Source organism: Chroicocephalus ridibundus, chromosome 4 (genome assembly GCF_963924245.1).
Source record: "Chroicocephalus ridibundus chromosome 4, bChrRid1.1, whole genome shotgun sequence".
NCBI classification, from domain to species: Eukaryota; Metazoa; Chordata; class Aves; order Charadriiformes; family Laridae; genus Chroicocephalus; species Chroicocephalus ridibundus.
The window spans coordinates 77,969,761-78,258,118 of record NC_086287.1 but is presented as its reverse complement, the minus strand read 5'-3'; the positions used below and the strand labels follow the sequence as shown (position 1 = coordinate 78,258,118).

General features: G+C 37.8%; 2 protein-coding genes and 1 long non-coding RNA gene across 15 annotated transcripts; 2 read left to right on the top strand and 1 right to left on the bottom strand.

Annotated features, from left to right (window-relative positions):
• Positions 1-161,225: 161,225 nt before the first annotated feature.
• On the top strand, positions 161,226-255,770 carry CHD9 (chromodomain helicase DNA binding protein 9). 8 transcript variants are annotated; one of them, XM_063334341.1, is made up of 41 exons: positions 161,226-161,267; positions 169,280-169,357; positions 170,931-171,019; positions 176,925-178,527; positions 201,729-202,066; positions 210,443-210,554; positions 213,937-214,083; positions 215,318-215,386; positions 215,478-215,533; positions 216,941-217,058; positions 217,579-217,665; positions 218,922-219,059; positions 221,373-221,494; positions 222,542-222,785; positions 223,891-224,067; positions 224,975-225,118; positions 225,572-225,827; positions 226,528-226,738; positions 228,867-229,062; positions 229,743-229,910; positions 230,495-230,674; positions 232,152-232,262; positions 232,959-233,155; positions 233,839-234,038; positions 234,499-234,658; positions 235,547-235,636; positions 236,676-236,779; positions 236,903-237,020; positions 237,707-237,764; positions 238,063-238,105; positions 238,266-238,485; positions 238,618-238,820; positions 239,093-240,001; positions 242,115-242,275; positions 244,034-244,258; positions 245,137-245,305; positions 246,365-246,504; positions 246,951-247,172; positions 247,982-248,110; positions 250,143-250,247; positions 252,360-255,770. In XM_063334341.1, the coding sequence occupies exons 4-41, from the start codon at positions 177,091-177,093 to the stop codon at positions 253,221-253,223; spliced, it is 8,628 nt and encodes a 2,875-aa protein (XP_063190411.1). In that variant the 5' UTR covers positions 161,226-161,267; positions 169,280-169,357; positions 170,931-171,019; positions 176,925-177,090; the 3' UTR covers positions 253,224-255,770. The 8 variants fall into 8 exon arrangements, with proteins under 8 accessions (XP_063190411.1, XP_063190412.1, XP_063190410.1 ...); XM_063334342.1 differs by having other exon boundaries at positions 161,227-161,267; positions 242,112-242,275; positions 245,164-245,305; XM_063334340.1 differs by having other exon boundaries at positions 161,227-161,267; positions 242,112-242,275.
• Positions 255,771-259,346: 3,576 nt separating this feature from the next.
• Positions 259,347-284,760, top strand: RBL2 (RB transcriptional corepressor like 2). Of its 5 annotated transcripts, none has more exons than XM_063334326.1 (22): positions 259,347-259,625; positions 261,255-261,385; positions 262,673-262,873; positions 264,746-264,810; positions 269,052-269,180; positions 270,079-270,239; positions 270,345-270,409; positions 271,150-271,336; positions 273,214-273,380; positions 274,050-274,159; positions 275,045-275,148; positions 275,483-275,620; positions 276,116-276,280; positions 276,835-276,946; positions 277,595-277,867; positions 278,387-278,661; positions 279,228-279,404; positions 279,567-279,638; positions 280,005-280,119; positions 281,247-281,449; positions 281,886-282,053; positions 282,843-284,760. In XM_063334326.1, exons 1-22 carry the CDS (start codon positions 259,431-259,433, stop codon positions 283,011-283,013), a joined length of 3,384 nt encoding a protein of 1,127 aa, XP_063190396.1. In that variant the 5' UTR covers positions 259,347-259,430; the 3' UTR covers positions 283,014-284,760. The 5 variants fall into 5 exon arrangements, with proteins under 5 accessions (XP_063190396.1, XP_063190397.1, XP_063190399.1 ...); XM_063334327.1 differs by having other exon boundaries at positions 259,349-259,625; positions 281,889-282,053; XM_063334329.1 differs by lacking the exon at positions 259,347-259,625 and adding an exon at positions 260,051-260,249.
• LOC134515404 (uncharacterized) lies at positions 276,287-280,115 on the bottom strand. Of its 2 annotated transcripts, XR_010070973.1 has the most exons (4): positions 279,991-280,115; positions 279,544-279,796; positions 278,803-278,937; positions 276,287-276,456 (listed from the first exon to the last, which is right to left on the bottom strand). It is a non-coding gene; the product is annotated as an uncharacterized LOC134515404 (long non-coding RNA). The 2 variants fall into 2 exon arrangements; XR_010070972.1 differs by lacking the exon at positions 276,287-276,456 and having other exon boundaries at positions 278,658-278,937.
• Positions 284,761-288,358: the final 3,598 nt, after the last annotated feature.

Sequence of the window (288,358 nt, the reverse complement as noted above, 5' to 3'; positions counted from 1 at the left end):
TTCTAAAAAAAACCTATTGCATTATGTTAAATACCCTGAGGACTTAGCATAAAACGTGACTGGAATGAATATAAAGCAAAAACTTTCTGTCTCATTAGATGGCCTGAGTTTCAAAATCTGTTCTAAAAGTGTTGTAAAGTGTGTAGTGTTGTAGATTAATGCACTGAATACATTTCCACAGTGCTTGATGTGTTTCATAAAAGGTCCATTTCAGAAGTGTGCTGTATTATAGGTGAACAGTCGCAGTAAATAATCTTGTTACAGAAACCTAAGCAATTTTTACAAGGCGTATTTCTGGCTGACTGAACAATTTATTCTCCAGATGTCACATTGTATTTTTCCAATATAAAATGAAACAGCTTTTTTTTTTTAGGTTTTGGTTGGTTTTTTTTTTTAAGGGAGACTCTTTTGTTTGGTAAGACTGGATCAAAAGTACTTCCTTAAAGAGAAAAATCTATTATTAAAAGCCGTTGTTGTATAAAATTTACACTGTATGTGATTACTATACGTAATTTATCATTTAATTTGATTTAGAGGTATAAAAGACCACACCAAAGTGTGAACATTGCTGAGGATAGCTGTGTGCATTTCAAAAATAGGAACCATTAGCTCTCAAACTGATCATCCATGCTGATCCTAAAGGCTGTGAGCATCTTGACTAGCTCTATGTATAGTTAAAACTATGTCACCTCAGACATTACCCACTAATAAACCCATATGCCATATTATAGGCCCTGGAAGATTACATGATAATGTGATATGATAAGAACTGCCTGTCTAGAAGGCAAGGGCAATTAAAAAACATTTTCACTAGGCAGACATCATCAGTAGCAATAAACAGGGTAATTTTCCAGCATATATTTACTTGGCTTCAGAAAGGAAATACTTTCACAGGAAGCTCTCACCCAGGAAAATTCGCAGAATATCAGCAACCTATTTTATTGATAAAAAAAAGGAAAAAATAATCCTATGCACTACTAAGTATCACACATTTCTATTTTCTTGTCCTCTTTTCTTTATTATACACATGGAAAATTAGTATCAAAGGATAAATTGCTAGATTTTTAAAAACATTCCCGTTTTTACTCTACATTGTCTTTTAATCATATGTTTCTGTTTCTCTTTCTATCCACAAAGCTGTGTATTCATATAGACCCACATAAAGTGCCAAACAGTTGAATCCCAGAAGTGTTTGTCTATTAATGTCGGCTTAGAGAAAACTGCATCAGAACCAATAGACATTGGCACTAAAGGGTGATGGAGTGGAAGAAAAATGAAGCTGGATTTTACAGGAAACAGGCTCAAGATACACTGAGATGCACTACAGCCATACCTGGGTTCTGCTACATCCAGGGTCACGCTGGAAAATACTATCTGACTTGTATCAAATGGCTTTCTGCCCTTCCCACCCCATCCGACCTTTGGTGAACATCTAATTCAAAACCTGCCAGTAGGCAACAAGCCTAAAGAGCAAAGAATCACCCAAAGGCATGTATAGAGACAATATTTATGCAAGCCACTGCTTAAGTTGACCCCTCCTTGAATAAAATTGTTTTTCATTAGTTTGATGTCCTTCTGTCCTCATGTGTTTGAGTGAGTCCTTAACAAACCTTTTCATCTAAAGATAGAGTATATATAACTTATGTAAGTACAGACAGGGATGAATGAATTCTGGATACAACAAACCTTTTAAATCCAAGTTTCCCCTATGGTATACTCTCATGGCTAGCTCCTTGGCTAATGTATCATGCATTTCTGTCAGAAACAAGCCTTTTATCAAGCATTTCTGTTGGAAAGAATCTTTGTTCTCCCATGCTAACTTTCCACGTATTCTTTATATGCATGCATCTCCTAGGTGTGTTACACCACTGTCAGGAATTTATATTAAAACTAATTTTAATTGAAGATTCCAAAAGTTATAATAATAATTTTTACATGTAAATGGATGTCTACTAGAATTTTTAAGAGATACTTACATGTGTATCTACCTTTCAGTTCCTAAAAATCCTTTAAAAATCAGGTCTTCCATGAAAAAATGCAGGTGGATTACCTAAATGCAGTTCCACCAAAGATTTAGGATCTTGATTTTCCAGTGAGCGATTTGTTTGATCTGAGACCTAACTCCCTATTCTGTATTTAGGTTTTTCAGGGGTATGGGCCTCGCAACTATGAATTTTAGATGGTGCAGAGACAATGGATATACGGGTTTCATAAGGGACTTCAGATGTGGTAGCAGTTATTATGGCTGTGAACAAAAAGATTTAACTTCTCAATAATAGCATACAAATTCTTGTCTGAAACTGCATGGATGTGTCAGACTCACAAGACCTTGATTCTGGGTTCTTATCTGACAGCGCTTAAGCAATACCTTGAATTGCTGCCCAATTGATTTAAAGGGGGAAAGAATCAAGTTGCAACATAATAGGAAAGTACCAAAACCTGCTTATCAAGAAAACTCATTTGTGTCTCTATAGATTTTTCTATTCTTGTATCAGAGGATCCTCCAGTGACACATTACAACCCAATTAAACTTATTCCAGAAAATAATTTTTCATGGAGTCTTTATTTTTGTGCTCTGTGTGACTTAGTGAAGTTAAGGTCAAAAAAAAAAAGGTACCTTGCACTGTGAGTTGGAGGTAGGACGTTTGGGCTAGTTTTTTTGCTTTGAGAGAGTTCACAGCATAGTCCAGACCAGTTATTGAGAAAACGCAGTCTTCTCCAACTGCCTACTTTAATCCTGATTGCAGGAAGTTCATCTGTTAAAGAAACACAGCACTGAAGATTTCACCTATATTCCTGCAATTCATCTGAAAGGTGAAAAAAGTATTATAAACCAAGGCAAGATTTTTATATTCCAGGATACAGTGGTATTTAGCTAAGCAGTGATGACAGAAAAATGTTTCCTGAGCTGCTGGTCACAGGAGTTTAGTGTCAGGGAAGAATCTAAGACCAAACCATGGACTGAGCTAGTTTGCTCCCATTCACAACCATGAACTCTTCCAGCTGCTCTCTTCTGCTAAGGATCACTTTTAGACCACTTAAGATAGTGCAAACCACAATTTGGTATCAAGTCAGTAGTGAAAAGGACCAAATGCGGGATTGATTTTTGAGGAGTCCACAGTTAAGAAGCTTCAGGAAAGATGCGACCAGCTGCATCCAAGTTTGCAAGAAAGTATATTCCCCACAGTCTGGGGCCCTGTGTCCGATATGACAGCATCCTCCATGCATGGTTTCAGTTCCACAGCCAAGCCAAAAACAACTTCATGCCAGACTTGGAATATTTGCTTTCGTTATGTCACATTAACAAGCTCCTCTCTGAGATTATTCAAAAATAGATTTAAATTTGGGTAGCAGTCAATTTGTAATGCAACTTCAGTGTAGCCTCTGGAGAAGGAATTCTTTATTTAATCTCACTCTCAGGTTTGTTTTTTCTTGAATTCCTACCCCTGCTTCTCATCTGGAAGTAGAGGTCAGAAAAATTGAGAGAATGTCTGCAATAAAGAAAGAATATTGATTTGAGAACCAGAGTGTTGATCACAGTAGTCATTGCTGACTACCGTACGCAAAGGCCGATGTACACTGACGACGGTTCACTAACTCCTCAGCTTCTCATACGCTTCCAGTGTCCTTCAGCAGGCTTTGGAATTCATTTTAGTCCATTATTTTCTGGGGATGAATCGGGATAATTGGTCTGGTCTCTCTTCTTGCTCAAGAGCTGGAAGATCTCTGCTAGTGTTATTAAGGTGATAACCTGTCAAACACATGAATGTGCTCTGATATCCCAACTCTTGACAGACAGTCCCCTTTGGCCTACAGTGGGGGTTGTATCAGAGCTTCCCCTTGAAAGTTCAAGGGACATGAATGAGGAGATGAGTTTGAAGCTTTTCTATACATGACCCATTATTCATATTCAGATACTGGTATGCACCATGAAGAATCCTTTCATTGCTAGCAAGCTATGAATGACTACAGAATAGCTATTTTGACTTTTGTTTTTTTACGTAAGCTTAAATGGATTTGAATGAATTTTTCCTCACTTAAGACAGACCCAATTCACAATCAGATGAAAGTAAAGCAATACCTACAGGATCTTTCCTGGTTAGGTCATCAGTATGAACATCAGCACCAGCTGTGTGGCTCTGTAATTCCCTGCTGCTGGTTCATCCCATAGCTATTTGATATCTCAGATACAGTTACTTCAGATAGAATCCTTTTTTTTTAACCCCAGGGATAGTCCCCCTACACTAAGAACAGCACAGCTGAAGGACTCCTTGGGCAGAGGGAGGGGAGATTATCTATCATGCTACATGAAAGTAAGACCTGGACCGTATGAGTCCTGAAATGAGGCAGAGCTTTGGAAGTCACGAAAGGTTCCAGGAGCACAGGAGGTACACAGGAATGGACCAGACATCATAACAATACTCCCAAAACCCAAGCCGATGAAATTAAACATTCTTATCCTTAAAATAAGGTATCTGGGTTGTCTTTGCATGCCTTTCCTTCTAACTTGTTTTGGAAGAGGTGTGCAGGAGAAGGCGGAAAGGCAAAGGAATATCTGTAAAGTACACTACTCACAAATGAGCAGTGTTACACAGGTGAGGGATCCAGGGGCCAATATGGTGATCTCACTTTAAAAAGATTTTCCCTCTGCTTCCAGGTTTTCAAGCATGAAAATCAACCTGAGGCATCTTCACTGCTGTTTCAGAAGCCCAAGAAACTGGCTGGACCAGAAGGAACATGTTCCACCACCACTACCATGTCCCACTGGGGAGAAAAACATGCCAACGTGAGGGAGATGATGCCAGTAAGAGACTGGGAGCCTGAGGATCAGGTAAACACAGGTTTTTAAAACTTTAAGTAATTAGCATCTTCTTGCCTTAAAAGTTTGCAATGAGCAATTACTGAAGCACAAATCAAGAGATTGTAACCTAAGGTATAATGGCAAATGTATTGAAACATTATTAATTAGTATTTCTAAGTATTCTAAAGGTACTGTTGAACTTATAAAATAATAGAAAACTTCACATTGAGGCAAATCAGAAGGGAAGGCTTTCACAAAAATACCTTTAATTGGCCATCATTTCCTGTGCTCCTGCTTTCTCCAACTAAAGACACTTGTGTCCCTGCTAACTCTGCCTCCCACACAGTCCAGGCTTTCTTTTCCCTGATCCGACAATGAGGCAATAACAGTGTGCTCATCAACTATCCTATTACCATAGAAATGATAGCAACGTCACAAATTCAGCAGTCTGATTCCTCGACAGGGTTGATTAGGAACAGATGATGAGCTGGAGAAAAGCTGAACCCTTGATTAAACACAAATAGCTCTTCTAATGAACAAATATGGGAATAAAATATATTTAAAATCATGTAAAGAATGAGTGTCTTCATATTCTAGATGAACAACATTTTTTTGCTTTTCACTGATTTTTAGATTTGTTTGAATTTGTTTGCAAAGTTCCCTAATTTATTTTTAAATCCACATATATAAGTAATTAGTAATCATATGTGCTCCAGAATTCACTGAAAAAATCAGTGAGGGTACAGCCTGTAAAACACTAGTTAGGACTTTCCATTTCTTTCACAATAAATATATTTAGTATTACAAATGCACTATCGCTAAGTATGCACATCCACACAAATACAGATAAACTATACACTTCTATTATTTTCAACCAGACCTACTTGAATTCAAAGGACATGTTATTTAGGGGCCTTTGTGGTAAGTTCTGACCCTTCCCTTAACAAAACCACCTCCCACGAGGTGCTCTGCACCTTGCACAAGTCCCAGAAAACCACTTTTCCCTATCCCCAGTGAAGACCTTGGCTTGGTAGGACACTGACAAACTCCTCTCCCACTGCTTCAATACCTTAATGAATGAATCAAAGCTGGATACTTTATTGTCTTCTGAATCCAGGCTTGTATTGAGCCCGCAGCCACTAAAGATGGCAAAGGACTATTTGTATCATTCAAACCATTCATCCCAAAAGAAATATCTTACATGAAAATAGAAAAGTGTTTCAAGGCAGTTCATATTCAAGAGACTGTCTTTTCATTTTAAATTCTCACACTAAGCGTAAGTGCTAAATCCTCAATTCATACTTTACTGGAGACTTGACAACTCCGATTCCAACCACAGTTTATTTTACCAGTAAAAGCGTGCAGTAGGGTGTGCAGACCCATTCCAGGCTATCCCTATTCTCAGGCCTGCTGCAGTGTTTCTTCTACTTCAGACTATTTAGTCAATGCCATTAATCAAAATCCTATAGCAGAAAATGCATGCATAAGTCCTACACATTTATTGCCATGGCAACAATTCAGGCTCTTGTTCATATGTCAAGCTACATCAGTGGAGATAAATTCTATTGTTTTCACACTGACAGTTCTCTCTGTGTTGGACTTAATCCATGGAAAAATATAGCTTTGCCTCTTATTAAAATAAAACACAGACCACCCAACTCTCCAAATTCTCATTCTTCACAAAATATAACTAAACAATCTGAATAGTTAAAAAATTATAGTTTGATATTTAGGTTTATGATAGTAATTAAAGTGTAAAATAAAAGGCCCAGTCCTCATGATATTGTTTTAATCTGTGGGATCGGTTAGGAATTTAATTCCTCATGAAAAGATGAGCTCATTGCTATGAAGCTAAACAGCTATGATACCAGAGCACTGCATTCTTGAATTAGATTGCACTATTTTAAAATAAATGCCTTTAAGCTTTAAGTGAAGTTGATGCAATTCATTTTCCAACTTAGCCACAGATACTGTATTTTTCATAACATAAAAATTAATGATTAATGCGTAATATCCAGAGAAAGATTTTATATTTCATTTAGCTCATGACAAAATACACTCTCATGCGGGTGATTCACAAGTGTGAAAGAAAGATAAGCATCATTTTTCGTGCATAAGCCTCTACAGATTTACTTGTATGTGCTGCATTATGAGTAAGTCTTAATGCCTGACATAATTTTACATGATTTTACTGGGTACTAGACCACAGCTTTGATTCCTATTATTTCCACAGACACATCATCTTTCTCGTTATCACAGACTAATGAGAAAACAGTCTCTCGTTAATAAAATACTTTTAATGCTTCATACTCTCATTATTTCCTGGGTACAGTGCATCACGCTTCCTGGAAAGGCAGAAGCCTCATATCACAGCTAAAGACACATCCTTTTCAATCTGACCCTTCTTTCCCTTCCTCATGCAGATTTAAGTCCCTGCTTTTACAGCATGCTTCATATTGACAAAGCCTATTACCATGATATACTATACCGGAGTTCATTTCAACTAATATCCACCGCTACATCTGTTACTGTCAGTACCCAATCTCAGTTCCTGTGTCACTGAAGATGAAGACAACCATTATATTTACTTATTGTCACGCCATGTTATGCCAGTATCAGAAACTGCTTCACATACACACTGTGTGTGACTTGCATCAAATATATATATTTTTAAATGGGGGGCTTTGTGCAATTTGTAAATATCCTGTGAACTTCATTCATATTAATGAAGCAGCGTTTGCACTTTACTGGCATTTTTATGCAAATGACAGTAACTCTTTGTGTGCCGTGCCCCTCTGTATGACACAGGCCACAGCTCCTAAAGCCAGACTGTTGTTTCCTCACAGAGTGGGTACGGAGCATGCCTTTTCCGTCACCTAAAAGAGAGAACCTGGGGTTCTGAGGAGGCTGAGCACAGAATATGTCAAATCACTTACCAAATAATTTAGTTTTGAATCCTGGCATGTTCTTAAGAAGAAACACTAACAAAACATCTTTCAGGGGCTGTGCAATTGAGAGCAAAATCTCTCTTTTGAACTCCAACAAGTAACATTTTACAGTTCTTTTCTTGGCTCCAATTAAGCATCGTGTTTCTCACTCCTTCTGAAACCAGACATACACTAGTTTCAATAAAATAAATATATTTTTAAATGGTACGATGTGAAGCAGAACAAAAGCAGCTTTTTTCCACAAACATGAATTGCACATCAAAATAAAATTTTAGTTCCCAGTTTAGCAGTGCCCTCTGGTGATACATATCTTGGATATGTATGTGACCCATTTCATCCTGGTGTATCAGGCCCAGATCTGGACAAGAACTAAAATGAAGTTTAGGCATTTAGATCTAAGACAGGGATTCCATAAATCTTTGTTTAACCCCGTTGGCTGCTAACATCTCAAAGATGCTGCATTTCTGTCCACTAAGTTCCCCAGCCCGCAGCTCGCTTTGTGCACGGGCAGAATTACTGCCCGTCGGTGGCTTTGGAACGCTTCTGCTCTCTCGCAGGTTCATCCTGTTGTCTCCTTCAGGAGTCTCTACCACAGAAGTGGGTTCTCGGCTTCCTAACACACATCTGCAGGAGTACTGGCAGCCTCAGCCATGCTTCATCTTTGAGAGACTGAGGCATCTACTATCAAACAAGTGGTTTAAGCCATAAATTTGTCTCTACATGATTGTATCTGAGTTGCAGGGAGTCATCTCAATCCCAGAAGGCTGAAATTTATGAACCCTGCTTTCAGCAGATGGTTTCCTGCAATGTTTACCGGCTGCTTGTGTATCTCATTAGGAGGCACCAAACGACCAGACTATTATTGTATGGGCCACTGTTTCCTCAACCTTTTCAAAATCTGGTAAGCATTACACTTTTTGAGACAGAATTCTTGTACCACAGTGGCGGTTATTTACAATTGCATAAGACTAGGTTAATTTTCAATGTTAATTTACTGCTATTAAAGAATATAACTCTCCAATCCTAACCTAGCACACTGAGAAATCATTAGTCCATTGTTCCTATCATGACACTAATAAGAAATGCTCCACTTATGAATGGATATTGTGTCTATCTGGACTGAAAGATTGTATGGAAAAAGGTTGGCCACATATTTGGTATCGGCATTAAAATCTTTTCAAGGCTCGTTTAGGGAAGCTATCGGGTGCCGGGCTCCTTTGAAAATCTGGCCTTTCACATGGGTGGCTCCTGCTATTGTTGAAGATACACCAACAAGAAATGATGCAAGGTGCTATTCTGAATATAATATTGTTGCAAGAACTGCCAAATGTAAGATTCTTAATGAGATATCAGTTTCAATACAGGAAAATTCTATAATGTTTTTGGGTTTTTTTAGTACACCAGTGAAAACGATTTGTGCATCCCAAGTCAGGGTCATAGTTGTAGCTAAATGGAGAATGCCACAAATATATGAACCTGATTTGTCTCCTTAAATGATAATCAAAACAAAAAGAATGAACTTTCCCTCCAAGTTCATTGCGCAATACTTCACATTATTAATCAGAGTTATGTCACAGGATTATTGCTTTGCTTAATAATGTGTTTAATGTAAATTTAATGTAAAAGATCCATGATAGAGACAGTCAAAGCTCTATTAAAATCCTTTTGCAAAGTTCAGCCACTGCTTTAGTAGCTTTAGGCTAATAGCCTAATGTTAATTTGGATTCTAATCTATTATTTTGCATGATATTTAATGTGTTTTTGTAATTAGATTTTTTTTTCAGACAAAGCAAGAAAAACCACTATGGGTCAGAGTGCATGACTGTCATTAACTACAGTGCATTTCTGGGACACGTATAATCATAACACAACTTCTGCAATGAAATAGTGTAGATTATACTCCAGTCAACAACCTGTGTCTCATTCTGTAAATGGAAAAAAATAGATGACAATCAAGTGATAAATACCTGCAGCTGTTCACCCATACTGTTCCAATTTAAAAGGTTCCTACCCTCTTAGCTGGTGCAGAATATTAATTCACATATTCATCCCTAACTCTGGTTCAGTCAAAAATAAGACTATCATGCCTCTGATAAACTCACTTCACTCCAAATGAGAGTTTGAGAACAATTACATGATTAATTGTTCTGGGAGAAGTGATGATACCTTAACCTCTAGGAAAAAGGGCACAAGTATATCTAGGACAGGAGAGGTGAACACAGCATGCCTCAGAATTTACAGGCAGAAAGAAAGGCCATAATAGACAGATGCATCTCCTTTCCTCAACTGCCTTCTACATTCCCAACAGAATTACATTAATCTTAAAACAGCGATCTAGAATAATAAAGTATTCTTTATTTTCTCACTCTTAAGCTTTAGTTTGTTTTTTCAGTATGATAAATTACTGTAAAGTAGAAAGAAAAGAAAGTTTATGATCTAAAAATCATTCTTCAATTCAGATGGAGACTTGGTATCCTTAGATAAAAGTGAAAATAAACTTAGAAACATGAATTAAAGCAGCATTAGTTTGTTCTTTTTTTAATTAAATGGGGAATATGTACACATTGCTTAATTTTTATCTTGCCTATTCAGCTATATGGCCAAATCTTGTTCTTGCCAGTAAATTTTAACAAATTCTCTCTCTACAGTGGATTGTTCTACCAAATATACTGAAGAATTATTTCAGGTAGGTGCCCTGAGATAAATCACAGCCTAATCTGATACACCTTGAAAATTTATAGAGCTAACAGTACAGAAAATAAAAAAGCTTCACCTGGAGGGACTTACAAAAGCACATTTTCCTTTAAAAAAAACCCCAAAACCCAAAAAACCACACACAAGAAAATTTCTAAAGTTAAAGGCTTGTGGCTCTAAAAATTGTTTCCTTTTCATGCAGGACATAACCATACTCTAATATTGAAGTCACTGCTTCTGCTGGAGAACATGAAGAGAGCTTTTGAGAGAAAAGTCTGGTTAAATGTTTTTTGAATAAAATAGGTAAGAAAACTAGACAAGAGTAGATGCCAGGAGTAACACTTTCGTATTCTTCATTTTAAAGTATGGAATATTCAGACTTGGTTTAGGGTCCTTTATTTTCATACTACTTGCTTAGGGCTCTGTGTGCTTTTTGCCTTGAGAAAGAAAGTAGCTTTATCTGAACAACGTATAACAACACTATGCCGGCAGTCTGAACATTGCCGGGAAAAGAACAATACTGTCACTGTCATTCAGTAACAAAAATATACACTGATGGTACAGAATTTTGTGTTACAGAATTGAGCTTTGGAATATCATAAACATATATTACTTCTAACTGATGATATATTTGAGAAAGGTTTTCTATCAATGCATCGTGAAGCAGCCAGCTGTTGATAAGACCGCCATATCATTCTCAAATTCATTTCTCAAATAATTCTCCCCATGCTAGTGTTGGTGGAATAGATATGGAACATTTAATTACTTCATCTCCCTTCCCCTAAATTAGCCCTAGTGACAGTGAAAATACCAGGCCTGGCTACAGCAGATATAGCAGCAATGAGTTTTCTTCTGATAGGTGATTTTTCCCATACCTAAACATCTAAGAATCATATCTTGTGTCTGAACACTCAGTTTAGGTGTCCTCTCATTCACCTGCTTTTTTACAAAAGATCACAAAAAAACGGTACATTATATTTGTGTCGTATTACATTTTCATCGACATTGAAAATTATGTGATGCGACTGAAACATGATTAAAAATTAGCATCCTAGTCTCAGGTCTGCTGTATTCACAACTTGGTTTATCTTAATATACCTTAGTTTACCAGTAATGAAAGGCACCGATACTGTTCCCATCCTATAAAAATTAATTTGTATCTGTCAAGTGCTGAGATACTTTGGTTAAAAAAAAAAAACTTGCACTTTTTGTCAGGGAGCAGTAAAGCCAGCAGAGCGATAATGCATCTCAAGATAACTTTCATTAGACTCCTAAGTTCCCTGCACACAATAAAACCCAAATGAATGGGGGCTTTGTGTCAGGAGGCTGACACAAGAAAACAGGGAGAGAACCAATCCAAATCCACAGGACTTATGTTACACCAAATTGAAGCAGAATCCCAGCACTGTTGAAAGTTTGCAGCCAGACTGTCAAAGAACAGACACTATTGACAGTATAAAAAATATTTCTAATGCGAGACTTGGAAAACTTAAGAATTCCACTAGTCACTCCAATAATAAAAGTAATAATAATTTTATCATATGTCCTGTTGTCTGAAGGCCACACTCTTTCAGCTGTCAATGACCGGAAGAAGTTGGGGAGAGAAAAAATTTCTGTGATACTCTGTCTCATTATGCAAACATCAAAAGTAATCAATTAGGTCAGAAACTCTCCAGAAGTATCTCTGGGATGGAACAGCAGTCTTAGATATTTTGTCTTTAGTGCTTTTAAATCCCAGTCGTTGACCCACCTAGGTTTCTCCCTCCCCAGATTATCTTCTAGAGTCGCCATTTCTGTTGCAGCTGCAGATACAGATTCCCCCTTGTTCTTGCTCTGTGTTCCATGCACCAGCAGCACTTCGGCTGCATTGGGAATCATCTGAAGTACTACTAACTACCAGCAGTATTTCACCCCCTAGGAATATGTTAAGTTCTCCTTTTAAGAGAGCTCATAGGTTTTCTAACGTTGTTTATCACTTAGAATTAAAATTGCACATTATAAGTGTTTCGTGTTATACCTATTTAACCATGTAACAAATCTGGTAGAAAAAACATCACCCAGAAAATGATCTCTCAGATAAATACTTACATAAAATCAAATCTGAACAATGCCCAAAGGCTGGGAGGGGGAAAAAATACTCCAGAGCTAGCTGCAGTTTTTCATAAAACACAGTTAGCGTAGATATAATGTAACTAAGTCAAGCAAGATATGATTGATTTATTATATTGGAATCCATTAAAAGTATTCCATTGCAGTTTTAAGACCATATAGTCATTAAATATCTTTGAAAACACACATTCTCTACCATCATTATAAGATATTCTTGACAGCACATCATTTTTAATGGCACCATTATAAACAGGATTCATAATGGCTCTGTTTAGTATGTACCAGAATTGGAAGTCAGTAATATACAGACTTGCATTCAACATAATCAGATAACAGAGCACTGAAGGAAAAACGAATGCACAATTAATATATGAATAATTATTTTGTGTAAAATGAAACGCATTTTAAATAGTGTGTCAAATAGGCATTAAGATGAAAAAATGAAACAGTGAAATAGATTTGATGTACATTACTTACAAGTACAACAGGAACTACTGGTGCTGATATATGATCTAAATAGGAGAGGAAAGGATTAGCCCAAGGCTAATTGAAGTGATAACGCCAGTTTCTAATTGTAGCAAACTGTAATATGCTGTGGATCCAGTACATGTGCCTTGAAACGACTTCAACTTAACTCTTGCTTTTATTTGTGGTCCTTTCTAATAGCGGGACATTTGAAGAACAATTCTTCATGGCTTTTGTCCCTTCAGCTGCATTGGGGTAATTGGTCTTCAACCCTCATTAGTCAACTTCACAGTAAGGAAATCATGAAACCTAAAGGATCTCAGGAACAAAGTTTATCTTTAGTTAAGCTATAATTTAGCAAGCCAGGTACTTGAAATGAAAACCAGATCCTAAATTAGGTACACAATAGGTAAGACAGATTTATATAAAGAAAAAAGGAAACAAGAATTTTCCTAATGCAGTACAACCCCTTACGCGGTATCAAGAGAAGAGGTCTCCTGATGCACCATAAAAAGTACCGGGACTGTAGTAACCCTCACCAGCACAACCTGGGGCAAAATACTCACTCCAGACACCTTCTCCCTACAAGGCCTGGCAGTGTAGGGAAAAGGATTAATAACTGAAAGCAAGATTCTGCAATTAAAGGCTCTAACTGACCTCTATTGCAATACAGATGCATTAACATAAAGCCATAGGGTATTTGTAATTATTTCTTATGATGTATGAAGACATAAATTGGCATCCAGGAAGATCTTAACCAGCCATGTAACTTGTCATAACTAAAAAAAAAAAAAAAAAAAAAAACCAAAAACATCCTGTAAAGGTCCATTATTCCTTCAACATAAATTCTTGGCTGTAATGTCCTCTGGGTAAAGTCTGCTCTAAACTCTAGTTTAAGGCATTGTACAGCCCAACTTGTCTCTAGCCAATAGTAGAATTTTACAGGAAAAAACCCTCTCAAGACAGAAAGGTCCCAATTTTTTGTACTGATGCTTAAAAGGAAGAGGTAAAAAACATCTTATGCCACTATTCTATTTCTCCTTTTCTGGACTGGAGCTGATTCACACATCAGTGCAACTTAGAGCAACACCTTTACTGCCCTAAATTGATTGTCCCAGAGGGGCTACTGCAGCCAGAGTACATATACAATACATATGTGTGTGTGAGTGTGAATAAATACACATGTGTGCATATACAGATACCACACTCTCCACAGAATCTCTAGTGCTTTGGAAGAAGCATAAGCAGAGTTTTTAAACAAGGTCTCCAACAGTTTCATTTCTTTCATTATGTCCTTTGTGGCAGCGCCGCCCAAGAAGAGGAGGAGGTGCCCACATAAAGCAATAAGCCATTCAGACTGACAAAATTTATTACATACCTCTGTATTTGAAAAGACCTGGCTTATAGCCATACTGAGCTAATCGATTTAACAGTACGTTTATCTACAGGTATTAATGGCTGCATATATTTGCATATTTGTATGGTTTTTTGTGATGAGCTCTTATGCAATCCAAAATAAGGAAATACAAATTTAATTCCAGAGCATGGCCTTAATTAATACTGATAGTACATTTCTCTGATTTTCCTAAAATAGACAAGACGCCTAAACGTTTAAGTTCATTGTAACATGTTGGAGCATTTACTTTTTGACATATGAGCAGCACGTGTCCATTAAGCCTGAAGTTTTTGCTTTTTCTACTATTAGAAAATTACCTTTCCATGTAATTAGAAAAATATCTTTTCCCCACTCCGCCCCATACTAATTAGGTAAAAGTCAACATACAGAAAAACATGTCAAACCTGAGGCTAACAATGTTGGTAATAAGTATGTGAAAGTCCTTTTGCGTCAGTACTTTTCCCCGAACTGTAGTCAGGCATAGCTCCATAAGTTCTGTTTGCCATTTTGGCCTTACTCCCCGAACTTTTTCTCCCCTCTGCCACGTCAGCCATAAGCCTAAACTTTATTGCTTGCATATGTGAGGATCTCTGCATTCTCCCCGCTGTTATTACTTCACAATGTTATTGAATGTCCTGTACAAATGAAAAAGCACTTTTCTATCTGTAACACGAGAAGTATTAAAAGTATTTCTACTTTTCTAGAAATAATGCAAAAACACCTGTACAACATAAAATATCATTTACTTTAATGGTCTAATTGTGCCAGTACCATCAGAACTTTCTAGCTCACATAGCCAAGAGATAATAGCCAGTACATCCCTTACCTCAGCTGACATCTACCACGCAGGCGAGAGGCAGAGACCAGGTATGAAAGTTTTAACAGTTACATGTTAAAAATACCGGGGGTTTCGATACCACGGAGACTGAGGTGGAATAGTAGTGAGGACACGAGGGTTGAAGGGACAGGGAGGTAACTCAGAACTATGCCGTCCTGCTTCTGCCAAACAGGCCTGTATGTTGCTACCTAAACAGCAAGGTTTTTTCCAAACCAAATTTCCCAGAGGATATTGCTAACTGCCTGCTCCTCAGTGGCAGGCGCTCAATTCCCAGCACGAGCTCCCTCTCTGAGCCAGGTCTGCAAGAGCAATGCTCTGAACAATTCAAATACCATTCGAGGTCAATTACTAGGAAAAATCAGGTCATGGAGGGCTCTAATTTTACAATCCACAAAAGTATCAATCTTGCAACAACAGTCTCTCAAAGTTTGAGATCCCTAGCTGTAAAATGGGAATATTACTATCCAAGGCTGTTGTGAGGAAACATTTACTCATGTGCATAAAGATTTCCATACTACAGTAATACTTTCAAAAAAAAAAAGCCAAGCAGAATGATATTTTGTCAGAATTATATCAGAGTTATTACTTTTTTTGGTCAGAATAATTGTATGTCAGAACACTCCAAAATAAATAAGGTATAGGAAACATACTTATCACAACTTATATGAGCAACACAGCCTGCATTTGGATATTCTGTAATTTTTGAATACTTGACTTTTTAGCCTTAACAGCACTCTTCTGGTATATACCTTTGATGCCTGCATAGCGTATAATAGAATGACCTTCATCCATAGCGTCCTTGTAGTAGAACAGAAGCATTTACTATAGATTTTATTATAAATGCCTTAATGAAATTCTAATCAATAATGCTTTAGAGAATGGTAAAGAAATTGAATACATTCATAAGTAAAAGGAGATGTTATTATCTCAGTTCAGTAACTATGAAATAGAAAGATGAAAAAAGTCTGTTTTTCGTATTAGAACTGAGCACAGCTGTACAGTTATATAATAAAGTATCACTTGTATCCATGGCAATAGGGAGTAATTGATGCACCACAGTTATTTTTATAAACCCAAACAAAAAAATTCAACTGGAAATTTCTTTGCCAGTTTCTTGGCATTGTATGTTTTTTATCTGTACATAATGTACAAATTTACAGTCTGAATACACTCACTGATCTGACTCGTTGAATAAAACATGCTGGGTTTTGCTGCATATTAAAGAAGATGGGGATCTCATACCCAACAAGCAAGTCTTTCATGAAGAATTTCATGAAAAATATTTCTTGGAATAAGATATATTGTTAACTTAAATTCAGATTGCAGTGTCTCTATGAATCCTTTGCCTGAATTATCAGATATACATGACCACAAGTCATTTGCTTTTTGGAGATTAAAAATGGGTGTTCTCTTAGAAATGCCAGCTGCTGTTGTTTATCAGGTATCCTATTACTTTAGAAACTGCATCACCATTTCCTTGAGCAATAGTCCTGTTACAAAATTTTTCATGAGACCAGCCTGAGAGCGCCTTTAAACACTTGGAATGGAAGAAGGCAAAGATGTGCATAAAATCCACATATCCACAAGTTTAGTTTGTTTCCTTCATCCTGGAATTTAACAGGTTTCTCTGGCAATCGCTGCTAAGTGGACATGACCTGGGTCCTTAACGCAGGACAGCATCAGCTACGAGCTACAGTGCACATGTGTACAGGCACGCTTTTACCTCACATAAACTAATACTAGCTATAACTTCCTTTCTGTGGTTCAAAAATTAAAGCCATTTTTAATATAATTCATCTCCTCATCGGCAAGTGACTGTTCTTAATTGTGTTTATATTTAATGGAAGCACCTAAAAATAGTTCTTCTCCATGATTTCCTCTTTTTAGGCTATTTCTTCGCCTTCCCTCCACTACTATATCACAATGCCTTTTTGTCTAGGGATACTGAACAGGGGATTGAAACGCATTAACAAAAGAAAGGTTATGGACTGTGAGTCAGCAAGAACAAAAGAACCAAATATATCATGTAAAAGCTAATAATATTTAGATAGGGAGCCCAGAATTTAGCATTTTCATTATATTTTTCAGTTAGCATGAAAGTTTAATCTTCCACTAATCATTTAAAATGTAAAATAAACAGGGCTCTCGGCGTATCACAGTCTATACCCAGGTCCCCAGGAGAGTGAAAACCACAAAAGAAACCTAACAATATGATGCTATATATTCTGAGATATTGCTGTTCAATCTGATTTGCCACATGCCCATACATTTTAATGCTGACTTCATTATGAAATCTCTTCTTGATTAATCATTGGTGAACAATGACTAAATTGCTCTCCAGCATCAGCTTGAACTGGGGCATTGTTAGCAGCAACATTCATTTGAAAAGCGTACCAGATGGGCCGAGGAAAGGTCAGTACGCTACCACCACAGTAACAATGGACAAAGCTCGTGAACTGGTGGCAGAAATAGTTGAACTGAGACTGCAGTAGCTTTACAGACCGTGCTGTGAGACTGTGTAATTTATTTTTTTTTAAATCATGTTAAAGAAATGTATTATCATAATATTTTATAACATTCACCACCTCGCTACTGTCAACAAAAAGACTAAAATGCACAGAAAGCTATTGAAACTTCTGAACTATAAATAAGTATGGATAGGCTTTGGTATGGACTTCTGTACATTAAGAACAATTAGCACATTTAATTGTATCTTCTATGACTATACAGTTTTCTGTGGTTTTTGCATAGCTTTCCAGTTCTTGCCTCCAGTGTGGATTGGCTTATTGCTCTTACCGTAAAGGCTCGCCTTTATAATCTCTAACAGGTGTTTCTTTTTAATCATCACCTACATAACCCTCACTGCTGTGAAACAAGAGATGCACTATCATTTTCCCAATTTAAAAATAGACAACCTACATCTAAACACAACCAACGGATACTTCCAAAATAAAGAATCCTACGCTAAGGTGCTGGAGTACAAAGTTGTCCTCAAACCTTTCACAACTGCCATTTCAACATCGGAAGCGCCACAGAGCTTTCCTGATCCACCTAAAATTTTGACAGAGCTCCCTGTTTCAACCTTACTTCACTCTTGAGTTTGGTTTCGATCCTCTAGGAGACCTCTCCAAGCCCTTTGAGAGTCTTCATCTGCTCAGCATACATGGCGAGCACATACTATGCTTCTTCCCGTGCCCTGTTGAGCACATTACTCCAGGCCTACTCAGACAAAGGCCACGAAGACGATCCGAGGGCTGGAGCACCTTTCCTACGAAGACAGGCTGAGATAGTTGGGGGTGTTCAGCGTAGAGAAGAGAAGGGTCTGGAGAGACCTTATAGTTCCTTCCAGTACCTGAAGGGGGCCTACAAGAAAGCTGAGGAGGGGCTGTTTGCAAGGGCGTGTAGCAACAGGATGAAGGGCAATGGTTTTAAACTAGAGCAGGGCAGGTTTAGATTAGACATTAGGAAGAAGTTCTTTACAATGAGGGTGGTGAGACACTGGAACAGGTTGTTCAGAGCGGTGGTGGAGGCCCCATCCCTGGACACATTCAAGGCCCGGCTTGATGAGGCTCTGAGCAACCTGATCTAGTTGAAGATGTCCCTGCTTACTGCAGGGGGGTGGGACTAGATGACCTTTAAAGGTCCCTTCCAACCCAACACATTCTATGAAACAGCTGGGTAGCGCAGGGGAATGGAACGCCTCTACAAAATACATGGAACCCCACACAAAGCCTCCTCAGGCCTCCTTTCACCACCCAGCAGGCCACTGTCACCAGTGATAAGTGGTCAGAAGTCTTTAGCCCTGGCGTGCCATTAGCAAATTTTAACTGAGCATTAGCAACTGCTGTGTTTAGCCATGCTAAAAATACTATTACTACAATGTCTCCGCATTTCCTTTAAGCTTACACGCCCCCAAGTATCTGATAAATACTACTCATTCATTGACACCGACCTGCCATTTGAGCAAATTTAAAACAATGACATCATTTAATATTGGCAGATTTTTAACCACAATGAGAATTTTCATAACATTATGGTAGTCTATACACTTTACTACACTAGACATATTACAGGGTTAATAAGTTCTGGTAAATTGGTATTTTGAAGTTACTAAAGAAAATGTCATAAAATAACCTTACATTTGACATTTTAAGATGAGAGAAAAATTATCACAGGAAAACTGTAATCCGTGACTTCTAAACATGATCTCTCCTCTAATAAACAAATGGAAGTAAATATTTTCTTAACACTTAAGTTTTCTTTTCTTCTGTAACTACCTTTCTTCAACATCAAATTCTACTTCATATAACAAACGCATGACAAGTAGCTGCTAGAATGGAAATTATTTTTTTTTAACTCTTGAAGTTGTATACAAAAGGTACAGCCTACATGTACACAGAGGTATAGTCTGAGAACTTTTAGGTGTCTTGGGCTTGTTTCAGCAATACCTGATATAGACAAACTTCAGATAGACTAGCAAATTAGTAGTGGAGCTGTATAAACTACGGGAGCCAACTGGAAAGATGCATTTTTCTGCTAAGCTATGAAGCCCTCACAGCTGAATCATGGCAATTACAGGACAGGAGAGATAAAGCTGCCCACCCAATAGCTTGTAATTTAACCCAGTATATCCAGTTTTGTTACATACATGTCCCAAAATAATGCAGAAAACAGTGAGTACGGTTGAGATACTCCTTTCTTGCTTGCTCAAGGGCCTTTAAACTAACAGCAGCACATAATATAAACCAATTAGGTTTGTTTTCAATAAGGTTAGTATCCTTTCCTAAAGGATCACAAAAAGCCTAATTCAAATGTTGAATTCATAAGCAATATACAAGGGTCATCTGAAAGACTGCAATAATCAAAATCTTATAAAGGCAAGGCATAGCTATGTGAACTTCATATCCAAGTGACATTCAAATTTTGCATATAAGAGTTTTCAATAACATATAAAACCAGAAAGTGACTTTTAAGACCTATTTTATATTAAGAAAGTATTGCAGTAGGCATAGCAAGTGTTATATAGAATTTGAAGAAAACAGTTTCTAGGGGCACTATACTCACTCTAGCGCTGATTATAAAACAGCCATGCTGTACTTGCTTGAGATTATGATAATCTTGTGGTAGCACTGTGACCTGAATAAACCACCTTCACCCAGTACTCATCAGAAGAGAAAGCACTTAGACCTTCCCTACACTGCTCACAAATGGATAAACCCACACTACTACCACTCCTCCTCCATGGCAGACAAAAGAAGCGTTGTCCGTGTCACATTGTGCTTAAACTACAAAAAGAGAGAGAAAGCCCTTCCCTGCAAGCTCACAAACTAAGGAAGACAACACTATATAGCCTTCTTATGCTTAGTCAAAGTAGGGGCAGTTTTCTGAAGATCAACACGTTTTTGCGAAATTCAGTTGTGGATTCCATATCATTCATTATAATTTCTCTTTTCACCTACATGATGATGGGCCCCCTGCTCTATGTTGCTGGAGGGTAAATGCCAAGAAAGTTTGCTGTCAAGGTCGAATGACTTTCTTACATTTGTTCTTCAGAGAAGACTGAAATATTACGTACTCCTCAGTGGAGTCTAACACAGGGTCAAATTCCTGTAGCCCACACTTGGCTCCTCTGGTCTTTTTAGCTGGTGAATACTACAGAATTGCTCTTTCTGCTTTCTACGCTGGTTGTGCACTGCTGAACGGATTGCGTTGAAGGGATACACTTTCATTTACCCCTGAGTACAAAGCATACAGTTTGGGGCACTGCTTCACTTTCCACAGTCTAAACCTACTCTTCAACACGGTGTCTTCATGTCAGTTTAGAGGACTCTGGATGAGGTATGACAACACCATCTCTTCCCAGCACTGCCACCCAGGACAGAAAAGCACACTCTTTCAAGTTTCCACAGTGCTAGAGGCCAAAGGGGCTAAAGTATTTTCGTTTTATAGAAGAGCAAATGCTTAGGGCTTCATTAGACACTTACCAGTTAAAAAAAAAAAAATTGCTGACAGAAAACTGTGGAAGGTACTCGTGGCACAGAGAGTATTATTTGAACACGGGTTGCAGGAAAGGACAGGTTATAAAGTGGCTTTCTCTAGTATAAAGAGGAAGAAAAGTAACGTTTACCATCTGTGAACCATGATGAGATTAGTTATTGAACCAGTATTTCTGAGTTTCTGGGGTTTGCTATTAACTAAAGAGCTTTCCTTTTCAGTATCATCTTTAGGAAATATTTTGTTTGGTGACTACCTGAAAAAGATCAGAGGAGAAGTGACTCGTTTGTAAGGAATTTTTCCAGCAAGTAAGTGGTTATTCTGCAATTCTATCTACATCTGATTACCTGTGTTCGATCATTCTGGTGTGTAAGCGATAGTTTATTATCCTAGGGGAGTTTTACATAAAGAAAAGTGTATTTAACGTTTCAGGGATTTCCATGATTTTGTGCTGGCAGAGGCTACTTACTGTGAACATGCTGGAGCGTGTCAACCATCTTCATGATTTCCTTAGCTCTGGTTTCAGAAGCATTCAGATGGTAAATTTTAGACTGCAGAGAAATTATGTCTCATTATGATTTGAACAAGTACGTGCCTGGTTAAAGACTAGATGAGAATATTATGGGAAGTTTCTTTCAAGGTCAAGTCTTGTTAATATAGATTTTATATAATATAAAATTTATGAAGATAAAAATCATTAATTGTTTAATGATTTTTCCATGTGGGTTCCTAAACTGTATGTTACAATGAGATGTATATAATCAGTAGGGTTTCTTCTTGGATTGAAGCAATCCCTTATAGGAACTTAGTTGGCCTTACAAAAACATGTTTTGTTTTTGTACGACAGCCTTGTGGAATAGAAGTCTCAATATTATTAAGGTAAGTATAAGCATTCTGCTTGTGGCACAGGCAGTGATGTCTGACGACTTGGTTGTATATTAAAAACCATTTGGTGTGTTTGGATTGACTGCGGTTTTTACAGATCATGCTTCTATGTACTGTACCTTGTAGGCTATTGGATTATTTTTTTTTTTATCATTTTTAAAGATTTTACAGAGTGCTTAGGAGAGCGCGTAGGTATAGAAGCATTTCAGAGAGAATTTGATGACAGGATGAAGGTTATTGAACTTGTAAAAACCCTGTGAGTCTAGGTTTTCCATTCCTGATACATATGTCATCTGCATAACTGCATGGGCTTTGTGATACGATTATTTAAAAATACGTTCTTTGCAGCAGCTCTGTAAAAGGTTGACCAAGCAAGACTACGTGTGCTTATAGTTTGGAACTGTTGATCTCTGGAAGTCATATCTCTCTATGTAAAGATAAAAAGGGTGAATGCTAAAATATCTTTGGGACAACATGAAAAATTTGAATGTGAGTTTATTGCAGTGACAGGCAAAAAAAAAAATAAAAAAATAAGAGGAGCTACACAAACTAAGTACCAGTGACACATCCTCTGTAAAAATAGGGTGGGAATAGTTTTTCACATTAGGGGAGGGGAAAAAAAACCCCAGTATCATTGGATGAATATTCCTTAGTTAGCTAAAATAATTAGACGTTTTTTAATTACTGCCATTTTTTTAGGCTCAACTCTGAACCCAATAAAACCTGATGGGAGACTATCTTCAGATCATATGCTATGTATTTTTAGTGACTCCTTCAATATCATACAATATTGTATTTTGACTAATACTTCAGATCCTACCACAGCATTTCAAAGTAGAACCAGTATGTCCAGAGATACACTAACTAAAGAAATTCCTCAGTTTTTAATTTATTTTTTTTTTCTCCTAAAGATATCTGATTTAAGGATAACCTTAGGGACAGGTGTCTACTTGGGTTATCAAATGCAAATACATGTTTGGTTCATACCTGCCATAGAATATCAGAGTAACAAGGCAATGTCCTACCCAAACTCTGTGGCTGTCTTCAGGTGGAAAGAACGACTCACATACAGAAATCTTTTTCTAGATATCACAATGGAACAAATACACACAGATCTCACACTATCCAGTAACATTACATTCTTCTCACTTAGAATTCCAGCCAGAAAATAGCAAACTTCACCCTTGGATAGGCTCATAAATAGTTAAGTACCCTCTATCAACAGACGATAAAAGGGAAAAATAACCAATAAAACTACATAATGAACAACTAGTGAACAAACACAGCCATAGCACTCAAACACAGTCAAGTTATTGCCTAGGCTATTACAAGAATTTTACAGTAATATCATTTGATTTTCTAGCTTCACAACAATTATATCAAAGGTCTTTTACTCTTTTCAGATGTGTATCATTGCTTTAAATTCTATTACTAAGTCCAGTGTGGGAAGGAAAAACAACAAAAAGTTGTTCAAGGTCACAGATAATCATGTTCAGTAGCTTATTTGCAATTTTTTATCAGTTTTTAACTCCTGGAAGTCAACTGATGGTATATTCTGCTTCCTACCCAAAGGATGCAGTACAGTATGACTTTTTTTTTGCCACTATAGATAAGGGAATCTAAACTTCTTGATTCTGGATGCAAATTGGAATTTGCACAGTTCAGGTTAAATTGACTTTGGCTTCATCTCACAACATCTGAAATCATACTGCAGTTCTCCGGTGCTTTTAGGACATAATTAGATAAATTCATAGATTAAGCTGCTCCTGGCAGTACTTGCTCTTCTGTGAATAGTGAACCAATTCCATAGCACATTGAAATACAAACTGTAGTTGCAATACCAAGTTGGCAATGCATCTTTGCTGTCGATTGTTGTGTGCCATATGGACCCACTTAAGCCTCTTCCTCTTTTGGCTCTTGAAGAGAAGGCAGCCATTGTGGCCAGTCATGAGGTCAGTTTGGAAACCAAATGGCCCAGGTGCAAAAACTTCAGCAGGGACATCTGCATCCATGACTGGTTTTTTGGCTAGATTTATCCCTGCCCATATTTAGACATGATATCTGCCTTCTTGCGTAATGTTGCCATTTTCTGCCAAATAGAACCCAGCAAGTCTGTTCTAATTTGTATTGTAAGTGATCACAAAATACACACAGTATAGTGCTTTTTTTGGTACCCTATTCTGCTCTTAGACTTCAAATACGAAAAGAGCTAATACTCTTTTTTCAGACTATTTCTTCTTTCAGATAATGCACATAGAAGTTCAGGTGAAAGTTCTCACAAGCTCAAATATGGATATTAATAATCTCTTTTTTAAAAGTTTGCTGCCAGCCACCAAGGAAAGTCAAGATAGTCAGAGGAAAGATTAGAAGTGTAATTACAGTGATATTGATATGGCTACAGCCTCATACTTTGTACAAAATGCAAATGCTTTATCTTTCGATACACGATTCTTAAAAAGGCTAGATAGATACATATCAATCAAGCTTATTCTGTGCTCAACAGTATCACAGTTAACAAATATCTACTGGATATTTAAATTATACTTACATTTCCTGCACAATTCTCCCCGAGGCCCAGATAATCATACTGGTCTCTTGTTTCTCACCTCAAAAAAAAATGCTATATAAGAAAAAAGAAAAAATAATCAGATACACTTATGATTGCGGGGCTATAACACCATTTGAAGAGCAAGCAAAATGCATTCTGACATAATTAATGCGTTTCATATATTAATACTGTCCTGCTGGTACATTTCCTTTTTTGTCACTTTTAAAACCACACATCAAGGTTAACCTTCAGTTTGGAGAAAGCACAGGCAAAGGGGACCTGTGCAAAATCTCAACAGAGTCTGATCCACCACCGCATCATTCAACTTCTATATTGTTCTAACAGCATGTAGTGCAAGAATCAAGGAATAATGAATCAAGGTCACAATATTTGACAAAGACTTTACAAAATAATTAGAAAAAAAGAAATCTCTCATCAAATATACAAAACAGACAGACAGATGTATTAGCTATGCCACATCAGAATTATTCTGTCCTCATTACTATAACATATAGTATACTTCCAGTGTCATATTATGCTTTGTTATAGCATTCTTAGTTTTAAAATAGATTATACCAATCCTTTCTTTACTCTGATCTGGGGAAAAGCACATCTCTTCAATGCATCTTTGCCCTGCTTTCCTCTATCTTTTGTGCTAAACTGTTATACAAAACGGTTTTGTCACTTTGGTTATTTTTCCTCAGATAACTTATATCTACTGGACATAGCCTCTACAGAAAACTCTGACTTGACTCCAAAGCACAAACTTGTCCAAATAAAAATTATAGGACTAAGGAGCTTTTCATAAAGCTTTTCAGGCTGACTTAAGCTACACCAAAATGAAGTTCTGCTAGCAAATAAAAATGCCAAATGGGGAGCTGCATCATGGCCAAAGTAGCTTTCAATTTTTAATTTTAGTCCATGAAAGGAAGTGGTACACTCCGTGCTTAGGCTGAGCTTTGGGTCTCTGCAGCAGCGGCCTTAACCCCATCCCCAGGCCTTCAAGAAATTAGTGTCTGGCAGGAAAGAGATTTTGTAGTTCGCTGCCTCCAGAAAAAAACCTGCAGGAATGCTTTTCCTTACAGAAAAGAAGTAAAAGGAAGGTGACAGTCTGGCATGCTAGCGAACTGTCAGTTATTTGACACTGAGTCTTGGTCTAATGACTGACAATAGATTTCAGAAATACGTGAGAAGCAGCAGCAAATACATACAAGCCTTTGGAGTGCCCTAGAATTTATATCTTGGTATTTTATACCAAGGATATGCAATAAGTGCATCCAGAAAATTATTTAGAATTCCAGACACACATGCAGTATCGATGGGCATCTCAATAATGCTTAGGAAATACACAGGTTTCTTTGCTTGATTTTTATGTATGGACTCTGCTTCATATTAATAATCAGCTGTTCCATTCCAGCTAGCGCATCTCAAGGTTGCACAGCACTCATTCAATGATTAGTATCGCAACTTGAGCTTCATGCTTTAAAACCTCTTCTGAAGTACACAGCAGTTATGTAATTTAGTATTTTGTACGGACCATACATAACTATACATTTGTGTACACTGTGTGTGTGCTACTTAGATTCTTTTCCCTTTTGTACTAATAAATATAGAGCAAATCCAAACTATTTGTAATTTCACAATTTTAAGGAACTGCTAAATGCCTCCCTTGTATTACGTAGCAAAAAACAATAATATTTTTTTAACGTAATTATCTATAGGTAACAATATTGATCTAGAAACAGGGGATCCTGATATCACAGGATGCTGAATTGCAAAGAATTCACTCAGCTTTGTTGAGCTGATGTGAATTGTAGCAAGCAAACTCAGCACAATTTTTCCAGTATGGCACACAAATGTCAGAGTCCCCTCCTATGCTGTACACATGAAGATGTGTGTGACGGCCGTACCATCTCTACAACATCAGTCCTGCCAAAAGATACTGTCTAGAAGCCAAAGTCACAGCCTGTTCGCTAATGAAAACAGAAGAGATACGATAAGAGAAGCCACAATCAACACCAAACATACTGGCATAAATCTTTACACATGCAATGCGAGTACCTTAGACTTGTTCATTCTGTTTACTTCTAAGGTTTTCAAGTAAGCCCTCTCGAATCCCCCAATTTCACACTGGATTCAGATACATCTGGAACTACTATATGGCATATTAAAAAAAAGCAGAGCTCACCAAAGTACTACTGGTCTCTTTACATTTCCTAGTTAAATAAAGAAATTAAATGTCTTACAGAATATATGACATAATGTGCTTTAGTTACAGCCATGAGGTTACTCCCTTTTTCCTATTGTTCTCTTGTTATCAAGTTATCAGCTGGGCCTTTTCACGTGTCAACCAGATATAACTAGGAACTCTGCCTTCTCCCCACAGAACATGAACATTCGGCTGGCTTACCTGTATCAAGCTATTTAGAAAAACAAGTTGTTTGTTCAAAGATACAAAGCAAAGATCAACTTATAATATAAATTATTTATGTCATGTTTAATTCTATGTTAAATTTGCATTTATCAAATCACTACAATGCCCCTTGGAGTGGTTTGAGCTTACCTGTAATTGAGGAAACATAGATAAACATCAAGTTGTTCTAAGTCTTCATGATCTCTGTAATAATATAGTATTATTTACAAATGTTTATGTGATAGATGAATTCTTCCATCTGAAGAGAAAACCTGGGAGAAAAGTCAATGAATCAACCTGTAAATTTATCCTTAAAATACTTAAAGACAGTACTGTATTTAATCATATATAAAAACAAAAGTGATTGTCATGTTCTTAATAAGACCAAATATATAACAAGCTTAAAGGAAATCTCTCTACATCAGACTGTGCAAAAGACTATGTCAGCACAAATGTAAAGGATTTGGGGTTTTGAGATAAACTAGCCCCAAACAATAATCTTCTGATAAACCTCAAATTCCAGATGGTCTTTGTGGGTTTCAGACAACAGCTGTATTCATACAGCATCATGATGAGGTATCCGGCTTGTTTTTAACAGTAAATGTAGACAGCAGTATTGTTTTGATGTTACTTGAAATAATAACCAGCACAAATATTATTTTTAAAAGAACTTGAGATCTTCTCTGAAGACATATCACAATATCCTCACGTATCTCTTAATATTTTTATATAGGTATTTGTTGACCAATACAGTAATTTAAAAGGAATTTTGTAATTTATTTAGGCTTCCACAAATGAACAAAACACACTCTTCCACATCACTACCTCTGTGATAACATTCATGGCTAAACAGTGGGTTTACTTCAAATGCAAGTCTCCAAATATCCTTAGATAGCACTATTTTTATTTCTGTTTGACACAAGTTCTTAATTAATTGAGCTTCTTGGTACTATAAGCTATAGAAGATCAACTACATAAAAATGAGATGTCAAATGTTCCCCATACATCAGGCATAATGCTATTTTCATCGTATCTTTACAAGACATCAGATATGTTAATATTTATGGAGTATACACGGAGGAATACTGCTAGAATTAATAAATAATAAAGCTAATATTTTTTGCAAAAATAAATCATCAGATATCTCATTATAAACTGGATGTCTTCAGTTGTAGATAATTTAGTACAGTAATAAATAACAGGAGAACACAGTGCTGATGGAATTATATTTCATTATTTAAAATATCTTGCTACTCACATAAGAACGAATTCTTTTGTGTTCAAAATGATTGAAGTAGACAGAACTGGTTTAGAATTGAGGGTACTTTCAAAGAAATAAAAATGAGGTTGCCTCTAACATGCCAGCTAGACATTACTGAATAGGTGTATATAACACATACTGTTTCTCAAGTCACCCTGGGATGTGTCTTTGTACTTCAGAATCATCCTGGGATGTGTCTTTGGCAAGATGTAGCTCAGAGAAGTTTAGCCCATTGCTCCTATTGTCTCAACGATAATTGACTTCTTCCACCTTGAAAAAGGTGTTACCTTACAGATTTTAACGTCCACTTTGAGTCTTACCTGTAGAAGGGAAACAAAGAATCAATAAGGGGTAAGGATTTGTTCGGGGGTTTTTTGCAACAATTAATTAACAGAAATTCTCGAGTAAGACTTTATAGAAAGATCTTGCATAAAATTTTGTTGCACCTAATGATACAACAAAAACATACCAAAGAATATGGCTTATGTTGATACTTGCATTCAATACTGTTAATAACTTTATCTCATTTTTGAAGTATTTAGTCTCGTGGTTCAGTTTTACAAAATCACTACCTAATTTGTGTAGTGCAGTCTTTGGATGCAGGGAGACTGACGTGCCATGCTCAGTATTCTGAGAAGCGCTGTAGGATCGGCCCCTTCACTCTACAGCCAGGATTTTCAAAGTGTGCTAGAGAAAGCAGGTATCGCCTTCTCATTGAAAGTCAAAAGGAACCGATGCTGAACTCCATTAGACCTCTTCATTTGTAAAATCCCAGCCTATTCTCCTTGACATGGGACATGTCTTCATTCGCTTTCTAATCTATGCCCGGTATGCATTCATTGTACAAGTGTTAATTAACTGATAGTAATATAATTAAGAAAATGTTGCTACGGATCATTGTAATTCAGTTTCAGACACTGGCAATGAAATAGAAATACAATTTTAAAACAGGAACTTGCTGCCAAGCACAATGGAAATAGGAACATCAACATGAGGTTATGATTAAAACTCCAGAACCTTCAGAAGTAACTCAAGGCTTTATTTTTCTTACAGCTCTCTTCCTTTTTCTATGGAGTTCCTAATCTATACACAGCATATAACTATGAGATTTACATATGATTTTAGTAAATCACTAAGCCCATTCTGCTATTGAATTTCTCAGTATGTGACTTAGTGAACTGGTTTTATGTCAAAAGCACATTAAAAAAAAAGATAAGCTTAGACAGTATTTTCAGCCTATGACAGATAAGTTAACACTGTATTGTTTAGTTTTCTGTGTCTACACCTAAATGACAAGGTGATGATTTGTTTAAACATTACGAGTTTTAAATATATACTGATCAAATATTATCTAAGAACAGCTTAAAGGGAAGTGGTACATAAAATCGACGACGAATTGATTAATTTACTTTACAAGTCAGGGACTTAAGGAACTAGAAGCTAAGATAAAGTGGAAGGCATAAACAAAATTATCCACCAGGTGGATTCCATTACATTTCTATGTCTGCAAAATTAAAATCCTGATAACACAAACAATAATATTACAACAGACAGTAAACCACCATCTAGCCAGCAGGAAAGCAGCAGAATGTTATTTACTTCAATTGGCGTTGTTTTCAATAGTGCTGTGAGGATTTATACAGTGGAGATGTGGTTCTCTGAAATCTACAAAATACCTCCCCTTACTTTTTCATCATCATTTACTAGGTTCCGGTTCGGTCTTCTCAGTCTATTGTAGTAAGACTGTTGACAGGAAACACAACACATTTACACCAAATTTTAATTATATTATTATGCCTATGAGCCAAACTTCTATATGGAAGAAATAAACTTCTAAGCCAAGTTTGCTTTTAGCATGAAATGAACAAATCCTGATGGGTTTTCAGTTCCAAGCTCCTCGAGATGCCCAATACTCCTATTAGTGTCCTATATATCCCCCTTGTCAGGGATTCTCCTGGTGCAGCAGCTACATGGTAAGCGAGATGAGGAAGACTGAGAACATCAGGGAAGTAGAAGAGAAATGAACCGAATAATAATAAAATTAAGCATTTTGCTTATTCTGCTTATGCTATAAGCTGCAAACAATGCAATTACAGGAACCTTCCAGAGCTACTTTCAGTGCTCAGTAAGGTAACAAAAGAGGTCCATAAACATGGCTCAGAGCCACTTTCTATTTTCAACTTTCCTTTATTTTCCATTGGACTCAACCCAGCAAAGAGTGATGATGCAAAATATCGATTCCCACTTTCAGAAGCTGGATCTGGCTTTTGGGATCTCTAGTTTCTGTATCTTTCCACATTTGAGGTTCAAAGTGAGCCTCTGAATACTGAAATACAGTCTATAGCAGAAACCACGATTCCTTATTTTGAGGGATACCTGCTTGTCCTACAAGAGTCACACAAGGCGTTTGAACCCCATCCTGCAAACAACGGTGCGTGTAACTATGCACACGAAGAGCTCACTGAAATTAACTGAGCAGGCAAAATACAAAGTTACATGAATAAGTGTTGTGGGACTGGGGCTTTGAGCATTATACATCTGCTTCTTCCCAAAAGATAAGATGAAGTACATCTTCTTTTCCACCCGTACATCGCGTGAAAATAGAGCTCAGGGGAGCAAGTATCCTGAAAAGATAAGTGACAACATCAACAAGATGCCATTCGTGAGAAATATATTCTGAAGTTATTCCTAAATTCCCCTATGACCTCTTGGCTAACATCTACAGATGACCAATATGGAATACAGTGAGAATTTGTGCCAAAAAAAAAAATTGTTTGTTATATATGCAATTTTTAAAGACATTACATGAAAGATGACAGATTTGTCTTGATTTTATTATCAGAAAGAGGCTATTTTGTGCTTTTTTAAATGTAAGAATTATGTGTGTTTATCCGAGGTAAATATGCAATCATTAATAACATAAGAACATGGACATTGTTTGGGATTAAATTAAAACCATTTGCCTTATGCATGCTCATTTCCTTTTTTACTACCCAATTCCCCTATGATGCCATCTGATCACTTCTTGAATGTCCCCTGTGCTTTTGCCTTAACAATCTTGCCTGGTAGGCCATTCCACACGTTTGTGATTCCCGGCATGAAAAAAATGCTTCCTGACATCTGTTCTGAATTTGTTTCTCTTTAATTTCCATTTATGCTTCCTTATCCTAACATCTGTGTCATTCTGAAAACGGTAATTCAGATTGACGTTATCTGTGCCATTTAAGATTTTACGTTCCCTAGCTAAAAGCTACTCGTAACCATATAGTGTTTTCGTAGTGCTCACTGATAGTTAGTTTAGAAACATTTCCTAGTTGTAATTCATATGTTTTAGGTTATACTTCAGCTTTGTTGTGTTTTTTTATTCTCTTTTCAGGCACATTCCTTTCAAATCAAGGGCTAACACTGTACTCAGTGGGCCAATTTCAGCCCGTAGGTCTTTCCCACAGCTGTTATATAGGAAGAAAAGAAGTAGAACTTGGCCCAATAAGCTTAATGGGGGTATCAAGAGGACTGTATATTATGCTAATTCCTGCTGTGGGTTAAAAGCGTACCTTTGGTAGCTCTACAAATCTGGCATTTAGGAAATTTTTCAATTGTTTCTCCCAATGGCTTAAACATAGGGACAGGGGGACCAAATTGTACTCGGTGAGTATTATGCTTTGATAGTTTCACCCCATTTTGTCCAGCCAACCGGAGAGGTAAAAAGATCATGAAAATTACTCTTACGCTTCTCCCAAGTTTACAAAAGAATCTGTGACTCTTTTTCTATTCCTTTAAATCCCTAAGACTGGGACTCAAGTATCTTCTTTTACCTGCCCTTAATGAAACAGATTAATTCCAAGAGATGAACTGCCAGAGCCCAGATTCCCAACGAGGAAAGCAATTAACAGCATGTTTAACAGCAATTAGCAAACAGTCCCATTTTATATGGTTGGTAACTATGATTCAGAGTTTTAAATGTACACTTTCTAATACTAGGGAAAAAAAAAAAAAGGAAGTAAGGCAATATGGTATAGCTAATTATTGAGTCTGGACTAAGGGTTCATGCTGGAGAACATAAAACATCAACTATTGATCCCTTTTTCATGGTAGTAAACAGGTATAATTCACTCAGAGCTGTGTCTCACGTCATAGCCAATTTTGCTTCCAAAATACGCAATTTAGATTTGAAATTATCAAGGAACTAGTAGTACTTTAGGTATTGTTTTTACCCTACTTATTCCCGACTGTTGAATTAGTACGTGTCCCAAAAGGGCTACTAAACCCCAAAACTGATACTACTTAGAAAGGTTCAAACAGTAATTGCTAGCACTTAATTGCCCTCCATAAATTCCCCCCAAAGTATAACTTTTTACAGTGAGTATTTCTGAAAAGATTGAAGAAACATTCTGCTTCATTCCACCATACTAAGTGTCTTGGAAAATACACCTACATACTAAGATTTTGAGACATAAGCTTCAGGTTTTCTCAAGTTTATAATTTCCTTTCTGGTTATGAGCAGATAATACACTTAAAAGTATTATTATTACATTTATTTCTTATAGCAGAGTGAAAAAAAAGAGAACAGTCTGTTTCTCTATACTTCAAGTGCATGTTCGGTCTAACTAGGTTACCCAGGTTTTTGTAATGGAAAACTCCTTGTCCATCATTCAAAAACTGTTTATTCTACATGGTAAAAAAGCAGCTAAAGGTGACATTAATCTTATTTTATAAAGGATTACCTTGATTCATTCATCTAGATGAAGTAGTAGGCTTTGAAATACCCAAATATGATCCAGCTTATGTGTCTAGAATATGTCCAATGAGAGTACAAAACAAAATCACAAGATACTGTGCAAGTAAACATGATGGAGGCGTGTGTGAACGTGTGTAGGAGGGGAGACGGATTTAAAAAATGAGGTATTCAAGAAGTAATGTGTCACCTAAATGTGTTTCACATCAAAGTAAAAATCCTACTCTTCATAGCCAGCAGAGAACTGCATATTGAGCACACTAACAGGGGAAAGGTGGAAGAGGAATGAACTGACACCAGTATCTGTCTTTATTAAAGGTGAGGGGGGAAGAATTTTTACATACTATTTACAGTTAGTGCAGATTCCTTTCCTTTAAACAGGGATTGCAAACAGTAAATATGGCATTCTAATTACTTCTGCTGAAGAGCATGAAGTTTTTTAAACAGTGCCCACTTAATATTTTCTAAAGTAAAACGAGACAATTAACTTACATCATGTCTTTTAGGTTGCTTAATTTAGGCAAGGAAAAAGGTATTTTCTCAAAATGTTTGACATTCAGGAAAACAATAGAAATTCCTGTACTTCCAAGTAATGCCTCCTGTCTTACAAAGCAGGCCTGGGTTACTGACCCTGCTCTAACTAAGCTTCTTCCCTGATTAAAAGGTAAGTTTCTTTCATGGTTATATCATTTTAAAACCTATTCAGATGTGATAACATTTTTGCTCCTGTATCTTGGCAACATGATTTATTCCGTTAACACTGAGTGTTACAGTCTGAAAAAGCTGTACCATCTGGGTTGAATTAATAGCCTACCCAGAAAAATAAATGAGAATGGTCTGCTATAATTAACGTGTAGGTAAAGTATATTTAACAGATTATTATAATTAATATGTCAGTTACCGATTTCATGCTAAACAGAGTTGTGAACGCAAGATATTAAGATTAGTTACCCTCTCTGAATGTGCCTAGTAAAAATGCAATGGAAGAACAGATCCAAAGAATCAATAAAATTGACCTTAACATTAAGAACATCAGATATGAAATTTCAAGCAAAGAGAGGCAATGTAGGGTATTATGAAACAGCAGTAGAAAATTACTAGTTTCACAAATTCAGAATTAACACCGGTAAAACTGAAATGTGACCTTAAAAAATGAAAGAAAACAACCCCCCACCAAAATGCACGAGTGATGAATTTAAGCAGTGCTAAAGGCTGCATCTGTGAAGGTGGACAGGGCAGATCCGCTTCTTAAAGCTGTCTTGGGTTGTATTACATAAAACGTAAGCCAACAAAAGAGATGTGGATTTGATCAAAATTCCATAGAGCGCTGTCATCCACACAACAAAAGCACTGGGTTTTGTTGGTAGGCTTTTCATAAGACACAAATGTTGGTTAGGCTTCTACCAAAATTCCAGTGGTTATTCAGTGACTTCTTCAACATCTGTGTCCCAAGAACATAAAGTTCAATTTCTTTCGCTACCCCACTAAATGTATTTACCTTTATTCAGGGTCCTAGATGTCTTTTCAGCTGAACTGATATGATATTGCCAAGAGATAGCAGAGCAAAAATTACAACTCCACAATTAATATTTGTGCATCTTTATCTTTCTTACTGTGTAGCAACAAATCCAGAAATTCACATGCAATTGAAGATGTATATGAGACTAAAGCTACTCTTGTTTTGCACAGAAATTAAATGTTTAAAAAAAAAAACCCCAAACCAAGAGAAAAGAGGTTTCCAACTGCCCACCCCCCTTTGCATAATCAGGGCTTTTGTGTCTCCAGATTATCTTTAAACTCACGTTATTATAAATCTTGTTTATTACTGAAAAGACTAAGGGTCATTTGACAATGGCGTTAGGCACATTACAAACGAAGTATGTAGGAGAATCCATTCCAAAAGGCTTGCAATTTAAATAGAGAAGACAAAGAGGAGATGAAAGGGGCAAATTAAATTCAAATGCAGTTAGAGAGCCAAGGGAATTCCCTGCTTTTCTCCACTTTCACTTTATGCACAGACACAAAAGTTAAATGCAATACAATAGTAATATTTTTCAACACATATGGGATGACAAAATCATGAACCACTTACAAACAAGGCTATAGATAATAACACAAAGAAACCTAAAACAGACTTCTCTATTCAGCACATAGGTCTCATAGAACAATATGAAAAAACATAGTGAATTTAATAAGATTAAAATTATTTTTTAAATTCAAATGTTTTTTGAGGGGGGGAAAATCAAAACATTAATTGGCACAACTTTCTGCTAGTGGAATTACTCTTGGATATCAATAGGTTGTGGAAAACACTGAACACAAGACTGGCACACCTTGGTCGGAGGGAACATTTGGTGCTTACGGGATTTCACAATTATATAGCTGAAGAAGAACGCTATAGTATTCTACAGCAATTGTCACAATTTAAATAATTACGTTAGCTGATTACTGTAGAATAGGAAATAAAATCAGCCAAAGAGATAATTACAGGCATGGCAGAAAAAGTTTCAGAAGCTTCCATGTAGAAATTAAGATAAAGGGCAACACTTTTCCATTCCTCGCCACATTCATATCAACCACAATGCTGCTCTTAACATTCTCCAAGACTTTCATTTCCAACTCCAAGAGATATTCCAAAGCAATTATATTCCCAGCTCAATCAAATTTGCATTCTAATGTAAAATGTTACCAGTATTGTCACATGTTATTATGTCAATAGATTATCACATCTAAGTTTTGCGAAGTAATTTTACCTTACCATTACTGAAGCAGCTATTAGGATTTTGGAGAAATCAAAAATATTATAGGATTTATGTCTTACTCTGGAACACCTGGTATTAGTCTCTGACACAATTCTAAACAAGGTGGATCTGCCATCTGTTCCAAACCTGTAATTCTATAATTTCTAGCAATTTGTAATTTCTATAACCCATCCAGTCTCTTCCGAACTACTAGAAAATAATATACAGTGACAGCAAAATGAAAAGCAGTCTGGATCATTAACAATTGCTCTTTTACATTCTAGAAGTATATTAATGTTGCTAATAACTAGCATGGGTTTTCTTCCTTTCTGTACAAGTATCTGCTATAGGTGAAGGTTTAAAATACATATTTTTTGAAACCTCTTTCTAGCTTAAGTTTTTACAAGATCATTTTTGCCGAAAATGGAAGGTAAAAATTGGTGTAATGACCATAAATTATTATTTTTTATTTTCTTTATATATAATACTATCAGAAAGGTTTTACAAGAATACCTTTTTGACACTGATGTGGACTTTAGCGTACTGTGACTCCTGTAACACAGTCACCACCATATGTCTTTTAATATACATAGAACAGTGGATTAGGGAAGGAAGGTCATATCTGACAGGACAAAGATTCAACTTTTTGGGTGAAGAGTTGGTATTAAAAAAATATGCAGGGACTGCCCAATACAAAAGTCTACAGTGGCAAAGTCAAAATAGGAGGAAAACAGCAAAAGCACAGGCTTTTTTTGGCTTTTTTTTATTTTTATTTTTAACTTAAACCAAAACATCAGCAATTTAAGTAGCTACCGCAGCAGATAGTGAGATTTGAGGACACTGGCTCTCAACTATTTAATCTCTTCTTTCAAAGAGCATTAGAAACAAGATTGGGGGAAAAAAAAAAAAAAAAAAAGGCTTGTATCATTTGGCTAGTGAAAACAGACATATCAAATCAGACCAGAAGCCTGCTAAGCCTCCCAATCAGTCTTGGCTATTGCCCTAAAGCAGAGTAGAACAATTAGACAGTAATAATTCCCCTGTGTGTTCTCAAAACTTCTAGCATTTTGCATCTCACCTGCTTCTTGGTGTTTAGTAGACACAAGGCAAATAACAGCTATGTAACAGTTCTCTCCAGTGAAGGAATGTAGGAAAAGCTTATAATATTGAGCAATATTGTTATAAAGTGCCTGAGTATTCTTTTTGGAAGTCAACTACTTTACCTAAAGGAAAGATAGAGGTGTCTTCTGGTTTGAAATGGCTTTCAGAGGCCATGCAGGGTAGGTAGAGTTCCATGTTGCCCACACATTGGAAACTTATTCATAACACAGATGCCTTTTGTACGTTTAAAGACTCAATATTGTTTGCCTGCTGTGCATTTTCTCTACAGGAAGAGGTGAGAGAATTGTAATTTCAGCATGGGCTACTAGCTGAGCCATCCTGTAAAGTTAAACATCAGTACTGCCTTTTTCACTTTACCATAGATTAGATACATGCACTTAATTAGTTTTTATGAAGCTAAAAAATGTCATTACATGCTGCTATACTGCAGGCAATGATCCACAAGTGAACATCGTTTAATTCCCATTGTAAATATTTGATTTCTGCAACCAAAACATTTCCAGAAATTTTAAGGCATTTTTTCTATCAGGTCTTGTTCTCCATTAGTAAGATAAGTATATACTTAATACATACTAGGTGGGTTTTTTAGCAGTACTTTCTTTCAGAAAAAACAGCGAGGCATATTCCTGGTCTTAAAGAAATCATAGGCCAAAACTCAGATATCTTCACCTGACAACTTTATACAGCTAAATTGGTTGTTCCACAATTAACATCACCTTTTTAAAAAGCATAGAAGTACTACTCTTATTCAAGAACAGAAAGGCTGGCATTACAAGACGATCCATATAACACACAGTTCCAGTATCATGGAAATAAGGTACGATGGAACTATGGCATTTGTATTACAGGAGCAGCAATAGTCCTTATACTGGAACTGAAGCCCTACTGGAGCAAGGACAATACGCAACTGATGAAAATAAGATTTATTCTTGAAAGAACATCAATCTAAGTGAAAGATGAGAAGAGCAGGTGAACAAACTAAGGAAGTAAAGGGTGAACAGTGAAAGATAAGAGAAGCAGCACGATAAACTTAGGTCACAGCACACAGCCTGCCTAAGTACCACAAGCTTATCAAGGGCTTAGACAGGCTTTGGTTAAGCACCACCAAGTTTTATGGTATTATTTTGGCCACTGGAGGGCTCTTGTATTTTTTCCACAAATACCTTGGTCAAGAATCAACATTGTAAATGTTCATGTTAATAGATAGTCCCTAGTTGCTACCGTGACCAGCATGCCTGTGCAATTTTATGCAAATCAGATTCAATTGACAGTGCTTTTACTTCATCTGCAATTAAAAGTTGGGGGGAAAAAAAAAAAAAGGAAGAAAACCCCCTCTCCAGTAGAGGCTATCCATTTCTTCATAAATAGGACACCTTTTCAGAGACTCTCTTTTGTATGCAGTGGTAGGGATGAGATCTGTACAAAACACAAAAGGAATAAAGTGAGGGCATTACCCAGATTCCCTGTCAAGTCTCAGTCCTGTATAGGCAATAATAACCATTACTGGGCTTTTTGGTTTTCAGTCACTGCTGTGACTCTCAATACAATGAATACAGCACAGAAAACATTTTAAAATTGCTGATAAAAATCCTTTATTTTTTCCACCTTTGAAGAAGTGTTGGGAGAGTTTCTGACAAAAGGAGGAAGTAATTTCAATGAAAGGGACAATGGGAAGTGTATTGAATAAGAAAGAGGATAGAGGACAGGAAATGCAACAATAAAGTTTAATTAAATTAAAGAACAAGCTCCAGCAGTGAAGTACACGCTGGATTTTTTTTTTTTGCCTAAGAACCGACAGAAAAAGTTTAATGTAGGTTATTGAAGATAAAAATATAACCATTGGATATAATATATTGATCTTTGACTTCCACTGAATACCTTGTCCTCCACTCACCCCCCCCCCCCTTTTTTTTTTTTTTTAAACAATTCACTTCTGTAACATTGTTGAGGAAGCAAAAAACAGTGGGATGTATGGAGGATCTAAAACAGCACCCTCGGAGACATTACTTATTTCAGGTCAAGGACGCCAATCGGTGCCAGAAGGAATAAGGAGGTACCATTATGAGTAACACATGACACTGAAACAGGTATTTGAAATAAAAGCAACCCTTCTGACATCAGAAGCCACCTTCAAGCTATATCCTGTGTTTACAGGGAGATCTTAGTAGTCTGATAACACTGTCGCTCCTCCAGATCTAAGGGAGGGTGTGGAGGAACGAGTTAAATAGCCAGCATAACTGAAAGAAATCGCTATTTGTTGTAGTTGCTTTTCATATTAGAAATGCAAGTACATATAAAAATTATCACAAAGTTTTGGACATTACAAGCAAGGCCCCATCAGCATCTACCCAAAAACGTTCTGATGCTTCACCTCTGCAAATTCCCTTCTTAAATCTTAAGACCAACATCCACTTTGCCATAATAGTGACACAACAGGATTTTGTCCTTAAATTGTCTCATCATGCCCTGGTTTGGAGGGAGGCTGGTCCTATGGATCCCTATGAAACTCATCAAGTTTCATACACTTTCACCTTTTCAATGGTGGGATGTTGCCACGAGTCTTTAATGACTCGTGATCTTGCGATGACAGCCTGACTTGCATTAGCCATGATGAGACCAAAGCATAAATAAACTGCAAGCAGAATCACACAAAAGTGATAGAACGGGAGCTGGCAGGATGCTCTCTGCCTTGTGGACTTGCCACAAAAAAAAAAAAAAAAAAAAGAGAAAATGAACCAGAGATCAGTGCTCAGACCACAGCACTCCTGGGGCTGAGACCCCCGACTTAATACCGTCTACAAGAGGAATAGGTAAGAGTCAGACTCAACAGCCAGGACTAGGAGCACGGAAGCAAAGAGTAACTTCTACCAGCTTTGCCTGGCTGCCCTGGGGATTTACAGCGGGAGAGCTGCATTGCTAGTTGCCTGGCAATAGCTAAAAGCTCAGAAAGACAAGTCACTTCAGCTGCAATTTGATTTTGAAACTGACTGAAGACAATATTTTTCCCATATATTTTAACTTTCATCTTTAAATCAATTTACACACCAAGACTATCAGTTATAAATGGGGATGGAAATCCAAGTTGATTTTAAGATTTGAGTGCTGTCCTGCTTCATTTTCTTGACATTGCCCAAATTTGTATCATCTTCATTTCAGCAGCAGTTAACAATATGGTATTTTAACTGCCAGCACTCTGGAGCCAGCACTTGAAGTACTGAACTGCTGGTCAAACAAAACAAAAAAATTAACATTATAATTGAGCTCCTCTCAGAGAGCATCACAGACTACGTTTACTGTGCACCTGACAGAAAATTAGTATTTTGTAGGACTACTGATTAATTCATAGATATACATGTGATTTACTGTCACTGTTTCTACTCATGCAACGAAAGCAGCACTACCGACAGAGAGATTACCATACTATGGTTAAAAAGGTAAAGCAGTGGTTAAGAGGGTATTCCATATAGAATATTAATCCTTTTATGTACCTAGCTTTTTTACAACTGTTTTCATTACTTTTCTTTAGAGCAGAAGCATAAAATTAACAAAACCCTACAGACTGACCCTTTAGGAGCACATTACCTACATTCACTGTTTACAAATCATAGAAACATTTGGAATATTTTTCAACATAGTTTAGATTTAGGAATTTTTCTTTTTATGTATATATATATATGTATATCTTTCCAAGAATACATTGGCAGACAAATACATTGGCAGACAATTTTATATCAATGATAAATTGCACTAAACAAACTGAAAATAACTTGTATATTTAATTGTCAAACCATAAAATTGTCTTATGCGAAGTATTTTTCCTTAAAAGGAATAATGAAAGTGACAGAATAATAGAAGCCTAACATGTCATCAAGGACATCATAATTAGCCTACAGAAACCCAAACATCTTCAACACTATAGCATCTAGGAGCTGTAAACAAGTATGGGAACAACACCGTGCCAGAAGCATACAAAACACCGTCACCAAGCTGATGGCACTGATGAATAAAAAAAAAGAAAGAAATAAAGTACCCTTTCTGTAGCCTTCTAAACAAAGTATATTTATTCGTATTTGTGATTCTTAAGAGAGAAAAATAAAACACGTGAATATATGTATTTTTAAGCCTGTGGTGCTAAGCTTGAATTGTTGATCGCAGTGACTTTTCTCTGGCCTCCCAGAGAACTTGAGAACAATAACGGTAGCTATATCAGAGCCTTCTCAGCTGTACTTGCGAGTTCAGTACCACAGCCTGCGTGTTTCTTCATTGGAAGAAGTTAACTCTACTTCTCAAAAAGAAGCTGTTCTACTGAAATATTCAAGTTGATTACTCTGTGTTGCATTAAGGCATTTGGAATCAGATAGCGTATCTACCTGTCTCCCACTAGATACCCCCTGGCTAATCCACATGTACGCACTGAGACGCAGCACAACGTGAAGCAGGATCATTTTGTGACCCAACACAAAGCCTCGGCGCGCGCTGCACCTTTCAAGTTAGCTCAAGCACTTCTACAGCATTTCTAGTTCCCAGTGCGTTAGTTTTCTGCTCTGCTGTGTGTGTGATATTTATTTTAAACGTGATGTGATTTATTACCTTTTCCACAAAAGGGCTGCTCAGTGTCCCCCACTACTAAGAAGTCTAAGCAATCAGGCCCAAAAAATTCAGCTGTCCTTGACAGCTTCAGTTCACAACAACTCATGTGATTACAGCAAGAATGCTTAAGCACTAACAAGCAACAGGTGAACTTAAAAGGTCTAAACACTATTTAATATAAGAAGAGAGATATTCCAAATTAAAACCTACTCTTGAAAGCTTTGGCTTCACTTTCCACAGTAGCAGCACTCTACTGCTTCTCCTCAATGGACAGGGAGCCAAATGCAGCCCTCCAAGCAAGCTCTTCTATGACAAGGGTTGGTATTTCTGTCAGGACACAGGCTCTAAGATTCTGAGATTTAAAAGTTTTGGGTTTTTTTTTTTGTGAATTAGAATGCTAGTTCTGCATTTCATAAGAAACTAAGGGTTAGAAGTTAGTATTTAAAAGAAAAAAATGATGCCCTTCATTCAGTTCACTTAGACCACTTCTAGTTAACACGACCAATGTCATCTTGGAAAACAAAAACAAAGTGCTGGGGTTGCACTTGGGTAAATGTAGCCTTTAAAAAAGGCATTCATTTTTTAAAGGCCGCAGAAAACATAGTTTTCACCCGGCATACAAAAGACAAATTGAGTATCCTGTGTACTCATGTTTTAAAGAGGTATGTAGAGTTTTGTGTGAGAGAGCAGGTACAGCCGGGGGTGTTCAGAACGTGTGTTTGAGACTGAGAAACTGGGCTATTCAATACACTATTACAACATGACAAACCTATTAGCCTATGATTAAACTATAATACCTCCTCCTTTTTCTTGATGGAATTACCATGATGCACTTCTAATTAGGATCCCCGGTTCCTTAAAGTAGATTAGGCATACATAAAATTGTGTGCTCTAGGAAAGCCTTTTTGACAGATGTGCTAGATTAGATCAAGCAGAGCGCCTTCTGACTGTCACTACAAACAAAAACATTTAAAGGAGCACATATTCCAGGGTCACATAAAAATAAATATTATCTCTTAATACCTGTTAAACTTGACTAGTACAAAAGGTTTTGGATTACATAAATTGAGTATTTTTATTTGTATGAATATGTAATATTTATATTTAATGGTCTATTTTTATAAAATATAAATGGAGCTTAAACGTGCACAGCATAAGAAATCAGTAACTATACTATAACTGCTTTGTCAGGAACTAATTTGCATTTAATAATTTCAGTCATTTTGTTACTCAGAATTTGTATTTTCCTTTTTGGGTTCTTTTAGCCCCCTGCTCCTCTGAGCTTAGGTTACTTTTTCAATGCAGCAAACTGTTGGGATATAATGGTTAAATAATGTGAAATTGCACCAATGCCAGTGAAATAAAAGTGAGTTTTACAAAACCAAGTTCCTTCCCTGAACATAATAACAGTAAATTTCTAGTGTCCTGTAGTGCAATATCCATTAGATTTATTATGTTGCAATTCCCAATCCCACTAGTTCTGCCTGAGGGTGAGTATATTACATTTCATCACAGTTTCATTTTCTCCTACAGATGAGAAATGGGAATGCTATTGCAGTTATGTAGCATGCATGTGTTAAATCTGATCTCTAATAAAATCAAACACATCACAACTCACAGCACTTTAGCACAGCATCGGCAAAATGAAACACCATCTGTCATCATGTAGAGACTGCCTTATTGTAACACAAAATCAAACTGCTCAGTGTGAACATTGTTATTTAATAAATGGGTAAATGGAAACTGATAATTATGATCTTATTTATTTTAAATGACTGGTTAAAGCTACAAAAAATGTGTTATAACTTATCAATTAGATGTATGGACATTAAACTAACACTGAGAGCAAACATCCATAAGCCAAGTCAAAATTTTAAATGCATTTAGGAAAAGAGCAAAATAAGTACGCGACACATACGCTTACAAAGACCTGCCAAAATGTAGGCTAAGGATAGGAACTGATGGAACAGGAATTCATTGTCTGTATTAATGAGACAATTGTAGTTTCTGATACAAAACCAGCTGAAGGCTATGTTATTAAAGAATAGCTACTTGTAACAAGCTGGAAGGTTTAAAGACAAAATGAGCATCCTGCTCTGGTCTGAACGGATTGCAGTGCCAAAGGTTAGTCATCATCCTAATACAAGCTGGGCTTCCAGGAGCTTCTCGTTTGGCCATTTTAATTCATATCCCAGTGAAGAAGGATGCGACATATTTGCTGTTAGCATGAATTAACTGCCTTAAGGAAAAAAAGCATTTGTCAGCTAAACTGTTCCTTTCAATTGGCAACAACACATAAAACAAGATTCCAGGTTTATAATTACAAGAATTTGGATTTGACAATTTGAATGCCAGATTCTAGTTATATAGGTTTGTTTTGCTATTGAAACAATAACCTGAGTCATTTATCTTTAGAAAGGGATCTTCACACGCAGAATACGTAGTTTTCAAAGAGCTGTTACTGTACCTGCAAAGACAATAACATGTTTTGACAAAACCTCAACAGTCCCATTGCCCTCATCCCATATGTAAAGGGCCCGTGAGCCCGGTAAGGTGTCAACACAAGTGCCCAATGCAGTAGCACTGACGGGGTCTGGGGTCTATGGGAGCAAACAGAACGCCAGTAAAAGCTCATGCGTTGATGAACACGAGAATTTTCTCCATTCCACTGATATTGTACCATGACTTTAACAATCATTAGCAGTTCAGCAGAAGTGCCCCATACGATGAAGACATTTATGATTATTTTGCTGATATTATTATAAAACTTAAACATATCAAAGAATTTATCAGCTATTCCATTTCAGATTTTGTTTCTTCAAGGTTTGGGTTGTTTTTTGGTTTCTTTTTGGTTTGTCTTTTTTTTTTTATTTAAATAGTGTTTGCCTTAAAAAAAAATTAGAAAAAACCCATCACTGTTCTCCTGTTCTGAATATATCATTTTTGGAGCTAGTATCTAAAATGTGTCCAGGCCATGCACAGAAATCCATGATTTTTACAGTAAAAATCGGACCTACATGCAGGGTTATAGTTTATGTCCCATTGACTAGGATTGCAGGTACAATTTAAAAAAATTAACAGACCAATATATATAGTCTTAAATAAAATTCTCAATGTTTAGGACGTTAAGAATCAAGGCGGTTATTTCTTCTTTGGGTTGCCCTGTTGTTCTTAGGCCTCAACACACATACGTATGTCATACAGAAATACCTACCAGGCAAGACCCCAATAAAACTTAGGCACCAAGTGGTAAACTTAAAACAGAAAGCGTCTTTTATCCTGCAAATTCTCAAGGCACCGTACGATATAGTCATTTACCTACCACTGAAATGCAGCCACTTGCAGTGAGAAACACAGCAGCTGTTTAACAGCCCCCATTAACACTACACAGCAGTCTAGGACAGGCGGCAAGGAAGAATACCCTATTGAGATGAAAGTGGAAAGAGAAATTACAAAATCTAACTATAATTACCAAGGTTGGATTCGGGCCAGGAAACAGTCACTACGGCATCTTGAATAACCACAATAAGTCTGCAACTTGGTTTTATAGCTCAGCCAGGAGATGGCATCTCCATCAGCACAGAGCTAAGACCATATTGGGACACTGCTTTTAGTGTAGAGCAAGAGGGAAATATTAAGGCTGGAGTACCAGCTTTATGCGTAGTTGTCATGGTTCTTCTTGGCTAAAATTAGATCTTGAACATTAATTTAATGTAGAGTTTTTGTGTTGATTATATCATATTAGGAAATTATACAATCATATGAGGCTTTTGAGAATACTGAAATATTCTGCACGCAGGGAACACTGATATACTTTCCGTATGTGCTTCATTTATTAAAGCACTTATACGAGGGAGCCCTTAGAGAAGGAACATCTTTCCAGGGAGACTCTGGAGGTTTGGTTGCTAGGAAGTTACATATGCTTCTGTTTTTAATGAGATTTAAAGTATCATGCATTATATATTATTTTCTACATTTAGGATGTTCACCATTATTTGGCTTATTTTGTACTTCATTTTGCATTTCTGGCATGTAATCTCTCTGCATACAAAACACCTTTTATAAAGAATTCCCTGAGAAATTTCTGAGAGATTACATTTCACATCTTTTCCTCAAAAAAGAAAGCTCATATAGCTTTATCCTTTATTGACATGTCTGCTGCAGGCATTCATTCATCGAGAATTTGTTTCTACCAACTTAAAGAATTAATCTTGGCCCAGTAACTATTAATACGGATACTGTGTGCCTCCTATCCATTTTCTTCTGTTGTATATAATAAGAATCCTGCTAGCTTTATTTTCAGAAGAGATGTTAAAAATCTGCAGGTTTTATTTCCCAGAAAATTACAGAGGTAGTGTTTAAAGAGAATTTTTACAAGAATGAAATGCTCAGCTCCTCTTACTTTTAAACATTAAATAAAGTGACAACCACTACACAAAAGAAATTTTGAAAAATAGTTTTAACTGCCCATCATAGGAAAGCAAGTCAGTATGTAAATGCACAGCAGAGCCAGCTTTTTACATGGCCTTCTCTTCATTTACATAATAAGAGATGCTAATCAAAGGTCAAAAAATGGCAGCAAACATTTCTGTTGAAATTAGAGACTGATAAGGCAAATTACGACATTAGTTTTAGTTTAAGGAACTGTTTTGATCTGCAAATAATTTTCAATAGATTTCAAAACTGCATATTTAATATTCATCGAAGATGATAGGATGTGCTTTTCACCAGCTCCTTGTACTAGTATTGGATTTCTACCATGCTTAGATCATGTGTAGAAAGAAGTACAGTTATTTCAGTATTCTAACTTTAAACACAATTTGAGAGGTATGAAAATGGTAGTTGATTAGTTGTCATACAAGTTGGACAAATATTCAAAGTGCAATAATGGATACCCAAATCACTGTGGTATGGGCATAACTATTATTCATCAATGAAATCCTATTACTCTTCTCTCTAGTAGTTCCTGTCCTGCTCCACACTTCACAAAGAAACTGCAATTTCTCCTTTCTCTCCATGACATACGTTACAGCCTCAGTAGGTATATGTGTTGCTAAATCAAGCATCATTCGAGTCTAGTTACCAAGATCTAAAAGCCAAGTGAAATTTCTGCAACAGGGCCTTAGGAGGGTTAAGTTTCTCTGTAGTGTGTACGTCTGGACCTTGCCAACTTCGCAATAAACCGGATTCTTGAGCAAAGCATTACAAAATGTACAAGCTTTGGGGCTAACAGCTTCACATACACGAGGCCACATTTTTAAGCTATTAGGTATCTAAGGATGCAGGCATGACCCATAGTGTATTTTCCCGAATTCTCAAAGGGAGCATGTCTAAGAGGATTTGCAATTTGCCAAGTAACTAAGGACTAATGAAGCTAAACTGTTCTTTAACTAAGGGAAAAAGAGGAAGATGACTGAAAAAAGATAAGCCTAAACAAATGCTGTGCATTAGTGTTATTTCTAAAGGAGCCACCAATATAGGACCAGTAATAAATCCTCTAGGACTTGGGCGGGCGGAGGGGTGTGTGTGTGCTTGGGTTTGGTTCTTTTGATTGTTTTGGCATTTGGGGTTGGTGGTTTGGGGTTTTTTTTGCGTGGGGGGGAAAGCATTTTGTCGGTTTGTGGTTTTTTTTTTTGTTTGTTTGTTTGGTTTCTGTTAATACAGAGCAACTCAGGTGAATAGCAACGCTGAAATCTCAGGAGATCATATCCAGCACTTTGAACGCGCTTATCTGTTTACGATCAAGATGAGACTAAGTGGGAAGCACAACTCTCCTCTACAAATTTCAGAAGAGGTTTACATATGAACCATGTATTCCAAACCTATTTCTACAGTTTTGTCCCAGTTCAGGAAAGATTCTAGTTTCCACTTAGCAGATATGCGGTTGAATTTTCCACAAAATACCATAGTGCGATTTTATATCCAAGCACAGAAAACAAAATCCTATAAAGCATTTACATTCTATTTCCACTGAAACATAACCAGAATTCAATCATCTTGTTTTACGTCAATCCTTGAAAGAAAAACAAAAAACAACTATGATCTGGCAGCTACCCAGATGCTTGACAAAATGGATCCATTTCCTAATTATAACCTAATAATATCAGATTGTAATTAGCTAGATCATCCCATTTACCTTTTTTTTTAAATATTGGAACATTGTCTTTCTTGCACTCACATGAAATTTCCTGTTACAAGACTTATTGAAAATTAAAATTGATCATCCAGAAAGCTTCCCAGTTGGATTTAAAACTCTGAACTGATTTTAAGACATCTAGCTTTAGTAACTCTTCGTTACCGTTTGCAGTTCTTCCTTAAACCAAACCTAACAGTATTTCTTTATCACCATATGATGAATACATTATCTTTTTCCTCCCTAAGTAGAAAAATTCAGATCAACAGTAGTTCTATCATTTCCATCTCATAGCGGCTCAATGCCTTTTGTTAGAGTCTTGATTATTCCTAATTCGTCCTTTCTTATGGTCTATAGCTCTACTGTCTTCGAATCATCTGTCAATTTGCTTTTCTTACAGTTTCGCAGCACTTATCTTCATATTTGTCGTATTATTTGTTATATCTTTATACTTGCTTTCACATCTTAAAGACAGGTTAATATTGCAGATAGTAATGCCATTTCTCTTGGATGCAGCTTTCGGGCACTCTAGAAAAACATTCTAAGGAACAGTTTCTCAGTCCATCATCCTATATTACTGAAAACTCTTCTCAAGCAAATTGGGATGGTTATCCAAAACTGCAGTCAAATATTACAAACCAGTTTTATTAAGAAAGCACACTACTGTGTTTTAGGAAGAGGAAAATTTATTTGTATTCATAATGAATCTCTTTTGGGAATGGGTAAAAACAGTAAAAACTGAACTTAAAAGACATGACAAACTTCTCTCTGGTGTGTATATTCAATAACACTGTCCAATATCGCTTTATCCTTTGGCTGCTGAGAATTAGAACTAGCCAAGGAAGAGCCTCTTTGTCCTTCTCCTTGCTCCTCTCTGGTTAACTATGGGTTCCTATTCTTTGAACCAAGGTGTGCAGTGCTTCCCAAAGCTGCTTACCTGGCCTTCCTTACCAGCTCTGCTGCACCTGCCTGCTTCCATTTTCCATTTAAAAACCTTAGTTTTCTAATAAGATGCTCATGTTTACAGCTGTTTCTTTTTTTTTTCAGGAAAAAACTATGACATATTCAGTGAACACCCCAACACTGATTTATTTACGATTAGCAAGGTAACAGGTACAAAAATTACACGAAGAAAAGCTTCTGACACTCTAAGTTCTAGTGTCTGCATCCCCTGATCATCTATCTCCAAAACACATGTAAAACAATATGCAAATTTGAATGTCAAGACTTGGTTTATGCCTGGCACGCATTCAAATGCTGGGCCCTACCTTTCATTTTATAGCAGGTAAGAGGACACAGATTATAGTATCTGCATATTACAACAGCCGAGGTACTAAAATCTCCTGTTACAAACATCTCATGGGCAATTTGGTATCTTAATTGCTTGATACTTGACAGGCAGTCAGTATTTCTATTGTTTTATCATCACAGTGAGAAGGAAAAACTTTAAAGGGTTTTAAACCAGCACCTGCTCCTGTCTCTGCTATGACACTGCAAAAAACTGATACAAGTCAAGGAAACTATACGAAGTGACTTTTGATTATCAGATTTCTCTTTTGTTCTGAAGAAGAGAAGCTTAATAAAATTTCATACCAAAAGCTGGCATCAGTTGCACTTAGTCTGTTATACAGTCACACTATGCATTCAGAGTACCACAGGATAAAGTCCTGGAAGAGGGACCCAAGAAAGCTGGTGAATATTCAAGGATCACCTCCTCCAAGCTCAGGAGTGACGCATCCCAACAAAGAGGACATCAGGCAAAAACACCAGGACACTTGCATGGATGAACAAGGATCTCTTGGACAAACTCGAACAGAAAAAGGAAGCCTACAGCGGGTGGAAGCAAGGACAGGTAGCCAATACAGAGAAATTGTCTGAGCAGCCAGGGATCAGGTTAGGAGCTAAAGCCCAGAATTAAATCTGGACAGGGATATCAAGGGCAACAAGAAAAGCTTCTACAGGTACATCAGTGATAAACGGAAGACTAGGGAAAACATGGTCCCACTCTGGAAGGAAATAAGAGACCTGGTAACTCAGGATATGGAGAAGGCTGAGGTACTCCATGTCTTTTTTTTGCCTTGGTCTACACCGGCAAGTGCTATACCCATGCCACCCAAGTCACAGAAGGCAAAGGCAACGACTGGGAGAATGAAGAACTGCCCACTGCAGGAGAAGATCCTGTGCGAGACCATTTGAGGAACCTGAAGATGCCTTGTGCCCTATTCCCTGAGCTCAACACCATCCCCTGGCAATGCAGTTTCTCTAAAATTACTATATAGAATCTTAAAGGAAAGTTGCACCGCCTCTGCTTGTTTATTCTGAAGTCTCAAAAAATGACTTTTTCCCCACATACAGTAAAGCATAAAGAAAAGTTTCTTCTACGTAGTGAATAGAAACAGAATAGCCAGTTTGGGCCACAAGAGTGAAAAGAATAACCCAACAGTAAGAACTGCTACAGTGTAAGCCCGGCCTTACTAGTGGTGCTTTAGTATCTTACTATCTTACTTGAGAATTCTTTTCTCATTACGATTGCTTTTGCTGGAATGCTCAAGTGTGCATAACGCACTCTAAAAACTTCTCATAATACCTTAGTTTTAAGTCTGTGACTATCTACAGTGTTCTTCTCTTCATTTCTAAAAACCTCCCTTAAAATGCTTGATATTCAAATGGACATGTTTATTGTGCAGTTGGAGTTGCATCAAAATGATTTCTACTTTTTTTGACTCAAATGAAGGAAATTACTATTTTTATTTATGTAAGAAAATACAGTGCTTTAGTGCATTCTTTTATAGGTAAAACATTGGCAATAGCTCTACAGATTTGAAAGTGCAGAAAATACTGTTGAAAAATATAATATTGTAACTCTAGTTTTACAATGCCTGTTTATTTGCAAGTTTAGCTTTCAGAAACTGTTTGAAAATTTTAATTTAGAAGCTTTATGCAGTATGAGTTGTCCCTGGAAGTTTTCATGTGTTTAATTTTAGAAGTTTAGCACTAATAGAAGAGGCATAAGACACTAGAGTCTTACAAATTCTGCTAAAGTTGTCTCTTCCAAGGACATGAATGCTACTGAGAGATAAACCCTTGAGTTTCCCCACAATACCCATTTCAGCTATTGGGAATTTCAGGATATTCAAGGATGAGATGGAGTCATCAACAGAGATTTGAATCGTTTCTAGGTACTGTAAATTAAAGAGAACCAAAGATGGTTTATGCATGACTGAGAAGATTTGATGGTCTGGGAGACAGGAACACTAGCATTGTCATTCTTGTGCATGGGGTTTCCCAAGCGAGCGGCCTTTAGGCAGAAGGAGTATACAGAATACTGCGACCATATTTTGTCTTTTGAGGACAGATTCAGAATATATAAGCCCAATGCCACCTTACAGTAGAAACACTCAGCAAAACTTAATGAAAACGTGAAAGCACTGTATTCTCCAGTCAGTTAAACTGAGATTAATCATAGCATTTATAAACTGATTCCTTCCCTACTCCCTGTAATCTCTCTTCCATGCCTGCCTTCTCTACATTTTCTACCTGCTTGCATAGACAGAAAGTCTTCCCTGACGTGGATAAAATATATCATGTTATTTTTTGAACTCTTACCTGGGGATAAGCTTTTGCAAAAAGCTGGACACTGCAACATTAGCTAAAATGTGGAGTCAAGCTGATGTCAAGAGGGTGAGCTTTTCAGAGGTATGTCCCAGCACTGATAAAGCCTGGCTGAGCAGCGCCAGTATCCTATCGCTGGCATTGTGAACTCCGGTTGCTCCTGATAAGCGTACTTGTCAGCTGTTATCAATACAGGAAAATCTAGACAAGACATACAGAATAACTGAAGCCTTAAGGATCAAGACTTTAGCTAGGTCAGTACTCTGGGATCAAGAAAGAGAATAAGACCATTTAAGAACAGGTAATAAATCTGGCTGTGGCTGGGGAGATTGTTAGCATGGAGTTAGCATTGGTTTCCAGTCACTGGGCAAACTGGAAAAATCTTAGAGTTGCATTCACTGAAGCTCTAAATGTCTTCATCAGCAGAATGACCACTTCTGATAAACTAGTAAGAGTCACAAATCACTTCAGAAAAATTATACACAGCATTATAACTTAGGCGGGGGAAGTCTCAATGGTAACTATGATGACATTTGGTTTATTGTTGGGGTTTTTCCCCCCAGGAAACCCTCAACTTTCCTTTAAACTTGGAGGCACGGCAATGTGCTTGGGAACAGCTGCTGTCTAAAGCATAAGATCCTTCCAATAGTAAACTAAACTATGGAACTTGATACAATCTGCAAAGTACAAATTAAAATGTATCCCATGGTATTAGAACCTTTCCTTTAAAGTTTAAAGGAAATTTTGTCACTCCAGTATTCAGTTTTGGCATTTTAATATGTTGTTATTTTCTGATTATAACACAAACAGAAATAAAACTTATTTATGGCTACTGCTGCCGTGAACTGTTTCCTATTTAGCACTTCCCAGTGGTAGCAGGAGACAATTCAAATTCTATAAGCATTCATAGAAATATCAACCAAACACCATACGATGTATACAAATTATTTCTTTGTGCATTCAGTTTCTTCTTAATTTCAAACGTCGTTGTTAAAATAAAATTTAAATTACAATAGCAACTGCTGTCATTGCTTTTTATCCTGTTTGTGTTTCTAAAGCTCGGTCTCAGTAACTTTGGTATTTGCTCTCTGACACTTATTTCTCCTGTAACACTGAAAAATATGAACTTTGTGCTCCTGACACCCTCTAACATATGGAAATATTATCTCAATTTAAAAACTGGGAAACTGAAGCTGAAAGAGATTTAACTAAAAGTCACCCTGAAAATCTACATTAACATCAAAAATTAAACCAAATGCTCAGAAACCATAGTATGGGGATGATATCAGGACACAGATAAATAAAAAGATAATGCCATAAACACAAAACCATCCTAGCTGCAGGTAGAATATTCACTGTTTGACCTGCAGCTCACACACTCCACTGTCACACATAAATCACATTTTTGCGATACAGGGAGATTTCACTTGCAATTGCAGCAAAACCTCATTAAAATGAACTGGTAGACACAGAATATTTCTATCTTACAGAAAATTGGTGAAAAGCCAAGAAAAAATTCCTTGCCCACACTTTATATTCAAAGATTTCCAACCACTCGAGCTGTAATATTTATGCTGTACATATAGAAAGATAGATATATCCAAGCTGTAGAACACAAAGTCAATATCTTTCCCACATACAACAAAATAAGCCATGTCTGCAGATGCCTGCGTGCACTTTTGCACACTGATTTACAGTTAAACTGCCACCACAGAAAACTGAAATAATAACTCCTGAAGCACAGCTTACATTTTTCCCCACTAGTTTCTTGAAAGGTGGCTATTAATTCCCCTCAGAGGATACTTGATGAAAAGCAAACTGGTTATTTTTGTAAGTTGATAAACTCATGATAAACCATCTTCCCTCAATTACCAGTAACACGTACTGTACATTTAACTTGGTTCATTGCTCGGAACAGAGGTAAAGAATAGCAACCACAACTACCTTCTCACATAAGTTTATTACATTGCAAAACTATTCATTTTTTCTAGTACCATAATCCCAGCAGCTTTCACAAGCACTAAGTCAATTTTAATTAAAACAAACAAAGCTTATTATTCCAGCAAGGAATGCCTTTTTAGCTGAAGTGCTCAGCTTCAGTCTGTCCCTGGCAGAAAGGACCCTTTTTGCAGGAATATGTGTTTCCTTTCTCAGAAGAAAGCACCTTTTGGGGAAGAAGTTACAAATTTTGAACAACTGAAAAGCTGACATTGGTGCTCTGTTCTCATTACGCCTGCAAGCGTGGTACGGGTTGGGGACTACAAGCACAGAAGGGAAATGGTGACGGCGGGATGTTGTGAGAAGACACTATCAATTTGTGGAAATCGCTTCCTTCTGTGAAGCAGGAACTGCTTTCCCCTCTCTGAGTGTCCCCAGTTGGAGAAGATCAACATCTGAAAAGCCACAGACTGCGCCCTTACATTCTTAAAATATATTTTTAAATAAATACTTAGTACCCCTTACTGGTTTGCTGTCAGAAGAGCCCTCTCAGCCTACAGCAGATGTAGCTCTCGGCTCCTCAGCCCTCAGATAAGGATTCGGCCACCATGTCAAATTGTGATTTTCATGACTGGATTAAAGACTTTTTCCTTGGTGGCAGGTTGCATTTTGGAGCATTTCAGCAAAAGTACATCTTGTGACTACATCTACATAAATTATTCCATATTGTTAATTATTGGCTAATAACCTGAATGGTTGTTTCATAATCCAAAATCTGAAATTTATTGGAGGTTTTTGACAAGCGAAAGCAGTTTGAGACTCTGCTGAACATTTAGCCAGTAAGAAACCTCTACATCAGCTATGGTGCTGCTCAGCAAAGGAAAGTCTGGCACAAATATTTTATGTCTTTGAAACTCGTTTGAGTCAGACACATGGTACTTGGCATATGCAGAGTTCAGCTTCTGAAGGTCCTTTCTAACAGCCAACAGCCTCCTGACCGCAGGCACCATCAGGTCTAACATACTGTGAGGGCCACAATCGTCATGGCGCAGGCAGGCTTTCCCCACAGGAGGGACTTCTGCTTGTGCCCATTGTGCAAGGGCTCCACAGGAGCCTCCCTTTAGTGTCACCTGCCCCAAACAAGTCAAAAAAAGTGCACTTACCCTGGAACAAGGAGAGGCTGGTTGCAGCTCTCTGCACACCCAAGCAAGAGCAGAGACACATTTCAGTCAGCAGCAGGCAACTCCCGAGCCAGCAGAAAGGGCTCTGGGAAGGCTGCTGTGTTTCGGTCCATGCTGAAGGCAGAGGAAGAGGTTTGCTTGTTTGGTTGTTGTTTTGGGGTTTTTTTTGAACCCATTAAAAAACCCCCTAATACATATGCTACCATTTCCAAACCATCCTTTGCATAAACTTAATGGGATTACATCTTGAGTGCCCAGTTTGAACCTGCACATTTCAAGACCATTGTAGGCCCATAAGTGTATTGAATATCTAGCACATTCGCAATAAAACCTGAATAGGGCTACAAAACTGTGATCAGGTAGAATTTTATTATCACCCCTATGGCAAGAAGAATGATTAACTGTACACAGGTCTTGAGTTTGAAAACTGAGACAAAAAGCAAGAACTACAGCTACAAACTAGCCAATAGCTGATGAGAGAAGTGCTCCAAAAGAGAAGGCAAGACTTTATTCTCTGTTACCTTGAGGGGAAAAAAAAAAAAAAAAAAAAAATCAACTTTCATCCAGCTACAGGGAGATTTTTAATTCCAAATAAGTGTTCCATTTCATTAATACTCTTAGAAATAAAGGAGGAAAGGTAGACAAATAAAGACATTTCTGAGGCCTAGGCACAGGCGCTTTACAATTTGGGGGTCATGGGGAGAGAATGAGAACATTTCCCTACAGGTACAAGAAAAATGAAAATATTCTGTTGAGGAAAGAAGCTTTTATTCTCCCCTAGCGTTAAATTGTGCTACACAATCTAGGAAAGGGAGGGGTTTGTCTTTCAAACAGGATTTTAAAGAAATTGCGCTGACACCACTATTCCCCTTTATACAATTTGAGGGTGGTTTCTAAAGGGACAAATTATTTAATATTATGATTTTGAGATGTCTTAGATACTCAAAGTGCAGGTTGACAGCCCCAGAAAAACTGAACTGATGACGGAAGCAAAAGAAAGAATTTCTTCCTTCTGGACATTGAGGCCTGTTAGAAATCTTTTCCTCATTTTTGTTAGAACTAGAACAAACTAGAACACCATGTACTCACAGCAGACATAAAAATGAATTTCAATGTCGACAAAATGCCTATAACCTATGCAAGGTAGATTATAAAGTCATAAAAAGAAACCATTTTTTCAGAAGCATTGCCATGAACCAGGGAGCCCAAAGGATAAGAACCTCTGCAAACTCTGAGAATGACTAACACCAGCTGGGACATCTTCCTGTTCTTCAATCAGTTTGTATTAATTATGCTGGTTTTTTAATTAGTACAGGGTAGAAAGATGGGTTAATCCCCGTGCTGTGTTCCTAGGTGATGTGTCACCTAATAAGTTCATAGCTGGCATGGATAGCCACACACCACCTTTTGTTCCACAAAGGACCCAGGCCAACCATTCACCTTAAGGTTACTCACCTCAAGGTTACTGCTCAAAATTCAGTTTCCCTTAAACTGTTCATTGTAATACTTCAACCCATGAATAATGAACTTAATTACACACCTAAGGCAGCTGTGTAATTCATGATAACTCTGCAGTTAAGAAATTAGGTCTGTTATTTACTAGACATGTTGTCCTGGTTTCAGCTGGGACAGAGTTAATTTTCTTTCTAGTTGTTGCTGTGTTTTCAGATTTGGTATGGTAGAAATGTCAATAATGCGTACTGTTTTAGTTGTTGCCAGGTGATATTTATACCTATTCAAGGGCCTTTTCAGCTTCCCATGGAATCTGAGAAGGAGCATAGACAGAAAAATGGAATTGCCAACACAATATTTCATACCATAGACATCATGCTCAGTATATCAATGAGGGTTGGCTGAGGGTAGCAATCCACAATCACCGCTTGGGATGAGCTGGGCAACCAAATCACCAGGTGGTGAGCATGACCTGTGTATAACTTGTATCCTGTATATTCTTTTATTGATATTATTTTTATTGTTATTTTCCTTTTTCTGTTATTGTTTATTAAACTGCCTTTATGTCAACCCACAAGCTTTTCGTCCCTTTCATTTCTCCTCCTTTTCTCCCTGCCCTTCTGGAGGAAGGGGGAGAACTGTGTGAGCAGCTGTGTGGTCCTCGCTGCTGGCTGGGGTTAAACCATGACCCATGTGAAAACACTCACGGTGACAACTTGAAATATGCAGAACTCATCTGCTCAGTTCAGACAACACTCAGACCAGGTTCATCCCAAGTTCCTCTAAAGACTGACTCACCATGCTCATAAGAACTACAGGACATATGCAGTAGTCCATGGTATGAGATAGAACAAGGTAAAAATGGAACTGTTTCCACCACGTTATTTTCCTGCAGGATCCCAATGGCTCATTTAGTGCATAGCGTGTTCAGCCATCAGAGAAAGATTCATAAACCAAATACTAGAATACCTCAAAAGCTCTAAAGCATATTTCTTTTTTCAAATGCCTTCATTTCACATATCAGAACCGTAAGACAAAAGGAAAGCAACTTGCCTTAAGACACGCACAAAATCAGTGGTCGACTCAAGATAACACCTTGAAACTGCCTTACTCCCAAATCCAGTACTCACTTAAGTCTCACAAACAAGACCGTGAGTTAATACTCACTAACAAGCTGAGAATTTACCTTCAAGAGTAAAAACAGAAGTGGAAGAACCACCTGAAAAAACTAAATTTTAATTGAGGAGAGAGAGCAGAAGGAATTTAAGTTGCATGGATTTCAGAAAGGTCATCAAGTCTCTGCTTCCTCCTCCATTCCCTTTCTGCCCTTCTTTCAGTCTTTTATTTCCCTCTGCACCACACAATTGAAAAGAGCATTTGGTCCAAAGTCATTAAGTATGGTATTGGGGTGAGCCACATATGTGGATAGGGAACTGGCTTAAATGTCACAGACAGAAGCTGTTTATGAGACAGAGCAGTTTGGGAGAGAGGGATTAGTGGAATGCCGTAAGACTCAGTATTAGGCCCATTTTTGTTCATTTTATATATCACTGACCTAGGACATGAAATATGTATGAAGGTGAGGAAATTTGCTGATGAAACAAAACCAGAGACTAGAGCTTGTAAAGACAAAGAGAGAATGGCAATAAAATTCTGAATGACAAATAGACTGGGATCACAAGCTGATACTGTTAGTGGTTTCACTGGCATCTGCAGCTCATTGTAAAGAAAGATAAGGTTATGAGATGACAAAAAAAATAAATAAGAGGTAGTGATCTCTCAATAGCCATATGCCACAAAACATTTAACAGGAGTTGAATATGGTCCTAGTACTGGAAAGAACTTTAAAACCATCTGCATGAAGATTAACAGTATTTAAATTAATAAGGCGAGAGAGATTCTAGGATAGATATAATAAACAAAAGTAAGACTTGGGATAAATCATTCTAATGCTACATAGGGGACTCGAAGGCACATTTGGAACGCAACCATAGTTCTTGTCCCTTTAGTATAAGAAGAGTATTATATGAGTTAAGATATTAAAAGGGCAATCAGAATGTTACAGAAACTAAAAATTTAGTTCCCAAAGGAGTGAGCAGCTAGTACTCTTTGAAAAGAGATCCTAGGAGATGAAAATCTTTTTGAAATATACAGAACAGTGAGAAGACTATAAGGGAAAGAATACATCCACCTAGGGCAAAGAAATTATAGCAAGTTGAAGGGAATTTAGGAAAGCTATTTGCCTCCATAAATCTACTTACTGATTACATCAAGTGGAGCAAGAAAACATAAGTGTCATGAAGACCAGCACTATTAGGATGGCTATATCAAGTGCTGGTCAGAAGTGCTGGATGTCATGCAGCAGTACTGCTGTATCCAAAGTAATTTCACATCATGCTACATGGGTGACCTGGCAGGTGATGGTCAGCACCACACTTACCCAGAGGAAAAAAAATGAATAGAGTTATTAGAATTACTAACTTATCTACTCCTACTTCTTGCTTGTCCAAGCCCATCATAGTGGCACAGATACTCCATGAACAAGGTCCTGTTAATGAGCTTTTGAAATTGCAAGGAATCGTGACTCAGATAACATACCTTGTCACAGCATACCCTTTGAAGTCATACCTTATTCCACAAGAACTACACAGTATGCCGAGCCACCACTTGTTCCCTCAACTTGCTCACTTTCTTTCCAAGATATCCTTGGTTCTTTTATCCGAGTTTGATTAAACTCCTCTTGGAAATCAGCGAAGATTCTTACCAGCTTCAGAGGAAAACAGATTGACCCCCAATTGTTTATGCATATTCTCAACATATGCAAAAACTTCAGAATTACTACATGGCTCGACTGTGTTAAGTGACCAGATTTATAAACACACATGATCTCTGTTGCAATGCTGCTAATATTTTTTTTAATCTACTATTTTCATAGCCTGAATAGTCTTTTCATACCAGACTTAGTAATCACAAAAACCAGCTTAATATTATTAGAATATAGATAATTTTAAACACATTTTCACCAAAATTAAAATCACAAATTGTAAAATTAATCCTAAAAGCGTCAGTTGTAATGTAATAGAATTTCAGTCTCCCTAAAATGACTCTCTGAACTTCTACAGATTCGAATGCCAACAAAAAACCACAGTGAAATAATTTAAAAGCACACTAGCTACCAACCAGTGGAGTCCACTTGATTTGATAACCTGATTTGATAACCACCTGCAAATACACAGGTTGTGTTCCTGTCACCTACACTAATTAATTTACACTAATATGGTCTCCTTTTGTTAACCTGTATAATTTGTTGTATTTTCTGGTCAGATTATTGGAATTGTAGGATACAAGCCTGTGTTTTACATTCTCTTAAATCAAGGTGCTAGAGGAGAGAAGCACGCGTATTTGGATTTCTGGGGGTGCATGTGGACATGCACATGTGTGTGATTATCAGTATGTTAGAACAGGTGTGGAAAACTTTTAAAAACAGAACCAATTGACCAATCACAGTTACTGCGAAACTGAAAAGGTATTCAACTACCTACGTATGAGACCTGCATAGAAAGAGGGAGAAAAATTCTTACTGGAGCAGGACAGTGACAGTTTTAATAATTTCAAAAAAACCCAAACAGAATAGAAAAAACTAAACCAATGGCCTTATATAAAGGCCTAGAAATACTTGCCACGTAAAAGTTGTACAGCAGTGGTAAGCTGAACTTGCTAATTGGCCATTTTATATTCTGTAAATAAGCTATTTAATTGTACTCAGAAGAAACAAGAATATTTTGCTACCATCGATGCTCATTTATATTGCAGTTCTGTTATGTATCTTGCACAATTTATGCCATTATTTAAGAAGTTGCTTACTGCAATACCTTCTTTTCTATATTGAGTTTGGATTTCCGAGTGAGAGTTATAATTACATATCTGATAAACAGAAGCATGTGATAATACCTTGTATGATTACCACTGGCTCTGTAAGAGAACAATTTAAATTGGTAGAGTGCATTTCCTATGCATTTATGCTCTTCAGCAAGGCCATTAACTGTATTACACATGCACCTGAAACAGGAATTAAAAGAAGGCCTCCTTACAGTCTACAAAGCAAGTGGGAATCACTGTATCGACATAAGTGACTTCATGAGGTGCAAAGGTTTGGATATTCAGCATTTAAGTATACTGGGGTTTGTCCACATGTAAATTTATAAAAACGCTGCCTACTGTGATGCAGGGAGAAAGCATCACTATTGACTGCAAGTAATTTTATACAGGTGCTTGCTTACAGGCAAGCAAGCCGACAAGACTAGAGCAGAGTGAGACAGACCAGGCTTGTCAAGAACTAATTCACCAGGTTTTGATCAGAAAGGAGATGACAACTGATGACTTAATACAAGCTGTTCTGAAACGCACCATGAGATACCAAACACAGTAAAAAAAGGAATGTTTCAGAAAAATACAGTATATGCCCTGAAAACTGCTGCAGTTTTAGCACAGGTGTTACTTCCGTATTTACAGTCTTCCCTACAGTTCCTGCAAGACAGCAAAACACTTCTCATTCTATTGCAACAGATCCTTAAGGGAATAAGCCACTTCCCCAATTCCCTGGCTGTACACGTCATCACCTATTTTAAATGCTTATTATCATTGATATCAAATTCAAAGTATTCATTACCTAATTAATTTCTGAATAGACAAAGTTACTTTCATATTTAAGTCTTTAAAAAAACCCACCCTGATACCTGCCTTTAAGTTCCTCCCTTTAACTGCTGCTCCTGCCCTCATTTTTCCTCTCTCCATAAGCAGTAACAGCTTCTCAGTAACTCACTCACCTCTTCCCTGTACCACACCGGATGCTGGGGGGGCGGGGGGCAGTGAAAAACTGCAAGAGGAGCTGCCCTCTTTAGGTGCAGCATCAGTTGAGAGGTACATTTTTGCTTTATTCCACTTCACCAGCCTTGGAGCCCATAACTGGACCTGGACTGAAGGAGGGAGAAGTTCGTTGCTCCACTGCCTTATTGATTCCTACAGAAATCACAGTAGCACCTACTTTTTCCTCATGTTGTTGCTGGCTGATCCTACAGCTTGTTTTCCTACAATTTCTTTAAGACGCTTCTCTCTGAATGTCAAAACAGCAAGCCCCTGATAGCACAGCTGTTTCCTTTCCCTCCTTAAATCATCTACAAGTTCTTCTACAGATAATTCATGTCGCATGTCCTTGCAACAAACTGCACACAACCAGGAAAAGTTTCATCACCTCACATGAAAATTCTCAGCTAAAGCAAGTGATTTTTTTTTTTCTTTTTAGGGAGCAAAAATATATTTATCAGCTTAAGGATGACTTCACAAGATACCATTTAATCCTCTACAGGAGAGAGAACTAGCACAAATCTGTTCCATATTACAGTTACAAGATGACTGTCATCGCTTAACAGAAATTCAAGCCTTAGCTAGAATTCACTACATATTACAAGAACAATCTGCCAAGAGGAAAGTGACTTGCCTCACAAATATGGCCCACAGTGCTGCAGGACTAGTAAACTTACCCCCCAAAAAAGACAGTATGGACCCCAATGCTAGAAGTGACACCACAGAAATGCAAGCAGTGTCTGAGATGAGAAAGAGGGGAAAAGAGAAAGAAAACCCACTGAAACACGTTCATTTACTGACTTTTTAGTACCATTTCCAGAGATAATCCTGATGTCAGAGTTAACCAGTCAATTAGCTATTAGTAAGCTGGAAGCAATTTTAGCTACTTTCAGTATCCTTGATAAACTAGTGATTCAATATGCCAGTGTACGAGTGATGAATTTCAGTGGTTTCAGAATGAATCCTACAGTATATTATACATGTCATAACAATCCCACACTCTCCAGAAGTTAGTAGTCATGGAATATATCACACAGTTTGACAAGCAAATCTCTCAGCAAGATCTACGTTTATCTCTTATGACCTACAAAGCAACTCTTATCACAACAAATGGAGCAAGCCCAGCACATCTCAATGTAAAGACAGATTGAGACAAATCTATCTACTTTAAGGAACAGCCTCAGAGGACTATCAAAGTAAGCTAAAGATATATGTGCTCTCCCACAGCAAGATTTTTAAATCTATCTTAACTCTAACTAGTATGTTCACAGCTAGGGGGAAAAAAAAAAAAAGAAAAAAGCCTGAGAAGTTCCAGGAACTAATTCAGAAACAGATAAGATCTGAGGTCTTACATTCCATGTATTGTACTAAATAACACCCTAATAATGGGTTATGGTCAACTGTAATTTCTGTAAAAACTGTAAGGAAACCACTTATCTAAGCACATATATGGGGGGAGGTAGCAAAGGAAGTGGACTCAAATCCAAACTCAGAAAAGTTGGAGAGCTAGCTGCAACAAGCCTCCAAGAGATGCAGCTGTTGGGAGAAACAGCTTATACATATTTATTGAAACATTTTTTGGGTCTAAAAATCACAGTGAAGATGGAGCAGATTTTCATACAGTACTAAGAATAGGATAGCAGTGAATATGGATCACGAGGCAGTGGTGTCATGGTAATTCATAGGAAGTCAAGATTCACGTTTTGGTAACTTGTAGGTCTTTGCTAAGTCTCATTTATGAGGTCTGAAAGGCCTAGCAACACTTAGGCAAATGGCCTCAAGCAGTCAGCAGCTACGTCTACATTGCTCAGAGATCAGCCTTTTGGAGAACCTGGAAATGAAGCAAACATCTGCTTCTGCATCCACCCAGAGAACACGTAAAACCAGCCTGGTCGATCCTGTCCGGTGGCCCAGCAACCCCCGGGGGGCACGCACCATCTCATGTCCTGGACAGCAGAGCCCAGCTGCCATTATGAAAGACTTCGGCCTCCAACAGGGGGTGAGATACTGAGAGCAGCCTCATAAGAGAGGTTTTAAATATGGGGCTGGGACTGGACAGAAAAGCTTTAAGCAGCAGCAACTACAGGATGACTTTTTGTTTATTTGTAGCACTGCGTTGCAAGCTTTCTTTGCAGATCTCTGAATCACAACATGTTTTTTAATAACCTCTAAAATTAATACTGGAGATGCCTTTTTAGACCTAACCCTGAAAACTGCCAGAAACTTAGTTGATATAGGCCACATCACTAAAACAATCCAAATTCTTTAAAGTCAAGACATGCATAACCCCCTGTAGTAAGTGGTCTACGTGTTTTACGGAGCATTAACTGCTACAGTTCATACGTGAGACATAAATAACTCGGTATATTTTACTAATTGTATATAGTACCTACCTCCATCCATGCTCCGATGCCACTACTGGCAGCTGAAAATATTCTAAATGTTTTCCATAGGACTTTGAGGATGTCTAGATGAAAGGGTCGTGCACTCATTTCTCGCTAAGAGTCAATGAGAATTTAGTATTTACCTGCCTTTAAAAAGGCCAATATTGTCTTGATTATCAGGAATTTCTTATCCCTGAAAGATGAAGGCTATGAGTGGCTCAGGACAGAAGCAGCAGAGTTGTGAGATTTTGTTTTTCTTCGTGTTAACTACAGTACTTTTTTGGTTAGTTCTTCCTTAGATTACCATTGTCACTTTATTATTTATTTACCCTAAAAAAATTATTTAAAACTTTCAGAGTACTCTAAATTAATTAATTTGTATATGCATAAGTAATAAGTGTACTAGTGGCAGAATATAGACAGCAATACTGTTTAAATGTTTCTGATGCCTATTTGGTAATGAGTAATTAAAATTAGCTACTGTATGATTGGTTGCACCATAATTAGGTTTTGGTGGGAGGGCTGTTCTTTGTGGGGTTTTTTTGATTTTTTTTTTTGGTTGGGTTTTGTATTTAACTTGAAAAAATTAGAAATAGATTACAGCACTGCAGCTGTATTGGAATAGAGAGGAGAAAGAGGGACGTCTCCATGCAGCTTCACAAGCAGAGGGGACACTTCTCAGCAACTTAAAATGCAGCTGCACAGCTAATTTGCCAAAACATCGGGTTATTTTCTTTCTAAAGAGAAAATAAATAAATAAATACTCCATTTTACAGCCCTATGTGACCATCTCCCAACTTCTATCTCCCTGATAGTCTGCAATGGGATGCTACTGTCTCTGTGCATTTTCCTACTTGGATGAAGTGGAAGAAAATCAAATCACAGCAAAGACAGAGTGGAAATCTGTGTGGATCTACGTGTAACTCAAGAGGCAATACCACAGACAGGAAGAGAAAAAAAGAGATATTGGTGTAGCAGAAGAAAAATGAAGGAAGATGGTTGCAAATATATTTCTGGAGGATAAGGGGAAAGACACTGAGATTGCTCATTTTTTGGCCTAATGAATAAATCATTTGAGTTTCCTCCCCCTTTATGCACCTGCTGCTTTGAAAAGCCCCTTCCACAACCAACAACTGAACAGCAAGTGCTGCACAATGACTCAAATGTTGCTGGAGCCATGCCAGCAAAAATTACCACTCTTCAACCAAGATAAACATCATATTACTTCATTACCCTTTTAAAACATATGCAAATTAAATCCATTATTCTTTTTTCTTACAGAAATGAAGTTCCTTTGGCTGGAATTCAACGGCTCCCTTTGTCATCGTTGACCATGAATGGATGAACTTCATGTAGATGATGCCCATTTCCCATCTTTGAATCAAACATTAATACCATTTGACAGTAATAAATAACATTTATCACAATAGGGATCTACTAATGATTTTCCCACTAAGCTGGCTCATCAGAACCTATCAGCTGACAACTGCATAAATGAGATTAGCATAACAGCTGCCTATGACAAATGTATCTAAATCATTTTAATGCCAGCTAGCTCTTTGATCTCCCTATCACATTGTTGCCAAAACTAAATCCATTTCTTCGAGATACATGTTGTTTATTACAGATACATGTGTATATTCCACACCATTATGTACTCTGGAGATTTCGGTAATTAAAAGAATTAAAAATACTGATTGGATACTGCCAGTATAATGTAAACTTGCAACACTACACTTCAGAGTAGCATTCCACTGCCTACTTAATTCCCCCCTCCCACCCCAAATTGTAGGATTCACTGTTTAATAGCTGTGTGTTTCTCTGGCACAAAATACATGTTTTAATGTAAATATGCGTATTAGCTTCTCTTTGTGAGTATTGCTTACAGAAGCATCATTTTCATACAATTTAAACTAATTCCCAGTAATATGGGACTTGGTTCCATGCACACATCAAAGCAACGAATCATTGTGTTTGTATAAATGCAAAAGTGACAGGGAACGAAAAACTCGCTGGTAGAGCAATCTATTTCTATTTTAATTATTATTACAAGCGAGGCCTATGAGACCGTCATACAAACTCATGAAAACAGATTTCAGACTAAACCCAAAGCCCACAGCTCTTGTTGCACCCCTGCAACATTTTCAAAAGCACTCTAACTTCCAAACGCCTCTTCAGTTTTAAGTTAATATGCTCCTCTACCTGAATTCAGACTGTCAGAGTTCTTCAGGTCCTTAAGGACATAGATTGCTTCCTTGATGTCCAAAACACATTTTTTAGAAATGAGGGAAAAGATGCCCTCGGGTGCTTCAGAAAATCCCAGTCAGATTCACAATTCTTAGATTAAACCCATGGTGCTTCACAAATGAACAAACCGTCTACTACGCAGGGGAAAAAAAACACACAGAGGAAAGTACTAAAAATGATCTTTTCCCCTGACTGTTTCCCTAAGCTATTTTATTACACCTGAAATTATGATTTCCAGAAATATTTGTTTTCTTCGCTATGCTAAAGATATTAAAAAAATATATCTATTTGGGTCTGTTGGCACCTAGACATGTCTAAAAAGCGTTTCTCCTCCCCTGTTTTGAACCATTGTGGAGCCACCAATCCGCTGAAACCTGCAGAAAAATCCCCATTGATTTACTTAAACTTGGATCAAGCTTTTGATGACTTCATATGTGAAGTAACATCAAGCATGCCTGCACCTGAGTGCCCTTGATTTAAAACTCAACTGTGTGTGTACCTTTCCTGCACTGTGTGGCTTTACACAGATTTATTTTGCAGTTTTGTAGAGATCAGCATTTGTTTTTCCATCAGTGATTTCATACAAGTTCTAAACAGAAGTGTTAATAATTATTTATACTTGAAACATCTTAATGGCTATTCTGTGAATAAACAGAAGGCAAACTAGGTATCCGTGCTGCATTTAAAATTAATACATATATCCGTTTCCCCAATCAGCTAAGTATATTCTGGAACATGAATCTTTTGCCTTGCACTGAGAACCAGTATCAAGTGGCACCAGAGCTCAGTTCTCCCAGAAGCAGCACCAGTTCACGGCGGAAAAGGTTCCTAACTTAATGTTTCTAAATGAAAAGTTTGGAGGGTTTTGCATAAGCATGGAAAATGTGCTAAGTATGAGAACTAATGAGATTGCAGGCTGAGAACTCTTAAAGTATTCCAGTTATAGTGCTCTGTAGCAAATATCTTGTTTTCAATGCTGTTACATTCACAGGCACTTTGTTCTTTCTTGCATTTCAATTAAAATTCATGGGATGTTTCCTCCACATATTTTTCAAGTCTGCCTGCATTTTCCATATCTTGGAAAAATTTCTGGCCATTATTTTTCATGTAAAATGAACAGAATGTATGGTCCTTTGTCCAAGCCTTTTGTTTTGTGAAACAGGCCATTTTTCATGGATGAAACTGAGGCACACACTTTCAGTTTTGACAGCATTTCTTATCATTCCCCCCAGTTAGCATTGTCACCTTTCATTATTTAATTTTGAAGTACAAGGAAGGCTGATTTATACCCATGATGTATAATTATGAGGCAGATGGAGGGCTTGGAAAGTAGAAACGCTGAATTAGGGCTGTAGTAAGTGCCTGTAAGCTCCCTGTGAAAAAAGTCCTCTCTGTGCCACCAGCTAAAAACAAAAAGCCAAACAATTTAAACTAAATGAATCCACGCTGTTGTAAGCACTGAGTTAATGAAAGCGAATACAAAACTAATAAAGTACATTGGTTGTGGTTGCAAGGTAATTTAAAATGTTTTCAAGTACAAATGATGAAATGTGTTTGTATTAATCAAAATCATCTTTGAATGTGCCCATGGTCAAAAAGGCTTTTTTTTTTTTTAACCTCCACTTCACTCGAAATCACTTTGACACAAGTCCACTCTGCATTTTGAAGAGAGAAGAGCTTTCTGCAGTTCTTTCATATGATAATGTACAGTATATTTTCAGCTGCCTTTTTAAAAGTTTAAACAAATGGAAGGCTTATTAAGAAGATATCATAATTACATGCAGCTATTTTACTAGCTCTTATCTGAAGCAAAAGCAAGCAATTAGTTGAGAACATAAATTCATCGAAGACACTTACTGAACATGAGGGAATAGACCAGCAGGAGGAAATAAGCCCATTTTACTGTTTCATCTTCCCTGTAGAAAGACTATAAAGTTATTCTAGTAGGTTTAACACCACCGACAAAATAGCTCGTATATTTGAAAAATTAACTAATATTTCAGAAGGCTCCGAGACTGTTTAGCAAATGGCTAAACATACCCAAAAAGTCACCCTCACGGTCTTAGATGGAGGACAGCTGCTTTGACAAACAGTAAGGAGTGACTCTTCTAACAGACACAAAGAACATCACTGGTGCAAGTGGTCACTGGGTCAGTTCTCACCAGCACAAACATAAGCCTACCACTGTCTTGAAATCCCATTTTGCTTTCAGATTATGGATGACTGAAAAGTAGTCATTAATAAATCAAAATAATGAGATTTTTGCTTCATGCTGAATGCAGACACCAAATGGAGCACTATTAGTGCTTACTCTACTTGATTTTTCTCTGCTTTTTAAGCATTCAATTCTCTAGAGTGCTGATCACCCCATCCCCCGTCCCCATGCATACAAAATGTTTCACATGTGTTCAACGCTAAGCACATGAAGAGTTGCATAGAAGACTATGGAAACATCCATGAGCTTTAAAGTTAAGCACCTGCTTAAAGGTGACAGCATGGAAGAGAGGGCCTCAGGCCCAGAGCTGTCACTTGAGTTGTCACAATGACGGCGGTGACATGCACCAGAACACGATTCCCAACCACTTCAGTCACTCCCAGCACATCAGAAACATCTACTGAGATGAAACTCCCCTGAGAGGACACAGCTGACCAGATCTAAGGTGCACAAGGGCCTGGACAAATTGCTGACCTCCAAGGAGAAGGAGCTGAAGAGGGCAGAAGACTGCACAGCTGTAGGGAGGAGATGAACAGGTTCTTCATGGACACACTACTCCTCTGTTTCAAACTTGAAGTTTAGGACAACAACATTTCTGTTACAAAGAAAAGCTTTATTTAAGGGGGTGGAGGGAATAAAGTGCAAGATTTTCAACAGTTACTCCATTACAGTTAGATTCTAGAATGTAATTCCTCATCTGAGGGTCATCTGAGATAATTCTTCAGGTTCAGAAAATTATCATTTTGGTAACACAGAGCTCGCAGTGTTTGTTTTTAAGTCCTAGTAATCCAAAATGCAGTTAATACATAAAGGTTGCTTCATACGCTGGCTTTACTTTTTATATTCCCATTTGATGAATAAAAGGCAATTAAAAATAATTTAAAACATACATAAAAGTATTCACTCCTCCCCTTTTGTTATGTGGTAACAAGAAAAAAAAAGTAGAAGAGTACTGAAAACAAGATTTTTCCACTTTTACTGGGAGCACATACATAGAAGTTTCTCACGTATTTAAGACAACACCTACGTGCAAATCCTCTTTCTCTAGAAAGAATGATAGAGTATTTTTGCTGGAGTTTGTTAATGTTTTCTAAACCAGCAGAAAAACAACTGTTTTCCTAGCAGAAACATTTGGTAGGCACACAGGCAGACTAATACTTCATCTTTCTGCAGTTGTCTTCACTTGCAAATCTCAGTAATATTAATTCATTTTGGATATTTTTTTTCCTCTTGTCATCGATTGGGCTCTGAATGTTCCTTTTAATGAATGCAACATAATTCATGCACAGTCACTACTGAACCCAGCAAATTCATAATTAGTGACAATTTTGCACCTGCTGTTATGGGTTGATGCTGTTCGCTTTAATTTAACTTGATACCTTGATTATTCATTGGAAACTGCAGGAGATGTCGATTATTTTACACCCTTCCTGAAAAGAACACAGCAGTCACAACTGGATAAATACCCAGAAAAGCCTTTTCAAGAGTTTTCTAGTGATCAAGACCCCAATTCAGCAATACACACATATATACATATGTATACACATTACATTCGTGAACACCACCCTCAAGATGGTAGTATTTCATATACTTACAACTAACCATGATAACAAGTTTAACTACATTTAAGTTAAGCTACTAGCTAAAGTTGGAAGTATCATGTATATTTTTATGCAAGAGGTGATCCTGCTGGGAGGTACACCTGACTGTCTCCGATGTCAATCCTACTACAAAGACATATTTGAATTTTGAACCACAAGTGTCATGTGGCAGTGGGAGAGTTCTTTGTGATCAAAAGGGGGGGATGTATTACACACAAAAGAATTGAGTACAGTCATGCTGGATGCATGTGTATTCATGGCTGTGCACATTTCTGACTGCCACTCCATATCCTACCATGCTCAAAGGTATTATACATATCTGACCCTTTAAAACATGTTTCTGTTCCCTAAACCTACCTCCCAATAGACTTACCAAGTTATTTTTATAGACGCCTAAGCAGCAGCACTTTCAAAAAGGGGAGGGAGAAGATGAATCTTATGCGTATGGACACACAAAGCTTAATGTACCAAAGCCAAAACAAATCCTCTGCTACCCTTTCAAGTATTTCACAAGCCCAGAAAATCAAAGGGTTAGCAAAATGTCTGCACTGATACTACAAGACAGAAAAGAATATATTTGAAGCAGTACGGGTGGGCCCGTTTATCCTCTAGGAAGAGCTGAAAAGGCACCAGAGACCCTGTTCCCACAAGCAGGCTGGCACATGGGAGGTTTCTGGAGTCCATCCTGAATCAGCCATGATGCTGTGTACAACAGTACGTGACTGTCTATCAAGGTATTTTCAATTATGCCTTACACTCCAGCATTCAAAAACCTAAACGCACAGAAGCCACTACTAGCTGATGATTCGGTCTATCATCAATAATCAGGGTAATGAAATCCCTGTTAATTTTTTTTAATATTGGTGATATTAGTGTTTCCTGCCTTATCAAAGCATCCTTTTTTTCCTCTAGAAGTGAAAAACATTGCATGATATTATTAAAGAATCATTCTTCTCCTTCATTCTTCACCCTGTTTTTAAAAAAAAGGTAAAAAGATTAGAAAAACGAGAGACATTTGTCACTTAAGGTCCCCACATTCACAGATATTATTCAGTAGAAAAAAAAATATTCAGCACCATTAACTCAAACAGCATCTTGCTATAAACAAATTAAATTTTTATGTTGTCCTACTGATGTTAAAATCTTGTTTCTGCATCCTGAAACATTCCCAAACGATTGCCACAGACTAGAAGGGGATGATTCTGAGTCACCTCACTTCCATACAGGCCAATGACAACCTTGAGCATTTTTTCCCTGAACTCTAGAATTTCCAACCACATACTCTCAGTGACAGTAGTCAGTGATTTATCATGACCTATGCCTGTCATTGAAGTTACCCTTACAGAACAGAAAGTATGATTTAAAAATTTTAAATCATGACCCTTTCCCAACTATAACCAACATGCAGTAGGAAAAAAGAGCATTTCTAACCTACTTTATCTGGCTGACAGACAGATGCAAAACCAAAATAACACAAGGAAGAAAGCACTCACTTAGAAACAGCATGATTTTTCAGAGTACAAGTTACATTTAAGACTTATTCTGGGTTTTATGGTATGCTTTTTATTAAAATTAATATGCTAGATCCTCAGATAGTCTTCATTCTACTCCAAAATCAAAGCAATGACCAACCCAGCACTGCTAAGATTCTTCTTTCATTTGACAGAGGAAACCATATAGTGTATACAGATACTGTTTCAGCTGCATGATTTTGTCTCTTCTCTTTGGGGGATAAAACTCTTCACAAGAAAAGTTAGTATAATGAACTCTGTGGAGCCAAAAATACAGGACCAAGTAGGTATTTAAAAATAAATCTCATTTTCCTGACTCAGCTTATATCCTTAATAAGCAGTCTAATGACTCTAGATGACTGACATTACAATTATCATAAACTGAGTTCACTATTAGAATATTCATGGAAAACGCTATCATTTTATAATTATACAGATATAATAGGAATTAGACAATAAAGAACTGCATATTCAAGAATTTCTTCCAATACTGAAGAAATCTATTTAAGTAGATATAGAACTATCAGCACGCATGAGCAGTCCATGATCTTTTTCATAAATTATCAGTTCTGGGAATCTCTCAATTAGGAAGAACATGCAATTCTTGAACAGATAACAGCATCAGCATCAATAAGGGACAGCGCTCAGGACCACTGCCTCCCAGTAAACTACTACCAGGAATTTAGTCTAGGCCATTAAATTCACCTAGTGTGTTATTTTAACCACAAGGCAATCCTTTGTGACAATACAGTCATATGAAGACAAGCTGAATTTGCCCTAAACAGCTGTCTATCTCTCATAGGCAGCTAATGAAACCCCGATATGCCACCATGATACACACTGTGTATGTTAGAGAGTCACAGAGGACTTGATGCTGAGCCTATTAGCATAAGAGGACATGTGCCTTGTGGCTTCTTGCAGCCAGAATGAAGTTTTGTTGGGCATGCAAGCTAGGACACTGTCAGCTGCTCATGACGCTTGCTTTCTTCATCAGCCCTTGTACCAACCTAACCCTCCTGCTGGTCATGAAGCACAGCTATTTTACACTAGGTTTACACTATTAAGATTTATCTATTGAATATATGTCAGTCTATATATTAGCATTCCCCACGCACATACTCCAACCTATGAAAATAGTTTATTCTACAAGAAAGAGGTTTCTTCAACAAGAAAAATCGCAGGTACTACAATCATACTTTTCAGACAGTCATGACAGCCATTTTACTAACCGTGCTTGAGAACGTTTACTTCCCCCCCACCCCTCCCTCAAAACAGTATTTGGAATCTTAATATAACATAGTTAAAACTTGATGAAACAAGGAAATACATATATAGAGTACCAATCTAATAAGTAGCCTTTATAGTAGGTTGTGACTGCATGCTGGCTCAGCGTTAAGAATTCAAGCGTCACATAAATAAATTTGCATTCTTGAGTATTCCGTTTCAACAGGTCACTATAGCAAACGTAGACTCACTGAATACAAGAGAAAACACTGGAAAACAGGACACTTGCTCCTCAAGCTTCTAATAAATCTATTTAAAAGTGTTTTCTGCTGACTCAAGGACTGATGACGTGGATTAGAATTCCATTTTAGCATATACCAAAAAAAGCCATGAATGTCACATGTTAAATTCTGTCAAAATGCTAGAATTTAAGCTCACTTTATTTCTGACCTGGACTATAAACTATTTGAAAGGATTAAGAAACTCCTCAGGATGCAGAGAAATCACCGTCTTTGTTGCTGTAATATAGCCATGAACATGTCCTCATGAGAAATGTTTCCATCCATTTTCAATCATGTAAACACATGTCAACTGTTCAAACCTATGGGAGAAAGACAAGCTGCTTCTCCCACTTCATCTGTTGTTCTGAAAGTTGCTGCTTTGTCTTTAGAACTCTACTTACGCTGTTATCAGCAAGAAAGTACTCCATTGTTACAGCCTGTCTTTTCATACGCCCCTAGGGACTGAAAGGCTGGTGCAGATGGTAAACAAACATGCTTTATGGTCTTTGAGCTTAGACTGAGAAATTTCTGGAATGCAACTAAGCAAAGAAATTACTTAAATTTATTATCAAGCTGGTTCTCAGTCCTGTGCAACTCCTCTATGATCATACTATCTAGCAGAGATATTTCCTCTCAGTCTCAGAAAGCTGACTGACAAGTTAAAAAATTCATTATGTACCTAAATTTCACCAGAATATTTAATTCTGCTTACATGGTATACATGCAAGCAAGAGCTCTAATGAATTTAATTTTAAGCTTTATATCATATACATCCTATTCACATAAGGGGCATGGTACACGGGTCCTGAATATGCATATACCAGTCCAGTTCACAACTTTAACACACGAAATAGACATATGCTTCCTTCATTGCATCCTATAGCTAGCTCATCTGAGACAGTTTATCCCCGTTAGGATGCTGTCTAGATCACCCTCAAAGGCAACGGAAAACAAGTAGTTTGAATTCTGTCAACAACTACATACCTATCTGACAAACATAGATCTATGTAGTCGCACGTAATTAGAAAGAAACAGAGTTTTTGGTCAGGTATACCATTTTACAGAAAGATACAGCAATGAAACAAGAACTCAATTCATTTAAACTATTATTAGGATGATAACCGGTTTTAAGTTATTACTACAACATATTACATGCTTGATACTTGCTAAATGGTGTAATAAGAAGCATTGAAAACAGGCAGCGCTGCTCCTATCAGAGTGCTGGTATAGAATTCAATTTAACTTTGCCTTTGGAAATTCATTCATTTGAAGTAGATTCACAAATATAACATGGAGCAAGGTAACAATCCTGGATCCTTGTACTTTAGCAAGCGAGGAGGACAGCCTACGAAATTCAGCCTACAAAAATAAGGGATATTCGCTGAAAAAGATTAAAACAGTGTTCCAGATGCAATGTATGTATCCCTGTACAGTGAATTAGCTCAGTCCCTTTTACCCTTTGCACACTCTTTAGAAGCGGTCCAGATGGCCAGGAGCCTACAGGCCACAGTTAAAAGATGGAGAAGCTGGAGAAATTGCTTTCAACAGATCTGTTTCCTGTTTTTCCTTGTACAGAATTTCTCCATGAGCCTACAGAGACTATAATTTTGTACACAGTTGTTCACTGTCTAAAGTTGATCATATCACTTGCAATACACACAGATTTTTGCTTGTAAGAATTTTCTCATCCTACATGTAGGTAATCTATACGTGTTTTCAGATTAATAAATATCCAGAAGAAACTCGTTTTATTCAGTCTGGGCACTGGAGTACTCTTATGCAGAAAAATTGGTAAGGTTTTCGTTGTACTAGGTTTCATTGTTAGCTTTCATCTTGTATTTATCACCACGTCTTCAATTTCATCTCTAAATTACAGAGCTAAGACTTTCTGATAGGCACAATTTCTGCTGCTCAGTTTACTGCCTCCTGTCAGTCCCTGATCACTCCATGACTTTTATTCATCACAACTTCAATTTATTCCCTGTGCAGAGTGACCAGAGCCCAGAAAAAGGGGGAGGGGAGGAGAAGAGAAGATTGCTATGGTTAACTCTTCAGGGAAGTAAAAAGAAATGCTTGCATTTAAAACATTTTCATCTAGCACAGGTCACAACAGTTAACTAAGTAACACATGAAAGTTGACCAAGTTGCTTTTCTCCCTGACAGATGTTATTCTGGAAACACTGATCTTCTATTTGGTCCTTTTATAAAATTTGCTTTACTGTAAGACTGCACCGAAATTCACTGCATTTCTGCTTACCTTTTACAATACAGACAGCTTACACAAGGGTTATACCTGCATCAACATGTTTTCATAATACATATTTATACAGGCTGAAGCCATTCCTCTACCTCCATAAAACCCATCTCAGCATTTACACTGTTTGAGCAGAAGCTGCAGGAGAACCGAAGAGCAGGAGGGCACTACGCACCTATTCACATCCTCTGTTGCTTTAGTTGTGACTAGTGGGAGAAACATTCAGTGCAGAAGAATTTTTGCGCGGTGTGCAGGAGAAGCTGATGAAGTACATTCTTCCACAACGTTAGCTGCAAACATGACTGAATGCCCTGAAGTGCCCATACAGCAGAGTTACCCCTGTGCAGCAACCCGTCACCTCATTCCCTTGTATCCAAGCAAAGAAAGATTTTTCAGGCCGGCTCTGCACAAAATGGACCATGCACAAACAGTTGACTCTCTAGAAGGCAGAGTGATTAAAGCTGTCTATAAATCTTCATAAGACATGACCGAGCAACCTAACATAAGTCAACATTTTAAAAGATTGCAGAATCCTTTGACACAGGAGTCATAGCCTTCATTGCCCAAAATATATAAATTTCTGGTCTGAATTTAACACTTCTTATCTTCAGATCTTGTTAAGTATTACTTACTAAACTAAAGAACAAAACTGCCAGGCACAGTTAAAAGATTCAAGTTATGCATTAATGCAGCCGTACTATGTAATAAGTATGACATATACAAGAGTTTGTCCATCTCAAGAGCAAAGCATACATACTGCCACAGTTACTGTGTGTAACCCAACACAGAAGCAAGCTAACAATATGTTGCTAAATCACTTAAAATTTTTAGCATACTCAGTCCTCCTTCCCCACTAGTAAAAGCTCCAAATCAATCTCCTTCATTAATTTGGGCTAACAGCAATGATGTAATAGGAGCTGGCCTTTGTTATGAAGCTTCCTGTGACAGACGAATCCTTTAATGAACACGTAAATAATTCACAAGCCACAAAAATGACAATGCCAAGCAGATATCGCCTGTGCAAACGTTTCAACACGGAACAAAAAGAAAACCAAAATATAAACTTCACAACTCTACAAACACACTAGAGAAACAAGAGGCAAGACACTTGGCCACATTACTTATTCTTAAGAAACAGACATTGTTTGCCTTTGAACTGATAATTAAATCTCCGCTTTTTAATTATTACATGATGACCAATTGCTCTATTTCCTAGAAATAAAGAAATCTGACACTATCAACAACTTAAATGCAACTGGCAATAGTAACAATGAAAAAATGTAATTAATCATGCAGAAAGTTTATGTCCCCAAATATCTGAGATGTTCAGTGGATCGGGAAATGAGCGCCTATACATAGCGGTTACAGTACTTACACTAGAGAGCTTTGCTGGCAAAGTTGTTTCACTTTATACAAATCCTAAAACTGCTGCAAGCTTTAGGCCTCGTAGGTATCGCAAGTAATGGTGAGCAACCAGTGTGAAAAACAGTACTGAGAAACATGTTCTCATTACAAGTACAGAGAGAGGAACTTCAATAAACAGACAAGTGGTTCCATGAGATTTTTAGGAGTCCTGACCGGGAGCCAGTCCTTCCACACACATTTCTCTGCAACATACGTTCTCCACAGCCCAAGACTTGAATGTGAAAAATCCTATGTGCATCCAAAGCTGAAATGAGACAATCCCAACAGGTGTACCTTTTTTTTCTTTAAATGGAGACAGGTGGGCAGGGGGAGGAACATTCCTAAGAATTACAACCTTCTGCTACTCAAAAGTTGGAATAAGTTTGTTACCACAAATTTCATTTTATTCAACTCAGTAGCAAACAGTAGCCTTCATGAGGCTGGAGTTTCATCAAAGGGATACTGAAGAACAGTTGCTGCAAACGGGAAGGTAAGCAGTAGGATATTACCCTACTTAAGTCCATCTTGGGTTACTGGGGCATAACTTCCTTTCCTTCAGTCCCATGAGGTGGGAACTGCATTTCTGTAGTCTGAAGTTAGTCTGATAACAACGTTCTTGGAGAGTGAGTTATAGCCACCTGTTGACTATTTTCTTTGCCTTTGGAGGCTTACTGGGCGCTCACATACTTAAGGTAGATACTGAGATTTCCTCTTGCTTTTGTTTACATTGTCTATTGATTCAGTTTAACTGCTTATTATGGATTTCCCCAGGAGATGTATATATCTTTAGTTTTCCTGTAACAACACACCACACATTTATGTAAAGCACTCCCGGCATACATTTTTTCTCCTGCTGAATTGTTTTTGTTGGATTACTATTTCTATTACTTTTTAAGTTGGAGACAGAATCCAGGGTTGTTATTTTTATCTGTCTTTCTGATGTTTAGCAGCATTAAGACTTCTCCTTACTCCTCCCCTCAAGGAAAACAACAACTAAGCCTTCTCCTTTTCCACAACGCTGAGATAAAGGTGAGAAGAGAAATTGCCAGGAAAGTCACTACCAATTGTAGGCAGCAGAGGCTAAAGATAAGACAGTGACTATAGATCTTCTGCACTTTACACAATAGGACAAAAAGAAAAGCCCATGAACAATGTTTGCTTCTGAATATCTGATTTCCAAGCATTCACAGGATTTGAACTGTTCTAGGCAAATTCTAATTTCTAATTTCTAATACAGGATTCTAATTTTCTAAATTCTAATTTCTAATACAGGATTAAAGAGTTTACAGATTAAAGGCCCTTATTCCCACTCAATTTTGAAAAGAGGCCCCAAAGAGACCTCAGTGTATCCAGTGTTTAAGGGCTTGTCAATAGAGAAAATACTGCAGGTCCTCTCCTCCTAGCTAAGTCATATGGGCACTGAAAGCCTGACTTAGTGCTGACTCAGGACAGTACCCAAAGCAGGCACACGGGGCATTCAGCTGCTCTGAGTATTTAATTTCAAATACACATGAGAAGCTCAGAGGTGTCCTAGGAACAAGTACAGAGGCATATACAAGTTCGGGAGGTAGGAACACACTTGCATTCAGAAACAGCAGAAAGTATTTTCTAGTTTGTAGACATAAAAAGCTGTCTTACCCTTCTTAACAGGGATCTATCTTACAGGCATCACTCAAGAGCGTGCCTTCCTAATTAAGGATCCAGCAAGTTAGAAAATAAGGCATGAAAATGTGGGACTAGGCGACATTGAAGAAAAACTAAAACATCTACTACCTCCCAGTTCTACAGTTGTACTCTGCCAACATATAACCCACCACATTTGCAAAACTGCAGCTTTGAATGGTGTCCCAGCACAACTGAAAGACAGAGGCAGGTGTGACAACAGCAAGTGTCAGACACTGTTGAAACGGCAGTTCCTCCCTCCAGCCAGGTACCACCGCACAAACACCACTTCAGGATCTCTCAGCTTCTGCTTAGTCAGACACACACATCCCACCACCAGGCCTGCCTCAGTCTTTTTCCACTTTACAGGGTTTTTTATATATATATACACACACACACATACACACACAAACTATATAGACATATATAAATTTTTATATATATAAACAAAACACACCCACACACTACACTTCTGTCACAACCACCTTCCTTCCCATCCCCTATGACCTAGTCACCTTCCGAGGCCAGCTTTTTCCTCCACATTTCCTCTTAAAATGAAACCAGCTCTTCAAAGCTTCAGTCTTCAAAACCCCCACTCTCTCTTTGGGAAGGAGCAACTTGCCCGCAGGAGACCCCAGTCATTTGCACACAATTTGGGTGCTACCACCAGCTACCGCCCAGTCTCACCACACTAACAAGGAGGCACTTTGAGGGCAGGGAGGCTACACCGAGTCTCACTTAACCTTCTGCACAACCAGCAGCTAAACTTGTCTCGGTACAGAGCTATAAGGCTGAAGTTTACGGTCTGTATGATGGCTGTGGCTGGTGATACACTGGAAAACAAAGGGAATTTGAGGAGGGCAGAGATCTTCGGTTGTGTTTCGGTATCGTTAACACCTCATTAGAAGTAGGTGAACAAGAAGTAGCTTAACTGAAAGTTTTATGAAGACTGCATTGGTAGGATCCAAACTCAAAATAAAAAATGCCTTTGGGCACATGAAGGGTGTTATTCAAGTGCTGCCTTACACACACACAGATGCACTCTAAGGAGACAAACAGAAGCGGACATTTTTCTTTTGTAACACAACAATACCAAAATGAAATAGTAGCATTTCAAAAACATAATTAGATCTTCCAAAAAGCACCCCTCTCGAGCCCTGTAAACACACCACAGGCATATAGATTTGTTTTTCATTCAGGAAACAGCCGTTTTTCTCACAACCCCTTTCTTATGTTCTCCTGTTTAAAGACAATTTGTTTGCAATAATTTATTATTCACCATTAATTCCTAAACAGATCTGATAACAGATGTTCATTTGTACCACAGAAATTTCTGAACATTTACCCTCCTTATATTCTTTACTAGTTATGCAAAATAGCACAAGTAGCCATCTCAAGTGTTTTTCTATAGAATTGGGGGTGGGAGTGGTATTTTCTATTACCCTACATGGCGAGACATGCACTGTTTCTGCAGTTCTACTCTACTATATATATTTTTTGTGTCTATCACCATGCATTGGTTCATACAGGTTCAAATTCACATCAGTACCTCACAATATTTGTATTTTTGAAAGTTTGTTGTTTTTTTTTTCCTATACTACCTGCAGTGATGTAAGTTCCACTGAAGGTTAGGAAAACAGGGATAAAACCCCAACCTACTAGGTATATTAATAAAACCAGAATACAATTGATAGTAGGCAGCTGGTATTACCTGTTCCCTACTGCTTACATCTAAACACAGACTGGTCAGTGTGTTCAATTACCCCAGAGGCAACATTTTAGAACCCACAAGGCAGTGATACACTCCAGTAAGCCCAGTTAGGGCAAAGAAGGGGTTCTCTAGATCGAAGGAAAGCACAGGAGAGGATCTGAGCAAATAAGGATGATTAGTTTTATGTACGTTCAGTATTGTTTTGTGCTATTGCTCAATAGATTTGGAAGCTAACATGAGATATTATACACCAAATATGTGCTACGTCACAGAAATTTAAGTTTAGAGAAAGTTAATGTTAATTGGGAAGTTAAATTAATTAGAAAAATATACAACTGAAATGTTTTTGAGGGTAACATCCCGAGGGGATGAATAATGAGCATAGTAACAATTAATAGTTTATGTTTATTTATGTAAGCTGAATTCTACCTTTAAGATGGCACTGCCCTGTGGTGGTGATAATGCAGGGTCCTCTTTAACCCAACGGAACCTCCAGAGGCACTGACTCTCAGAAGACTCATACAGCTAGAAGAAATCAAAACTATACCTTCTTTGGAAAGGGCCAAGTGGCATCTCCCTATAAACTCATCCAAGATTTTGCAAGTATATAGACCTACTGATTGCTTGATAGAAGTGTTCTTGAAATGGTAAGAAAATCTATTTAGATTACATTTGAATACATTTAACCTCAGAAACAATACTAGCTATAAAATTAGAACATCTTCACTACCCAGACCTCCAACCCATCTTGTCACCCCCATGTTTATGACACTCATCTCTTCAGCTTCACTTGTTTTAAGGGTTCACAACGCTTGCTCACAAGTGCCTGATTTCAGGTTGGAACCTGAAGCATAATAAAGCGTATTCATTATGATTTTTATGATTTTACACTTATTGGAACTCTTATTAAAAATAATATTTTAAAATGCACCTTTTCTATTCAAATTGAAAAATTATCAGCAATTATTCTAGGTCTAGCTTGCCTTTAATACTAACCTCATGTGCGAAAGAAGGACAAAGGTAACTTGCAAAAGGTTATTAAAATATCAAAAAATCATTTCATGATTGATCATTATACATATCATATTGCAGCATGGGATCATACATAATACCAGCATGAGGGAACCTGTAATAGCAATATGAGGGCACTGCTCAGGGGTTTAGTGTGTAGAGGGAGTAACTGTAATGAAAAAGGTGAAAAAAAAAATCAGAGAAAGAGGCCACAATTAGGGATGCCTTTTGAAATAAAAGAATAAAGACTCAGAAAGTGGTATAGTTAAGTATTTTTAAGCGTATTTGAAACTTATAACCTGCTCAAGTCCTAGTTTTTAATGAGACACCACAGATGAAAAGGGGACAGAAATAATTTTAAGTGAACAGTCGGGGGAGTACTAGAAAAATCAGGAACATTTGAGGGGGTTTAGGGAAAAGCATTAAACAGAACTCTTGGCTACAAAGGTTTAAAGTGTCTTTCACGTATAATATCAGTGTTGAAACAGCTGTAATTTCATCTGTATCTTTCATACAAAACCTGTGCAAAGAAAGTGCTATTGATCTAATAGCTAAAATATACATATCTCCCTAGAAATATGTGAACAATATTTGATTTAAACTCATTTAATGTCATAAAAAATGCCAATTATTCATAGCAATTATACAAGAGATACTGCAATTTCAAATTACAGTAAAATAATAAGTACCTATTTATCAATTCAGGTTCAAATATTGTCCCACTTATTTGCTTCATGAAAACTGTAGTTTAGATATTGTATGTGCCCATATTTCTCGACAAGTATTTCATTTGAAATGTGCCTCGCCTTCATTAGAATACAGCAGAGGCATGAAGTGCGTAATCTACAATTCTTATAAGGCAAAGGGCATCTCAGAAAGAGATATTTCAATAGCAAATTGAGCTGGAAGAAAATGTGTCAGTTCAATTCACAGAAGTGATTTCATTTTAACCTACTTATCTCAATGCTCCATGAGCAAAATTTAAGTATGGATGGGACATAATTTTACAGATATATCAATAAACCTACCAGTAAAAAACTAGATTCAAAAACTAGATTCTCCAATACTAAGCATTCAAAACCAGCTCTCATGGCGTTATTTATCAGTAAATTTTAGAAGCTCTGGGCTCTTTGCAATTGTGCCCCTACTGTAAATTATGACATCTTAAAGAAAACTTCTCCACAGACCTCAGGATCTTGGAGATACTTAATATCAGAGTTGAAAACTTTATCAGTAAAGCAAACAGCAATTTCCAGTGTCAATATCCAGCAGTGTTCGTGGTACCATTCTCCTGTTTAAAAAAAAAAAAAAAACAACACAAAAAAAACCCAAGTATGAGTAAAAGCAAGGATAGCAAGTAAGAAAAATAATATTTTTAACTTGGGTTAAAAGAAACACTGTCCAACTTAAGTCCATACATAAGATTCCTTCTTTCGCATAAACAACTCACCATGCAAATACCCTGAAACACTAAAACCAGTCAATTAAGAAGTGAAATTCAGTAATATTTCAGAAAATAATCTTGGGATGAATTGATTGATTTCTCCCTCATCTACCATCTCTACACCAATTTGTAGATTTTACATGTTGCAGACTGGCTGATGAAGGTAATGTCCCCAACTCTTTGTAGTCACCCCACAGCCAGAAGACCTGACACAGATGTGACATTGACAACTGCTGCCTCTGACACTGCAAATCCACTTTAACTTGTCACAGAGCTCTAATACAGGTTGTTTGCAGAATCACTATCTTTGGAACGCTTGCTCCTCTCTGAGGTTTCGAAATGAATGCCTAGACCTATGCAATTTGTTAGAGAGGAAGTTCTGTCTGCTTTTTAGCAGAAGGCAATTCAGTATGATTTCAAAGCATAAAAGAAAATATTGGCTTTATCCTACCTATTGAAGGTCTTTTGGCTTCATCCTATTGAAAATTGATCTACTATACAGACTATTTAAACATCCTATATTTGTGTCATTTTTAAATTAGACATTATTCCCATTCCCAATATAGTAGAATGAAATGTAACCCTACATAACTTCACAAAATGCATGCAAAGCCCGTAAGAAATACGGTTATGGCTCCAATGCTCATCCTCCATTTAATGCTCTGTGATTTTTATTGCACATGCTTCTGTAGGCTAGCAGTTGCCACTCTTCCCTGACTGAAGAGTGTCAGGGAAGTCTGAATACTGTTTAGCTCAGTGCATCCCTTGTTTGATCAGTTACAAGGCCTTGAAAGACTTAAGTCTCACTCCCTAGAAGAACTACACTGACATTAAAAATAGGAAGGCAGGAAAAAAAAAAAAGCCCTTCATTATGCTCACAGCCTACAGTCTCTCTTAGCTGAAAATGCACCACGTACTCTGAGCTAATCTGACATACCCCCTCTGAAAACCAATGTTTCCCAGAGTGATTTTACAGTGTCTGACAATTAACTTTTCAGGTGCTTAACCATCACGCTGTCCTATCTTCCAGTGTTATGCTTTCAAGATGACATTGAACTCAGGGGATGGAGCATCAGTGACAATACAAATGCCACACTGCTCCTCTCAGGCTGGCAAGCACATACAGGCCTACATTTGGAAGCAGTGGATTTTCTTGCTCTGTGGTATGTATAATCCTGTGATAGGAAATACTGCTAACACAGTCTGAAGAAAGTTTGGAAGGGTACTGAAACCTAAACCAGGGAAGACCTAGAAATACACAAGTTACTCAATTGAATACATTTTAAAAAGATTTTGCCTTTTTTGGTAAATAAAAAAAAATGCAGGAGCTATGGAAAAAAACCCAAAACTTTAGGATGTGTGACCTTAAGTGGAAAGAGGTTCTCAGAAGCCGATTGGAAAAAGCATATTAAACAGGGATTAAGAGATAAGAGATTTAAAGATGAGACAGAGCCTGGAACAAAAATACAAACACCACAACTGTAATCCTAGCTCTGCCAGTATTATCGTGTGGCCTTCGTAAAGTCATTTTAACTCCCACTTGGAGGAGCAGCTTTATTCTCTGTGGATTATCTTCCTGGGTACCAATACAAGTTTTTAACTTGGCCTGAATTTGTGCAAAGTACACACAATGCATTGGCATATTGTTATACTGTCCCAGAGGTTCAAGCAATGGTATTTAATGCACATTCTGGCTGTTGGAAGAATGTGTAGAAAAAAGCAGTCCCAAAAGGCTGAGGTTTTAAATGCATATTTAGGACTACTAGCTACACATTTTATAAAAGACATCCCACAAGGATCAGCTCTATTGAAATTCTAGTCACACTTCACATTAAGCCTGCTTATTGTTTTCTATTTAATAAAGGAATTACTTCAACTCAGGAACTGTTTATAAATTTAAATACTATTCCTTTACAGAAGCTTTTTTATTATTATTACAAGTGTAGGTCTTGACAAAGACTAAATTGCAGCATTCAATAGTTTTTTCCCCTCTTTCCATTGGGAACAACAGAGTGCGCTAAGGGAAAGGTAGAGACGGAGTTTATTAGAAAAGCCTGCAATTGCATAACTTCAGAATTTGTTTTTGTCTCTATTCTGCAAGAAGTGCCTTTTAAAATATATCATTAATTACATGCCTGTATCATCATAGTTATGTGATATGACATTTTCTTCCAACAGACAAACCACATAGCCCACTGAAGACAACTGGATAGCTTGTGTATTGTTTACGAAAACAAGGGTGCTTTTTTTCCACTGCTGCCAGGTTATTGAAAATAGGTACGGACTTAACAAAACAAACATTCACTCTCTTCACAGATGAAAAGGAGAATTTACTGATTGTCATGAATACCAAAATAGATTTAGCTCCTTCTACAGCTTAAACAACAGTTGTGATACAGCCTCTGTAAAGATTTCTGAGGGTCTTTCAAGACCAGTGGAAACCCGTGACACTAACATCCATTTACACAAAGTCTAGTAGACAAAGTTTTCACTCCCTATAACTGTTAAAAGTTGAACAGGTTAATACATAGCATCACCTATTATGTTCATCTTTTTTACTATTTCAAGAATGAAAAAAGATGAAGGACAGGCTCAAACAATTTCTGTGTAATTCACAAGTCTGGAAACATGAGTATGCATTGTGTATCCCCTCATGAAGAGCAGATTTCAACACAATTCAGTAACATATTACAAGAAATATGATGAACTGAATTGCCTTTTATAAGCTGTATCTTTATTTATTAATATATGGATTCATATTTTTTTTACCTGAAAGTAAACTATAGCTTGAAAAGGTGATAGAAAAGATAAGTCTAGGAATAAAGGAAGCATCGGCCAAAGGTGCTACTGGTTCTTCAACACAGAATAAACTAGTAAACAATGTTAGTTAAAGCAACCTTTACAACTTCAGCTCACTACAAACTAAATCTAGCATCCCAAGGGAGTGAGAGGGAATTATCCTACTGAATTTGATAAGACTCTTACGTTTTCTGTAGTATTCTCTGAAGAGGAAACTGTTTTCAGTAACACTTTATCATATAACTTCAGATTTAGCAATAATGCGAAATAATGGAGAACAATATAAAAACATTTAAGCACACAGAAGTTAAAGCATTGTCTTTCTATTAACAGCTTTTAAAAATTTTTTACACCCATCCTTCGTCAGAGAGGTACAACACATGCATCAGATTACCATTTAAAAAGGAGTATAAAGTAAAAAATGGAACATAAAGAAATGCTGTTGTATTTAGATGAGGGGGGAGTATGCTTGCTATTTCAAGAGCCAAAAATGGGATAACAAAAGATATGAAGTTCAAATATAGCATCTTTGTTCAAAAACACTCAAAACGGCTCTTGTAATAACACAAAAAGCAAATGTTCTGGCTGGATGGCAGCAGGAGACGTAGTTTTCCCAAAACTGTTGTTTTCCCATACCTCATTCAAATGTGTGTTCTTAGTTCCACAGACAGAGTTCACATAGGTAGCTCACCTCAAAATTAGAACAATAAAATAATTTAATTATACTGTAAGTCTTATCAGTAGGACTAGGTGCAACTTTATTTGGGGAGAAATTGTATTTAAAGTTTCCTGTGAAATATAGCCTTATTAGGAAATCCTTCTTGTTCTCAAGATATAGAACATTGTGCCAAGTGTTCAGAATTATAGCCCACAATTCCATTCTGTTTGTAGTACAGACTTTCTGGCACATTCAATTTTTATTTTAATTATTTTATTCTGGGGAACAGGGTGGTCAGATTTATTACCAAGGTGGACTCCAAAGGCAATATTATTATAGTTCTAACAGGTGAGTAAACCAATACATTGCTTCAAACCATAAAGCAACTAACTACACTTGGAGAAAACAGATCTGAAGAGCTGAAGCAGAAGAGTTCAGGGGGGAGTAAGAGCCTCATTCCAAGAGCAAAAACGCTGTATAACACAGAAATAAAACATATTACTACTTTTAAATACCTGCTCAGGTTCTAGAACATACCAGTAACCTGAATTAGGTAAGAGTATGTTCTAGCCTTGATCCATCAAATAATTTTAGTACTCATACTCAACTTTTTTTTTTTTTTAAAACATTCATCCTTTGATCTTTGTTTTCGCCCAAGGACATAGGGGTACAGCCTTAAATGGCAGGTCAAAAGTGTTAAGTTGGTCAAAATTCTAAACAACAGTACATATTCCTTGCTCGAGTAATTGAATATCTTGAGTAAAAAAGGAAGGGAAGAATGATGAGCTGGTGAATAAAATTTATGTGGTTTAATCACATCCATGTATGATTTAGTAGAAATAAGCAAAGGTATCATCAGGAAAAAACCAGCATGAAATCACTGTTTCATATGTTATGACATCTCAACATTTTATACATCAAAAATTCAAAATATACTCTCAAAACCTCAAAAGAAGTAGATACGATGTAATTCGACACATCAGTAAAATGGAGCCACTTCTGGATTGGAATACAGCAGCAATTCAGCAGCACACATCAGTTTTTATGACAGGACATTAAAAATTACTGTTATTCATTTCAAATTGCTGTAGATAATTACACAACTTAATTGCAGAGCTGGAAATACTCCAGATATGAAAAGGTGCTAATACCTTTCATCTTACAAAAAATGACGCGCTCTCTAATGATTCTAAGTGTTATCCACAAGGCTTTTCATACAGTACCTTCTAGCACTATGATAAAGCACAAATTTATAGCCAATTTGAAGAAAAGAGCAAGGGACCTCACGACAATATCATTACCAACTGTGAGGAGAATTTACTTTGAGGTATTCCACCCTAAGTAGATGGAACATCTAAACGCTTCAGTGGATAATGGTATTGCAGCCTGGAGTACATGGCTGGTTTACAATGCCTTCTCATCAAATCACAGAATCACGGAATTTTTCAGAGTTGGAAGGGATCTCTAAAGATCAAGATACATAAATATAGCATTAAATTGAGCAAGCAAAATGCTATCAACATCATGGAATTATATGCAGCTTTTCTTATTTGTTTTTAGTTTGTAGTGTTTTGTTTGGGTTTTTTTTAAGTTGAATTAATCCCACAGATTTCCAAATCACTCAGCATATTCAGAAGACTGCTAACCAAACAGCATCAAAAGGATAAAGTATTTTAAATATTGTAAAATATTAAGTCCAAGAATAAGATTATACCTCTGATTTTCTCTTGCAGTCCTAACTGCATGATCCCAGCAAAGCCACTCAGCCTATCCTGGAAATATGCAACTTAAAGTAGTCTTTACACCTCCTGTCACAGAGGAAAACCTTTTATATCTATTTTTCCTTTTGAAAAAAGAAAAGACTATTTTAAGTACCAAAAGTCACAATTCTCCCATGCTTCCTTCAAACTTGTATCCAATTTGTAATCCAAACAGTAACCTGCTGGTATGTGACACTAATATAGTCCTCCTTTGGTCATGTTCTTATGATCTGTAATAGAAGTAAATGACTACAGAGATATTCTGATGGCAAAAAAAAAACACCACACAAAAAAATCCAAAGAGAAACACCACACTGAAACCAAGCAATGATAGAAACATACTTTTCAGTTTCATGATGTTTTGGAGCTTCAACCAGTTGTTTCATGAATAAGAAAAATTAAACTTTGTACTTATGGATGGTTAGTCTCCCACTGAGTTTTTCCACGCAGCTATCAGATATATCAAATTTAAGCAAAGAAGTTTGCATCCTTCAGTGTTACCAGCAAACCAATAGAAGTTCGAGGCAGATCATTCTAACATTAGGAACAGCTGAAATGTAGACCACACACAAAAAATGCAAGAAGTGATAGGTTGCAAACTCAAGCCTTTAAATGAGGAAACAACTGAGTTAATGAATGTCTTTGCCTCATTTGCTGCAGAGAATAGCAGTTTGCGTAATGAGCAGCTCTTCAGTATTTTGGTTTGTTGACATTGAACCAAAATGACTCCTGCTTTATTTATTGCACACAATTTAAAACAGTATTCTGGCAGTAGTTAGTTTTTCCACTTCATTTTTCTTTAGCATTCATCAGTATTCTGTCCTACAATTTCACAAGCATGGATTAGTATTGAATTCTTGTAATTTTCCTATGAGGTGAGGGTTTGGTCTTAACATGAGACTATTCTTTGACTTCTCATCTCATTCATTATAACTTTTCAGGTAAGATTTCAAAGACAAAAGCCTTTCTAACTACCCAGCCCTTATTCATCCCCAAAGGAGATGTACTGTGAATAAGGCACGGCCCTCAATGCGAAAAGCATGGGATTGTGTAGTTAGTCTGTGCTGCAGCCACACCAACACTCTGACACCAGGGGTGTCAGCAAGATTGGAATTCTGACTGTAGCCTGATAGAGAAACAAAAACACAGCAATAGCAAACCATCACAGCAGGGAGTTAGAACATCCTTCAGAGGATTTCATGGATTTTTTACTTTCTAAATTTTTCTACTACCACCCATGTCAAAACTCTTACTTATCTCCCAGTTCTGGTATGATCTCCATCTCCTCCAATCTTTATTCGTTCCCATTCTACTGCTTATCCGTATCTACATACCAATTCTGAATGCCATTGGATTTGTCATATGAGTCCTCAGCCTTCTTCCTAAGCCTGTTTCAGTTCTTTTTCATGGTTTTCTCCTCCTTTCGTTCTTCCTCAGGCTCATTACTTCCACCTTTCTTGTGCTATATCTTTTTCCTTGTGGTTCTGATACAGGTTTCTCTCTTTAGCCTTCTTTTTTAATCTCAGTATCCAGTCTTAACAGGCAGGACTGACTGCACCAGCTATAACTTCTTTATTAAGTATTAGAAAAGCCACAGGTTATGGTGTGTCCCACCCCTTAGTCTCTCCCACTCATCCAGAGACTGAAAACTCTGTATTTAAAATGGAATTATTAATGATGGATTATCATACAGCAGTGAATTCATTTTGGAAGTCACTGTGGATACAAGATTGCTACAACATCACAGTGCGTTTTAACAGTTTCATGTTCCTTTTCAAAAGATAAGGAGCCACATTAACAGAACCGAGACTGCCTCAAACTATCCCCTCCTACTGCAGTCCTGCAAATAACTGAAGCATAGAGGCAGGGCAAAACCTAAACCAGCACTAGTCATGGACTGAAATAAGAAAAAAAAAACACAGTTAAAAAAATGAGTTTAAAGAGTTAAGTGAAAGAGTTAAAGTAAAAATAAGGGGAAAAAGAATAAATAGGAATTTCCCCTTTCAGGTACAGATTGACATTGAATTATACTCCAGTAATATCAAAGTTCTCTCAGCAACTTTTAAGGAAAACAAGCATATTATTAGAACTTTGCACTTAGATACATGTAATTTTGCTATTGAAATCAATTAAAGTTATATATGTGGATCTAAGGGCGGATCTAAGCTCTTTACAGTTCAAAAAGCTGGTGCTAATGAAAGATCACGCAAATAGATATGCCCGAATTAGGTACAACATAAGCACTCTTTGCAAGAGAGGCACATGTTAACAATATCAGTAGTAATTAGATTATGCCCTACGAAATTAGTGTTGCAATAGATTAACGCTTCTCTGACCAGTGATTCAGCCGGTCTTCTTTTAGAATTCTTACACAGACGGTAAATCCACAATACCCACACATCTCTCTCAACTTCATAGCTTTTTAATAGAAAGGAACTGTAACAAATCAATATTTTTTCCTGCTCAACCACCATCTAATTGAAAAACTGACTTACGCAAGACATCAGGTAGAGATGCCAGACTGATGTGAGGACCCTAGTTTCATTTGCAGTTCTAAAACAGAAATACTCCTCTTTGACAGAGCAGGAAACAGTCAAGCCAGCAAACTTTTCAAACATCTAGCTATAAAAATAGCATGATCAACTATATTTCCAATCCAATTGTTAACAACGTTGTTAAAACTATTTTGTTACAAAAAATATTATTTTCACACTTTGTGAAATCTCAAATAGTGGTCTCATATTCTATTAAACAGCGCAGTGCTTTACCCTGTGTAATCTACACGCCTCTCTGCTTGGTATGCAGCTCACTTAGCATTACATACAGATTTCTACAGAGTAGCTGAATTTACTGATATATCTAACCTCATCCAATCCCCACACCCATTTTCTTGTACATCATAGGTATTCAATATTTACATATTCACACCACAGTGACTGTTATCCCTTGGTAAATAGATTGGTAGACAGATGTAGGTTTACGGAAACATTCTAGTAAACACGGACCAAGTAATTTTTTGCTAATTATTTATCACTGTAAGAAGGAAAGGTGATATACAGCTCTACTGTATATTGCTTTTAATGATTTGTCTAGAATTGTTATTGCCAATCTTTACATGATAACAAAAAGGATGATCCATAAAACAGTTCTTTGCAAAACTAGGAGTATGAAATACTCCAGCTAAAGAAAACAACATGTATTCCATATATCTACAAAGTACATGCATCTGAATGTAAAGTTATTTACTATAAGGGAGGGGGGGATTAATAACAGAGACTAAGCTGGAGAGTAGTCTCTGATCAATGAGCCATCCAAACTGCTATAAATGGGGTTCAGAATAGCAATTATAATTTTATCACCTAAGTGTCCTGCTTTGCTCATGTGCTCCTATTTTCTGGCCAAGAGAAGAAACATACTTTTTAGGTATTGCAACTGCAATTTCTCTATGCTGCTTAGACAAGTCCCCTCAGGATGACCCAAGCCCATCTATTGGATCATACACACCATATTTGTACATCCAGTCACATCCTCCCGGTAAAGCTTCAGAAAAGAGAGACTGTTCTGAAAAAAAGCTGTGTGTCCTGGCTGGCCAATAGAAACAGAATCATGTTGAACAGGCAGAATCATAATTAAAAAAAAATACAAGAAATAAAGCATACAATAAAGTACATACCTGTCTACCACTTAAAACTCATTGAATAGTAATGGTGATCTCCAAAAGGCTAAAGTAGGGGAAAACAGCTCTGGGACTGAATCTGTTGCTCCTTTCTGTTGAAATAAATGGTCAATATCCTAGCTTCACCGACATCAGTAGAAGAGCTCCTATTGACCTATGCAGAGCATGGATTTTACCCAATGAGTCCAATAGTGCATTAGGTCCATTTTTCTTTAAGAACTTCACTGAAAGGATTATCAAGAACAATTAAAAGTAGCCTTGCTATAGGCAAATTAAGGACAAAGCGTGGATATATCTGACATGTCTGCAAAGCTAGATAAAGCTTAGCGTTGTAGGAACCAACACCAGCAGAACTGAGTAATAATATCACAGAGATAAGAGCATAATTTGAGTATCAACACTTCCAGGGAAGGAGCGATTAAAAAAACCCAACCATACCAAAGTGCCTAAGAGACAGCTTTGTGTATCCTTACATCAGACTTCTAAAACAAGAGAAAAAAGTAGCTTTTACTCCACACAGACAAGATCAGTTTTGGTACGAAACTGGCTACTGGGGGGAAAAAAAGGTGTTGACAACATCTTAGACATCTGAATACTGCTCTGGATAATGTTTCAGAGAACTAACCCATGCTATGCTGTTTTGCATAGAAAACATTGAGTTCTCAGAAACTGAAACACATCCCACTGCTTTTAACTGTCATTATTTTTTGTTTGAATGACAATATGTCAGTTATTTATAGCAAAGTATATACTCTTCTCAAAGTGTTTCTCATTAAAGTATGCTTAGCCGAGTGCTGGCACAAAAAGGGGCTAAGAATTAAATCAACCGAATTAAATTTTGATAACTTTGCTGGTTTGTTTTGTTGGTTTTATTTGTTTTTTAAATACATTAGTCACCTTTATCATCCTGAAAGCACTATCATGATCTCTTCACTACTTGAAGAAAAAAAAAATTATGTAGAATACATTATTGTGGTAAGAAGTAAAAGATTATTTATTGCCTCAATGGATTGTGCAATTGTTTGTGTGATCTCAGTGAAACAGGCTGAACATTTAACAACTAAAGATAAAACTAAATTCTAACTTTTAACTGAGGTAACAAGCATATCTTAACACATAATAACTGTAAAGAACATATCTTAGCCAATCCATCACAAATGTACTATCAGATTCAGCAAGTTGTAGTTAAGGTAGTTTCTACTGATGACTGCATGCATTCCCTAAAAGAAAAATAAAAAAAAAAAAAAAGAAGTGCAGTGCAAGCTTACTGAATGCTGGCAAAAATTTAACAGAACATAAAAATATTTATCTATGATGTGTTATAAATGGGAAAAGGATTTCATTATGCCATATTACCAAACCTTTATAAATATTTCTACCACTTCAATTAGGACTATTTCTTTTGGTGAGAGATTACGCTCCAAGCCAGTGCTGATACAGTAACTAAATTTACCACAGAAAAGATTTCCACCTTGGTACCTAAGAGTGCTTTTATCCATTCAGAGTTCTAACTAGTTAAGAACGGAAGACCATTCTTACAAACTGTAGTTGCTTACTTAAGTATTCTTGCTTCTACTTGTTGTCTATGAGTGTGCTCAAATGAAGACATACTGTAGTTGGATCACTAAAGGCTGCAACTATATCATTTACCTACAGCAATTTATTCAAGGTTTCATCATCATGCTGCTTTGAAGCTGAAAATGAAATAGTTTACATTTAATGAAGACCATCTGAAGTGTCCCTGTTGCAGCTGCAGGCTCTGTAGAAAGTGTCGTGCAGGAGGCAATATGCTGTATTGTAATGCAGATTTGCTTAAGAGTGCATCTGCAGCAACGAGATCATTTCCCATGGTCTTCACTGTATTTCTTCTATTATTCATAGAACACAATGTAAATGAAGCTATAAATTTTACCACATACTAAATGTAGAAAGAGATAATGGAAATTGTGAATTATGAATGAATCACTGTTATTGTGATTCCTCAAGGATTCTGATGTAGATGATTACATGCATGCAAAGACACTGTAGCTAAACTTCTTTATATTGATCTTGAAAAATGATTTTAAGACTATTATAATTAATATACAGAATTCATAGATCTGTTTTTCATGACAAAGCCAAATACAACTAACCGTCAAAGGCAATTACATATCAATGCTACCCAGGGGCAGGCAAGCATACTTGTATTTGGAATTACTGAATTGGGCAGAGAAAGATAATAGCTTGCAAAAATGTGTTTCCCAGCTACCCACATGTGTTCTTTCACATTTAAATAAGCCACAGGCAAACTTTGTGGAGTATTCTGTAGTGAGCACATTCAAATGCCAAGTAATAAGCAGTAAGATAGGGTCTTTTCTTCTTTCTTGTAGGGTGGCTGAAACAAAACAGTTTCTTTAAATGAAAGAAGTATTTTTCTACAAATTGCACAATCAAAAAAGTCTACAAGATTAACCTGCCTTTCCCAGTTTTATCATGATAGAAGGGACACTAGTTATTACTCTGACTCATTAAGAATAGTCCTCTTAGTGACATGATCAAAGTCAAGAACTGTTATGGTTTGATAGTGTTTAGAAACTAGTAAAATTGTTCACTAAAATTGCTCTAGCTTTAACCAACACCAGCAAAACACTTACTAAACTTTAGGGCAAGTCTATATCCCAACAGATATAAAGAGTAGCAAATGTAAATTAAAATTAATTGGATCCTGAAATTCTCACCCATTATGAAACCTGTGGAACGTTTTTCATTTCTCATAGTCATCTTTGGTCTGTTTGGCTCTGTCACTCTTTTAAAGTAGACTTGTTGACTTAAATACTCATACAGGGAAAGGATGAATAAAGCAATTCTTAATTTATTACTGCATAAGCCTATGTTCTGTACTAATCATACCTGCACCTTTCTAGGTCACAGATTTTAGCTACCAGGCAACATAGGCATCTCGCATACTCCTGAGTTCATTAGTTGGGCACCCCTCAGCCTTGGCCCATTTTTTCCACATCAGAATCCACACCAAAAAAAGTCAACTCTGAAGTAGTGAAAGCGAGGGATAATAGTTGAATTTGCACACCCTCTTTATATTCAATGCAGCCTCTTAAGTTTGTGCTAAGGCATATGGTGTCAGCATGAAAATAGACTTCGACATATTATCACTCTCCTATGGAAAAAGACTAGGATATGAAGTCATGAGGGTTCTTAACCTGAGCTTATTTCAAAGGTCTGCAAAAACACTGCACCGTAAAAACAGAATAAACAACTACCTGTACTCAATTATTTCTAACTAACTTGAAAATATTCCAATGGACAAGAGAAAAACTTGAAAATGACCTAGCAAATAGTCTCAAAATGTATTTTTGGCAAAACCATTCTGTATTTCCACACTGATGGAGTCTACCTATCATAATTAGTACTTTGATGATACAAGCAGATTTTGATCATTTCTGTGATTTCTAACCTGTACTATTTCTTTCATAGAACACCATGTTACTCATGTGTTTATGTTCCTGTGGGAAATTTGTTCCACTTCAAACCAATACAGATAGCCTTACTTGCATTCACTCCTATTCTGTTGATGTTCATTATCTTAGTACTTTAAAAAACCCAAAGACATCAAAACACACAAATCTATATCAACACGCTTACAATAACACAAGTTATTACACAGGCCTAGAAAAACTAAAATAAGCAGGATTTCAGGATGATTTATTATAGGGTTCCTGTTGTGGCATGACAGACTTCAGAGAAAAAGCAGCATACATTTGTTAGTGTAGCACCATTAAACTGAATAATAAAAGTGAGTTAATAGATTTAAGAGCCTTATATATGACAACATAGAACAACAAGTTACTACTCTACTGCAGGATCTTGCTCAGAACGTATCATAAAATGCACCCGGCCAGCTGGGATATTCAGAATCCATAGGCTTTCACTGTAATAGATTTTCTGTAAAAGAAAAACCAAAACAAAACCACACAACAAAAAACCAAAACCTACCAAGTTTAAGATTCATCAGCTCTAAACTGCCCTGTTCCCCTTGGTACATAGCATCTGTAAAGCATGTTAGCTACAAATCTAAATTAATTCAAAATAATCCACATAGTTACTGTCCATTACATACTTTAAAGTACTGTGCAAAACCCTCACAATTAAGCTCCACTACAAGGGCAATTTAAATTTCACAAGTGGCAAAGCTGAGAGGTGAGGGAAGCTACTGATTCAAGATAACACGAAAACAGTATCTTAAGTGACAAAGAAACCACAAGTTCCTGGGCTAACAATATTATCATCACTCTGAAGTTGTCTTTTTTTTTTAAAGATAGGCCCATATGAAGATGAGGATTCATTTTGCATACTTTTGTATAAACAAGAATATCCTATAGACATTAGAGCACAAACCACCATGAAATACATAATCATATAAACAAACATTGCATGATCATGCATTATTCATAAGGGTTAAATATAAATCTGATTTATTAATAATGTATCTGTTAAAATGTATTATCTTACACAATTAATTATAAAATATGTAATATAAGTGCATAGAATTAAATATAAACCTAGGTTGTGATTGATTGGGTAACTTTAATATTAATGACTTCTAATGCTTGGAGTACTAGATTTTTTTTTACATAGAATTTGTTTGCATTTATTTTATTAATATTTGTACCATTCATATTACTTGATGTTTGAAAGTTACATTTTTATTTATAGATAAAGCTAGTTTCACTATTCTCTTGCATCACAGTTTTGCAAATCCCCAGTAGCGTTAAGTCTAGTTATCTATTTTTATTTCTCTTAAAAATACCTACTTTTGAAAAGAGTTGCTATGTGATTGTAACAACCTGCAATATGCAGTGTGCAACTCCTGGTCCTCGGCTTCCGACAGCCTCACTGACTGTGAGGTAAAACATTAAGGGCTAATTCTCAAGGTACTAGGACAGAAGAATATGCACACAGTATGAAGAGCTGATATCAAATGTAATCGTGGAGCCATATACCCAAATCCTCCCCAAAGAATTCAGAAGCCTGCCCGGTCCTGCAGACATCCATCTAATTCTATGAACTGTTTGTAGATCTTAGCTGCTACTGTTAGCACACACACATCTTCTACAGACCCCATCGGCACTCAACTCCCTTCCTATCCTAATAGGTCTTCAGAGGGCACAGATGAGGGTGCCACCCCAGCTGGCAAAGCGAAGAGACTGAAGCCAGCCAGTACGGAGGGCTGCACCGCCAGCCTCGGCAAGCTCAGCACCGCAGGGCTCCCTTCACAACAACTTCACCCTGTACTGGAAGCCATGGCCTTTCCTAACAAATCCAGCCCTTTTTAGAGCCCTCGTGCACAAGATCCCAACAATCTGTACAGTTTGGAAACCTAGTATAATAGAATAAAATTAAGTGATAGCTTACAAGGATCTTTAATAGCATTTAATCCATCAGAGGGGAACTTCTTAGGTAGCAAAACAAGAGAAGCTGCAAACCTTCATTATTTCCTCCCCATGGCACTCATTACAGTTACAAAGGAAATTACTACGTAGAACAAGGATTATGTATCACATGTCTTTTGATCTGGTATAGATGTACATACATTAACTGTCACAAGAAGCATTTAAACAAAATGTTTGTTTACTTGCAAGGGCTCTTCTGAAGTTAAACTGGGCTAAATAGGCAATTAAATTTCAGAAACATCAGATATAATTCAAGACATTTCCAAGTAGTTCTGTACGTGGTTAAGTGTTTCTCACCAGATGAGCTTCAGACCTGTCATGCAGAATAAAGAGAGACTAATTCTCTCTTTAAAATAAACATTGGCTTTCTTGCGTCTCTATCAAACAGGGTTTTTGACAATTCATACTTCTAGAACTGACTGTCCTGGTGGCACAGTTGCTTTTTTTTTTTTCCATTTCCATCTAGAGAAGTGTTTAGCCTCATTTGAAAAGAGAATCTGACACCTTTATGAAGTCAACACTTACTAACATTATTCAAAAATCAGAATCCTAGAACCAAACAATTAACTTGGTGTTGATTTTGAAGCAACAGTCAACTCAATGAGATAAACCAAATCCTTAAATTCAGGCGCTTTCAGCTCTGGCAACACTCTTATTTTCTCCCAATTTTGTTACTCATGCTGTTCTATGCAACCGATCAATAGCAGCCTTCAACACATAAACCAGGCTTCAATTAATGACTCACAGGAGGACAGAAGTGTCTGCAGATTTAAACCAACAAACAAAAACCAACCCACAAGCAAATACCCAGTCTGATACTTGCAAAGGAATGCAGAAGCTTTTGAAATCTAATCTCTTAAGAAAACAGAAGGTTAAATCAAATTCTTTAAGTATGTCAATTAATATCCGCTCAGTTGTATAAGGTGTACTTGATTATTATTTTTTTTTTAAAAAATCACATCAACAACAGATCTAAATATGATGACACTTGCTACCACTCTTCCAGAAATTTTCCACACAAGCTTCAGTTTATGAGGACAGAAAGTTTCAAAGAATTAAACCAGGAATATTTATTTGAAGCTGAAGTGCTATTGCAAAACACATTCTCTCATAATATCAAGACTGATGATGTTTACACACCAATTGTGTTTAGCTCAGATAAATGAAATGCCAAAAAAGAAAATGCAAAAAAGAGTTACACGCCTCTTGTCAGTTAAGTAGTTGCAAGGCCATTACACACTGGGTAAAGTTTTGGACATCCAGTAATGATAATTATTAGCTATTGCATCTAGCAGCAAGGAGGAGGCTGAAGTTACTATTTGATTATTCCATACTCCAGAACATTTAAACACCTCTTTTGAGGAAAATCATTACACAGCTAATGCTCTCCAGAAGTCTATATGTTAGACATTAGCTTCTCCAGCAGGTGATGAGGCAGTCAAATGACAAAGCCTCAATGGTATATCAAAGATCATGACACAGCGATGACCACGCTGGCAGCAGAGCATGGGAGTCCTAAATGCCTCCTGACTAAACACTACTTCCCATCTGTTGGGCTTCTAAAAGTGAAATTAAAGATAGTGGCACACCTCCAATGGTGCTTCAGAACTAGGCCTCTGCTCCAGCAATACTCTATTTTACGAATGCAACTATGCATTTACAAATAATGAGTCACAACAGATGATTAAGAGCACTGTTTTGCTGAGGCAGGTGCCCATTTGCACCACAACATAAGTCTCTAAAGGAGACTTATTTTTACTAGAATTTTAAAAAAATAAACAGCCCCAAAACCACAAACCTAAACACACAATACTATCACAGAGCTACTGTTACCAGATCTTCATTTTATAGTTCTCTCAAATTTAAATTACAACACGTACTGCTGTAAAGACACTGTTCTATTACTGCCATTTTCACAGTGTGTTCCTTTATGGTTTTTTTCCATTTGTCCATAGAAATACGATTTGTAAAACATATTGGCAGTCTTCTAAAATGTGATTTATGGTACCATTTAAGCACTTATCACTTGCTATTTATTCTTCCAGCTACATTATTCTTCTGGGCTGCAAAGCACTAAGTACCGCAGCAAAGCAAACATTTTTTAATTTATGGGGTTTTATTATTTTTCCAGACAAAATACAATATTTTCCTGGCCTGTTTATTAATCATAAACCAAAATAAATCCACTAACGATTTAGATGTCAAAATTTCTTGTTATTCATCAGCATGATGAAACCTGAGGCCTTAATATTGAAAAAAATACAGCCACCTCCTTAACTTTAAACATGAAAATTTTCTCTGAAGACTTTCACAACTGTAAACTAATTAGGCTCTTTCTTCCCCCTTCATTCATAAGAAGTGATAGGTATTACTAAATAAACTAGTACAGCTAGAAAACATACATGTTTTTGGAATCAACCCTTTGCTAGATCACAGCAAATGCTCTATATTCCAGAGTGCAGTTTTAATTTTTCTACCAATACCAGCTAGCCTAATTAATAATTTTCTTTCTCTTTTCAAGCCTTTCCTCATTCTTATGTATAGACCATTGCAGCTGAAACAAGACAAACATTACTTTTCTACATTAATTCTCAGATGATGCTAACTAGCAAAGTGACAAGCAAACTGCACACCCCCAGCATAACAACCTTTCTAAAACGCAGGCAGATAATAGTTATTGGAAAATAACTGTTACACATACAAAGCTCTTACATCAATATTAAAAGTCTTGCAAAGTGCAGAATATAGGTGTTCAAGTACTTCCTCCTGTGCTCAGCACTGGTGACACCCTACCTCCAGTGCTGTGTTCAGTTTTGGGCCCTTCACTCCAAAACATTGAGGGGCTGGAGTGGGCCCAGAGAAGGGCAACGGAGCTGGTGAGGGGTCTGGAGCACAAGTCTTGCGAGGAGCGGCTGAGGGAGCTGGGGGTGTTCAGCCTGGAGAAAAGGAGGCTGAGGGGAGACCTTACAACTACCTGAAAGGAGGGTGTAGAGAGGGGGAGGTCGGTCTCTTCTCTCAAGTAACAAGCCATAGGACAAGAGGAAAGGGGCCTCAAGTTGAGCCAGAGGAGGTTTAGATTGAGTATTAAGAAAGATTTCTTCACCAAAAGGGTTTTCAGGCATTGGAACAGGCTGCCCAGGGTGAAATCATCATTCCTGGAGGTATTTAAAAGACGTGTAGATGTAGTGCTGAGGGACATGGTTTAGTGATGGTGTTTGTCAAGAGTTAGGTTGATGGTTGGATTCGATCTGCAAGGTCCCTTCCAACCTAGGCAATTCTATGTATCTATGATTCCAAGTCTGCTGACACCTAGAAAAAATAAGACACCAACTCACCACAGCAAGATTTGTTGTACCTATTAAAAGTTTTCCCTCTGTTCAATCACACAATATTATACAGAATCCTCAGAAAATACAGCCTATGACCTGCTCGGTGAAACACAGAGCCTGAAGAGACAAACAGGTAAAAAGAAAGTGGAAGCTTCCTGAGTAGAACCTGCACACTGGAATTAGAGATGGCACAAGGCTGCTGTTGGAATTATGGGAGTTAATTCACATAATTGCGTATGATAGTTTGCCATCATTTCAGACAAACATTGATGACACATCAGAAGACAATTCCAACTGTACTGGCAAGAAAATCAGTTTGGCTTACAGGAAAAGAAACTACTTACTTATGAAAAATGTGAGATCACAAATCTTTCATTTTTTTTTTGTATGTGTCATGCAGGCATAAAGTTCTATAAGCAAACACATTTCAAAAATTATTTGAGGTTGCTGAGCTACACCACACTACACTAGCACATCCTTTAACAATTGTCTACTTAAAAGCAAGGAAATGAATAGGTTAGGGACATCATCAATCTAACTGTCAACATAAGCGTTACACTGATCAAGTATAAGTAAACACACATATCACAAAAAAACAACTTCACAAAGGTAGCAGTCAGACTTTTATAAGCCTCTTTCCCTTGCAAATAAAATACTACTTTCTACATCAATAGAAAATCAAAATACACAGAATAACAAGCAGTAATAACGGTCACAAGCCAACACTAACTTTGTTTTAATAATTTTAAATTGGCAGGGTATGTAGGGGGGAAGCAGTTACTGAAACTTGCTGTCAGATGGGCACATCATCTGTTTTGTACCAGCAACCAGCAGCCACTCAGAAACTCAGTAGTCCCCAACCCCTTTCTTCTGAGCATAGACTACAAGATGACCATAACAACTTTTAAATACAAGCTGCAATACCTTTTCATCAAATGCAAACTGAGTTTTCAAAAATAACAAAGGCTAGAAGGTTTGGATGAAAAGTGTCACGACAATTCAAAAAATATAATTTCTTTTTACTTCTGTATTTATAGGTAGCAGAAAACTTCTCTGACACAACAAGTTATTATTAATAGCATGTAACAGAAGCCAGTTCTGAGATCCTTCTTTTCTCCTCCTCTGTGATAGACTTCAAAAGCTCTCTTTCTGGAAGCCAAATAAAACTCCAGTCTAGCCCTAAAGTCAAAAATAAACACAAAAACTGGGAGGGCAAAAGTCTAAGTGTACAGAATACATTTTTTTAAAATTTCTTTTAAATTAGTTTCATCTTGATAACGCCATCAAGATGAGCACCCCAGAAAACAAATTTTCACGTTATAGCTCTGAATCAAGCAGAAAGACAGCATAACATCAATTGTCTGATAAATTTTTCACACTGATGGACAGAAGGTGAATAACCAGGATTGCTGTCTTACAGTTTGTTTCTGACAATCCAGCATTTGCAGCTCCCAGTCCAGAAGGATGAAAAGACTGTAGAAGATGAAAATTTGTTATTCTTGTATTATCTTATATACTTCTAAAAAGGACTTGGCTGGGAGACACCTCAGCATATGTAGGCACTTTAACAGGTGAGAAAAAAGTGCAATTGCACACATATTATAAGAGTCTGTACAACAAAAGCACATGAAGAGGTCCCATATTCACACACATTTTAAACTCCACATCAGAACTCAAATATTTGAAGTTGTCATACGCAAGTCTAGTACCCAAGCTTTATTGTATTTTTGATTACTACAATTAAAGTTGGAATTAAAATACTGACAGGAGACGATTAATCACCATTCAGAAGACTAGATCTGATGAGAAGGTTTTAAGTATTCCTTCTAAAAGGGTTCATTGTTCTGACATGAAATATTTTGATTTTTTTTTATTAAAACACTAGACAGGTTAGACTAAATAATTTTGCTATTTTCTGCACAATTATTTTGTAACTTACTAGAAGAACACACACCTCTATAGATCTGTTCTCATAATTTATAAGCTCCACAACTGTTTCTTTGTTATCCTGGTGATTTGATCAATTTGATTGTTTAAGTCAATACAACATGAATTTACTTTGACTTCAATACTTTATTAATTTCATTTCAGTGATACTAACTTCATTTTGGCTGCATGCTTCTGTGATTTTTAATGGTCAACATACTACATTAGAATCAGATACTGCGTCTTTTTTTTCCAATAAGCGGTCCAAGTCTAGTTACTTGAGGATACAGATGGATATTAAAAATCCAATCTGAACCCTGATCTTTTCACCTTTATTAGCTTTGGTTCTCACATTTCATAACAGAAACCACTTTGAATTTTAACTACAGATAAAGCTACTATTTACACTTACAGTGGAGGAACTTATAAACCATACCATTCTAGGCAACAGCTATCTGCTATATGATACTAATAGCATACACACTTAAACTGAATATAGACAGGAAGCTTTGTTCCATCAAATACTGCTTAAATTTTTAGAACTTGTGACCTCTAGAGCTCATTCATGTTCTGTTCTTTGCTGTTTGTGAACTTGAATATTGAGGACAAGAAGTATGCAAGAAGAAAGGCATCACCTGGAAAACGATACATTAAAGCTATTAAAAAAATCACTGGAGTTGTATAATACGTAGATTTTTACTAACATTTAGATATTACTATATTCTCTGCAAGGAAGTCTTTCTTTGGGGAAAATCCACCTCTGCGCATTAAAGGTGCACCCTTCTGGAAAGAAATTCTGGACTCCTCTTTCTTCTATGCATTACTTTTAACAAACCTTGTTCCTCTGACTTTAGCACAGGCACCTTAACAATGGGAAGCTTGTACAGAGCTCTTGCCCCACACAACATAGGTCTGACAATGAGTTGATATCATTTAGGTCACATCCTGCACAATCAGCATTAAAACACCAAAACTTGCATGTTGTTATTTACTAATGCAGCAGGTTGGGTTTTTTTTTTCCCTTTCCCAGTCATAACTCACATACCAACTTCTTCCTTAGTAACTACCATCTCTGGATTGCTACCCCCTATTTGATCAGATTAATTTCTGACCCCGATTCTACTGTTGGCTTTCCTGGAAATTGCCCCACTCTGTTCTTATGAGTAAGAATATTCTCATTCTCATACAGAATATGAGAATATGCCTGCTATGAGGAACTCTAGAGAATGCATACACAAGAATTACCTACGTACCTTTTTTATTTTGTGTATATGTAAAATAGCAGTACCTCTGAAGACACTCTAGCTTCGCAATAATTGCAGAATGACTAAGTGACTGCTAGGGAACTTCAAGATCACCCTGACCTCTTGTAAAAACTTCCTATTGCTGCTTTGGAAACTAACAGCTTCCTTGACAAGGTTTACAACCTTCTCTGTCCTATTGCATGCTATACAGAGTAGCTACAAGCCTGTGCTACCACACCATTCAATGCATTCTTTGTAAATAAAAAAAATTCTACTTCCGGTTTTAAACCAAGTCTCAGCAAAAAGTATTTTAATATCTGACTCAAAATAGTTTTTCGTGATGTTACTCTTTGCTGACAGATTACTTAACTGGGAAGACTAGAAAAAACACTTCATCTCCATTCTCCAGCCTTCCCATCCTTGAGAAGGGTTGTCAGACTAAGAAATGACTATGAGGAGCCCCCGTTAAAATGCTAGCAGTGATAATGCACATTAATTTTCACCACTGTCTCATGAGTATCTTCACGCTGAGAAGGGAATCATAGTTTACATATTGATGAGAACAGCATAAAGATACTTCCCTGTAGTTTCACATAGGCAGTACACAAGAATAGGACTGCAGGGTTCCCAAACTCTCACCTGAAGCTTCTGTACAAAAAGGGACACATTTATAACCCCCTACTGCTATACAAAGAAGAAGAAAATAATCTGTTCTCCATGCCCATCGTGAACAGGACTAGTAATGGGTTCAAATTACAATGAGAAAGCTTCAGCTTAAATGCAAACAAAAACCCTTGTATTAGTAGAGACTGAAGCGATTGCCTGGGGAGACTGCAGTCTCTATCATTTCAAATCTTGAACAGTAGCTTAGACAAACATCTGTCCTAAATCTTCAGCTTGGTGAGCTTTGAACTGTCCAGTACATTAAGCGTGGCAAGGTTCCAAATAAGCTCTCCAAGGTGAGCTCTCCAACAATTTACATGTGCAATGCTAATCAAGTTACATTAAGAGCCACTTAGCAGCAGGTACAATATTGAAATCCACATTTTCTTTCACTCTCATTCCTAAGAGGTGAGAAATACATTAACATAATGGTCTGGGTTTGATTAAAACCAGGCAAAAGAAAGCAATCCATCACTACTTTAATTTCCAAAATTGTACCTATGAATTCTGTACTTATAAACTGTACCTGTGAACTCCATACACTGAGGAATATTCTGGTCTCAGTTACAAAACCTGAGTTCAACCTACAACAGTATCATAATTGTTACTATCTGACCATTATATTGAATATTCAATGAATAAATGCATTGGGTAAGAGAAAGAACCAGATGAACTCACTAATCTTTACCTTAATGCGGGGAAACTAAAAATATACATGCTTCATGCTTACATATGCTTATGACCACCTGTTTTCTACTTTATGCTCTGTAGTTGACCACAGCAATTGTTTAGGCAGACACACAGAGCACAAGAGGAATTTGCGAGAGTAGAAAATAAATTCTTGGGTGAAATTTTGGCTTGTATCCTTACTCTTTCAAATAATGTTGTTTTGTTGTTTTTTTTTAAATAAGAAACATATGAGAGACAAAAGTTCATTTAAAGACTTGGTTTCCAGCTACTCTTAGCACTTTCTGAACCTTGTTCAATTCATCACAGAATCACATAATTGTAGAAGTTGGAAGGGACTTTCAGAGATCATCTAGTCCAACCCCTGCCAAAGCAGGTTCCCTTAGAGCAGGTTGCACAGGAATGCGTCCAGGCGGGTTTTGAATGTCTCCGGAGAAGGAGACTCCAGAGCCTCTCTGGGCAGCCTGTTCCAGTGCTCTGCCACCCTCAAAATAAAGAATTTTTTCCTTTATGTTGAGATGGAATTCCCCGTGTTCCTGTTTGTGCCCATTGCCTCTTATCCTGTCTCTGAGCACCACTGAAAAGAGTCTGTCCCCATCCTCTTGACACCCACCCTTTAGATATTGAGAAGCATTGATAAGATTACCTCTCAGTCTTCTCTTTTCCAGGCTAAACAGCCACAGGTCTCAGCTTTTCCTCATACAAGAGATGATCCAGACCCCTGATCACCTTTGTAGCCCTCCACCAGACTCTCTCCACTAGTCCCTTGTCTTTTGTGAACTGGGGGAGCCCAGAACTGGACACAGTACTGCAGATGTGGCCTCACCGAGGCAGAACAGAGGGGAGGATGGCCTCCCTTGACCTGCTGGCCACAGTCTTTTAATGCACCCCAGGAGACCATTGGCCTTCTTAGCCACAAGGGCACATTTCTGGCTCATGGTCAACTGCTTGATTCCCCCTCTGCAAAGCTGCTTTCCAGAAGACCAATCCCAAACCTGTATCTGTGCATGGGGTTATTCCTCCCTAGGTGCAGAACCCTACACTTGCCTCTGTTGAACTTCATTAGGTTCCTCTCTGCCCAACTCTCTAGCTTGTCTAGGTCTTGGTGAATGGTGGCACACCCTTCTGGTATATCAGCCACTCCTCCCAGTTTCGTATCATCAGCAAACTTGCTGAGGGTACACTCTATCCCCTCATCCAGGTCATTGATTAATATGTTAAGACTGAGCCCAGTACTGACCCCTGGGGAACACCACTAGCTATAGGCCTCCAACTGGACTCTGTGCCGCCGATCAAAACCCTCTGAGCTCTGCCATCCATCCAGTTCTCAATCCACCTCACTGTCCACTCGCCTAACCCACACTTCCTAAACTTACCTATGAGGATGTTATGGGAGACAGCCTTGCTGAAGTCGAGGTAGACAACGTTCACTGCTCGTCCCCATCAACATCCTTTTTAAAGTTTTAACCTCAGAACTGGACACCATTTGGTTTCAGTAATGCCATCTAGAATGGTCATATTAGCTAGGTGCTCGTTTTCAGTACCTCTACTTACACATTCAGGAATCTCATTCACTTCCTTAACGTGTAGGTTTTTACTCATGGTTTAAGAGCATCTAAGACTAAACTGCTGCCCCCGCCCCCTATTCCCCTCCTTTTCTATTCACACCAGCACTGGTATCTTTGACATCAGTAACATAATCTGATGGAAAACTTTCCTGAGAAATTGGGAAAAGCACAGCCAGAGAATGACAAAACATTTTAGGCACAAGTGCAGCCTTCGCATGGTTTATGTTAGTTCTGACAGTACACCTTTCACAACAGGATAATGGCTTATTCCATTGCCAATAATATCATAGTCTGTTACAGCATTTAAATATGAAAAAATAAAAAGTATTACCTGCTTATTTTAACACATGTACATACACTAAATATTTTTAAATATCTTCATCTTATTACTTGTTCTTTGAGGGGAAAGAAGTTAGTTTACTTGGTTTGGCATTACCATTACAGTCAAATTCTACCACCATGCTGTTTTTATCTAAACTTTCTGAGCAAAGAGTCACAGCAACCTGATAAACCATAAAGCTGTTTTAGCTAGTAATAATATAGGAAGTCAGTCACAGGAAGCAGGGAAGATGGATATCCAAGTTTGTTCGAATAAACTTCATGAAGACTTGCTAACATGGGGGTCTCCTGTGGTTCCATTTGGCCACTCAGTTTTGCTCAGGGTTGGTTTAATTTGAAAAGGTGCCCAAGGACCTCTTTTAGCACCACATGCTTGGTCCTGAGCAAGCAGTAAGGGACTGGAGCGGAGTTATCATTAAGAAAGCCGATGGTCTTTCAGGAAACTTCTCATTCACCTTTCTACTGACCACAAAAGCAACACCCAAAGAAAGAACAAACCTACTGTTTCCATTTTAAACTTGCATGCCTGTTTTCACTACCTCCACTGAGGTTCTTCTTGCATTACTCCAAGACCATATCTGAAATCCCTACAGATCTTTAACTTATTTTACACATCCCTTATTTCAAAGTATGTCTTCCTAATTCCACGTCAGGTCATTATTTAATTATCAGATATACACATACATGCACAACTAGCTGAACACAATTGTTACTTAATAGCCTAGAATTTAAGCTTCTAAAATAATCTCACTGTTACATTCTAATAATAAGAACACCGGGAAGTCAGTAACATGCATCAGCAAATGCTTCTTAAGGTAATTCATTGTAAACATAAAACCACACAGAACTGCAGTTCTGCAAAATAGTTAACAGAGAGCATGGGGATTTAGAAGAAGTGTTATCTTGTTCTCTATTATAACTGTATGCACTATCAAAAATCAGAAGTTGTATACACTTCAAGAACTACTTCTTCATCCTTTCAATTTTGGAATTTAGGAAGTTGAAAGGATTGGTCAAAAAAATCCACAAAATCTTCATTCAGTGGTGCCCAGCGACAGAAGAAGGGGTAATGGGCACAAACTTGAATACAGGAAGTTCCATCTAAACATGAGGAGGAACTTCCTTCCTTTGAGGGTGGCAGAGCACTGGAACAGGCTGCCCAGAGAGGCGGTGGAGTCTCCATCTCCAGAGACATCCCAAAACCACAGGTTCCTGCGCAACCTGCTCTGGGTGACCCTGCTCTGGCAGGGGGGTTGGACTAGATGATCTCCAGAGGTCCCTTCCAACCCCTATCATTCTGCGATTCTGTGACTGAGTTTCCAGACAGAGGGTAACATATCCTGGTCCTATCTATTGAAATTACATTTTATCATGAATTTAAAATGGAGAGAGACTTCAGTTCAATCATCATTGCAGACACCAACAGTTCAAATTATTATAGTTTACCACTACATCGTAAAATTGTCATCATTCCTAACACATAAAGCACAAGTGTTGCAAGATTATTTCTTAGTTGTTACACAATATTTGAAATGGCCTTCTTCCTAAAATGGGCTTTTTCCCCAGCTATGCTCTAGATGTAGCTCTCATTCTCATTTAAGCAGGGTTCTAGGTGAATTAAAAAGGACAGATATGGCAGCCCTACAGTAATATATGAAAAGTCTTATTGTATTAGTCATTTTTCCTGTCATTTTGCATTAGTGTCATATTAGTCTAATGCAATACTAGCATGATACTGAAACGTTAGCATATTACAGATTACTCAGTGTGTCAAGCTTCAGTCTGATCATATTAGTTTGTTGTGTGTATTCCAGTGATGAAACCCTTCCCTTCCACTCCCTGAAACTACATAGGACTAACAGAAAACAGGAGAGACAGCCTGTGCAAGAGTCCAAGACTTGCATAATAGATATTAACATCTCTTGTGCCAAATGAAAGAACCTAACTGTAACAGAGCAGACAATACTGATTCACTCTAGGAATTTGTTAATACAAGAGTAAGGTATTCCTTCGCAGTTTAAGATGATTTTGACTCTCTCCATACAAACTCAAGAATTACGACAAAAATAGCATTGTATTTCTGTGACAGAAACCTGTGTTTCTGTTTCAGAGGTCCCCATGCCTCTTTCATTTAAAAAACTCAAGTATTTTAAATAAATATTTAAATAATTCTAAGTAACATACATAAATAAAGTGCTTATTGGAAACAAACACTCACAGAACCCAAGAAAACAGACCAAAGCCTCATCTCAAAGGCCTTAGTAGATTAAGCTTTTTAAGGAAGACATAGGGGAATTTATAGGGGAACAAGAAACTTGCAGAATTTGAAATGTTCCCACATGAAAATAGATGTTGCTAAGAATGAGAAACAGTTTCACTAAAATAAAATCCAATTATTTAGGTGAGCACATTAACTGCTTTGATTTATTCTAGAATAACAGTTAAGTAAGGAAGCATTCAGAAAAAAACACCTTCTCTTCATGGTCTTTGCCTACTGCACTGGTTACCCTGCATTGTTTTTGCCATAATTACTATGCATTACAATTTCAGTGAAGTTACACAGCTTCCCTGGATGGTTAAGCTTTTGCCTAATTTTCCTCTACGTGTCCTCGGTAACTACTATTAGGATCACACTAGTACTGTAGAACTCTGCAATCTAGGTGACCATAGAGCAAGAAACATTTTGTGAGGTTTACATGTACACACTCAAATACATATACTCTGACAAGAAGCACAAGAGCAAGCTGTGCTTCTGTTTTTTTAATAAGTGGAAAATGGACAGAGGAAAAAGTAATTGAGAATGAGAACGAACAACAGAACCATAACCTGTATGTGCAGAGTTCTAGTACAATATTTAATTACATGTTGCAGTTGAATTTTTTTGTATTTTGAAGTTTAAGTGTGCATACCACGCTCACCTCTCTTCGACTATAATAGAACGATATAAAAAGAGTTCTTTTCATAGTTTATGCTAGAGAGGTATAGGCATGGGCCAATTACTGCTTTAATAGTATCATTTGTACTTCCTCACATATGCAAACACACAGCTATCAGTATATATGCAAGAATGAACTTCTCACATACAGTTTCTTAGCTATCCCAGATACAGATGGGCTTTTGTACAAAAGTTCACAAATACTGAGTACAAGACAACATGACTATTTAGTCTTTAGAGTTTTTTTAAAAGGGATTTTAGACTGCTTAAGTTTCCTACAAGGACTGGTAAAGTTTCAGCCTAGTTTTACAGGTGTAAGTCTAGATTCAAAATATCAGCTTTTATATAATCAAACACTACAGGAAGCTAGACTACCAGTTTAATGCCATTTCAATGTACTGAAAGAACTATAAGCATATGATTTGATGAGCAAAGTTTTATTGACTTTGGATAAATATTTAAAGCTTTTTAGAGTCTCATGTAAATCCAATAAACACATATTTGATCAAACTGCCATCTGCTGGGTGTTCCTGGGATTTAAGTGGTTTGGTTAAACACACACTTCTGCGTCTGAAAATATTTTAACAAGAACTACGAAGAAATCTTTCCATTTTCATCACATGCTTTTTGAAGTCTGGTTGACAATAACCAATTGCCCTTGTTCCAGCAGAAATCTGCCAGTAGTAGCAGCCTTAGGACCAGGCCATGCTAGAGATGTCCCATGACCCTGCATAACTTAATTAATCCTGCTCACACAAACACTCCCATTGAGGTCGCTGGGCACAGCTTGGTTAGCTTCACCCATGCAGCCCTTGAAGAGAAAGGGGCACACAACAGAATTCACATTGCCAGAAGCAACCACATCCTATAACCTCAGAATTTAGTAGAGGTGCTCACTGCTTGTTCAGCAAAAAAAAAAAGTGACAACAAGAATAAAAAGACTAATAAAGGACTAGTAACAAATTACTTAAACTACCTCCATAAAAAACAAGCCATACATAATAGAGGGGCAAATTTCCGAGAACTCATTTTTCAGAACATTAAGGAAATATTTCTCCTTGGAACCATCCAAGGTTATAGCCATCAAAAAGCAAGGCTACTCTGATAGCGTACTAGAGAAGTTCATTAGCTGTGGTACAATCAAATGCAAACAGAGCACTCCCAGCATGTTATCATGGTAAGAAGTAATGGTGGTACACTAAACTTTTAAAAGTGAGATTTCAAATTAGTTAGGCCCTGAAGACAGAAGCAAAGCTAAAATCTTTATGCTTCCAAAGAACAGTAACAAACTAAGCACATTGTACAGAACAACTATCTACTGTATTCCAACACCACCCTCCTAAGGAAAGGGCAAAGTAAAATTATGAAATGCAAGCATAGAGCCATCAATTGGGAATTGGGGTGATCTGAGAGGCTAGGCTGTTACACAGGTGTTTGGCAACTTCTCCAAAGCATCTTTATTCTAGAAATCCAGGCTTATCTGTTTTGCAAACCCAGCATGTCACCAGCTGTTTCTTTCCTTGAGTCCCTGATTTCATTTTCAATATCCTAAGTCACCTCACTGAACACTTACTTCTAGGCCATTCATTACTAAAAAACCAAATTGTCTCTAGAGCATGGGAAGATAATGGTACATTGCTATATAAATAGAAGAACCACTTGGGGATTCAGTTTAGAAGTTCTAGTTGGAAGACACCACCACAGACCATACAGTCCAACCTCCCACTCAAAGCAGGACTACTCACTCAGGTCAGCTGTGGCTTCATCTAGCTGATAAATCTGGGGTTAAGAAGGTTCACGTGCATTTATGTGTGCAAAAAAGCTTCATGGGAAAGAAATACAGCTAGCCATGATATTTGGTGGGATCTTTCAAAGGCAGGGGCTATAATCTTTAAAAGACAGGGCATCTGCCAAGATGAAGTACTTGTGATGGGACAATACTGAAAAACAATTGTCTGCAAATTTATTTAAATCACATTCTTAGAAAACTTGTGTTTCAATCTACTATACGGTTCACTTTGGGGGTTGTGTGGACTATTGGAGAAAAAAAAAAAAAAGAGATGCTTATTACCTCACAAGAACACTTACAGAACAAAAGTGAATACTACTTGCATAAGGACAGACTGGGATTGCAGGGGTGGGACCTCAAGCCTTAGAGGTTTTTTGTAAGGTTAATCTTCCCTATGAAAAAGGAAGTTGGAAGGGGGAAGAGAAATGAACACCAGTTCAGTAGAGTCATCATTTCCTTTTGGAGCACAGGATTTAGGTATGCTAGGGGAAGGCTGAGGAAAACCTGGGCTCAAGCAGATAACCCCTGCTCTCAAGACAGAACGATGGCTCTCCTTCCTTTATCTAGGTTTTATAGTCATACTACTGTATCTGCATTCGCACCATATTAGGTATAAGCCTAAATGAAGCTACAGTTCACTGTTACTTAAACAAAAATAAGCCAACAAGTTGTGTGTTTAGCTTTCCCGTGTAGTAAAATACATGAAGATATATATACTAGCTTATCACACTTTACTACTAATGAAACATTCTTCACAAGAACTTAGACTGATAGTTATACTATATTAACAAAAAGTCATCTCCATAGTCTGAGTTAAGAACAATGCTCCCATTACTACAGTACAGAAATCAAGTGTAAATTGAACCAAAGCAATTTAGCAGAATTCAGAACATAAGATCAGGTTACACTATACTGTAATCCTATTCAGAACCAAGTCAGCTATGCATAATTGCTGCTTTTCAACAAGAATGAAACAGCTTGTAAATCTTGTGTAAATCACCATGAAATGGTTGGGGATCCCGATGGGTGGAAAGTACTATACAGAGACATATTATTGTCATTTTACATCTAATTCTAGGGTATTCATATTTTAAATCCAGATATTCCAGAAAATTCAAATGAGCGGTCTACATTCAGAAAGATTCTCCCTAATTTTTATCTCCCCCACCCCGACTTATAGTTGGTAGGGTTTACAAGGTGTAGTGTTGGATTGCTAGTCCTAGATGACATTTTGTATGTTGTCTGAAACTGCAGACTCTCGCATTTTCTACATCATCTTACGACTGATGCTTACAAAACCTGCAGGCATTTTAGTCAGTAAGGGTCCAATAAGTTCTTTGGGAACTGCAGCAGGAGAAAATGTACAAATTGCAACTAAAAATGCTAACTCAAGAAATAGAGTGCGTAAGTCAGCCATACATACATGCACCATATTTCAAAGGCCAGGTATAAAGTAACATTCTGGCTTTGTAGAAATGAGGTTTACAAAGTACCTGGGTCAAAAATCATTATTCTTTAGGGAGAATTGTCTGTGCTGTCAGGGAAAGTGATGCTGGAACCAGTCAAAAACACCCACCACCAGTCTGCTGGGAAAACAGGATGACATCATACCCACATTACGGTAAGAAGTGGAGGATTAGGGTTCACATTGACCATAATTTCTCACTCTCAAGACTTAAGTTCACGTAGATGAGGTGCATGATAGATATCCCTTTTGATTTTGAAGGCTAGGCCAGGCAAAGCACCAACCAGGGCTTCTAAAGTTTTCCTGCAGGTATATAAGCAGCAAATAATGACTCCTACCAAAACCTCAACTGAAAGCACACTACACAATCGGAAACTGAGCTTTTCCAAAGACTGAAGATATTTTCATATGGAGTTTTATATCAGCCCCAATACAGAAATAGCCACAGAACACAAAAATCCGCTTCAACGGATTTCCTTGATTCTTTTAAAACATCTAAACTACTTGGCAGGAGCATAGGATAGAAAAAGTCTACAATGATATTACTTGCTTATATGTACTTGGGTCATTTGCTTCTCATCTGAAGCCTTAACTGTTGCACAAAGTGTAACCTTTAGGTTTGGAGCAGAGGAACTTATTTTATTAGGGTGTTCGGGGCTTTTTTTTGTTTGTTTTTTAGTGCCCCAGCCTGTCAATGGCGCATTGAAATTTCAGGATGAGATTACTACATACATACCCTATGCGAAGCAAATCACAAGTGACTGAACACAAACTCCGAGTACACTTATACATTAGAGTCATAGAGACTCAAATATTTTTATACAAAAGAAACAATATCAATTCATATAGTACAAGTCTTCAAGCTTATCCAAAGCTCAAATAAGATTGTCATGGTTTGGCAAAGAATACTTCATTTGGAATATTTTAATTCACAAAACATCTTCAAAATGGTCCAACAACCATATTTCATGTATTCCATGCAAACTGTTTATAGTATGTGGGTGAGCACTAAGCCTTTGTCTAAGTAAATGGTGAAAATACATGACTTGGTAGAAAACACATTAATATATTTTCTAATGATACTGTCATGGGAAAATTGGTAAACATTTTCCTTGTATTTCAGTTCCCAAACAGTCAGCCAGTACTACTCTAAGACTAAATAATGAAGACAGTATGACCCTAATATTCTTTCTACATTGTGCATTTGCATTCCAGGACAGTTGCATACTTGACTTGAACATGATAATTCTATCTTTCTGGGTCTCATTTGTATCCAAGAATGCTTAAATATTTAAAGTAATATCAAAAGCACCACCACTCTTCATAGCAGACTGAGTGCTAAGATAACCTGCAAAATTCTCAGGGTTCTCTTGTTTTTATTACTATTATAATTGTTTGTATTTGAGTTTTTTCCTAAAAACTATGCACATAGGTAGAGCATTTGGTCACCATTGGTAAGAGGTGCTACAAAAATGATATCCTACACTGTGTCCAGATGTATTGCAACATACATATTCATCTCATCATTTTGCTGTGCCAATAGATGAACTAAAACAACATGGCATTTGTTGTACCTCAATTAACTTTTCCTTGATGTTTACGAGAAAGTAGTAACTTCATAACATTTCCTCCCTTCAATGACCAAAGATGGTCTTGCACTGAAAAACATTAATCTTTTAAACAGTGGTATCAACTAGATATGGGGTTTTGAATTATTTAACTAAACTGTATCCTTTCTTATCTACAAATGCATTAACCCTAGCTGAAACTGGTTTTGTGCAAATCCAAAAGTTTCAGGTATCAGGGAGCAGGGAGAGGGCATCCTATTTAGGATAAACTGATCAGGCAAAATGTTCTCGGGGCTCCATCCTTCACAGCTCAGAGTATGTCTCTTACAGAACAGAGGACCTTCACTCCAGTAAAAGACACCTAAAACTGAGGGCACAAAAAATCTAATTCACTTCAGGCATAAGAGACTTGAGCCTAGGACCACTGACATTTCAAGACATCTCTTACTAGCCAAACCATTCTTAAGTAATCTTTCATAATTTGTTAGTCTACAAGCTAACTGCAACTTAAACTGCTTAACTTTGTCCGTATATCAAATTTAGGTAGGAGGCTGCGTATTAGAAGTCACATAGATGAAATCCAACACATTGAACGCATGTAGGATTAATACTGAGAACATAAGTTGGAGTTAAACCCTGAAATAATGCTCTGAATGTTTCTGACTAGTGCAAATCAATGAAATACCACAAAACCATCAGTCAAAATTTGCACTGTAGAAACAGTATTGGCTCCAGAATGGAAGTCTAATAGAAATCCAAAGATACCAATTTCTTGCATCCAAGCAGCATCTGAACTCGTAATAGTAACTTAAGTATATGTATTAACTGAAGCTGAACGGTAATGAAACAGTACAACAAAAATATGTCTTTATTTCTCAGTAAATTCCCCTAATTTGATTTTGCAGAATTGTTTCCTTTCAAATATACAGAAAGCTTAGCTTAATGATCAGTGTGGGTTGTTAAACAAAGGGACCATGCTATAACCTGCAATTTCTATGTTGTCTTATTGCTACAATATGAAAACATTTCTTGAAAAGAAACAATGAAGACGTGCTGCAGTGCAAGATTCTTTAAAATTCCTTGTAATACAGCACACATTACAAATTCAGTAACAGCTCCACAAAATATATTTGAAAAATAGGAAACTTAAGTACTTCTGAGAATCATGGTGTGTTTCTGAAGTGAAAAAAGCAATCACAGGAAAGAGGTGACCTCTAAAGTGTTTAATAATTTCATATCAAAAAATCAACAGCTAAATTTTGCATGGTATAAAATGTGAGAGAAGTCACATATAGTTGTGCAAGCTGCTGCAATTCCCACGAAACCGCTTTTCTTTCAAATCCTTATTTCACCATCTTTAGATTGTGACCAGCTACAGAAGCTAGCAGTAGACTCAATATAACTGAATTAAAAATAGAAGAGGAATTGGAATCTGTTTCCTAAATTTCATTAATATGAACCAGATGTTTATTTAGAATGCAAAGTTACACATTAAAGCAAGTACAAGAGTCCTGATTATTTAAGCATATGGCTGAAGGGGAAAATAAGCTAACCCCTTTCTATATTATCTTTTACTTCTTTTGTCATAGGTAAAACGAAGAAAAAAGTTTAAAAAACAGAAGACAACCTTCATAATACCATATGACACCATAAGGAAACCTCAAAAGGTAAAGGAACCTGGGCTGCACTGATCTTCACTCTTAGGAGAGCCACTCTATTGCCAAAAGCACTCAAAAGCACCAGACACTACATAAAATACCTAACCCTAAACTTGAGCAATACATATCCAGTAGGACTACTGGACCCACTCCTGCTAGGATATTTTGAGTCATCTCCAAACACATGTAAGTTTTAAGAAAGGAGAAAAGTGTTACAAGTATTAGAACTCGGGTAACTGTGAGAATCTATAACATCCCATAGTATTGCATGTTTATTACTTCTTTCTCATTTTAGCATCACTGTGCCCTTTCAACTCTAGGGTATTGTGAAACTACTTTTAAGAACACTGTAAAAGCTAGAAGTGGTGGGAAAAAGCAATGACTGCAGCTAATTAAAGCCTCCTCGGGTACAGTACATAAACTGTTTGACAGTGTACATGAATGCTGTCATATGAGAAATGCAGAGTATTTAAAGATGTTACTTTTACCTGTCATTTCAGAACTCCTTGAAAGCGTTCACCAAAACTCAAGTTCACATGAACTTTTAAAGGTTCACTCTAGCAAGCTTATAAAACCAGAACAATTATCCTTAAGAACAAAGATATCCCTGACATTTTTAACTATGAATGGAAAAAAAGCCTAAAAAAATTTGTGTAGCAGTGGAGGCAAAGTGCTAACCAACCTCTGGGGGCATTCTGTTGATCAAAATAGACAGTACTGCACCTGTATGTTCAAGTCCAGAAAGTGGAATAATGAATAGTTTTCTCCAGACTGGACAATATATTAAGGAACATCTTGAATATAGCTAATGTAATATTTTTCAAAGATACCCGCTGTATAGAATTTACCCAGTAAATATAGATATTACTTATTTTGGAATTTCCCTCTCCTCCCCCACAAAGTAAAGAACAGTTGCAGTGGCAAAATTGTTATGAAAGTTTTGAATATTTGAGTAAAAAGAAAAATTATAACAGTAGTAGTCAGTAAATTATTATTTTATGGGAACTATTTGGTGAATAGTATTTATGCATAATCAGATTTCATCTTTTGCAGAGCAAGATATCTGACAGGAAACACATACCAAAATTCTAATCGTGTAGTCTATAAGCTAACAGTATCTGAGGAGGAAAAAAATCAAACCAACAACTTCAAAGAGGAGTTTTTTCTTTTAGCAGCAGCACCAACAGTGGAAGAGATGTTTGGGACCTTGCTCCCTGAAGGACTATCCCTGTCCACAACCTATTCCTGATTTAAGGTCACATGTTACCACCTTCCATAAATTAGGAAAGCAGGATTGCCATTTTAGTTCAAGGAGCTTTTTTTTTTTTTTTTTTTTTTTTTTTTTTTACTTCCTCCTTCCTGTTTAGCAGAATATAGATTGGGCCACTTCATTTTTTTTTTTTTTTAAATTAAGTTACATGTACTATTGTGGAAAGCTTTAGAAACAAAGTTACATTGATAAAACAATATAGTCTATATATTAAAAGATTTAATATACTACAGTTTCTTTAATACCTGTCAGTGAAAGGGAATGCCGCCTTTTTTTTTTCTCCTTTTTGGATAAGTAATCACAGTCTGTGATAAGTGTCTGCCTCAAAGTACATTTATATATAATCTAAATAAAAGTATCATTACCTCATTCATCTTTGTTCCCAGCAATTTAATATTATTTCTCTTCCACTTACTGTAATTTAAGAGAGAGAAAAAAAACCCAAGCTATCATTAGCACCAACACATAGTTTTTCCTGCCTACTAGAATTGAAGAATTTGGGGAACAGATACTTTTTTTTTTAATGTATGCAAAATACAACTGAGGCCAAATACAGTAATCTGTCAATATGCAAATCGCTATAAAACATGTTTTTAAAAAAGTAAAACAAAGACCAATTTTTCAGGTCTCATGCATAGAATACCCAAGTATTAAGTGGTCTTTAAAATTATAATTTGCATGCTTCCCTTACATTATGATTAGCATATAACTGTTTAAGGGATGCTTGGAATAAGTATTTGGAGAAATAGACACAAATAGAATTTAACATCCTGTCTCAATTAAAGATCTAAGGAGAGAGATTATGCTGGAGGTTGGCACTTTCAAGTTATGGTTAGAGCTGTACTGAAAAACAAATTCTCAAAAATAATTTTAGTAAGAACTTAAGTTTTAGAAAATGCTTATAGCTTTGAGAAACAATTTTGAATATCTACATAATAAATCGTAAGCCTCTTGCCAGTTAAGTTATAAACAAGTAGAGGGCCAGTTTCACTGAATTAATACAGTTAATAATAGTTTAGGTTAAAGCCACTGTTATTCTGTACAAGGTACTAGGGACAGTTTACAGAAACTATTCTATTGATGTTCATATTAGAAGTGGAAAAAACTAGATTGAGGTGATAAGAAGTACTGCTTTTTTAAAATTGGTTATGTATTTATGCAGAAAGGGTATACACAATTAGCATTCAAAGCCTGAATTATACAGTCATAGCAACTAACAAAAAAAACACAACACAAAAAACACTTTAAAACATTGAGAAACCCAATCTTAACTTACTAAAAGCAGGAGTCCAAAAATGGAAATGTATAGCAAATAGCAGCATCATGTTTGATCATTTATGCGTGACCCTAAAATATCACCTTATCCACTTTAACACAACAAGGATGTTTCTCAAGATATCAAATAATGTATATAAGAGGAGTACATAATTTTTATTCCATACATACTTTTCATATATTACACACACACGAGTAGATACACATACACATTCCATATACATACAGAACCACTGAAACAAATAGCACAACATATTTACCATGTCATGCCTGAAACAAACTACAATAAAGATGGGGGGAAGAGTCAACTAACTTTGGGACCCTTACATAAAGTCTAGTCCACCATTCTGCTCTATTAAGGAAAGTCCAGATTCTTTACAGAGCAGATTTTTCCACCATAGTTTCTTAATAAGCAATGTGCAGGGATTACACTCAAAAATCATCCATATGGAAATCTGACACGGCACAGAAAATAAGATTACCTCTGGCCCCAATCCTGGCAATGAAGTGCTGGCACAAATACTTCTCCTACTGCTCATGCTGAATTAAGCAAACGCATTGCTCCTCAAGCTGTACTAATACTTTACTCTTTCACATTGCTTCTCATCCTTGTCAAACTATTGCATTTCTAGACCATTTGTGCTTCTTTGTGTTGAAGCTTCATGTAATTAAGAGTAAGTATTTTCCCTAAAACGTGATTTTCTCAATGCTGTAGCATTACTATATTTACATAAAATAAAAGAAATATTACACACTTGCTTCATTCTTTGCTCCCAGGGGATGGAAATATTCTAAATATTTTTTAAAAATTTTGTTGATAATTCAGTTCTCTTTAGTATTTAATATTACACATATTTAGTATTTATGCTCACATTCTATCGAAGGTATTGAGTGACAAGACTCCTTTTTTCCCCCTCCACTTCTGCCACAGAATCCAGATACAACAGCGAGCAAGCAATTTTACCCTATTTTATGTATGTTATTTGTACAGTGTACTCGCTTGTCTAAAAAAAGCAGTTAATTCCCTTTTGTAAAGAGGTGATTGGAAGTGTAAAAAGTATAAAGCACATAGGAAGCAATATACATTATTTCACAAAGTACAGGAACTTATGTAAGAGTGAATAAATATGCCCTAATACTGAAACTAATAATTCTGTTATAAGATCTTATAAAACCCATTTTCAGCAACCGTTCAAATGTTTGCAAGGAATACTTAAGGCAACACTTAAAATAGATGTGGGGTTTGTATACTGCAAGCCATATTTATAATGTATTTATGAGCACATTTGTAGATAACGCTCCCCATTAAGCTGCTGAAGCATCCAACACACACATGGGCAGAGCACAAAGTACTGCTACATTGCAAAGAAAATAACTTAATACGCAAACACATTTTCGTCACTAAAATTCCTAAAGTTACATTTGTGGGCTTTTTTCACTCAGCTACTAAAGACATTCCATCCTGAAAAGATAAACACAGTGTTCTTCAGCCAACTCTTCACATCCTGACATTTGCTTCCACCATTGGAATTTTCCAACTGTGCTCTAATGTGTCTCTTGGAGTAACCAGTAGTATAACCTGACAGGCACTACTGAATAGTTCTACTAACTATGGCCCAGAATATATATTTATTTTTATACTTTAAAAGACTGAAACATTGTCTCAAAAACTGTGTAGCAGGCAAGAATGGAAGTTATTTCAAGTCCATAATAATATTTTTATACATCTTTTAGTGTTAAGACAGACACACGTGTAGGAAAAACATGAAAAAAACCTCTAAAGCTCTGAAGATTTATTAGCTACATGTGAAGATACAGCAAGTTGTATGGACCTTCAAGTTACTTGCAAATCTACATCTGACTCGCATCAGAAAGGGTCAAGGTTATTATAAGAGAGCCTAGAAAGGGAAATCTGCACAAGAGCAAACAGAGATACATTATTTAATATTACTCTTTGAAATAACATTTTGTGCATAAAGCACTAATGTTGCACAAGATGCAGAGAGATATGGATGTTAGTACTTAAAATTAAGAATAAAATTGTCAAAAAATCTAAAGCAAAACTATATTGCATTTTAGGAAGTAATGACTACTACTTAGATATTAAATACTTAAAACTCAAATGCTACTCTTTCTATAAAGACTAGCTCATAGGTAGTAATGATTCATTTGCTCTCAATATAAAAATATAAATATAGTAGAACAGGAAATAAAATTTCTTTCTTACATCAGCATAAGCACACAACTAAATCCAACACAGTGACAGCTGAAGCAGTTTTCTAAAGCCAAAAAATGTTCATGGTTTTGTTTTGGTTTTTTTGGTTTTGTTTTGGTTTTTTTTTTTTTCCAAAGAGAAGCAACCTCAGGAGACAACAAAACTAGTGATGTCCCTAACATACAAGGCAGCTCATTTTCAGACTACTGAGACCTAGATATATTTACCAAGAGAGAATATTGTTTAGCATTACATAACCATTCAGATTTTTTTCACATATCCAGAAGTCTCTTAATTACATTTACTTTATTTCAGTTTAAAAAAAAAATATCTTCCCTAAGAAAACATTGAGAAAGCTCAAATGGCCAGATCATTCACTCGAATGGCCAAATTACTTACAATATAGAGCTCCAGAGCCGGACGCAGTACTCCAGGTGGGGTCTCACCGGAGCGGAGCAGAAGGGCAGAATCACCTCCCTCATCCTGCTGGCCACACTTCTTTTGATGTGGCCCAGGTTGAGGTTGGCTTTCTGGGCTGCAAACGCATATTGTCAGCTCACGTCCAGCTTTTCATCCACTAGTACCCCGCCAAGGCCTCCTCAGCATGGCTACTCTCAAACCCTTCATGTCCCAGCCTGTATTAATATCACACGTTGTCCCAAACCACAAGCAGGACCCTGCACTTGGCATTGTTACAACTCAGGAGTTTTACATGGGCCCACTTCCCAAGGCTGTCCAGGTCCCTCTAGTTGGCATCCCACCCCTCAGGTGTGTCAACCGCACCACTCAGCTTGGTGTCATCTGCAAACTTGCTGAAGGTACGCTCATAGACAACATCTGTGTCATTGAAGAAGATATTGAACAGTAGTGATTTGAATGCAGACCCCTGCGGGACACCACTTGTCACTGATCTCTATGTGGACATTGAGCCATTGACCACTACCCTCTCGATGTGACCATCCAACCAATTCCTCATCCATCAGAAAGTCCACCCATCAAATCCAAAGGATGCTGTGAGGAACCGTGTCAAAGGCCTTACAGAAGCCCAGACAGATAGTCCAAGAGCAATAATTACCTATCATTAAGTTTCTGAATACTTGGGCAGAAAGCTTACATCAATATCTACTTTGCAAAATAGAAAAAAAACAAACCAGAATGACAATGAAAGACTTTTTATGATAAGCTAAATAACATATACTTTGAATTTTAGAGCCCTGTTAAAATTTTGTTAATAAAACAATTTGATTAGGCACTTATTATTCTGAGTAAACTGCCTAACGGTTGATGGAATTTCTGCTTTTCCAGAAAATTTTACTGAGATTCAAGAAAATAAATAGTATAGATTGCTTATAAGAAATAGAAGGAATAATGGATTTCATCTATTAATCAAAATGCTTTTACTTTTATTTACTGCCTGCCCATCAAGACTGGATGGAATGCAGGATCCCTAGCCATCTCTACTTTGCTTCTAGTACCTCTAAAACAAAGACTGTCTCAAAGATAACAGAGAAACAATTATATTCTAGAACTGATCCTTAGTTTATGAATGTGTTTGTGTAACAATACGTAAGTAGAAGTATCAATTTGCAGTTTCCTTATGTGTAAACAGCAAACGCTCAGTGCTTGGCCTTTAATTCTTCATACACATTGCATTTGCTTGCAGTCACCTTCAAGGTACAATGCAGTTTCAGAATATTATATATTATTAAAACATACCCAATGTCAGAATACTATACCAGCATTACGTTTACTAAAGTGTCAATTTAAGATGTATAAAAAAAGTATTCCTAAACAGTGATTTTCACATGTCATTGTATTTTCCTCTCAGTTTGAATGGGAGATGGAACAGCTCAATGATGTATAGATAGCATCTTATATAACATTCAAGAATTCGAAAGCTGCAGGTCTTGAATTTGAGAATGACTAAAGCTCCAAAACGTAAAAATCTAGTGGCTGATGTTTATTAGGAGGTTATCTTGCACCCCTTTTAGATGTTTAATATACATCAAACTGATCTCAGTATTATGTCCATTAAATAGTTTCCTTCAAGCCTATCGAACAGCATCACCAATGAAGTTGTCCAGAAACAACTTGTAATCACTGCAGAACAGTGTTCTCCTACTCTGTATCATTTTTACTGTCATTCAGTTTTCCTCAAATGATCATCTTTGTGCACATTTTTCTTCAATTATTTCAACAAAAGCTCCTTTCAAGTCATATAAAGTGATGCTATTTTCTTCTTGCAGCAAGCAGCACTAACAGAACGTAGCAATGATACTAAACATTGTCTGCAATTGTTATGGAAATATATTTACCTGTATCCTGTTGTCATGGAAGCTAGAGATCAAGACACACAAGCTACATGCAATAATCTATACTGATTTGAAGGAAACGCTCGGAAGTAAAATTTGATAGAAATCAGACTAGTTTCAAAAGGCACTGGTTACCCAAGGCATGATCATGAAACAGTTGTACTTCAATCAATATTTAATTCATTACTTACATCCTCCAAGTTCTATTAATATCCAGAGTACATCCAATTTAATAGCTCAGGCACTCTCAAACTTCTAGCAATTTTTTATCCTGGCATTAGGCCAATTTTAGCAGTGTTCCAAACTACACAAAATGACATTTGCTGACATTCCACATTTGTTTCTTCTTTGTAAGACAAGGCTATTTACTTACGTCTGTTGTTTTGCAGCTGACCAATTTTCTAAAATGGCAAACTCATGTGCAAGTTTTACTTCAGGAAGAAATTCTTTCCTGTGAGAGTGATGAGCCCCTGGCCCAGGTTGCCCAGAGAAGCTGTGGCTGCCCCATCCCTGGAGGGGTTCAAGGCCAGGCTGGACGGGGCTTGGAGCAACCTGGTCTGGTGGGAGGTGTCCCTGCCCAGGGCAGGGGGGATGGATCCAGGTGAGTTTTAAAGTCCCTTCCAACTCAAACCATTCTATGATTCTGTGATTCCTTGAACACAGAGCTACTATTCTTTTATGAATTACATTCAGTTTCTTCCATTTTCACTTTCATAAAAATTAATACTATATCAATGTTTTAGATAGTGTTTGAGTCTCTAAACACTTCTTTACAAGGAAATTGTCCCCTTTTATACAGGCGTGAAACACAGTTTTACCTATTCATATACTTAACCACTGTTGCTGGAGATACGCTGCGTGCCACATAGCATTTTATTTTAGAATTCTTCACAATACTGAACAATCTCATTACTAGTGCTGTTTTCAGGAATGTACTCAGGGTCTGGTTTGTTTTTTTTTAAGCTACAGATTTCAGAATAGTGACTACTTGCTTTTGTCAATATTAGCTTCATTCTATTTTATATCGTTTAAAGACTGGAGAAACTGCTTTCACTGCCACTTCACTTAAACAGAAATATTTATGGCGCCAAAGAGGTAAGGAGTCTCTGTTTTTTTCTTCAGTATTTACCCTTATTATTTGAGGGTAGAAGGAATGGAGGGAAGAAATTTTAAAAAAATAAATTAAAGTAATGTCTTGCCTTGAATTCTTCCCCTCAATCAGTTCTTCCTAGATCAAAATCTCAAGCATTTCAGCTTGACCTTCTGCCAATATTCCAAGCTAGACATCTGAAGCAGAATTTGTGAAAAAAGGACAATTGATAGCTTGGATGAGAAATAAATACTTTCACATTTGGGATACAGAAGATCCACAAGGAATCAATTCTAGAATGAAAACATTCACTACTATAAATGTTTAGCTAGCAATCAGCTAATATCATCGTACACAACAATGAATTCATGCTGCACCATTAAATAGCAAATTCGTCATGACCAAATAATGATTATGCGTAGCAAAACATGACAAACATGTTTTTGTGATGGAATAAAATACAGTTTTGTTTTCTTTCACCTGTTACTCAAGGAGAAAAATATACATTCAGTGTAAAGCTTAGTGATATCTTCTGTCTTTGTTTACTACATTGCAGATATATTTGTGTTTGTGAAAAGATGAAACAAGTTGTTCCTTACATTTGGAAATGAGACAGTGAGATTTACAATTCCATTTAGTTCCTGCACAATTTTGTTCCACAGATTTAGGCTGAACAGAAAGCCTTTTCCTCCTGCCCAAATACAAGGAGCTGCTGTTTCAGTCAACAGCTCTGACATTTAAGGGGGAAAAAAGCATTCCTTTTACCTGAACTTAAGATAACACGGGATATCTCAAAGCTCTCACTTGCGGGTAGCTTCACTTCATACTGTACCAGGAGGCACTGAAGAAGAAAGAAAAGACTAGTATACTCATATGTAGTAGCTTGGGTTTTCTGTAGCGTCAATTATTTAAAGCCTTGATATACAGTAGTCTTATCAAGTAACTTAAAAATTACAAGTTTATGCAGCATAAATAGCAACAGTGATATCTGGTAACATACGACTTCCCTGAATAGAGTTAGTAAAAGGAAATTATTCTAAAAGATACCACTACTTTCTTCTAAAATCACACTGATACTGAACAGAAGAGAGAAGTAGCCAAAGCCCTTCACAGGTGAAATGCAGCTTTACATAGTTCCTTTCAGGTATTCCACAGAAAAGATCTTCCAACCATTTTAAAGCATTTCTCTAAACCTTGCTACTTGCCCCAGAATCAAAGCATATCATATACTTAAGTGCTTAATGCTCCAGAAGAGACTAGGGGCATTAAAAAGAAAGTTCATTTTCCTGCTGTTATCAGGACAGCAAACAGTTTCTGCAGCCTAAACCACACCTAAATTTCATTTAGGCCACCCTAGACTTTGAAGAGAGCAATCAGACAGGCAGTACTGTAGAAGACCAGAAACAGCAAAAGATGATGATGTTGCATGAAGATGACAATTAGAATGTCAGAAGCGTTTGGAATAGCAGAAAAAATTGCTTAAGGAAAAAGAGAAGGCTGGTAATAAACAGAAGTCATAGTGGGGAAAGAAAATAGTCCTGAGAAACACTCTGATAGCAGAGGAATACCCTCAACAACACAGGAACAGAAGTTTCCAGGGATTCCTGTCTCAATTTAGTGAAGGAGCATAAAAATAGTACTAATGACAAAACCACATAATGGAAACAGAGAATGATAATCAAAGTGTGAATCGCAGGATTGTGCCTAATACATAGATAAAAATCTGTACACTTAAGAGAACAGCTGGAGGTCAGCCAAAAGTCTGGCCTCAATTATTCAAATATAAGCACTTTAAGGCCTTTTATCTATACATTTTGGTTCATTCAGTTTTGGTTAGGTCACTATTGTTAAGTCCATTAACTGCAGTAATCTCCCCACTGAACAGATTTTTCCTTAAGAGGTTAATAATGGTCATATAAATTTACTCCGAAACATTACATTCTTTTTATAACAACAATACAAGGCAAAAAGCTGATCAAATGAAAATGACCCCTCACTTCAACAATAAATGTGTTTAAAGTGTACAAAGATAGCAAAAAATAATTTTGGAGTGATCAATTCCTGAATTTAAATGCATATAATTAGGTAATCATTAAGTTACTCAATAGATTCCATTAGGCTTATTTCTGGGTTTCATGTCATTTTTCTTTCCAATTAACTCAGCTGTTAAGATTAATTTTATATTATTAGCAAAAGATCAGAGCCAAGATTCACACTATTTAGGTCCACATAAAACCATACAGCATTGAAATTTATGATTTCTTCTTCAGCATGAATACAGATTCACTATGTCCATGCAATAACAACTGCAAGTCCTATAAAATAGAACTGTTTTCACATTGTTTAAGTGGAATTAAGTATTATGCCATTTAGCTAGACTTGTCTTATAGCATAAGCATACTTCAGTCACATCATTTTAATATCTTGCTTTCAGCCATGAAAATAATAGATGGATGCCTTACAGAGTCGATGAATTTCTAAACATTCACGCTATATTTTTCACTGGCATTAATCTGTCATACAACTCAAAAATACCACGTTCTCCCAAGCCTCACCCCTACCCTATTGTTTTGCTTGATACTAAAATTAGTCTGTGTCTCCTTGGTAAATATCAGGCAACATTTTATGAAAAAAGTGGGATGGCTTCCTCCTGGTGAAAAAAGTAACAGTTACAATTATAAGCTTCTGCAAGCATTATGTAAATCTATACCTAGCACAGAAAAATTGCATTTTACCACCACATTATCCGTTTTATGAGAGGGGAAATAAAAAGATTTCTGAAACCATCAAAATTAAGTAAGACAGAAGCAGAATCATTTTGTCACCTAAACTCTACTTATAAACTTGAAGAGATGTAATCCAAAGTCTGCCGTAAAATACATGTTAGGCCTATTAACAGGTCAAGTTCTCTGAAGTAAATAACTTCAGCAGAATACAAAATTTAAAAGACATTTCCCATATGTGTATCTCAGATAAATGTTACTGGTGCAGACAGCCTGCTTGGTAAACACTTGCTTCATCTCTTGTCTACTAAAACAAATTATTCCTGACTTCTGAGTCACCTGTGAACAGTGGTATACTACCACCAGAAAAGTAAGATTTTTCTCTTCCTAAACCTCAGTTTAGATACAGAGTCACAAAACTCAAGCTGAAAACTGTCAACAATGATTTTGCTCTACAACAGCCTGATGCTGTAAGGTTCTGAGCACCTTCAACTTCCATTCAAATCAAGAAAGATCAGTGCCAATGTTGAAGAGTTAGGTGTGTGACTCTTCCTATATTCAAGAAGTCCAAAAAGGTATTCTGCATGCTTTTCCACTACTATAGTGTTAATGCTTGGGAATGTTCTGTACTCTTAAATATTTTGCTTCCTTCTTAGAGGTTTGACAAACCATCCTTCCTTATGACCAAGTGATCATTTTCACATCAGCTGTATCCATCTTTGTTTCACCCTAAGTTTCTGCTTAAAAAGTAGGAAAAAAACAGAAAGACACATAATTTTATGTTTGTTTTTTTTTCCCCCTTCCAAGAAAGAGGTCTGCAGAAACAGCAGTGGCATAGTTGTCCCAGTAACTGCTTTTACTTAACTGGTGCTCCTATATTATCATTTGGGCTTCTAAACCATTTCATAACAAATGTGTATTCCTTGAAAAACTTGAGTCCTATTAGATTTTACTGGATTAAAAGGAGCACAATCATGTTCCTTGTGTTCAAATATGTTGCTACTCTAACACAGAACAGCAAAATCAATATACCGGAACTTGTTTGGGGTCCATGTCATACCCTAGTGTCAGATGTAACTACAGACAGCTGATCAGCTGCTTTCTTGCTGTAGATACAGATATTGCCATATAGTCAGAGGATGAAAGTTACTACCTATTTTGTCAGCTTATTCTTTGGCAGTTGCCAAGACTTACCAGCTGTTCTTTTCAAAAAAGAAATAAATATTGTATTTGGTTTATGTTTCAGCACAAATACATGCACACAAATGTATGCACACATAGCAGAAGAAGGTTGAGTTTGTCACATTTGTTTACATTCTGTAGTAACACATCAAACAATATTGTTGAGCAAAAACATTCAGTTAACTATAAATAAAGGATAAATGAGGTAACCTTTAAATTTTTCTACTACAGTTCACATGAAATGAAAAAGTAACAATGAAGATTTGCTATATTTACTTCATACTCATTCCTTAAATTCATTAAGCTACAGCACTGCTTATTTAGTTCCTACGTAGATACTCTCTTAAAAGCAACAAGTAAAAAGCATTTTAAAGGGAAAAACTGCCAGTGTTTTGTCATCAACTAAGAGAGCATCACCTTCATGTTAGTTTTTTTTAAGCTAAACTAGTTTCTGATCTCTTCACATTAAGAGTCTGAATCTTGTCAGACACCTACACAGAGCCATTGGGAGAGTACTCCGCAAGTTTTCAGCTGTTCAAAAGCAGACCCTTAGTGAACAACAACCACAAAAGTGGTAAATTTATCGTGGTATCTATTTCCTCAGTAATCTAGCTGTATGTATAGGATAGGCGTACATCACCTGCAATATCACAGGTCCCAGAGATGTTAGCATGTACTAGCACAATTAAATATAAATCAAGACTTACCTAACCTAGTCCTGTTTGTCACCATTATTCCATAGCCAGACTCTACCCTATATCAACCCTTTATTTTACCTGAGGTGAATAAAAAAAAAAAAAGACATTTCTGCCTGTGGCACTATGAGGAAAGGGTGGGTTGGTAGAAACTTGAAAAAGAGAAGAGATTCTGCTTCTGGTGTTATTCTTCATCTTCCCCCTTCTTCCTTTTTTAAAGGGTCAATAGAGGAAGGATCTTATATATTTATATATATGTAAGCATGTAGAGTGTATTTTCCATATGTTATAAATAAAATATTTTATACAAAACCAGGATCTTAAATGAACCTTCACACTTTTTTTTTAAAGCTCAAGGTAAGTTCAGGCGCTAGTTCACAAAATTCAGACTTCAATTCATCCCTGCCACTGGTTTTATACTTAATAAAACATGACCAGGAATGGTGACAAACATTGTACACGCTGTGTCAATGAAGTGTCAACTGCAAGAGAATTTTTGGTATCAGTTAAAAATCCATGAACACATTAACTAATTTTTCAAAACTAGCAAAATCTATATTGAGTTGCAATGGGTCAGTGGCTAGCTGCAATATTCACTACAGCTTGATTCTGTGTTACCTTTCATACCCTATCTGATTCTGAAACACTGCACATGTATAGCATTTAATACAGAGCTAAAAAGGAGAATACGCACATTGACTTTCTCTAGGATTTGTCTACAAAACTGGTTAGGAATAGGAAAGCAGATGTTCTGAACCATAGAAATCTCATCTCTGACTAACTTTCACAATGCTGCACCTTTTAATTTTTTTTCTTTAGCCCACCATGTTGATATTTTTACAAACCTACCATTACACGACATCGCATGATGTAGCTTATGGACCCTGGTATGATGTGTCACAATACAAACTGTCGACTAGTACACCTGAAATAGTACTTTTGTAGAAGTGGTCTGAAAGACTCTGGCTCAAGACAACAGCAAGAACCAAAAGGGACAGGGGCAGCATGGAACAGGACAGAAGGGAGTAAGGTATTTCAGAATATTTGGTGATAGGACAAGGGGTAATGGTTTTCAACTGAAAGAGGGGCGATTTAGATTAGCTACCAAGAAGAAATTCTTCACTCTGAGGGTGGTGAGACACTGGAACAGGTTGCCCAGGGATGTTGTGGATGCCCCATCCCTGGAAGCCTTCAAGGCCAGGCTGGATGAGGCTTTGAGAAGCCTGGTCTACTGGGAGGTGTCCCTGCCCATGGCAGGGGGGTTGGAAGTCGGTGATCTTTACTCTTCCCTTCAAACCCAAACCATTCTATGATTCTATAAGGGCTAATAAAGTTTCGTGTTCACAGCTTTAATCTGTATATGACTCATTAGATCAAAGGGCTTTCTGGCAATACTGATTAGACAAGGGTACCAGGCAGCTGCTTAGCTTTTAACTTTTTGCAGAAGGTGCTGCACAGAAGACACGAGTAAATACTGAACTAGATGGATGTTGTACTGATCTATTCAATGATCCAGTGACCTGTTAGCTTGGCTGCCTGTATTATGTTTTCAGGGGATGCACGTAGGAAAGTTGCTCAACATCTGAAAATGGGTAATAATGGAAGTAATTCTGCCTTCCCAATCACCAAGAATAAGTTCTACAACACTTCTAGAGAAGGAAAAGGCATAAACTGAGGCAGTTTCTACAGTATTAGCTTCAAAATGCATTTGTATTTTGGGGTAAAACTGAAAGATACCAGAACTGCTCAAAAAGGGAAAAGTTGGCTTTAGCTAAGTTACTTGGTCAAGGCATTTAATTGGCTGGGGGCAGGGGAAAGTGTGCTGTTAGGGGCCCCTAAGCTCCTGATGTCAAGAGAAACTCTTGACTATTTACTTAGTTCCACAGGTAACAGTTGTCAAATTATTGGAACAGCACTATATATGAATTACAAATATATGCTCAGCAACACAACAGTGATATTCCCTTTGCATTTAAGTGAAAATATAAACAAATTCAAGGACTCCGGAATCAAATAAGTACAAAGACCTCATTCACTGCTGTCTCATTGAAGAGAGCACTTTTAATTAGCACACAATAATAATAATTTTTTCCCTCCTCCCCTTCTTGTTTTCATTGTGACAGATTCCACAGAACTGCACTGATAAACTCATATTAATGCACTTCAGAAAAAAGAATTCAGAACTGATTTTTTGACAGCAAGGAAGGCTAGCACAGAACAGAAACATATCTATAGACTCAAGTGCTCAAAACTAAATATGATCAGATACTGACATTTAACATTAATACTTCAACAAACATTGCACTATGTAAAGTTGCATTATGTAAAGGAAAAATACCCTCATACACAGTATCCTGCTTTCACAATGGAGTGGAGTATTTTGGAATATCTGATTGTAATTTTCAGTACTCGGCTATTACAAGACTGAGGCATAGTGAATTGATCAAGCCACCTAACATTAAGTTATGTGGCAGGAAAAGGAAGTGAGAAGAAAGAGGCCTAAACATTCTATGGAAGGGTCAAAATACACTACAGGATGCGTTTTTCCGTCCTTTGCAAAAAATTTCAGGTATCAAAATTCAGATCAAATACAGTACAAGGATAATGAAGCCTTAGCTTCAAATGAAGAAGAGAGGATGACAAATCTTTTGTGGAAGATTTAGTCCCCTCTGATGAACGTTCAATAGAGCTACAGAGTGTGGGGAACTTAAGATCAATAACTGGATTTGCTGTAGTAATTTAAAAATAAAGAAGCTGGGGAAAGTATCAGCAGTAACACTATCCTTAACCAGATGCCTGCAGAGGTTGTCTCTAGAAGTGACTGTAATGAGTTTACACTCTTACTCCACCTATCTTATCCATAGGGGTAGGCTACTAATGATTGTTTGGTCCTTTCGCAGCAGTTAGTGTCTTATGCCTCACTAGATTAGATAAATGAGATAATTAAGGATCATGGGGAAAAGCTTGCTAATGATTAAAGCAGACATTGAACCAGTTTTCTATTTATTCCCCTTACATACATTTCAACTCTACCCGATTTACATCTGTAAATGCAGGCTTGTGAATCATCATGTATCAATGAGCAATTTGCCTTCTCTTCACTTTTAAGATTTTTCATATACGAGAAATGTAACGCCGGCAAACCTGATATATTCCAAACAGCATATCTGCTCAAATAACGGACAGTGAAACTGATGTTTCACCAGAAGCATATGTATTTCTCAAGTATAAGTGCTCCCTAGAGAAACAAACAGGTAGTCCTACTGACACACGCGCTCAGAAATTGTAATGGCTCAAGAGCATTGGGCACTAAAACATATTCCCCTTAGGCAGTAAGTTGCTTACAGGGTCACAAAGTCTTTTCTTGTAAATTCTATTTGTTAACCAAAACAGTGGATGAGTTTCTTCTATATGTAAAATGTAAGACCACAGGTTTTGAGCATATGGTCAGAATGTTTTGTTCTCTAGGCAGAACGTATGAAGTTGGGTGACAGCTTCATAATAGCGGTATCTGTGCACGCTTTCCAGCTCATTAGCCACTTGAAAGTAATGAACTAGAAAAGGTTTAGGAAGTTAATATTCAGATATCTTCAAATTAGGTTCCTCCTGATTATACACTGAAACAGTGACCACAGAAACGCTTACAGATTAAATAATCCTGATAGCAGCTTGGGTTGGGAGTTTCTTTTGGGTTTTGGGGGGAGACAGGGGGAACAGCGTAGGTTAATTATAAAACCTTTAGGTCAGAGGGGAAGTTAGGAGGAAAACAACTCTACAAGAACATAGAGATAATTGGCAATTCTCCAATTTGTTTAGAAAAAAATTATAAAAGATTACTTTCAAAATTAAAAACGTTTTAAAATGGTTCTGCATTTTTCAAATGAAGAGAAATATTTGGTGCATCAGAACAGCTTTTTGTTTAAAAACACTGCAAGTTAACTTACAATTATCATATGAGCCATCTGTTCACTCCAGTGCTTTTCCTTTAATTATTATCAAATCTTAGAAATTCAACCGTTCATCCTGAGTTTGGTTTGGAAGCTATTTGTTCACTGTTATTATTAAAAAACTGAACTCAGATTACCCAGATGAGGAAGATCCCCAATAAATTTTATACCAATTGCAGTCATTTGTGTCTGAGGACTTCTTTCTGGCATCAAACATGGTGCTAAGTAGATATCTATTTTCTCCTCCTTAACACTTAATGGAAGACCTTGCCAGTGCATGAAGGAGCTTACTACTTACACTTTTTGGTTCCCTTTTGGGTACAGAAGCTTTTATTGAACAAAGTTAGCCAAACACTAATGTCATATTCATGCAGTATTACATGGTAAGTACAAGTGTGTTTTCTAAACTTCCAGAGCAGCTGTTTTGAATTAAATGCTTATTGCCAATTGCCTTTTTTTTTTTTTGAAGTTTATGTGAACAGAGAACACTAGAACTTAAAGATAAGTGTTACTGCAATTTTCCCTCCTAAGCAGAATTTTTTCTTCCTTGGTTACATATTATTATAGTTAACTACCAAGTATGGCAAAAGTTACTTAAACTCAAAGCAACCCCATTACTCCTATAGGGTAATACTTTTTGTCCTACAGGTACACTGTATTTAGTATCCTTGAAGCACTATACTCATCGATAAAAGAAAATCCAATCCAAAAACTGGATTCACCATAAAGTTCAACCCCAACTAATTTCTAATAGCTTTTTTTCTGCGTAAATAATTCCGTTTAAGGCCTTAAATCTCTTCTTTATCCCTTTTTTTGTGTGCAAAAAAGGGATCTTATCACACTTCAGCCCAATTCAAAGCACTAACCTAAAGGCTGACTCGCATCCAAGCCCAAGAAGATAACTGCATTACAGGGAAATATAGAAACCTTACCTGTGATCAGCTGACTTTAGTGTCTTTTTATACCCTAACAACTTTCAAAGAGTAACTGAAGAAAGCTATGCCCTCCTCTGTTTGAAATTTAGCAGAAAATTTACTCCTGCCATAAGAGAAAAGTTTATCATTCCTACACTTCCCTCCCTTTTAGAAGTCCCTTCTAACTATTCCAGAAAAACACTAACAAGGTATGTGTTGAAGAAGAAAGCAGAAGTGTTCAAGATAAATTTCAAGTATTGGAGTCTGATAAACATTTAGACAGTGTTCTCTTGTATGCAAATCTATTCTTCCGACTTCAGAAAAAGTCTTTCTACTTTTTGAAATATTAGAAAGCCTAAATGCAGAGGCTTACAAGTGGTAGCACCCCTTATAAGGAAACTTCAATATGATCAAAATAGAAGTTTTCTTCAAAAAAGTGTCCATTTAAAGTTCTGGAAACACTAAAAGGTTTTTAAATCCCCCACAGAATTATTCATTTTTTATTTTTTTCCCCACCTGACCTCATTTAGCACAGCAGAAGCCTGCTTTTCCTCATCTATTAAGACTTCAATAAAATAATTCATTTACAGTTAACTGCAACAGTATTCACATTTAGACCTGAATATTAATTGACTGATAATGAGATGATAAAGCTGCTTTTCTCTGCAGGTGTACCAATCAATTTGAATGAAACTGAAGAATTATTTTCCTTACTGCATCTAAAATTAAAAAGTGATTTATATTTGCTAATAAAGTGCTTTTCATTGATCTCCTTCTGAAAAAGTATGGTTTCATTTGCACCTTTTTAAATTATAATAGTTTCCGTTTGTATAGGAATGATTTTCCAATATTATTTTGGCTCCAATTGATGATTAGCTTTAATATGGCTTCGTAGAATTAAAAAGCCCTCCAAAGAATTTCTAACTTCTAATAAACTTTAAGATTTCCAGTCAACAGAATGAACCTTTTTAAAGACACAAAAAAGTATCAGATTAATTTTTAAGCAAGTATTTCTCTTGGACTTCTCCATTTGTACAACCTGTTTACTATTACTGTTAGTCAATGTAGCTCCAAGGCTAATATAGTACAGACTTTTGCCAGTCATCAGTAACAGAATCCAGCTTGCAGCAATTCAAAGTACCATTATCTATTGAAATCTTCTAGCAGATGTTTGAACTAACAGAGCAATTAGACTTCACTTCAAAATTATTGTCTTTCAAGTGATAATAATTAAGGAACAATGAAAAGAATGCTATATTCTGAACATGTGTTCAGATACCAGACTCAGTGTAGGGACCATGAAAATTGGGTACAGATTGTTCACTTCAGTACAAAGAGATCACAAGGAGAATGAAAATACGGGATATGAAGTAAAATACATATAAATACAGCTATAAATATTGCTATACACTTGGAGAAACTGAGGACAGAAGCTTGGCCCTGAGTCCTATGAGCTCTGGAGGTCTAGCACCTTACTGAGCACAGGTGCTTAACCAAGTTGGTACCCATGATACATGCAAATACACTGATACTTGATTTTAAAAAAATTAAAAATCAATGTTTAATAATTTAGTATCTCTAGAATATAGTGTTGTGGATTATAAAGAATGATCTGAAAAGGGTAGAAGAGCAGCTACGTTTTTTTTAGCTGAACGAGAAGCCAAAACCAAGGACAATCTTCAACATTCTCGGTGACTAATCACCATGTAACTAACTACTATTGAAACTGGAAGCAGCCACAAACTCCAGTGCAATCTTACTAAATTGTTCAGAACAGTAAATACTGCACTTAAAGAATCACCCAGTAGCCTTACATTTTAGACACCAGAGAAGTCCTAGATATAAACTACAGATCTGCAAGTGACTCATCTCAGAAGGAATATCTCTTCTCAAAACACATATTTAACACATGGCCAGCTTGAGTAAAAGCATTAAAAAGAAACAAGCAACCAACGCTCAGTTATAACATTTATTTTACCAGAGGATTTAAGCCTATCCAGATGGGATCTGATGCCAGCGCTGCAGAGAGGAACAACCCAGTACAAGCCAAAGTGAAAAACATACAAGCCAAGAGATCTCATTGTTCTGCGTACCCCGAGATGGAGTCTGACAGATCAAGAGGAAGAGTCAAGACAAGCTCTGGAAAGTTTAAATAAAGTGGACGTGGGCTACGCAGCTGACTCCAGGACAGATCAGGAACCAGGAATAGCTAGCTACAGAGACAAAAATGATACCAGAACTCAGGAGTTAATATCCTAAAGCACAGTCTTAGGGAAGAGCGAGTGTGCAGCCGAGACGTATTCCTCAAAGTCTTATATAGGCTTCTCTTGAAGGTTTGTTTACTTCAATAATTTCCCATCACAGCAGGGCCTAGGAATTTAACCAGATAAACAGCAAGTATTTGTAGCATTTACCTAAGACATTTTTGGTAGATAATCTAGAATAAATTAATCAGAAAGCAGCAATTTTGGCTTAACAGAAGCTACAGAAGTTAAATGGATCAAAGAATCACGGATGTAAGAAAGTAGCGTTTACTATGACAGCCTTTAAGTAGACTTTTTCATATACTTTGTAGATGACTGAAGCAAATGTTCTTTTTAATTTGAGATCACTTCTACTTACTGCAGAACTGCATGACAAATACAGGAAATAGCTTTCAGTCAGAAAGTCTGCTTTCAAGGATTCATTACTTTTGGAGTTTTCTAGAGCTACATGCACAGACTCATGAATAAAACATAATTAATTTTCCTCTGATATAAGCATTTCATTTGAAGAATTTAGCTTCTTAATAGTATAATCTGGCCATACTATACCTCTGTACATTGAAAAGTAATTAATTTTCTTACTGCACTGTAAGACAGTGAAATACATTTTAATAAAAATAGATTTTAAATCTACTGTTTTCAATGGTAGGCCTAAAGTTGTCTGTTTCCAATTTGTTAAGAATCAACATCTAAAGACAGCAAGCCTAAACTCAAGCTGATTTTTAACTGTACTTCAAAAATATTTTCTTCTCACATTTGAGGAGTACACAGCAGTTCAAGATATTCACTATAATCAAACCTTACATCTCCAGCATTATTCTGAACTCTCCCCAGAGTGCTACCATCACACTTCTGTAAAGCAAAGCAACAGTGTTTTTTTTCAGCCACTGAACAACAACAAAAAAAATGTGTAAGTTTCTAAGTAACCATAGTTTAGAGGCAGCACGTATTTCCTCAAAGGTCTCCCAACAGGATCCTCCATTGAACCACTGACCTCATCTTTCGCTACTGCTTAACTTGATTTTTAGATGTAATTTGTACCTTTCTGGAGTCATACTAGTCAGACACAAGAGCTCAGAATGGAGGCACACAGGAAGTAGTCTGCCTCTACAGCATCCCTAACTCAGTGCTACAGATGCCCAAGTGCAGCCAATAGGCACTTGGTTACACAACAGCAACAGAAAATACTTTAGAGGGTATGCACTAGGTAAAAAAAGATTTTAAGCATTCAATTCATAACAACAAAAAATTTAGATCAAAGCCTCAATAGTTAAAAACACATAGCCTTTCCTATTGGTAGATTTGAGAGCTATGCAAGATTAGTCTTGCATTCTTCCCTAGTCCTCATCAGCAAAGATTACGCACCCACATTCCTCAATACAGTTTTTAGTCTCTTAATCCCTTTTACAACATTGCCCTCTAGTGGGTTTTGCCTGCAGATATTTTGTTAAACAGTAGCTCAATTCCTTTGCTTCAGTGATTTAGTTCTGAAGAACATTTAATAGGCCTCACCAAGTATTTTTGTATGCAATAAGTGTTCTACAGCTGGGAGAGGAGGAGAAGGGTATGCAGATAAGGTCTCACTTCATCTAACCCAACCTTCTTGGCATTTCAGTTAATTATAAAAAGTATTTTTAATTGCAGATGAGAAGGATTGTTAATTCCAAGAGAGCCTAGCACACAGATCTTGCCACAAATTCCAGTTCAGACTACTGATTTACACCTCTCCATCATGCCATACTTTTGCTAAAGTGGGAAAATAAGACACATAGCACATAAATGAAATTTTTTTGGCAATTTATCCAAAAAGTGACATTTAATTTTGCTGTAGAATAGAGCACTTCATATTTAAAAAGTTTTTTTAATTTATCTATATATAATTTTATACACACAGACACATTCTCTCAAGCATTCAAAAATAGAGGTAATTTCTTGAGAAGTGTCAGTGGTTATCAAAAGAAGTTTAGGGGGGGAATCTCCATCCCCCTCTGTAGCAGTAATTAATCTGTTACAACAGCCTAAACCCAAACCCCTTAGCTCCAAAGAGCAGTACCTCTGTTATGGGCATAGATTATCTGTGCCACAGAGGAAGATGTCATGAGGAATGTGGTAGGACAGAATCCTATATAACCCTTTTCTGTAGGGAAAGGAAGAGGCTATTGAAGATTGCAGAAGTCTGAATTAATAGAAGCCAAGAAACAGCTCATAGGATTATCTCTTAGTGAAAACAGAAGGACCAAGGAACTTGTGTGCAACATCTAAAAGAAGCTACAAGACATTCAGTACCATTAGCTTAAAAATCTTAAACCATCACGTACTTAACTTCCAGGATACAAGAGCATCAAAGTATCAGAAAAAATAATTTGCTTAGAACAACATACATTGTCTTACTGTAAATACACTATAAACTAATAGCAAATTCTGTGACTTCAAGTTGGTATCAAGAAGTGCTAAATAGCTATCCAGGCAATGCCTTAAGCTAAGCACTTGAGGATCAAGTGCCACTATAAAAATTCATGTTATAACTGCCAGCTGTAAAGTGCAGGAACTAAACTGGTAGTCAAAATTGCAAGTAGTACAATTTTTCCTGGAACTGTAACTTTCTCCTCCCTGTAAACACACTAGGAAATCCTGCACTGGGTCTCCAGGGAAAGAGAAGCACAAGTTTAATATTACCAAATATGGATACCTCAGGTCCCAAACTACCACTACGAACTTAGGATCCAGTTGACAAGAGAAAGAAAGAATGTATAAATACCATCTATAGCAACAGCAGCTCTGCTAGCAGTGTCCACTTCCAATTCTCAGCAGGCTAGACACAACTTTGAAACAGTCCGGGTGACACCACTCATGTGGATGAGGAACACCTGCACCACTTGTAAGACATATCAAACTAATTGTCCAATATTAATCCAAAATAAGATACCAGCCACACCACCAAATCTAACAGACAGCTATGCAGTGACAGAGTAATTCCTGTGATAAATTTCTGGATTTGACTCCCATGAGCTTCAGGTTGCCAAGTATACAGAAGCATAAATATGGCTACCCTATCTGTTCACTGGCAGTAAAATTATGCCTAGGTTGCTCCAGTTAAACTCACAGTTAAAGCAGTGATAGCAGCTGTATTTCATACTCCCAAGTGAATATCGCCAGCACTTAAAACAAGAGATGCTAATGCAGACATACAAAATCACCAACCAACATGTGTTTGGCTAATGAGAGGCTCTAAATCTGCTGAACCATGGCTGAATTCTGACAAGTGTCAAACATCTATTCGGAAGTGCCAGCCACCTTTAACTTCTGCTTTCTTCAATGGCACTAAGAAAGTGCATTTACTGAACTCAGGCAGCTCACTGGGCTTAAGACTCCACAGTGGTGAGATATCCAACACACCAAGAAATAGACCCTTTGAAGAAATGTATCTTTTATTCTTCCTTCTCTACCCAAAGATTAATTTTGTCCTTTACAGGTATAACATAACATGACAGTTAATTGTATGAGGTTTGGATACATGAATAAAACAGAAATGCTACTCTGTCTAAATGCAAGTGAGTGACACATGGCTCAAGTATTTAAAAGTATTTGATTCGAGAAAAACAGCGTTTACATCTACAGGATTTTACTTGCTAGTTGACTTAAGCTAATGAATAATTTTTCCGCTCCAGATTGGTACATCAGTCAAGGACATAACAAAAGAGGGGGACACCCCTCACACCGCCCTCAAAAAAAAAAGCCAAAACCCAAAACCAATCCAACTGTTGATAAAGAAAAAACCTCTAGTCTTTAGTAACCTCCCTGCTCCGCAGTCCAAACCACATACAGTCCTGTGACTAAGCTAGAGCTTGTTCAGAATTCAGAAACAGCTAGGTGTTCCTTTCCAGCTCATTATTCTCGTTTTGAACCAATTCCTTTGCAGGCTCACTACATTAGTTAAAAGCAATTAAGGTAGTTTCACCTCATTCTGGCTTATCTACCAGACACCAGGCTCAGATTATTAATAGGCTAACCAAATAACTTTAAAAGCTGACATACATACAAAAACAGGATTCCTAAATATATTTTCTTGTTCTTGAGTTGTTATATATAGCTATCAAAAACCAGTTCAGTGCTATTGTAGACCAATCATTCAGCTCCATAAATACATGTTATCTAGAGTTACAAGGTCTGTTTATATGTGTTTGAGTTTTATACCACCATTAAAGAAATACACACCATTCAACATTTTTAATAGACATACAATTCAAATTCCACCTTCTCAAAAAGAATCAACAAGCTTTAAGAACTGTCAAGACTTCTCTTTACTAGAAGAAACAGTAACAAGTATAGGCTAGTCCACGAAGAAACCTACACCTAGCAGTGTGTCTTGGCATACGTGTATCTTTTAGTTAATAATGGAAGAAATCAGATATCTAACAGGTAAGTTTTAGACAGATTTACATCAGCCTAAAATACAAGTCATATAGGCCTTGTTAGAACAGTAATTTACTTTAGTTGTCTTTAAGTACAGAACTGTAGAGAAATTCTTGCAAGTCTTTGCATCAAGAGGAGTCAAGATGTATTATAATCAGGATTTTTAAACTACTGTAATAGAGTCCATTACAATCACATACATTGGAGTTATATAGTAAATATGAAGATAGGTCAATGGATCAACTTTTACAGGGAGAATACACAGAACTTGACACTTCAGTTTTTAAATATTAAACTAGATTTCTGGGAGATGTTTCTTAGATAACACTTTCAGATTATTCAAATATAATCATTATTTATACTTAAAAGTCATTGCAATAGAAACCGTTTCGGAGTCACAGAATTAAAACATACATACACATGTTTCGGGTTTTGTTTTAAAAATCAGTTAATGCCCGAGATTTAAAGTTTCATTGATCTCTGAGATTACTTCAGATTCAGCACAAGTCTCCATGAGGCGATGTTGATGGCAGGGCTCCTCATGCAATATACGTAGTTCTCCTTGAGTATTCACACAGGGTATCCCTCAGCTTCAATGGCAATCTCACACCACTGTCTGTAAATGTAGATTTCCTCAAGATCCAACATGAAACTTGCCTTTAACTCCACAGTCTGTCAGTAACACAAAGATCAATCCCTTCAAGCACAAAATGCCAATAAACAAGTTGCTTACTTCATAGTTACGGTCTGTATTTGGAGCACATCAATATCCAATTTCAGCTTGTTTTGTCACATGCACTGTCTTTTATTGCTAAATTCTGGATAGCATTGGCAATTGTTTCTCTGCCAGGGTCTTCATTTTTTACTTTTTCCTCAGCCTGTCCTCCAGGCTTCTGGACAGATCCCACAACTGTTGTGCTCTTACTGGTATTACAGCCCATTCCGGTCTTAAATAGTCAATGAAAAGGATTTCTATCTTCTTTTTTTTTTTTGTAGATGGCTATAGAAGGCTCCCTGCATTGCAGGAATGAAGAACAAGGAAAGGAACTCCAAGCTAAATAGCCTTCTCTATTGTATTGTTACAAGCAAGGATGTTTGGTTTCTGTGACAACCTACCGATCCTGCCAATCAAGCTAATAGAGAGCTATGGTTTACTACAGCCAGCAGAAAGCAGATTTTGAGACTACGAAACTGTTCTTCATTAGTATTTTTCCTAACAGTGTAACTCACAATTGCCTTGCCCAAGAAAGTCTGCTTTATTTCAACTTTTAAACATCCTAAAGCTCAGTAATAGGGAACACAGGGAAAATCAAAGTAGCAAGTCTGTACAATTTGTAAACATCTTCAGGATCATTATCTATACTACTGTATATCTACCAAGTGTTTTAAATTAATAGTAACATCTCTATAGTTTTGTTCCTGTTGCTTTAATGGCTTGGAGCATGCAACTTTCAAGTTCCAACACTAGTTTTAACAGGACTCCTTGATCCATCCTTGAGGGATAACTAGTTTGCTTAATTCATTTATATAAACCAGTTTCCTCATTTAAACCATGAAATTATTATTTCATGTTAAACATGACAACTTCTGTAACAAAAAATTGGGCTATTGGCATGCCCTTATGTCTTTTCTGTTGACAAATTCGGCTTCCATTTCAACACAACTGTGAAGTAACAGTAGCAGAGTGATTACTAAACCCATCACTAAGCAGGTGATTTTACAGAGCTTAAGTTTCAGTGCCATGCAACAACTGTTGAATTTTTCAAACTTATTCATAAACTGTTTGTTTTGTCACTACCAGACACAAGAAAAAGCCCCAGGAGTAGGGAGACACCTTGTTCAACACACTGGTCTCTCAGAAGTTATTTAAGTCCATACACCCAAACCCTCTTAAAATACCAGCTTGAATCTTAGATTTAAGAAATACAAAAGATACCCCCAAAAATCTCTCAACATTGGAACAGCTTGAAGCTTTCAGTTGAAAAGCAAGACTGAATGCATACACGCAAAACTCAAGCATGTCAAATAGCACATCTCTACCAGATTCTAAGCCAATAAACCAACTGACTTTCTAAGCCAGCAGACAAAATTTTCTAGTAAGTAGTATACCAAGAGTTCAGTGACTCATACCATCATCTATCCACTACAAATTAACTACAAGCCAGCAGTAGCCTCATGTACAGCTAGACCTCAATTGTGTGTTCCCCCATAAAAAAACAACTGCCTTATTATTTTTTTTAAACAGTAAAATGCAGAGGTGTATTTAGCTAAACAAAACATGCCAGTATTTCACAGGCCTATATAGTAGAGAAGTGCTCAATGGTACTAGGTCTTCCAGTCATACACATATCCTATGGGCTTCCACAAATATGTATTTGACTATAGGAAGATCCTCCCTCCTGCACAGTATTCAAACAGCAATGCACTGCAGCAAGCAGCAATGCATTGCAGTTGAGCAGTTCTCCACTCAGGGATCAAGAGAGGACAGCCTCTAAAGAACTTTCATAATTGTAGGGGATGCATTCACCAAGTCAGAAAAGAAAGAACTTTGGAGGAATGTTCCAGAATCATTTCCATTCCAAGGCTAGAGTTAATTTAGCCTTAGATGATCAAAGGGCATGCCGCATCCAGCAGCTGAAGAAAAAAAAAGAAGAGAGATGAATGGAAGTATGGGGAGGAAGCAGGGGAGAGTTATAGCTGTGCTGGAACATTTCGCAATTACTTCCTTATTGTTTTTAAGCACAGCCCAGGACCACGTTTTCTCTTTCCAGTACAAAATTAGTGCATTTCAGCCAAACCCTCTAAACCAGGCTGAGTTTCACTTCAGTTTAGGGATCTTAGCTATTACTGTCAATACTGGAAGATCCAAGTGGCCTTTGGGAATTAACTCGCCTTAAAGTTAAACGTAGCTTGTCAGACTGAGGTCCACACAACCACAAATGGACCCATACGCATGCACTACTACTATAACAATTAGCTCCTCGTTTAATGTAAGTGAGAAGCACAGGTTGGCTGTATGGGACAAAGCAGGCCCTTATCTTCTAGAACTAGTGAAAGCTACATCGGTAAGCTTCATCAATTGATGCTAAACTGCACATTTTTCCCCACAGACACTTTTAAACTTTATTAAACATACACTAAGGTGAAATGTCTTAGTGTGAAAGACAGACTGATGTTAATACAGAAGAACATGTAAATAGGTGCCCCAAAGACATTCAATGGAAATAAAGAGAAAAAACTCATTTTCAGTTCTTTTGAGGCAGAGACTATTGCATTTGCTGCATGGTGTTTAAGGTTCTGTGAAGGAAGCACTCTTAGCCCCAAATTAGGGAGAATCACTGATTTGTGCATCTGAAGGAAGTCAGAATGGCACCACACTGAGTTTGACTCCATGACTCCAAATGCATATCAGATTACTGTCTCTCCCCAGTTATCACCAGAGGCAACATCACTTTCTGCTTCAAGGCTCACGTTGTTTGTTCTCTTTGTTCTAGTAACAAGAATTAGCAAGAGTTAGTTCTGTTCACATCATTACTACCCTCCATTTTATTCAGCTAACATTAGGAACACCCAGTCAACCGCTTGCCTCTATACAAGCACTGGTAAGTAAACAGAGCAGGAAAAACATACTTCATTTAAAACATACCTAAGGAACATGCAGGTTTATGTAACATACCTGGTTTGGAGATTTAATTCAGACTGCTTTACTTTTGCATGTATTGTATGTACAGTCTAGATGCCAAAGTAACTAATCTAGTTACTGGACTTCAGAATTTGTATCTGCCAGACTGACTTAACCCAGCATGCCTGTTTGAAAACTAAGAGAGGAAGATGGAGGCATTCAGACCCTAAAGGGACATGGTAGTTTTTGGTTTTGCAAGGAAAACCCAGGAATACAATTCTATGCTTCTGCATTTCACAATTTAAATGCTTCAACCACTTTGGCATGCTTCTTCCTTTCAATTCAAGTAGGCCTTAAGAGGCAGAATGGTCTTCCTTGTAAGGACAACAATCATACAAAAATCACAGCAGTTCCCCAAAGTATAATACCTGTTTAGGTATTAATGATTCTAGAGTGTTTACTGGTCTGCATTGTCAGAACAGTATCTCAAACTCCCCACTAGATGGTAGCTGAATGCTATGTTGATTCTGCAATATTATACAGTATACGGTAGCCACAAGAGATGCACTTGATGATTATAATTTTACATGATTAATCAGAACATCTTTTAATAAAAATAAGACATGCCTAGAGATGATGCTGTCTTAAGTTTAAGGACAAGAGGTACCTAGATAATTATACTTTACTGCTACTTAAGACTACTTTGGTCTCATTGCATTCCACTTTGTTAGTTCAGGTTTTTTTGCAATAGTGGGCAGGTATTTCTTTGGAAAAATCTCTAACACATTTAATTCCTTCCTCTGTTGAAAGAGAATGCTTTCTTTTTTGTGTAAGGCTCTTCATTACATCCCTGAAAATACCGAAAAACTCCAAAATAGGTTTTTTTTAAAATGAGAAATCATTCAGCTAAAGTACTAAGGTCCTGCTTGTATTAGAAGCCCAAGATGCAGAGCAATTCAGACAGCAAGTGTCATATATTAGAACTGGACAATAAGTGCAGAACCATTTTATGTAAGAGTATTTGAAAAAGGCTTAAGGTGTTATTGATTATACTTATGTCCCATTCTCAAAGTTTCTGCCCTCCCTGTACTACAGTCTGGCTGAACATTGTTTTAGTGTCTGGGCAGCAGTCAATGTACTGATGTGCTACAAACTTAATCAGCAACAACAAGCTTCTATTCAATTGCAGTAAGTTACTGTTCCCATAGCAACAATAATAGTTTTTACATCCCATATTTACTTTTCAAAGCTGAAAGTGCATAATAGCCAGACAAATGAGAAGGTCTAATACATGGTTAAGTTTAGAATACTAATTTGTTTGAATAAACTAAAAGGCACTTTCTATAAGTGATCTAAAAGACAGCTTCTTTCCTTTGTCTACTTATTAGACAATTACTTACCAACTACTTTTATAGGAGCACCCTGAAAGCAGCAGACTCCACATTGAAGCATATTACTGAGCATGTTATGCTGTCTTAATTGAGTATATTTGTACCCTTTATTTCCCATGACAGTAAGGGAGATCACCTGATTAATCTCATAACTAGCCCATCATCTCCAAGGCTTAAAGGTTGCCTAGTAGACCTCATTCACAAAGCAATCTCAGTTTCACTGTGCTTCTTCTAAGATGCAAGTTGAGCAGCTACCATCTATCTTCCCTAAAAAACAGAGAGCCTCCTCTCAAAGCTTTTGTAGGAAATCACATACCAAGTCTAAAGGTGACAGCCAACATGCAATCATAAGCAACAGGGGCCACAAGCATCACAGATGAATCTGGCTGACAAAAAATTAGGAAGCAGCTAACTGACTTCTGGGAACCACACGCTTTAAACCACTTAAACTACATTTTGAGAGACATGCTCTTTAGACAGTTTCTGACTTGTTATTTTATGAACATCTGTGTTAAAACTCTAATATTTTAAGAAGTCTAGGAATAGTGACTAGTAAACCAGTTCACTATGAAAAGAGTCGGATACCTGAGTTACAGATCCAGCAACAGAAGAAACATACCAAGCTTTTGAAGGGCAGATTGAGAACACTTTCCAGTACAACCTTTGAAAAGCATCCAACATTGAATAAATGATAATTTAAATTATAAAGTGATAAAATTGTACAATCAATCCTTGAATCTAGTTGAACAATTTTACTATTAAGACAAAAGAGAAGGAACAGATTTGAGTCCCATTTACCTAGGATAGATTGAGAAATTTGCAAGGAGCAAGCGAGACCAGCCTCGGAAGTCACATAACACACATGAACATGAGCATCCCCAATCACCTACCACATCTCTCCTGCAACTCTGAACTCTTCACTAAACCTAACAGGTTTAGCTAGATTCCATTTCTTAGAGACCCTATAGTGACCTATAGGTCACGCTTCCTCTGGAGAATAAGAATTGCTTTCATCTTCATCCCAGCTTCTCTCAATGGAATTTGTTCTAATCAATCTCTAATGAAAACACAAGCTTTAAGACTTCTAAAGATTTCTTCATTTAGTAAGTACTCATTTATTTGAGTGGCATAGGAACATCCCCCAAAGTCTTTACAAAAAGAGTGGGGAATTTGCTCACATATAATACAGTGTCCTCAGTCTAGTATTTAGTGTTGTATGTAGCTCAAACATTAAGTTACTTTGGCAATTACAGTAACTGAAGAAATAAACAATACTTGTTCAAAACTGAATTGTCTAATATACAAGGCAAGCCTCTACACCACCTAATCAAACAGCTAAACTGAAAGAGTTTTTGCTCATTACTACAGGTAATGAATTAGAAGATTTGGCAGATGTGACCCCTAAAAATAAACGCTTAGTGGAAAGCAGAATCTGGTATTAAAACATGTCAGGCTAGTTAAATGGATTGTGCAGGAATACATTATGGCTTTATTTCATGCTACAACTACAGCACGCAACAAGATATTAGGCCTACAACTGGTTTTGGACAGGAAAACTCAGCTTCTTAAAAGGAAAGCCATCAATCTTCAGTTTGAATCCTTTTGTGGACAAATTCTGTATCAGAAACAGCTGCATCTTCCTACAGCAAGCAGGCTCAGCACGCTGTTTCCTCAGGATGCCTGAAAAATGTTTCCATAATATTAAATATAGCTGTACACTTCTCCAGTGATAATGTTCACTCAGCACTGCACACCAATGACAAGGCTTATTGGCATATTCAGGAGAATTGCCTTCTGTCGTGCATTCAGCTAGTATTTTTATGTTTTTCCTCCTATTGACTAGCAGGTTTTGATCACCAGCAGCCAGATCCACCTGGTCAAGCACTTCCAAGCAAGAAGAATGAACTGCAATTGCTTTGCAGGTACACAATCAAGATATTTACATTTTGTGGGTACTATAACATATGACTTCCTTCCCCTCTACTGTGTCCTGCATTTCCAGTGAAAATACAAAGGAAGTGTTAAAACTTTCCGTGGCACATAAAGTACATACTGTCAACCCTCTATTTATTTACCAGAGATTTTTTTTTTTAATTTGAATGGCTAAACTAGACCTGGTGACATTCTCTACTTACATTAATTATGGTTCTTTGAGAAGCAGTCTGCCTAGCTCAGATAAGTAACCTTAACAGATTTTGCTATGAAATTCATGTCAAGTCATTCTTGTTTAAGCTCCAAATAGTCTCTTTCGTATTTGTATTCCCTAATTATTTTTAATTAGTAGACATCCAGGATTAATTTAGCAGTATACTCTCAAAGGAATGCTTACTTGCTATTTATTAACCTAAAAGAGGAAGATGGTAAATAGCTCAACAGAAAACTCATCCATATATACTTATCTATCTTTGCGTCTCAATCCTAACGTGCTGTTCTGTTGCTGTCAAGTATGCCTGTGTTTCTGTACACTAAGGAGAAGGAACCATGATAATCTGTTCTCTCTTTAGAAACACAAGCTGTGTTTGGCTGGCTGAAAAAAAAAAAAGTCTGTCAAACTAGTAAATGTGTTACAGTACTTGACAATTTCACTTAGTTAAGTTTAAGAAGTGAGTTTTAGAGTTCTTAAGTGAGCTACGTCACTCTAGGCTTTGTGTGCATGCTTTTTTAGCATCTGTAAGATCTCTAACTCATCTCACTAAACTGTTAAATGCCACATTTCTGCTTTCTGCCAGGTGAGGGTGAAAGACAAGAGAAGCAGCAAACCTACAATATGACATGAAAAGAATTAAGGATCCTGAGATTCTAAACTTTTGTCTATTTTGCCAGAAGGCAAAGTTACCTCTGTGGAAAACACCCACACACTATAAATTATTATTTATCAGAACTTTTCTGTTTCACTGGAAACCTTGTTACCTAGCCCAAAATGCAAACTGACAATAATTTCCAAGTATTATCTATTAGCCAGGTCACATACAGCTTCCTTCCAGATTTACTAGTAGAAAGATTCTTCTATGTCCTTGAATACCAGACCATAAGTTGGTATTCAGGTATACCTTGAAGACCATAAGTTAATGGCTTGTCACAAGGAAAGAAATCACAATAAGCTTCCCTTTCTGTTTCCTAGATGCCTTGCAACCAGAATTTTTCAAAATCCTAAAGCCTAGAGCATGTGTGTCCCAATTCCAAAATCTGCATTACAACAGAGCATCAATAGTTTATTACAGTTCAGTGTTGCAAAATAGTCTAAAAAACTGGATGTTCAAGTACTGCCCTAATACTCAATGCCTACAATATGCCTCAAAAGATAAACATAAAATCAGTGAATGGAAAGGGACATAAGAACAAACATTTTAGAAGTAAGTAGTTGTACCTGTTAGAGATGTTAACAAAACACACAATTTTAGGTTAAGTTCTCTTCTCCCTTACTGTTTTAATAGTTGATTAAATAGAAGTATACCTTCCTCTAACAATGAAGCGGAAAGCAAACATTTTAGATTCATAAACTGAAACTGTCGTCCTGTTCCAACTTATCAATGTAAAAAATTCAGTTTTACCTACAGTAGAACCTACATAGAGACAGATTCTATCATGTTTGGGACAGGATGAACAATGAAAAAGGAAAGTGAAAGAAAGCAGAGCTCAGAGTGGAAAAGTCAAACTAAAGCATGGGCTGATAATGAGGGGGAAGTGCAGCTTTTTCTGTGGCTCATGAAAGAGTTGGGAAATTTACCAATTTGGGGTGGGGAGTACCAATATATAAACCCAACTATTTTAAGTCCCAAAAAGCTCATAGCAGGATCTTAAAGAACAGATTCATAACCCAGAGATTACCATTTTGCATTTCAATAGAGGCACACAATTCTCTCAAGTAACTTCCCAGTTTTATTCCATATGTAAGTTTTACTTTAGTTACCTTATATATATCAAGAATTATTACCTTACTGTCCACAAAACCACTGTGTTAACGAAGTGCTACAGTAGCAATATCTGGTAGGTCTATATGGCTAACAAATCTGCAGAACTACTGTAATAACGTGCTAAGGATCAGGACAACCAATTGATCAATTCCACAAATTTGGTCTACTCAGAGCGTGGTCTCAATGGGGAGACAAAAAATTGGTCTCAATGTATTTTTCACAGTACCTTACCTAACTAAGCTTATTTGTGGCTCCAGTTGCTCCATTATTTCAAGTTCTTACAGAGATTATTGAGCTTTAGCTGTTAATATAAGCAACTATACCAAACATACTATTTATAGTTTGGAAGCAACACTCCTAAACAGCCAGATGAAAAACTTTAAGTACTAATAACAATGGTAATGCCACTATTCTATCACAACTTTAGGCCACCAAATTTGATACCAGCCAAGGTGTTACACCTACTGCAAAACTGTGAAACAAAGTTTTAAATATTATTTTGAAAGCTTTGCTATTCCATATCTCAAATTACCAAGGCTATTTAACTTAAATAGTTCTTCCTGATCAACACAGAATCAGAACTTAAGCTATTGTACATCAGCCACTCCTGACATATCTCATCAGCTACCTCAATATTTCCATCAGCTCTTTTGGAGTTTGTTATTTTAAGCCACTGCAATGGGTTATCCAAATGCTAATGCCATCCATGAACTCCTGATATCAAGGGAATCATCTGTATTATGAGTCTTAGCTGAGATGCAGAATCATGTATTTGTTCACTTAACTAAGATTTCTACGTAGTGGTTGAAATTCTAACTAATTTTGCTGAGATCAGAACACTTGCCATGAACTCACTGGGGCCATGATTTAACAACACTTCAAAAACAAAGTGTCAAAGTCAAATTTTGGCACTTTTAAGGAGCTGTATGCATGCAGAAAAATATAATTAGTACCCTTGCCCTCATTTCAAAATGAGGCACATTAAAAATGAATATCAAGATGATAAATATTCACAAGTGAATTCCAAGATTAATACCTTAATGTCCTTTTTTTTTTTTTCAAGATTGTTTCCATAGGAAAGCTAGAACAGAGTGGTATTCAATTCAATTTATTCTAAGAGGAGCAACTTTTAAATTAAAGGGGTCAACTCATATAGCTAGAAACAAACAAGCAGGTTCAAAATGGACAAGACCCATAAAAAAATACACAAAGGTTAGATATACATTAGGCTTTCAGAAAAGTGCTGTTAGTTCAGCAGACTCATGAAAGAGTTATAGTTAAAAAAATAAACTCAAGTCAGTATAGTCAACAGTACCCTTCTGAACAGAGGGTTATTTTCTTTTATCCCATCATAAATTACAGAAAGGAGAGAATGAATATCCATTTATTTATCCAATTGTATCTTCTGTCCACTAATTACTCACAGAGCTGTGCTTCCTCAAGTGTAGCTATTTTCATAACAACGATGTTCTACCTCTTGTTCTTTCATGCTCAAAAGCTTCAACTGCCCATGAGATTTATACCTATTGATCGTGAATCCTTACAAGACAATTGGTTATATAGTGCTGTTATACAAATGAGATTCTACAAGAGTTGAAGGTACAAAGATTTAGAGTAGCTACAAAACAAGTTTTGTACTTAAACTACTGCAAAATTGAACATAATAGAAGGTAACTTAAAAGAACAAGAATAAAAAGCAGCACAAAGTACTTCTACCCTTTTCTTCATATTTGACATTTAGTCTGTTCAACTTTGTACAACTAGAATAATCAGAGTTTGTTATTACTTAATTGGTATTATTGGTTGCTTGGTCAGTTTCTACTTATTAAATCATACTCTTGAAGATTAAACAATAAAGCTCTGCCAAATGTATCAGTTCTAGATCTTGCAAGAATCCCATTCTGATACCAGAGATTAAGCAAGGGGCAAGGGCAATATCACCGCATAGATTTGCGCATGTACTGCAATACACTGTTGTGATTTATTCCTTCCCACATCAGTTCACACCAAATTTCGTAAGTCACTCTCGCGTGCCATCGACAGCAGACATACAACTTAAAAGCAAAACTCAACTAGGCACCCAGTGACTTAGCTGCTCTTGATGCTTTTTTTATCTAGATGTTCTTATTTAAGGAAGATTGCTCTCCCCCTGTTTCAAAACTGCACTGTAACAAGTTCAGTCTGACAGCTCAGTGTTAACTTCCAAAACTCAAAATAATTGTCCTCGCCTCTCACCAATATGAGGTTCATATTGTTTAAACCAAGAATTATTTAAACCAGCTTGGGGCATAATCCTATAGCACATATGCTTTTGAAAAAGCATGTAAGAAAACACTATAATATAAAGTACATGTTTTCCTCAGTAGATTTTTATGACCCCTTCAGCTATTCACATCATTTGGATCCAAGGCAAGCCTTGTCTATTCAGTGATATATGCTTTTTTTTGTAACTCAAGAGTTCATGAGTTTCTATGTAATTCAGTAGGAAGTAATTTCAGAAGTGAAAGAGCCATTATGGAAAATCGTAAAACCAGCTTATTATAATGAATTTCTTCAGCAGACAGACCCTAGAAGTCCAACCATTTGTGGGTTGCCAATCTTTCATATTTCCACTGAGAAAAGACATTCTAGACTAAAAGTTTAAATCCAAGGAATGTGTGCGTTAAAGATAACCAACAAAAAGAGGACTCTGCTTTAGATTTCAGACACTGCTTAAAAAGCTGTGGATTGACAACTTCAATATCAGACTCAATACCTTCGTTGCGTTTTACTTAAAGCACAAAATTAAATACACACCAAAAAAACAGTTTGCAGAATTAGGAATAATTCACCCACAACAACTAATTATTCTTTCAGGAGTCAGACCTTTAGGCAAGAGAACGCTATCAAGTGTAAAGAGAAACATGTTCCTCCAGCTGTTTGCCATACTTATTGGACATAATAAACTTGGCATGCTGGAGGCTATAATTAATCTTTACTAAGTGAACACACCCCTCTTATGATGACTTGCCTACTGAGCTGCCTAATGACACTTAAGACTTCGATACATAAATAAATTAGTCTTTCCTTTTTTTTTTTTCAAATGAGATCAGATTTCTTCATGTAGCTTGCCTTACTCAGTTATCACCAGCTACAATACTTCGACCCTGAAGCTGACGAAAGGAAAGTCCATTTCAAAGCTCTCTACTCAAATTTCTGCATTACTATCAATAATTTAATTTCTGTTTAAAAAAAAAAAAAGAGCTGGGAATCTTTACTGACAAGAGCTTGGTTTTAAAATGAATTACGCTGGAGACTGACAATATTATTTGCCTTTCTGTTGCTAGAGCTCATGGCAAGGCTTATGTCTCACAATAATGTGCACAAAAGTAAAGTTGCAGTGCCCTCTTGTGAGCAGTCAAATATTTTTGCAGAAATAATTTTAGCATTGGCATTGTGAGGGTTGGGCAGTATTTGTGCTACAAACTGCCTTTTCTAAAGTAGAAGCATATCACATATATATACACACACAAATATCTCCTCCATCTAACTGTTCTGAAACTGATAAAGATGCTTATATAAAGAAAATGAAATATTTAAATTCCACACAACTCAGTAAAAAGGGAAAGAGACTCATTTCTTTATTCCTTACTTTTAAATAGGAGAAACAAAAAACCAGTTTTCTTGGAGCCATCATCACGGATCACAATCTTCTTTTATAACGTGCTACTGAGAAAACCCACAAAGCCACATGCGTGCATACACACATTTAAGAAGCCTTCCAAAAATGTAAGCATTAAATAACTAGACTGACAAGGACTGAAGGAAAAGGTAACTACTGGAAGTTTTTGGTTTTTTTAAAAAGGAAGGAAAACAGTCTGTAGAAGGGAGAGTAAAAGCAATAAAGCAGTTGAACAACCAAAGCCAGTACAGCCAAAATGCAATCTCAATTCCTAGATGTCCATGTGGAACAATTAAAAAATGGGGATAAAAGTCTGTACAGGCAATGCAGGGCTAGTGGGACAGAACAAATATTTAAGACTTCAGTTTTAGTGAACTACAGTTAGACATTAGCTAAACGTCAGCAGTTTAACTCGCAGTCATCCCAAGCTCAATTATTTTTTTTAAGGTATTTAAAAATATATGAAAATTTACTAGCTCTATGGCACCAACAGAAAACTAAACACATGACCAGAAGGACCAGAAACAGTACCATACAGTTGATTCTGTAGCCTAGGAAATACATGTTAGAATTAGCTTTCTGAAAAGTGACAGTGTGTTACCTGCCAATAAATATTTTGCTATACGACTCCAATTTCTCATTTCCCTTGCAGTTTATTGTATGCAGTAATAGTCAACCATTGCACAAAGACAATGAACAGTAAGCTAAGCTGTGTACTACCGTTTCAGTAAGGTTTCCACAGGTAACATTTAAAAAAAGTCTTAAAGTTTAATTTCACCATATTCTTACGCTTTGTGACTGGTAAAGAAGTTTCACAGAAGTTAAGCTTAACCCAAGAAGTGCATGCCAGAACAATCGCAAGTCTTTAATAGTTCATTTTACCACATTAACTAATCACTTGTAAGCATATGTTAAATATTTGACTTCAGCCCAGAGAGTCAAGGTCCAAAGGAACTTCATTTGTTTAGGCCCAGATCCAAAGAATTATTTCAACTGAATTTAGACACACAGGTCCAAACTGCTGCAAAATCCCAGTGAGACAAAACCTCTCTCCTGTGATTTTCTAAAACCACTGGCAGGCAGCCACATCTCTGTTCTGCCTTCAGCTTCCTCTTGGACAGTTTCAGTACTGCAGATGAGCAGAACGGCTGCAGCCAGCTCATGTGGCTCCTACAGTACTCAGGGGATTGCCTAAAACCCTTTAGCCAAACGACTGCTGACTCCCACACAACTTCCCTTGATTCAGTCCTCAAGAGAAGATACTTTGAGGCACACAGATGTAAAATTTCTTTGGTTTAGAAGTTTTACAATCAGTACCCTACTGAAAGTTATATGGCAGGCACACACGCTTTGGAGGTGTACTATACAGACCAACAAGATTCCTGGTCTAGAGCAGACAATCCAAGTTTACTACTGCCGTGCATACATTTTAAGTGCTCAACTACACAGTTTACAGAACTCACTAATATTACCAGTTACTCTATGATACCTTAGGAACTAACAAGAGAGTAATTTGGACAAGCTATATGGTACTGATGAAGTTTACATAGTACCAAGTTTATTTTACACAGATCTTCAATTGCAGATATTGCTTCTACATGTATCAAGTTAGAAGCAGAGGGAAGATGGTTCACTTTAAAAATGCAATGCATGACTGACACCAAAAAAAGTTTAAACTATTTTTTTAAATTTGTTTAAGAGCAGATGAATTTTAGTCTAAGTTAACAATACAGAATTGTAAAGAACATATCCTCATTTTCAGGTTCATGATTACTTGGCTATTACCTTAGTGCAAATTTGAGGTTTAATTACTGAAGCCAACACTGACAGGAGACTGAATTACTGCTTCATAGCAAGTTTTGTCAAGCAACCAATGATAATCCACATTTCTCATCAGTCAAAAAGTTGACTAGTTAATTTGGCATGTTACATTATTTAGATTTACAAAACAAATTTCTGAACACGTTCAAGACAGCACAGAAGCCTTCTGAAGACATTCTAGGGATCTGGTACTAGAAAACAAGCTTCAAAAAAGCAAGTTCCTGCCAGTCTTCCAGCCTGTCTAGATCTCTGGACAGCAGTCTTGTCATTGAGCTTGTCAACTGGTCTTCCCCCATTTTTGTGTCACCTGCAAACTCCTCTGAGCAACTGATAAAGGAGTTAAACAGAACTAGTCTCAGTATGGATCCCTGTGGTATTCTACATTACTAGCTTTTATGTAGAGTATTGAACATGCTCCATGCCCAACCATCCAGTTATTTTCCCACTGATCTGGATATCTACCCATTCAGAGCATAAAGTCCTAAACTTGGTCATATGAATACTGCAGAAGATGGTGTGAAGAGCTTTGCAAAGTCAAAATAGGTGACACTGCTCTCCTGTCATCAACAAAGCTAGTGATTTTATCATAGAAAAATACTCCATATCTTGTAACATTAGCTCTTGCTTACCAGAATAAGAACATTTTTAGCATCACCAGCAGCTAAAAATTCAGCTTTAAAGGAAAATTAATGTAACAGCTTCACACCAAAAATGTATCTCAATAAAGACCACAAGAGGGCAGCAGAAGCTTTCACACTTATTAACAAAAAAGTTCAGGCTTGTATGGCTGGTTTTGAGCATCCATTCACACTGCTCAGTCATGCTCTGCTTTAGCAAGTCACATCAGATAAATGAATGCCTCACACAAAACTAAGATACCAAACCCAAACTCTTCAAACACATATCTGTGACAATAAGTTTCTCCTGAGTCAATACATGCACATCGCACTACAGCAAACAAGTCAATTTCCACAGTTTATTTCACTGGCTTAGTAGTACATAAAGAGTAAAAGGGAATTAAGAGTAAAGTATAATATAATTAATATTAACAACTTGTTGTCTGTATTATGGCTGTCCACTTCATATAAAGTCAGGAAACAAACAGCATTTTACACTAAAGTACTACATTAAAACTTAACATTTCAGGGTTTTACTTCATACACTGCTCACAATTGATAACACTATGCAGACTAATACAGCCATCCACATTACATAAAACAGTATTTCCAGCTGAATTTTCAGACGTGCCTAAGAGAACCCAGTACGTAGATCATACCAGTACTCCTGAGTTACTATGATTTCTGACAAGTTTAAGGGCCATAACGCTACTACCTGATTTTACAGCTAGCTTTGGACTGCAAAACAGTCCTGAAGCTAGAAGCTAGATAAGCAAGTCCCACAAATGCATTGATTGCAATTAGTAACCCTAGTCATAGTGCAACTGTTCTTACCTATAATTTCATTTTTCCTTCAGGAGGGTTCCGTCCTTACTACAGTCCCAGAATACAGCAGCTAACAAATGAGTAACTTATTCTCACAAGTTATTTTGTACATTCAAACTACCTGAAGAGTTTCTAAACCTCCTTTTTAAATTATCTGGAGTGTTTCCCTATCTAGTATTTGGAATTAGATAAAGATCCACACTGATACTGCCCTTTCTTCCCATTCCTTACCAAACTTTTAACAGAGGCTTTGAATCTTTAACATCTATCTGATTTTCCCACAGCATGTGCTTACTGTTTTCACATGAGTAAGAGCATCAAAAACCTTCAACAGGGAGTAGAAGTTACCACTAATCCTCTATCCATCTTTACAAAGAAAGCCCTGTGGCTATAAGTATTCAAATATCCCTTCCAGTAAACAATCTTGTCTCACAACACCTAAAAACAGCTCTTTGCACGTCCTGCTACAAAAGAAAACAGCAAAGGAAAACAACAGCAAAGAACAGAATTCAGTTCTAGTGGGAGACCCATTACCATCTCACAGTCAGGAGCCAGATGCCCCCAGAAGTTTGTTTTTTTTTTTAATGGAAAACAAACCACACACTTCCACTTCTAACCCCTCATGTACTACCCCTGTCCTTTCTTCTCCTTCCTAAGAGCTACTTACTTAAGAACTTCAGTTTTCCTGAAGTCAAGAAGCAGTTCTCAACTCTAACAACCTTTAAAGTCAGCCCAGGAACAATAAACACAAATAGTCATACAGTAAATAAATCCTAGTAAAAAGTATTTAAAAGCACAAACCTTAGAAAAGACTACTACACACACTCCAAGTGCTACATTTGAAAAATCAAGTAATGGCATATCCACTCAGCCTCTATAGATAAAAACAAACAGAAGAGAACTGAAGATAAAGACTTCTAAGAAAGATACATTTTTAAAAAGCTCTAATTACCACATTAACTTTCAGCATCTTACTAGCACAACTCAAAATACACACCCTATTATCAGATCACTTAAGTTACTTCCAGACTAGCTCTAGACTTTGCAAACAACAAAAAGTCTCTAACATATTTCTACTTTAATAAAACCTCTTACCTGCTATTTCTACAACTATTACTATCTTCCTTCTCTCTTGAAAACTTCTCCACATTCAACCACTCTACAGGAAACTGCAGCAAGGCTTCAGTGTTGTTTTATGTAGGCCAAAGAGAATCAGGCGACCTTAAGTCCTGTGCTCCACCTGGTCATCAAAATCTCCAACTCTGGTCTTAAAGGGCTACTTTCTTCCTAGTGCGAGTGTGTAGAAGAGGTGCTGCATCACCCTTCTTTGAATGAGATTTTTACAGATTGCATTTTAAATCCCAATTCACAAATCTCCTAAGTCTCAGCACCCATGCTCACAACCTTCCCTCAGCCTATGAAGATGTGAACTTCCCTTCCCTCAAGAGACAATGCAGCAAACCTTTGTCAAAACCTAAAATCAGTCACCACCAGCAATCCTCTAAAAAAATGCACTTTTTAATTTTCTTAATGAAAACATAATTTAGTAAAAAAATACCTTTTCATTAAGTTCAGATTTAAAACATTTTCCTTTCACACTGCCTACTTCATGACAGACTTCATTTATCAATATGGCTTTATCAATTAATGGGGTACTTGTGGCTGTCATTGTAGCAAGCAATCAAACTACAGATGTCAGTGTTTGAGGAAACAGCAATGGAAGCAGTTTTAGAAATCAGCAGTTTGATACCCTAACTGCAGGTTTACTCAATTTACATCAGTAGTTTCCAGCTGCCAGGTAAATATTTAGGGCATATCAACCTGAGAGTAAAACTTTGTAGCTGCCAGGAGATTTCCATCTTACAAAGAAGATTACTTGCAAATTTAATTAGCAATCGGATTTTTATTTGTAGTTGTTTATCACAATACAAAAGGTTTACATTCAGAATTCCAGCTTCTCTTTCTGATCCTTACCCTTGGACGCAATCGTTCCCACGCAGAGAGTCAAAAGAATTAAATTCTGTCCTAATCTAAAGATTTATAACCATACCCTGGTTTACATCTGCCTCACAAGGCCATGAGAGAAACCATCTGCTTCCATGTACTTTGCATCTGCAGTGTTTCACATCTGCAGGTGTACAGCATAGCTGCTCCTTGCAGGAGTTGCAGCGTATATTCGAGATCTAACAAACCTACAAACTGCCAGCCAACAGCACAACAAAACAAGCAGAGCTCCCCAATGTGAACTGTATGGGAACCTACGACTTTGAACATATTCAGAGGTAAAATGATGTGAGCTTAGCCTCACCTTGCAGATTTGTTAATGGCTCCAAAAGTCACCCAGAGAAAGTGTTTTATTCCCTATTCATGCTGCAGGTTGCAGAGGCAATGCACCAAGCTGCCAGAACACCTCAGCAAGGGCCTGGTTTGCATGGCACTACAAGTCTTCACCTGCATCACAGATCCCTACCAGGCTTTTAGAGCATGTCTACAAAGACATATGAAGAGTCATTCTAATAGCAGCAATCTGTGCAGACAGCTGCTCTTTGCTTTCCCAAGTCACATAGAGTGGCTACTGAGAAAGATCAAAGCAGTCACTGTGGCAACAGTGGAATCTCAGCAGCTGATTCAGTTGCATGTGAACTTCATTCCAGCCCTGACCTCAATACCCCTGCAGCAACTTCCATGGATAATCAAAGCACAGGAAACCAGGCAAGTGCAGCAACCGATTTCCTCTGTTGTTTTTTCTTGGAAAATTTTATCCCACACTCACAGAAGGATAAAGGATGAATGCCCTTGTTTTGAGTACATAGGACTTCTCACTCTGTAGACTACAATGTGTTACAAGGCACACGCAGTAAATCCTAAGGCAGAATAAATTGCTATAGTTCTGTGGGAGTCAAGAACATAAAAAAAAGCACATGTTCGAACTCTGTTGTACATGGGACATCTGAAGAAAAATATTTATGGAAAATAAAGGAGGGGAGGAACACAGTATTCTTCCACTCTTACCAAACCCAACATGTTACAAGAGTCATCTGTATGCTATGATGGATCAAGGCAATATAATCACATTGTGAAATAGTGGTGCTGAGAAAACAAAGACCTCGTAAAATGTATAAAACCTGCTAAAATTACGATTGTCTGAAAAAATAGTACAATTTCAGGGTGACAATATAAAGTGGCAGAAGTTTAAAACTGCTAAAATTACAATTGTTTGAAACAATAGGATTTCAGGGTGATGACACAGAGTGGCAGAAGTTTTGATGGAAAGAAAATTTAACACTGCACAAAAGCAATCTCCAAAACTGTTAAGATATTGCCATGTTGAAGAAAATGAAGCCCAAACCAAAACCCAACATTTAATTCTGCACATTTAAGCAACCTGGGTTTCTTTCTAAATTCTGAGAGGATCCATCCAGACATTAAATGTTCATAAAATTCAATGTCTTTTTGAGCAACAGAATAATCAGACGCACGATCCTATTTTCAGTCATTCATGTGATTTATCATTCTAAGCCTGTGCTCTCAACTTATGACATTACCATTCACACTATCTACAGCTGAGAGCCCTTCACAATGTTACAATAGTGTTGATAGCTTTATTAAGGAAGTACTACAATTGGCCGGCTAATTCTAATAAAAGGGTGAAGGCTGCCTTTTTTCCTAAAAGTACTATTTTCTCTGTGGAGACTAGAGGAGGACAGACAATGTGTTTTCTTTCATGAAAGCACTAAGATGAAAAAAAATCAGGTATGTTCATTTTTTTGAAGTTGTTCTCAATTGTTAGTGAGAGAAAGGAAAATTAAAAAGTTAGTACAGAAACTTTAGAGTAACTGTCAACAGTAGTCTTTCTGAACAGTCTTGAGAGCAAGATTAAAGTTTTAGCTGTGGTGGAATTAAGAGTTAGGGAAAAAGACAAATGTGCTGTAAAGCTAAAACATTCAAGTAGCTTGCTGAAAGGCCTGTTGCCTGAACTAATGCTGAATAAGGACCTACCTTATGCTTGCATCTATAGAAGCTCCACTGAGCTACATATAGAAACCCTGAAATTGATCTATTATGATATATGTTTAAGCATAAAAGACAAGAAGGCTGATATTGGGTATAATGACAAACTCTTATCTTAAATGATATCCTAAATATAGAAGCAACAGGTTGAAGAGAACTGGAAGTACATCCCTAGTTCCCTGTTAACAAACTAGAGAAGGAAGCCTTAAGATGTGACTTCTCATTACCCCTGTGCATAATAGTCCTCGCAGGCACAATATCAAAGTGTAGGTAACTGACTGGGAATTCTCTTATATTCCTGGAATTCTTAATTTAGTCCTTAGATCAACCCAGCAAGAGTTATGTAAGTGCTCACCTAAGGAGCTTTTTCTATTTATATGCCACTACAGATAAAACTGCAAGCAAGCCCCTTCAGCGATTCTCCTTTCAACCATGCCAGAAACTCACTCCTCCAGCTCTTTGCTCTGGTCTCTTGCTACAGGGAAATGGATCCTAGAACAACTTTGTAGCCCAAGACTCTTTAAAAAAGTTACTTTGGATAATATGAATGTGAAGTGTTTTGTCAACTGCTACTTCTAAAGTTTAATCTTGAAATCAATACTTGGTATTTAATGTGCGTTGCTTCATACTATTGAAAAAATATTATGTAAAAGCAAAGGGAGAGGCTTACAGTTAACTTTGTAGGAATATATGTGCAGTGATAGCATATTCAAACGATCCATTTGAAAAGGGCTTGAACAAGGTGCGCCTGAGGCTACTACTCTCGCCCTGTCCAGTGCCCACCTCGATTTACCTCAGAAAGGCGGGAATTCTCCTTGCTCTCCCTGCTAGTGCTTGGCCTTCAATGCTCTATCTGGTGATGCCATCAATGGGTCAAATTAACTGAAATCCTGGTCAGACAGGCTGTCCCTAGACAGAGGGAGACAGTCTTGTCTAACTAACAAGCTGCACCTCGAGTGGCGTTGTCAAACGAACCCCGAATATTTTACTAAAGCAGACGCAGGCCGGCGGAGGCGGGCGCCCTGCTGCCGTGAGGTAACGCCGCGGCAGGAATGCCGGCCCCGGCGGACAGGCGGGCCGGGCTCTGCCCTCCGGCGCCGGGCTGCGCTCCTCAGGAGGAACCCACCGACAGCGGCTGGGCGACGGCCCGCGGGAACCGCGCCGGAGCTGCCGGCTTCCCCTTCCCCGGGACGATCCCCGGGGAAGCGCGGCGGTGGCCGCTCCTCAGCGGGGCCTGCCTAGCATCCCGGGCCCGGCCTCCGCCGGAGCCTCCAGAGTAAACGCGCCCGGGATTGGCTTCTGCTAGCCGAGGGGGCCATATTGGATCGGCTCACCCCGCCACTCGCACACCATTTTAGCGGCTTCGCGGCGGCTACCCCCGCCCTCCCCTCCCCGCTCAGGGCTGCCCCCTCCCACGGGGGCTGCGGCGTGAGGTGAAGGTGTCTCCGGGAAGGAAATTCGCACGCTCCCGTTTCCCCTCTCCGCCTCCCGCGCACACTCCTCCCTCCCTTCCCTGCGCACACCCCTTCCCCCGCTGGCCGCCTCACTCCGCCCTCTTCCTCCCTCCCGCCGCCGTCGGGCCCCCTCCAAACCCCCCCACAAGCCGCCGCCGGGCCTCCCCCCCCCTCCCTGAGGCGCCGTGTCAGCGCGCGGGCGGTGGCCAATCAGCGCGGGGGTGACAAATATGCAAATGTGCCCCCCGGCCCGTCCCCGCCGGTTCGCCGGGGCCGTGGCGCCCAGTGACTGAAACTTCGCCCGCCGACCGGCCGCCCCCCCTCCCCGCCACGGCCCGGCCCCCCCCCGGCCCGGCCTGGCCCGGCCCGGCCCTGCCTGCGCGGTGGGCGGCGGCGGGAGCCGAGCCAGTCACGCCGCGCCGCCCTCGCCGCGCGCCGCCGCCCGCCTCTCCCGGCCTGCGCCAGCCACCCGGTAAGTGCCGCCCTCGGGCCAGCGGCGCCCGGCGAGGGGGAGGGGGGGGGGACACACACGGGGGGAATCCCCGAGGGGGGAGGGGAAGCCACTGCCGCCGCCGCGTCTGCCCGAGGCCGCCCCGGCGGGGAGCTGTCAGGCGCGGGGCATCTCCTCCTCCTCCTCCCCGCGCGTGTGCCTCCTGCCGGGCAGCGGCGGCGGCTCCAGGCGCTGCCGCCGCGTAATGGCGAACCCGGCGGTGAGTACGTGCGAAGGGGACGGGCTGCTCCCCGCCACCCCCGGAGCAGGCCGCGCTCCAGGTGCCGGAGACACCCGGCTGGCCCCGGCGCCCCCTCAGCTCCCCTCCCGCCGGGGGACGGCGCGGCGCGGCCTGCTCGCCGCCCGCCGCCGCGCCTCCACCCGCTTCCGCCCCTCGCCGACAACCGGCGGCGGAGCCCGGCGGGCGCGGAGCTCCTTGCCGGTCCCTCGCAGCTCCCCAGTGGAGGTGGGAGGAAGGAAGGGGGGGCGGTGGCGAGGCCAGCTTTTCTTCCTGAGGGGCGGTGGAGGGGTGGAGCGGGGTTCAGGCGGGGGCGCCCGGGGATGCGGTCCCCGCCGCCCCCATCCGCCCCTGCCCCGCGGCGGGGCTGAGGCGGCGGCGCCGGGCCCAGGGGCTGCTGGCGGGCGGGGGCAAAGTTTGGAGGGGAGGAATTGGGCCTTCCCGAGGTAGCGGGGCGGGGGAGAGGCTGGATGTCCTGACCCGGGCCTCTTCCAGGTGAGAAGATGGCAGGCTGAGGGGAGGAGGGCTGGTCTCCCCCTCAGGGAAGCCGGAGGGAACGGCTGGATGTCCCTCTCGCCCCAGGCGAGGAGGTGGCAGGGGGTGGAAAGGGTTCTGGTGGAGGAAGGTAGAGCAAGAATATCCCCCACCACCTTATGTCGTTTAGGAAGGGGGCTGCGTGGCAGGGAAGGGATGTGGCACCCTCCCAAGCTGAAAAGCGGGAATGTTAGACCTGGTTTCCCCGCTATGCAAGAGAAGAGAGGTGGGCAGAGGGAGGAATTAAAATAATTTCCTAGGGCAAGTGAAAGCAGTAGGAGAAACAGTAGGAGAAAGACGAGCTGTGTTTAGCAGCCCACTGGCTTGGAGCCACACCAGCAGAAAATGTGGGAGTCCAGCAGAAAATGTGGGAGCCAGGGAAAGGAGTGTGGAAGGGGAGGGCCAGCGTTGGGTGAGGTGTGTCTGGCAGAGGTGGAGGTGGGCATGTGGTCTGCTCTCCGTCTGGGCTGGAAGATGTCTGGGTTGAGGAGAACTGGTGGCACATGGCCGCAGGTCCCCGCTGCATGGGTGGAGGCTTGGAAAGGGACTGGGCTGTGCAAGTGCAAGGTTGGAATTTATGGACTGGCATTTTCCAGGTAGGGGCTGCTGGCTGACTTCCTTTGGAGAGGACGAGGAGAGGGGATTTTGAGGCTAGCTCAGTACTCTGTATGTATAGCCCTGGGTGGGTAAGTGGCATGCATCTTTATTCTAGTGAAGTGGAGAACTTGCACTATTTCCTACTGAGGCTTAAAGCAGTGAAATGTTAAAACCTCTTCATTCCCTCTTTGCACACAAGTCTTTGTGAACAGGGATAAGAACCAGGTGAAGAGAGTCCAGAATTCTCTCATGTGGCTGTGTGGCTTTGACATCGAGGTTGGTGCATATGCTTTCGGTTCGTAAGAAATGGTTAGCACTCCTCACTGTCTTTGTATCATAAGTGCCTTGAATCGTTAGCAACTAAAAAACTTCCTTCAGCTTGAGAAAGTTGTTTAACTTCATCAGTCTGAGAAAATACAGCTCAGTCTCCCTCCCTTCTGGAGATCTGAACCCTTTGGTGTTATAATGCGTGCTCATGAGGGACAAAATAACAATCCGTGTAAAGGGATAAGGTTTCTAGTTCTCCTCTTGTGTCTTTTTTGAGACTTTGTAAGAAGTAGCCGTAAAATGTAATCCTCTTCCTCTCAAGAAAACTAGGCCCATCAGTCATAAGAGCTCTCTGCATCTGTTTATAAACATGTGTCATTTGACTCTATCAAGTTCCCATTTGGCAGGTGTGAGGTAAAATAATTATTTCACCTTGTTTTACGTGTAATTATTTGTATGCAACTATAAATATGTTTAGCATTCAAGGCAGAATATTAACATTCAGTCATATTTAAGCAATATCTCGATTTTTAACCTGGCTCTGAATTTTAATTTATTGGTGCATAGATCAACTTTTTGCTATTTTCTTTCACAAGGTAAATATTTTAAAATTCATAATTGTTCCTATCTTGTACTTTGTTAAAGAATGAGTAGCAATTAGTATCTTTTGGCTTCACCTACTTGCAAAGTTTCTTCACACCTCCAACTAATAATGACTTTTTCACTGTTCCCGCATCTGTCAGATGAGGCTTCCAAAGCACCATGGACTTCAAGGCCCAGTTTTTGTAAACTAAAGAGCAAAAATTAATATACATGTTCTTGAAAGCTAACCAATTCAGGGACCCGTGTGCCAGGCCCTATGTATAAATCAAGGGCACACAGAGAAGTTAGTGGGAAATAAGGTAGGATGTGAACATCAGTTATCAATAACTCTGTGGTTACTGCCAATTGTGAACTCTCTAACCTTAAAGTAAATGTGAAGCAGCTTTTTCTTCTTTTTTTTTTTCCCATTGGTGGGTAAGCTACATCAATTTGCTTTGCACTTATAAGATTGTAAGGGCAGGCACATAGGTAGTTAAAATGCATCTGCGCTGGTTTAGTTTGTGCTAATTTGTTTAAGTTTAACTAAGTAGTTCAGTTTGTAAGAAGTTATGCTGCTCTTCATGATGAAGAGGTATTAGCCTATTTCACGCAGCAAAACTGTCATTTTTACTGTAAAAAGAACTGGAATTTTAAGTCTCACAATTTTTCCAAAATTTTGAGGAATCTCGGCACCTACTCATTTCACGTGAGCTGCTGGTGCTAAATGCTCCTGAAGATTAGTCCAAAAATTCAGTCACGGAGAAATGTTGATGAAAGCACAGCGTGGTTTTTAAAAAGTATTTTTAGTGATGTTATCTAAAAGATACATGACATGAACCACTACTAAGAGACTATAGAGACCCTAAAACAGGCATTGTTCATTTGTTTCCCTTTATGAGAGACAAGTTAGTGATGAGGGCAGATTAAAACAAAAAGATTGACACACTGCTTTAAAATTGCATTGTTCTTGCAACCCATAAAGTAAATAGGTGCGCTTTTGTTCTTACTTGCTTTATGTGGCTCATTGTGAGGTTATTTTTTTGGTGTATGTTACAATTTGAAAATACAAATTTTGCTTATAGTTAAAGTATACGTATCCTTCAAACACCTCAAAAGTACAGGTAAGCTCGACAATTATATATTTTATGAGTCAGGATTCCTTACAGTGCATTTCTTTCTTTTATATCAGTTTTGTAGTGTCCAAACGCTGCATCATTATCTGTCCTTGATACTTTTCATGCAGTTCAGGATGAGGAGAAGTTGCGTCTGATGGAGTTGAATGGTATGATCCTATTCATCACTGGATTGCAGTATTCTACTTTTTTCTGCCACTATGAATTAAATTCTCGGTAGCATTTGGTACTTATGTTCATAAATCATCCAGTTGAAATATTTTTCTGTATTTAACTGAAATCCAGTAACCCTTAGCACTCAGTCTCTTTTCTAACCAGACTAGTTTTGTGGATACTTTCTGTTCTTCCACTGAGCTATCTTTATTTATCCTTTTAATGGTTTTTGTTCTATCAAACTATGGAGCTGTGAGCTTAATGAACATTTAGAAGTCTCGCACTCACTTATGCTCATGTCATATCTTCTAGTGCTCTTCCTGTAGTGAGAAATGGTGCTTCAGGAATGCCAGGTATCTGTGGACACATAAATGGGTGATGGAGAGACCACCTGTTTGTTTAGTGAAACATTCAAGAATTGATAGTTAGCCTTATTAGAAATATTTTAGGATATTATTGAGATATTCTCTTTCCCCTTCAGCAAAAGAAACTATGATGCTAAGAGGTAATTCTTTTGCTGATACAGCAACTACTGGAAAGAGCTTGCAGCTCTTGCTTTGGCTGAAGGAATAGCAGCGTTCTCATATTTTATCTGTCTGGCCAATTCATAAATGTGAGAGAGAGCTGGCCAAAAGTCAAACAGGCTAAACATGCGACTCTCTTATTTACAATAATGCGGGAAGGAGAGCTCTTTTTATAAGCTTTTTTTTTTCTAAAGTATTACTTGAAAAAAGTACAATGTGGTTTAGAACGACCATATTTTTGATTAACTGCAGTGTTGAAAACTTGCAGAAGACCAGCTCTAAATCAAACACTTTTTAACAATGTGGTTAGGGAAGCTATAGCTTGACTTCAGAAACATTAGCATCTTAGTACTACTTTCAAAACATGTTTATAGACCAGTATTCAGATGGATGGATACACGGCTACCTCTTAAAATGATCTTTAGTGATCAACTAAAAGGCTACTTTTAGCAGCATCTTGGAACTGAGTTCCCCTTTCAGTGCTGCCTTTACATTATGTTCGCTAACTAAGCTGCAAGAAACAAGTCACAAGGGAGGAAGCATTTTTTTTTAAACTCAGAATTCAGCAGAAATATATTGGTATGACATGGCATCTGTCATTGGGCAAATGTGTTGAGATCTCCAACTTCATTCATACAGATTACTAAAGAGATACCAAATATTAATGTCTTTAGGCCGCCAGTGTACATGCATCTTTCTTTAAGATACATGTTTTTATTTTAATCTTAAATCAACAGTTAAAATTTGCAGGAAAGATGGAAAAATGTTCCCATCGTCCCCAGACAAATAGTACTTTTGACTTTCTTCTTTATCTGAGTCATATTAGAAAACATAGTAACTCTGGTTACCAAATTATTTCCTTCTGCAATGCATTCTTGGGCGCTTTTCCTTGTGTTGCATGAACGGTATTAAAAGGTTGGTTCATTCTTTTCTGTTGATCACTGAAATTCAGGAATTGCTCCAAAATTTATTCTGCAAATGGGTCTTGAAGGGTAAATGATTTTGTTACATTTCATACCTAGCACCCTAATGAGGAAAGTTTTAAGCTTCAGAAAGATTGCATCTGTATAATGGCATGAAAATCTACCCATCTGATATTCTGTATGTTAGAAGAAATCTGAGAATTAAATAGGATATATTTTTGTTTTCAGTTACCCTGTAGTAAAGCCATTGCAGTTAGTGGCTTCTGCAAACATTAAACCCAGTGTTAGGTAAGACAATGGGCCTGATTCTGTATATTATGGTATTGCTGGCTTCAGCGTGTAGTTTTCGGAGGTATTTTTTGCTGGTTTTCAGAAGCTAAGCTAAAATTTAGCTTTAGAGAGATTTTCAGGTAAGTTTTTAAGAATTAATTCATAGATACCCTTAAGGGACAGATGGGTATTGTCCCGTTTCACTAGGGGAAGCTTTTTAAAATTCCACTTTGTCAGACTCCTGTGGCAGAGTATTGAAGTTACAGGAGAAGAAGCCTGGAGTCTGTCTATTGCAAGTGAATTCTGGAACTGTCCTGCACGTGCTGGAAGCCATGAAACGATGGAAAATGTTGTTTTGCTTGAGTTATCAGTTTTAATTTATTTCTTAACTCAAGAAGAGTATATTGAACAAGTCACAAACTCAGAGTGTCTTGCTTAACATGAGCTTGGGAGGGACTTCTTTGAAAAACTTTCATATCAAATCTCCTTAGATATAGTTCTTTATAAAAATAAAGAGGTTGTATGCAGCTTCTCTCTGAAAGGTATTGACTTCTGTTATGGGTGGTACTCCTTATGCTAGCTAACATAGTATGGAGTGGGAAGGCTGAACCTGTTCTGTTCAATAGAATACTATCATGCTGTTCTAATCTGGTTGTGTCAAGACTTGAAATTGTTTGGGTTTTTTTTTCTAAATCTTCACAGAGAAGACCTCTCTGTTGGTCTGTACTGACGGATCCTGATCCATAGGCATCTGTAGAACGGACACGAGCCTTTGCATTGTTCTAGTTGGTACTTCCAGGTTCTAAACTTGCAGTTGTTCACAAAGATGCCTATCAGGCTAGAACGTGAGAATTGTTGGAAGTTAGTGTATTGTCAGATTGTGAATTGAAAGAGGGCTATGCTGTGAAGTCTTGCGTCTCTGATGGTTTGTAATGAAATCTTGGTTTAGGCCACATGTGAAAATGAGAAGGCTCTTTTCTGGTTTTCAATGCAAATCTTTCTCTACATCTTAAAATGGCAATGTAGTTCCTCAGGAGAGATACCAGAATTCAGAAATATATCTTGTAGGTCTAATTTAAGGTTATAATGCTGAAATTTATGACAAAACTATAGAAACCCTATAATGCTTACATCATAAATCTGAACAACACCAAGAGGATTTTCTTTTTAAACTTAAAAGGAAGCTTTTATAACTGTCTTTCTAGTGACCATAAGTAAACTGTAAATTACACCTATGTTACACTGAATATGTTATTCTAACCCTTTTGACAACTAAAGAGGGCAAAAAGAGACATTCATATTCCGTACAGATATGCTAAGATTTGTGGGCAGATCTTTTAAAGAAAAAGATCGGGTTTTAGCAGTATTCAAACCTGAAGAAAAGAACATTGGGAAATTTTGTTATCAGCATTAGAAAAATAACCAGGGACTCACTGAAGTCCTGAAATTGGTGAAAGTCTTCACAGGTAAAATTTGGAGAAGCAAAATGGCAATAATGTTCAAAGAGCAGAACTGGTTGCTAGTACCTTCCTTCAGTAGTCTTGGGACCAAACCCCTAAGCTTCTTAACAGTTATCTTCAGTAAAATAAACTGACTCCAGGATAAACTATGTTCTTTTCAAGAAGGTTCTTCAAACTTTTGGTCCCTGTCTAGCTTGCAATCAACGGTAGCAAATTAGGATGTTGTCATTCCCTGTATTATTATTGTCCCTTTATTGCAATTAATGCCCGCAAAATAGAATGTGTGTATACACCTCAGCCATTTTAATGCAAGGTGTAATGGCTTTGTTTAAACTAACAAGAGGAAGGGTTAAAACTAAATTGGGAGGCTAGACAGTGAAGCAGCTACTGCGTGTGTGTGTGCTTTGTTCTGCAGGCTGTGCTTTGAGGGCGATTACCTTTGGCAGAGGTGAAGAAGGTGGTTGAAAATAACAAACCGCTGCTAAATTTTCTAAAGGGCATTTGCAAAGATTGCAGCCATAGAAGTACACGAGGATTTTGTACAAAACTAAATAATCTTATTAGATTTACGTGATGTTTTAAAAAAAAAAAAAACAAACACAGAAATTGGGGTAAAGTGATTATTCTAAACTAATTGGAATTAATAGTTTATTTCCTGTTACACTAATGTGTATAGAAGTCTGTGTTTTGGTGTCCAAAATGGGAAAGATTATAGTTCTTCAAAATATTTTACTAGTAATAGTAATGCTTTAGGATTCCGTCAAGAACATAAGGAAATCCATCTGTATGTAGGGAAATGTGTATTTTTCTTTCGGTATTTTATGAAGAAATTATATTAGTTGGGCTGTGGAAGTTAATTTTAAGAAAACTTTCTAAGATAGCTTAATATGTATTTAGGCATGCTTATAACAAATTTAGTTCTGTTTCTTTTTAGTAAACTATAAGCTTTGTTGTATATCAGTGAAGTTTCCCAATTCAGGATTTAAAAGCAAGCAAAGGAGATTTACAGAACACTCTTTTACCGTATTATCTCATTCAACACGTGTGTGTGTATATATATGTGTATCTATATAGAATTAAAATATAGCAATATAGCTTATTTAAGAATCTCCGGAGATAGATCCCATTTTGTTTCTTAAGAAAGCTTTAAGTTCCTTTTTTTGTGTATATTTCTCTTTGGCACTTATTATAATCATCAGTGATTCTTCCGCCATCTGAAGTATTTCTTGTATTTTACATTTAGAATAATGTATCATAGATCTCTGACAAATGTATGTTTAGTTATATATGTTTTTTTCTTCTTTTCAACATAGGTTTTCTCAAACTTTTAAGTATTCCACAATTGTCTCCATATTGGAAGCTGTTCAAGCAAGTGGACACTGTCCTGAAGAGTAAGAAACATCTTTTTTTCTGTTTATTTTGAGGATTCATGAAGAATTCATTTGAGCAAGGATCTAAACCAGCTATGTTTTGGATAGCTGAGAATTTAAGACAGTGTTTGTATTATGGTAGTTGCAGTTAAATTATGTTTCTTTTTTTTTTTGATGTTGAACTCTTACAGCTAGGAGAACTTACCTGATTGCAAGTTTTCAATTTTTCTTTATTCAGTAAAAAATAAATTTTTGATGCTTCTATTCAGTTAATTTATATATTGTAAAACCTTTATACTATAACTTTGTTTAATCAACAAAGAACTTCTAAATAAACAGAAGTTTAGGAATTAAAAAATATATTGAAATGCTGCATAAAACCTGACAGTTAAATAATGTCAAACTTGATTCTACTTTCTGGATGTGAAGAGCACTTTTCCATAATGGGCGTTCTATTTGCATGATGGGAGTTCCAATATAGAAAAAGAGAATAACTTATGTACCAAATTAGTACCAAATACATTTTTTTACTGGAACATTGCAGACTTTTGGTAGGTCTTATAACCCGTTTATATCTTTGACATGTTACAACATTGTCTGAAAGATGTAGGGAGAAGAAAGAATCTTTGTGTTAAAATCTGCTTCTTAATGTAGTGATATATGCTCTCTTATATTTTAATAAAGATTAAAGGCTGAACTGTATTAATATTTTGCAAAGGTGATCTCCAGATGTCCCTTCCAACCCCTATCATTCTGTGATTCTGTGTGTTTAAGAGTTTGTCACCAAGAAACTATATTTAGGGAGAGGGAAATGTATTTTTTGGAATTGGGGGATGCTTGGTGCCTTGGAGAGAACGGTCATTCTTTTGAAAAGGGCAGCATTGTTTCTGGAAAAACACACTGGTATAGAATGTAAGTTCATATACTAGGTTTTTTATCTGTCTTTTAATGTTAGAGGGTGGCTTTGTTTGCTTTGAGGCGTTTACACACAGGCTCTAGAAGCCTTTACTTTCACCCCGTGCACATTTTCCTGTGAGCTGTGTAATGTTTTCAAGCCTCTTTCAGATTAAAAGAGAACGTCTTGAAGTTGAGCTCCTCTACCTACTGTTAAGGCAAAGAATAGGATAAAACTGTCATGCAAGTATGCTCCCCTAGAAAGGCAGTGTCAGTTCCTATTGGCAAGTACATCTGTCAGTATGTAGTAGCAGACTGCTAGTAAATACAGGGCTCTTCGGATTGGCAGGTTTAAAACCTAACCTCAAAACCAGTGGGTTTTTTTTTGGCCCTTATATTGTGTCTTAAAGCTGCCCTAAAACTTCTAATATTCTGTCACAGTCTGCCCGTCGACCTTAGATGTTTGTAGGGATGGGGTGGTTTGTTTTTTTTTTTTTCAGTGGTCCTACAAAGTGGGCACTTTAATCACTTTAATTGTCCATTTCTCAGACATTTACAAAATCATGGCTACTAATGATTGTGTATCAATTCCGGTGTTCTTGCTTTTGTGGTATCTATTAAATTTTTGAGTTTATTGTATTTGAATATATACTCCTGAAGTTGGTTATTGTGTGACTTGTTTAACATGTTTCCTTTTCAGGTCTCTAATGATGAGGTATCCATCTGGATTTAAAGCACATCTCTGAGCTTCTTAATTCTTCATTGAAGAGATGTGTTCTATATTCACGGGTAAGAATATGTTTTTATCTTGATTTGGGCCATTTTCTTAAATATCTTGTGATACATTTTTAATTTAGAAGATTTCACCAACTTATTTTTATGTCTTATAGGTTAATCAGATACTTATTGTAGTATAGGGTTCTTTAGGTGCCTGTGCTAGCTCTTAATTTTGACCCAAGCTAATTATTAAATGTTGGAGTTCATATATTTAAGTATCAGTGCTCTAACTAAATCACTCTTAGTATTGCAGCTAGAGAAGCAGCATGGTGATATATAGATAAATAATTTAAAAACTGGTCTTTGATTTGAGATTCCTTTTCTGATTATATACAACAGTTCTACAGACTTTAATTGGGCATCTCACCATACGTTTTTTTGAATTTGGAGTTTTGAGAAGAAAGAAACTCCATCCTGAAAAGCAGCAAAAGAGAGGATGTGAATTTTGTGAAATAAAAACAACACCACTTTTTTTTTTCAATAATATAAACGATATTTCATCTGAAGAAACTTGGTGGCATTACACACACCCACTTCAAAACAGTAGGAACAAAACAACCACAAAAATCTTACTAGAAAATATGGATTTTTCTAAATGCTACTAGGATTTTTAATTTTTGTGGGTCTCTAAATAAAACAGCTAGGATTATTTCATACATTACAGAATTTATTATAATGTGTTCTCTCTATTATATTAAGCACTGTTTGCTGAAATACCATTTTGAGATTTTATGAATTTACCTTTAGTTAAAAATTAATGTTAAAATGGATCTCTCAAAGAAGTATCTCAGAATGCTGTGGGACATTCTGATACCAGGCTGTTTTCTACAGAGAGTTGGGTGATATACTTTCTCTTTGGCAGGGTTTTGCTCTGTTCAGCTTAAGCAAAGCTGCTCTCAATAAAGAAGCTGTCCCATTCACAGTGAAGGCAAACATCTTTCAGAATGGTAGAAATTTGTCTTTAGTTGCATTGAAAGATGGGTTGTCTTTCCAAGTGAAATGCCATTTGTCATGTTGGTTGACTTGAACTTTTATGACTGAGCATAACAATTGACAGTTACTGAATTATTTTTTTTCTATAAATCATTAATATTTATTTCCCAGATGCAACTTGCTTCAGCAGAAAGTAGGAGAGGTGGTAGAAGGGAGTTTGTGCATGTCTGGGGAGTAGAGGGGTAAAGAGTTACATGAGGTGTTCGGTGCTAGCAAAAGAAGTGTAGGTATGAGAACAGACTACTAGGAATTATTATTGTTGCGGCACACACAAGCCGGTTTGCTCCAGTCTTATGCTCTTACTCAAGAGTTGGAACTGTAGCCATGGACTGGGACCTAGTCCCGAGAACTTAATTTAGGATCATCAGTTTCAAATCTTTCTCTTCCTAATCTTCAAATCAAAGTACGAGGTACTTGAGTTATCTTTTGAGTATTTAGCGTGATGTCTGTGAACTCTGTAGCAGAATAGAATAATAAACAAAATCAGTATGTTGAGGATGATTTTACTAAAAGGCTGTCTCACTACTAGAAAATAATTATAAATGCTTATCAATGAAAAGCAATTTTAAAATAAAATAATGCATATTTAGCTATATAACTGGATGTGTGCATCTTTAGTTAATGAAACAAGCTACTCAAACAAGTTTTCTCCTAATTTTAGTGATAACAATAAGAGATCAGTTATGACTGTCTTGTGTTTACCCCTTCTGTGTTCCTTACCTGTAGTCTGGATTTCTGTTGTGTCATGCTTTTATATGACTTCAGTTTTAATTCCTTCTGTCTATGAACTATCCCTGGCGTCTTTCTGAGATCGTTTCTGTTATTTGTCTGGATAGATGTTGTTTCAACTTCTGTGAAAAATGGCCAGCAAAGTCACTGCCTTGCTTTTACCTATGGTACTGTCACACATCAGCCATGTGAAGGATTGATACTTAGTCTATCAAAGTATAAAAGTGTGGATGTCATGGTAATGTGCTGAATCTTTACCTGATTTACTTGCTTATAACTAGAGTAGCTCGTTTTCTGTTGTTACTTCATCAAAAGTAATCAACAATGCAATTAATGAAATAAAACACATAAGTAGTATTTATTATCTTGTATTTTACTGCTACTCCCGCTTCATTTTTTTGAAAGCAAAATTTGATATCTTCGTTCAATTCTGTTTTCTTATGTTTTCGTTCTTTTTTGATGTATTCTGTAAATAAATCTTTATTTCCTTTTCTTCTGGTCTTTAAATCGTGTACCATTCCCTTCGTTTCTGTTCTTGCTTGTGTCTGTTAACTCCAGCTTGTCCTTTTACAACTCAGATCTATCCCTGTGCTAGTATAAAATTTCTTCTTGGTCTTTATTTCTGAAAAGAATAAAGGGTTGTTATTAAACTCTGATGAGCAACCAAAATGGAGGAGGTGTCTTCCTGCCCCATGCCCCCCTGACACACACAAGCTTTGCAAGGAGTTGCATTAACATGAAACCTCAGTTTTCTAACCTAGCTCTGCTATGTATTCATTCTTCTTGCACACACACTTAAGGAAAGGAAACAAACTCGGTTGAGTGTAGCCAGTTTCATTTCTAAGCGGTTTTGAATATAACAGGTGAAATTCCAAAAAGATCTTAAAGTTTAAAGAAGTTAGAATTACAGTAGTAGTACATGAGAGCTGCTTTTGCAGATTAAGAGGAGCAACAATAACGCATTGCTTTATATTCTGTTTGTAATGGAAAAGATAGTTTTAGACCGTACAGACTGCAACATTGTTTTTTAAATGAAAAACATGCGTTATGCAGAGATCAGTATTTTTTCATTCACTTGGACTTGTAACATCTATTTTAATACCATTTCTCCTGTTCTAATACGTTGGTTTAAATCCTTAATTTAAAATAGATCTCTTAATGTTAAGAATTAGTAGATTAAAGAAAGTATAGGTGTTCAGTTTAATGAGTAATGACCAGACAAAAAAAAAAATCAAGAGCTGGGAGATGTTTCTGTTCTGATTCAAGTATGTTTGCAGAATAACTTAATACTTCTTGGGGAAAATGCTGTGGTTTTGTGCGAGACATCAAATCATACAGGTGTCAGTCTGAAAAAATTTACTGTTTAAATTCTAGATGCTTTAGCGTATCTGAACATGGCAAACCTTGAAATGTGTTTCACCTTAGCTTGGGGGATACTGTTGATATTTGCTGGTAATCTCAGAAAAGTTCATGTTATTTAAAAAAAAAAAACCCACTTTTTTTTCAGAATAGTGTGTCTAACGTATGATTTTGTTATATAGCTGTTATGTAGTAGTTACCCTGTAATAGTAGTAGTAGTTCCTGTCAGTTAGTTTTCTACATAAAATCAGCTTTATTGGTACAAAGTTGAGTTTAAAACACCAAGGGAGAAACTAAATACTAGTAAGAAATATTGATGAATGCCCCTGTGTTCCATTATATGGAAAAAACAAAAAACAAAACAAAAAACCAAAACAAAATCCACTGCAGAAAATTCTAAATTTACCAAATGTCCTGTAGTTGGTAAATATTGTTGAAGCAATTGTAGCTGACAGGGGGCGGTAACTTCTTGAATTCAAGTGCAACAACCGTAGTCGTCAGATTGCTTTGTCAGGTTGTACCTGTATTGTGGTGCTCATTTTATTGTCTACAATTGGTCCAAGCAGTTCTTAGGCATTGATGTTGTAGAAAGCTCTTGCTAACTTTAAGCTGGGTAAAGATTAATATTAAATCAGTATACAAGAACAGTAGAGAATTCAGATGTACAAGGCATTAGAATTAATTTAGTTTTTACAAGAAGTGTAACCTCATCAAATTCTCAATGTAAGAGGGCACAAAGATGTCAAATTGCATCTACGAAGAGAAATCAAACTCTAGATTGCTGTAAAGTGGAATTATTTACCATAACAGTGATTTCTTGTGGTGAAATGCTGAGTTTTGACAAAGCAAAAATTTGCCTCTTTCAGGAAGAAAGAAGAGCTCTTTTTCCTCTTCTTATTTTTTTTTTTTTAACACATTCTGCTTCTTTTAGTGTAGATTGCTTTATTGAGTAGGGATTCAAAACTAGTTTCCCCATTGTGATTAAAATGCAGCTCCAATAGGAGCTTCTTCCGTGAGAAGTATTTTGGAACTGGTACAACAAAACGCTGCCTGCCATTGCATTGTTAAACTTGTAGTTGTCAAGTCCAATAGATGAAAGTCTTCAAAACGTTTATTTCTTTGAATGCTTTTCTGCAACTTGAAACCTAAAACCATGCTCACGTCATCTATCTGGATCCTGATGTTGGTTTATCATCTGTTGGAAGGTGTTTGATACTGGGAACATCTTTCTGTTGCTGTTAATCATAAGTAGACAACTTAATCAGTATTAGAAGATAATGTGGTCTAATTTATTTTAGTGCTTCCTTTAACTTGGGACTTCAGGAAGTCCTAAATTTAAGCAGTGCATCATCTGGAATCCATGGCTACTTTGCTGTGCTAAGCTGTCACCTTCCTAAGCTTCTCTTCCATTTTTATAGCATGCTTCTTCTCTATACTCATAGTAATTAACACCCATACCAATTCATACTTGACAGATGTCACCAGCTGGTGTCTTTCAGTGTGATACAAGATCCGTCTGTCCTTTTTCTGTGTAGACTAGAAGTTTTATAAACCCAAATCCTCAATGAGGTTTATTAATTTAGGTGAGGCTTTATTCTGACTATGGTCACAACACTTGCTGTGGACTAGCAGTATAAGCAGAACAAGTTTTCATCAGCTTGTCAAAGACTACTTTGTACTTAATTGGCTCACATGAACCTTGTCCATAAGAGAGTATTTCACATTTCCAGGGTGTTCATTTCTGGAAGGCTCCTATACTTATTTTATTCTTAGCAGAATTCATTAATGAAGAATTGGAATCGAAGTAGAGGAGGAGAGCATGAAGGTAATAGGGTTAGGTGGCTCTTTTCTTTCCTTTTTTCTTTATAGTAATTAGATACATATATTGACAGGATAAAGGAGTAATTATTCCATGAAGATACTCATTTAAAGTGATTGCTCCTCTATTTTAGAGGTTTACTAGTTGGTATCCGGGGAGGTAAAATATCATAGAGTCACACTTTCATTCATTTCTCATTTTGTTTGATTAAACTAAAAATGTGTAAGTTTTTAGGCTAAAGTTAAAACTAACCATCCTTCTCAGCTCCCCTTGCCTGAAATCGCTGATTGCAAACTTTGATTCATTGTTGATCAGTCAGTGATACTCTGAATATAAACAACTTGTGTTTCAAAACATAGGCGTGTAAACTCTGGTGAACCAAAGGTAGTTCTTTTCCTGTCTTTATTGTTGAATGTATCACTGTATTCATCCTCTTGTCTTTCTTTTAAATAAGAGTTCTAGTATGTCTTTGAGATAAAAAAACATTTTTTCAGAATCTTACTTAATATAACTTAAATAGAAGAAACAGAGTATCTCAGCTTTTCCTATTGAAGTCATGGTAGCTTTGTTTTTAAATGTAGTTTATAACCTCTCAAGTTTCTTGTTTAAATATACAGAACTGCCACGTACATTTTATGTATTATACGACTTCTTTCTACAAGCAAATTTTCATTCTGGACTGCTAAAACCACAATTCTGTTACAATTTGGTAGTTTTCATGAAAAAGGCAGAGGAGAATCTAAAATTGGCCTTGAGTAATAGAGCAAAGAATGAAAAAATTGAAACCATTACATTTAAAACATCAAATATTACTTTAATTACGTAAGGCACAGAAACAATAAATACTGCACAGGGCATCAAGTATAAGCAAAAATAATTGATTTGTGGTTTAACTAAACTGTGAAGTTAGGAAAGCGAAATACCAAAAATCCATAGAATTGTTGGGGGCGGGAAGAAGCGATGAAGAGAATCATGGAAGTAATTTTTATCTTTTTCTTTTTTTCTCCCCTCCCATAGGATGCTTTAACACTTTAAGACGAATGTTTCATGAGAAGCACTGATGGATGTTGTCATGCCTTGGATAAGGTGGTGACCGCTGGATGTCATTTGTTTCTGTTCACTGCAGAGAGCCAAAATTGACTCCATTTGGAGTTGAGAGAAAAAGCAGTACAGACCTATCAAGATGACTGATCCTATGATGGATTTTTTTGATGATGCCAATCTTTTTAGTGAGACTTTAGAAGGTTTGTCAGATGATGCCTTTGTTCAACCTGGACCTGTTTCACTTGTTGATGAATTGAATTTGGGTGCAGAATTTGAACCTTTGCACATAGACTCATTGAACCATGTGCAAGATGCTCAAAATTCACAAAAGATGAGTGAGTTTGATCAGCTGAATCAGTATGATTCACTGAAACTTCACTCAGTAAATCAGTCTTTTAATAGCTCAGCTGACAACGTCTTATCACCACACTCTCAATTCAATTGCTCACCAATTCATCCGCAAAACCAGTCTAATGGGATGTTTCCAGATGTGGCTGATGGTAGTCCTATGTGGGGTCACCAAACTGCCACAACTGTTTCGAATCAAAATGGGTCCCCCTTTCACCAAGGACATTCTCAGTCTATGCAGCAAAACAAAAGCTTTGTAGCACACCATGACTTTGCCTTATATCAGGCTAATGAACCGCAGCATCAGTGTGCCTCGCTACGGTCGCAACAAAGCAGAAACAACGCAGGGCAAGATGCTCTGAGCCAGCCAAAAGACTTCATGGAAGTTAATGTATCTACTTCTCACAGAGTCAGTGTTAACCACCCACCTCCGGTTTCTAATCCATCAACTTCACAGCAGCCTCTGTCTGTTCAACAGTTTTCTCAAACTGCAAGTGCTTCAATACATTTTTGTGGGAATCAAGAAGGAAATTTCGACGGACAGTCCCCAACTATTACTCCATGTTCTGTCAATAATAGCCAACAATTTTCATCTCCTTATTCTTACTCTAATAACCACATTTCTCCAACCAGCCTTCTTCAGTCTACAACAGCTCTTTCTACTACCCAACAGACACACTCTATCTCTGACTTCACTGGAAGCGATGCCTTTACATCTCAAACAGGGACCAAGCAAGAAACAACTGAGCACATGTTGAATCCTAATACGCCTTTGAATTCAAGTAGTTTTCAAATGTTGCATTCTGCACATCCTCAGGGCAACTTTAGTAGTTCAAAACTCTCTCCTGTGAATATTAATTTTCCGGCTTCTGCTGGTTCTGCTTCTCAGATAAGCCATTTCGCTGACCCTATTGAAAGCAACGGTTTTACATCTTTAGATGATAACTTACTTCATCAAGTCGAGACTCATAATGAACCGTTTTCAGGACTTGACCCGGATGACCTCCTTCAGGAAGACCTTCTGCCACAGTTTGATGATTCTGCATTTGTTCAGGATAGCACAAGCCATGTTTTAGAGCATGACCTGGAACATCATATAACGCCACCCCAAGTAACACAGTCGTCTGATCTTGTTGGGGCACAGTCTCAGAGTCAGATCCATCCTTGGCATTCTTCAGTTTCTAATCAGCATCTGCAAGGCCGAAGCCGTGTAACCTTACAAGGACAGGTATGTAGGGATTTGGGGGGTGAGGGTTTGAGCTGTTTGATTGGATTGATCTGGTGAAAAGAATAATAGTTGACTGGCGCTTGTGCCAAAGTGTGATAACTGAAGTCTCTGAGCTGTTGTTATTTAACCCTGAAGAAGTCTAGGTAACTGCTAGTTTAGGAAGAATAAACCCCTGTTGATGCAGACCTTGCTTTCTCCTGTTGTTTTCTTACCATTGTAGAAAACAAGGTTTATATGACCTGAAATATTTAATCAGAGAAAATGGTGCTGGTCCATCTACTGTTCATATTTCCCAAGTACAGCAGAGAAAATTGGTGGTTTTATGATTTTTGGTGCAGATATAATGGTTTATTGTCTTTTAAAGTGCTTATAGGTATATATTTTCAAGAGCTTTCATACGGCTTGTGTGGCTGATTTCCTGCAAGTATTGCACAGGTTTTGTTGTTAGTTGGTCCTTTGCTTGGTGTCTTTGTGGTCATGCTCATTGGATAAAAATACAAACTTTCTTGTTTTGTTTTTGATAAGATTAATAATAATAGAAAACATAGAAAAGGCTATGCTTATGTTTGATTTTGTTACTTTTGGCTTAACCAAAAAAACCCCTGCAGTCGTTTGAGCGTAACATGCACTACTTCTGCACATATTAAAGCCCTCTGCAAGGAGGACAAGAGAGCATAAAAATTGTATTATACTTTTTCAATGGTATACAGGAGCACTTTTTGGATTATCTGAGAAATTTAAAATTGTGTGAGCATTGAAGGGTTCAGAAAGACAATCCCTCAGCCTGTTTCTTAGGCGTGCTTTCTCATAACATACATAATGTAGTGAATTTTCAAATAGTTTTAATTGAGATATTAAGTAGTCTTTTTTTTTTAATGCTGACCTTTATCTTCATCTGTATCATCATCTTCTCATTTATAGGAAGTGTATAAGTGTCAATAAATTGAAATATAGACTGGTGCTTCTGGATTGCTTTGGTCTCTGAAGAGAGTAGCTAAGCTTTTCAAAAACAAACAAAATAGGGCAAGTGAAGTTATGTTTTTCACAATACTGTAACCAGCAAAATCCTGTTATTACAGCTAGAAACCTCAGCATATGCGACATTCTTGCAAATTTTTCAGCTCAAAAAATTCCGAAATCAAAAGAAAATACATCTTGAATTTAGGAGAGACTTAATAACCAAAGGTACAAATAATTATTCTTTCAGTTTTTAAAACTTATCAGTCTTTATAGCTATGGTTTTGCAGACTGGTGGCTTTCCTTGTTAATGCTTGAAGAGTGATATCAGTGACAGCATTACCTGTAAATTAGTACTTCAAAATCATCACAGTTTGGCACTGCTTGGTAGCTTCCAGCTCAAATTCGATTTGACAGGAATGACTGAAACTTCTTCAGCTAGCTGGTTTGGCAGAAGGAGCTGTAGCTTCTGTATGAAAAATGCTTGTATTCAACTGCCATTGCTGGTTGTCTAGGGTTTCCAAAATTGTGAGACTGTCTGTTGAAATCCAGGTACATGTGAACAGTGAAAGTATCTTGTATTTGTGAAAGGAAAGGGAATATAAGCGCCTTCTAATTTTCAACCTGTGCATTTGGAAATAGAGGCAACTCTAACATCAAATATATACATGCAGAAAGCTGTAAAAAGGGTGTAATAACTATATTCTCTCTACCTGAGAATACAGAATGGTGTCTTATTGGGGGAAAAAAATTATTGGGAAGGAAAGGGACGTAACCACTGACTCTTGATTCTACTTAGTTTGCTGGACACTGGGCTGTGAAGGGGGCAATGTAACACTTTTTTTTTTTTCCCCCCTTTAATTTTATGTCATCAGTGTAGAGATAAGGTTTTAACACACGTAATCTTTGGTGTCAGTTCAGTAGATTGCTTCTCCATTACAACTTCTGCTTATGTTTATGGAGCATGTAACTTTCAATTCCTACGAGTGAAAACTTCTGTAAAATTGTGGTGTGACGTTAATAGAACTTGTATATGGCTCTGTATTTGAGATTAGCGTGATTAATTGAATGATCCGGTAGATGTATTCTGTTGGTTTTGATAAACATTTCTTACTTTCTAGGCCGGGGAGGGGGAAGAAGAGGGCACAGCCCAAGTAGCTACTCTTGTCAGTTATGTTGGTAACCTAAAGACAGATGGTATAGTAGCTACGGGGGAAATGTGCTGCTGTCTCTGAGTGTGTGTACAGTGCTGCAGGCGGAGCAGCGCACAGGTTCCCTGACGGCGAGCGCAATGGCAGAACCCAGAGCTGCCACCAGCAGCGTGGAGGCTGGTGGTCTCCCAGGAGTGGGCTTCACCGTGGGGTGAAGGGTGAAGAGGAAGCAGATTCCAGGAAAAGTGCAGGTGGTGGCGAGAAATCCAGGGGTTAGCATCGTGTTTGAGGAGCGTGTGGGATACAAGCCAGGCAGTGAAAAGTAGGCCTAATAAAATTTTCCAGTGCTGTGACTTTGCTGTTGCATACATCAGAACCTTTCAAGACTTGTTTCAATCTCGTTGACATCAGTTTTAGTGCTTTATTTTGTATCTAGGAATAAAGGGAAAGTTCTAACACCAGTGGAGAGTGTCAGAAGTGTTTGGGGGTTTGGGTTTTGGTTTTATCGTGCTGTGAAAATAAGGCAACTTTACAGTATTTAAACTTTTTTTTATGCTTTTCCCCTGGAACTTTGAGATGAAACAGACAGAAAACAGTTATAAAACTGCTTGGTTTGGTTTTTATTATTTTAGGGTATGCAATAAATTGGATTCTGACCTTGAGTTTATCTAATCAGACAGATGTTTAATGTTTCCTTCAGAAACTGTTTGTGAAGCGGTAGCTGTCAAACTGTTGCGAGGAATGTATTGATGGGGGAGTGACAGAAGCAAACAATGTAGAAGTCTGTAAATCCGCAGTGTATGTCATATGAATAGTAATAGAAAAAGTACAGCAATTACTGAAGAAGTGTTTCAGATCTGTCTTTCATCTGATTACAATCCTAAGAGGGGGTTTTAGTTCTAATTCTCGCTTCTATTCTTTGATCACTTTGTAGAATTTAGAGTTCAAGATGAGTTTGTTCTGATCACGCTTTTTCCACCTGTGTGTAGTTGAATCAGAGAGGAAGAAGGTGGGGTAAGGGACTGGAGGGAACATTAATCTTACTGAAACTGGTTATTTTTAGGCTAGGAGTTAGGTGGGAAGAGACTTTGGTAACTTCCATGTGTTAAGGTGAAAGTTTATTGTTTAACAAGACAATGTCTCATACTGGCTTTTGTACGTGTTAAGGAAGCAATTACTAGTGGATTTAACTATTTTCATCAGTTTCACTTTGATAATGATTGAGGATTTTACAGAAAGGAAAGCTTTTTATGTTAAGAAATAGTTAATGAAGTGTAGCTCTTGGAGTGGACCCAACATCAGACAACCCAAGATCTTTAACTACAATTATGCTGAGGTTATTTAAAACTAAGAAAGAACATCAAATACTTGTTTTGTTATTTGAAAGCAAGCATACTCATCACATTTTTGCCGTACAGCTATTCTTTAATAGAAATTAATTTAAAAATTAATAGAATCTGTTCAGTGTAATAATACTGCAGAATTAAAAACAATCTAGAATGTCTTATGCTGGTATTATACTTTCTGTGCCTGCTGTAATTAGGTTATAATTGTAAATAAATTGTGCCTCTTAATTTTACATCATGCATTTTTCATCAGTTAGTTTGAGGACAGAAAGTGAAGCGGAGAAACAGACTGAAGATTCATGTAGCCTCAGCTTTGATTAATATAACACTTCTGATCTTTTTAACTCCACTTAAAACTGTTTTGAGTTTGCTAAAGCTAAATAATCTATTTGCTTTTCATAAGGTTGAAAAAAGACAACAAAAATACAGGCTTCAATATTCAGCTCTGCATGTTTAGAAGAAAAAGGAAGTTGGAAAGATAATCTGAAGTATAAACTGTCTTAAGAGAAGTTTACAACCATCTCACTGTACATGTTATTTTGTAATAACGGTTTTAATGTCTTCTGGCTACATACATGAATGCACAATAATTGAAATTAAACAGGACAATAATATTCTATTAATAATCTTAAGTGCTATCGGACAAGGTGGTACTCTTAGTTCTTAAATCAGGTGAATCTTTTTTCCTTTTTGTGACTAAAAGTCTGACACCTAACTTGATAATTCAGTATATTCATTAATTCCAGTATCTTGCTGCAAGTGCTTTTGTGCTTGCAAGCACGAGCTTTCCTACCACTTGTTTTATAGCAACAGAGGACACTGTAGTTTTGGAGTGAATTTGTCTTGCCCTTGTTGAAAGTTTAGCAAAGAAAGCCTGGTCATTGTAGATGATTGCTTGGTTGGGGTCGTACCCTAGGACATGTCTATAAATCAGAATGCCCTAACCTCATAGATGAGCGTGTCATCAGAGATGGAAATAAGTTTCATCTGGTCAAAGTTCAGGCTTATGTGCTGTTGAGATGCATGTCCTGCATAGTCACAGGCCTTTCACCTCTCACTCTGTTCGCAGGTGCCTCCCTCTTGTATCAACTCTAAATTGACTGTAGACAACTCTAAATTGTCAACTATCCCTTGGATTATTGTACTTGTAAACCATTTTTTTATGACAGAAATACATGCTAAGCAGTGATGTGTTTTCTTGGCTAGTTATAGTAGGTACAAGAAGACAATTACTTGGTAGATACGGAAAACGTATAAAAGTCAGGAATATAAGTTATTTGTCAGAGTGTATTTCTTGCGTTCTGTATAGTTTAATTTTAAGGGAGCCTGTAATGAGAAATATTTTAAAGTAATGAACTGATCACACTATGTATAAATTCTTTGTCACACTGTATATAAATTCTTTGTAGAAAAGATTGGCTATTTTACATAGTAAGTGTATAGGATATGGCTCCTAAGCGTTGGTAAAATACAAGATTGTAAAATTATGATACTGTTATATATATTGCTTGTGAAGCTGTGGATGGCAGTTTTCAGTGGGACTGAGCGTAATAAAATACATCTTAAAATTTACCCTACTTTGCATCATCTGAAAACTGAAATCTAGATGTCTGTTCAGTAAGCATTTGTGTTTGGGGGTAGAGCATTAAAAATGGTATCTTGTAATCCTGAAATGTAAAAAAACCTGACACCCTCCAAAAAACCAACCTCCAAACCAAAAGAGCCTTAAAACCCTGTTCTTTTTCCGAAAATGCTTAATAATGCTGGTATAGCTCCCGTTCAGCATATCTACTGTATTTATACTGCTGTTCTTTTAATTATGGTTAATTTTATAGGTGGCATATTAACAAATATAAATCTTTGTCTGAATGTTCCTTTTAAACATTTCTAGGAGTTGCATGTTCTGGTTTTAATTTTCTGTGGTTAAAGAACAATTTTCACCTTCCTTGTAGGAGCTTAATAAATTCTCTACCACAGTGAGGCAGCAGAATTCAGTTGTCATCTCCCAGCACCTAACAGGTTTATCGTGTATGTCCAAGTAATGAAAGTTATCCCTCCACTGACCTTCTTTGTACCGTATTTTCCAGCTTTTTTGCTTGCTTTCTTATTATTTTCCAAAAGGCCCGCACAAATAGTGGGGAGTGAAAGTGGTGAGGCTGAGTCAAATGCAGAGAGTTAACGAGAAGAGCAGGGCAACATCTCTGAGCCTGAGTAGCACAGTTCCTGCAATGAACTAAGTCTTTTAAACTCTAGCTGTATATAGTATGTTTTCATTACTAATCTGTGGCTTTTTGCCAACGATGCATTCATTGAAGATAGCGATATTTTGATAGCTTTATTTATAGTTGAATGTGTATGAAGCATTCCCTTTTGTATACTTTTTATCTAACTTTCATATAAGCTTTTTATACTTCTTATTTCTTTTAAAAATAACAAATTGCATAGGTGAGGGAAAGGAAGTACGTGTTTGAGATCAGTTGGTAACGCATTTACTGATGAATTTCTATTATAATTATTAATTTCTCCGTTTTTCATTTGCCTTGTTTCTCCTTTCAAAATGCAGCTGTATAGTAAGGGAGAGACAAAAATTGTTGAACTTTCTAAGAACAGCAAAAATGCGCTAGAGTATCTGCTTTACTGTTCTAAAGGCTTTATGAGTTTGTTAGTAATTACCATCTCTGTTGGGTGGAGTTACATTGTTTCGTCATTCTTCTCTTTTTGAATCTTTCTTGCTATCACTGATGCTTTTCTTAAGTCTCCCTCAACCTTTTGTCACTTGTCAAATAATTAGGCTGTCCAATTCTTTGTGTGTGTTTCCTCCTTAAAATGAAGTACTTGCTGTTGTAACAATGGTTATAATTTAAGAATATCGTTTTTCCGAAGATAATTGCACACTCATTAAATGACTGCAATAATTGTCTTTAAAATCTGCCAAAAGAGAAGCATTTTTGTAAAAAGTAGTTAACAGATGGCAAGCATAGGAAGGAAGCTTCTGGCTAGGTCAACTTACAGGAGTAATCCTACAGATATCAAGGCGAGATTAGTTGACAAAAATAAGTAAAATAGATCTTATTTTTTTAATTATGTTGCAGAATAAGTGTGATTGAATAATCTAAATAATTATTTGCAAGCAGATGTCTTGTTAACACTGAAGAAGTGTAAAGCAATTCTGTAATGTGAGTGTACTGATAGAATTGTGCAAGCTTAGTGCCTGGAAGAAGTGGTACCTAATTATAGAGAAAACAGAAAACAAACCCCATCTTAAATTGTCTCCTAAAGACAGCAACCCATACTATAGACTCTTAAAACTGTAGTTCAGTGTATGCCTAAAGTATAATTAGTTTAAGGGAAAAAAGTTTATGGAAAAAAGCTCCTATTCTTCCACTTCGTCGTGTGTCAAATGCAGCTATTTGTACTATGAACTGAACTGGGAAATACCTTCAGGTGCAGAGAAACTTTTTATGTCAGGGTTTTTTTTCAGGAATGGAAGTTCCTGATTGAGTTCTCATCTTAGTTGTACAGAATTGTGTGCCATAGAAACAGTGGTGAGGAGAAAGGAAGGGGTGGGAAGCACCATTTTCTGCAGTAGAGGCAAAATAATGGTACGTGGAACTGCAGCGTCAAATGCAAAGGGGGTGCGAGTGGGCTCCTTGTGGGACCATCCACTGGCACAGGTAACCACTATCTGCTTTCTCTAACGCTGTTACCCAAAATCAGAGTTTTTAAGTGGCTTCAGACATACCATTGCCTCTAAAACTTCCAGAGCAGCACTTCATCTTGAGACGTTTTGTAGAAAATCAACACTTTATAAAGTGTTAGTGAAGTGTTATTACTGAGAGAGCAGCAGAACTTGTAAAGATGTTAACCAGTAGAGTGGTTTGGAAGCCAAAGAATCTGAAGTACATTTGGAATTCATCTGGCTTTTGTCCGGATGTCTGTGTGCTTTGTGCACTCAGGTTTTACAATTTGTTTTAGCTGTTATATTAATTCTAAATATATAAAAAGAACAAAATAATTCCTTGCACTTTGTCAATGCAATAGCCTCCTGCATCTGGAGAGCTATTGTTTCCTTTGTGCGTTATCAGTTTAAAACATATACACAAGTTCCTGCTTACATGGATTTCCAAGGCAGTGTCTGTCTTCAGGTGTTGAATGGATTGAAGTTGGGAACTCTTAAGGCTAATAAATACAAGTGAGTGGATTTCTGGGGTGATGAGACTGAGAACTCTTATGTTGATTTGAATAATTTTTATAAATTAATCTAGGAGTGTAGCTTTAGGCTAGAAGCAGTTGACAAGTCTTAGGTTTTTGAAAGTTGTATAATTTGTAGTAGAGATTGATTTTTCTTTCATAAATGTGGCAGGTTTTCTTTTGTGTGGGTTATTTGGCTTGTGTTTGCACTTACTTGGGTTTTTTGCTCCCTTGATGTCTTACTGTAAAGGTTAGCATTTTAATTTATATCTTAGGAAAATGTTCCCATCTTTTACATCTGCCTTTTCAGGAGTAAGTCTGCATTTGAAAGTAATTTCAATGTTAGCAGCATATCGTCTATGTGCGCATAATGCTATTCAATAGCATATTGAATTGCAAACCAGAACTAGTTTCGTAGATTGATAGGAAGGCCTCTTTTAAGAGGTATTCATGATTTCACAATTTAGTTTTGGTTTTTATGTTGGAAAGAAAAGAGAATTTGATCTTAGTGTTACAGAAGACATTGCAAATATTTTGGTTGTGAGCATTTTGTTTCTTATAGTTTGAAACATTGTTTCAGAGACTTCTGACTGGTAGGCTTTTAAAATAATCTTAAAAGTAATCTTAAAAACAATTGTTTCACTGTACCATCTGAGTACCGCACATGTAGGAGAGTTCTTTAATAGTGTTTTAAGCAAACTTAGAAAAACATAGCTTTCATGACTTGCAACATACTATGGCTTACTGTACCTGTTTTTATACTTCAGAAGGATAAGAAATAGAGCTAGAAGATGCAGTACATTTGGATTATTTTTCTTCTTTGCTAAATCTTTGTAGCAGCTGCTTATGAGGCCCAGGTATGGCTCAGCTTAATGTGTAAATTTTGTTTTAGCAGGAACTTTGGTTGTTCTAAGTCTTAAAAGCAGCAACCAGCTGTTACAGACCACAGGCTGTCACAGGGAAGGCAGGTAAATTCATTTAAGGAACATACAAGTGACAATAAGTCATGTGTCTTATGGTCTTTAAGTTTAGTAAGAACAATTTTTTTAGAAAGATTAGGCGAATTTATTTTGATGTGTCTGTGTTGTCGCTCCTATTTATATCATCCTATGGAGGATTCTTTGACCTGCCATCATGTGGTGGTATGAAATCTGATCAACTCCAGATACTACACAAGAGGCATGTTTTATGGTGCCAGCCCCGTGTGCTTTTTGGCTTAATATAGTTAATTGCAAATGTGTACAGGCTTTGACTGATTTCAGGAGATTTTCAGAAGCGGTGACCCTGCCTTGCTCGTTGGGGACAGAGCTATGAAGGAGCTCGTGCTCGTGGCTGTGCTTGAGGATGTCCTTGGCAGCACAGTGCCATCTCTGACCAGGCTGTTGTTCTGCTCTATGCTGATAGCAGCTTCTGTTGACTTTAACTCCATTAAAATTGATAAGAATTTCTCTTGTCTTGAGCTTTACGCTGGGTCTAGTCCTGCCTCTTCTGCTAATAGCCAGATTCAGTTGAGATAAAAATTATTGCTATGCTTTTGTTTCTAGAGACCCGTCTTGGAATATTTTCTGTTTGATCCCTACCAAAAGTTCATGCTTCCTGCTGTTTTGTTGGTTGTTATTTTTTTTTAACGGTTATCCCTGTGAGGTTCTTGGATGCTATGTTCTTTTTCCAGAAATTATTTTAGGGGACTTCTGGGGAAAAAAGTTTTGGGTTTTTTTGCTTTGGGGTTTTTCCCTTTGCCTGAAATTGAATCCTGTTGGTCCCCAGTAGTGTCCTCTGACTTGTGATCTCTATTTTCAAACCACTGTCTCCTTCATAAATTCCTTTTCTGTAGGCATCTAGTTTTCCTCCTCAGCCGGAGGGAGGATTTTGTTCAGGAATATTTGATTGAGAAAACTAGAGTCAACAGGAGTGGTTTCATCAGGCTTGCAGGTACACTAAAGTACTCTTTTTATATTGGAGATTCTGGCGCAGAAAGCTGTGTCATTGAAGCCGACACCAAAATATTTAAGTTGGTTTAAACTGTAGTGGAAGTAGTATGCCCCCCCTTTAAATGGAAATACGCTGTGCAGTCATTAGTGGTTTTAATGATATTAGTGACTCCCTAGCTGTTAATGTTAAAAATAAATTACTTTTCCCAATTTTTGTCAGTAAATTTTAATGTATGTTAAGAGCTGATTTTTTTTTTTTTTTGTCTCACTGAAATTACAAAAATCGGAAATATTTTGGTTACTCTGTTAGGTATTGAGGAATGCTACAAAAAAAGCCACGTTCAGAGATTGAGTAAACTTTTAACCTTAACCGCTTCTAGTGGATAAAATTATTTTAAACAGAGATCTTACGTGCTAGCCTTTCTGAATATGAAATCTGTTTAAAAATAGCTCATGATCAGTATTTCCCTATTAATACAGAATCAAATCATATCTTTTTTCGTGTCTGTCATCTTTCACACTACTTCATTGTTCTGCGGTGAATGATCAGTGAAAATGCATAGGTTTTTTTAAAAACTAAAAAGATTTAAAAAGGAGGTTGCTGATATTATCATAGAATCCTTTCCTGGTACTGACCAAGAGAATGATTGCTTACAGCACTTCTTATGTGCTTACAGCACATCTTATTTTACCTTTGGATTCAACGTACTACAAAATTTGAGTAGAGTTTAGTAAATTCTGCTGTTAAAACATGTTGTGGAAGAGAATCTGGCTTTGTGCTTTGTTTGATCTATGGTGGTTTCTCTGAGCTAGCCCAGCTTTCCTTTCTGTAGGTAATTGCAGAAGTGAGGCGTTGAGACAAAAGGTGGGCAGGTCCCTGCTAGTTCTGCATAGTTCTTGCCTACTTGCCCTTGGCTTTCATCGCTTCAGTAGGGTGAGTGACTCCTTTAAGCAGCAGAAGAGTATAAAAATTAGAGCGCAGAGGGTTCTGCAGTTCACAGCCCTTCGCCACTGTAATGACTTCTGACTCTGGGACAAAAAACAAATGGAGAGGTTTCGAGGCGGAGAGTGGAAGGAAATAGTGGCAGGAGTAAGCTTCATGAGGATGAAAGGAGGGTTGTTTTCAATTAGAAAAATGTTTTCTTACAAGGCCGCTCCCATGAGAGGTGTAGAAGGAACACTTTAGCTGAAATGAAGTTTTGACAAGAACCAGCTACTGTTAAGGTTCCGTTGCTTTTTCTTGCTCGGTAAGAGACGTATGCTGGGCGGGTTCCTTAGCGTGCTAGGGATAGGCATGCTGAAGCTGGTCTTAGGCGTTTGGATTAAGGTGGATAAAAAGCTCCTTGTGCGTTGTTCTTTTCGGAGGTAGTTTGGGTGCGTTTTTGTCTTCTGGTCTTCCCCTCTGATTGGTAATGAAAAACGCGAGAAAATTACTCTGATGGCACACAAATATAGTGGCCATTTAGAACATGAGTGGGCAGGTAGCAACATGGGAAAATGGAAAGAGGAAAGCTCTTTTTTCAGTTTAATTTGGAGTTTTTTGTAATTTTGTTTTCTGTTCTGCACACTTGCAGCCAATTCTTTGTTGTTCTGTGTTAAAATTGGCATTGGTAAGGATTTTTTTGTCTTGTATAAATCATGGTTTCTGTCTAAAGGTAAATAAAATTACTTGATTACTTGATTTTCTTGAAAAGAAAACAGTAGCTAAAACCTGAATGCTTTTACAGTAATATGGAAATTCACTGAAGACTGTAAATCTGAATGGTGCCTATGTTATTTAAATTGTTGGGTGTGTAGTGAAGAGGTTGGGTAAAACCTATCTCAACACACTCAACTTCATGCCCTCTAGTTTGTGTGGCATGTATAGGTTACTCAAATGTGCTTTTCTCCTTAAAAATAAAGTAAAAATTTCATCTGCTATGTACAATTTAAAGCTTTGTGCAACGTATAAAATAAAACCTTTATTTAGAATCTTCTATCTGTATCTACTGTGTTGAAAAGGTTGTCCTGTATCTTGAGATTTCCCAGTGAGCTCAAACCTGCGTTTCCAGTCACAGGTGAAAAAGCTGCACACCTGTCAGTTTTTAGGTGTTCCTCAGTATGAGAGACTATCTAGTAATGTAGAGCAAAATGTAGCTTTTAAAATTTTAATTTATTTAGGTTGAGTTTGTGCACCTCTTCTTACTCCCTTTCCAGTTTTTAATGTGAGGTAATTTTATACATGCAAATGATAGATACAGTGTATTTTCACCTGCATATTGTTGTCATGGTCAAACACAATTGTGTCTTCGGTCTTCACAGCATTTGTTTCACAGTCTGCATTGCAGTTTGTATTTATTTTGGTACCGGCTCATCGACATAAATATCATTACTTTGCTATCTGGATGACTTGGATGCTTTCGGTCAGTCATTCTGCTGTATATACAGGTTGGGTATCTTGTTCATAGCTGGTGTGCCTCAAAGTTAGATTATGCTAGGCTGCATCTGCTTGATAGTTTCACTTGATATCTGTGTACTAAGCTGAAGTTAGCAACAGAGGCCCAGTGAATTAGTGTGAGTTCATGAGCTGTTATAAACAACTTTAAAAGTTCAATATATTCTGTGTGCAGCATTTCTTTCTTTTGTCTTACTTTGTGGATGGAGTGTATTTCATTTCAAGTGTGTTTTCACCTTTTTTTGTTACAGATTTGCAATTATAATACATAGCACTTTGATGACAGAATTCTGACGTTCTGTATTTCCAAGCAAATACAAGCTTGGATTTTATTTGGCCCCTTGTTTTGTTTTTTGATCACGCTTGCAGTTCTGGAAAAGTGCTAATGCTTAACTTCCTTTTGTGACTCACACGGCCTTAAAGCGAGCTGCTGTGTTATTATAGATCTTGTTCCTTTCCAGATAGGCAGTTTCTGAAAGAATCTTTCCCAGTAGAGACTAACTGCCTTTGTGTCAGTAAAAAAGATTGTTTCAGAAGTTGTACTTTGACCATCATATTGCAAGACTTTTTTCTGCATTTAAACCTGAGTGTGTGAATTGTCTTAGTGACTTCAGACAACCAAACTTGTGAATTTGTCGTTCTTTTCAGGACAGGAACTTTTAAAAAAAAAAAAGGTGTAGAAAGTAAGCAGTAGTTTCTGAAATTGATGGTTGGAAATATAAACTGTTACAGCAGTCTTCTTTTTTTTTCTTTTGTTTTTATTCTGCATAGAGAATTGAAACAGGCTTGAGTAATCAGAATGGAAGTAAGTGGAATCTTTTCAGCATACGTTATCTTAAATTTTAAATTTCCTGTACTAACCTTTTTGGAAGAGTGATAAATCGTGCATTTCTGGAAATATGCAATTTCCTCAAAACTTCAAGATCAATACATTTTAATTTATACATTGAAAAGTTCATTTTCAATCATAATTTAACACTAGAGCGTGATCTTATGTGTAGACAAACTACTAATTCAACAGAGGAACAACAATTTGAATATTGTCATAAGTGGACAAGTACACTCCACAGCATTTGCCTTTTTAAAAGTATTTATTCAGCCATTTCTTAATCTATATAATGCAGTAATTTGCCATGGGAGTCCTCTCGATAGGTGCACATTTAAGAGGCTCAGATGCATAGGTAGGAAGGAAAAAACCCACAAGTTAGAAGGCAATGTTAGATACTGCCAAGCATGAATTTAAAACAAGAATAACAAGAGGTGTGTAAGACTGATATTTTTGCCACTTAGTCAAAATATCTTCTGAAGAAATCTGAGTCCCTGTAGCATTTCCACAGGTCTTCGGGTCAGGTGCATTTGAATGCCTTCAGGGAAGGGGAAGAGGAGGTGGGTGCCAGGAAGGCCCATTTAGCATTGCGTTACCAGAACTGGTGTACAAGTTTTCTTTCATCAGACAAGAATCTATATGGAAGTAGGGAGAAAAGCAAGAATGAGTAGATTATGTGGAGTCAAAGGGTTGGATTTTGCAGCTTATGGTTGCTCTAGCTGTAATGTCTTATGTGGATTCTCAGAGGTCCAAGAAGGACTGAGCTCACATTTCATTTCCCTCAGTAAGACATCTCTTTTACCTGTCTCTCTGCTTCATGTAAGTGGTAGGGACATCTCTGAGATTTTCTGTTCTTCTAATTTGCCTAAATTTGATCAATGGGTTAGAAATTACTACAAGCTTGGAAGTGTAAATGCACAAACTTGTATGGCATGGTTGTATAGCCTTGTTTTCAGAAAGGCAAGCTGCGTAAAAATTGAACAGCTGTCACTTGTAGTTCAGTGTGCGTTGAGAGCTGAAAAACAACCTACCTGAATATATTAAAGCTAAATCATTCTTGTGAGTCTTTAGTCAAAGAATATATGATTATCAAAGTCTGGCTTCATAATAAGGGACAAAAGTGTTCTTTGCTCTAAGGGACAACTGTTGGGTCACTTAGCGGGTGGAGGGGCATTTAGTGTATCTTACTACTTTGTTTTAGATCAAGCAGGTTGGGAAAGAGGTCAGTCAGGTGAAGGCATTAATGATCTGTTTCCTTGGGACAGATAGTGAGGTTTGATGAAGTTGTAGTGAACAAAGTTAGCTCCGTGTCATGTTATCCTTAGGTAGTTAATCTTGAACATGAGAACTGCATGAAGATGTCTGATGCATTCAGTGATGAAGCATCCAGTTTGGGGGAAAAATGGGCTACTACTTTGCACTGCTATTTTAAATTTCAAAATGTGTGGCGTTTGCTAGACTGGCATGGGTTTTAGTTGGTTTAGTAAAGATGGTTTAGATTGAGGAGGATTAGGAAGAGCTCCGTGGGTGTCTGCGGAACTTTTTGCTGCTTTACCATTGAGAGTTCCATAGACAGCTGAAGAGCGATGACGTGGGCCACAATACTGATACTGGCATTTGTCTGCCCTCTTTATTCATATTGCTGCTACATCTGCTTTTTAAAAATTCAGCAGACTCAGCAGGAGGACTAGAAAATCTTGCCCACGGTAAACTTATACTTGGTACATTTTGTTGCTATATGTTATATTTTCAAGATACCTGATATTTGCAAACTGGAAAGATGGAACAATGAATCATTCTGTTACAGAATAATTAATTTTTTCTGTGTGTATGAATTTTCTTGGTTGTGCTTGTTCTTGCAGTTTTATAATAAATACTTGTGTATTGTTTCTCTCTTTTCCAAAGCTTCAAAAAATAACCCCAGGAAAATTGTCTGAAATGAGGGTTTACCTTGGGGAGAGGGTGAGCAAAACCCAAACTTAATCCAGCCAAAAGTTATTTAGGGACTTCCTGTTGTTTGCTTCCATTTTGTGAGGTGGTTTTGTTTTCCCTTTATCGATCTTAAAGTTAGGAAATAAAGTGTCTTCTTATTGTATTATTTTTTTGAAAGAAGAACACGAGTTTAATAAAAGTTTTCTTCCTTTTTGAAATCGGAGAGACATTAGAAAAAGACATGTTTCGGTAGTTTGGTTTAAAGAAAAGCTTGGATCTTTAAGTAGTGTAATAATTATTTTTAGCATCCCTCACTGCACTTTGTATTTACATTTAATATCTGTTCATGGAGTCCCTTTACTTTGGATTTAAAATATAATGCAAAAATAAACTGAATTTAATCTTTTGAGGGAATGCAAGGTTTCCTACAGAAAAGAACAACAGATTATTCTGATTTTCTCCCGGTACCCTTGCTCAGCGGGTTCTTGAAGCACCACTTACTGGTGTGAGAGATTACTTTAACCAGCATTTGTTTGGTGACAGAAGGCTAGCAATTAGTGCCGTTTCAGTTGATGTTATATTTTTCTGGAGTATAAAAAGTCATTAAAAAAAGTTGGGGAGGGCTGTTCTCTTTTGCAGCATTCCACTCCCTGCTTATAGATGCTACCTGGCTTTACCTGTAAAATCAAAGTTTTCGTATTGTAAAATCAGGGTTGTGTTCCAGAAGAGGCCAACTGTTACCTGTACCTTCTAAGAATGTCTTTGATGATGTGAGATTTCCGTGGATCGATATATTTGTAGGGCTTTATCTGGGAGTTTTGAACTCTAAAGATGAGTCTTTTAAAATCGGAAAGATCTGTGTTATTTTCTTGCCCATAAGTATTTGGCAAGGTATCTTACAGATTTATTTCCAGATGCTTGCACAGGACTTGTTTCAAACAGTGAACTGAAACCTGACTTTCCTTTTATAGAGTATTGAGTTAAGTCAGCTCTTCTTTTAAGGAGTCAAATAATTGTGAAAATTGTAAGGTAAGATTGGTCAAGAGTGCAAGAAACAGTGGTAGAGCCTTTTTGCTAAAACATTTTGGCCCTTAGAGTAGGTATTAAAGGCTTTAGAAAATCTGTAGAGGTATGGCATGACTCTGAGGTTGGTCTGAGCCTAGTAATTCGAATCTATTGTACATCCACAATGCCAGTGGACTTGAATATCATCATTACATTTTTTGATATATCGGAGCCCACAGTTTTCTCCTGTTAAGTCTAGCAGTACTTCCAGTGGGGATCCCACCCCGTGGCTGGAACAAAAGATAAGCACTGAATCAGGCTTGGATCAATACAAGGACTCAGTGTTACCGGTGCTGCCTGTGAAAAACAGCACCTGAGGGATTTGGCTGAGGGAGTAGGTTTTATTGGTATTGTACGCCATTTGCCAGATAGCTGTGTTCACCATTACAGGGAACACGATGGGCACAGAACACCAAGCCACTGAAAACTGACACGCATCCAATGCTGTAGCTTGGCAGAGCAAGCAGGACGAAGTTCTCAATTTCTTTCATTTCCTGGCAATTTAATATGCTCCATTACATAGTACCTCCTTTAAGAATTATAGTGAAAGTTGCACACAGTTTTTATACCGCTACTAAATATTCAGGAAAAACAGTCTAACTATATTTGGCACTAAGCCCCAAAAAACTGTCTCCAAAATCTTCCAAATGGAAGCTCATGTGTGCTGTAGACTCATTCTCTCACATCTGATGCTGCCTTCGCAGCACACCCAGGTTAGCAGCCTCTGCTTACATTGGGCAGTGGCTTGATTTTCTCCCAATTAATGATATGGTAAATCAGGGGCTTACTGGTTAAGAAGCTGCTACTAATCACAACTACGGTGTCTTAGCTATAGAAGGGGTGAAACTTGATTAGTGATACATATTACTGGGTTCTGCACCATTTAGATGAGAAACAACACCCTACGCAGAGAGCGTGTGACCTGCAAAGCAGGTGCTTGTTTCATCTTGGAAACATGACTAGTTGAAGGTTGCTGATCTTTACAATAATGTTTTCATTTCAACGTAAATGTAAAATTTGGTCATAAGCTCGGTGATAAATGCGTTGTGAGGTACAAGTCACAGTAACCAAATTTGCATTCTGAAATAACCATTATACAGATAAAAGCTATTGCCCGGCCACACTGCTGTAGTTGGTAGCGATTTATTTATCGACATTACAGATAACAAATATGGAATACAGAAAAGGTAGTGGGGGTTTTTTCCCCCTGTATCTTTTACCTTTTTTTTTAATCTATCTGTAACATGTCTATTTCATTTGGGTTAGGTTTCACATATGTATGTCCTGAGATTCTGTATCCCTTAAACACCAAGACATTCATTAGCAATGATAATAAGCAAGAAAAAGAGGGAAGAGTATTATCAGCATATTGAGAGATCCACAGTGTGGAATGCTTCATTGGCTCTCTTAATAGTTCCATATATGCACCAAAGAGAACGGAAAAAACGTAGAACCCCATGGATCTTCATTTGCCAGTGCTCTTGGCTTTGTAGAGTGATTCCAATAGATGATGTGGGGCAACTGTTGAACAAGAAAATAAAAAGCAATTCAGAAGGAACTCCGAAGGGGGGGAAGATAAAGGCACTATTTTGGAGAAAAGAAACCCTGTTGCATGTTTAGGTCTTCCCATCAGTTGTGCAGCAGTAGCTTGATTGATCATGGAAGTGTTATTTCAGTGTGTCATCTCAAGAAAACCACTTCCTTTGCTGGGATTGCCATTCAGCAAAGGAGAGTCCTTTCTGCATGCATCTGGGGTGACACACAGTAATATTGTAAGGAATCTTCTACAGATTGACTCAGTCAAGGGTGTGAGCTTGTATCTTTTTTTATTAATAGATAAACTTTTTGATTCTAAATGACCATTAAAAAGAAATCCCTAGAAGAGTTATTTATGCAGGCTATTCTGCAAGAAAAAAGTTCAGAGTGCTAGAATAGAATTCAGAAGTCACTGAGTTCATGCATTTTTTTCCAAAGTTGCATTGCTAAATACAGTTTTATAATTGAAATGATGAAGGGCTATTCTTCAAGATTTTTCACTGTAGCAGCTTAAAAACCACTGCAGTTTTCAAATTTTGATGCAATTATAATGTGAAAAAACCAAGAAGCTAATTTGGACCAAAAAACCCCCCAAACTATTGGTTATCATTAGTTATGCAATTCATTTGTTTGTATTACGGTTGTGATATTGATACTATTTTGGTGACTTGACGTGCACAAAGGGATTCCTTGTTAAGGAATAAACACGGACAAAGCTGATGTGGTAATGCATGGAGATCAGGTTTCCAGGTGGCTAATTTTAGCTGCTTTCAGTGCAGTTGACGTCAAGGTCATCTTGATTTTTCCAAAGGACCTGGTAGACCAGCAAGAACTTGTTACTCTCTGGAGGCATGTGGCATCTAGGATGTGTGTCTTCCTGCAGCTGTGGTCTGCTACCAGTAGATGTAAAACAATCATTCAGGGCATTGCAAATGTAAAGCTTAGCTTTCTATTGTTACACTAGTTAGGGTCATAATTTAGTTCTTACTAGTAGGTAGTGTCTGGGTGAGTAAATCCGCAAGTGAAAATCATTATTTTAAAAAAAAAAAAAAAAGTGCTTCATATCATTAAATCAGGAATGTGTGACTCATTAAAATTCCAGGGAAAGACATTACCAGTCCTTAGAGTATGTCAAGAATGGATGCAACTCAGGAGAGATATTTAGGCTTAAACAGTCTGTGCACACACAGAATAGAAAGTAATACTTCTCTACCATGAATGGCCATACCTACTGTAAGAAAGCTGTTCTTACAGTAACAAGCAATGTTTTACTCGTGGAACAGATAAGGCAGGATTTGGGAGGGTTTTCTAGGAGATAGACCTTTTTTCTATGTTAAACTTACTTTCTTCTTGGGACTTCGTAGTGATATGCAGAGAATGTGAAGAGACTGTCCCCTTGAAAGACTGAGGCCTTCAAGGGGAAAAACCCAATGTCTGTAGGCATTGAGGCAGTGATTTGTCCTTGCTGTGGGAATTACTGTTATGCCAGGGAAGGTCTTCAAATGTGTGTCTTACGCAACCCACAACAAAATGTTGGAGAAATGCCTTCCTAGGAAAAGCCCGGTCAGCAGAGCACTGCTAGCTCTTGGAAAGACTGCTGTCATGATTCTGTCTCTCAATATTGTCTAGTAACTTGATTGCTTTTACATGAGTTTAATTAAGGTATCATTCAGACGTGTAGTGTACCTTCTACTCCTGCAAGGCAGCATGTCAGATTCTTTTGAATACTGCCAAGAAGGTGCTCCCCTGGCTGCTGTGAATCAGGGCATAGGTGGGGACATCTACAGCGGTTGTCTTCTCTGTTCCACCCTAGCAGTTTTTAGGGCTAGCCCTTCAGGTTAGGGCTTACGGCCTGTACCTGCTGCTGTTAGTGTCTCTCACAGGCAGCAGCAGTAGCATGGGATTGACATGATTCCTGCCAGTTTCCCCACTGCCTGCGGGAGTGCGGGGAGCAGCGGGGAACCGACAGCAGGCTTGTTGATCGCCCTGGGCTGCTGCTGGGCAGAGCTGTTGGCAGCAGCGGGTACCCTGCAGCGCGCTCTCTGCAGACTCAGCCAGCAGTGTGTTGGTTTACCTTTGGTTCTATTTGGATGATTATCTTTGCAACCATGAAAAGCAAAAACAGGTTTTTCCAAATAAAATCTTCGGGTTTTAAGTACGTGGCTGCCTCAGGGTCTGCCTTTCCACCTTCTCCTGTATGTTCGTCAGTTAAGAGTCTTAGTGTCTTAATGCTGCTGGATGGGACTACGTTTGTAAGCCCTGGGTGAAAGGGTGTGCTCCTTTAGGGTATTTGATCTGCGTCCCCTCTCAGTAAGGTGGAGGGTTATTTTTGGCTTGGCAAAACGCTTTGTCCTTTTTGTTGTAGATGCTATGTAGCTTTTGAAATTGTTTTCAGTGTGCATGATGATTTATAACTGTTTAACTATTTATAGACACACCTTGTTTGGAAGCACGAAGCGATTATCAGAATAAAAGACCTTTGCTGAATAAGATTATTTTTGTTGCGTTAGTTGCTAAGCGCATGCAGATATTGTCTTCTGGTGCAAGCATGTTTCTGGTTCTTCTATCTCAAAACTCTTGTGTTGCTTTCCAGTTTTGGGTTTTGTGACAATGGTGACTTCCTTGATGAAGGTTTCATTACGGCTTTATTTAGCTTAGAATGGCTGGCTGGTGCCTTCCTGCAGCTTCATGAATGTCATTTCCATATGGTTAGAAATGTCATAGCAAAATTAAAAAAAAACACAACATTCTCAGTTCTCTAACACATAGCTTACCGTTTGTGCAGAAGCAGAGGGGTCAGCCTGAGGAATTAAAACATATGGTAGCCTCATCCAGCACATTCACAATTTTACGGTAAGAAAGTAGTAAAAGTTGTGGAGGAATAACTTGGGAAGCAGCCTTGAGCTCTGAGGAAATGTAGCGTAAGAAACTTTGTTTTTAGAAGTAATACAATATCTATGAAGATTATTGCAAAAGAATTATGAAAAAGCCACCATTTCTGTATTGCCCACTTAATTATTAGGCATTTTTTGTTTGTTTCTGGAATTGAGGAACGTACCAATTTCTTCTAAAAATCCTCTAACCATACTGGCTTTAGCAGCATTTGGCTTAGAGCGGAAATGATATCAAGGGTACGTTATGAATATTTTTTGTTTAGCTGATCTCAAAATGCAAAATAGTACATTATTTAGTATTTTGAATAAGTTATGAAATAATAACCCTAAAAGATGAATCACTGCAATTTGATATAGGTACTCTAACTACAACGTAAAAGCATCTTGGCTAGAGTCGTCAGAAGTAAAATTAAAATTTATTGATTGTCCTTGTAATTAAGTTGCATGTTTACAGAAATATCTTTGAATTTAAGTGGTACTGTTAAGAAAATAATCCATTTAATGTATTGGTAGCACTAGGATTTTCAGTGGACAGTGAACTACGTTTTGAAATGAAACTTAAATAGAAGCAAAATTCTGATTAAGTGTAAGGCCTAATCTTAACATTATCTCAAAATCCTTGCAGTATTTAAAATTTTCTATGAAAAGCCACATATGTATTGCAAAATAAAAATATAAGTATGTATTAAGCAAAACAGAAATCAAATCCTGATCTTTCTTCGCTCTTCTTTAACGGAATTCTGAGAATGACGGGCATTGCTAGGATGGAGCGATGCTGTCAAAAGCTGCTTGTTTTTTTTAATGGCCTTTCAAAGCACAGCTGATCGTAGCTTTTTGGTTTTATTTGGTATGTTGGCAATAGGTGTTTAAAAACTTGTCTGATATTTTAAAATAGTTTAAAACAACCTTGGAAGGAGGAGGAATACCTCCTCAATGTAGCCCCGTGTATGTGAGATGTTCACAGCAGGGTCTGGGCAGGGAGCGGGGTAAGGTCGAGTTCAGGAGTTCTTCCATTTTCTGTAGGGAACTCTGTGAGCGCATGCTATACAAGCACTGTTGCTAGCTCATAGTAATGAATTAAATGTTAAAAAAATATTAATTAAACCAGTGTACTGGAGGGCAAAGTGCATGTGAGGGCACAGACTGGGATTTCAGCCTGTCCCCCCACCCCGTCCCGTTCCGACGGCAGAGAGGGCGCTGCCAATTGCCGTGAATTGGTGTCTAAGGCACAGCCCCGCTCCTCTGCCGGGCAGTCCCCGCCGGGCACCTGCGGGAGGAGGAGGATGAGGAGGAGGAGTTAGTGCCCGCGCCTCATGTCGGGCAGAGCGGCCCGTTGGGGGTTAAACTGCAGCGCCTAATGGAATGGTAACGGGCAGCACCATCTGCTGGCCTACTTCCGCAGAAGGCGCCCGTGTTTTTTAACGACATCTCTAATATTCATTGCTGATGCATTTTGATGCTTTGTGCCTCCGTTCCCGGCCGTGCTTTGTGGGGATCGGGCGGCCCGCTGCCGGCCGCGGCGCAGGGCCCGCTCCGGGGGCGCGGGGGGCGGCCCGGGCCGCGGCGAGGCCGGCGGGCCGGGGCTGGGCGAGGGTGAACCGCGATGTGCATCTCCCGGCTGCGGCTCGCTAAATAGGCCATTTAGCCAAATCTTCTTTCGATGCTTTTCTCCTGAGCACTGGCCGGGGTGCGGGGAGAGCGGAGGGCGAGCCTTTGTCTGACGCCAAAAATGTCTTCAGCCAAGAGGCCGAGAGGAAGGGTAAGTGCGAGCCGGAGTGAGTGGGAGGAGGAGGGGTTCTTTGGGCTAAAAGGCTAATGGGATTGAATAACCTTCCTTATTACTGGCTGCTGCTGCGGGAGCCGGGCTGCATCGCCATCTTGAGCTCGTCGCCGTTTCCTTGGGGCCGGCTTATTTGTCACCCTCAGGTGGCATTCCGGAGCCAGCCCGCAGCCAGCCCGGGCGGCGGCGGCCGGCGGAGGATGCAGCCGCGGAAGGGCGCCGGGTCCCGCCGGGAAATGCCGGGGGAAATGCCCGGGGGCTTTTCCCCCCGCTCTGGGCAGAGGCGCGTTTGCGGGTGAGAGCCGAACGCAGGCGTTATCTGCGGGGTTTTGTCTGTTGGAATAGGAAATTCTTCCCATTCCTCAGAGGGGAGGGGGGAAGAGGAAAGCGAAAACATGTCTGCTGGCCTGTTCGGAGAGGCCGGTGATCCCGGCACTGCGTCCGTGCCGTGCGCGGTTCGTGTCCGCGAAACGGCGGTTGAAAACCTGAAAACAAAACCAGGTTGCGTCTCCTAACTAAGGCGCAGACCTTATGTTGATCCAAATAAAAGAAATACTGCTTTCTGACCTTATTATGAATATAGAGCGGTGTGGTTTTTAGTTTTGGTTTTATCGTTTGTCCATTTTTTATTCTTTATTTTGTCCGAGCATCTCTTCTGTTCAGCGCTGTTAGTCTCATAGATCTTTCGTCTGCTTTAAGGTCTCTGTGGTCCTGGTGTCTTACCAAAGGTGAAATACTGATGCTGTTGCCTTCGGGAGTTCTTTGCTTTTTCAGATTTTATGAGGAGAACATTTATTGGCAATGGTGTAGGTGTGTGTCAAGTGTATGGGAAATGCTGTAAAGGTAAAGGATCGGTGTCTCTAACTACAGAGGTGGAAATAAGGCTGAGAGAATTTTATAAAGATTTTTTTTAACTGATTTTCAGTATGTGAACTGGTTGTTTAAAACCCACAATTTGATGTAGTTATTCCAAAACCCACACCATTCTGTGGTATAAACAGAATTCTTTTTTTTGTCATGAGTCTCTGCCAGTTTGTTTGTTTGTTGTTTTTTTTTTCCAAATGCATACCTGGATCAAAAACACTTGGGCTTTTTTTCAATAAATGTTTACTTTCTTAAAATAAGGTGATTTTATTTACTTTTTGTCTTATGCTACAGCCTCCTTCCTCCAAGAAGACTGATGGTTCAGGATCATATACTAAGTTGCAGAATACCCAGGCGAGGGCAATGTCTGAAAAGAAGCAGAAGAAAAAAGCAGACTCGGAAAGTAAACAAGAGAAGGCAAATCGCATAATATCTGAAGCGATTGCAAAAGCAAAAGAAAGAGGAGAGAGAAACATTCCACGAGTAATGAGTCCTGAAAACTTCCCCAGTGTTTCAGCTGAAGGAAAAGAGGAAAAGAAGGGTAGAAAAGTTAAATCCAAACCAAAGGACAAGGAGAGCAAAAAACCGAAAACTGCTTCCTCATCCAAAATGAAAGAGAAAACAAAAATTGGGTAAGTAGATTAAAATGTCCTCTTCCTTCCCTTCAGACTGTAAATCCCTGATTAAAATGAAAACTGCTTACTGATAATAAAACGTTCTCCACTGCCTACACAAAATTCTTCCTGATTAAGTCCATGTGTGGACTCTCTCATTCAGGAACAAGAACTCTCTGTTTTCATTTTAGATAAAATCATTGTAGGACTGTTCTTTTGAAAGGAATTATTTTAAGTTCGTATCCTAAACTATTCTATACTTACTTTGAAGCATAGACAAGACCAGAGTATCTTTCATCTAGTGTTGTAATCAGTTCCGACTCCAAATTAAGTTTATCTGATACTATAAATGCTGTCTTTATCAATTTTGGCATGTATCTTCAATAAAGTGTGCATGATAAACTGCATAGGAAGAAACTGGAAGCTTAATGAACTTGTTAGCAAGTGAATATTCTTGTAGATAGCGCATGTATCAAAAGTAAAGTTCATATTGGAAAATTTGTATTCTAAGTACTTTGTAGTCTTCCGTCATAATCAATTTAATCTGCCCTCTTAAAAATGTTGCAGACTCAGCTGGGTCAGGCTGGGTGGATACCCTGCGGTAAGGAGCTTTCAAAAGACGTTACGTGTGAGAATGCTCTGAGATTCAGTAGGTTGCCAGGTCTTTGGACTCCAGAGCTAACCTAGTTGTCCTGTATATTTTTCAAGGAAAGTGTGTAATTTCCAGTGTTAGGTATGTTAATCATGACTTGAAATGGATATCTTAGCTACAGTCTGATATTTATTTTTCATATCCGTGCTCTTTTTGTGGTAAGAGAAATATTAACTGGCATATCTCTCCAATTTAAATGTCTCATATACATATGTATATTCTCGTGTATATGGAGCAGAAATGAATGTTCTTTTAATCAGCCAACTTCTCTGCATTTTTATTTTTTTTCTAGATCAGTGCTTTTCTTACATGTTCAAAGTAAACAACTTCCTTGAGAGGTTGTCTGGTAGTATAAAGGCTACTGCTCTAAACTCAGGCCCAATTCTTAACCGGAACTTTCATGGTCGTAATTTCTTTCTCTTCTGGTTATGGGTTGGCATATGAATGCTGCTTATAATACTTAGTGCACTGTATAGTGCTTCCTTTTCTTTTTTTTCTCCATCTTGTTTAAAGTGGGATTTTTGGATACCTATTTCCAAAGTTGATTTCACTTTCATGTTCCTGTATTTATTTACCTTCTATAAAACAGATACTTTGTGTGTCTGTCTAATCAAAAAAACTTACACAGTGCTGTTTAGCCAGTGTCAGTTTCCTGAAGCTTTATGTGAATTGCTCTTAGCGTGCTTTTTATTCATTCTTTTGGATAATTAACAAAACCTGCCAAAATATCATCATACATAGTTCCCACATTTTTACTTCTTTTTAATCAGAAAAGCGAAATAAACTTTTACCTTTGATTTATACTTCTGCATTCAGTTTTCTGTCTTCGTGAAATGCTTAGCTGAACACATCAGTTAGGATCAATTTTCAAGATTTCATGACACCGTGTTAATTGCAGAGTAGACATTTCTCAAACTATGTTTTTAACCATGATAGTTGGGTTTGATCCAAAGTATGCTGAAACTGGTGGAGACTCTTATTTAATTAAGTATGGGTCAACTTTTCATAATTTTGCATTGAGCTGTGAGGACATCAACTCATGCTCCAGTAGCGCTCAGTTAGCTTAATCATGCTGCCAGGTATTGCTTTAATTATGTGGGACACATACCTAAAGATTTAGCAGTAAGGTCCTGTTACAGAGCAGTAAAAAGAGTCTTCTAGAGCCACAGATTACAGATTTTACAGAATTTCTATGTATTTTGATGGAGATATGTAAATCAGATGCTTTGAGGCATCCACATACTTCATTTTTGTATCCAGTTTTGTGTGTTATGTTGTTAGCACTACTTTATATTATTTATATAAATACATAAAATACTGTTTAGCAAAAAATATATGGCAGTGGTTTTGAAGAGCAGTAATTACAAGAAGGCCTCGGGTTTTTTAAAAAATAATCTTACCAGGCTCTATTTTCTATGCAATTGTAACTATTGGTATTATATAAGAAGAATATTTACTATAGAATGGCTACACTTCTGTTTTCAAAGGTGGTTAAAAAAATTGTGTGATTAATAAAATTTGTTTTATTTAGAGAAGAACAAAATCAAATCCAATAACTAACAAGGGTTTTAGAAAGTTAAACAACTCTTCTAAGGATTTCTTCCTATCTTAGATTCTTAGAACAATATTTCTTAACGAATCTAAGCACATCCTGGAAATTATTATGTCAAAATAGGATAGGGGTTTTAAATGTGTGCGTTGCTACACTGGCTTTCTCATTTATCTTAAAATATAACAAACTGACTGAATCTTGGGAGAAAATTTTTCTGTGTTAAAACAATACCTTTATTGGGCAAGGAGGGGAAGGGAGGCCCTCGATTCTATGAAAACCTTTAGTTTTCTCTTGAAAATAAGGGGGTTTGAGATCTGTTTACAATAGTAAGAGGAAAAAATACTATTTTTTTCTTTTTTACTCAATAAGGAGAAAAACTATTAAAAAAATTAGCGAAGTTGTATATGTGACATTGCTTGCTATTTAAGCAGGAAAAAAAACCTAAAGACAGTAAACAGTCCTCTCATGATTAAAAAGATAAACAATTTAACCAGTTTGCTTTATGCATTGGTTACTGATAAACTTAATTCTTTAAAATTAACTTTACAATTTTTCTGAGGACTGCAGAACCACTTTTTATATCCTGGCTATTTACCAAGATGCATTGATATTTAGGAATCTATTTAAACCCTTAATATTTTTTCATAGACCTTAGTTCCATTTATAATCTTTTTCTAACTGATTATAATTCTAGTTCTTCCATTTAAGGTGATGCATATTTAAACTAAAAAGTCTGCTTATTACCACTTGATAGGAAGGATAGAAGAATTATGAATTTGTGAACGTTCTGTTGTTCAAAAAAGTAGATTGGCATTTAGGTTTTATAGCTCTCAATGTATTCCCACCTACTCAAACATAAAATTAAATATCACGGCCCTGATGAAAAGCAGCAGCTCTGCATTGGTGATGTAACGGACAATATCAGTAGACTACATTTAGGAATTTTTTTTTATCACTGCATAGTTCAACTAAATAAATAAATCCCTCAAATCCCAAGAATTTGATTTACAGAAGTTCAATTCAGGGTGGTAGTCCTGAAGCTCAAAACTGTTTCCTGTTATCAGAAATGGCAGTATTGTTTCAAGTGCTAAAAGAATTTGGTGAAATTTTTATTTTTTTTAAATTAACCCTTAAATTATGTAGTAATGAATTGGGCAAGTCCTATGCGATCCTGTTCACTGCTCAAACGAGTAAATGCCCTTGTTGCCTTGAAGTAGGTCTTGCCTGTACTGTTGACAAGACAGAGCGTTTTCAGGACCCAAGACCCTGACAGAAAATTTTTATGTGATCTCTTGTTGATAGGATGCTGTTAAGATGGTTTGAAACCTTTGTATACTCAGTTAGCAAGAGGAGATGTGGGGCAGGGGGGTGGAAAGGAAGTGATTCGCCTGTTACGCTGGTCCTGTATCATGTCAGTTTAAATTCATAGGCCCTGAAGTGAATTTCCTAGAAGGCAGACATTGGGAGGTGTCTTCCGTGTTTCGTGTAGGTCAGGCAAACGTTGCTTAATAGGTCTATGCTCAAAGGGAGGAGATCTCACTAAAGCACCTTCTTCTGTTAGATCCCATAGATCATAAACTTCTTCTGTCATGATTAGCAACGGTACACAAATTCCAAATATCATCATCCTTCTGGGATGTGTTCATATGTGCCGAGCTGTGACTCCTTGGTTGAAGTTTTCTCTGCTCCCAGATTGTAGTTTTGATGCATAAATTGGGTCTAAGTGACATAATCTTAAGTTTCTACCGCAAAATATGTAAATGCAAAATACTGTGGTCTTATCGATTGAGTAACTAAATACTTGTTTGTTCTTTTGCATTATTATTCCAATGTTGTATGAGCTTGAACTGGCTGCTGGTTCCAAAAGACTGTAGGAGTGTTTAAAAAAAAAACCAAACCTGTGCACAGTCCAAAAGTTATTAATTTGAAATATAACTGGAGAAGGAGACAGTAGTTAATATTAGTGTGTTAATATTATTTATTAAACATATGCTAAAAGCATAAGAGCAATTGTTTTTATACCACCAACTTAATGCGATCTTGTCAAGGAAATACCTGTTTTGTATTTTGCTAATAGATAAGATTTTTAGCTAAGTTTTTAGTGATGAAGAAATACTAATACTGTTGATAACACAAAAGAGTGTTAGTGCTAGTAATATATCAAAGTGCTTTGACTACAGATTAAAATAGTTGGGAGGTGGCTTTGGACACTAATGATTAGTTGGTGTTTCTCTGTTTTGGGAAAATGGAAGTAAAATGATGTATTAAAGGCATGCATTGAAGGCCAGCAATACTTATTATCTGTGACATGCCTAATGCATATTTGCTGTTTTTCTTTTCTTTCCTCTTCAATATGTCCTCATGTTCACTGTTTGGAAGGCTTTGAAAACTGCTGTTCATCATTTTAAAGCTGTTTAAAGTGCTGACAACTCTTCCGTCACGTTCTCTGCTATCGAACAGCAGGAGAATGGCCCAGATTCTTACTGGTTCTTAATTTATAAGAAAGAAGTTGGAATGCTCTTCAAATAGTGGTTCCTGGTGGTCTTGCTCATACTTCTAGTTTGTGGATCTAAACCATATTCAGAGTCTTGTGCTAAGGATCAGAAGTAATAATGGCTCGTGAGATGGCTTCTTTTTAAACTTCATTGGTATAAATTTCTCAGCATCTTTAGTTTTTAGTTAAAGAAGAAGGAAATAAGTGGTGAAGAAGTTAGACAGAATGTAATAAGGTATTTTTTTTTTAATTTAAAAAAACAAGAGAAAGTGAAATTGGAATGGAGTCTAGTGATATTATTTATTCTGTGTCTACGGCATGCTGTTTCCTTGTCACAGAAACAGAATAGATAGTTTCTGTTCAGAACAGTTTGTTTCGGGGCGGAAAAAGGGATTTTAGCCAAGGATCTTTATGCTTTCATGCAGAAATTTGTAAACTGGCAAGAGAACTTGCTCTCTCAATGAAAAATTTACACAGAATTGATCCAGTTTACAAGCTTTTGAAAATCATTGTTTTCACATAGCAGATTTTTTTTTTTTAGAAGTTTTTGGCCAAAATATGAGCAGATTGCATTTTTACTAATAGAAATGTGTGACTTTCACACCATGCTGTCATTCAGCAACTTTCGATAGCAAGGAGCATCATGGTTCTGGGCGCTGGATCAGAAAGAAGTGAAACTGCGTTCATTCCTCTGATTGGCACCGTATCCCTATAGAGGAGGAAACATTCTGATCTGCAACACGCAGAGATGATGTTAAGAAAATTTCAGGGAGGTGCTTGTGAAGAGAAGTAGTGGGGGTAGGGAATACAAGATCAAGATAAGACACAAAAGCTGTCAGAGAAATGGAATATTATGTGTAAGACTGCAGGGGCAGAGCAAGACGTGAACACGAGGAGGGGACACTAGAACTACAGAGGAGGAGGGGAAAAATGTGCAGAGAAAGGTGTAGCTAGAGCAATCCGATCACAAAATAAGCCCATGTTCTAAACCAGAAGGTCTTTAAAATCCTCTGCTATTCATCCCATAGTAAGATAGTCCTGGCCTTTCTTAATACTGTGCTTCTTGAATCCAAAAGGAACCTGAGCCTAGAATATTAGGTGGTAGTGCATGAAATGAACTATGGTTGCACAGATACAAATGCTTAACATAGCAACATGCATTTATGAGGCATTTTAATTGACCATTTTACAATAGAGGATCAAAATTTGGAATAGGTTGCCCAGGAGGTTTCAGCCCTGAAGCTAAGCAGAACTTGACTGAGTAACATAAAAGAATTCTGAAGTTGGCTTTGAGTAGGGACCAGATGTCCTCTGGAGACCCCTTCCAGCTTGACTTACATCTCAACACTTACTTGATGAAAGAACATGTAGTTATCTTTTTTCTTCGTTGTGGGTAGTCTTGTTATTCATTTAAAAATCAAAATGTGGATCACATTCAGAATCATCTCTACATGCCATATGTACATCAGGCCTGTAATGCCTTTGCTCCAAATCAAAGACTGGTGATCTTATTTATTGGTCAAAAAACAATAATTTATAAATTCTGTTGCGTGAGTTCACGAGACTGAGCATGTTCAATGTCCAGTTGTTTCAGTGAAACGATCAGTAAGGGACTGGTACAGATCAGCACAGCTTGTTGCACTTACTAACATACAGACAAAGTTTAGAAGAGTGCCAGTTAGACCAGAGTTTCATCTAGCCTAGAGTCCTCTCTCCGGCAATGGCCAGAAGCAGATGCAATGGGAAGAATTTAAGAGCAGGGTAAACACCCATGATGATTCTTCCCAAACTCCAAAGATGCAAACCAGGAACTTCATGGGAGAGGTACCATTTCACGAATTTACTGGTCTTCCAAGAAATTCACACTCGTAAGTTCATCAGGTTTCCCTTTAAATCCATGTTAAATTCTAGCTCAGAAGTTCAATCACAGTGTGCCTTGTCTGCATCACTTTGGAATATATTAGCTAATTTGACATATTAGCTGACAAGTGCTAATGTAACAAATTGTTTCTATGAAACAAAGTGAGATAAAAATGGAAAAAGTGGTTTATCCAAGTCCATCACCAGAAAGAGTCATATGTACCTGAGTCACAAGTACCTGAGAATCCAACAGTCTTTAAAAAAAAAAAAAAAATCTGTTTTGAAAAGAAAGACATGTTTTCTAAGTAATAATTCTACTGAGAACACCTAATGACAAGCCAGAATTTACTTTTGAACAAGCAGCTCTGTGAACAGGCAGATCTGTGGTAATGCTTACTGCAGCTTCATTCCAACGTGCATTCGCCAGTGCCATTCGCTTCACACTAAAAGTAACAAATCTGGGAGTGGAAAATGTTTGGGTGGTTTGGTTTTTTTTAACCTTTCTGCTGACCATACTTTGTGGTTAACTATTAAAAGATAATGAAAATGTTCATTGCTTCTTAAAAAAATTATGCCTATAATCTTTTGTAAGCTATGTTGCTTAAACAATCTATAGTGTTTTGGTAATTTAAGATTTTTGTTTTCTGTGTGGACTGTTAGTTTGGACATACCAAATATGTGATACTTCTCTTATTTGGACTCTTGCAAAGAGAAGCAAATGATACAAGTGTTTCAACTGTTACCTTCTCATCAGTGGCTTTTCAGGTGTTCAGTACGTTTGATGCCACTTTGGTGTAAAATAATTTGTATTGTCTGTATAAAGACTAAAATCTTGTGTTTCATTTGTTCTGTAAAATGGCAGAAGAGGTTTGTATGCTGGAACAGTTGCATCATTTTCAGCTACACAGATTGGATGATTAGATACTATGTAAAATACATATTTTAGAAAAACTCTTTATCTGTGATTTTATTGGATAGTTTGTCATCATTCTGCAATTATGCCACTGAAAACATATTTAAAGAGGAGTATTAGGCACGTTTCAAATATGAAAAAATAAATATTTTGACACCCTTTAGTTAAAAACAAATCAGATGAATTGCTATCGTGATTTACAGCGTAACCTTTAAATCTGAATAGAAATAATTGTTGTTTTTTCATTAAAATTTAACTAATTTATTCAGCACAATGTTGATTCTTAAAAAATTCTGAGAGGTTCTAAGGTTTCTTACAGATAAAACTACTGGATTTTGAATACAGCTTCTCTTTTTTACTTGTTTTTTTTAAAGGGCAAAAACGATTAGTGCAATTCCCTCATTTTTACTATTGAATGTCTTACTTAAATATACAAGTTTTGCATGTCAGACAGCTTTGAATGATTTTACATTGTTGCCCATAGCTAATTTTTTTGAGTAAACAGAAGATGTATTTTGCAGTGATAAATTGTCTCTGATAAACCACTTGCTGTCGTCATCTGCAGATGGTATTTATGCTAACTTTGTATAGCTTACCATTTTCCATTAGTTTAAATGTTAGATTTTGCATCTCTCTCACTTATTTCTAGATTTAAAACATGTATGATACAGAGGAGTTTGCGATAGTAAGGTAACTGCTTGCCTGTAGAGAAACTCAGTAACAGTAGTAGAAAATACCATCTACTGTGAAGTTGTAGCTTTTTGTTTTGAGACATATTTTTCATTTTTCAGACAGTAGTGCTTCTTGAGTTTTGTATTAAGAAGAATACAGGAATTGCTAGTGGTTGTGATGTTATTTTTAATTTTAAAGTTAAGTAGACTAGTATATGGCATTCACTTAGATGTTGGGTATTTTCCTAACAGAAAGCTAATCATCACCCTGGGTAAGAAGCAGAAAAGAAAAAATGAATCTTCAGATGAATTGTCTGATGCTAAGCAGACTCCACAGCGGCCAGTGAAAGATGAAGACTCACAGGTAAGTAGTCAGGTTTTTCCCCTTTTAAATTTGTACGTGGTGTTGTTTCTAAAGGTATTCTTTTCCCCTCTCTATCAGAAGCTGTACTCCTTGTGACGCAGTGACAGTTGCTCTCTCACTGCTCTCCATTTCTCATAGGTAGAACCTTACATTATCGGCTACTTTTCCCAGTTGAAAATCAGAAAATTCTACAGGTTAGAGTCCCCTTTCTGTGTAATGGGACATCAGAGCCCTGCTTGTGTGTGTTTCATTTCAGTACAGAAGTCCATAGATTTGAGACTGAGTTCTCATCTGCTGAGCTGGCAGTTAGACCTCATCCTTACTGTGGCTGACTTTGTCGGGGAAATGCAGAGATTGCCTAATAGAAGGGACATTTATCAGTGAAACTGGCTCTTTGAGGACATTTAAAAGGCTTGTTTCAGACTTCACTGGGGTTTTTTTGAGCTCTGCTTCTGTAGAAACAGAAAGAATTGTTTTCTTGGAGTGTTGGATCTGAAGGGAGCAATGATCGATATGCTGATAGGCTCTAGTTGCTTGTGGAATACTCCTGAAGGAAGCGCATGATGAAGAATTAAAGTGGTGGAGTCATTCCCTCAACAAGTATCTCCCTTCTAACTTTCTCTCTGCAGTTTTCTTCATAGATTGCCCTTACGCACAAAGAAGTATGAACTCTTTGTAAGAGGCTATATCCTATTTATGTTAGTATCTGTTAGTAACACAACTTTCTTGCTGTAGGGCAGGCTCCATGAAAAGCAAGGTTATATGCTGGAAATGCACAGGGTTTTATCCTAGGACAGTTTCATCCACAGAGGTGATATCAATATTCAAAATAAGGTGTTGTTGAGTAAAAATTAATTGCATTATTTGATGACAGTATCAGAAAACAATGATGAGATACTGAGCTGACTTTTAGTATTTCACAGATAATGATGCTGGGGGGAAAATAGGATCAGAAGCTATGTCCCAGAATGACTTTTTATTAACTTGTCTTAGGTAAAGGGTAGCTGGAAGGGAACGTGAAATTATTTATCTCTTAGGGAATTTGTCGTGGTATAGAAGGTCCATTCAGTACACTGAAGGAGGTGAAAGCCGGTGTGGTGGTTCTTAAGTCTGTAACTTACCAATAGTGTTCTGTACTCAGATAGGTATAAATTTGTAGGCCAACAAATAAAATACAAAAGACTGAAGATAATTTCTTTTTGTCTCATTGCTTTTGGTTTTTTGTATATTTGATTTTTAGTGCAACAAGGGTCATCTTCAATTCTAGTGTGGGTAGACAGGGAGTATCACCAAATCGCGTGATCCTGGCGTGAAGGGAGCAGGGGGTAGAGATAAATTGGGATGTCATGGGATAGGAAAAATTACACTGCAGAACGTCACAGCACTGCCCCATCTGACTTCTAAGGAGCTTGGGAGAAGCATATCAGGAAAATTATAAGTTGCTTTATTTCACTAATTTGTTCTCTCTTCGGTTTTAGAACATTTTCATTGTTTTCTTTTCCTGTTGCAAATAGCTGTCTATTTCTAAGTTCGGGGTGGGAGGGGGCGCAATTTTAGGTCTCTTTTCCCCCTAATTCATTTTGTATGCTTAGTTTCACAGTAAGTGTCTTCCTTAAATATGTTGATTTATTTATTGGAAAAAGGTGTGGTACTTTTTAGCTTTTCAGCTTCTGGAAATACAAAGTCTGTTTTTCTCCGAACAACTCGGGTTATATATTAATATGTTGGAGAACATGCGTCTGTTGATGTTTTGTTAATCACTTCATGCTTTAAGAAAAGACGTAGTGAGAAGGATTGAAAATGCCAGTTAATGCCTCATTAGGTTTTGAAAAATTCAACAAGTACTTAATGAATAAAACTCGAACCTCGTTCTTAATCCTTCTTTTCCTAATTCATACATCATTTTACATTGCTCCTATTAGCTGGCATTTAAAAAACAATTTCTACTTCTGTCAGCAAATTATTGTTGATTTAACTGTAATGTGACATTTTATGTCTCATTAATGTGTCTGTTTTAAATCAGAAATTTCTTTTTGTGCTAACACGGCACCCCGCACACACTCAATTTTTACTGAAGAATACTAATCCGGCCACATTGTTGTGGAAAGCTGATCGACTGGTTTCATCTATGCACTGTCCCAGCTTCTCCAGAAGAGTGGTGATGCCCATTCTTTGATTTTTGCTGTATATGTAGTGTTACTACTCTGTCTTACTAACATAATGTAGTTGTTAAAGGATAGTTGGGTCTTTTACCAGATAACAGCCCAAGGCCTGAATTTAACAGTCAGGAAGAAAGTTGCTGTTCTGCAATCTTACTGTTACTTAACATCTGCTCTGCAGAAGCCAGTATGACCACAGGATTTTGTATTTCGTTCTATCCACAGCTTATTCTTCTCCCAACTGATTACTGCAGTGTATTGCAACCAGCAATGGCTTTTCCTAAACAAAAATGCGCTTTGCTCTGTAGCTCAATATAATTAATTCATTTCATAGAGACTGGTTTACTTTGATGATTTTATTTTTGTGATGCTCAGTTCTCTAAAAGAGACTGCAGTGTTTTCAATTGCTAGCTGACTAGTTTGGTTCTGCTATCGTTATTTATCCAATGGATTTACAAATCAATCTTATGATTAAATATGCAGTGTCTCCTATATTGGTAACGAGGGGGGAAATGATATGCAATATCCTAACAATCTAAGTATTTGAAACTTAAACAGTGAATGAGAAGGAATTATTTTCTTACACCGAACATTATTTCTCCAACTGGAACTCGTTGTCCTCAGGTTCGTGCAGAAATGAGAGTGGATGATTAGGGAGGTAAACTGCAAAGTAATCAAAATGCTGGTGTTAAACAAGCTTGATTAAGGTGGAGGAGAAAACAGATACATCAACAAAGCAACAAACTTCATTAGCCATCAGACCAGACTTCATCAGCAACCTAACCGATATGATCTAATGAAAATCTTTATAATTTTTTGTGTAGCACTGCTGTTTCATAGACAGATTTCAGCATATGTTGTATGGTTCAGTGAGATTCTTGAACTGGACAGTAACACACCTGTTATGCTGCGTTATGAAATTCCTGTAGAAATACTGATGCTTGTATCAGCTTTGTTCCAATACCCTGAAAATATTGTTAGATGTTTGCTTTTGAACTCTAAGAATAAAAGTATCAAATGTTTATATGAAAAAAAAAAATAATAAATTGATTGACAGTAGTTTATGGCTACTGTCCCTTCTAGATTCATGTGCTTCATGTTTTCTATCAAGTGTTGGCCTTTGGTTTTAGATACAGCTAAAGTATTGCTTATAGTATCCCAAAACTTCCAATTCGTGTTAGAATTTCTTGGTAAAACCTCTATTTTTATTCTCCTGCATGCAGAAGAGAAGATCAAATCGTCAAGTTAAAAGGAAAAAATATGCTGAAGAAGGAGAAGGAAAACAATCGGAAGAAGAAGCAAAAGTTTCTGTGAAAATCAAAAAGAATTCTGCCCCTTTACCTGCTGAACAGCCTTTACAGTTATTTGTGGTAGGTAAAAACTGACTTGGTCTGTATTGGGAACTTTCCGTTTGTCTCAAGTAGTTCAGTGAATAAGGCTCATAACTTGAAAGGAATACATTGCTATTACTAAGCTAAAGTTTATTTAATATGACATCTTGCTAAGTTCTTGAAATCTGGAAGAAATGGCTTATTGCTATTTTTTTTCTTTTCTGTTCTAAACATTCATCGACTTAAGTTAAGGATAAGACTAAGGATATGTATATCTCAAATAATGTCTTATGCTGTGTAGGCATGTGAAAAAGCTGTATGCTAATATTATCATGACTTTCAGAACTAGAAAATTAATTGAGCCTATGGGGATCTGTGCTTACTGAGATTTTTAAAAAGCATGCTCCTCCCATTTTTCCCTCTTCAGGTTTACACTTCACTGTATAACTTGTGCCAGGTCTGGTACTCATGTTTGCTGTTGAGCCATTCTAGGTAAATAAAGTGGCAGGAAAGAAACAGGGGAAAAAAGCATTTGTGACATGTTTGAAGGAGTGCCAAAGTTGTAAGGGAAAGAGGAAGATAGTGTGATTGGAAACAAATCAGACAAGAGGGAAGGTGACTTTAGAAGTTGGCTCTCTGTCTCGAACCACAACTTCAGTCTTGGCAGAGCTAAGTATTTCCATATCTGTGTCACACCTCAGCCCTGCTGGAATTCCCAGGCACGACCTTGTCTGCCCGATTCCACAGCATTTATTATCTACGTTCAGAGTAAATCTATTAAATTGAGTTTCACACGTGCCGGTTTTGTTTTATTAATATTTTTTTAACCTGTCTGCCAGGGTTCTTTTTTCTCCGTATCTGTATAACCGAATTCTGGGTATGCCCACGGCATCAAGTTAACTCACCAGGGCAATCGCAGTGAGTCTGTGTTGGGAAAGCATCAGAATCACCATTGCTTGCACTAGAAGTGTTTGGCTGGTGAGCGTTGCATCTGATGCTCTTTGGAAGTGCCAGACTTACGGTACTTTTGCATGTATTTCTCTTTGGATATAGACCTAGATTTTTAAATTTTAATCCCTGACTGTTACAGAGAATGGTACTGGCAGAAGTCAAATTTGCCTTTATTGTTGATCTTCTAACAAGCCGCTTGTGTTTGAAGGTTTTAAGTCTGATGAGGGCATTTACTGCAATGTATAATGTCATTGTTTTCCTGTATCAGTTTGAAGTGAGGGCATTTACAGCAATCTATGTCATTGTTTTCCTGCATTTATAGGAAAATCCAAGTGAAGAAGATGCAGCGATTGTAGACAAAATCTTATCCTCCAGGGTAATAAAGAAAGAAGTAAGTGATTGTCATGGGATATAAAGTTGCTTAGTTGAAAAAAGGGGGTTTTATCTGTCATTTTACATTTTCCCTGAATTTCTTTTCCTAGATATCTGCTGGGATGACAGTAGAAACAGAAGAGTTTTTTGTAAAATACAAGAACTAGTAAGTATTAAAAAGTTTTTTCATTGGAGATGTTGACTGAAATTGAGTACCATATTCATGTACTTAAGTTTTGTGTTGTTTGAAGATTACTTATAACAAGATTTTGACATCTTTTGAGATTTTTCTTTACAAATTTAATCTTAAAAATGCTAAGAATCCGTGTTACATTGTTAGTAATAATTTTAAAATTATCGGTACTGTGAAACCAGCACTGACCAATAAGATGATGGCCATTATTGCTAAAAGAACAGACTTTTTACAGAAGATATATTTATTAAATTCAGCAGGGGCTACGTGCCTGAGGCTAATTTTAATTTTATTAATTTAAATCAGCGCTGTTTTGTGAACCTAGATTAGATTTACAATGTCATATATTTAGGAGAGGTTGATGTAGGAGGCGGTCTTACTGTTTTAAAAAGAAAAAAAACTTCTAGCAATAGAAATTATTTTACATCAGAACCAGGAAATAAATACTGAAGAAGAGAAAGAACTTTTCCCATATTTTCTTGTTTTAAATTTCATACCTGTCTTCCTGTCACTACTCGGTTCCTGATGTTGAAAATGCAAACACATTTTTAATTTTACATACGTGAGTAATTTCAGTAGGTTCTTGCTAATAAATGTAATTTGAGACTGGATTCATGTGTTTCTGGAGACAATTTAGCTCTTGTTTTCTGAAAGGGTAAAATCTGTCTTTTCATCCAAGAATGTATAATACACAGCAATAGCTCTTCTTTGTTTCTAGCAAAGCTTAAAAAGTGATGAAAATATATTAAAAAGGGGTTGTGAGGAAGAAATATATGTACTTCTGTCAAACCAGTCTAACTTGGGGAAGGCTCACTTGTGGGTTCAGTGAGATTGTGTAGGCACTGGTGCTCATGCCTTCTCCTTCCTTTTGACGCTATTCCTTCGTGCTTCTCTCCCAACCCAATCTGATGCCATGTTGCTCTTTGCCATGGGCTCTGGTGCTCCTCACCAGTCGTTTCATGGGCTCAGCTATAGAGTTCAGCAGTACCCGTGAAGAGATGTTCACGTGAAGTACATGAAAAAGTTAGATCAATATATTAAGTACTTTACGTCTCTGGGTACCTTCTGATAGGGGTGTCAGATTTTAATCTTGATTTATTTAAGCTCACTTTAAATACGCTTGTTTCTCTTCTTAGGACACATGAAAGAAATTTGTGAATTCATAGAACCCAAAACCACTGCCTTACCTAGATGATGCAAGATGTTTATTTGGAGGAATAAATCTTTGATCTTTACAGTCAATTCTGTCTTAAATGATAAAATGTACCTTTTTGAGTGAAATTCAGGTTTATAAAATACATTATTATAACTGTATATTAAAAATAGACAGTAAGCTTTTGCTTTCACTAATATGTGAATGTTAATCTCTGTAATTTTTAGCTCTTATCTCCACTGTGAGTGGGCCACAGAACAACAGCTTTTAAAGGATAAAAGAATCCAGCAGAAAATAAAACGTTTCAAACTAAGGCAAGCACAAAGAGCTCACTTTTTTGCAGATGTGAGTATGAAATATACAATTAAATAAGCTTTTTTTTCCTCGTAAAGTTGTGATAAATCGTTTGCTTTTAAATAGAAGAACTGAATGTTGAGAAGTAAAAATTATCGATCAGGGTTGGGGTTTTGGTTACAGCAGGGGCTTGTTTGTTTAACATTACTTTAAGAGCATAACTTTAAGTCTTCTGGAGTCACTGAACTAACCTGCCTTCCATGGTTTAAAATTGGCATTGTTTGGATAACTACTTAAAAGTGTCAAGGAGGGAAAGATTATGTTAGTATATACGACTTTCTCAAGGCAACGCTTCATCCCTAAATGAGTGCCTTTTCAAGTCTAGTGTCACATCCCTCTTGAGTGCCAGTTGCCCCCACCCCAAAAAACAACAACAAAAAAATATTTAAGATGCGTGCAAAAGCCTCAATAGTTTCCAACTGCCAAATTCATTTTTTATAGGCTGAGACCAAGTCTTAGCATATGCCAGGTTTTCCTACCTCCACCGATGTTTATTAATCTTGTATTGCAGATGGAAGAAGAGCCTTTTAATCCTGACTATGTTGAAGTAGACCGGGTATTAGAAGTATCTCTTTGTGAAGATAAGGACACTGGTGAGGTAAATATATCTTAAAGCAAGCCAGGAAGATACACCTTCATGTAGTGTTTGATAATTGTAGTTTTAGCAGATTGCAGAGTAACGCCTCAATGATTTTAAGCTTCAACAATATTTTTTATGAGACATGACAGTGTTGTCATTTCCTATGCTAGCCATGTATTTTGAAATAGAAATCAGAGTGCAGTGGCTTATATTTTTATTAGTATTAATACATCATGGTACACAAAGCTTAGATAGTTACTGACATAAATTTGAGGTTTGTTAATTGCTTTGTGAGTTCCACCAAAAGGCTGATCCCATGTACAGTCCTGTCCCTCTGATAGTGACAAGGGATCACTGCTGAAAAAAGCAGAAGGCGGCAGGACAGCGGTGGTTCCCTCTTCCTCTCCAACTCTGTTCCCAAAGCTTTAGGCAACCACTGATTTGGGAGGTATTTTGAAAGTCACCAGTGGACCTTTCCCTCTGTATTTATCAAAATTTTTTGAATTTAAAGCGCCTCTTCTGGAAGGCTATTACAGAACAAAAATATGAGATGAGATGACAGACTGGCAAAGTTGTTGATCAAGGCTGTTGGAGTAGCTGTGGTGCTTACTCTCTTCTTCTAAATAGCAAAATGAGCAGACTCTTACACAGTGGCTTCTGCATTAGTCTTCCTAAAGCAGGGTTGAGGGTTAATATTACTTTTCATTGTGTGTAGCTGAGTTGTCATTGTTACACTTCTAGAGAAAATGTCATCATCAGTCTTTCCCCCAGCTTAAAAGATGACTTTGTCTAAATAAAATAATTAACTTTGGTTCCATCTTTTGAGACTTTTCCTAAATTTTTATATTGTCGCAGAACAGCAGAACTGTAAAGCTTTTTATTTTGTTGAGAAGACCTCTGTTTTAGGAACTTTCTCAAGCTCTTTGTTTTAGGCTTAGGTTGCTTGATTAGGAGAGTGGAGGAAATGTTAAGGGTAGCACCTCTGTAGTTAACATTTGTAGTTAATTGGTGGCAGCGTCCCCCTGCTCTGTTTCCACAAACATCACGAACATGGTAATTTATCTTTCCTAAGAATGACATGTGGGTTAGTGGGATTGAAAAGTACTCCAGGGGTCTACAAGTGGCAGAGTATGGGAAAATAATCTTTAAAAAAGTATCAGAAATGTGCTTTTTGTTTCCAGCTCTCATAAAAGCTAGCGACTCAAATAGTAAGGCATATTAACAATCTGTACGCTAAATTAAAAGCTGATAACATTCAGAATTTTCTTCTGCAGCCTGTTATTTACTATTTAGTAAAATGGTGTTCATTGCCATATGAAGACAGTACGTGGGAGCTGAAAGAAGATGTAGATCAAGCAAAAATAGAAGAATTTGAACAATTGCAAGCTTCCAGGCCTGACTCAAGGAGATTGGTAAAATTATACATAATTTACTTGTCTGTCTTGGCAAATTGGATTTGATTTTCCCAACTTTTAACTTTTGTGTTAAAACATAAAGTGTATTGACATTCTGTGTACAGGATCTGTGAGCCTTCTTATGTAAGAATAATAATATTTGCAGGTAGCCATAGATAAATATTCTTATCTAATCTGTTACTCGGTTAAAAAAAATAAAATCTTTGTTTAGGAAAAAATAATGAAGTGCTATAACTTTCTGAGCTTTTAACTGAGTGATGAGCAGTACATTTAAACTGGCTATCACAGAATCTAAACAGCATTAAGATGAGGAGAAAACAGAATAAAGTATAAACATCCTTTTATAGAGAACAGGGCTAAGTCTTGTGCTTCAACACTGAAGGAAATTGGCAAACAGAATCTGTCAGACAGATTCCGTAATTACTTCCTGCTTTTATTTTTCTTCTTGCCATAAAGGGCTGGCTGAAAGGAAGAAAAATACAGGTAATAAGGAAATGTGATTTACCTTAAAATTATCAATCTTCTGTCTCGTAGGGCAGGAGAAAACAAAATAGTTTTCTATTTAAAGTCCTGCCATGGCATTGTCAGAGTAAGACGTGTCCTGTGTGGTGTAGTACAACACTTGTTATTTATTTTACATAACTGAATATGCACAGAGTTTTAAATTTTAGGCTTTGAATTTTATTTTAATGGTGTTTCCATCTACAGATAATGACAGTAGTCACGATTAACGACTTCATATTATACTTAGTTCATTTTTCTGGTATTTATTTAACATCCTGCCATTTTGGCATGTGGGAGGAAGGGCTTTTATAACTCTCTGTTACCGTATTTGGCTTTGAGAGAAAAAGATGATTAAAGCATAGCCATACAACTGACTGTCGTGGTAGCATCAGCAACAAGTATTTTTCATTCCAGACTCCAGTGTTCGCAGAGCGGGGCTGCTGCAGGGCTTGGGGGGGCAGACAGATGGCTGCGGGTGGGCGAGGGGAGGAAGCCCCAGCGGCTGCGGGGAGTGGGCAGACAGCTACAGCTACCGCTGCACCCAGACCTGGTGTCGCCTGGTGTGACGTGGGCAAGAGAGACAGAGAGAAAATGCTAATCTAAAATTCAGAGCTGCCAGATAAGGCCACATGAGTCTAGAGTGAATGCAAGCTTTTATAAGTACTGAGAAATGTAGTGGGGGAAAGTACTGATCAGAAAAGTTCTTACTAAAAATATTTAGCTTGAAAGTGTGAGTTTGTTCACATTGGGAGGCAGATGCTGCCTGAAGAGAGTGTTCTCTGCTGAAATGCTACCTGGTGTCAGTCTTTGGCTTCGTGATTTCTCTACTAAGTTGCCTGCTAAGCTAATAGCCAGCCTCTTGAGTCTCCGGGCTTGCGAATTAGAGAGAGAGAGTGTGTGTGTATATATGTAACATATATTTTGTGTATATATAAAATATGTGTTGTTTCATGTCTAATATATATTAATTTTATATAATAATTTTTTTATATATGTAAAATATATATAAATATTTATTTATTTATTTATTTTAGAGAAAGAGAGAATATTTTATACATAGCCTCTCAGCTTTCCTGTAGCTTGCTAGGGATGTTAAGATGCAATACCTTGGTACTGTTACAGTCTGTTTTGTCGGGTCCTTTGTATCATGATCCTGCATGTGCTGATACTGCGTATCATCTGACCCCATGGTGAAATGATTCGGGGAATTAAACCGCTCACAAGTCTACTTTGTTGTATTCCTGGTGTTGGTTTCCTGAATTGGCTAACTGTGAGATCGAGTCATCAGCAGTGACCAGGGCAAATGCCGAAAGGAAAGGGCAAGGTCACAGTAACTCGGTGTGGATTGCCCAAACTGCTTCAGAATCCAGAGTTACTCAGACTTCAGGGATTTTTCTAGTCCCAAATACCCAGTTGGCTGTGGTTGTAGGACAGCTGTTCTTAGAGCTTCCCAAGTGAAACTTCGTAGGTCCTTGAAGTTTCTCATACAAATACATTAGTGTTTCAAATTACCAGTGCCAAGCTATTTGTATGCTTAGTTTTAGAAATCAAATGCTTGTTATTATTACAATATAGTCTTAAATTAATTTGAAAAGTGTTACTTTATATAGTCAAATAAATACAAATTTCAGGTTTCTGCAGACTAGTCGTTAATAAGTAATGTTAATAATGATACCTTCCCAGTTTTAAGGTTGAATAATTACATTCTAAATCTAAAGTTGTTATACTCAGGCAATAGCAGGTTAAAACGTCTTGGAAAAATACAGCTTGTACCAACTCACACGTTTGTTAATCTTTCCCTTAAAGGACCGACCACCTCCAAACTCCTGGAAGAAGATAGAGCAGTCCAGGGAATATAAAAATGGCAATCAGCTCAGGGAATATCAACTGGAAGGACTTAACTGGCTCCTGTTCAACTGGTACAATAGGTATATGCATGCAATGTCTTTTAATGTAAATTCTAAACCATATGGAGTGAATCACTTAGTGGGGATGAATACAGTTTTAACTAAATTTATCTTTAACTTTTCTGCTTATAGCTAGAAGAGTGTAACTGAAAAAAAAAAGTCTCTTCCTTTGGCTGAACAAGTATGTTTTTATCAACAAGAGTAACAAAAAACAAATCTTAAAGAGTAAAACTAACATAACTGAAAATAAATTTTTAATGGCTACGAGGAAATAAAAAGTAACCTTCATCAAAGTACAAGCTTTCAGAATTTTTGGAACAACTGGGAAATGCTTGCATCTTTCAAAATGATTTCTAGAATTAGTATGTATTTTTAAAGTTACCTCTCTTCAAAAGTTGCCTGTCCTTTATAGAAATGATATCAGCGAGCATACCCTTTTACCATACAGTTCCATGAGCTGCAAAGAAAAAAAGATTTTGTTTCAATTCTCAGTCAAGCCCAACACAGCTGTGTGAGTATCTGTGCAAAGAGAGGGAAGGGCTGGAATGTGTGGCTGAGGGTGAGCTCTTAGTGGTACTTCATGCAGTATTTGCTTATATGAGTCTGCCTCAGTTGTGCAAAGAGGGGAAATTTGTCTGTGATGCTATAACACACTCCTTTTATGTGAGTGTAGCTGGGATACTTCCCATCTGTGACTGTTATGGAATCTTCATTCGTTTCTAGCTTTTTTGTCAAGGTGAGTGTACATGTAGGAAATCTGATTAATTTCAATTCCTTTGATTAGGGCAGTCGTAGTCCCAAAAGGTTACTTTTGGGATATTATTATAGGAGAAATTCATGGAACATTCCACGCTCACGTTTTGCCCAGTGCTAAACATGGTCGAAAGCTTCATTCTTTCACCATAACCAGGGAACAATTGCAAGCATCTTTTATAGTGCCTCAGTTTTGGCTGTTGTTTTAAACTGGTATATTTGAGCTTTGGTTTTATAAATTGTCCATTTGAGTAACAGCTTTAGTGTCTGTCCTTTCTTTGACGCTAATAACAAATACATATATTTTACTTTCAGGCGAAATTGCATTTTAGCGGATGAAATGGGTCTCGGCAAAACCATTCAGTCAATTACATTCCTCTATGAAATCCTCCTGGCTGGTATAAGAGGGCCTTTTCTGATCATAGCTCCGCTTTCCACTATAACCAACTGGGAAAGAGAATTTCGCACGTGGACTGACCTTAACGTTGTAGTGTATCATGGAAGTATGATCAGCAGGCAGATGATTCAGCAGTACGAAATGTATTTCAGGGACCCCCAGGTATTGTAATGTCACTTATATGCAGTAACTTACCCAAAACCTCTTTCAGGTAGCTGTAATAAAAAGTACACTTTATGTTATCAGTACATATGTTGTAGTGAAAGTCATTTTACGTCCTATGATGTGTTTTCTAACCTTTTTACATATCGGAATCTTTTAACATATGCTTACTGAGTGAATTTTGTGGAAGTGGTTGCAGCAAGATGCGTGTTGTTTCGGCTTGCTGAGTAATTTGCAATTGAATAGCAGTGACGCTGATACTCGCGTGGAGATTAAAATGTACACAGATGGTTGCAGTTGGGTCCTGAATTTGAAGAGCAGTGAGAACAAAAATGCAGCCGATTAAGCTCTGCGTTACCTTTATGTAGCTGTTGATTTCCTTTGCTTTTCCGTCTGAAATACTTCACATTAAATGACATGGAAAAACCTTGAAATCTGACTATTGTAAAAGGGAGGCTTTTGCCTTTTCTGTACATTCTGAATAAATAAACAATTTTTTTAAATTGTCATGGTATTTCTAGAAAATTCATGAAACTGAAAACTTTTTTTTAAGTAGTGCTAAATATTAAACCTTGTTTCTCCAGTGAGTGAATGTGTAATGCCATATTGAAGGCCTTGCATATTCTTTCTGTCAGACCAACGGAGTAGAGTAAGCTCGATTAAAAGTGTTCATTTAGTTCTCAAGTGATTTTTTTTTTTTTTTTTTTTTTTACTTTATGAGTGCTAAATGTATTACCGTCATATATTTTGATTGATTGACTGTAGGGTTTTTCCTGTCAGTTACTCTTTTCAGATTTTCTCAGGATTAAAAATGTGATATTATCTACATGCACCTTTGAAACCTTTATTAGATGGTTATATCTGTAATTTAAAAGTGGTTAATATTTTACTGTTGGTTAGACAGTATTGGATTTGTGGCTGTGGATAATTACTCACCAGTATTAATTACAGAGTTATAGAGATGTAGTAAATGTGTATGGGATGATGAAACAATTTATAATGTAAAATCTGATGTCTGGCTCTTGATAAAATTTCAGCAACAAAATCTTTAAATTGAGTAGATTCGAGGTGATGTAACAAATCCCGTGTGTTGATGAATCTCTAGGGACGTATCGTTCGAGGTACCTACAGATTCCAAGCCATTATCACAACTTTTGAAATGATTCTTGGTGGGTGTCCAGAGTTAAATGCAATTGAATGGCGCTGCGTTATTATTGATGAAGCTCACAGACTGAAGAACAAAAACTGCAAACTGTTGGAAGGACTAAAATTAATGAATCTTGTGAGTAACTGTATTTCCCTTTGGGGGTTTGGTTCTACTTAAGTACAGCAGGGTAATAAATCACAAATTTGTTTTACCTGCCAAAAAAGAGCTTTCAAGCAGTCTTTCTCAGGAGATACGTTGGAAGAAAGTATCAGGAATAGGTACGTAATTTTTAATAGCTGATGCTAGTATGTTTTTGATTAAATAAAATGTGGAAGTTGTAACTGATAGCAGACTATTTCTGATGCTACTGTTCTATAGTTTGTTTTGATTATGATCAGCGATTTCCATTAAAATTTGCTTTCTAATGATAAAATAGGTTTTGTGCAGTAATTAATGTTTAAAGGTCTAGAAAGTATTTTAAACAAGTTATTTAACAATAAAAGCAAGCAAGGTAGTAGAATTTAAAATAAAATTATTCTCTAGTCCCTTAGTTAAGTTTTTATTTGGTATAGTGCAAGGTTTTAAAAAGGGGATACTGCCATGAATCTTGAGGCTTTTGGTGCATTTGGTGCATTACTACAAGATGCACCATGACTAGTTTTGCATAGCTTTTTAGACTTCATTATTCCTTTGAAACACATCTTGCTACACGTTCTCAGAAGTCGTCTTATTTGCTTTCTGATAAATGCTTAGCATATATTTTCCACACTATAGAGAGAGAGCGCTATACATGTGTGAATATTAGAGGCAAAAGTTGAACTGTTCAATCATTTCTTCATTACAGATGTAGGAAGACAGTATTTAAAGAAAAGCTAGTAGGAAATACTTACTGTTGTTCTTTCATAAATCTGTTTATCTGTATTACCTGTGTACTTAGTGATACGCAAAACTGGTATTTTCAGGTTATGATGCTCAGACTTAACACACAAATTTTTGCGCACGTGTGCCCGTGGGGTCATGTGAGTTCTGTTCCCTTCTACAGGAGCATAAAGTGCTGTTAACGGGTACCCCACTGCAGAACACAGTAGAAGAATTATTTAGCCTCCTTCATTTTCTCGAACCATTGCGCTTTCCTGCTGAATCTACATTCATGCAAGAATTTGGAGACCTTAAAACAGAGGAACAGGTATCACATGTTGAATAGGTTAATTTTGAGCTTGGGTGGTGTAAGAGTGAGCACCCTCCCCTTCACTCCCCACATATCACCTCTGAGTTCTTTTGTCCTGCAATTTCTCTAAACTCTGCAGGCAGTAGAAGTCAGTTCAGTATGATGTTTTATGTTAAAGAATTATTTTTACTTTTTTGTGTCAGTTTTTTAAATTTGGCAATTAAATAGTGAGACTAATAAAAATTGGAAGTTTTCTGACTTTGTAGGCAGTCTTTGCAGACAAGTGCTAAAAGGATATTCTTTGGTTTTGGAGTATATAAAATTTAGTATGTTTCTTTAGTAATTTGGGGTTAAAAAAAAGGCCATATTCCATGTGAAAATTATTTTATGTAAGTCTAGGAGTTCAAAAATCTTTAACTAAACTACAGTATTACTTTTGCATGTTCCCACAAACTGTTGTCTTTCATTTAGGTTCAGAAACTACAAGCTATCCTGAAACCCATGATGCTCAGACGATTAAAGGAAGATGTAGAAAAAAAGCTGGCTCCTAAGGAGGAAACTATAATTGAAGTAGAGCTAACTAATATTCAGAAGAAATACTATCGAGCTATTTTGGAGAAAAATTTTGCTTTCTTATCCAAAGGAGCGGGGCAAGCAAATGTACCCAATCTGGTTAACACTATGATGGAACTCAGAAAGTGTTGTAATCACCCTTACCTCATCAAAGGTAAATACAAAATAAAGACTGATTTATTTATTTTTAACTACTTTTTGTACTTTTATTTAAAATATATAAGAACTTTTGTTGTAATTCTTTGACATTTTCATCAGACTTCTGAAGGATTGGATTAGGTGGAAGCATTTTTTTGACGGATGCAAGGCAAAGTTGTGTATTTGAGGCCTGAAAGGTGAACTTGTTCTTTTTTAGGAATTCACAGAACACTTAGAAACAGTTGTCTCACGGAAATCTTGCATCTTTTTAAAAGCACTATGAAGAAAAACTTCTAGATCTAACTTTTAAAAGTAATGCTTCTGGGAAGTGATATTGTCTGTGTCAGTCTTGTTGCTTTTCTCACTTAGTTATAACTAATTTGTATGTTTTTCCTGCTCGCAAGAAAATACACTTCAAGCTTTTAAAGTTTTTGCTATCATTTCAGTCCAAGTGAGACTTCAGAAAAGGTCTCAAAATACTGTTTTTAATACTCATGTCCCATTTAAAATATCACAGAGACACAAGGACTTGTTTTTTAGTTGATTTTTACACAACACTTGAACAAGATCTGTTTTCGTTTTTGCAGTTGGGGGGAGGGAGTAGTGGCTAATAGGGGATAGAGTACAAGCACTGATTTTCGGTAATTTAGTCTTGTATGTGTATGGAGATATTTGTGTAGATACACCTATAGATATGGAAATATATTCTTTGGTAGGTGCTGAAGAGAAAATTCTGGGAGAGTTTAAAGAAACGTATAGCCCAAGTGCTCCTGACTTCCATCTGCAAGCAATGATCCAGTCTGCTGGTAAATTGGTTCTTATTGATAAACTTCTTCCAAAAATGAAAGCAGGAGGCCACAAGGTCCTTATCTTCTCTCAGATGGTACGCTGCCTTGATATTTTGGAGGATTACCTTATACATAAAAGGTAAGAGACTGCATATTCTGTCTTCTGTAATACACTGTTCTCAGTGGGTGTATCTTTGGATGTTAGTGAAGGATTAATGATTACAGCATGCTGAGGATAGGAACTTATTTTTTGCTAATCACTGTGTAACTTGCTGTGTTCTGTGATGGCTTACCACTTATTCACCAACAAAAGAAACACAAAACTTCAGACAACAGCTAAAGAGATGATGTTGAGTAAACCATGTGTCTTCAGTTTGTTGCTTTTTCTGTTGAACATGCTTGTATGTATGTACTGTTTGTAAGTTGCCTGTCAGAAACCAAGTAAGTTCAAGCTCAACATTGCTCACCCAAACCTCAGAAGCGTTGAATGTGTTCTTTATTTACATTGTGTTGAACTTGGACCGGACAGCAGTAATGCAGCTTCTCACTCCCAACAGAATATAAGTACAAAATGGTAAACAATTGGGGGTTTGGGGTTTATTAATGTAAGGATTAAAACGTGCTTCCTATCTTTCTGAAATTATTACTGCTTTGGATTTTGCAGCGGAACTGACCTGCCAGCCATAAAGTGGCTCCTTAGGTCGGGTTTTGCTGTCGCATATAATAGCACCCTTTGATTATACTGTTGACTCCATGGAAACTACAAGTTTATTTAAGCACATGACTAATTACTATGCGTAAAGCCTTAGCACATAAAATCTAACCTTAAACTTGGTTACAATCGGTAGTTGCAATATCAACCTGAAAAACTATAAAAAGGCATCGTTCTGGTTGTTTTAATAGTCCATTTGCTGGAGCGTACATACTGCTTTGAAGTGTATAGTTGTCAGTGAACTACATAGTGATATAGAGTTAACGTGTAAAAAAAAAAATAAAAATTAGTGAAAATGTCAAGCCTTTCCACAGTGGATACTGGAATGTATATTAAAAATCATTAGTAGATTATATTAATACCTCTTTTTGTGATAATTTTATATAATTTTTATGGTTTTTGTTTCGTAAAGCTATCTATTTGAGTTGAAAGCTCAATAGTTTATATGTTTTATTTGAAAAAACTAATTTTAGCTTCATAGTAGTACTTATAACCCAGTATGGAAAATATTCTTTTTTTCTGTAATGACATAACATCTAGACTAGCGCATCATATCTACAGGTAGAATCTTCTGAAATCCATAGAAGCTGAGACTTGCTCTATGCTACCGTTTGATTAGAAATGCTGGAGTGCACACATGATTAGACTTTATACTTAACAGAATTCATGACTGTAGGAGAATGGCTGCCTGCCAAAGTGCCTGTGGTCCTGTGGATTATCTGCTGTGCCGTTTTATAGCTGATTAGAAGAAAAATGGTTGTGAAGCTTTTTGACTGGTAGATACACATTCAGCATCTTACTCAATTTGCAATGTACAGAAGTCTTTGCTCCCTTTTTAAGCATTTCACTTGATTTCAGAAGTTTCATAGGAGTCTTTGTAATTATCAAAAGTAACAGAAATGACAGTTTTACTTAAGGCTTTTAAAACCTTAAACTAAAGGTTTTAGTTTAGGAAGCCCTGGATTCATTGATGCCTTGATAAAGACTGTCAGAGGTGCTGTCGTGCCATTTTTGTTCCATTTCTCTTAATCTTGACAGAATCAATACGCAGTTTGTCCAGTGACATCTCACCAAGTACTGCTTTCTGCTGATTACTTGGTTACCTCAAATGTGTTCAGACGATTTGGTATATAATACAAAAGTATGCTGTCCTGCTTCTGTCACCCTAGGCAGGGAGCTAAAAATAACAGCATGTGAAAAACTTGTAAGTGCCCACATGGGACTTCAGGTTATGGCATGTTTTAATGTGACTAAGTGCCATGGTAATACATGTTTCCTGGTACGTATAATCAGATACTTGCTTTAGTGGACGAAGTTCAGAAGAACTTGTCTTAAAACACTCGATGTTTGGACTTGCTGATGTGCGTTAGTACTACAGAAATGTGATTCTGTCATGATTCCTGCTTATGTTAGCCACTGATGAGAAAAGTTAGTTTGTATTGCTTTTATTTGCTGTAAAGAATAAACATGCAAGCAGTAGACCTGTTCTAATCCCCCTTTAAATTATGGAAAACTTTGTAATGATCTGTGTGTGTGCATCTGTGGCAATTTCCAGATATTTATATGAACGAATTGACGGGCGAGTGCGAGGGAATCTCAGACAAGCTGCCATTGACCGGTTCAGCAAACCAGATTCCGATCGCTTTGTCTTCCTTCTGTGCACCAGAGCTGGTGGTTTGGGCATTAATTTAACTGCAGCAGACACATGTATAATTTTTGATTCTGACTGGAATCCTCAAAATGATCTGCAGGTAACTTCCTTTTAGCATAATAGCGAGGCCTAAGAAGTCAAACCTGGCTGATATAAATTTGGTCACTTTGAATATTGTCTCTGTTCTGAACATGTATAACTTTAAAATGTTCAGGGTTGTTTTTTTTAAGGCATATGTTCAATGTTTTTTGATGTATACTTTCTACTTGGATAGGAGAGGTCATCTGGGTTTGGCTGGGCTCTGACTTTTGCTTTCAAATTGATTACTCTTTAAATGCACAACACAGGTAAACGAAGTCAGTGAGTTCATAAAACTCTTTAAGATTTTGGTGACCTGAAACGGGGGGTTAGATTTTGCATATGCTGACTAACAGTTTATGGCAATAGAGCTGTTCAGCTAAGACATAATATATAGAAAAGGATTAATATGTATTAAGAAACAGTGAATTAATCAAATCTAGGAACTGGATTTCAGCAACTGAATCCATTCTCAAGCCGCAGCTCCTTTACCATTTGTATCTGGAGATCAGATAACTTAGGAACCAGCATGTCTCTATCTAGTGTTCCTGCAGGAGGAACACCATTCACTACCATTCAGCACAGATCATTCATTTAATACACTGCATTTAGAAAACTGTTCACAACATGGAAATGTCTGATAGCTTATCTTATTGCTGGATAAGTCTAAATTCTTATTGCTGTTGTCCCTTCCTCCAAAAGGCTCAAGCGCGTTGTCACAGGATCGGTCAGAACAAAGCAGTGAAGGTCTACAGGCTGATAACGCGCAACTCTTACGAGAGAGAGATGTTTGACAGAGCAAGTCTGAAACTGGGGCTGGATAAGGCTGTCCTACAGAGTATGAGCGGAAGAGAGAACAGTGTCGGTGGTGTATGTAGACTTATTTCTTTAAATAATTTTCCTTTTGCTTTTGTAATCATGTGGGAACTATTTTAAATGGCAGTTGCTACCTTTTTTTTGTCATTTGCATCTCTGTTTTGTTTTCTGATGTGGGCTAACGATATAGTTGACATAATCTTAAGTGGAGTCAGTAATTCTGATTAAATCTTTCACTATTTCTTGCCTCTTAAGGTCCAAGGTAGAGAATTTCAAAGTCAAAACAGGGAGAAAAGTTTGTTTTCCTCTGTTTCCTTGTATCTTCCCATATTAATTTATTGTGTAACTTTAATATGAGTTTTACATCAAGTATTAACACGTCATTTTTTTTAAACTTATTTTCATTACGGTGTTGAGAATAGCCAAAACAAAAAAGATGCATACTTGTAAAAATGTGTACTGTAACCACACAGCAAATCATATCAATGGACAACTAGACTTCTATCTTTGTTTTTAATAATCTAGATTTTAAGTTTATAAATTATAAGGCACAGTTAGGTTGCAGAAACATTGGAAAGGGAAATAAAAAAGGCTTGGGGGATTTTTTTTCTCAAGTAACACTTATTTTATTTGCTCAGATCCAACAACTCTCCAAAAAAGAAATAGAAGACTTGCTTCGAAGAGGTGCGTATGGTGCCATTATGGATGAAGAGGATGAAGGCTCTAAATTCTGTGAGGAGGACATTGACCAAATTTTGCAGCGTCGTACTAAAACTATCACAATTGAATCAGAAGGAAGGGGCTCCACATTTGCCAAGGTGCGGAAGCAGCAAGTTGTTCTTTGGCAATATAGAGCTGTAAATATAATTGAATGTTGTAAAGCTTGTGCTTTTTTTTTTGTTTAAATTATCTTTACCTAATGTGTGTGTATGTTAGATACATTTTTTGGGTTCTTACCTGTGCACATAGCAAAATCAGAGTTACGTGTACAGATTGAGTAAATGCCAGATGCAAAGAACGTGCTTGAGCAAAGATGAGTAATAGGCGCGTGCTGCTTTTGAAAAGGCTAGGACTTGTGTGAGATATAATAGACTGCAATAACCAAGAAGATGAAACCACTTTTGTTTATCGATCCATTTGCATTCAGATATATTAAGAGCAGGGGAAAATGTATATAAGACAATAATTAATAAGATTAACAATTGTCAGGCTTATCCTAATGATGCCTATACATAGGATGTAGTTTGAACCTTGAGCTTTTTTGGTAAGAGTTTGAAAAGGAAAATAAGAAAGCTCCTAAAATAGCAGGGGGTGGAGAGTATATATATGTATATGGGGCTGAGAATGTAAGGTCTTAGGAGTAATAGCATAGAATAAAATTGGATGGACACTTTCTAGTTTTTGGTGGGTTAAAAATCCAGTAATATCATAGCAGCAAAAAGCCTATGTTGGAAGATTTGGACTCCTTAATTTCCAAAGTATGTGCAAATATGAATCTGAAATAAATTCAGGTAAATTAAATCCATAAATAATTAAAAAAATCAAGCTATATAACTGCGTTTGGAACGTGGGTACTTCACGAATGCGGTTGTGACAATTAAAAAAAAAGGCAAAGCAAAAGGAAAACCTTTAAGAATACAAATGTATATTTATTATTTATAAATATACATTTATTTAGGCTCTCATATCTTGCTGATTGCGGCTTAAATAAGAAGTAGACTTCTAAAGAAGAGATAGGAAACGAATTAGGGAACATCATCACTGTCTTTTTATCAGAAGAGTTAGAAATTTTTATATGTATTTACTCTTTTCCCAAAAGCAGTGTATCAGGGTTTTTTAAATGCCTTCTGAAATTAAGCTTATTCCATGCTCTCAAGCTTTGATTGTTGGTAGTTTAAACACTCCTTTGAAATTTCCCTCAAGCGAGTACTTTTGCATGAGATGAAATCCCCAAATGCTGATAAGCCTCTTCAAAAGATTCTATTTTCTTCCATTGAAGTAATTTAGATTCAGACTTAGAAGCAGAAGAATCTTGCTGCTTAATGTTCTTCTCTCCTGATGGTGCATAAAAGTTCATTAGATTTTTCTGATATATTATGGATCTCGTTTTTAAAAATTAAGGGGGAGGAGAACTTTTGAGTTGCTTGGCGCTGGAAGTAACTTCTGAAAGTCCTTAACAGCTGCTTGGGAGATTTTAATGAAATAAAGTTATGCAGTCTTCACAGCACTGAGGCATTCAAAATCTGCAAACTTTTGATGTATGATGTTGGTAAGATTTAGTTTTATTTATTACAGGCTAGTTTTGTTGCATCTGGAAACAGGACTGATATTTCACTAGATGATCCCAACTTCTGGCAGAAATGGGCCAAAAAAGCAGAAATAGATATAGATGCTATCAGTGGTAGAGTAAGTACTTCTTTTTTTTTTTTTTTTTTTTTTTAATGCACTTGTTTTCAAATATGTGCTTGCTGTTGAATTCTGAAATACGAGCTGTAGGATTTCTGGTGCTTTTTTGATAAATATTTCAACAAATCAGACTTTTTGTGCAGGTTAGTTTGCGCATGGGTAATCAGCCTGCTGATAGCTTTAGAATTTCCTAGCTTCCTGCTTTCCTAAAAGAGTTTAGGGGTCTTTGGTTTTTGTCGAAGACATGGAAATGGTTGATAGTGTGTAATTGTTCCCTCTTTCTCTGTCTGTAAATCCCGGGCTGGAATCTGCAAAATAGCTGACTAAGAATTACAGCAATTTTATAATACTGGAAGTTGTCTCCTATACCTGAAGACATTCCTGTGCGGTCAGTTCTAAAAGGTTTCAGTGCCCGCTTTTACTCACAGAGACTGCAGCGTAGTCTGTCTAAGTGTTCAGCTCAGATGAGGTGTTCAGTATTGTTTGTAACTAACGTACTGCCATCATGGTATGAAACCTGTTTTTTGTTGCCGTAAATATCACAAAATGTTTTACTTTATGGGTATTTACTGTGATGTCTTTACAAAATACCTATTAATGACATTACATAGAAACCGTTGTTTCTGAACTGAAGCCGTCTACTTCAGAAAAACTTATCAACTGTTTCTCTGATAAGGTTTGTTCGAAATTTTGCAGAACAGCCTGGTTATTGATACCCCAAGAATCAGGAAACAAACACGGCCCTTTAGTGCTACAAAAGATGAGCTGGCCGAGTTGTCTGAGGTGGAGAGCGAAGGTGATGACAAACCAAAACTCCGCAGGCCTTGTGACCGTTCCAATGGATATGGAAGAACAGAGTGCTTTCGGGTGGAAAAAAACTTGCTGGTCTATGGGTATTGTATATGTCCTCCTTCATTCTAGGAAATTTCTAAAAAAATAGTATTTTTCCATGTGTTAAATTGTATTTGTGAAATAACTTTTAGCTATGTTGGCAATAACCTGGTGTTTATGTATAGAATTTATTTAGAATATGAATTTAGGTGAATTTATCGTGCACCTGGTATAAATCTTTCTGACAATTTACGATTGAATAAACGTTAAAGAAGAGATGTGAAAGCCTTTCTTCAAAGGAGATTATGACATTTAACATGGGCACTACAGTAGTGTCTCTAAAAATCATTACAGTAAGTGCTGCAGGCAGGCTCAAAACTGTAAATAAATAAATATCTGAAATAAAAGCTTGGTAGGTGAGTTGATGTTCATAACTGCAGAACATCTTGCACTTAGATGACATCCAAATAGGAACTGAAAATGTAACCAATTATTTTAAGTATACTTAAATTAGATGTGTTGATTTGGAAGTAAAATCTTAGGTCTTCTCTCTTTTAAACTCTTTTTTAAACAGATGTAGTTTTGTTGCAAATGTTACTTTTGTATTTCCACTCAGTAATTTAAGGCGAAGGAAAAAAGTGGAAAACTAAATATTTTACAGAGAAACTCCCTTTTGTAACAGAAATCTACAGGCTACGCAAGTGGTTTGCTTTGAAATACTGATTTGTGTTTGGCTTTGGACTAGGTGGGGTCGATGGAGAGAAATTCTGTCACACGGTCGCTTCAAGAGGCAGCTGAATGAACAGGACGTGGAGATAATTTGCCGAGCTCTGTTAGCCTATTGCCTTGTTCACTACAGAGGGGATGAGAAAATAAAAAGTTTTATATGGGATCTCATTACCCCAACAGAGGATGGGCAAACACGAGAGTTACAGAATCACCTTGGTAAGGACTTAGTGTTTCTGCTGATAAATGCCTGTGGTACTGGGATAAAAACAGTTAAAAATCCTCTCTGAATGAGTCCTGCTTGAAATAAATGGAATTTATTCCAGATACGCGGTTCAATTGATGGGAAAGGGAGTGTCATTTCTGCCTTGTTTGGTACTTGATGGCTTACCCAAAAGGATTGGTATACTCTGTGTAAGCTGGCTTTTCATTTCAGTTCATAGGAACCTGTTCTGTTTCATAGTAGGTGACAACATGCTTTCCATGTCCTTGGTTGGTGAAATGTACTCCAGAGGTGCTCTAAGAGACAAGAAAGAAAATACTCCCATCCAGAGGCTTTGCTAGTATTTTTTTCTGCACTGCAGGTCACAATAGTGGTCTAGGACACAGGGAACTATAAGTATCACGGGGATCTATACCTACCTGTTGCTGTTACTGTGTTGTATTTTAAATTATACAGGCTTATCGGCCCCTGTGCCTAGAGGAAGAAAAGGAAAAAAAGTGAAGACCCAGGCTAGCACTTTTGATATACACAAAGCAGAATGGCTTCGAAAATACAATCCAGAACATCTGTTGCAAGATGAAGGATACAAAAAGCACATAAAACACCATTGCAACAAGTAAGCAGTGGCTGAAGTGTGGATGTCTTTCAGTGTTTATGTAAAGATTTTTCTTTTCTTCTAATTCCTCATTGTGTTAACGATGTTAGCTTGACTGTAATAAATAGGTTGCAGTGTTTTAGGAGGTGAACCAAGTATTTCACATTTCAATTAATTGTGGTGTTATTTTTAAAGAAACTGTATGTTTATGTCTGTACAGAGAAAGAGAGAGAAACGTTGCTAGCATCTTTGGGGGACCTTGTAGCAGCCAAAGGACTACAGAGTTTGGGAGTGTTCAGCAAAGAAACTGAAAGCACCGAAGTCATTGCCCCTCAATCTTATATGCTGTTTACCTGGCATGTTTTCTAGGCACCTGAGCTACTAGCTTGTTGAAAGCTCGTTCATAGCCATGAGTGAGCTTGTTTTAGCTAAATCATATTTCTGTAGCAAAACTTGTCATACTCGTGCTTGAAAACTTCATACAGCTGCAGTCAAGAATTGAGATAAAGCATGTAGAAGCCACTGGGGGAGTCATGCACCAAATTCTAAGTGCGAAGGAATTAAAAGATGATGTGAAATGTTCATTGTCAGCCCCAAGGGAATCTTCTAAGTTGGAAAAGAGAAATAGCAGTTTATTCTTAGCGGTATTTTATGAAGCAAGTGAGAAGTGTTCTGCTGGTCCTGGTCTTTGGGTTTTGAAAGAATTTCTGCAATGAAACAATCTGTAAAAGTGATCGCAATAAAAAGCGTTAGGTGACCTGAGTTGGAGGTTATCTCCTTTTATAACTGAAGGAAGTATGTTTTTGGAAAAAGACTTCAAAGCTTTGTGATATAACAAAAGATAAAACAAACCCACCCACAACTATTGAAAGATTTAGAGTGCTAACATTTTTTTTTTCCTTTGTGTAGGGTCTTGCTTCGAGTAAGGATGCTGTATTACTTAAAACAAGAAGTCATTGGTAATGAATTCCAAAAGGTGTTTGATGGAATTGATTCCAGGTGAACTAAAGAGGTTTTTTGTTGTTTATTTTAAATGTAAACTATCAAATGAAAATTCAGAAATCTTCCTAGACCTAAATTAGACAGTTAAAACCAAATATTTGTATCCTTAGACTGTGAGAAAAATTTTTTGTTTACTCTTTGTTTACTAAACAGTTTGTATCCAATTGACATGAGGAAGTCCTGATTCCTATTTATGAGTCTAGCTAGATAAAGTAAAATTATTTAAATGAAATAGACTACAAAAGTGAGTGAAAGATAAAATTCTATACTTTACATTCTAATTGGCAGTGGTTTTCCTGCCTCTTTATGCACACTTTTGGTTATGTGCTGCATGTTCCAGTTTTTTAATGGAAGTGTTGCCGTTTGGAAATTCTTGAACTCACTGCTATAGGAGCTTGTGGCAGATAGAAAGTTTTAATTTGATTCAGAAAGCTGTTATAAACGTTTGTGGGAGAACAGTCCATCTCATGCTATTAAACACAAAAGCAGATAATCCTTGGTTTGCTAAGTTTTGCAAGCACAAACTGCTACAAAATGACAGAGTTTACTGAGAGAGGAATAATATTGTATGCTGGTTCTGCTTTCCTAGTCTTTCACTGTTCCTGGTCTCTGTCAAATACAAAATACGAAGCTGTCCGGGTGTTTTGAATTGCTGTTTTTAGGGTCTTACTGAATGCAGAGGTGAAAAGTTGCATGCCTCAGTTTCTTTAGGTTATAGAAATTATTCTGAATGATAAATCAATATTATATGGTGTGGCTTATATAACTTAGTAGCCTAACCATCCACTTTTTAATTGTTACTTGCTGTTAAATAACAAAGTGCATTAAAAAATTAAACACTTCAATCCTAGGACTCTTTAAAACCTTCAAAGTAATATTTGAATTAGTTTGCTGGATATGGAATGTTGTATATGTGTGCTTGAAGAGAGAAGTTTAAAAATCCCATGTAAAGTACAAATGTACAAAGAGAAAATAAAAGTTTATTTCTTCCTCTGAATGTTATTGATGTTGGTGTGCTGTTGGTGATTCTCCTTAGTGAAATTGATGTTTGGGTCCCTGAGCCAGATCACTCTGAAGTTCCGGCCGAGTGGTGGGATGCAGATGCAGATAAATCCCTTCTAATTGGCGTTTTTAAACATGGTGAGTAATATGGATGACTACGTATGTACTTCCCCACCTGTCAATATAAACACCTTATGCTCAATTTTTTTTTTTATACCTTACTCTGAAATTTGAATTTGTGCTACCTTTTTTCCTTTATAGGTTATGAAAAATACAACACCATCAGAGCAGACCCAGCGTTGTGCTTCTTGGAGAGGGTTGGCAAGCCAGATGAAAAAGCAGTTGCTGCCGAACAGAGAGCAAACGATTATATTGATGGGTATGAGCACTTAAAAGTGGGCATGAATGTTTCGGGGCCTTAAAGTAAAGGGGGCTGAATTTATGTGTTGTACTTTATTCTCTCCTTAACTGGTTTTATACCAGTTTGATGACGTTGTTGTGAAGAATACTACTTTGCTTTTACTCCCACAGAGTGGAAAAGAGTTAGGAACAGTGTGTAACAGAACCGTTGAAGTTTGGGATTTGGGAAGTTAAAGGAAAAATGCAGCGACTTGTTGTTAACAAGGGCTCTACCTTGTGTTACTCTAGCAGAAATATTACTTAGACACTGAAGTGCAAAAGCCTTCAGAGGCAGAGTACTACAGACCTATTAAACTTGATTTCAGGTCAGTAAGGTTGGCGTATTAGTCATGTGTAGCTAACCAGTGACCCCAGTAGGTCAATTTGAGTATCACTGGTAATTGCTGAAAGGGAGAGCGCTTTTATTCATCACTTCATCAGCGAGGTTAGCAGCTGTGGTCATAAAGAACATCTCTGAATGAGATGATGAACTGGGGGGGGGGGGGGGGGGCAGGATTCAAGCCATGAAATATTTTCCTGGTTTCAAATAGAAAATTAAATACAATATATCTATCTAAATTTAAATGAGTTTTGCTTAATTGAAAAGAGTGTAAGAACTTCTGAAATATTACTGAGATGGGTTCTTTTGTGTTGAAATTTTAACAGGGATGTAGAAGATCCAGAATATAAACCAGCACCAGCAATGTTTAAAGATGACATAGAGGTATAGTAGGCACCTATTAATAGCTCCTTTTAACACACTTAGAATATAATACTTCCACCTTTTCATTGAGCAAGCCATTACATTGTTCTGTATTTCTCTAAATTGATAGAACTTATGCTGTGTGTTTCTGCAGTTGTGTGGGTGGCGGGGAGCAGGAGGGAATTGTTATATAATTCTGTTGCATGCCTTGTTAGCCGTTTGTCCAAAATATATGTTACTCTTGTTCTTTGTCATATTCATAAATTGTAAATCAAGAGGGCTGCGTTTTTAATTTTGATTCACTTCTGTTTTTCTACAGGATGATGTTTCATCCCCAGGTGATCTAGTAATAGCAGATGGAGGTAAATACATAAAACTTCAAATCTGAGCCAATTCAATCTATTTTGAACTGTTTCCTTCTCCTGACTTTTAGCTAAAGTGTATTTAGATTGCCTAGTGTAGAACTATCAGCACCAGCGATGATTAACTACTTTATTTTCCTCTGACTTTGTTTTAATATAGATGGACAAATGATGGAAGGAGACAAAATCTATTGGCCCACTCAGTCTGCCTTAACAACACGTCTTCGCCGCTTAATAACAGCTTATCAACGAACAAGTAAAAATAGGCAGGCCCAGCAGATCCCGCCAGCATTCCCAATACAAACTAGTATGATGCAGCCTCCATATGAAGAAGCGGCTCTAAATCCAAAGATGGCTGCTAAGATTGAAAGACAGCAAAGGTATGTGCAGCGTGCAAATACACATTTTTCATGCATTCTTACATCATAAATACTGAAGAAATAATAATTGCTCGCTGTGTGAAATAGTGATGAAAACGACAGAATTTCCCATTTTTTTTCTTGCTGATGAAGGTGGACGAGAAGAGAAGAAGCTGACTTTTACAGAGTTGTGTCCACATTTGGAGTGGTGTTTGATCCTGAAAGGGGCAGATTTGATTGGACCAAATTTCGAGCGATGGCTAGGCTGCATAAGAAAACTGATGAGAGCTTAGAGAAGTACTTGTATGCGTTTATGTCCATGTGCCGGAGAGTCTGTCGTCTCCCCTCAAAAGAAGGTGGGTGTATATATTTTTACTTTCAGTTTAATCTTTAATTTCTGTTGCCAGTGCTTATCTTGAAAAGGCTTTGAAAAGGCTTTTCTTTCATGTGTTCCAAAATGAAAATGGGGGAGAAGGAAACAAGGAAACATGTTAAGTGTAAAATTGAGAGCTTATAATGGGGAGATACATATTAATGATTAAAGCCATCTACTTCTGATACTGATTTGCAGTGGGTTGTGTTTTGTGGTTTTTTGCCAGATTCTCATCTTTGTTTTGTTTTAATACAGAACTCGTAGACCCAAACATCTTTATCCAGCCGATTACAGAGGAGCGTGCTTCTCGGACGTTGTATCGCATTGAACTCCTAAGGAAAGTGCGAGAACAGGCTCTTCGACACCCACAGTTGTTTGAGCGACTAAAACTCTGCCAGCCAAACCCAGACTTACCTGTCTGGTGGGAGTGTGGGACTCATGACAGGGATTTACTTATTGGAGCTGCTAAACATGGAGTCAGCAGGACAGATTATCATATTCTTCGTGATCCTGAACTCTCGTTTATGTCTGCCCAGAGGAACTATAATCAAAATAAAGTGGCGCTCTCAAGGACGTCTACTCCACTCTTGCATCAGTACCAGATGGCATTAGCTGCTTCTCCTCTTACACCTCAGTCAAGATTGTCAGATGCTAAAATGAATGCTTTTGAGGACACAAAAGCTAAAAATGAAAACCTGAAAGAGGACCCTCAGTCTTCTGAAGAGGAATCTATGTCTACAGAGGAGACACAGACAATAATGAAATCTGAACCTTTGAGTCCCAAAAATGGCACACCAATACAAAATACAGACCACAAGCCTAGCATGAAGACTGAAACAGACAGGCGCATGGTGGCAGCAAGGACAGAGCCTCTAACTCCAAACCCAGCTTCCAAAAAACAGAGAGTCAGCAAAAGGGGGTCTGACTCTAGCTCTGACTCAGATTCTGACTCAGATAGATCATCCTGTTCTTCCAGGTCATCTTCTTCATCCTCTTCATCTTCCTCATCTTGTTCACACTCTCGATCAGGCTCTAGCTCTTCATCATCTTCATCTTGTTCTTCAGCATCTTCTTCATCCTCCTCTTCATCCTCATCATCATCGTCGTCGTCGTCATCATCATCTGAAGAGAGTGATAGTGATGAAGAGGAGGCACAAAAACGTGGTATGTGTGTAGTCTTATTTCTGCTCTATAACTCTTAAACTGAACAAGTTTATTCTTAATGAAAAAATACCTAAAAAAGGGTATTAAATCCCACAAAAGTACACTCAAAACATATTTGCTTGATTCTTCAAGTAAGTTGGAAGAATTTCAGATACAGCATTTTCTTTGCTTCTTATCAGTGCCTTGGATGAGGCAGTTAGGATTTGTTGACTTTCCCTACGCGAGCTTCCTGTGCATGTGGTTTACGTGTGGGAGGAGAGTTGAATGGCCAGTGTTTTATGGAAATATATTGTGTGTGTATTTCCTCCTGCTGTTTCTTTTTCTTCCTAAATACATTCTTTTGGTTTTCCTGTTTGTTTTTTCCACTCTTGCTCACCTGTCTTTGTACCTTCCTCGTTGTGTTTTCATGCAAGCTTCCTTCTGCCTGAGCCATAGCATAATGTAAGCTGCTTTTTTTTCTCAGCTGGAGCTGGCCAAGCAGTGTACTTGCACTGAAAATTTTCAAATGCTTAAAAATATGTTTCTACTTAGAAGAGACGGAGGTGATCACAGAGCGTAGGACCAAACAAAACAGACACGTTTTTGAAAGCTTCAAAGTAGAAGCAAAAACCTCTGATCAGGGGAAGTGTGATGTAATTTTTTTTTTTTTTAATCAACCAACCAAGCATTATTTAACACATTCCTTATTTTGATACTCTGAAGTATCCCCTAGTCTTGCCCTGCTGAAATTCAGAATGTGAAAAAGTTTCTTTACTGTGTGATAACAAATGCTAACAGAAAAAGGAAGAGAATGAAGTTAGGCGGTCGGCTTACAACAAGCAAATAAGCTAATTTTTTTTTTCCAATACCTTGGGGGAAAAAGGCATTGTGTTAATCAGAGGAATCCTCTTGTCTGTGGAAATGACAAATGGAAACTATAGGAGTAATTTACTGGGAAAATTATTACTGGGCAAGTAAAAGAAAATTAACTTCAAGAAAATGATTAAGATGCTGCTGCCTGTAGCAGTGGAAGGGCATTTTCAGAGGAAAGGGTTGTATGCAAACACTAAAACAGCGAGAGAAAAGGAATGCTTACATGACATAAATATTTATATCTAGATGGTGGATACTGTAACATGTGGTACAAGTCCAAATATTAGGCTTGTTTTCTGCCAGCTCAGTCTGTTTAGGCAAGTAATTGTGCCATCCTCAGATTGCAAAATCTTGTCAATCAGCCTTTCTTTTTGTGGCTGTTTTGCTGTAACTTGGTGTTGGTCTTGAAGAGATCGGTAAATGCTGGAAAATTCTGTGATTTCATCTGCATTTTAAGTCCGGGTTTTATTTCATATGTTGCACAATGATCATGTATGTTGGCATACTTTTCACATTTGAAATATTTTTTAAGGGAGAGCTAAATTGTATGAGATGACTTGACGCATAGCTATTTTTAAGGACAAATCTGAATTCTGTGGAATCGTCCCTCAATGCTCTTACTGGTTGTGCTGATGTAGTATTTACCTTTTCAGGAAGCACCTTTTTTTTTAAGTTTCAGACTGTTTCCCCATGTCATAGTGAAACTTACGTTGTTGTATGGGTGGAGGCAAAAGCAAAATAGTGAGGAGGGAGATACAAGAAAGAGAAAATCATCTGTGATTAAAATTTAAAAAAATAAACAATGCAGATGCACATGTTCATGGCATGGAACATCCAGCATTCCATCCAGTAAATAAAATGGGGTGGCTTTTAAAAGTAGTGTCCCAGCAGATACGCCATGTTCTGGTGATAGACACCTTTCATTTCAGCTTAATTCTGTATTTTAGTGCATGTTGGTTTACAGAGGAAATATGTTAAAATAAGTAAGGACTGTCTATCAGATTACTCTGATTTGAAATAGCTAAATGTTTGAAGTGTTAAGCTGTTGAAATATTAACAGGAATATGTGTGGCGTTTACATGGCTAAAAAAGTATCAGCAGTCATCCTGAAAAAACTAAAAGATGAATTCTTCAGTTTAACTTTGTGTTTGGACTTTCTCTGAACATTGTTCTGTGTATTCTGTTCACCTGAACCTCTTACAATGAGTGTTTAATAACTTCTTTACGACAATCAAATGATATTAGTGGTTTTATTTAGCAGAAGGAACCCCGCATATAAAAGCGTATGATGAGGAGAGCGTAGCCTCTCTGAGCACAACACAAGATGAGACACAGGACAGTTTCCAGATGAACAATGGGACACCAAATTCCAGTTATCTTCTGCAAGGTGGATACATGTTGGCTGCATCCTACTGGCCAAAGGCAAGTTTCTAATACTGCTTTGAAGAGCAAAGTTGTAGGGGAAGGTGGACTGTGACGTTAGTGTTCGATAAAATATGTCAAAACTGAGTTGTGGTGAGATCTTGGAAAAATCAGAATTTCGTTCGTGGTAAATTATAGTAAAATTACGACAAAGCATTTTATACATCAGTTGCATAACTGTAGCTATGAAAGAGAGAATATTCACACAGGAAACAGAACTTTAAAGAAAGCATATTTAAGACGAAGATGACATGATTTATCGGGTATTTAGATGATCTTAAATCTGTGAGAGGAACTGTTTAGAGTAGTTCAAAAGAACATAAAAAATGAAACAGATCAAGAAATCAGTTAAGCCAAATATTAGAAAAAAAAATTCTTAATAGTAGTAGGACTCCTTCAGCTACATTGTGAAATCCTAAGTCATGTTAACGTATAGGCTGGCCGAAGCACTGGTTTAATACAATCTTTGTGTTAAAATGTAACTACGTGATTCCATATGTGAGTTAGTGAAATTCTAAAGTATGTTTTGAAAAGGTAATAACACCAAGTGACTGGAAATTCCTCATGTTTGAAATACATACTGAATATTTTTAAGCTCTTTAGACATGTCTGCATTTCTATGTCTGACACAGCTTGGAAGACCACAGAGCAGGTTCTTACACTTGCAATCACTAGCTTAACTAAGGTGAAGCAAAGAAATTTTAGCATGTTTAGTGTGTTGCTAGGCATATGCTGTATTAACACAAAAAAATACACACTGACGTTTTAATAAACCCCCCCCATAATTTCAAAATCTCCTCCTGTGGAACAGGCCTGAGTTGCAAATCAGCTTGAAATTCAGAGCCAGATCACAAGCTTGTAATGAAGGAAAAGTTTCAAGGTCAAGCAGTTGAGAAAAGTCTGAAAAAGGCAACACAGGAGACAAAAAGAGTGATGAAACAGGGAGAACAGATGTAGGATCTGAACTTCAGCTTTTAGTTGTTGTTATGTTTGCTCCTGGAAGGTGCATTTTTAACCTAAATACTACTTTTCATAGTTTTTGAACATTGATTTTTGAGAAAGGGAGCATAACCTTCATGTCACAGGTGCTTGGCAGATTGTGAAAAATGGCATTCAGAGTGTACAAAACCAGACTTTTTGTAAATATAGGGGACGGTCTTGAACTTGGCAAAAAAATTTTTGCTTACAGAACAGGTAATTTTAGAGTTCACATTTTTTACTTGACGAGTAACTGCACTCTGAAATTATCAGAAAACTTGGTAGTTTCTGGAGGCTATACATACTTAGCTGAGTTTATTGGACTCCAGATCTATGTATTATGCAGGTGTGTGAAGTCAGATCTGTGTTTGGTGTCTAAAGAATGTGAGTGAGGAATAATACGGTTTCAAAAGCTAAAGCGAGATGTGAATAAAAGCCTCTAGATTTGATTTAGTAAATGCTGCTTGCCAAATACGTTAAGGTGCTGCTCACTGGTTCAGACCCTGCTACCAAGGAGACAAAGCCAGACCTACAAATACTACTTCAGTAGTTACCATATCTTTCCTCAAAAATCAGTGAGAGAATGTGTTTTGTTTACAGGTGATGAAAATAAGTACAGAGGCGGCTTTCACAAACTTTTACAGGGAATCAGTACAAGTCCAGGAACTTAGACATCTTTTAAGTCCAGTGATTTTACAATTAGAAGATACTACATAAATTTTATGTGTACAGTGTTGGTAAGCATTACTCTTACAAAAATATTTTCTCGGTTTTTTTTAGGATCGAGTTATGATTAATCGACTTGACAGTATTTGTCAAACAGTGTTGAAAGGGAAATGGCCTTCTGCCCGAAGGAGCTACGACAGCAATACGGTGGCATCTTTCTACACAACCAAACTTCTGGATAGCCCAGGTGCAGCTGCAGATTACACTGAGCCCAGCGCACCAACACCCCCTCTCGCAGGTGTTAAAGAAGAGTATGATCAATCACCACAGATGTCAAAGGTGAAGAAGCATGTACGAGAAAAGGAGTTTACAGTGAAAATCAATGACGTATGTTTATTTTTATTGCCCTAGGACCTGATTGCGATTGCGGTGTGCGGCATGCTTTACCTGCAAGTGGCTGCCTGCTCTCACTCTCACTTCCTTCACACACTTGTTTGTGGGTATTTGGGTCTGCTGCTTCTGGGCATTAAGTGTTTGGGAGTTTGGTTTGGGTTTTGGTTTTTGGTTTTTTTTTGTTTTGTTTTGTTTTTTCTAATTATTATTTATTTGCATAAGCCACTGGAAGGAATCATTGTTATTTCGCTCTCTGAATTGAAATTTTGCTGTTCTGGCACTTCCTCAGACAGCCTGTTTTCTGCTGTTTCTAAGAAATCTGGGTAGTAAAAAGTATTAAACAGTATTTCTGTTGTTTGGCTGTTTATAAACATTTCAGCATGTCCTATCCGGCAAGCACTTCATGGCCTTTAGAAGGCTATAGGTCGATACCCAGTTTAAATGCAGGCTAGAAGCTTCAAACATTTTACCTGTAGTTGGAGACCTCTTTGTAGCACAGAAACATGTATGAAAATTTCCTCTTGTAATTGGGTTTGGCATTTCTTCAGGATTGGATTCGGGAGGTAGACAGCTGTTCACTGTTGGATTTTTCAGTTAAGACAGCTAATTTAACATTCATATTCATAGAAGCAATTCCATGAAATCTCCGTTCAGATTTGGTTTTTACCTGGAGGAGAAGTAAGACTTGTTTTAAGGTCTAATAAAATGTTTTCATTCTTCCACAACTCTTTCTGGAGTAACTGTTTGTATGTGAGAATCCTGATTATCAAGTAGTCGTTTCTGCTTCAGAAGAGACTCTTCTAACCCTGGCATTTATTTAACAGGAAGGTGGTTTGAAATTGACTTTTCAGAAGCAGGGACTGTCTCAGAAAAGGCCATTTGAAAGCGAGGAAGGTGCATTGGGACAGCAGCAATACCTGGCTCGGCTACGTGAGCTCCAGAGCGCTTCAGAAACCAGCCTTGTCAACTTCCCAAAATCACTTCCCGAATCAGGTACATAAAATGTCAGAGGGCTTAAGGTTTGGTATTAAGTTGTATTTTCTGTGGTGTTCTGTTGATCTCCGTGTAGAAGCAGTGGAGAGAGGCGTTTGCAATGTAATTTGTTCTAAACTGTAGTCTGGAGGAATTCTCCCCAGTGTGTTCGGCAAACTGGGCACCTAGGTTGAGGCATGAGGTTGGGCCACATGAATGCTCTCTCTCAGAGTCAGTTACTGTAACGTTCGTTTTTTAGAAAGATGCCATTATACATTATAAATGCCCCCACAAGATTTTAATGATCATAAAGCTCATCGCTCTACACTGACAGTAATCAGTTGAAATCAGAACTTACTGTGGCTAGTTTGTAAGCAAACATCAATGAATAGTCACAGATTTATGCGTGTGTCCATTTGCACTCTTCATATTTCCTGTGTCTTATGTAAAGAAACAGTGGAGGACAATAGTTTAGAGCCAGTTTTTGGCTTATAGCAAAAAAAAAAAATATAGCTTATTTTCATAAAAAATAACAGTAGGTGACAAATAAAAATGAGTCTAAAGCAAGCAGGTAAAATTTGGATTAAAATATTTGAAATTATTAGAATTGGGTGCTTGATTTAGGCCAGCTTTTGACTGTAAGTCATTGAGATTGCACACATACGCAGATGAAAACTTTGCCTTTCAAAATTACTACCCTTCACTTGCATTTTATACGTTCTTGTTCTTTTGTGACATACCATTAACGTCTTGTTATAAACATTTGTTCAGGGCTTGTCTGCCTCTGAGTGTGTGTGATGTCAGCAGTTTTCGACAGCTCTCCTCCTTGTAGAGATGCATTTGGAGGGTGTAGGGGACAGTAAAAGGAAACTTGTGTAGTGGAGTGGCTTTTCACAGCCTTATACTAATAGTATGTTAAACAGTCCTAAAACAACAGGCAATTTCTGTTAGATATTACATGTAGAAATTAGGTGCGCTTACACTGTTACAAGTCACTTTATTTCCTTTTTTTACTCAAACATGTTTCTTGTTGCAAACAGCTCGAGCATCTGACACTGATTTCGTTGCATCATTAATTAGGTACTTCCAGTCACTTAACAGCCAGTGCCAATGGAGTCATAGTTGACAGTCAGCCTGTAGTCAAAAAGAGAAGAGGAAGAAGGAAGAATGTGGAGGGAGTTGATGTCCTCTTTATAAATCGAAATAAACAGCCTAATCATGTAAGTAGACTTGATTTTGTTTCCAAAAATGAGGTCTAAATTACTGTTAATCTCTTAACTGAGCACGACCAGCTGTCAACATACAACAAAAACTTTATTACTCAAAACGGTTGGGTTGGGTTTTTTCTGAAATTGTTCACTGCCAGTTTATGACTACACAAACGAGAACTGGTGGAGTTTTACTAAATATTAGATATATTCAATATTGATAACTATTTTTAAAAAGTAAGTTTAATTCTAGTTTTGATGAACTGTAAATAACGATGTATTATTAAAAACTTGATATTTACCTAGCAACATTGTCTGTCATCCTTTCCTGGCATGAGTAATCTCACTGAGTCCTTGAGTGTGTGCATAATGATCCGCAGGACTGCAGCCTTCACTGGAGTGATTGTGATGGTTTGTTTTCTATGGAGAACTGAGTCAAGTGTTTTTAATTTCTCCAGGTTAATCCAGGTATCAACTCCTGTCAAGCTGCTGCAGGAATAAACCCAGCGCTCACTTACACGCAGTCCCAGGGCATGCTTGATGCAGAGAGTCCGGTTCCTGTTATTAACCTCAAAGATGGAACGAGGCTTGCAGGGGATGATGCCCCCAAAAGAAAAGATTTAGAAAGGTGGCTTAAAGAACATCCTGGATACGTGGAAGATTCAGGAGCTTGTATTCCTGTGAGTATTCGTTTCAGCTCTGGTTTAGCTAAACAGTAAAACGTTTCTCATAATTCGTTGTATTTGAATTTGTGTTTGATGTTACATGGAATTATCCTTTCTGTGTTCTTCTATTTTGTTTAGCAAAAAGAAAATGTCTGTTTCTTTTTATGTAATTTGAGTTCCGCAAGCCTTGCTTTTCCCTCACAAATGCAGTTGCTAAGAAAAGCAATGCTAAACAAAGACATTTGATCTTTGTCTAGTTTCACCTAGGACTAGAAAAACTGTCGAAGAAAACTCATATTACCATGATAGTGATGGTGGGAGCTGAAAATGTGTAACAGCATATTTAGTGATGTGCAAGAGGATTAAAGATTTTAGTGTAGGATGTACCTCATACCCACGTTACGGTGCTATGGTAGTGATGTTTGTGTGGGTACGATGTTCTCATTTTACCTCTGAATTTGAGATGTGTTAGTGTTGAACAGAACGTAAGAAAATGTCATTTATGACATCTGGAATAACAACCTTACTTCTCCCTAAAGATGTTATAACACAAAACAGTAGCAGCGTTCCTCAAAGTTAAAGTACTGTTGAAAACTGAAAAATTATTAAAACAAAGCAATGGTTAGAGGCATCAGAGAGAGGATTTAGTGCTGTCTGCCGGGCTTCTTATTAAATCATTGTGACTAGTAAATTAGTATTGTTACTAAAATATTTCTGAAATCAAAGATGGCTTCAGATGAATGCCAGACTCAAGAGAATGCACAGATATCTTATAATTTCTAAAAAAGTTATATCAGAAAGGCTTTTAAATTCCTTTATAACAGAGGATGCAGCTGCACGATGGGAGGCCCAAACAAAAAAGACACCGTTGTCGAAACCCAAATAAACTGGATGTTAATAGTTTGACGGGTGAAGAACGTGTCCAGCTCATAAATAGAAGAAATGCAAGAAAGGTATTCGTATTTCTGTTCCTATTCTGATGTTCCCCAAGTAAAAAGTTACCTGAAATGAAGAACCTCTAATATTACACTTGCTTGAAATACTGTGTACAGATGAAAGGGTTTTGTTTTAAGGTTTTGGCACAGAGCAAGAAAGTCAGTGACAATCTTCTAGTAAATGTTTTTACAACTATGACAATATGTAAGATATGGCTAGAAACTTACCCAGTGGTTCATGTTCAGATAGAACTGAACGCTCTGTAAGGCAACATTAATGCCATTGACTAATATAGAGGCATGGCCACTAAAATGTATGTTGTTCTGATCAGAGCAACTTTCTCACAAATTTTAAACTTTGTGTCCATCTTCTCGTTATGACTTTTGACATGATTATATTGCTAGTGCATTCTGCATGGAAATTTGTCCATTGGAATTGCTTAAATTCAAATTGCTTAAATCCTGTTATTTTGCTCTTGCAAAATAACAGAATTATTTTACTTTTTTCTGTTTTTCAGTTATCTCTGGCATCTGACCTTTTTGGTTCACCAGTATATATCCATTGTAAATCTCATTGCCAGGTTAAACAGTAGTGTAACAGGGGAACAAAAGTAGAAGGGGAATTCTTGTGTAAAATCCCAGCAGTGGAAGATGGGAGACAGGTGTTGAATGCAAGGTTTTGGACAAGTGATCGAAGCTTATGAAAAGGGATAATGCATTTCACTAGGCTTTGGGGAAGGCTAAAAGGCAATATTTGAGAAAAGCATGCAGAACATCAGTGCAGTTTATTGAACAAATTTGGACAGATGTGTGGGATGGTGTCTTTGAGTGTCAGTGTACTAGCAGAGCTGGAGTCCAGTGGGAGTCTTTGCATCAATGTATGGAGCGTTTTCTCTTGTGATACTGCAGCTTTTCTTTTTGTTAGAGAGCAGTTGCAAGGAAAGCAGGTAGATTTATTTTTTTTTTTATGCTGCTATATTAAGGTCAGAAGCTTTTTGCATCTGCAGAGGATACTGAGGCAGAACTTGAGTCTTTAATCTCTTCAGTGCATTGAGACAGCAGCTCTAAAGAGGAACTTGTACGGCTGCTGGTCTCTTGAAAACACATCCTTGGCTGCTCTCAGAAAGCCGTGCCCTGAGGAATCTTTGCCAAGTTGATGATCAAGGGGCGATCTGTGCTTGCCATAAAAGCCTGTGTTCTCATGATGGCTTTTTTTTTTGCTAATAAATTTCCACACCATAGTTGAGACTCTCAGTTTTTCCATTTATAACCTGTCCTCACCTTCTCATTTGTCTCATTTTCTTTTTCAGTTCAGTTACACATTTAGTAGCAGGGGGTGAGGGGACGAAAAGTAGCCTAGAAAATGTGAGTTTAAGTTGCAGTTTATAGAGAAAGTTGAGCAGAAACTGGAATTCTTTTTCCTTTCTTCTTTTTACCATTTCTTCTTTCTGAATCTGAATAATACTTCTGATTAATTTGAAAGCTTACTTTGCTGCATATGTAATTCTATTAGGACATGGCTGTCTAACAATCTTAACTTGGCCTTTTTCACATGAAAAAAATACAAGAAATAATTTCACAAGAGAAGCAGAGCCTCTTAATAGAAGTAATTTTAGAAGTTGGCTGAAATGATAGAATAGGAGTGATGTATTGGATAAAGGGAAAGTTTAACGAGATTGTAATTACAACCTTCTTGTTAATACTTGGACCGCTGTTCTCCATTTGTGTGGTTGCTCTTCCATTCACTGCATGTCTAAATAAACTCTGATAGTAATGTAAATAGGAATGCCAAATATTGAAGTTGCAAAATATGAGTTTAATAGATGAGTTTGAGTTTAGTAAATGTAGAAGAAATCAAGACTATCTCGCATACACCACTGGGTATCAGTCAAAAGCTCTATAATACTCATTGGTAATTTAAAGTGAGACTTTAATTGCATTGTTTTATGTAAAAGGCAGAAATGAAACCGTGTCAGGTATGAATGTTGCCTTTTTTTTTTTTTTTTATCGAATGAGAAGTGTTTCCTGACTTGTATCTTCTGCTTCTCAGGTGGGGGGTGCATTTGCTCCCCCTCTGAAGGATTTATGCAGGTTCTTGAAAGAAAATCCAGAGTATGGAGTGGCTCCTGAATGGGGAGAAGTTGTAAAACAGTCTGTGAGTATTTGCAGAATGAGATAACCGTGGCGCGAAATGTATCTTAAAAAAAACCAAGGCAAACAGGAAAAAAAAGGCATGCCAAAAGGCTGCTTTTCATTTCTGGTATTATGTTAAACAAGAACGTGAGTCAATGTTAGCTTTTTTTCTGCCTGCTCAGTTCCCTAAACTGGTTTGCTGGCACAGCTGGGAGTAGGAGGGAGGGACAGTGGTTGGCAACCCCAAATTAGAGATTTGGTTGAAGGTGCTATAATACTGTGACTTTTTCATCTCAAGTGTAGCCTTGAAGGTTTTTAGAAAAGGTGTTAGCACACAGAATACTTTCTTAAATTTAAAGCTACAGTTAGGAATATAATTTTAAATATTTATTTTACTTTTTAATTAATTTACTTACAGTGTGCACCTTTAAGAAATTACTATCCTCAATCAAAATGTAAATCAAGTCTTAATATAACTATTTTATACTACTTAGAATTTCTGTTTTCTAAGAGGTCTTGTTTTTAGCTAAAAACTAGTGTTGAGATTCCAGTGGAGGGAACAAGATTAATATATTTTTGGGAGTAGGTCTGCAGTACAGCATCACTGTTGCTGATGTATTCCTTCTGTATGGATTACAACAAAGTCAGTGATAAGACTACTGCTACGTTCCCTAGTACTCCTGAGCCAGCTTCTTACTACTAGCAAGATGCATTCAGTGAGCTTGAGGCTTTGTTTTGTTTGAGGTTTGTAGTTGGTTCAATTTAAAAGAAGAAAGGGTTTTTTGATAGACTTTGTCCACAATTCCAACAAAACAGCAGGTACGCATTTTCATTATGGGAACTATTACATAGCTGGTCTCTCTTTCCTTTTAAGTGTCAGTGGGTCAAGTATGGTATATGGTTCCCAGTTCATTCCCTGTTTGCCTTGAAGAGAACAACTTTCTGAACTTGAGAAAGTTGTGTTGTATAATAAAGAATGGTTTCTGGGTAACCCAGTTGCTCTTCCATTCCCCGTGCCTAACAGAAGTGAAGATGGTTTAGTCAATATTATTGCGAAGTCTATTTCCTCACCTACTGTAACTTGTCAGAATTGTATTGTAGTTACGCTACACCTTCAGCCTCTGGCAAAGAAATGACCAAGTTAATTTTTTTTTCTAGTTCGCTATCAACAGAACTTGTAATCTTTCTGTGAAGTTCTAAATGCCAGTCTTTCCAGTATCCTTGTGGGGCATTCTGGTAGAAAAATAGGTAACTAGGAACGGGATTAGACTGCAGTGAATAAAGGTATAAATAGTTGCAGAATTACTTCTAGAATTCAGTAGCGATCCACAGGACAGAAGAATTGAGCATGAGTTCTGAATTCCTGTATTTTTACTAGGCTAGTTTAAATTAGAGCTATTTGCTGGGGAAAAACAGGCTGGTTTAGTATGGAGGTGAGTAGTAGTTGATCTTATGATTGCCATTTTTAAGAGGAATTTTCAAGACTGTGCATTTCAAAGAGAATAATATTAGTGTCTGTTGCAATTCTTTCTTCATCTTTAGGTAGGAGGGCGTACAGAGGTGAAGTAATAACATGCAAGCTCTAAGAAGTGCTCTGACTTTCCTTTTAATTGAACTTGAGCCTTTACTGTTTATTCTTAAAGTTTATGGATGAGGTGAAGTATGAGGACATCTGACAACAACAAAAAAAAGGCTTGGAGATTGTTGGTCTGTGTGCAATCACACATTTATATTTTATTTTGGATTGAGTAACTGATTTTTTTAATTAAACTGTCAAATAATTGGAATGTGGTAATGTTGCAAAGCAAAGCTGTTCTAGATCCTAAATTGAGATTGCTCCTATGATTAGCTCTATTTGGCTTGATCGGCAAACAAACCTCTAAGGATGAGTTAGCAGAGGGTCTGAGAAGGTAACCTGTGTAGCCCTCACTGTGGAAATGAGCCTTTAGATGTTTGAGATGTGGTAGCACAGAGTCACCACAGATCCCCTGAGTTGTCTGGAGATGGAGCTGCTCTGCTAGCACACCACAGTGATTTTCAACGCTGTTACTGTAGGCTTGGGTCTTTTGTTTGCTTTTACTTTTCCATCTTTAACCTCTCAAAATACTATAAATACCCACTGTGTCTCTTGCAGGGGTTTCTCCCAGAAGGTATGTTTGACCGTATTCTCACTGGACCTGTTGTGCGGGAAGAAGTAAGCCGGAGAGGAAGGCGCCCCAAAAGTGAGACTGCGAAGGCAACAGCAGCTGCAGCAGCTGCCACTGCTGCGAGCGTATCGGTTAACCCCCTGCTAGCTAACGGATTGCTTCCAGGGGTGGATCTGCCTAGTCTTCAGGCCTTACAACAAAACCTGCAAAACCTGCAGTCGCTGCAAGTAACGGCAGGGTTGATGGGAATGCCAGCTGGCTTAACTGCTGGAGGAGAAGCAAAGAACATGGCTGCCATGTTCCCCATGCTGCTGTCGGGGATGGCTGGATTACCAAACCTGCTGGGCATGGGAGGACTTCTAGCAAAGTCTACAGAATCTATTTCAGAGGAAAAAAAGGGAAGCGATTCAAAGGAGGCGGATATAAAGAAAGAAAGGACAGAAGAGCAAAATACAGATACTGGTGGTGAAAACTCTGTTTCAAGTTCTCCTTCAACATCCTCTGCTGCTGCAGCTGCCAATCCTCTCTCTCTTAACCCATTACTTTTGTCCAACATACTTTACCCAGGGATGCTTCTCACTCCAGGCCTTAATCTTCATATCCCAGCTTTGTCTCAGTCTAATATTTTTGATGTACAGAACAGTGAAAGCAATGACACAGGCTCAGCCAAGCCCACAGAAGAAAAGGAGGAAAATTCTAGGGTTAGAGATCAGGAAGACAAAGGGGGAACAGAGCCAAGCTCTCACAACGAAAACAGCACAGATGAGGGTTCAGAGAAAGCAGACGCTTCATCTGGATCTGATAGTACATCGTCTTCATCTGAGGATTCAGATTCTAGCGATGAAGACTGACCCCAGACTCTGCACTTAAATTATAAACTGATTTTGAATTTATTCTTTAATTATTTCATTGTAAATAACCCAGTGTTGAGTGCATCAATGATTTACTGACCGAACATTTCAGTATTTGTTTAGAAGTGCAAACTGCTTTCAGAGACGTTTTGCATGTAATATTTCTTGAAGTTCATAAGTTTCTGAACTTGTATGTACTATCAAATACACAATGGTGTAAAATTACAACAAAAGGCATTATAATTTTGTTGGGGGGTTAATTTTATGAAAATAATGCTCAAGTAAGAGCTGTATATTTAATATATTTGCAGTGAACACAGAATACTTTATGCATATTATTGATTTAATTTGAATATAGTTTTACAGCCTCCTTGACACTTATAATTTACAGATCAAAACTCAGCAATAATTTGGGCAGCTAATGAATGTCATGAAAGCTGTAGAATCTACATCACCATCCATTGCTTTAATTACATGAAAATGCTCTAGTGTTGTGATGCACTGCTGTTTCCAATTCAGGTACAAGTGTGTTTAAAAGAAGATAAATTTTTCCCAATCAGCCAATTAAACTGGCTACCTGTTACCTCAGCTGAGTTAGTTTAGGAAGTTTACATTGGTTTCTATTACTTGTTTTCAGGTTTTGTTTTGTTTTCGAAAGACATCCTGTATATCATGTTAAAATCTGAGTTATTTGAGATATGACTGTTGGGGTTTTCTCCCCCCTTATTACAGCTGTTTTCTTTGACAGCAGTAGGGGGAAATTAAAGCAAAAACTGTCTTATCTCATGCTACTTGGCACCACGTAGATCTATTTAGTTTACACCTTGCAAAGTTTTGGGCTCCCTCTGCAGAATTCAAAGTCCCAGAATGAGGAGTAGTTTCCCCAAGACTCAGAAGAGGCAAACTGTCATAAAGTGCCACTGAAAAGACCTTTCAACACTGCATACTTCATGTAAAAATTGTTTGTTTGCTTTGTTTGTGTAAATTTCTATTTGTGTTTTATGTCATAAAACCTCCTGGAGTTACCAGTTAAAAATGGTAAATAAAGTATAGATAGTTTTGAACTCCTTTTGAGTTTAAACTTCTCTGCAGATTTAAATCTGACTAAATATTAAATATTGCCCAAAATCATTATTGGGATATCACTTCATATATTATGCTGAGTTACCCACTAAAGAAAAAGCACTTTGAATAGTAAGGAAGACAACTTCTGTCTAGAAACCACAATAACAGGGCATGAGACATCTAAGTCCAAATCCTTAGAACCCTTTACTATATAAAATCTGTCTAAGATTTGATCTGTGATACGATTCCACCTCCTTCTTAAGCTGCTATTACTCTGACACAGTTGAGGCCCAGATTCACATCTACGGACGTTCTGAACTGACTGAGACTTCGGTTGACCTTGGTTACATCATTTGCAGTCCCAGAATAGGCAAGTGTTAAGAGAAAATAGGTACAGGTACTAGTGGAAGTCATTGAAAAAGCTTTACAAAGGGATAAATTTAAAAATAAAAAACAAAAACTGTATATTTTGATATAGTTCTGTTGCTTGCTTGTACAGTAAAACAACTGTGTTGTTTTTTATCAAGAACTTTACCAATGAAATATAAGTTTCTATGTGCAAAATAACTAGCCCCATGATTAGAAGCAGTATTACATGTAATTACACAATTATACAAGTACCATTTGGATTGTGCTGGTTACGTATTTTCCCAAATAGTATTCTGATTTTTGGCCCTTCATGCAGTGTCTTAGCAATAGTGAAAATTAAAAACTGCCAAGAGAAGGGGGTAGCAATTCTTCATGATGAAAAAGAAAAAGTATTTCATATTTAATATTTTGCCCTTTGTAATATAGCACTTTTATTTAACTAGGATGCATCTATGAAATAGCCAAAGTTTAACAAACAGTTATTAACTTAGTTTGCTGATGGAGTATGTCAACAATACCATCACTTCCCACCCTTACCCCACAAAACAAATCCTAAATCTTGTGGCTAAAACCTAATTTATATCAGATTTATGAAATAAAGTATTTTCCTAATTATGGTCAAGTGAGTTTGGTTACCATTCTAGTGATTCTTTCTATGTAGTAAGGCAATTACAGTTGCAAGTAATGAAGGCTGGTGTAGACTTGAACATAAAATATTGGGTTTATTTCTAATCAGTTTGAACCAGAAGGGGAAAAATGTCCCACTATCAGCTAAACTATATGCAAATACGGTTGTATAAAGTTAAGGGTTATAAGGAAACCTCAGTAGAATTACACTAATACTGAAGTTAAAAGGATATCCAAGGTGATGATAAAGTGTGTGTTGGTAGTTACTAAAAGAACCTTAGCTGTTATTGCCTTGTATTTCTATCCCTTGTTTCAGGCTTCATGATCCAAGTCTTAGTCCAGGTTTTTTTTGGACATTTGCAATATTTGCCAGTTGTGTTCTGTGTAGTCTGAATTTGCTTTCTGTAGTTGAACAAGCGTCTTAAAAAGTCATTTGTAATTTATTGAATTACTTTCTATGATGTTCTATAGAGCAAATGGAAGTTTAATTATTTTTTATTAAACATATTCTTTGACTACCCATGATGTCGGCCTCAGTATGTGAAAATAATGCTGTCTGCGTAAGGATTAAACATTTATCTTTCAGCAGCAAAAGTTAAGTTTCAGTGTTAAGCTCTAAACCTGAAATTATTATTAAGACCTTAAAAAACAAAAAAAAAAAAGTAAAATTCAAGCCAAGGATATAACACATGCACACCACATACCCCCCCCCCACCAAAGGCCGTGCTTTACTGTTGTATAATTTTTCTGGGAATCCATTTCCTGTAATTCTGTTGTCTTGCAAACAAAATACGCTGTTCTTCCAGCGCTTCAGTAGCGATGGTTAGAAAGGAGTTAGGGTCTGGTCCAAAAATTGACTTAATTTCAAACAATGATGCATCTAATGTTCGAGGGTAAGCGTGTTGGCAGTGGAGTACCTTTTGAATCTTGTTTTTAAAATCCTGCATTACTTTCTGTGTTAACTAAATCTTTTAATTATGTACGCAGCACTTACTATTGCTATTTTTCATATATTTCACCCAGGGCACGGAAATTTCTCCCCAGTGCGAGTTGTCTCCTGGTTGTCAGGTGCCACCATGTTTTAACTTGTCATTGCACTTGAATGACTCAGTGGTGTCTTCTTCTTTCTTCCAGTCTGAATTTTGTCTTCAGATCCTGATCATCCGTTCAGAGCTGCTGCTTCCTCAAATCTGTGCACAGGTGATAAAAATGCTCTGTTCTCATGTTTTCCTCTGTTTCTTTTTTCCTTTGAAGCCTTGCAGAATCCCTAATAGTATTTTTTAAATTTATTTTGATCACGTCTATTGTCAAACTGTCAAAATTTTAAAAAAGAAAAAGAAAAGGGGGTGGGAGGAAGGAGAGAAAAATTGTGTAATTTTGCAATCCAGTCTGTAAATTAAAACATAACTAGATCTATTTTATTTTTCAATGAGACTATTTCCAAGGAACACATGATCTCGGCACAATATTGGTGTTAAATTTCTTGCACTCCTTTAAACTTTTTTGAAACAGTATCTGGATATGGTGATTAGATGATACTATTAACAAGGTGTCCCAGGCAAATTCCTGTTCTATTGTATATTCTTTCTGAGAAAATTATCACTGCCATGTTATTTAGTAATCTATTTTTCATTTATTACTCTGTACGACAGTAGTGATGCACCACCAAAATGAATGTTTACTTTTTAGTGCCTGCGTTTAAGCTGTAGTGTGCCTGGTGTACGTGGTTAATTTAAAGGGATCTGCAGCGTAGCATTATATGAAGTTATTTGTGACGTGAAAGTTAGTAACGTTTAGTTGTATAAAGAGTTTCTGTGCTAGTTCTATTACACCTATAATTATCTTCATAAGCAAGCTGTATCAGTGTAATGTGGCATTTACACTGCTGTAGTTGAGCAACACCTCAAATTTTACATCCGTACGTTGTTGGGACATCGGGTTTATGCTTGTGTCTATGGAGGAGACTGATTATACTTGCGTAGCTACGGGAGTTTACAAAATAACTCTACTGGCTTATCGGAATGGGCCTAAAGTTATAAAGGCAAGCGCTGTTGTTTCTTTGACACGTTTAGAGTAAAGGAAAATAAAGATAATAGCAGATGCTGTTGTTTCTTTGATACATGTAGAGTAAAGGGAAATAAAGATAATAGCTTTCCATAACTAAACAGTAAGAAAATCTCCACTAGTTTTAACTTAACGATTTGTAAAATGAAATTTTTGTGTTAAAAGATACAGCAAGGACTTCTGATGGTTAAGTGTCTCTGATGACAAAAGTAAGTTTCAGTTAACACTTCCCTGAGAAAAACTGTTCTTTTTGGAGAAAAACTTTTCTAGGTTTTAGTAATTAAGTACACGTGAGATAAGTCTTTGAAAATATTGACAATATACACAGAGGAAGGATGTTGAAATGCCTTATCACTCCGGTGGTGTCAGTAAATTACATTGTTCATTATTGCCAAACATTCCAGCCGGCCAGAAATTATAAACAATGTTTTGATTGTTTTATTTCAGCTTTTAACCCAGCATTTTAGGAACTCTGTTCACTGAGAAATCAATACAAAGAATTAAGGAAAATTGTCCACAAAATAGGGTGGGCTGAAGTCTTAAAATGGAGAAGTACATCCAGGTAAGCATCTCCATTCAGAATATTTATGACCCCAAAACACTTTGACTTACATAATTTAAATTTTAGCTTCAATTTAGAATATTTTATACTCTATCTAGCTAACATTCAGATTCCTTTTAAATAAGCCCAAACTACTTGATATTAATCAAAGTCTAGCATTTCTCGACTTAAAAGGAGACATTTTCAAATTACCCAGATTAAGGCTATGATTTTTATTTTTTTTTTTAACACTGCCTCCTCTCAGGCACTCACACACAAGGGAAGGAAGGAAAGTGCCATTCACAAGATCCTGTCGTAAACTTATTCTGCAAAATGAGGACTTTTTTTCATGCTTCTTGTCTGCTCCAGCTGTGAACGAGACTCAGTGCAAATTCTCATTAGTGTTCCAGGTAAGATCTCTTGTGCCTGACCCTTTCACAGTCTTTTCTGTGTATAAGGGAGGCTGGCTTGGGAAATTCTTGGGATCCTAATGTCAGATACAGTGTCGTCATCTCTCTTTTTTTGCCAGTGCTCTCCAAAATTGATAGCATGTCCTCAAGCTGCTTTTGATTTGGGAACTGTTGTGTCAGCTCCTCTGCCTTATGCTGTTTGATCTCCGTTCAGCTTCTCCAAGCACCTGGTAGGAGCTCGGCTTTTTGCTCCTGTACGGCAGCGTTTCTAACCCCTAGTCCCTAAATAAGTGTGTGCTGCTGAAATATGTGTGCCTGAAGCTCTTTGATGCTCTGAGTACTGCCATCTCTTTGCTGCCATCTGGTGCTCTCACTGCTGGGTAGAAAATGCATAGTCATGTCCTGGAACACAGCTCAGGTTAGCCAGATCCTCTCTTCTGGACATTTCTTTTTTTCCCCTGAAGCTCTTGTTATCTGAAATGTTACTAGTACAAAAGTAAACAGGCATAGTCAATAAATCTCTCTTAATAAAGTACAGCCTGTTTTACTCATCTCTTGTAATTCACTTGTACCTGCTCTGGGGCTGACCTCTCCCTGAGGCTTATTTCTGGGAGTCTCCTCTCGCTCGGTAGGGCCTTTGCGCTGGGAGCCCGGGGGGCGTCTGTCCCGTGTGCTGCTGTTCATCTCTACACCTGAAACCGCCCCCTGCGATGCCAGTTACTGGGGCCGACATTTAAAAGTTTTGACTTGAACCGGTGATTCAAATCAAAACTGAATATGACGGGGACGCCGGCGGGGCGGCAGGAGGGGTAAGGGGGGGCGGCCCCGGCCCCGCCGCCGCTCCCTCCTCTCTCCGGCCCTCCCCCCACTTCCGGCTGCTAACGTGACGTCCGCGCCGTGACGTCAGTGTTCCCCCGCGGCCCTCTGGGAGCGGGAGCTGCCGCGGTGCACGCCGGGCGGGGGAGCGGCGCGCGCCTGCGCGGGGCGCGGCCCGGCCCCGCCGCCCAATGAGCGGTCGCGGCGCGGGGGCGGGGGCGGGGCGGAGCGCTGGGATGCGCGGGCGCGGCGGGGGGCGGTGGCGCAGGCGCACTGCGGGGCGGGCGGCGCTGCCCCCTAGCGCCGGGGCGCGGCATGCCGGGCGAGGGGGAGGACGAGACCGAGCCGGGGGCCGGGGGGGGCCCCGCCGCCACCCCCTCCCCGCCGGCCGAGGAGGGGGACACCCGGCAGCGCTACGAGGAGCTCTGCAGCAGCCTCAACATGGACGAGCGCGCCCGCTCCGAGGCCTGGCTCAGCTACCAGAGCATGAAGCGCAACTACACCCTGGAGGTGAGGGGCGGCCGGGGCGGGGGGTTGGTGGCGCGCTGAGGCGACCGGCCCTGCGAGGTCAGCGCGGCGGGAGGGAGAGGGTTAAGCGGGGAGGAGGGAAGGGGACGGCCCTTGAGGCGCGACGGCCTCTCCCTCACACCGCCCGGCGCTCAGGCGCCGCCCGGGCCTTCAGCTCGCACCCCGGCGGGGGCACGTCCCGCCCGGGGCCGCGCCTCAGCCGCGGGAACCGCCGCTGAGCGACGTTTCCCGGCCTCCCCCCGGGCCGTGAGCGCGGCCGCGGCCCTCCCGGCCGCCGGGGGAGCGGGGCTGCCGCTGGCCCGCCCGGAGCCGCCCGCTGTCGGGGCGCGCAGCGGTGCCCTCCAGCTCTGAAACCGGGGGGCGGGGGGGGATCGTAATCCCGAGCCGTAGCGGTGAAAAGGTGTTAAAAATAAAAGCGACTGTCTCCCTGTTCGCGGCTGTGTAACTGACAAACGTAAGGCGGTTATCTCGGTGAACGCTTATCGGCAGCCGCTCGGTTGCCCGTGTAGGTGCTTTCAGCGTGACGGTGATAAACTGGTTTGTGCGTGAAGGCGGCGCGGAGCTGGGTGACGGCGGGCGCGGCCTGTCACCTCGCTCTTTCAAACGGTAACGCAAAGCGACGCCCCCGCTTTGTCTGGGAGATGCCTTTTGCTGGGTGGCTTTTTAAAAATAAAGGCGGCGCTTGTGAAAAAAAGCCTGTCCGTCGTGCGAGGTTTGGGTTGTTTAGGGCTTCCTTTTCCCCAGCCGGGCAGCTCTCGAACAGAGCTAAGGGCACCCTTGGGCGGCGGTGAGTCCCGCGGTGGCCGCAGGAAGGACCGGGAGCGGCCCCGTCACACGCACCCCGCTCCTCGCCACCGGCAGCGGGCCGGGGCGATCGGAAAGAAAACTCGTGTTTTGCCCGGCGGTGTGTGCCGGCCTGGCACCGTGACACCGCCTGGCCCAGGAAACCCACAGCATCCACTTCACTGTTCTGTGACCCCTTTTTTTATATTAATTTTTCCCATTAAAAAGATATTTTTTAATCGAAGAGGAGAATAAGACTTGAAAGCTTTTTGTTGGAATTCATTTCTGTCTCTAGGTACCAGATTGAGTAATTCTTCTGTTATGTAATACAGAGAAAAATGGAAAATATTTTTCTGTTCCCACTGTCTGTTCTGAGCAGAAGAACGTTCTGATAGCAAGGAACTGCAGCTTTTTTCTCTTTTTTTTTTTTTTTTTTGCTTTTTTTGGTTGGTGTTTTTTGTTTGGTTGGTTTTGGGGTTTTTTTTGTAATGAAGGCAGTACAAAACCTTATTGTAGAAGAGCAACACCAAAAATATAGTGTTAAACATTGGGTCAAGCGTGAACTTTATAAAGGTAGCTAGTAACTGTGTAATTTCAGTTTTGACACAGTGCTACCTTAAGTATCTGCTTACCACCTGTTTTTCTCCTATTTAAAAACACAAGGTAGCTCAACAGAACTTTGAAACAACGAATCAACTTTGTTGCTGGTTGAACTTCATTGGTTGCAGGCACAGTCCGATCTTTTTTCCTGATGTTGGGTGCGTAGTTGAAAAGTGTGGGTTTTCTTTTCAGTGAAGCCTTTCAGGTGCCTGATGTTTTAATTCACAGGGAAATGATCTGCACTGGCTGGCGTGTGCCCTGTATGTGGCTTGCAGAAAAGCAGTTCCAACTGTCAGCAGAGGGACAGCCGAGGGAAATTATGTATCTTTAACCAGAATTTTGCGCTGTTCAGAACAAAGGTAACTTTTCTTTTTGCTAATTTTTAAACACTTACAAAATCTCAAAGACTGCTTATCAGCTTATGAAATTTAGAAATTGAGAACAAAGGCTAAACATCTGTCTTGTTTTCTGCTTTTAAAGATAGGATTTATATCACTGGAATCTTAGCTCATTACCACAGAAGTAGGACAGTCCCATTTGGTCGTTACTATGTTGTGAAAACACTGGTTTTCAAAATCAGTGTTGGCCTTCCCTCTCTCAAAGGAGAAAGAAACCAGTCCCTGAAGAATAGTCTATTTTAGAAGAATGTGCAAAGTGTGAACTTCTCACAAGAGAAACCATTTTCAATTGGCTCTGAAAATATTCACACAATTTACCTTTTTTTTTTTTTGTAAGAAGACTTCACTTTTCAGATGTACTTACTTTATGAAGCCAAAGTGACGTCAGAATCCGATGAAGACATTTGTATCAAATGTTTATGTCCCTAAAGCAATGAAGAAAAACTTTTTGAAGTAGTTGATCAGAAATCTGGTTGTTTCGTAACAATTCAGGACATGAGCAAAAAAAAAAAAAGTTCTTATGCACTTTATCTCCCTATCTGGTTTACTGTTGGAGCATTATTATTGGTTTAGATGATACAAATGTGTTCCTTTAAAAACTTCTTCCCTGTCCACTCCCCACCTCCACACACCCCCCCCCCCCATCTGTCAGAAATTCAGGGAATTGAATGTGGATAAATAGTTTCTGTAATCTGGACTATCAAAGACTAATAACATTGAAAACAAAGCTGTAGATAAAGGAGTGAAAAATAAATGAAAGCCAAATTTATGAAGCGAAATTTACTGAAACTTTGGATTTGTTCATACTTTGTAGAGTCTTCTTGGCAGTGTAGAGTTTGTTTTATATAAGTTAATAAATGATTCTGAAAAATGAGGGAAGTCTGATTTTAGAGTAATCTGACTGTTGGAGCTGATTGTTCTTTTGTGAGGAAAAGCCAAGAACTGTGAATATATAGTTAACGTGGTCACCAATGATGATATAAAAATATTTTGCAAGCTCTGTGAGCACATCCTTGTCAATAGGTGAAGGACTGGCTCAGAGTACGTTGTTGTGTTTGCAACACTGCCATTTTATCAGTAGTTTTGGAAGTAGAAATTGTACTTTTGTTGTAAATAAATAAAAAGTACAGTATACTTCTGTGGAGAAAAAAAAAAAAAAAAACAAACCAAAAAACAAAAAACAAACCCAAACCACAATAAACCAACCAAAAAACAAACTGTCAGATCTAACTGATTTGGTATTTTCAGCTTGATCGAGTTTTTTAACAAGATGAAAAAATGGGAAGACATGGCAAATCTACCCTCCCAATTCAGAGAACGAACGGAGAGATTAGAGAGAAACTTTACAGTTTCTGCAGTAATTTTTAAGAAGTATGAGCCCATTTTTCAGGACATTTTCAGATATCCTCAAGAAGATCAACCTCGTCAACAGAGAGGAAGAAAACAGAGGTATGTCTCTCTTATGTCCAGACTGATTTTAGAGTATTACTAGTACAAAAACATAATGAAGTTGCTCAGTTGTTTTAGTTGTATTTTTTGACTGTGTTTTCACAGTAGTTATCTATAATATCAGAGGGGGTCGGTCTGTCCTTGCTCGCAGTAATTTTTGAATCTTTTTTTCAGTTTGTCAGATCTGACAGGGTGCAGGAAATCCCAAAGCTGTTAAATTTCTATGATTTGGGGGGCAGGGGAAAGGGGAGAGATTAAAATCAGCCTGTAGACAAGAGAAATATTACTATTTCTAAGATGGGAAAGGTTGGAAGAATTGATCATTGTATGATCAGTACAGCCTCAAGAGCTCACAGAACAGCTCGGCCTTTTTCACTGCCTAGTAATTCCCACACTTTTCTTCATAGACGCAGATCTTCTGGACATTTTACTTTATAATAGAAGCTTTGTTTCTTTGTTACTGTTCGTGTTAGAAGTGCTGTGAAAATTATGTGCTGGCCTTCTTTTCTGGTTATTCTGATCTCGACAAGATTTCTTCTGTTTGTGCCAGCACTTAACACGGCTTGTGATTTCTCGTGGTACTTAGTAGTGATAGATTTATTCCCATTCCATTATTTCTTTCATATTTACTACTGTGAAATGCCATTGTTTGGTTGCTTTTGTGGTTTGTTTGAGTTTTTAAAAATTATTTTATTTTACTTTTTCTAATATGTACAGGCTATTTCTTAGTCGGGTTTTTTGGCTTTTTAATTTTTTCCTCTTGATATGCTTCTGACCCTAACTTAGTGATATTTGTAATGAATTGTGTTTGAATCTATAGTAAAAGACAAGGTTGGAGAATGCAAAAGGTAAGTAAATTGGAATTGGACTATAGGTGGAGTAGAATTATGTATTGAGATGGATATTTGCATATAATGTTGAAATTAAAATATACAGCATATATAATTCTATGATTAGAAGAGTAAACCCTGCTAGTTGGTTAGCTGGAATGGCAAGGTATGACATAATTTTGAAAATTAAGTTGGGAGATGGTGATGATGATACTTAGAAATTTTTTTGTGAAATGTATGTTAATTTTGACATTTAAAACCATTCTTCACATAACCTGGTGGAGGGTGAACTGTGATATATGAAATAGCAGTTCCAGTGTTATGTTATATGGAAACAAGGAATGATGTTGTGGAGTTATAAAACTTGGTGCTAGGGGAGGGTTTTTTGGTTTGGTTTCTTATTTTTTTAAATACACACAGTAAATACTTGAGAGTCTTGTGGACACACAGTTCTGAAAATCTTGCCTGTGCTGAGTATATTAATATCAACACGCTGTGTAATGCGTTCCTCCAAGAACATGTATACATGCTTATATTACTCAGAATGCTCATGAAGAAGGAATTTCAGCTTTGGCTCTCGAACTATTTCAATTGACTACATGTACCGTTTGTTGTATGAAGAAGCATAAATAACATTTTCTCTAGATTTTAAATTCAGATATTTACCTGTTCTTTGGAACTAAGATCACAATTTTGCCTTAAAAGAAAACATTTAGGCCAGCCATGCTTAATGTTAAACTTACAGCAATTTCTGCTCAAGTCCTGGCCTATTTCTAATGGGACCTGCTGTGTTCATCTGCCATAGTGAGATTTGAATCTTTACATGCAGACTGAGACTGGGGTTCCACTTGTGTCTGCACTAAACCAGCGCGCGGCTTTCTTTATTACCTTTAGTCAGGTTTTTGTGGGAAGGGTTTAAGATTTTGGCCACGCTATAGTAAAGCTTTATTTTCTTTTGGAAGGTCAAATGTTGTATGATGTTCTGTCAGTTTTAATTCATTGAGCTTACTGGATATCTTCTTTCTGTATTTTTCCCCAAAAGACGACAACCGTGCACTGTGACTGAAGTTTTCCAGTTTTGTTGGGTGCTGTTTGTTCATGCAAAAGGTAAGAGATTTGAAAGGGATTAAATGCTGCAAACCTGGTTTTGTTAGTCGTTATGTTATATCAGTCCCTAAACACTGAATAGGTGCAGGCATTTCTGAATTCAGAATTCTGAATTTGGAGAAGACGCCTTCTCAGAACAGCCTGAAAGGATGTATTCTGTTTAATTTCCCCAGCTGTATGTTTTACCACGCTTCTAAGGTAAGCTATATGTCCAAATAGTTTGGTAGCTTTTATGTGTAATATTTTTACAAAGTTTCCAGAGTTGTGGACATTTATGCTGTAATTCCAAGGGGAAAAGTAGCTTAGAATTTTAGTGAATTCATATTTAGATGCTGTTGCATTTAATATAAGGTGTATATGCATGTTTACTAGGAACAAAGAATATTTAAATTCCTCCTAAGTGTCCAGCAACACTGAAAATATTTAATGTTTTTTTTCCTAGAACCTAGTAAAAAATTATCATATAACTCGAGGTGTGAATACTTTCATGCTGGCATCACAGATAGCATTCTAATTCTTTTGATAGCCTTTTTGCCGCCCTACCTTTTAAAAAAATGAGCACACAGCAACCGTATTAAATAACCATAGGTGTTACTAAATAGGTCTGCGTATGTCTGTCTTGCAAGGGTGATTTTCTCTTGGGTTTTGGACATAGCAGTATATCTACAAACAGCTGACTGTTGTAGAGAAGACTCAGATTCTTTTGGAACACATAAGGCGGATCCTCTGTTAATATGCATCTGCAGAAACAGTGTAACGAACAGGCAACATACTGCAATGTATATAAAACCTTTATCGTAAGAGCAGCCTGAAAGCTCATAATAGTAGGGGATTTCTCCCAACTGATGGGAGGAAAAGGCACAGGAGGGACTGGGATTAAATCCTTATTTTAGGCTTAAGTTTGTTCAGTCATATGACATATAGTCTAAAGTCTTTCTTCACCAAACCTGGGTTTTAAAGAGTTTCTGCGTACCTAGGGCTTTAGTCAGGTACTGCTTGGATGAGCATTCACTGGGAATTCCTGTATAAATAGGATAGCGTTTTGAGGAAAATAAAGACAAGATTTCTGTTCATCGCTGAAGGAATGTCTTTGTAGATTCAGGTCCATTAATAATTTCCAGACACCCTTTGTATTTTTTCATAAGAGAATTAGTAGAAGAAAACTAATAGTTTAATTTCTACAAAGAAAGGGATAAAAGGAATTTTGTTTTGGTTTTGGGGTGTGTGGTGGGTGTTTTGTTGTTGTTTTGTTTGTGTGTTTGTTTTTGGTTTTTGTTTTTTTTTTAATTTAAAAGCAAAGCAGTGTTAAGATTCCTGCAGGGTGCTGTGATTTCTTTAATTGGCAGCTTTTGAGGACAAGACAGAGTAGTCTGTCACAATATTGAATTATCTGGCACTAATTTTTTTTCAATACAGATTAGCCTTTCTTTCTACACTGTAGCCCATTGCAGAGGGTTGCCAGCAGCTCCCTTTTGGAAAAGTTCCTGGCAACATTACTGGGCCCTCACCATCACAGCTTCATACGAAGGTCAGGAAGGGTGCGGTGTTGCACGAGTGCTGTACTGAACGCTCTATCATATGTAGAAAGATGCCTTTTTCCAATAGGCTGCAAATTCCACTTCATAGAGGAAGATAAATCTTTCTCAAACAAGTATGTTGCTTGCAAAACTGAAACACAGTATGATTTTTTTTTTTTTTTTTTTTTTGGTCCAGAATAGGTCTCTCCAGTAGTATGAAATATCTCTTCATATGCCACTGAGTCCAGAGGAGAGTTAGTACTGTACTTAAATTCCAGTCAGTCAGGACTACACAGTCAGGACAGCTGAGAGAGTAAGTAGGTCAGTCTGAAAAACCAGATTTTTCTTTTCCCCGCTATAAAATCATCACTCCTATGGGTAGATTGGACAGTTGACAAGGTGCAAAGGGACTTCAGGAGTCTTCCTGTGGCTAAATTATTGGTTAATATGCTTAAGTAACTACATAATCAACTGACTACATGTCAATTGGCAAGCAGTTTCAGACATACAAATTAACTTTGTAGAGAATACCATGCTAACATAGACAATTCAGTTTTACAGGAAAAAGGAAAATTTACAGTAATTGTAAACTGTAAAATTAGTAAGTGACTAGTGGTACATTTATTAAAGTGTGGCAGCACAAAAATGTAAACTAAGTGTTGACCATTTAAGGCATTAAGTATTCATGTTAAGTTTTGTGCAGTGTGTTTTGAGGGTTGGCAGTAATCCTTATCGTGGCAACCGCACATCCGTGGCAAGTTCAGGCTTGTCTCGGTGATGTTTCTGCAAGCCTGAAGATCACTGCGTTCCATTTCACAAGTGCAGAAAGCACAGATCTTGTTCGTACCTTTGGTATACGCTGCAAAGTAAGATAGCGGCTTTGTTTAGTGATATGCAGTTCTTATGTGTTATTTGTAAGAATTTATCTTTAAACTCTCTATCTTGGCTTTTTTTTCTTTCTTTAAAATGGAAATGAAAAAAAGAAAACAACTCTCTGCTGCGCAGAGATAACTATTTTTCATTATTTGGTACTAGGTTGTGAAAGGGGGTAGTAAGCTATTGTTTGAAATGTCATTGACAAGTAATTTTCATGAAACTACTGGTACTGTAAAATGAGATTTATTTTTGACTGTGCTGACAGCAACGATTGCCATGCTAGACTTCATGGTTATGAAAAGGAACTTACATTATGGGAGTTGCTTTTTAAAGATTTGTATTGATTAACATTTTGCTATTGTGATTAGGACTTCTATTGCTTTGCTGTGAACCTTTAATGATTTGGAAATAACTGATGTGTACAGTTAATACAAATTTCATGGAGGCTTCATTATTTTAAATAGTTCCAATTATCTGCATTGAAATTATTTTTCTTTTCACTAATATGGAATCAGATAATTGAATATAAATTTGAACAAACTGGTACGTAACTGGTAGAAGAGTAACAGCATAATTTAGAAAACTTCTTTAATCATATATACGTTTTGATGTGTTCTAAGTGAGTTTATTACTATGTCATGGATTTCTTCAAGGAGTTAAACTTGTTCTTCATAGTGGGCTCAGATAAGTGGTTTGGAACTCACCTAAAAGAAAAAAAAAAGTAGAAGAGTTATTAGTATTTAAAGAGTGATAGAAAACCATGCTGTGCATATAAATTAATGGAATTGTGATTCAGGGTATTAATGAATGGTATAGTTTATTTTACGGGACACTTTTTAGCTATGACCATTCCTCTAAAGGAATATCATAAACCTTAATAAGCTCAATAAAGAGTATTTAATCTGGACATAATCTTTGTGAAAGGTGATAAAAGAGTGAAGAGGTTACAAGGATTCTTTTCTACAGGAAGATGATAAATAAATATACATTAGAGGTATATGAAATAAAGCTCCGTTGTAAACCAGATCAGAGATACCCATTTTAACTCCTTGGTAAAGCACAAGAGAAATAAAGTTAAATTTGTTACTGCTTGTAATGAGCATACCCCAACAGAATTTTTGTAAGGAAAACAGATTGGTAAAGAAAAATAACCTCCCGGCTTTGAGTTGCATAGAGATTCATTGTGGAGAAGGGGGGGAACTGAAGGAGGGGCAGTGCTGACTTTTTCTAGACACTTGACCGCTTGGCTCTATCCTAGCAAAAGTTAAAGTTTTTTGCAACACTTGACAGCAATGCAAAATTGACGAAAAGGAAAGTCTCAGTCAGGACCCATTCTTCCCCCTTACACGCCTTTAGAAAAAGATTCTGCTGCAGGCAGGCGGAGTAAGAGTCTGTGGAAGGACAAACCACTGGCAGCCACTGGGGCTCGTGCTGCCAGGGTTATGGTAACAGATTGTTCTTCCTCGAGGCAGTTTGCATTATACAGTTCACGCTGCTTCAAGCTATTTATGCACCGACTAATCCCATTACTGTGAATAAGGGAGTCAGCAATGTCATGTTTATCAACATTTTGATAAGGTTTGTTTTCAAAACAGCTCAATATATTTGAGTTTCTACACAATTGCTGCTGTTCCTGAAAATGTACCTTACTACTATATTTGCTATATTTTATAAAGTGCAAGTCTGTTTTACTACCTGCGTTTCTATCCAGATATTTATAGTCTCCAAAGTCTGTGTTTCCAAGCCTCCATTATTGATTGAAATACAAATCTCAACAGTTTCTTGGTTAAAAGAATTTTAAATCTGTGCTAATTTTAATTAATCTCTTATGTATTTCTAATATTGAAGGTAATTTTCCCATGATCAGTGATGACTTGGTCAATTCCTACCATCTCTTGTTATGCGCTTTGGATTTAGTGTATGGAAACGCTCTCCAGTGTCCTAACCGTAAAGAGCTTCTGAATCCTAATTTTAAAGGTATGTTGAAAAAAACGATATTTATCCAAAGCCCGCAAGAAGCTCTAAGGCTACTGAAATTAGTGTGAATTTATGTGGCAGAGAATAAATTGAATAATATTGATTTGACATACGTGGGAATTAATATTTTCTATATCTGGCTACACAGTTAAATTTCTATTAATGCAGTATGTAATAACAGATTTCTGAGTTTTGTCAATAACATAGTAAGTCAAGCACTTCGTTTACTATGGAAATATCATAGAAGGAAGTTCCAAAGTAAAAATGTCAGTTAAAGACATTTTAAAGTCAGTGAAAGATGCAGTGAATGACGCAGTCATTACCGATTCAGCCAGACCTCAGAGGTGCTGCGAGGCAGCAGTTTGGAACGACCCAGTGCTCAAACATGAGAGTGGCAACTTGATCGCTTCTCTCTCGCTTCTGGATTGTTGCTGTTCTCTTTCTGAAGAGAATGGAAATGCAGGTTGACTTGAAAACCACAAAACGCAATGAATGGTGAGAAGTTTCCATTGAATCTCTGATGTAATTCTTTACAGACTTATACTTCATTTTCAGTGCTGAACAGTATTCGCATTTACTTTATAGCGATGTGAACTGGGACCATTACCTCAAATTTAATCGAATGAATTTTATAGTTCACAAGTGTCTGCTTTTCTATTAGAACTGATATTTTAAGCTTTTAATACTAGATATCTAATTTTTTAAAATCTCTGACTCATAATTGAGTTTTGATAACATTATCAAATTAAATCGCCATTGTATAATTAATAATTCCTTCAAGAGAACTAATTAGTTTACCATTTTAATTTCACGCTACCTAGGCTACACAGCATAGTATTTAAGTTTAATAGGAAGACAGGATATGAATTTGCAAATAATACAGTATTCTTAATTGTAGGTCTGCCTGAAGACTTTCACAGTAAGGATTATAAAGTATCATCTGATCCTCCCTGCATCATTGAAAAACTGTGCTCATTACATTATGGGTTAGTTCTAGAAGCAAAAGGCATAAAGGAACATTTTTGGAAGCCATACATTCGGAAACTTTTTGACAAAAAGGTTGGTCAGTAGATTTGTAATGTAGAGAAATTCTCTTTACTCATTATCTTCAAAACCTTTTTTAAAAACTGAATTGTCCATCCTTTGTTCTTAACTGTCTTACAGCTTCTAAAAGGAAAAGATGAAAATTTGACTGGATTTCTAGATCCTGGGAACTTCGGAGACAGCTTGTGAGTCGCTCTATTCGTGGGTTCATTGTCACCGGTATCCCCCTAAAAATTGTAATACAATTGCACTTGCGGTATTATGTGTATCTGAACAGGAATAGCAGCTAGTTGAGTTGTGTATTTATTAATGTTTATACAGTGCACCACATTTCAGTTCCGTTTCTTTGAGCTGGTATGGTCTGAAGCATATTTGAAAGAGGAATGGTTCTTCAGGATGGTGTTACTTGATGTCGGCTTTTATTCTTATGTTTCTTCAATTTTTGTTGTATGTAACTCAAAGCGTTAGTATGAAAAAATGTGGGAGCCTATTGAATGAGTGGGAACTGGGAGGGAAAAATTGGGTTTGGTGGTATTTTTTCCTTTATAAACCCAGAGATGCTTATGAGTAGGGCTTATTTTCTTTTACATGGCATGAAAGTGATAATTGTAGTTTATGATGATGTGATGCTGCATAAGTTTTGAGGCATTTCCAGACACTTATGAGTTCTCAGTATTTCATCATGTTCCTCCTGCAGCTATACTACATGGCAAGCCATCAGATGTAATGGAAAAATAATGTCCTCGCCACTTTCATGTTTTAAGATACTGTAGACTTTAAAGGAGCTCCAATGCTTCAGTCAAAGTTAAAAGAAGTTCTGAAGTACAGTTCCAACAGGCCAGAGCTGTGTTCATTCAGCAAGGAGGTGAACAAAGCCCTGTCTAAATAGAGCGGGGTTGTATCAGTCTTTTCCTTTCTCTTGTAGCAAAGCCATCAACAAAGCCTATGAGGAGTATGTTCTGTCAGTAGGAAATCTCGACGAGAGAATATTTCTTGGGGAGGATGCAGATGAAGAAATTGGAACTCTCACGAGGTGCTTAAATACAACTTCAGGAATGGAAACAGCTGAAAGAGTCCAAGTGAAGCATAATTTGCAGCAGCACTTTGACAGGGTGAGTGTGGCGTGGTCTGTGTTGCCGGTTTTATATAGAGAATGAGTTGAGTCAGGGTCTGATGAAGAGAAGCAGCTACTAGAAATGACCATCTGTATTGTCTGAGGTCATCCGGGAGTGTACACAGCGCAGCTGAGTGAGATTTTGTAACCGATTCGCTATATTGTTTACCGTTGGGGTTTTTGGACACAATTTCTCTGTGCATTTGGGCTTTCTTTGTTTAAATCCAGTACAGAGAATATTTAGGTAATTACCTAAAGAGCTATCTGTAGGTAAATCTTTAGGTGAAGATTTTCAAGCCCAACAGAAAGGGCGTTTCTCTGTGGCTGTTTGGCAGGTGCTGAATTGTCCTGCAACTGTTGGGGCCCTCTGGACCTGCCGGTCCAACTTCCGCTTCCCTCACACCTCTGTCCCATATGCGCAGTTTTTTGTTCAACTTACGCAAAACCACTCGGCACTTCGCTCTATTCATTTTTTGTTTCCTTTTAACAGATTTGCTTCAGTTGTTAATATTACATCTGTTTACAGTTTGAGTTAAGTCACTAGGGAATGATTTTCACCTTGCTTGCCTAAAAGCACGATACATAGATCTGTCTTTATATATGACTAATAAAACAGCAAAGAATATGGTCTTTGAGAGGATAAAGAACACTACAAGTTCCAGAACAATAAAGTGAAGACCTATAAAATGATCAGGCCTTTGTGTGACTAGGGCAGCTTTTGAAAAACAGGCACTGGCTTTGAATGCAGACATATATCCCCATGATTGCAGGATATCAAAGTGTTCCTGAAGATGGAAATGATAGCTTAAAGGAGGAAGGCTACAAGACAGGCAGATAAAGTAGGATACAGGCTGCCTTAGCACCATTAGATTACAGAGAGCCAATGGTGAAACCGTCTAGATCACTGCAATAGTTAGGTGATCTTTTTCCAGACTGAGAGCTGGTGAATGGCTTTCAACGTTCCTGAGCGAAAAGAGCAAAATAACCTTAGCTGCAAAATCAGCGTAAATAGTTAATTCTTCACTGCTGATCTCTTTGAAGAAATAATCAACCGCTAAGTTTTGCTGGCGTAGTTCTGGGCACGACTCTGGTAGGTTTGCGTAGTGATGAAGCAGTGTGGCTGTAAGGCAGCAGCTTGCGGCAGCAGCGCTGGTGCTGTTCTTGCTTCGGGGAGCCTGAGGCAGGGCTGGGGGCACCCTCTCTCCTGGGAGGGTGCCGAGACACAAACACAACTCCCTTAGCAGGGCGTGGGGAAAACGGGGGGAGTGCGGGGAGCTGGACTTCATGGTGGAAAAGACTGCGAAATGTAACGTATTCATTAAAATAAGGAAAATAACTCCCTGCTGAAGTAATTGTGTGGTTAGGTAATTAGAAGATGCATGGTTTTTGCTGTACACTAATTGAAGGAGCATCCTTGATGTTAACTTATTTTGATGTGATGACTTCATCTGATGCAAGTGAATTTAAATGCCAATTGTTAGATTCAGGGGGAGTTTTCATGTAGGAGTTACGCTTGCTGCAAGGAACCCCTGCCTCAGTGCGCATTTCCCATGAGCTACAGCTTCCTTTGGGACCCAAGGGACAGGAGGCGACCGATGGGGCTTGGGGGATTTTTTTTTTAGGTTGGCCTCGTTGTTTCACACTTGGCTCCCAGTATCTGCATTTCAGTGTGCGGTCACATCCCCTCTGGTTATACCTTGAGTGCTGACTGTTATCTGAGACGTGAGCTAGTTTGGGCTGTTTGATTCCCAGCCATTTTTTCCAGGCATATATCGGAACAGGGCAAGAATTCTACAGGTTGACACTTCTGGGTTATAACCTGTACATAAGTTTTATACTAATGTACAGTTACATGCTTATTTTTTGTCTTTTTAGTCCAAATCCCTTAGGATTACAACCCCACTTACTGGCCGCAAGTATATTAAAGAGAGCAACCCGTACGTGACACCGGTTTCCATAGCAACATACAGTTTGAGCCGCCTTCACACCATGCTGGCAGGACTGAAAAATGCTCCCAGTGAAAATCTGGAGCAAATACTCAGGTAAGTTTGATGTTTAGCTAACCAAATATTTTGATTTTTAAAATAGTTTTAAAACCAAATGTTAATGCTGAACAGTGTCATTTAAACTGTGAGTCTTGAAAGGTTCTGGAGTAAAAAAGGACCCAGAGAGACACTGACATTTCAGAAGACACTGTTGTCTTTACTTGGACACATCTGTCTTTAAGAGATTAAGAACACACAACATTTAAAACCCAACAGCTCTGAGCTTCTCCAACAGCAAACTCCTAATACAAAATTTTCAAGACTTTTCGTCTTCCTACTTAGCAAATGTCACTACTTAGAAAATTGCACCATACTGTAGTATTTTTATGCAAAATCAAATTTATTCTCCGTGTAGATAAACAGTTGCTTCAGGCACAATATATTTTAAGACTTTTTTTACATCATGTGGAAAATGCTGTTTAAATATTTATCCCTGACCATGAAACGCTGTGCATATTTCCTACAGTATGTACAATAACACTAATATGCTGTGGACATTTTATGGTACATATACAGCGAGGCATATGCGAGCGTGTTTGTATTGTTAGCCAAGACAGTTATAGTTTCATGCTTCCATCATGTCATAAATATAGCTGTAGATTTTTTTTGTTTGTTTTTTTCTTGGTCGGAATGGTATGTTGAACATACTTATTTTTTTATTTTCAGGGCATGTTCCAGAGATCCTTCTCAATCTATTGCAAACAGAGTAAAAGAAATGCATGAAGTCTACTGCCAGAGCATGCAGGCCGAAGGAGAATTCAGTAATTTTTCCAAAGGTGGGAAACATTTTGCTTATACAGATAGGATTTAAAATGCCCGTAACCACACTTATTTCTTGTAATTAACTTACAGGTTAAGCTTTAGCACGAGAGTCTTTTCTATTACTTTTCTCTTTTCCTGGTATTTTTAAGACATGGCAAATTTCAGCCCCGCATACAATTTTATAATCAGCCTTAGCTTAAATCACCGGAATTTGATGATACTTTGAGTTCAAAGAAGTGGAAAGAAAAGCCCTCTTAAGGGTACCACGTTTTCTCTCAAGTACAAGAATAGCGATGGCACGGATTTCTGTGACGGTAATGAAAAAATCTGCATAACTGTAGTCTTTAAAAAAAGAAGTCCTACACAAATTTTGGCTTCCATACGAGGATGGGTTAGTACAGAATCCTACCAGTATAAACATAAAGTATTATTTGCAGTGTGGTCAAGATTTGTGATGTGCATGGAGACAGATTAAAAATGAAGATGCTCTTGACCTTGTTTCTTAATAGGGTCTTTAGTTAATTTGTGTTTTTTCTTGTCAACGTAATTTCTTCAGTGTTTTCTGTTGCACAGTGCAAGTCAGATCTGTATAGGTATATTTTTCAAACAATGTGTGTTATATTATAGCAACTTAAGGATTGTTCTTATATATGGTGTTTCCATCAAAATCTGGATTCAGAAGTCAGTTCTTCTGCTCTGCATTCACAAGTCAGTGCAGCAGAGGAGAGGGATTCCCAAGTTAGCTTGAAATTAACTCATTTGGTCCTGAAAGTATTGTAGCCAGAGCAGCACAGAAATCCACACAGGCTACTAAACTGCTGTATCTCTATAGCCTAAGATAAATAATATAATTCTTGTATCGCATTTCACAGTATTGCTTCTATTTATAATTCCTGCAGATGTTGCTAGTAAGCATTTTCGTCGTGCTGAGGTGCTGTACTACAAGGTCTTGGAGGCGGTCATTGAGCAAGAGAGGAGGAGGCTGGGAGACGCTGACTTGTCCGTAAGGAAAACTGATCTAATTGTGCCTCATTTGGAAATCAGCTGTACAGCTATTTAAAGAGGGTAAAGAGGGTAAATCTCTGAAAAATAGCCTGTAAGTACAGCTGAATGGAAGAAAAAGCGTACGAGAAATCATTTGTGTTTGCAAACACAAAGATACATGAAATTTTTAATGAGTAAATATGTCTCATTTTGGATTCTGTTCCGTCTCTTATAAAATAAGTCTCTTTTCATAAGCCTGATGATAATCGTGCTGTTGAGGCAGAATAGAAAGCATCTTACTGTTCTATAGTTACACTGTAAATTAAGCATTAAAATTTGCAACTCTCTTGCAGGCAATCCTGGAGCAAGACGTGTTTCATAGATCTCTGCTGGCGTGTTGCCTTGAGATAATTACCTTTACCTATAAGCCGCCTGGAAACTTCCCACTCATCACTGAAATATTTGACATTCCAGTTTATCATTTTTATAAGGTAAAGTGTTTCATAGTTAGAAATGCTTATCAAGTCATGAGGAGTACGCCGTTGACTTAGATTAAGCGGTAATCTTTTACCTGGATATTTACTTATTCATTAACCCTTTGTTCTCAGCTTTGCCCCTTTTTGTATTGAAAAAATATTACTCCAGTGTCTGTCAGTCTGGGGTGTGGCTTCGGCATTTGAAAATCACACAACTGTTACCAGTTTAACACAGGAGCAGTATCCAAGTATTTATCTAGTAATGAATGGATTATCATCTCATCATGAGCTACTGCTGCAGCTGTTCTGCAACAGCGCTTGACATGTTTGTTTGGTTAGAAAGATATAAATATCTGTCTTCTGATAAAACTGCAAGACAACATAGGATTGAGTCATAGTAATGCAGCCCTAACATTTCTCATAGTCTCTTCTTCCTTGAACTAGATCTTTCTGTAAGAAGAAACATATGAAACAAGTACATTATGTTGATCATAATTATCTATCTTACAGGTAATTGAGGTTTTCATTAGAGCAGAGGATGGCCTTTGTCGAGAAGTGGTGAAACACCTTAATCACATCGAAGAACAGATCTTGGAAAGTATGGCTTGGAAACAGGAATCCATTTTGTGGGACAGAATCAGAGATAATGACAACAAAGTTCCTAGTTGTGAAGAGGTGAGCACTTCTTTTCATGTCTTACGTAGCTTTCCTAATCAGACAGGATTGTAGAGAGCGGATGTTATACCCTGAAGGAGAGGCTTTTCACGTCCAAATTTCAGTTCGACCCTACAAGCTGATCAGTACAGGGAAAATCCAGAAGGCAGCGTGCTCGGCTCTGTTCATGGCTATCCCTGCAGAGACAGCCAAAACGGAGACGTGCAGCTGAGATAATTCTCAGCCAGTATTTGCACAGCAGAGCCGAACAATGAACAAAACGAACAAGCAGGGAAGGTTTGGACCAGTCAGACTTTAAAAGATTACTAGACCACTAGAAATGTGGTAAAAAGTACAGACTTTTAATGATAGTAATGGATTATTACAGCACTGTATCTTCTAGAGTAGTACAATCACTACAGAGTTGTAGTTAGACTTATGCTAACTTTTTCAGTGTTCTTATTTTTTCCCATTCAAGTTTTGCCATTCAAAATTTGCAGTGCAAAAGCTTTAAAAAATATGTGATATAGTCAATTTGTGATACAGACACTTTAATAAAAGCATAAATATTTTAGGTAATGCCGCCTCAGTATTTTGAGAGATCTGCTGGGAACAGTGTTGTAGGTTCACCGCTGACACCAAGACGAATAAACGAGGTTCGCGCTGAAACTGGAGGGCTAGGAAAAGGTGAGATTTTCATGCACGCATACTTACACTGTGGCTTTCATTTTTAAATCTAAGTGGTGTAGAGCGAGGAAGGTGCTGTAACGTCAATGTACAGTTCACTGCAAACACATTTGTAAGTGGTAGTTCTAGTGCAACTCCCACAGTTAGGTCCAATGTCTAAGACCGCTGCATTTGTTATTTCAGTGTGAACAAAATACTGTTTCAATGGGGTGTTTTCAGGAGGTTTTGTGTATGAACAGCGTATCTGTGTGTATACATATGCATAAGGTAAATAATATTTATGCACACACACCCCCGTATGTGCTAACCAGTAGCACTTGAACAGTTTGCTTTGTTGTTATACTAGAACAGAAGCTCCACTATACATTTAGTTATGTGAAATCTCAAAGTTTTTCCTCTGGAAAAATAAAACATAATACATTATCTTAGAAAAACATTAAACACAGCAGCACTTGAGACTAAGTCATCTCTAAAAGCAATTTGTAAGTCACAAATGCAGACATAAGGCATTTTTAAAAACGTTTCGTGAAGAGTTTTGCATGACATACTTCGGTTCTCATTAGATTTCTGTCACGTATTAGTACAATAAGGGATTATACAACAGTTAAATATATATATACATGTGTGTGTGTGGTTTTTAATCCACAGGCCTTTCATCCTCTCCAACTACGCTGTACGACAGATACAGTTCTCCTACAGCCAATCCTACAAGGCGAAGGCTCTTTGTTGAGAACGATAATACCTCTGACAGTGGGACTCCAGTAAGAGTTTCCCAGCAGCCCGTGGTAAACACGGTGCCCGTGCAGAACATGAATCCCGAAGCCATGTCAGTCACTCCAGTGCCCGGCCAGACACTGGTTACAGTGGCAACTGCCACCGTGACAGCCAATAACGGGCAGACTGTGACAATACCAGTACAAGGTGAGAGAAAAGCTACTGAAGAATTAACCAGGCTTGTTCCCATCAGAGCATTGGTACACGGTAACAGGGAGAGGGGAGAGCAGTACGTCAGTGGAGAAGCCGTATGTTTAAGGACTCATAATTGGGAAAAATCGTATAACTAGAGGAGCAGAATTTAGAGACAGAAGATGTACAGCACAAGGATGTTCGGACTGCCAACATCTATTTTATAAAATGTAGTTCTCTCAGCAAGTCTTTCTTCCTGAACTGGCATGGGATGAAAGCTGCATTAGACTGAAAAACTTAGTTCAATTTCAGTAGCCTCTTGTCTCCTTATGATGAAAAGTCCAAAGTATTTTGATGAAACAATTTCATATATAATATACTAAATATATAGTTATAAGCAACTAATAAAAGAATTACTGAATTCTTTTAAAAAAAACAACCACCAAACATACAAAAAAACCACACAAACAACTACAAATGCACTCCCTTCCCCCCAACTTGCTCTTATTTCAGACTCTTTTTCTTAAATTACAGGTATCGCCAATGAAAATGGAGGAATAACTTTCTTCCCGGTCCAGGTCAATGTCGGGACGCAGCCCCAGACTGTCTCTGGCCCCATCCAGCCCCTCAGTGCCCAGGCTCTGGCTGGTCCCCTCAACACGCAGCTGAGCGGGGCGGCGCTGCAGCTGCCGGGCCAGTTAACTGTTCAGCAGGTCTCGCCGGGGGAGCAAAGACAGAGCCAGCCATTCACCACTGCCGCCTCCCTCAGGCCTCGCAAGATGGGCTCGCTTTCGCTCTTCTTTAGAAAGGTGCTTCCCAGTCCCAGTTGTGCTTTGCTTAGTTTGTATTTTGGTACGGCTTCAGTAATTTTTAAAATACGTACTTATTACTAATAAGAGAATATTCGATTTTCAAGTTAATTTCTACCCTTTGTCTATTCATGCACATACCTGAAGAGTAGTTTTCTTATTCAGGCAACTTCTCGCTAGCAAAGGAGCAGACTGTCACCACAGCCACCACAAGCTTTGAAGTAGATTATGTACTTGGCTGGCAGGTACTTAAAGGTGTCCGTTTGCTTTAAGGCTCTTTAAAAGAAAGAAATTCATCTTTGAGACATTCTGGTTTATTCAATGCAGTGCTTTTCCTGTGCTCAGGACAACTCAGAATATAAGCTTCAACCAAGTGCTGTCTTAGCATCAACACCAGTACTGAGAATGTCTGTGTCTTGTAAGAATAACTGAATTAATTTTTTTTTCTGCTTCTTTTGGCTTATAATTTGCAGAAGTCCTGCAGGGTGCACAAGTCTGACCTACTCTTTGGCTGGGCAATGACAGCAGTATTGCTGTGGCCCTAAGCACAGTCTCCGTTTCCACAGGTGTATCATTTGGCTAGTGTCCGTCTGCGAGACCTCTGTGTCAAACTCGACATATCTGATGAGCTGCGGAAAAAGATCTGGACGTGCTTTGAGTATTCCCTGGTGCACTGCCCTGAAATCATGATGGATAGACATTTGGATCAGCTGCTGATGTGTGCCATCTATGTAATGGCTAAGGTAAGGTCGATAAAGAAGAAACAAACAAAACCCTTAATATTCCAACGATTACGGTTCTTCAAAAAAACCCAAACCCAATCAATCAACACACACAACAAGCCTCAAACAAAAACAAAAAACCCACTGAAAAACTATTAACCTTTTCTGTTCATCTCCTCTTAGGTTACTAAGGAGGACAGATCATTTCAGAACATCATGCGATGCTATCGGACACAACCACAAGCCAAGAGCCATGTGAGTACAGTTCGTGTTCAACGGGGCAGTATCCGGTTTATTAAATGCCTTAGTTCCATATTAGGAATGGACGGCTTCTAAAAGTAATGTTTAATGTTAAATGAACGCAGCCTGGGAGCCATTCTCCTCGAAAGACAGCAGTCATGTCCAAACTCCACCTAAAATAGAAAATATCTTTACTTAAAACCCAAGGAAGCAGTGCCTGTTGGATAACACTCCTCTTAGGAGGCTGTATTTTCCCCTGTAAGAGGCAATTTGATACCACAATGAAGTTTCTAAAAAGCAGGTTTATCACGCAGACTGTTGTTTCCCGACTACGTAACCGCACATCTGATCACCCTCCCCTTCATACCTGTGTCCCCGCAGGTGTATCGCAGCGTCCTGATAAAAGGCAGGAGGCGCCGCCGCTCTGGCAGCAGCGACAGCAGTAGCCAGCAGAACTCGCCTACAGACAGAAGCAAAGAGAGAAACAAAGAAAGAAGTGAGTAATTGCGAATTCCAGGTGCTTGTTTGTAATTCCACTTCCAAAGCAGTGTGCATCAAGTAAGAGCTGGCTTTTGTGTTGCCCCACCCCAGACAGTTCCTTCTTTGGTAAACTTGGACGCAATTACGGTTATATCGATAACACCTCAGAGTTGCTATAACTCAAGCTTAATATTACACCTACTTGGACAGTCTTGAACCTATCACCACGTGCGCTTACCTTAAGAGCTGACCACGATGGCTGGCCCGAGCTCTGCAAGTTCAGCCTGTGCACCAAAGAACACGCCTTTGTGGAATGAAAGGAAACCAGCGCAGGCCCGTGCTCAGTTACTCCTTTCCGTCTAGCAATCACGGAGCTGCGGCAGTTTCTTTGCAGTAGCTGCCTGTCTTCAGAGACAGGAACGAACCAGCCGCCCACAGCATCCATTTTAGCACATCTGACATCCCTGAAGGTTCCTTCCTTGATATTTGAACTGACACATTTTCCTTGAACTAACTTTTATAAAAGAAAGCAAATAAGCGATGCTGTATATTCCTGCTACTAGTTTTCACGATATTTAATAGATGATGGTATAAACTGTAGGTACTAACGTTTTCTGTCACAGAGAGGTGGCAGGGAGGGCAGGAAAAAATTATATATGTTTTGCAACTTCCCACATTAAACCAGCAGGAGGTACTACCAAGGCAAATATTTCTACTACCAGCTGAAAAAGAGTGCTGTTCCTTATTTGAAATTGTGCCAGCTGGCAACAAGAAAGAGCTACTGTTAAAAGTACAGCACAAATGCCTGAAAAATGGAGTTTTTAGCTCTGCTTATATTGTGATGAAGCTCAGCTCATACAGAAAAGCCACTTGCAGTTTATCCAGTAAGAAGTTAGAAATCCAATGCGTTTCCATACCCGAACTCAGCAGTTTGTTGGTCTTTAACAACACACCGCTTTTTTTGTAAGGAAGGACGCTAAGGGAACAAAATTAGCATGGCTGATACTGACCCCAGATCCACGGTCGCTCTGCTGCCATGTAACCCCTGGAAGGCAGTTCTTTACGCAGCTGCGTGGCAGGGTCTGAAGGGATGGAAGCGCATCCAGCAGCGGAGGCTGAACCAGCGCTGCTCTCTCCTCGCAGGCAGCAGGGACTCCAGCCCGGTGATGCGCTCCAGCAGCACCCTGCCCGTCCCGCACCCCAGCAGCGCCCCCCCCACTCCCACCCGCCTGACCGGCGCCAACAGCGACACCGAGGAAGAAGAGCGAGGGGACCTCATACAATTCTATAACAACATCTACATCGAGCAGATTAAAGAATTTGCCCTGAAGTATACTTCAAATGCAGTAAGTTAAATTCTGTGCCTTTCTCTAGTAAATAGATCTTTTTTAACTATACAAGCAGTAAAGTGCCATTAGCTAACCCCACTGCAAGCAAATCCAAGGGATTATATTTGCATGACAATAATTTCACCTCAACGACATACTCAGCTGCTAAAATACTAAGTACTTTCAATGCCTAGTTGCTGTTTCCTCCTGTATAAAATACACCGCACTAAGCAATGTCATCCCGAACCTCAGACAGGCTCGGAAAAGTAAAATTTAAAAAATACTAATCTGGCCTAATAAGATGACAAAACTTGCATGTGTTCCAACTGCGTATGGTATGACATCAGTGGAAGAAAACTGAACTGTGCTTAAGGTGACCAACTCACAAAAGCCTTACTGTAGTGACACCTGAGATCAGGTACCAACTATTGCGTCATTTTCATTTTCCCTCGAGCAGATCGATTCTCCTCCGCTCTCACCCTACCCGTTTGTAAGGATGGGCTCCCCCCGCAGAGTACAGCTCTCCCAGAACCACCCAGTGTACATCTCGCCGCACAAAAACGAGTCTACTCTCTCTCCTCGAGAGAAAATATTCTATTACTTCAGCAGCAGCCCATCTAAGGTGAGATTAAAGCGGGTTAGTTTGCTTTTATAAATCCTTAATTCTCTACCTTTTCTTTCTGGTAGTGACATTAGAGAAGATTGTGCAACACACCTTTCTGTCTACATTGCTTAACATGTACTTTCTTACCTACTGCTCTTCAAACTGCCAGTTCTGGTATCTAAGGAGTTGTAAAGCAATTAGGTGTCCGAGCTCCCTGTGTACTTTTAGAAGTTACTCTTTGTACTGATAGACATGAAAGACCTGGGAGGCGCGGGAAAGGTACCCTTTGCTTTCAGGTAACAGAGGGGTTACCTGGTCTGGGAACTGCTAAAAGAGCAGAACGTTAAGTACAATCACCTGCTCTTGTCTACCTTGTGGGAAAAAACCCAAATAGCCCTTAACAGGAGAGGACTTGGACTTACCAGGTGAGCATGTAAGGCTGAACCCTGCCATCTCTGGTCACCAGGAACGGAGCAGAAATCTCCCCTCAGAAGCACCTTCATTTTGGCCAGGAGTTGTTGCACCTATGGTGTAAGACAGCCGTCGTTACTAGGGGTGGAAGGCCTCTACAGGCATTGAAACGACGAGCTTGCTTGGGTGTGAGTAAGAGTCTAGCGTACGCTAGTAATGGGAAGAGCAGCGCCGTGATTAAGGTTAGCCTGTCACAGGAAGCGCTTCGTCCTGTACAGATCTCCAGAAAGCAAGCATACGTAATCCCGCTGTAATGCAATTACAAAAGTCCACTTTATATTTTGGTAGTCACACTAATGAGAGATAATTCTACTTTTCCCCCCCTCCTCTCTCCAGAGGCTAAAGGAAATCAACAGCATGGTTAGAACTGGAGAAACTCCAACAAAGAAGAGAGGCATTCTCTTAGAAGATGGTACTGAAGCACCGGCGAAGCGAATCTGTCAGGAGAATCACACTGCTCTGTTAAGACGACTACAGGACGTGGCGAATGACAGAGGGTCTCACTGATCCAGTGTTTCAGCGCGGGTGCTCCCTCGCTGCTGCTCTGCTGGGCCAGGCTGCGGGGCCCGTCCCATGGCGCCACCAGGCCTCTGCCAGTGTCCTCAGCCAGGCCCTCCTGTCCCACCCCGGACACGGCTCCTGCCAGACTGCGCTGAGCCTTTGTACCCGGCAGAAGGGGCCGGCGGAGTCTCCCACTGCCCCGGACAGCGAGGACACGCTTCAAACCCTGCCACCCAGCCTCCCCCCGTGGCTAAGCTAAGCATAGGCAGCCGTCCCTCTCCCGGCTTTGGCTTCAGAAAGCAGCCGAAGAGCTTTTTGGTGCTTGGAGAAACTCATCCCTAATACAGCTTTCTACCTTGCAACAGGTATTTAAATCCCTTTGCTCTAACCAGCCCACTCACACCGTTTCTGTCAGTGCTGCGCCGGTTTCATCTTTGGACTAGAAAGTTACACACGCCTCAGACACGGCAGCACTGCACCCAGAAAACCATATTCAACCGTCTCCTGGCTTTTACAGTAACAGCCTCCACAAAAATAAGGACTTACAAGTAACATTCTAGCAAACTCCAGTTCCGCTTGGAAAGGGAAGATAGGAATAATCTTTTTCAGCCCTGAAGGAAGCTGTCCCAACGGCCCCTTTCCATCTTCAGGATGTTTCCTGTGCCCCTGAAAACCATCACGTTGTTTTGCTTTAATGTTTGGGCACCTTGTTGTGTAAAGGTAGAGAATTTTGTTTCTGCATCGATTTTAGCTGTGCAATGTTTTAAAGTGAACTCATGTTCAAAAGGTGGCACTTTTGATAGGGCTGTGAAGCGTCATTTTTAAGGCAGATTAGTTTTGCTGTATATTTGCAATGGCACTTTCTAAATGTGAATATTTTTTTCAAAGGCTGACTTCAGATGTCTTTCTGTATTGAAGCAATTTGACTTTTGTATTTATTTTCAAATTGACATCCCGTGGCTCCCCTCGTCGGCAAATGGCATTAAGAATGCATTTTGACTCGATGTATGTGCAGTAATGAACGCGGGAAGCTTGGGATGTTTGCTTTTTCCAAGGAATTTTATATGCTTGTAATGTTTTTCCGATCGCTTTTCTTGAGAGTCAGGAACTGGCCACCTCACTTACTCAGTAGAAGGATGGTGGTGTCCATCTCTTAAAACATATATTTAGCTTTTTGCTTTGTTTTTAAAGGACAGGGGTTGGGGGCGGGGGGCAGGGTTGGTTTTTTGGGTTTTTTTTTTTTTTTAAATGGACTAAATCATAAAATCAGGCTGCCTGGGAGAAATCTCTCCCCTACTAACAGGAAAATAAAGTGATGCATATATTAGACTTACTTGTTGTTTTCATTTAAAATAGTTCCAAACTACCAGAGCTACTAGGAAAGCGTTAAACGTACTAACAACAGGTGCAGTACCCCTCTGACCGTGGGGCTGTTCACGTACAACGTAGCACAGTCGGAGTCTAGAAGTTTTTATAAGGAAGAAAAAAGTTCAAAGCTCTGTGCTTTCAGTCATTCCTGCTCCTCTGAATAATGGGAAAATTTAGGACTTAATTCCACTGTAAATTCAATTTAAGTAAAATAAAAACATCTTTCATTCTTACCTGCATAACAAAAAGGCTGAAGTCGAGAAATTGTGTCGATGTCTCTGTAAAAATATTTATGAAATTGTCAGACAATTCTTGTTACTCTGTACCATTTACGTTACTTTGTATGAAAATACTGCAAGTGTATTTTTCAATAAAGAATTTATAAACTCACAATTTTATGTTCCCCTGTGAAAAAAGCAAAAACAGCTGTGCAAAGCTAAAAATAGCCGGTAGCTCTCCCAGCACTGGGTTTGACGGGTGAGTGCAACGGCAAAATGGTCATACAGTCAGGGCCCACGAGGCACGTGATACAATTGATTGCAAGAGCTTTGGTCCAACGCTGCAATTAATGATTTAAAAAATAATAAAATAATTGCATGTATTAGTCACACAAGAAGGGAAAGGATTTGCTCTTGCCCCAGTTTCGTCATCGTGTTTGTTCTAAATGCGTTTCCTCCCGCGGCTCTGCCAGAAGGCGGCAGAAGGCAGCCTGCGGCAGCACAGGGCCCAGGGCTGCCGGTACCGGGGAGTCGCTCGCCGCGCTGCTCATCGCCACAGAGGAGGAGGAGGAGGAAGGCTGCCTAGGCTACATAGCGGAAGAGGAAGGACCCTAGAACAAAGCAAGGTGGTCTGTCTTCCTTGCAGGAGCTTTTAATAGAAGATTCCCCATTTTAATCCAACAAAATAAGAACTATTTTCATACACAGTAGCCTAAGTGCTCATGGGAAATTAGGGGAAATTTTTAAGAATTCTTAATGAAGTTGTTAAGAACCGTTTTGGGCGCTGGCAGTCAGGTACCGTATTTTTACAGCTAAGAAAGCACTGGTTCTTCCCCTGCATTTTTACATAGTAGCCCTGGCACTACATTTCATCAGCTTCTGTTGTTTCTATCCCTTTCTGAAACCGAGCTGTTTGGTAACCCTCAGTTGCACGTAACAACGGAGGTACAATCTGCAGTTTACGCTTTGAAACAAGTGGTAAAAAAGCTACTTCAACAAAGGAGTTCCAAAGGGGAAAAACATCCAGTGTCTAAACATGATTTTTTTTAAAAAAAAAAAAAAAAGATCTCAAGTAGCTTCACGCCATTTCTTTCACGCCTTAGAATAGAACAGGCCGGTTGGAAGGGACCTACCATGATCATCTTGTCCAACTGCAAACTGAACTATTTAAGACTACTCTAGCATAACTTAGAGTTCTCATTGCTCTTTCCAAAATATTCTTTACAGAATTCAGAATGGCAAAGATACGATATTCAAAAATGCCACTTCATCAAGGACTTAAATTTAGGTTTTCAGATAATTTTCCACTAAACGATATACCTGTAGTAGGAAAGATGACAGCTGAATTCAGGAGACAGGAATTGATGCCAGTGGTATCCTGTCACTCCTCATTCGCCTAACCTTGCTCCTGGAACAGCTTCTTTTAATACACAAATCCGATTACAGAAGACATAGTTAGTGTTCTCTCCCCCTCTCAACCTAAAAAAAAAAAAAAAAAAAAAAAGGGATGATCCAATTATTCATTCCAAACCAAACAAAATTCAGCATTCTTTAAATAAATAAAATTATTTTCTGTTCAGCAAACTGCTATTAGCATGGATTTAGCTTAGAGCAATCCAACCTACACCCCAGACCTACAGAGGTCCGTAACAGCTCAAAGATAAACAAAACTTACTCAACCAACCATCATTTTTACTACATCATTCTACCGTTCTTCCCTGTCATTGTTTTTACTGGTCTTTAACTGTGGCTTTTTCTAAACCCCAGCAACAATCAGACAAATAAACCAAGCGCCGCGCAGCCTCTGAGCTGCCATTAGGTAACAATTACCAGGATTTGCTCCATATTTAACTCCCCCCATCACTGAGCGTGGGGATGCGGTGGCGTTGCTGCTCCGCGCAGCAGCAGGAACCCCGTCCTGCACCTACCCAGCTGACTGACGCTGAGATGAAAGAGCATCCCAAGATTAGAAGGGATTAAACTTCTACGCAAGTCCTTCACCTAAGTGGTTTAGGAAATTTGCAAGTCAGTGATTTATTACAAAGGCTTCTGAATAATCACGAAAATAAATAGAGAGGAACTATCACGCTCCCATTTAAGACTCCAGTTCTGTCTCCCTGCCCAGCCGGCACATCGCGCTCAGTCACAACGCCAGGCCCATGTGCTGCTTCACACAACAGTCCTTTAACTAAACTTTTCTAATGCTAAACCTGAAGCATTTACATTTCAATTTCAGCCTTCCCAAGAAAACTGTAAGAGAAACAACAGCAGCAACAGAATAATGTTCACAGCCCTTTAGTAGCTACACCCACAGCCAGTACAGTAGCCCTCAAAAACTCTCCCCACCTGCTTTCCTTGGGAGAAAAAACACATCACCACTTTCCAGGCAACACAAGCGCGGCTTTCAAATCAGTTCCTCCATTTCTCTTTGCTATTGCAAACTCCGAACAGGCATTTGACAATCCCAAGGCACTTGCAATTCCTCATAACCTGCCCGCTGTCTGGGATACAGAGGCTAATGGGGGCATTAATGCCACACCGAGGAGAAAGCTGACCGAGGTAAGCAACATGGAGCCACCTCTTTTTCCTTTCTACTGGGTTTTGAGGAAGCTGGCTGTTTCTCTCACAAGCTTTTACAAGTCCAACACCGCGTTAAAGTCCACTTAACTGCGCCAAACCCCCTTCCAGAGACTTCCCCACAGAAAAGCACAACTGAAAGCAAGCTGCTCAACAGCAGGGTCGTGTTTGACTAAAGCCATGTATTTGTTTGAAAGGTTAACGACCAGTGGCACGTGACATGGAGGATGGAGCCAAATCGAATGAATGCATATTTGAGATTATCAGAAATCTGTTCCCTAGAATGCAAATAAAAAAAAGCCAGAAACATCGTGAAGAATTTTTTTCTTTTTAAGTAACAATTGGCTGCACACAAAGCAAGACAAAGGTAGGCCAGCAACAAAAGAAACATTCTTCAGCCCCAAGTCTGTAGCCCCAGCCCATGTGCCCGAGCACTCAAGGCCTTTGCTTCTCCCAAGCATTTCAGCAGTATTTGAGGCAGAAAACAACTGAAGTCCCACATTACAGACACGGTCACAGCCCTGTCCTGCACCCCTACGAGCTTTTTTTCCTGGTACAGGAGGAGGGAGGCTGAGCAAGGCACTGGTTCCACCTCCCCCCATCCCGCCCTGCCTCCCGCCCAAAGGAGCGGATCAGCAGCGAGATCACTCACCCTTTTCCACGAGCGGTGGACACGGTCTTCAATCTCTTTGAAGATCCCAGGGAGATGAAGATCCATGGTGGGAGATGAAGCCAGGAGCTGTGTGCAGAGCTGCATGGGGCCCGCAGAGCTGCCCATGGCCACACTGGCCCCAGAGACACCACAGGTGCTGCCAGCACACCCTTAACCTGCCACCTCTGGTAACGCACCGCACCTGAGAGCGGGCACACACAGCCTCCCGACCCCCTCTCACCCACGGAGGGGGGCCAGACAGCTTCTGTGGCTGGCAACACAGGGTAAGAATGACATTCTTTGTCTTGAAAGGCTGAAAAATTAAGGTTCAAACCCCAGTTTTACACTGGCAGTAGTTTCCCAAGGATCACTGAAGCAGGGAAATTTCTATGCTCACACAGGAGGAAAACCCCATGCGTGCACATACACACACACATGCTCTAGCACTGTTACTCATTAGCTTTTCAAGGAACAGCTGTGGCACTAAGCTACTGCTCCACAAGGTTTCTGCTTCCTTCTGCTTCCCCATGGTGGGT

Excerpts from the sequence above, each read along its gene's own strand:
- CHD9 (XM_063334338.1), top strand. The coding sequence starts at position 177,091 with ATGACTGATCCTATGATGGATTTTTTTGATGATGCCAATCTTTTTAGT. Across the intron at positions 229,911-230,494 it reads GAGAGAACAGTGTCGGTGGT|ATCCAACAACTCTCCAAAAA; the intron begins GTATGTAGACTT and ends TTATTTGCTCAG. Across the intron at positions 234,039-234,498 it reads AGAGTTACAGAATCACCTTG|GCTTATCGGCCCCTGTGCCT; the intron begins GTAAGGACTTAG and ends TAAATTATACAG.
- RBL2 (XM_063334326.1), top strand. The coding sequence starts at position 259,431 with ATGCCGGGCGAGGGGGAGGACGAGACCGAGCCGGGGGCCGGGGGGGGC. Across the intron at positions 264,811-269,051 it reads GCTGTTTGTTCATGCAAAAG|GTAATTTTCCCATGATCAGT; the intron begins GTAAGAGATTTG and ends CTAATATTGAAG. Across the intron at positions 271,337-273,213 it reads TGCAGCAGCACTTTGACAGG|TCCAAATCCCTTAGGATTAC; the intron begins GTGAGTGTGGCG and ends TTGTCTTTTTAG.